At 40.8% G+C, this 283,215-nt stretch overlaps 9 protein-coding genes and 1 long non-coding RNA gene across 18 annotated transcripts; 6 read left to right on the forward strand and 4 right to left on the reverse strand.

Moving 5' to 3' along the window:
- Positions 1 to 40,457: 40,457 nt before the first annotated feature.
- Positions 40,458 to 71,288, forward strand: fam49a (family with sequence similarity 49 member A). 3 transcript variants are annotated; one of them, XM_072362477.1, is made up of 12 exons: positions 40,458 to 40,587; positions 59,656 to 59,710; positions 63,667 to 63,746; positions 65,314 to 65,435; positions 65,626 to 65,731; positions 66,163 to 66,299; positions 66,432 to 66,509; positions 66,822 to 66,938; positions 68,118 to 68,197; positions 68,650 to 68,776; positions 68,862 to 68,932; positions 69,209 to 71,288. In XM_072362477.1, the coding sequence occupies exons 3-12, from the start codon at positions 63,674 to 63,676 to the stop codon at positions 69,270 to 69,272; spliced, it is 975 nt and encodes a 324-aa protein (XP_072218578.1). In that variant the 5' UTR covers positions 40,458 to 40,587; positions 59,656 to 59,710; positions 63,667 to 63,673; the 3' UTR covers positions 69,273 to 71,288. The 3 variants fall into 3 exon arrangements, with proteins under 3 accessions (XP_072218578.1, XP_072218579.1, XP_072218580.1); XM_072362478.1 differs by lacking the exon at positions 63,667 to 63,746 and adding an exon at positions 63,281 to 63,360 and having other exon boundaries at positions 40,459 to 40,587; XM_072362479.1 differs by lacking the exon at positions 63,667 to 63,746 and having other exon boundaries at positions 40,459 to 40,587.
- Positions 71,289 to 72,540: 1,252 nt separating this feature from the next.
- Positions 72,541 to 79,758, reverse strand: fbxo16 (F-box protein 16). The gene is made up of 8 exons (XM_072361887.1): positions 79,663 to 79,758; positions 78,155 to 78,190; positions 77,742 to 77,948; positions 77,462 to 77,626; positions 77,064 to 77,329; positions 73,911 to 74,022; positions 73,308 to 73,563; positions 72,541 to 72,605 (listed from the first exon to the last, which is right to left on the reverse strand). Exons 1-8 carry the CDS (start codon positions 79,756 to 79,758, stop codon positions 72,541 to 72,543), a joined length of 1,203 nt encoding a protein of 400 aa, XP_072217988.1.
- A 1,566-nt stretch (positions 79,759 to 81,324) lies between these two features.
- fzd3a (frizzled class receptor 3a) lies at positions 81,325 to 100,159 on the forward strand. Its single transcript, XM_072362598.1, has 9 exons — positions 81,325 to 81,448; positions 82,524 to 83,093; positions 93,804 to 94,000; positions 94,491 to 94,953; positions 95,043 to 95,342; positions 95,544 to 95,795; positions 97,595 to 97,743; positions 98,650 to 98,907; positions 98,997 to 100,159. The coding sequence occupies exons 2-9, from the start codon at positions 82,893 to 82,895 to the stop codon at positions 99,247 to 99,249; spliced, it is 2,073 nt and encodes a 690-aa protein (XP_072218699.1). The 5' UTR covers positions 81,325 to 81,448; positions 82,524 to 82,892; the 3' UTR covers positions 99,250 to 100,159.
- Positions 100,160 to 100,222: 63 nt separating this feature from the next.
- Positions 100,223 to 102,597, reverse strand: LOC140267267 (uncharacterized). Its single transcript, XR_011907203.1, has 2 exons — positions 101,368 to 102,597; positions 100,223 to 101,328 (listed from the first exon to the last, which is right to left on the reverse strand). It is a non-coding gene; the product is annotated as an uncharacterized lncRNA (long non-coding RNA).
- A 2-nt stretch (positions 102,598 to 102,599) lies between these two features.
- Positions 102,600 to 176,450, reverse strand: cdc42bpab (CDC42 binding protein kinase alpha (DMPK-like) b). 4 transcript variants are annotated; one of them, XM_072362485.1, is made up of 43 exons: positions 175,166 to 176,450; positions 146,542 to 146,633; positions 140,993 to 141,076; positions 139,912 to 140,007; positions 138,117 to 138,265; positions 128,180 to 128,273; positions 127,258 to 127,458; positions 127,018 to 127,156; positions 126,653 to 126,762; positions 126,014 to 126,093; positions 125,038 to 125,216; positions 124,595 to 124,717; positions 124,315 to 124,448; positions 122,643 to 122,764; positions 122,225 to 122,345; positions 121,652 to 121,762; positions 121,190 to 121,437; positions 119,243 to 119,348; positions 116,513 to 116,637; positions 115,538 to 115,643; positions 115,156 to 115,304; positions 114,969 to 115,060; positions 114,498 to 114,574; positions 113,423 to 113,461; positions 112,786 to 112,905; positions 111,764 to 111,847; positions 111,558 to 111,663; positions 111,255 to 111,391; positions 110,992 to 111,131; positions 110,694 to 110,775; positions 110,341 to 110,560; positions 110,008 to 110,070; positions 109,609 to 109,862; positions 109,329 to 109,453; positions 109,019 to 109,233; positions 108,567 to 108,664; positions 108,234 to 108,318; positions 107,265 to 107,388; positions 107,025 to 107,142; positions 106,633 to 106,735; positions 106,382 to 106,539; positions 104,800 to 104,874; positions 102,600 to 103,482 (listed from the first exon to the last, which is right to left on the reverse strand). In XM_072362485.1, the coding sequence occupies exons 1-43, from the start codon at positions 175,341 to 175,343 to the stop codon at positions 103,351 to 103,353; spliced, it is 5,394 nt and encodes a 1,797-aa protein (XP_072218586.1). In that variant the 5' UTR covers positions 175,344 to 176,450; the 3' UTR covers positions 102,600 to 103,350. The 4 variants fall into 4 exon arrangements, with proteins under 4 accessions (XP_072218586.1, XP_072218585.1, XP_072218587.1 ...); XM_072362484.1 differs by having other exon boundaries at positions 106,633 to 106,750; XM_072362486.1 differs by lacking the exon at positions 113,423 to 113,461 and having other exon boundaries at positions 106,633 to 106,750.
- Positions 176,451 to 184,424: 7,974 nt separating this feature from the next.
- Positions 184,425 to 186,267, forward strand: lft1 (lefty1). The gene is made up of 4 exons (XM_072362708.1): positions 184,425 to 184,689; positions 184,912 to 185,158; positions 185,274 to 185,513; positions 185,943 to 186,267. The coding sequence occupies exons 1-4, from the start codon at positions 184,425 to 184,427 to the stop codon at positions 186,265 to 186,267; spliced, it is 1,077 nt and encodes a 358-aa protein (XP_072218809.1).
- Positions 186,268 to 190,933: 4,666 nt separating this feature from the next.
- Positions 190,934 to 199,773, reverse strand: hnrnpub (heterogeneous nuclear ribonucleoprotein Ub). Its single transcript, XM_072362489.1, has 14 exons — positions 199,149 to 199,773; positions 197,686 to 197,800; positions 195,594 to 195,673; positions 195,360 to 195,499; positions 195,085 to 195,184; positions 194,460 to 194,572; positions 194,083 to 194,346; positions 193,843 to 193,962; positions 193,624 to 193,752; positions 193,355 to 193,523; positions 192,946 to 193,224; positions 192,516 to 192,787; positions 192,175 to 192,312; positions 190,934 to 191,733 (listed from the first exon to the last, which is right to left on the reverse strand). The coding sequence occupies exons 1-14, from the start codon at positions 199,594 to 199,596 to the stop codon at positions 191,683 to 191,685; spliced, it is 2,418 nt and encodes an 805-aa protein (XP_072218590.1). The 5' UTR covers positions 199,597 to 199,773; the 3' UTR covers positions 190,934 to 191,682.
- A 5,828-nt stretch (positions 199,774 to 205,601) lies between these two features.
- Positions 205,602 to 236,403, forward strand: kif26bb (kinesin family member 26Bb). 4 transcript variants are annotated; one of them, XM_072362513.1, is made up of 15 exons: positions 205,602 to 205,845; positions 206,054 to 206,431; positions 208,860 to 209,315; positions 213,145 to 213,266; positions 215,174 to 215,345; positions 219,422 to 219,631; positions 220,007 to 220,100; positions 221,153 to 221,424; positions 222,324 to 222,501; positions 223,826 to 223,964; positions 224,194 to 224,353; positions 226,417 to 229,495; positions 231,061 to 231,230; positions 232,783 to 232,933; positions 234,783 to 236,403. In XM_072362513.1, exons 2-15 carry the CDS (start codon positions 206,198 to 206,200, stop codon positions 234,980 to 234,982), a joined length of 5,637 nt encoding a protein of 1,878 aa, XP_072218614.1. In that variant the 5' UTR covers positions 205,602 to 205,845; positions 206,054 to 206,197; the 3' UTR covers positions 234,983 to 236,403. The 4 variants fall into 4 exon arrangements, with proteins under 4 accessions (XP_072218614.1, XP_072218613.1, XP_072218615.1 ...); XM_072362512.1 differs by having other exon boundaries at positions 206,069 to 206,431; XM_072362514.1 differs by having other exon boundaries at positions 206,069 to 206,431; positions 231,061 to 231,216; positions 234,783 to 234,871.
- Positions 236,404 to 238,699: 2,296 nt separating this feature from the next.
- cnstb (consortin, connexin sorting protein b) lies at positions 238,700 to 261,610 on the forward strand. Its single transcript, XM_072362517.1, has 11 exons — positions 238,700 to 238,925; positions 242,715 to 243,307; positions 245,432 to 245,541; positions 247,304 to 247,334; positions 249,332 to 249,418; positions 249,520 to 249,631; positions 250,229 to 250,250; positions 250,348 to 250,411; positions 251,777 to 252,045; positions 258,167 to 258,311; positions 258,518 to 261,610. The coding sequence occupies exons 2-11, from the start codon at positions 243,220 to 243,222 to the stop codon at positions 258,724 to 258,726; spliced, it is 1,137 nt and encodes a 378-aa protein (XP_072218618.1). The 5' UTR covers positions 238,700 to 238,925; positions 242,715 to 243,219; the 3' UTR covers positions 258,727 to 261,610.
- Positions 261,611 to 262,112: 502 nt separating this feature from the next.
- On the forward strand, positions 262,113 to 269,149 carry sccpdhb (saccharopine dehydrogenase b). The gene is given in 9 exon segments (XM_072361888.1): positions 262,113 to 262,323; positions 262,805 to 262,917; positions 263,051 to 263,131; positions 263,276 to 263,405; positions 263,598 to 263,640; positions 265,356 to 265,362; positions 266,271 to 266,401; positions 267,070 to 267,187; positions 268,985 to 269,149. Coding segments are annotated over 9 exon segments (984 nt in total). The 5' UTR covers positions 262,113 to 262,127.
- The last annotated feature ends 14,066 nt before the right edge of the window (positions 269,150 to 283,215 follow it).

The raw sequence follows: 283,215 nt of genomic DNA on the forward strand, positions 1-283,215 counted from the left end.
TTTTGCTCTATTCTTTCTTTATTTATTAATTCATTTGCTTTATTTGTGCAAAAGCAAAGTATGAAACTAACAAATAGGGGGAGTTTTGTGCTGAGCTTCAGAAGTGAATGCAGACTCTCATGACACCATTCCATTTTAGGTATTTGTGTAAATATAAATTTATGTGTTTGTGTTAAATAAAAAGTGATTAAAAGATACACTGCAAATGGAGGTTTGAATGAGAGATGGATACTTTATTTAAACAGTTTTAGCAAACATTTTCCAGTTTCTTTTTTTCTTTTTGTATTTCTTTTTTGTATTATCGTGGGGAGGCCAGGCTTATTAATGGAGGCAACAAAGAGATTGATATTTAAAAGGATTTTTTTTACGTAACACCGTATCAAACTACCATCAGGATTGTGGTCTTTTCCATAGAATGCTTTAGGCTAGGTTTACTTAAAGGGATGCAGGAGCTAGTTGTCAGTGGCAACCCTTTGTTTGATGTATTCATGTTTAGATAATAATTATCTCTGTTTCCAAGGGAAGCCTCTGTTCGGGGTAGAGCTATTTGTACTGTATATATAAGAGAACTGGCACACGCACAAGAAGCTGGTTACATAACAACAGACGAGAGGTTGGTAGAGTCAAGCAGTGAGTGCATCTTATTAATACAGAGTGTTAGTAAAGTTTTCATGTTGGCAGAATGTAAGTAAAAGCCGCTGAACACCTTCACCTATAGGTCATAAAAAAACATGCATTCTCTCAATATTTCTTCAAATTATTCCCATGTTCTGTTAGCATAAAAATGAAAATTTTACTGTGTACCATCATTTTACAGTCTATGGTGTCTGGTTTCTTGAAATTTGATGACAAAGATAAAGAATGTGCTACGGTTCCAATAAAATTAAATTAACAGGAAATGCTTAACAGTCACTTTTGACATTACCAAGATTTAGAACAGTAATACGTAAGGACATGTGTATTTGTTCTGATGAGGGAAGACCTTGTCAACGTTTATCCCCACAAGTCATTTGCAGGGAAGCCATAATTACATGTAAATATATTGTACTTTATATCATAAATTGCCTTGGAATTTGATGTCACAGTCAGAAAAGAAATTACAGTTTACAAATGGAGAGCAAATGAGAAACAAAGAATATTGTATAACAGTTAATTGTATAACAATAATTGAATGTGCTTCCATTATATACCCTGCAGAATGCCGTATAATCATCTCACTTTAGTTGCTTCCTTGCATAAAATATTGCGATAAAACACTAAGTGTTTTCTTCACTGAGTATTATCCAGGGTGTTCCCGTGTGAGTCTAGGCTCTCTCTCTACTGGCGCTCCTCTTTCAGATGCCATCAGGGGCCACAGCACCAATCCCGGTCTCTGCAGAGAGTAACACACCGCCATGGTACACACAAGCAGGAGGAACACACTCATAACAGAACACACATGCAGTGAGAAACGCAAAACACCAGCAGGAGCAGTGCTCAGACATGGGTGTGGAGGGATCCTGAGCCATCTGTCTCCATTACGTCTGTTTGAAAGTACACTTGTATGCATAAACTGATGCACATATTTCCAGCTATGCAATTACAGAAGTCCATATATATGCAAATTCATGCATGAAGCACATAATTGCACATATACTTCTACTGTGCTTGTAATTACAAATAGCAGAGACATGCATACACATGGAGGGGGCCATTGTGTGCTTTGGTGACACTCCTCTCATCTTGAACACCAATAAAACACAATAGATGATTGCAGATTTTGGGAGGAGCAGGAATAAACCAAACACCATTTCCATCTTGAGAGAAGAGGTGAAGGTGGTGGAGGATTACAGATACCTGGGTGTTCATCTGGACTAGAGTGGAAATGCAACAAAAGGGAATAGAGACTGTACTTCTCAGGGCAGCATAGGTCCTTCAATGTCAGCACTAAGATACTGCATATCTTCTAAAAGTCTGTGGTGAAAAGTGCAATTTGCATCTGTTGGGGCAACAACATCAAAGCCAGTGACTTTGCCAATTACAAACTGATAAAGACGGATAAAGGAAGCTGGGCCTGTGCTGATGACGGCTCTCGAGGTCCTGGATCATGTTGAGGAAAGCAGAATACTGCATAGCTTGTTAAACATAATGGACAATACTACCCACCCTCTACACAACACTGTGATGAAGGGTGTTCAATCAGAGGCTTCTTCAGCTCTACTGCAACGGCATTCACAATGACTGCTTATATAAGAATAATTCTTAATTATTTACTAATGACTATTATTGACCAAATTACCAATAGGACAAAAATACTGCAACGTTATAATTTCCATGTAGGATTAATAAATGTTTTTTTATTTAATTCTATTTCATTTTTATTCGTGTTCAGGAAATGCACTCACATTTGGTGGAAAAGGCTCAAGGAGGGAGCACCATCACAAAAGGAACCTGCAAGATGAAGTAATCACCACACAGAAACAAAAATAAAACACTACACTTTCAGTTAAGTAAAAAACAAAAAGAACAAGATTATATATCTGATAAACAAGGAGGAGTTGGAGGGAGCTGCTGGAGCACAAATGTGTCAGATGATAAATATCTTTGGAAGAACCTGGTTTTCTACCTTAATTTAGATGAGGGGAGAGCAAAGAGAGAAAATGTGAGTACTGAGAAACAACAGTCAGGCTAATCAGGAGATAGCCACACAAAGTTTGTCACATTCAATGCCGTTAAAAAATGTATTGAGTGTATGAAGCCTTATCTTAAAAGTGGCATCCACGTGGGAAGAGCCTGCAAACAAAAGGCTCTGGCAGTAACTTCACACTCGTTCTGTTTTCTGGTCTGGACCACAATAGAAGTTTAGTCCTGGTTTGGTTTGTGGTCCTAGTTCCCTAGGCCATTCCCACAAGCATGTTTTTACATAATAAACCAACAAATGCCTGGAAAAAATAAATTTGGATAAGGTCACACTGAGCTTGAACAGTTTATCTGACGCATATTTTATATTTTGTTGAAAGAACAGTCAGAGCAATGTTACATTTCAGTCTAAATGCACTTGTTAGATCAGTGTATATATGGCAGCACTATTGCGTTACCAACATAGATTTAGTAAAAAATAGTAAAAAAAAATAGTAATGAAAAAAATAGTAAATAATTACCTCTGCAAATGTATATAGGAGTCAGAATAGCTGCAGGAGTAATGTGGTGCACACAAAATGAAGATATGCTGCCAGGAAATGGTAGATCAAATACATTTTAGAATTTTTAAGGGTAAAAGATCCTTGAACACTCTGGTAGGGATATGATGTAAAAGACATTTGAAGATATGGATGACAAATGTTGAAATTTGCACAGATACTTACTATGGGATTATGGGATAGAATTTGTCTAAATATAAATTTATATGCCAGTTTATACAGCATACTGGCTGAATTAAGGTGTCTAACCTCCACGCATTGCGTTGTCATAATTGCAGCTAATTAAATCAGCTTAAATCTGTTCTCTTGGAACACAATGGCATAAATTAGACCACACTTCTTATCCAAGCCTGTGCTGATTGGATTGCAGGTAGCGACAGAAAGCTCAGGTACTTTGAATGTTCGCTTGACTATTTGATTGTAAGCCAAGTGCTTGGCTTTTGCATGGTTCTGAGTTTGATTAAGGTTTCATAAGTGTTTTGTTTCGACTACCAGTTCCTCTCCATGTCCCTCATTCACTATTACACTGATCAGAAAATACTGTGTCACTCTGCACACACAAATATACAAATATACAGTCGAATGAAACACACTTCACTAACTACACACAGAGTTGCACATGAGAAAAGGAGAAGTGTGCTTTGAATTATTGAGCTAAGCTGATAAAAATAGGCATTCAAAAGAGACCCCATTAAATATTCAGAGCCGTATCTCAAGCAACTTACAGCTGATAGTGGATAGTTTCCATGCACTGCTCTGCCTGCTGCTTTGAACGAGAAAGGCCCCTGAGAGGAGAGTGATTTACATAACAAACTAGTTTCCTAATGTTTTGGCCAAATTAGAGAAACCATTACTCTCAAACACTAACCAAAACATTTTAAGATAGCTACATGAAAGAAAGTAAATGGATAAGCTAAACTTCCAGATAATTATCAATTTTGCTTTGATGCAATACTTACAGATCACAACAGCATGCTCTGTACATCTACATAAATAAAGTTGGAAAAGATTCATTATTGGAAATATCGATCATTTACTGAAAATTTCTCTCGAAATAAAATATTAAGCAATGTAAGCAATAAATAAGCAACTTCCACAGCAACGTGTTAGTGCTAGAAAATAGTCAGACTGCACCAATTTAATATTCAGGTATAATGGGAAAATGCTTAGAACACAACAAGCACTGCAGTCCCTTTTCCTCCACTGAACCAGGCAGAGCAGGATGTAAGTGCGAAATATAGTCCTGCAGCCATGTCTCAGTGAAATAGCTAAAACTGTTTTTCCAAAATTCCAATTGTGCCCTCATCAGTTCTCCGTGCTTTTCCATTTTATCTGCATCCGATCTCACATTCCTAGCGATGATCGAAGTAAGAAATGGTTAAAACTTTTTCTGTGCTTTGAGGTCAAAACCCTTCTCCTTGTGACAGAGCAATGCCATAGGAGACTGAACCACAGAGGAATACAGACACTGGTCAGCTTAAAGGTGACCTAAAGAAATAGATGCAGATTTACAAATGCGGACAAATAATGAGACTGCTGAAGCTCAACCATGAACAACAAATTTACCGTGTACACCTGTAAACAGATTTCAGCTAGCATCACAGTTTGCCGTGGCTGTAGTGAGAAAGCACAACAATTTGGCAATAATGGACTATCCAATACAGGTCAGCCATGGGTCCGGTGATGGAACAGTCTGATGTGCTCATTAGTATCTAAGAGTTTGTATGATAGAGAAAAGCGTTGCATTAGAGAATGTGAAGGTGGCGTCATGCGTCAATTTGCTTGAATGTCATATTGTACTGCTCTTAATAATCAAATGCTGAACATATCTCTCCACTGCATAGTGACAAAAATAAAAATGGGAAAAAAAAACATTTTCAATGAGTGAGATTGAAACAAATGTCATTATCAATGTAATGACTCATAAAAATCCCCTACTTATGACTCCATGAAATAAATGCACTGCTGAATGTATTTGGAAGTATTGTAATTCGCCAAAAATAGGGGAACGGATTTTGCAATGGGATCAGATTTCAGCACAATACTGGCTTTAACTATCTTCTGTCTTTCCTTTCTTCAATTCTTCACTTCCCCACAAGATTTCATGTACACAATGGTGGGAAACGGAGGTAACAGGAGAACAATCCTTACAAGATGGCGCTCCCATTCCAGTATGCATGGTGCCTTCACATTCTCTATGAATATGGACAAATGAGAAACACTGCTAAATGTTTTGTAGACCATTGCCAGGATTAAAAGGCTTCATATTTGTGTGAACCTTGTAAGAGTGGTCAACTGCAGTGTTATCAGACAGGAAAAAATTACAGTTATTCAGGATACATGGACTCTTGAGCACTGGGGTTTAAAAAGGGGGATTGCTGGAACCTGTATACAATAACTCTGGAGGGAGGGGTATCAGTATGGTGGCGTTGGATGGTTTTATTGCTGACCTGCAGTTTATTGAAGGAGAATTAAATGCATAGCGATTTTACAATGGACCAGTGGAGCCACTTGCTCTACCAGCTCTGGACAGCACTGATTGAGAATGGGCAGCCATTCTTCAGAACCAAATCAGACAATATTTGCACTCCATGCTAAATGTTTTTGACTATTACAGTGATCATTAGAGGGCATGCTCACCATTGATCATGTTGTTGTTATGTTACTTTTATTTCATCAGTGTTTTTATCTCCTGATTAATACACACACATGCAAATATATTAAGTAGCAAATGTGAATACATTTACAAGGTGGGAAGGCGAGCATGTGTGTGCAGCAGCTGCCTTTCAGTGTTTGTCAGGAAGGAGAGTGCTGACACAAACCACTCAAGAGAAACACATTGTAGTGAGCCGAGAGGGAAGTCACTTTGATTAAAGACGATTTAAACTGGTTAGCAGACTGATGGAACTGTTAAGTTCTAGTCCCAGTTGTTAATTTGTGATGCATTTGTCGATCTGGGGAGATGGTGCAATAACATGGATGCGGGTCTTTAGGAAGCTGTCTTTGCTTAATTTCTTTTTGTTTGAAAAGCTGTGGACACTTGCTTTACTTCCTTTGCTGTCTTTTAGATAGAAAATACAACCAAAAGTAATAAGAACAGCAACAAAGATAGCTCAGTGGTACTAAACAGATATCTTTAATGCTTGGTCGGTAAAAGTTTTAACATTAACCCAGAATGCATTGCACATGTTAAGTAATGGCAGGCTGCATGGTTCAAAATGTGTGATAAAATGAGGCTCTTTCCAAACGCTATACATTTTTCGTGATTTTTCGTTTCAAAATAATTTGTTTCAAAATAATTTAAAAATAATCTTAAAATCACTTTTTTAAAAAGAGATTTAGGACCTAAAGGTTTCATACTGGTCAGGGTTCCTTCAACATTATGTTGTATCAAAACAGATATTCTTTGGAAAGAAGAAGTGAGAAGATGATTAAGCCAAAAACAGATCTGTCTCAGGCCAATAAAATTTGTTGCAAGCAACAATGTGTTGTCTCATTTGCTCGAAGACAAGCTGAAAGCAGGGGTTTTCAAAGAGCTGGAGGGCTCAAGTTCTATGTCACCACGATTTACTTCTGTCTGAAGGTTTTAAAAATACAGTAACATAGTCCCAAACAATAGATCATTTACACCAGATGATAAAACTGTGCATAAAGCAGCTCAACACAATGACAGATACTCTGAATTGTCAGATCAATAATATAAAGCCCCCTCCTTTCTTTCTCCTTTCCTTTAGAAATGTCACCCTGAGATCTTGTACAAAGTTCACAGCATTCACCCTCAGCAAAATGTGGCTGGTGTCCACAGTCATCGACATGCAGCTCACCTCTTATAACTGCGAGTTGATATCCTGAGATGCCCTTTATAATTGAGGATTCCTTGTGTTTAAGCAGACATGGAATACGGAGATGGCACCATAAGACTCAAATAACTTTTTGAGCTAATTTGTACCACAACTTTGTGTGTGTTTTGTGTTCTTGCTTTTTTCTTTCTCTTTTTTAAGCTGTAACTGGATTGCTCCAACACCTACCTACATACCTACCAAGCTCATTTTTCTTTTTACACAAATTTCTTTATTTGTTGGATGATTAATGTTCATTCAAAACTAGTATAATAAAGAAATTAAATTGAAAAAAATGTTCTAGTACTTGCTACAATTGGTCAGTGGCCAAATCATTAACATTGGCCTATAAAACAGTGGCAGTTAGAGTCTTGTGAGAGGTCAAACTGGAGGAGGCAAACCTAAAAAATACACTGTGAGAATCCAAAAACACACCAGGAAACTAAGGAAATTTGAAAAAGATAGGAAAGGGAACGGAAGCCAAAATCAAGGAACACAAAGCAAAGCTCAGCTATAGGGAGTGTTAAAGATGATCTGGCAGCTAACCAGAAGGGAGTGAAAGGGGCAATGATGCTGTATTCAAATCATTCACTCAGTCACTCAGTATGTAGTTCAAAATTCACTGAGATGTAAGATCTCAGTTTCGCAAGAACATTTGTCAAAAGCATAAGAATTTTTAAGTGAAATAAGACTGAAATGAGTCCAAAAAGTTACCGAAATGAAATGGAATTAGAGGAATGAGGCATTTTACGGGGGTAAGAAAATGAAAAGAAAATGCATAAGCGGTAGCTGGGCGGTGGCCAGCAAATGTGAAGGAAAACAAGTAAAAAGCAAGCAACAGCTCAAATTATGCACTAGTTTTACCCTGTTGCAGTTCACACAGATTTGGTATTGCTCAGTCACAGTGCAAGGCAAATGCTAAATCATTTTGCCTATGTAAAGTGCCCAATGATATGGGTAATTTATCTGTCAGATGCTTAACCTTACACAGTGCAGTTCAGTATAGTTCAAGATTGTTCATCTGGGGTAGACAAATTGTCTTGGCATAAAAAAGTTGTTTCAATAGGCTGCCCTTGTATCAACCACAGGAAACTGACATGCCCTTGTTGTGTGAGCTGCTCTGCCCTCCACATACTTCATCATCACAGCAGGTAAAATCCGCCCACACGTTCTCTGTGATGTTCTACCCAGTTGGGAAAAGGCTGCCGTGGAGACGGGGGAGAGAGGGTGTGAGAAACGTTAAAAGAGATTAAAAAAAAGATAGTGTTAGAATAAAACTAAACCTGTGAGGCCTCAAGAAGAGGAGAGGATTTACAAGGAAAAAGCGAGGCGGGCAAGGTGAAGGTCAGAAGGAGAGTGGTGTAATAAGAACATTAGAGGGAGCACGGAAAGATGAAAAAATAAAAAAAAGGTAGATGAAAGAGTGATAGTCGGGAGTGGCACAAGGTGAAAATGACACATTCCAAAAGACAGATAAAAAACAGCGAGAGGAAATGATGGGAGAAAGAAAGAAACGAGTCGCGTGATTGAGGAAGAGACAGACCAGACGGGAGGTGTGTATTGCAGAGGAGAGAGACTGTGGCAAAGAGCGAGAGGGGGAAAGCCCGGCAGATCTTGTCTAGAGGGGAAATTGCATTGCTAAGGATTTATTGCTTCAAGTGTAATTGGGTTCAACCAGCGCCAAGAGAGAAAATCCATTGAAGTCTGCGCTCTGCTGCAGTGGAGAGCAAGTTGTTGATGCTGTGACTCCCACATCCCCGCTGCTGCTGCTGCTTAGAGGTATTACTGCATGGATGAAGCAGAGCAATTATATACCCTGAAATGAACACACCTTAATGCAGGAGGTAGTGTGTGCGTTTCTGTATGTGTACGGAGGGGTTATAATGAAGTTCCGTAATATTAGGTACTTAATAGCTCAGATCACCATCATTGTAAATTGACTCTGAGCTGCTGTGTCTCTGCTGAAGGTTTGTGAAGTGTAATTTGCTATCGTGGGCAGTAATGTTGTCTTTATTGTTTGAAGATATTGTTTCAAAATTCATAACCAGGTTCCTTGAATATGAAAATGAATCCCGTCTATGGGTCGATGTCGAGAAAATGCCGTTGAACCTCACTTACACAGTTGGTAACCCAACTGTTTTTAGCGTGTAGACTTCTGACATAACACATATTTGTGTAAAGCTTTAGAATTTTTGGGCTCTCCAGATAGGGTGAGAAGCTCGGTCATCTGGGGGTTTCTCCATCCCAGGTTTTCCATGCTGGGGGAGGAGGAGGAGGAGGAGGAGGGAGGGGAGGTAGGAGGGTAGCTGTAGGCGCCTGGCAGTCAGGTGACGTAGCAAAAGCTCTCTGCTTTCTCTTGATAACACTTTCCACTTTCTCTCACAATGGAAGCCCTATTAATTGAAGCTGAGAGCGCAGCCTGATGTTACTGATAATAAACAAATGATGTGGCCCATCGCCGATACCAATTGTTTTTGCCTTTTTTTCTTCCATCAATATCTGAGATTAGATATGTTCTGAATTTGCAGCTGTATGCTTATCCTGTCAGTCTCAGTTTCAAATATTGGTTGCTGCCAACAGTTCCCTTCTATGCTCGTTGCTGATAGGTCGATTGCTGTCAACAAGCTGAATATCAGCCGACACATTTGTGTATCCCTACTTCTTACCTCTCAATGCACCCTGGAAGTAAATGAAGTTGGACACAAAACTCCTCGATTGCTTTGGGTTGTAGCTGAAAGAATGACACTACAAGTTGAAATGGCTGAAATGAGCTTTCTTCGAAGGGTGTCTGAGAACATCCTTCGGGATAGGGTGAGGAGCTCAGGCATGCAGGAGGATATCAGAGTTAAGTCATTGCTCCTCCACATTGAAAGAAGCCAGCTGAAGCGATTTGGGCTTCTGGTTCTTCTCTGGATTTTTCACAGGCTTGACATGTCTCCCCTGACATGTCTTTCTAAAGCAACTGTAAAAGCAAAAGCAAAATAAAGACCAGAAGTAAAAAAATGTATGGACTTGAATACATGTCGCATGCTTAATAACTGGTTATGTAACCCCCTTCTTCCCTCCTACCTCCTTGTAAACTGTTGCTAAACCAGCCCTACAGAATGATGTTTCATATTGCCACTTAATATTGACAGTGCTGATGCGTCATATACAACGGCAGAAGGATCGGTGGCTATATTCAACTGAAAAAGCAGTTCCCAGCACGTCAGAAGTTGAGAAAAAGGTGCATACTGTGCATTGAAAATAGACACAAGGGTCTTTTGATCGAGTGACAATATGTAACAAGTTGGGGAAAGAGAATGTGTTGATGTGAGGAAAGGAGCACACATTATGTCTCAGTATTCAACTATTTTCACTCATGCAGACCACTGGGACTATTATGTTACGTTATGCTCACAGTTGGACTCATGAATCAATTAGAGCCTGCCACAGGTTAGGGTCACTTCTGAATCATCTGTCTGATTTATGTATACTGCAGAATATGCAGCTCAGTATCTCTCTGTAACATCAAAGAAAGAGTCTCCTCTACATAATATCCAGCTGCATAAGAGAGAATTTTCTTTATGATATATTATAGTATTTTATTAGAAATGACTTCATGTACTATAGTAGAACCTTTACCTTTAAAAATATGCAGTAATTGACACAGGTTCTGTAAGGGCAATAAAAGAGGATCAGCTCTTCAGTTTGATTGACAGCAGAAGTATGACTCAGTCAGTCAGAAAGGGTTTCCTGGTGCAGCACAGGAGGGGTTTCATGGATGTGTCTGCATGTGCGTGAGTGCTCACCCCTCCTGCTACTGCAGTGCGATTCCCCCTTTCTCTGACATGCAGCAGCATTCACAAACCCACACTGCAGAACGGAGCGGGCTTGGCCTTGCATACCAATCAAAAAGTGAGACAGTGAGAGAGAAGGAGCATAAGATGGAGTGAGAAAAAGAGAGTGAGGGTGAGACAGACTGTAATACTGGTAGACAGGGAGCAAGAGATGAAACAGAAGAAGCACCTCCTCTCCCCGTCTTTCACCATCTTTCCTCATTTTCACCTCTGCAGTCAGCTCATCATCCTGCCCGGCAGAGCGGGTGGCAGCTCTGCGGTTCATACAAAGGGATTCTCCTTCCCAGGTTTTCCCTGCTCAGAGAGGAGGAGGCAGAGAGATAGGGCGGGGAGGTAGCTGCAGACGCTTGGCAGTCAGGTGGTGCAGCAAAGACTCTCCGCTTTGTCTTGATAACATTTATCGACTGCCTCTAAAAATGGAAGACCCATTGATTGAGCTCAGGGAGCAGCCTGATGTTAACAGCTGGGGGCTGGGACTCGTTGCACTAGGCATATTCAGAGCAAAGTTGGAATAATCATTTGCTTCACTTTTGCCATTTGAGAACAATGACCTTTAAACTTGGGCGGCATCAAATACTTCTGAAACAGAAGTATTATTTTAGGACAGCTGCGGTGCAACAGGAGGAAAGATGCAACACACTGTGAGCAGAGGGAGATGGATGTTGACATTTTATAGCCAGCAGTTGTTCATGCCTTGAAAATATGGAACAATAATCAGTCAATGGTAAACTGCAGACTGTAGTGTAGCATATATTTCTGGTCTTGGTATAAAAGCCAGACAGAGCGGATGCATGTCCATCATGCTTAACTGGAGGACTGTTTTGACCACTGCTGTCAAAATCTTTAACCTGACAGGATGATTGATCACAAAAACGGTTTCTGCTCAATCAACAGCTTGAGAGTTTATGTCATACCTGTCTACAAGCTTTAGCTAAACTACAATATCCTCTCATGGTGACATGTTGCAGAGCATTACATTTATAACTTACAATAGATACTTTAAAGAACTAATTAAGTATTTAAATCGGTCAGTAATCCTATTCGATTACGTGTAGTTTGGTATGCATGTGAGGTCAAATTAAAACCATCTTTTATAAGTGAGTAAGTCTTTGGGCTGAAGAATGATGAAAGGTACTTGAATGCAACCAATATCGGATCCCTCATAGCTAATTGTTTTCGTTTCATGTATTCATTTTTTAAATATTGCATCTTAGTCTGATGCCGTTCTTAAGAATGTGGTGATGTCTGATGCAATGGAATTGAGATCAGACTCATCTCTTTGACATTTCCATGGACTTGTCAAGGGTAAAAGAATTTAAAGATAATTTGAAACTCTTGAATTGACATCTTAACATCAGACCCTTTTGGGAGGTATTTTGTTTGTCTGAGTCTTTGAGGTGCAGCACAATATGTGTGCAAAAGGCATGCGTACCTTAGACGACAGAAAAGGCAGGAAGCTTCTACTTTTTTGGAATATTTTACGATTCTATTCAAAATGCACAACAACACTAATTTTCTCTTTGCCCAAATTTGCGTTATAAAGAGAAAAGGCATGTTCTATTTTCTCAAAAGCACTGCAAGGAAGTTTATTTACAGTTGCTGTTAATCAAGGGTTGGCAACTGAATTCATTACTTTTAACATTAAATCAATTAGTTCCACATTCAACCAGGTTGCTGGTTGAAGGAGTACAGCCAGGTTAAGTCCAACCCAGTCGAAATGCTGAAGGTTTTCTCTTACTTTGATTTATCTGTGGCACCCAGATGTACGGCAACATCATCAGAGGGTGGGACCGATACCTCACCAACCAGAAGAACTCTATTTTTCTCAACTCAGTGATTTTTCTTTCTCAACCTGCACATCTGAGTACCGCACTCTTTTTGATATGCACTCATACAAACGCACCTGAATTATGTTCTATCCCAACTTTTACTCTGCAGTCCTGCCACACCATTTATACTTAAAATGCGTGGATGCACTAAGTTCATTTAAAAGAAAAGTCCCTCTTTGTTGCTTTTGCTCTCCTTTGCTGGAATCCTAACTGTCCAGATGTCCCCTGCCTTTAATTATCACATGCTTGAATCAGAGCAATGTTAAAACTGGTATTGGTTTCAATGTAAATGGTATCCAGCACTGGTAACTAGTACCATGGTTTCTGCTCTGAGGAAACAACATTCTGTACAGTTTGTAAATGCTCACACAGGTTCTGACATCCTGCCAGCACCATTTATTTGGCAATCCACAACATAAGTAAATACCATTTCCTCTCCCAATTGACAAGATTACCGAAAATGCTGATGATTCTGAGTAAAAAGCTCAAGGAATCCTGCAGGGAACAGATGAGATGGTCTCATATTTTCACTTAACAGCCTTAGCAGCCATTTTTGCTCTCTGCAATGCCTGTCTGAACACATTTTTGCAGGCAAAAAGATATTGTAGCTTCATGTGAGGGTCACGTGTTTCAAGTGGAACATTTATAAATACAGGATATGCATTTAATGATGTTAGATACTCCAAGCCACCAGTTCAGATACTGCTGACATTTGCTTGCAAATTGAAACTTGACATTACTTTTCACTGTGATAATGCTTTTTATTCCAGACATCAAATTTATATTTGAATTCATTCTCATTACTATTCGTGCTGCAATATTGAGCTTCCACGCACAGCTGGCCATTCAACCTTAACCTTGAGAACAAGGGACATTGTCATGGGGAGACATTTCCCAGGGAAATTCAGATGTGCTCATAGGGAAGCATGCAAAAGGAGAGACTTGTGCGAGTGCTCTGACACATTTCAGATGAGAGAGGGAAGAGTGTGCTTCTTTTGGGATTTTGTGGCAAGAGACAGTAGCCTCTGGTGCCCCTTAGCATCTGGGTTTCGTTTACAAATCCGAGGACATTCATTATCAAATCAAACTTATTTCCTGCTTGATTCTAATAAAAAATAATAATTCTGGTTTAAATAACATCACTTTGACAAATTTCAGGATCAATAAAGTATTTATCAATCCATCTTGTTTTGGCAATGATTTAGCTTTAATCAGATTTGAATTGCCTTGCTGATGAACAGGTCATATCGTGTGTTCAGCTTTTCTGGCATAAAAGGCTGGAAATACACAGCAGAAAGTGCACCAGTGTTTCGCCTGATATGAACTGACAACATGAAAAAAATACATACCTCGAGTTTTCCACCTGCCTTCAAAGAAAATGGACAGTTTGTTTGAGCAGGATGTGTTCTTTCATCCAGTGTGACTTAAGCCTTTTGTTCAAGGTGACTGAACTGGGGTATCGTACTTAGTCCAATTATGGGAGTTCAGCAACTGAACAACCCTTTCTGACGCAGACTTGAAAGGACACGATTGGACAAGAGTGTCAGTTCATCACTTCAAAGTACACCAACAATCATCTGTGGAGGGAGATCTAGAGTTAAACAAAAAATTCCCTCGGATCACAAGACAAATACTCCAACAATATCTGGCCTATGATTACCATTTGTAAATCTATAGTGTGTTATTACCAAATATTGACTAAATTAAGATAAAACATTTTGCCTGAAGCGCCACAGATTAATTCTGGACTGTATCGATGCAGCATTTTGTTAAGATATTAAAGAATATATACCTTGTTTTTAAACAGATCAAAGGTAGGTGGGGGTGAGGTTGTGTAAGGTACTTAAGAGCAGTCAGTGTCTTGGACAATGTCCAGAGCACTTACAGTTTTGAGAATCCAGAAGGAACTCCTACAGCTACACGGAACAGCGTCACGGCTAAAGCCTATCTGCCTGAAAAAGCACAAGGACTCAATAGCAGGCAGGTGATTTGCAAGAAAGGATTTATTTACAGCCATGTGCAATGTGAAACCTGAATACCGGGATGCTGGGAAACTGCAGCGAGAGGAAAAGATTAGGAGGTTTGTTCCAGGGATATGGCGAAGAGTGAAACATTTGTCCTTACTTTTAGTCCAGGTGAAATCCAAACTGGAGGAGGGGGTTTGGGCTGTGTTGTTTAGCTTTGAGTTGTCGGCGGGGCGAGCAGGCAGGTAAGGAGCGGCTGACAGATAATCCGACGGTGGAGGGTGAAACAGATGAATGAGGCTTGACACTGCAGGTGGACAAGGTTGGCGGAAGCACAGTTAAGTGGGAACAATCTGGCAAATATTGTGCTGTTGCAGCTCCTATAAGCGTCTCCTAATGAGGTTAGACGAGGAACAGGTGTGGTGGCAGGAACAATCAAGTCTTCACCCAAGACTCCCAGAAGACCTGCCCAGGCCCACCTAGAACCCAGAAACCAAAAAAAAACAACAACAGCCAGACAAGATCATGACAAACAGGACCACAGAGAAGCAAATTTTCACCATCTACATCTAAAAATTTAATAGCCATTCAAAAAGCACTCTATATAGTTAATTTAACATCACATTTTGCATCAGACAGATGTATTTTATACCGTTTTCCCACTCAAAGAACATCCATATTGTCCTACATCATAGCATTCACTGTGCCTGCCAGTCAAGACTTGTATGTCAGGGTCAGGGTCAGGGTCACCCTGCATTAAAACTGAGCTGCAGAAAGTATCCCTAACATGTTTTTTGTATTGCTTGAATGACTTAAGTTTCTTCATATCCTGTGGCTCATGCAGAGGAGACAAGCCACTTCACAGCTGTTATGTCTAAAGAGTATTATAATACTCAACTGCCATTCTAAACGTGTAAGAAAATCATAAGCTGTGAAGGTTAGCGTTAGCACATTTTGGCCACAATGCCAAATTGTTGATGTTTAGTGATGTAGTGTAGAGCTTCTTAACATCACTTTTAGTGTACCAATTGACAGGTTTATAGAGCTCTGTTTAGTAGATAAAAAGCTACAGTACATTGAATAAATGGACAAATAGGTCCATTGGAGCAGTGGGTGACAGATAAATGCCCACAGCCACAAATGGTGATATACACCACAGGATACTTCTACTCATCACAATGTTTGATTGCATGTAACAGACCAAGTTAAGGCTTAGAATACACTTGATTTTAACTATGCATTTCATGTGTTTATAATGCATTCCTCACATACACTTTTGTTTGTTGAATGGCTGATTTTGCACACCCCTCACTGAATATCCAGTGTCCTTGTTTTCCGGAACCTTAGGATACTTAAACAACAAGCCGACAATTGGCTGTCTGGAGCGTTGGTGAATGCTGACTTTTTTGTATTATCGGTTACGTGATGCACCGTTGGCACTGTTGTACTCCATCAACTTTCTTTCAGACAAGTTCACTCACGTTGACTGTTCATTTTAACAGGCGAGTGGATGAGAAGGGGGACAGCATTGATGACATATAGCTGACAGCCAACTTAACATGTCACACAGAATGTCTTTGCATCGATCAAGTTTTCTGATGTCCCTCATTGCATGGTGCAGAGACCTTGTTGACTGTACAGCCTAGGCAGCAATTGTACAGGGTGTTTCGGGTCCTGTTTTGTTTGCACAGACGCTGTTGGTGTGAGGAGACACAGCAGAGGGTGTTTCATCGCTGCCCTTTCTTCATTCTAGTTTGGTGTATAAGAGCCCTTAAATACCATCTCCACTACTGCAGCTGTGTTGTTTTGTTTGTTTGTTTTTTTTGTCTTTTTTTTGCCTTGGTCAACCAAATACTAACTTCCTTTATTGTTTCTATTTTTAGTGCATGACAAGCATAGTACACGAACAGGCATGTGAAGAATGGCATTGGAACCAGTTTCTGACATGAGTGTGAAGTTTAAAAGCAATTTTGCAAGGCCTCAGTCAGTTTGCATCATTCTCGGTGTGGTCAACGCTTGACTGTAAGACAAGTGTGACTGCAAAGAAACCTGCAGATCCCTGAAAAAGAAGGGATAAAAATGAACTTTTTTCTGGCACAGCTGGAGACCTCTGTTATTCAAATCAGTTTCCAGAGGAGAGTGCATTAGGCAAGAACACAAAGCCCTATTGTAAGAAAAATTGGCCAACAATGCTCCTCATCCTGATGTTTTGCGAGGATAATGTGGGGCACTATTCAATGAAAGCTGACAAAAAAGGCAGCTGCTGGCTCTGCATGGATGAATATGCATTAGTTGCATGTATCAAGCTTGATGATCATTTGTTCTTGACAGTTACATTCATTTTAGAAAATGAAAAAAAAAACTGCTTCAGTTTCCCTCGTGAGAAAAGAATAATCTTCTCATATCAAGAATTATTTGTTAGAGCAAATTTCCCTACGTAATGTAAATAATTTAAAAACAATATAAAGCGCTGTTGTGATAATATTTCAACATCTAAAAAGGTACAATAATTCATTACCTTTTTCATTATGCAGCAATGCCTTATACCATGGATTACTAGTCGAGATATTTTCCTTTTTCTTGTCCTGTATGAAGATTAAAGATTCAACTTGCTCACCATGACTCACGCCAAGACTCAATGACAACATCTAAGGCCCTGCACACGTAAACACTGCTATTTTTCCATGCATTTATGTGTACTGTCTGAATGCAGATGCAGTTTTGGGCACCAAAACCATATCTTTTGGAAATTCATTGATATTAAATGGGAATATATTCAAATGATAATGTCAGTGCTAATCTTCAAAACACTTTTTACGTGTTTGCACATAAATGTACAATTACTGTCCGACTATGTGGAAGAACTGAAATGCCAGAATGCTATAATGTCAGAATTCTGTATAATTCACTACTGTAAAATTCAACCATCCGCCAATGTCCCCATTTTTGACATAGGGAATAAAGTGGTTGAAGTGAACTGCTTTGTCTATACATTTAGGGGAAGATGCCTATGCTGAGATCACTGAGACGCTTCGATGCTGTCAGAAAAACTTGCAAACATGGGATGACAGTGAACATTTTTGAATTGCCATTAAAATGGTTTGCACAATACAAAGACAAATATTACTCCTTGTTCCCTGTGGTTTTCTGATTTTCTTTTGCCAGAGATGCCCAGGGAACCTCTTCCTTCAGTTGGGATGTTACAGTGCTGGGGAAAATCATGAAAAACTGTTTCCAAGATGTGTTTATTTGGAATCTGGAATTCCAATATCCAGTTTTAATTGTTCTTGAAAAACAAAAAGCAGACATACAGCAACAAACTGAATATCCTCTCAATCAGAGACTTATTGAAACTATTTATAAAAGAGAACAATACTATATCAATCAAATCAATGCTTAATTGAAATACAGCAAAATATAACCAAAATCAAAAGGTGGACCAATAGCACATGTTTTCATTGAAGTGTTCCAAACTGCAGCTATACTTAGCCATACTTCTTTACAACAAAAATATCCTCTCCTGATAGCCTCACTGATTGCTATCCTTTGATGACAAAAATAGAGTGACAGCATCTAATGTGAATGTTTCCATTTGACTTCATCAGGCAGATATTTCCCTTAAGTGAACGTAGGCAAATGTGCTAAAAGGGAGTGATTAATTCAAATGAATGGTAATGCTGCTCTGTGTCTGAGTGCAAATGCTGCATCGTTAAACGAACGAAAATGTTCATGTGAAAAAGTAATTATGTAGCCTTAAATTTTCAGGACTAGCATGTCCTGAAACCATCAGTGGATGGTTGGAATGGGAATTACACTAGCATGAATACTTTCTGTTGGAACCAAACTGACCTAGTCAGGTAGTTGGAGGGGGTCAGACACTGAGGGACCAAATAAAGAGAGGAGCCAGGCAGAATTCAGAGAAGTAGCCTGGGGCCACACCAGGTGGATTAGAGATGAAAATGTGATGGATGATCAAGGCATATGACTCCTGAGCAGGAACAAGACTTAGCAGGTAGGTTGCAGACTGCGTGGCAGAGACTCAAATGTGCCAATCGTACCCCTGAACCCCCTTCCAGACTTGGAGCTGGTGGGGTGTCTGCAGACGCTTGGTCTAACATGGTGGCAGAGACCTTGGCTGGAGCTGTGGCATTTCACTGGACCCTTCATAGACAAGGGGTGGGGATATGAAGGGAGTGGCCGACTGACCCAGAGACTCTGCTGTGTCCTGTTCGTGGTACAATGACAGGACAGGAGCCAAAGAGCTTGGCAGAGGTTAAAGACTTTAGCCAGGCCTGCAGTGTTGGAGGAACATCACAGCAGACCCATTGGAGACCAGTAGGGGGACCTTCTTGAAGACTGGAGAGAAAGTTATGAATGCTGACTCTTTTGTATAATAGGTTACATGATGCACCGTTGGCACTGTTGTACTCCATCAACTTTTTTTCAGACAAGTTCACTCACATTGATTGTTCATTTTAACAGGTGAGTGGATGAGAAGGGGGACAGCATTGATGACATGTAGCTGACAGCCAACTTAACACAGAATGGAGAGAAAGTTAGCTTAGAGCCACACTTTTTGGATAAAGTGTCTTGTTGGTGAGTCGACTTCCCCATAAAGGTGATTCTTCCTCCACAAGGAGCCTTGAGACTGAAAGATGTCTCCTGGATCATTGACTTTTCCTACTAGTCAAGAAAACGGGAACTCTTAGCTGCCACTTGACATAAAAACTCAAACCTGTCCAATTCACCGCATCACATGGTACTGATTGGCTGCCATTTAAACTGTTTGTCAGTTGGTTTGGTCTATGATGTGAAAGCCAAATAATAACAACTTGAAAGAGGGGCATATTGCCAGCAACTGTGCGTGACCTGAACATACTTATGTCTATAACACTTGTGCGTGTAGACTGGGACAAGAACAATTGTCCAATAAAATGTTCCAGTGGAGCTGTAATTCAATTAGCTTCAGTTCAGTTTTATTCACACTAACTCACAACAGTCATTTCAAGGCTGTTTAAGGATACAGTACGGTTAAATCCAATTATAGTCAATTCAATCCATCTCATTGTAATCTAGTTAGAATCAAATCATTTCAAATATATCAAAATCCAATGGTTGCTATTTATATAATGCCAATTCATTAAAAATTGTCTAGCTAAGGAAACCAACGCATCACATTAAACATTCATTTTTAGTTCAGTCCCAGAGTATGCACAAGTCGACAGAGAAGAACTGTTACTCGACTCAACTGTGCATACAAACATACTGACTGAATGACATGTCACTAAAGAAGGTTTTCTGGATGGTTGCTGCAGCCTCCCTTCTTTATCAATTCTCAGTGTTCGTATGCAGAGCGAGGACAGATTTGCTATGCAACTCATAGCCTGCCCTGGAAAGGAACAATGTACAACTTACATCCTGCTTGTTACCCCATGTTATGTCTCGTCAAGTTTGTTAAATTTAGTGATGTTCATGTTCAGTGATTTTATGTTTAAGCCCTTCCTGTATTATTTTATATTCACCTTTTCCCTCTCGTTTCAGCTCATTTGCTCTTCCCTCTTGTGTCACTGGTCTGATTGTCTTCCCCCGATTCCTGATTGTTTCCACCTGTCTCCATCACCCCTGTGTTTAAATAGTCTTCATCTCCCTTTGTCTTTGTCAGTTTGGCTTGTTCTGTCCCAGTAAAGTAAATGTCAAGTGTGACTGTATTCAGGAATTATTGTGTTCAAGTCAAGTTAGTAATATTATCGTCATCGTCCTTAAGAGCGTCCTGTGTTAGTATTTTCTTCATCCTCCTTAAGAGCGTCTTATGTTAGTTTTTCGTATCCTCCACGAGAGCATCTTTTGTTGTTCTATTTTTTTGAAAATAAAGACTTCATGTTGGATTATCTCGTCTCCTGAGTTGTGCTATTGAATCCATCTGGACTGTGTCTCAGGTCGTGACACCCCACTCTTGTAAACTAGGTGTGACTCAGCACAAGCCAACACTTGCGAGGTGTATCATACTCTACAAATCATGCATGTGTCCTTTGAATAAATGCATGTGTGTGCCGAGGTCCCTGTGACAGTAGATAACACTGTTATGATAGATGGCAAAAGAGAAAATGAGGTGAGATAAAAACGCAGGGCTGTGGATTATTTGCCCCTTCGGCCAAAGTTCCACAGCGATAATTCGACAAATTTGGCTGATATAGAGGGTGCATTGAAAAAAGATTAACTTGGCACCGAGATTGTTTTGTCATTTTCAATGTAAAAAGAGCTTATCGTCTCTTTGCCTAAAATGGGAGAATCAAGGATCCCATGGAAGCATTGTGCTGGTGGCAAATCAGTGGTCGAAACATTCTTTGTGTGCCACGAATTGCATTTTTGATCATGTCTTAGGTTTCTGTCGAGTCTTTAGTTTTTGGCATGATTTCCTCAGTCACTCTTGCCCTGCCATCAGCTTCACTCACGTCACCTATGTTTTTCCCCTCAGCTGCCTTCACTCACCAATCACCCTCCTCAGTATTTAGTCTCCAGGTTATTTTCATGCCCGTTGCCAGATCCTCATCATCACTGATACCACGTCACAGCAATCCATGGCAAGTCAGGTTGGTCCTTATGGTTTTCACAGTCTTAGTTAGGTTTTGTTTTGTCAAGTTTTTTTTATGGAATTCCAGCTCAGCCACGCTTTTGGTTTGGATTATTTGAATAAATCAAGTTTTCAGTTGGAAATCTGCATCCGGGTCCTTCCTGCATCACCTCGCCACACACCACTCGTTATGACACTTTGAGCTTGAGAAGGACCTTTAAGTCTTCCCATTAACTGGCTCACTAAGAGTAATAAGTGTAATCATTCCTTCAGACTACGAACACCATCATTTATCATCCCAAGCAATTCTTCAATTCACTCAGCAGTCAATCTTCAATATTTTGCTAATTCCTTTGAAATAAAGCCTCAAAATAAAGATCTAAAAAGCACTTCAGACACAGCCGCTTGACTGTAAATCAAATCTGAACTAACAACCGTTCTATTTTATTCCGAGTTCAGGGTCCTGGGAGGCAGTGAAACACAAGTGACAAAAATCCTTGTGAAGAGAACGATAAAATATAAGCCTAATTATGTGTTTATCCTGGTGGAAATGTCGTGAGGCCTCTCCACATCCCATTAGTGCAGGCGACAAAACCCCACAGAGAGGTAAATTAATTCTGACGCTCCCAGAGACTGATTGCACATCAGTTTCAGTTACATAAAAACTCAAGTCAAACAGTGGTGTCTGTCTCATTTTGTTGAGCTGTCCATGTGGATGAGAGCAAGTGGGGGTGTGCAAAAAGAAATCAACAGAGAGTCGCAATTATTGGTTTTTTACATAGCACAGTAACAGCTGCCACTGTTTTGAACAGAAAAAGCAGTTTGTGTTCAGGAGAAATTATAATGATGCCCCAAAGTCTTCTGACTTCCATCTTGAGTGTTACATAACTCTAACTCTGGCTGGGATTGGGAGACGTTTGATCCACAGACATTGGAGCCCGGCATTACATAATTCAAGTGCGGAATGGAGACTTTCATGTATATTTTAGAGAATATTCATTATTTACTACTGAAAGTTGTCTTTCTCCTTCCCTTTTTTTCCCATGCTGCTTTTTTGGAGTTAATGAGGAGAACATCTTCTCAGAGACACTGTGCAGAATTTCCCTGCGTCATTACAGGAATGATTCTCTGAGGATTACTGTGCGTGAAGACAAACTCATCTCTTGTCAGAGCTCCAGTCTGAAGATGATACATTTCCTGCTGCAAAACACGTAATCAACTGATGTAGAAATGATGTGGTGAAAAAACTCACACGTAAACGTAATATCACAGCTACAAAGCAGCACAATCCACATGCACGTACAAGAGAAATCCATTTCTTCTGACTGCTTTTGTCTTTTTAACTAGTTTCACGCATGAGTTCAAACACATAGGGAAGGAGCAGCCATGTCCTGAAGGTCCTGAAAGAGTGAAGTGGGCAAAAAAACTGCAAAACGTTTGTGGAAGAGGAAGTTACCAGTTAGAGTGACCAGAAAGAGTGAGAGAAACTGCTGGCCATGTTCCTAACCTGATTTAGTTGCTTGAGAATGGTGCGACGACCTGTCTGGGAACCTGATAAGCAGCTTCCCTTAAGATTTTGGTCGCCGCCTCCTTGATTCTCAGGACGTCAAGTAGTGATAGAGGTCGGCACTGATTTTACATTGTACTCCCTGGGAAGACATTGTGTCTGGACAAGAGGACAGGCCCTCTTCTCTGGCTGCTTCTTGTGTTGAGACCTTCAGTGTATCATCTTGGATGATTTATTGGCAAAAGTTTTCCTCCATTTGATTAAGTTTAAAATGAGTTTGTGTTGCCAGCTCTGCTCCCTTGAATATTAATTCTACATTTAACTTAGTAGTACTTTTAGGGTTTACTTTTCATCCTTGTTTTTATCTTAACTTAAAAAAAAAACCTTTTAAACAATTGTTTTGGGACATGGATTTGATGTAAATATACCCTTTGGATTCTGTACACTGCTCTCCTTGATTCAGCACTGTGGAGAGTCACAAGTCTGATGAGGCAACATCACAGAACAATGTTCATCGTGTCGCACAGTTGGATCTTCCTACTTTGGACGCCACTCTGGGAAATTGTGAAGCTTGGTGCCCTTGTACTGGCTCTTTTCATGCACCTGCATGGTTGTGCAAAGATAGACAATTCTATCAATTTATTTAACTTATATGTTTTTGGCTCAACCAATATCCCAGTTGCAGCCCACAGATAAACTGCACCTTTGACACCCCGTCATACCAGATTATCCCTTTCTGGCCCAAGGGTATTGAGCTCCAAATGAGCCCCAATCAAGGCCCAAGTAAGCCCAAGAAGTGACAGTGGATACAGTACTGGTTCTGGTAGTTACTCACTCACCTGGTTTTGGCCTAACAATATAAACGTAGCAAATGAAAGTTAGAAATTTGGAGCCTGCTGAAATGATCATTTAACCCAATTATACTACCTACATACTGTAGGTGTCATGGGTATTTATGCAGTCTGATAGCTTCACTGTAACCCTCAAAGTCAGGGAAGCAAGTGAGTAAAGATGCTGACATTGTTCTGTGTCTCTAAATCAGGCTGGTAAATTGATTAAAATGACACATTAATTCTGACATGATCATATATTTGACTGATTAATCTTTTGGAACTACTTCCTTGCCAGAGGAAGTGAACTAATTCTCTTTTTTTGTGGTGATTACTCACCACTGTCTTTGTTAACACTTAGACTGAGGTTTCCAGCAGCGACCAAATTAGACTATAAAAGAGCCTATTCTTTCTGGAGAATATTGTCTCAGTCGTAGCTGAATTGTAACTACTGACAGAAGTTGAAACTACATCTTTCACAAGGAAGAGCAAATAGAAGTTGATGTTTTAAAGCTCCCATTTCATTCTTAGATTCTGGGTTTACCAATGAAAGAAAAATCCTATTGAAATTCTATTGTAATTTTATTGTAGCAAGATACTAAAGAATACTAAAAGATCAGGATTTCTGCAAATCTGATATGTATTATTATTACAATTGATGTTATCATTGTTGTGGATCTAATGGGAGCTAGTCTAATTATTAGTGATTATTATTAAGTGTCAAAGGACAAATTACTTTTGTCATCAGTAATTGCCTGATCATGTAGATATGGCCAGAAAGTACTCTCCTCCAGCTCCAAAGAGACTCAGTAGGGTGTTATCACACATGGGTTCAATGTCTAAATCAACATTAACAGGCAGCAGGTTGTAAGACTTCCTACCAGGTGATAAAACCTAAGTTTGAATCCTGTATTGGACTTTGGATTTAGACAACACAAGATTACCTACACTACCCCATTGCCTTAAAAAGCTTTTTAAAAAGACATTCTTGTAAGATTAGATCACAAGAAAACTAATCCTTCCAGACTTCAAATGATCTATTTGCCGCTACAACACAAAAGTTCAGGCCAAATAATGTCCTATATTGGTAGATACAGGCAGGTTTTAGGTGTAATGACTGATAGGTTGATGCTTCATCCACCCACCATCAAAGCTTTTTAATTTTATTTTCAGCATGGAAAACTTTCCAGATGATAAATCTGTGTAACAAACCTACAGAATATTCAGGTTAACTAACACCCAAAGGCTCTCCATAACTTTGAGAATTTAACTTAACTCATTTCAGCTGCTCTTTGATTATGTTTTGCAACAGAAGAACCTTGTGAGGTTGAGGAAAATATGAATGCACATTTTACATATATTTAGTATCACAATTATACACAATCAGTTTGACAGCTGATGTGGGTTGCTTTCCCCTTATCAGTGGATGGAAATTATATCACTGTCTGGCAGTGAATGGCTCCAAATAAACAGTATCCGCCTCTGGTGTTGTTAAATAACTCTAGGTAAGGCATGGAGACTTACAGAATCACAGTCATAAGAAAACCATGTCTGTCAATCTTCACGGCTAGAGCAAAACTCACCAACTTGCTTCTGCATTACATTAATTTGAACCTCTCCTGTAGCTGTTGGTTGTGGTCTGCAGAATCAAAATACAACACCATAGAATTTCTGCTCATATGTTTTGTCACATAATAAAGACCTCTCAGACACGCTAACAAGGCTAAACACTTGATTTGTATCAAAAACGGATGATGCATTGAAAAAAAAAAAATTGAATTTCCAAAAGCGTTAAAAATTAAATGAATATCATAATAATACAAAAACACAATTACACAAGCGTACCGGTAAGCCACATTCAGCACACTCCCTGCAGCTTCAATGATAGGCTGTTTCTTTTGAAGTAAACCTTTAACTCTTTACAAACTCCAAGGACTGGAGTCTGAGAGGTGTCACAACCTGCTGATGTTGCTTTCAGCTTCAAATCTCTGTAACAAACAACTGCAGGACAATAGAGCTAACAGGCAGAATCAATTCCCTAAGGAGACACATGATATTAGTAATGAGAACATTTTGTGCATGCAGAATGAAAACTTGAAGACTGTAAAAGTGAGGAGGTAATGTAATTCAATAGTGCACCATCGACAGCCATCTGTTGTTCTAAGTGTTGTTCTGCCTACACTGTCATTTTCTTAATCAGATTCTTTTGGTGCACACAACTGAACAAAGAGTGTACAACAACAAACCAACAGTTATTACAAATAAAGCTCTCAATAAGCAAGCTCCATTGTAAGATCTCATAGTTTGGTATTTTTCCAACACAGCAATTTGCTCTCAGACTGTAGGTTTACTTGCGGTTCCAAGTGTTTCAAAAGTGGAATGGCGGGCAGAGCCTTCAATTTTAGGGCCCCTCTCTGGTGGAACCAGATGCCAGTATGAACACCCTCTCTACCTCTAGGATTAAGGTTTAAACTTTCCTTTTTGATAAACCCTGTAGTGAGGGATGACTTATGCTGCTTTAGGCCCACGTTGCTGAGGGGCCTCCCATGATGCACCGCTCCTCACTCTGTTCTCTTTACTCTCTCTGTACATATAAATTACATTGTTTTCATTTAATCAGAAATTCAAATCAGAGTGTCATCTTTTGCCAGAAGGTAGCAGAACTAGTTGGTCTTTATCAAGAAGTCTTTTGATGTGGCCTATACTTTTTCTGTATAGTAAATGTTTGGGACAGACTCCTTTTTGCAGTCTGAATCTCTATTAAACTCCCCTCCAACCTGTTTATTTCACAAAGAAGAGCGAGGCTGTAGCCCAGTGGCCCTTAAGGGCAAAATGCAACCACGTTTTACAAAATATGATCACAAAAAGGCAATATAAAAGGAAACACAATCCCAATCAATATTTTTATGGATTTTTATGGACGACAGATTTTGCTTGTGATTGAACAGAACGTTGCAAGGTAGTTGCAACAGGTTGATGTAATTTCCTGGGTTTTTGTTGGTGTGTACTACTAATATCTCAGTATTTCTTTTGCTGATTTTTCAAAGACTCTTCAAAGAGTTTATGTGGAGAGAGGACATGCGTCTGCAGTCTTTATTTTTCCATACAGCTTCTTTGTAAATTTGACCAAATAAACTGTAGACTGTAGCTAGTGGTTGCTAAGGTTCAGCTGATAACTTTGTCAAATAAAGTTTGATATAATCCATTACTCCTGTGTTTTTAATATCGTTAAAAATCCCATTCATGAGGCACATGGTCAAATGTAAGGCCAAGGTACCCCAGTTACAACTTGCATAGAGTAGCAGAGACAGAGAAGAAAAGGAAGGCGAGTGTCAGTTGCTCGAGGGTGGAGATGTGAGTGGGAACAGATTAGCTTATTCCTGTTGCTCCATTCCCTGAATGAGTACACAGTCCACGGTCATTTGTGTGTGTGTGTGTGTGTGCCATAAACTTTCAAAATGTCTCATTTAAGGAACACATATAAGTTTTTCGGGGATTAGTTTGAGCTTGATTGGGACTGTAAAAGAACCAATAATAACATAATCATTATCACTTAGTCATTTTCCAATTTAGGGGCTGTACAGAAGCCACATTCACAAAGGTGTCCAGTATATGTCCAAGGTCTGTTCAAAATTCTTTTCTCAGAAAGGTGTTTTGTATTTTTCATTTGTTGTTGGCAACAGAGGGATATTTGGCCAAAGATCAGCCTTTGAATATATATAGGTTTAAGCCCTTTGTATACTTAATAAATAAAATATTAAGTATACCATTAAATCCACCCCATCACTAAAATCCACCCCATCACTAAAAAATCCACCCCATCACTATCAGTGATCACGCTCCAGTTTCTATCACACTGAAGAATAACAGAGTTACACCACCAGCTAGGAATTGGAGATTTAAGACATCATTACTAAAAGACCCTGATTTTATTAATTATTTCAAAAGGGAATGGTCTGTATATTTAGAAAATAATGACCTACCAGGAATGTCAGCTTGTACTCTTTGGGAAGCCGGAAAAGCAGTTATGAGAGGCAAAATAATCTCTTTTTCATCAAATAAGAAAAAGAGGGAAAGTTCAAGAATATCAGATTTAGAACTCAGGATTAAATCATTAGAAATTGTCTACAGTACCTCCAAAGAGGAACACACACTGAATGAACTAAGAAAAGCTAAACTTGAATTAAACAAAATTATTGATAAACAAACACAGTTTCTAATACAAAGACTTCGCTTGGAGAACTTTGAGCACGGCAATAAATCTGGAAGGTTCCTAGCTAACCAACTAAAGAGAAACAAAGAGAAAACAACAATCACTTCTGTTAAAGACTCAAAAGGAAATGTCACCCATGACCCCGATGTAATCAACAATGCTTTTAGGGACTTCTATAAAACCTTATATTCATCACAAAATGATCCATCAGACAGTAACATAGATCAGTTTCTTAGTAATATCAACCTTCCAAAATTACAAACCGAACAGGCAATGGCTCTGGATTCATCTCATTCAATAGGAGAACTCCATGAAGCCCTTCAACATATGCCTAGTAACAAAGCCCCGGGACCAGATGGTTTTCCAGCAGAGTTCTACAAAGAATTTTGGACTGTTTTGGCACCTGCATTTCACAAAATGGTATTACAAGTTAAGCAGAATGGCAGATTATCCCCACACATGAACTCTGCTAACATTATCTTGCTACAGAAACCAGGAAAAGACCCCATACTTCCATCCAGCTACCGCCCAATATCTCTAATAAATGCAGACCTCAAAATAATTTGTAAAGCCCTCGCCAAAAGAATAGAAAAAATAACTCCACTTATAATACATCCTGACCAGACAGGTTTCATAAAGGGTAGACACTCATCCACTAACACTCGCAGGCTAATTAATCTCATAGACTATTCTAACATCAACAACCTGGAAACCACAATAGTCTCTCTAGATGCAGAAAAGGCATTTGATCGAGTGAACTGGAAATTTTTATTCGCAGCATTAAACAAATTTGGGTTTGGATCACACTTCATCAACTGGATAAGGATATTATATAGCTCCCCAAATGCGTGTGTCAGGACAAATGATCAAACCTCTCCAAGCTTCAGTCTGCAGAGAGGTACAAGACAGGGTTGCCCACTTTCTCCCTCACTTTTTTCTATTTTTATAGAACCTTTAGCAGCTGCTATCAGACAAGATAGAAATATTAAAGGCATCCAACCCCAAAATATTGAGCATAAAATAAGTCTTTATGCTGATGATGTTTTACTTTTCCTTCAGAACTCTCAAACGTCTCTCACTCACACAATCACACTCATAAATAAATTTTCAGCACTTTCTGACTACTCTATCAATTGGTCTAAGACCACAGTTCTGCCCATTAACTGCAGAGTCCAGAATATACCTGCAATCACTTTACAGTCAGGAAATATCAGATATTTAGGCATAAACATTTCCTCCAGGCTCTCAGAGCTAACAAAGCTAAATTATGTGCAATAATTAAAGACAGTCGAGGACGATCTCTCTCGTTGGAAGTCCTTACCTATATCACTTATGGGGAGAGTTACAACCATTAAAATGATGATACTACCAAAAGTTAATTATTTGTTCTCAATGATCCCCATAAAACCATCTGCTACTTGGTTTAAGTCACTAGATTCATGCATCTCCAAATTTCTGTGGAAAAACAAACCACCACGTATTAGTTTAAAAACCCTACAGAAGACCAAGGACTGTGGTGGATTAGATTTACCTCATTTTCAGCACTATTCCTTAGCCAATAGGTTACAGTATATATCAAAATGGTTTAAACCTAGCCCAATAGATGAACCATGGATAAATATAGAACAAGCATTGTGTGATAATCTGGAAATCTCTGACCTGCCACTTATAAGTCAAAACGTAAAAAATCACAAATGTTTCAAAAGCATTAACATCAGCACCTCTCTGACAGCCTGGTGGGAATTTCTTAAAATAACAAAGTCTTCAATTGTCCCATGTAAGCTTACACCCATCTGGAACAATCCTGACATACTGCAAAACAAAAAAATGCTAAACTTTACTCTGTGGAAGATCAAAGGAATCAAACATCTGGAACATATAATCCAAAATGGACATTTTATTTCATTTGATGAGCTCATATCACAACACGAGATAGGCAGCAATAAATTCCTAGAATATCAACAACTTAAGTCTATAATAACAAAGAAATATATCCTCCACCAACCGGACTTACAACTCCCGACTAGGGTAGTAGAATTTCTAAGCATCTGCACCCCAAAACTACTATCAAAAATATATAAATTATTGTCTAAGATAGATGACACAATGTCTCTTCCATCCTCAAAATGGGAGGCAGATTTATCCATTAGTTCTAGTCATAGCTTTTGGCCACAAATATGTTTGATCACCTTCAGAATGACTCAGAATTCTAATTTACAGCTCATACAATACAAAATCCTTCATAGAACACACTATACAGGACAAAGGATGTTCAGGATGGGTCTAACACACTCAAACATCTGCTCACATTGCACAGAGAACACGCCTGATGATTATGCACACGCTTTGTGGTTCTGTGCGCCTGGGGGGGCCTGGGTGATGGTGGGTCTCAGGCCCGGGCTGCTGCGACTGGTGTGACCGGGTGGTTTGTTTGTTTGTTTGGGATGGGTACCTTCTGGGGGTACAGGGGCTCCCGGAATATGGTCGCTGAAGGCCCCGAGCCTGGTGGACATCAGCCCCTCCTGCCCTGGGTTGGCTCCCAGGTAGCGGGGATGCCTATTGCAGCCAGTCCCTGGCTGCCCTCTCTGGGGGAGAGTAGCTCCCCCGGTGTATATCCCCATATCCCTCTCCCTTCTGGCTCCTGTACACAGCACACACTCACACATGAAGGGTTTTGGGGGCGTGTGTGTTCGGTGGGGTGTAGTGGATGGGGCCACGTAGGTGGTCCCCTTTGGTTGCACTCTGCAGTTCCCCGCCCCTGTTTTAATTACACCTTAGACATTACTACTTATCAAACACACTCACACACACACATTAGGTCTTGGGGGGTGGTTACACTGAGTGGCATGTGGTGGGCGGGGCTCTTTGGGTATGTAGGCTGCCCAGAGGGCCGCGCTCCCAGTTCTATAAGTTTGGCTGCCCCTCAATTTTAATCGCTCACTATTAGAAAATATTGAAGAGCCAGAAGGGTGAGGGGAGGGGTCTTCTTCCCACACCCCTGCTTCCTGGTTGCTGCTTGGGGCGGGAGGGGCCAAGAGGATTAATTAATTGTTCTGCTGGTTCGGGGTCTGTGGTGGCTGGGGTCTTGTGGCCCTCTCTACCTCCTTCTGATTTCTGGGGGGGGCTGTGGATTGTGGCTCTGTACACTTATACACTCATAACTAAGCACGGTTATCATGTAGGTCCTGTGCCGTGGGTGTTGCATGTTCTCACACACACACACACACACACACACACATTTATTAGCCCAGTAGCATGCTCGCTAAGCAGTTGATGTATTATCATGTTGTCTCAGGTCATCTATATCCACAGCTGTGTTGTATGCGATTGCTGCTTCTTGTGCTTGTTTTTGTTTGTTTGTGTGTTTGTTTTTTCTCTGCTTGTCTGCTTTCAGGTGCTCCTGGTGGCGCTAAGGCTGGATTCCCCTCAGAGGCCATGGATTGTTGTCTGTTTTGTTTTTTACAGGTGTAGCAGCTGGTTGTCTGGTTTTTGTTTCTATTTTTGTTCTGTTTCCCCTTCTTTCCTCTTCTTCTTTCCTTGTCCCCCGGTCCGGTTCAGTTCTATTACATCTTATATATTGTAAACAGAAATAAATAAATGAAAAAAATAAATAAATTAAAAAAAATTTAAAAAAAATAATAAAACTTTTTAAATTTCTGACTTGGAACTCATTTCAAATGGAACTTTTGACAATTATATTTATATTTTCATTTATATTTTACGAGAAATATCAGTTTCCCAAATTTCAATTATCCATTTTTTCTTTTATCATTTTATTTCCCACAAAATATTAACACAAAATTAGTTGTGAGAAATGTTTAAAATGCCACAGTTTGTAACTTGTTCCCATTTGTAAAGGATCAACCCACTAGTGACTAGAGCATGTCAGATAGCAGCAGGGGCCACTTTGCCTCTGGCACTACCCCAGGATGTATGCTTGCAAAAAATTGAGCAACTTGAGTAAAAAATTACTCAGATTCTGAAAACCCCTTTTGTACATAGGATACGGTACGTGTGGTAGGAAGATGTATTTCCCTTTTCATCACAGTTACATTTTACCAATTTTTAAGTTTTACCAATACTGTAGTCCACTAATTAAGATATAAATCAAAACTGGGCAAAATGAGAATGACGAGGGGAGGAAGTGCCATTTTGCTATTTGTTACTCTGTGGCTCTGCTAAACTTATGCACTGAGCTGTAGAGACAGCAACATCCCTCAAAGGCTCTCACTTTTGTACTTTTCTCCCTTTTTCTGTTAATCTATCTTTCTACTGTTTTTTTCACTTCTTTGATTTATATGTGTTGTAACTTGATTCTGTCTCTTTGTTTTTTCCCCTCTACCGTCTGCTCCTATCACTTTTTTACGCTCTGTCTTCCTCAGCTGCTTTCGCTCTGTCTTCCATCAGTCTCTGCCCCTCGTCCATTCCTGCCCCTCCTCTAACATGCTGTTGACAGAACTCTCTCTGACTTGTTTGCCATACTGATCCCTTCCTTTAGCGTCTCCCCCTTCCCTTGTTCCCTGTGTCCCTTCATTGTTACATTCACAGACTGCATTCGGGTGGTGGCTCCTGCTGGCACCAAGCAGTCCCTGGCACCTCCCTGACGGTTCTGCTCTGATGCCTTTGCTGATTGCTTAAGGACATGGTGTCAAACGGCCACTCACTCAGCATCAGCAGAGTGGGGTAGGAAAACACCAACACTATCCACAACAAGAAAAGCCTTGCCTTTATTCCCGGTTTCCAGTGCTGATTCATGCTTGATACAATGAAATGTCTCTACACAGACATTTTATTGAATGATAGAGTGGGTTGTTTTCTGTGTTTACTGTTGTTTACTCTATCTCAATGCGGCAATCTTTAAAACAGCTGATAGTAACACCTGTAATTTCATCAGTATAGCAATAGGCATAACACACCATGATTGACACATAGGTAGTTGTGTAAGCTGTGAATTTGTATTACAGGAACCAAAGAGCTATATCAGCTCAATTCACTGAACAATATCTTCCAAAACCAAAAAAAAAGACAAACAATATTAACCAGCAATTAACCTTTTTTTACACAGAGATCGCAAAATATCAGTTCAAAGCTGATGCATTCATATGCCACCATTGCCTACCATTCCTTTTAAATAGACTACTGACCAGATGTGGCTTACTGCTGTATCGACGTGTTTTAAAACCACCTGCTAGTGTTGCGAAACTGGTGGCAATAGCCTCTGTGTCTAGAGCACTGTTTTCCGCTGGCTCTCCCTCACACTGATTCAGCTCTGTTAGTACCTTTTCTGCTGGCTCAGAGGCGCCTTAACTTTGTCTCCTCACTCTGCTCACTGTACTGTCCCAAACACAGAGAATAGTAAGGCGCAAAGAAGCTGCAACTGTCAGGCAATGAATAGGAAGTGTGAAAAGAGCATGTGGTCAGCTGAAAGGACGGATAACTCTTTTGGCGATGTCAACAGCACAGATATCAGAAGTGAGATTCCTGATCTTTAAGTTGAAAAGAGTAAAACTAAGGATAAAAGTGTGTTCTCTCGATGTGTAAATAAGCATGTTATTCATATCAAGAGAAATATGTTATTATTTTATTCAAAGCTTATTTCTACTTCCACCAAATGGTCATAAAAATCATGTCTGATCAATCAATTATAACTGACTTTAGTTATCATAAGTTATCATTAAAACTTATGACATCATAATGTAATTAGTGAAATATGTCATCCAAAAATATTTGCATTCTTTATTCAAATAAGAAACTATGCAGATACACACAAAAGAGGACTCCAGGATGAACGTAGACTTCATTTTCAGTACAAACAACAAAAGTTCATGTATCTACACTGCCTGAGTCTTCACTGAGTCTGTTAACATCTGACACTTATCTGATTATAGAGTCTGAGGTACGGATACACAAAGGCCTTGGCTTGAGGTGTTCTCTCTGCTATGCTCTAATGAATTCCATATCTTTTTCTGTCTCTCATATTGACAGATACACACTAATCACCATATCGCCCCACAGTTGCTGCCTCTATTCTGTTTTTTGACATGTCCGTGTGTCATGAAGTCCACCGTGGACTGCAGGTCATCAATCAGAGCACAGAATGAGACGGAATTCCATTAATTATCCTGAAATCTTTTTCAAAGATCTAGCCGCTGATCCTGAAATGCAGTCGTCAGTGTCAAAAAAATATGCAAAAAGTGGAGAGGAAAGAAAAAAACAAAAATGAAGAATGCAGATAGGGAGAAAGATTAAAAAAAGTGGGAAGAGAAGAGATAATGACCAAGATAATTGGATCAGATAACCAGAAATATCCAACAAGAGCTCCAAAGTCTGAAAAGCTTGGTAGATCTGAGAAAGGTTGTTTACTGTTTCGTGTCAAGATGTATGTGTGTATGTGTGTGTGTGTGTGTGTGTGTGTGCGTGCGTGTGTGTGTGTCTGTGTGACTGCACTGCCCAGAGAGCAGAAGCCAATTAGTGTGACACCACTGTGAGGCACATGGGTGCTGCAAAGCACTCAGGCACTGCTTGTTTTTGTGGCAAAAGAAATTCAAACATTTTATTTAAAATAGCTTAGAGCTTGATAGACGGTGAGGCATTCTTCTCCAGTCAGAGTGTATAGACTCAAACCATAAGCAAACCATACAAGGGGAACTCCAGCTAGGCCTGGAGCTTCCCTTGGGCTGCAGGTCAGTGATGTTTCAGTCACTGTTTAAACTGATGCAGCTCTCACAGAAATAGGTATTATAGCAATGAAAACAGTACAGTAAGATAAATGGAAGAAATACCCTCTGTTCTCAGCTTACAGGTGACACCACACGACTGGGCCAAACGGAAGGCTGACATTTGGATGCTCCGCAGTGCACGGAAGTTCTAAGGAAGTAGACATGACACTTCAATGTACCTGGTCCACTGGGCAGCAAGAAGCCCTTTCATCAAACTGCGGTGGTGACATTTAGAAATCGTGCAAAAACTCACATCTGCGCGGGCGGCATTTGAATTCTGACCCGCAAAAATGGAAATACTGACATATCACTTAACATTTTCTATGCCTCTGCTTTAAACCAAAGCTTTTGGAATGATCTGAAAAAAAGCAAGGGAAACCGAAAGGAATACAGCCAAATAATAAGGCTGAGAATGTGCCCAGTGATAGCAGATCAACTATATTTTCATGTCCTCTTTAAGTGTTGTTGTACAGTCAAAGTGATCCAAACAAATTCATGCAGTCATTAGCAACAGAGCCCCAGCATCCAGCCAAGTATGGACATCAGGAGACGAGAGAGTGTTGTTGTGCTCTGCCTGGTACCAAGGGCAAATAGAAAAGGGAGCACACACACGATATTCCTTTTTGTATTTGTGTCTACCTCTGGGCTCTGAATGTTAATATTATCTTGTGTTGGGGGGCTTATGCTCTTAGTATGTATGCACCTTAAGTCGCCTCGTGCAAGCTACGGTCAATTGCATTATGTCACCATATTAAGCTAATTTCAATCCCCATTCTGAGAGTAGATTAGCGCAGACACTAAACAAGGTTTGAGTGTCCTTGCTGAGGGCCAAAATCAGCTGCAAATGGCTCCAACTTCTGGTTTTCTTTCTAATCTGTCAACAAATTCACAATCACTGACATAAATTCATCCCTATTTGCAGAAGAGTTGGCCTATAAACAAACTGCAATGATTTGCAACTCATTAAATGCCCATATTCAATTGAAAATCATACCAAGACAACACATCAAATGTTGCAACAGAGATTTTTATTGTTTGTAGAAAATGAAATGCTCATGTGAATTTGAAGCCAGTAGCACGTTTCAAATTAGTTGGAAAAGGGGCAGCTGGAAAGATTTTGTCATGCTTTGAAAAAAACAGCTGGTGGAGAATCTCAGAGTCAGTGAAGTTAACTGGTTAACAGGATTGGAAGGGTTTACCAGCCTGTGAAAGACTGAATGGGCAAATAGTTCAAACAGCTGGAATGAAATTGGATTCTTCAACATGTGCGGTACAAAATATCATAAGAAATACTCTAAAGTGCGTCCACAGAGGGAAACTTTCAGCTGGAGATGTACTCATGAAGCTGTAACTGCAAGGGGGGTTTGCTCATTTCCACTCATTTGACAATATTGTGCTTACATTCAGATACATAAAGACACAAAAGCAGTCACTGGGGAGCCTGGTCTGGCATCCTCGACATGCTACCGCCTCTTCGTTTTTGTATCGTGTCATTCCTAGACGCTCCTCATTTCCTGCATTTCCATCTGTAAAGCGCATGTGTGAACAGCCATTGCGAAGATAGCCCAAATGAAAATTGTTCACCTCTCCAGAGAATCTCTGTTGCTCATTTGCGAAAACGGCCATGATGTCTGCAAACACGTTTTTTTTTTTGTTCTGGACAGGCAAAATAATTTTTTGATTGATTTTTTGTTTGAACCAGGCAACTCAGCAAGGTTCTGTCTCAATGGATCAATGCCTGTTGGAAAGTTTTTATTGCTTCTGATGTAATATGTGTTTCCGTGTCCCAACTCAACACAGGGAATTAATGTTATAAAACAGCGTTTTATTTTTTAACCATGTACTTTTAGACCATAAATCTAACCCAGAAACTCTGTTGCCTAACTCAACAGAACAAATAAGTCTTTGAACGTAATATCAAGCCTTCCATTCCTGACTCTGACACTCTTCCTACTTCTGCCTTCAACCGTAGTAGGGATTAGTCACTTGTTCATAAGTAAACACTTCAAAATCATGTTTGCAGTATCTGCTATCATGGTGTGGGTAACGACACCAATAATGCTTTATGTACAAAAATATACAGATACGCAAAGTACACTTTGAAGCAAAGCACACTTTGCCATCGAGGTATCTTTTAAGGGAAGTCTGTGCTTTAATCAACAACATAATGCCAAACCACTGTCTATATGTATTTATAGAGTATGACTCTGTAGTTTAGATGCTAAACTGACCAATCTACAGTCGAAAGATGCCACTCACTGAGAACATCTGGAGCAGTATAAACAAAATGAAAACGGTGGCAAAAGGGGCCCTGAACTGTTAAGTAGCATGAAAGCGCGTCTCTCTTTATAAAACATTTTGTACACACGATGCATCCTTGCTGAGTCGATAACCTCTGCTTCCAAACTTCTGCAATATTGTTTAGAGGAGATGATGCAACACAGTGGTAGATATAGATCTCTCCTAACCTCTGTGAAACGTGCCGCTGACTTCAAATTCAAAATGAGCCCACAGTTTTCAAAAAGATCAATACGAATCCTATTCTACCATTTGATTAATTGCTTTGATACTATTTTCAATTAGATATAGAAATCTGATGATTTACAAATGATTGCATTCTGTGATTCTATGCCACTCCCCGTGGATCATATTAAGGTTCTGTTCTGGCATGGAGAATTGGTTATCTTAAAAAACAGCAATCAAACTCGGCCCAAAAACGCTGCACTATGCTCATTAAGCACAAGATTGTTTGCTCTCTTAAATTATGTGGATCAGAATATTTTAAGATAAAATGTTAACAGAACAACAAAGTTACAAAAACATACACAGTATTTTTTCTACAGAATATAAAGTTGCCATGCAGCATCAGTTAACATAAGATTGTCTACTTAAATTCAGCTCACTTGGTATAAAGTACAGATGTAATAGGAGTAAGCTGGGTAAGCAGTGTAGTGAGCTGCTGCCACCCAGAGGTGAAGATTTGTAATTTCATGGTAAACAAGTTGTTTCCAGCAAGGAGTTAACCACTTATCTGTAAGACAGGGGCATCAGTGGCATATAGGTGTTTTTCACTTTAAGAAAAACTTTCTGTGTCATTTGTTAAAAGTAATACACACTACTGTGCACAAGGCTTGAGTCGCCCCCTTGCTTCTTTATATATTGCCAGGGAAACAGGAAATAGATGCAGCAGTTCATTGAAATATGTGCAAATATAAATGCAGGAAACATAAGACAAACAATTCAATTCAATTCAATTCAATTTTATTTATATAGCGCCACATATATACTTAAATAATATAGTCCAAACAGAGTTTATAGAGTTCTAACAAGCTTGATATTTACCACCTTTTTTCTTCAACACAGCCTGAACCCTCTTAGACAAGCTTTCTTGTCATTTTTATAAGTAGTCTTCAGGAATAGTTATCCAGGTTTCTTGAAGCCCAAAGCTCTTCCTTGACTGGCTTTTGTTCAGTTCTCTTTTAAGATGATTCCACACTGCTTCAGTAATGCTGACCTCTGGGAGGATTCATTGCTTCATAAGACCTGTTGCGACTGATTTTCAGTTCAGTTCTTGTGTTATTTGGCATACCTCAGCCTGTCCTTTTCTCCCAGTTTTCCCTCCTTCAGAATGATTTTTTAACAGCAACCAAACAGTAGCTGGATCAACTCAGGGGTCAGATGCATCTCTCGGGTCCTGCTTCAGGTCTTTTGCTATTGTTTTTTAATATTTCTTAAGGACAATTTTTTGAAGGAGACACTGCACACCATGCTGAGATACATTGTATCGTTTTCAGCTTGTTGTTGCAAAAAATGTTATTTCATATCTGTCAAACTGTGTTTTCTTTGGTATTTTTCATCGACGCACATGCAGTTGGAATGCATGATGTGTTTTGTGACTAGTGACAGAGTGTAAATTTAAAAATAAACGTGGAAATAATTCAACCTCTGAACACACTCTTCTGAAAATAAAGAAACAAATGCTGACTCGAGACTTTTGCACATTGGTATGTTGTGTTTACCCATCTTACTACTGTAGATGTTAAATATACATGAAATATCTGCTTTAATGGTAGTTTTTGGTATTATTACTTTTAATTTAAATCTGTAATATGCAGTTAATATGCAGCACCATCTTTACTTAATCATCTAAAGCCATCTAAAACGTCTCTCCATAAACAACAGAAAGTGGACAGTCATTTAATGGGGAGCTGTGGAGGCATGTGCACTGCACACTAGTACAAAACAACACACACTCTCATCTTTTCACCATGTTGCTGTTTTGTAGGTAAATGTTTGTGAGATTCTGCTTTAAAAGAGGCTTGTGCAAAGTTCACTCAAACCATTTGTGATTTTGGAAGCTGAATTAAAACCCGATTTTCTCCTAATGTGACTGCAGTGTGATTCTATACAGCTAGTATCCCTTTGAGTGCCTTTTAAACTGTCGCAGTGATTCTGCTGCTGCAACAGTAATGACATGCAGTCACCACCAGGTGTCACGTCTCGCCAGTGTTACACACCTGAACAACCTGGATGGCTGTTTGAAAAATTGCTTGATAAAGAGTTTGTATTTGCATTTTCAACCATGAAATAGGTAGGTCAGTGGTTTGACCTTTGCCAGCAAGATATTTAATGAGCTGTTTCACTTTAACATTGACTGTCTATCCGTCTCCTCGTGAGCAGCCACTGGTTTCCACAGCCACTGACAATGTTTCTAAATGTCAAAGAATAAAAAGCTGGGGCAACTTGGTAGATCCATTGATTGGTTTTAACTTGAACTGGATTTGTTGTTGAACTTGTCTATTACCATCTCTATGCTGCAAACTATATTCAAGGGTGCAGCTCGAAAGAGTTTCCTTGATTTTGAACCTCAGGTGAGGGACCTATTCCAATACATGTCTCGTGATTTGATAACACATTGAGATGATTCTACCGTATTGTCTTCCCACAAAAAAATATGTTCTAACTATATTTTGCTTTATCTGGGTGTTTGTATAGTTACTCTGAAGGAAATTAAACTCCATGGCAATAACCACCCTCGTGCTGCTAAATGTGTGTGCACTGACACCCTCCCCCCTTATCAACAAACTCAACTGGGCCTTGTAGTTCCAGGGAAATTTACCCTGTGCATACCTTAAACCACACTTGTGACAACAATGAGGTTTCTCAAGGCTCAGGCATGCAAGTGTGGCAGCCTGGTAAGGCTGCATGCAGCTTTATGTGCCCTTGCACTGAGAAGAATAAATGTTTTTAGTATAGAACCTTGACATTTTTACAGTCTATGTAAGTGTGTATGTGTGATAGTTCCTGTTGCTTTGCATTTCCTCCCACAGTCCGGTGACAGTTCCCCTCTGGGCCAAGTAACACTAAAAAACACAAAAACGTTCAAAACTGTCTCTAAGTCCAACCTTTGCAATGCAAACTGGATATTTACTATAATGTGAGCTCCAATTTGTTATGTGAACACAGTATTTGGTTAGATTGCATTAGCAGCTCTTGAGCCCATCATAAGTCCATGATATTTAAATTTAGATTATATTACTTATATTACTTATTATCTTATTGAGGAATGGATATCAATTAATTAGAAGACTTATTTTCTTTGTGTATGCGCATTTTCAAGAATTAGACATTTGTTTATATGATTATTATAATTTGCATATTATGTTCATAAGGGAAGAAAATTGTCAAAAATGTATATCATTTTTGGCCCGAGAGGTAACAAACTATCACCTTTTTTTAAAATTTTTTAATGTCTTTCCAGTTTTATCATGGAGATAGGAAAGCTTTGCTTACCCACTGTAATTTACCGCATAGCTATTGGACAAAGGAAAATCAAAAGTGAATTTAATTGGCTTATTTTGCACTATCCCTAAAATTGACCAATCGAAATTTGAGGGGCGGTACTTAAATCTAATTTTCTTTTTTTTTTTCACCGGACTTCTTCTGGTGTCATAGCAGAGGGCGGGGTAAGTTTTTAGTGTTGTTGTCTGACTGTTGCTGCTGGGTACACGCAGAGCTGCCAAGGTCGGTGTAAGTACTACACAGACCAGACGTGGGTGCTTACCTTCTGCAAAATACTGCCCCAAGGGATAAACTGGTAAGTTACGTTGACTAACCAACTTAATTTCATGTACAGAGGGTGTGAAATGGGCTTAATTTAACTCGGTCTCGTGCCAAATTGTATATCCTCGTCACATCAATGACTGTCAAACGATTCACATGGAATGTGGTGTGCCGGGGAGGAAGAGCGAACTTGTTGGTCAACTTTAGCCACTTTTTCCGTAGAGGAATTAGTCCTGAGGTACCGTTATGCTGTACTGTGAGCATGAGACAAGTTTCATTATCAGCGCTCGTGACCTATTTGGACTCAGACCTTTTCCAGGAGTGCTTGACAGCAGCGCTGGCTAGCAGGCGGTCTGGCTAGCCCGTTAACTTAGCTTATTACTCGTAGCCAAATTTCAGCCACAATTCACTTAAATTTCCTCGCTATCCAGCTATCAAATTATATTGTTTTTTAGTTATTTTGACTGACTGGCTGACTAAGTGGTGGGAAATGCTTTATGACCCCAGTACGGAAAAAGTTGACCGACTTTTATCATCCGCAATTTCTGCGTTTTTACGACTGTGTGGAGTTCACTATTGACTAAGGTTATATTGCCTATTCACAAGCAGGTGGTTGGAATAAGATACTTCTACTTTATAGTGTTGTAATTTGTGAATATCTCAGTCCGTGTAACTGGGCGAAAAGCCATATTTTCATAGCTCTTTTTGGCTTCAGTCTGCTGCAGTGAATATCAGATAACTGCTGCTGTTTCTCACTCATCTTTTGACATAAGCTGAATTAATAACTGCTCTTCTTAGTGAGATGTTCTTCAAGTATGCTCTTTATTTCATCCATAAATAGCATATAATTCCACGTGATGGGTTTTGCCCTGTATTTGGAATCACTTCAGGGTTGAAGATGGGTTGATAGGTGGTGGTACCTAAATTAACTCAGCTTTGTTTGAGAAATGAGTGATTGTCCAGGAATTGGGTTTCTTTTAGGGAACACTGTTACACTGAGCTGTGCACTAGGCCATGTGATGAGTCTTGAAACTCAGTGCACCCACTCCTTTGCACATGTATTGGTGGCAACTTTAACATTGAGACCAGTAAGATTGTGTCAGTTATGATTGGACAGTGCTTTTTCAGAGGCCTCACTGCACTGAAATGGCGCTCTTTTGTACAACAGGACATACAGCAACAGCTGCACTTCTCAACAAGTGTGTGTGTGTGTGTGTGTGTTTGCACATGTGTGTATGTTTGTCCTGTTTCAGTCAGTATGCAGGGGTGTAATTGCAGCATTTCTGGAATGCTGGTTGAATTCAGGGACTTGAACAATGGCTGTCGTGAATTGACCTGATCGCTCTTGGAGTACGTTGAAATGCTTTGCATGTTCGTTGTGTGGAGTTGTCCAATTGTATCCCTCACTGTTCACTTAGATGGTTTATACGAGTTGGTGCATGCAGGATGTTGCCTATCCCTAAAAGGAAGTTGCCACAGTATTACTATAGCCAGAAAGATGCATGTAATATGGTACTTGTTCTATTTGGAAGGATAAGATTCACTATAATGTTTGAAAGGCTGTAGTGGAATGACCAAAGATTGATAAGACTGAATATTCTCATAGTAACCTAAACAATCAGTATATTGCCTCCTCCTTTTATTACAAGTCTGTGGCTTATGTAAACGTGTCACATTCTCTGTTGCTCTTGGGAATTGTGGATCAGAAAGTAAGCTGATGCAGCTTGCAGAAGAGGATTCAGAATAGCATAAAACTTGAACAAATTTGCCTTGGCAGAATCTGAATGCAGTGTTTTTTTTATTTTGTGGCTGAAACTCCGCTCAGGCTGGCAGAGCTGTAACTGGTAGTTAGAAAACTCACACGTCTGTTGTCTCTCTGTGCAGCATTTTCTCCTGTGACAGAAAAACAGGATATGGTCTCTTGCACACTGTTGATCTGTGACATTTTTTTTTCTTTTTTTTTTTTTCACACTGTGGTTTTTAACCTGCCACTGCTTTACAATTTGCCCCAGGCAAAGCACATAGGAAAGCCTTTGTGTTGCATTCTCGTGTTTCTTTTCACCGACAGGCTGCTGCTAGAATGTTAGAACAAGAGGTGAAGGCTCGTTATAATGAGGTGGCAAACAAGTGTAAAGTTTCATCTCTACATCCCTTAAAAAAACACCCATCATCTCCGGGCTGAGGGTGCGTTGTCACGTTTTAACAAATATCCACCTGAGACTGGGGGAACAAGCTGGTGTTGATGCTTCTCTCTGATGTAGGGAAATGCGTTGTCTGCAGCCATTTGGGTCATATTACAAAGAGGCATCCAGCTACTGAAAATTGCGGCAAGAACTTCCATCAAGCCGGAAAACGGTAATGTGATATTTGCAGCTTAGCTGCTCTTAAACTCCACGTGAAACCGCTTGCAGCAGCAATTTTTCAATGCTCGAGTCCAGCTATGAATCACAGCCTGCTTGGTGATGCTTCATTAAAGACCTCAAAGGATTTCCAGATAGCACTGACACCGGCATGGTGTTGTGAGATTAAAGCTTGACACGCAGTGGGAAGCCTTTTCATATCATTATTTCACTTTTGATGCCAGCTGAGCTCAGCTTGCAGCACCACACCGTTTGGCACACTTAATCACACTTTTATTTATACATGTCAGTCCTCAATAGAGAGTGATAATCACACAGTGGGTGTTTACTGGCCAACATGACACCTTTCACTTAATCATTTGAATAATTTAAAGAGAACACTCTTATTGCAATTGGTGGTCATGATTTTGATTTGACAGAACAAATTGGCTAAGATGTGCCCAAGGCTCTTTGTACTGTCTCCCCTCTTATTTTCATCAAATAACCATCCAGTTTACTGTGGCCCACCAGTCTTTGCTGACTCAGCCAATGCTGCCATCTGGGCTGGAACGGAAAGCACAACACACTTCTCACTGGCTCCAGAGGCTCAGATGCTCAGCTAACAGATTTTTAGGGTGGGTGTGACAGACAGTGAGAGAGGGAGACCATGTGAAGTGTGAAGGAAGATCAAATCTGAAAGAGTGCTTGCCCACCTGTCGGGTGGGCAAATAGGCTTTAAGACACTAAATTACCTTCAATGATGGACTATAGTTATGGTTCAACATTTGATTGGAAAAGGGTATGAGCTGCTTCAGTTTGTGGTCCTGGTTTCTCTGTCACTCTGTAAGGACTTACTGAGATACTTCTTACTTAACCGAGCGCTCAGTCACACAAGAAGTCTTTTCAGGCTCACAATTTGGCAAAGGAGTATTGATAAATCCTGGTTGTTCGAACAGCTTATTGTCTTAAAAGATTAAAATGTTTTGACACATAAGCCGTCAGCGTTCAATGTTCACCACACCAGCAATAATGTTTCCCAGCCACCGGTTTTTTTTTTGTTTGTTTTGTTTTATTGCTCCCAGAAAATCAGCCATTTGTGTGCAGCAGTCCATGTCTGTGTTGCAGTAAAATACCAACACCATGTTCCTGTTTCAGCCCAAACTAGCTGTCTGCCTGTCCCTTTATTTGTCTGTGAGAACAAGTGTGTGTTCAACTGTGCTGCTGTTATGACCCTGCACACTTCCCAGTCACGTTTCACTTTTTCTGCTCACATCCTGTCAGTGGGACAGCAGCTCTCTGTAAGTCTGTGTGTGCTGCAATCTCAGTATACTCTCTTTTATTGGATGGTCTGATCTGTTGTGTGTAGACAACCTCTCAGCTGCTCCTGTGCCACTTCTGCTGTGTTTGATTTGATTTGTTTGGCTAACTGTGATAATAGTGATGATTTACAACCCATACTCTGTAAAGGTTTGTACCAGTGCACAACAGCCTTCATTTTTCGTAGGGCTTGCAGTATATGGACTATTTGTGTTTTGTGTTTATAGCGTCAAAGGCCTGCTTTATGCTTCATCATATCAGATAAGTAACCTGTCAGCCCGGTCATCTAAAATGCAAAGTGCTCTCAACAACAAGCTCCCTTGCTTTGGCGGTACATGCACAAATGCCCAAAGCATCATACTTTCTAGGCCACTGGAAAATTGGAAAGCCTGTTTTGCAGGGAAAAATGCGAGGAAAAAAATAGTTTTGTATTGTATCTGTAATCAGATTTAGACATTAGTCGTACAGAAGTGATTTCAGTTTAAACCGTAAAAGGTGAGTCACTTCTGCTTCTTGAATTCCACCTCATGTTTTATGCGGTGAAATTACCTAACAGCCACTTAACCTCACTCAGATGTGTGAGAGGTGATATAGACAATGCGATGCACGTACACAACATTATGCAGAACAGAATCCACCACTAACTGAATGTATGAAATGCAGTCTTTGATGGAAATTGTTGAGGTGTTTCGACCCACTTGTTTTTCTTCATCTCCTCAGCTTGCAAAAGGATATTGGCCTACTGTCTGTCTGGCTTTTTTCAGCTTGGCTTCACCCTTGTATACTACAGCAAATGAGGGAACTTAGAAATGTACAGTTGCTTATTGTTCATTGCAGTGTGAATGGAACATATTAGGGTTTTCAGGAGGACATCTGTCACGCTTCAGCAAGAGAAGTGTTTTTCTGTACTATAGAAAATGAGTGCGAGGGACTGAAACAACACAGTCAGTGCAGGGCTGTTGAAACTGATAATATCTATGTGAAAGCTACTGAGTAATAGCTCCAACTTTGACCCTCATTGTTGTGATTAATGCTGATTATTAGTTTGATCATTTGATTTTACAATTTGTTGGAGGTCCAGACATTGTTGTAAGAAAACTGATTTTCTGTTACATGTTGCAGTGTTCTGAACACTACAGAGTACAACAGCTCACAACTGATCAATTGTAAAGCCCTTGTGTTTGTGTGTATAAATGTGTGTGTGTAAAAGAATGACTGATGAACAATTACTGAAATGAGTCACGTTAAAATTTGGCAAACATTGACATGTTACACAGCACTAGTTGTACTTTCAGTCATTAGAATTCCTTTTCTCTCACATTGTGTTCTGTTGTTGCTTTCCCAGGCAGGGACACAACATTTACAGCATGTAACAAAGTAAACACAATGTAAAGATGGAAACTATTTCTCTTCATCTTGGGCCCTGTCAAGCCATCAGACCTATCTGATGTCAAGAGATCAAAGGCGGACTCTGTAAAGAACACAAGGTGATTATACTGATCCTTCACAGTAGAGCCAATGTTTATGGAAAGCCATGAATAGGTTTGTTTTCATATGGAACACCCCTATGACTTACTCACTATGTTGGTACAAACTGTTTTTGCAGCAATAACTGAGCCCATTTCTCTGTGCTATGAGCAACTATATTTTATGTCCTTTTGCTCTGCGTTTGGAGGGATTACGAGCAGAAAAAACTGATCAGTGCAGATTACTAGATTTGGGCAGTTTCCAGCTTAATGTCACTGTGATTATAAGTTTGTGCTGTGCAGCGGTTTATGGGGGTCTTTGGCTCTCTGGCTTCAGCTGACCACACACCATTGGTCTCTGCATGCCTTCTGTAAGGGTTTTCCTGAAGGAGGCAGGTGTCCACTTCACTTGCTGCCTGAACCTCGTGTTTTTTTCACTGTCTGACATTTGTTGGAGTTTATCAGTGACTGGCGGGATATGACTGTTATTGCAAGATGGGCTCCTGGTGGTCAAATCACCCTCCTAGGCCTTGCCAGATATGGGACCAATGCAGTCTTGGTGCCAGATCCTGAGGGTTAAACAGACTTGAAGCAGGTGTCACGTGTAAGGCAGGTAAGGGGGAGTCACGAATTCTTCTATGACTTCCAATTGTAGCTCGTCCCTTGGAACCTTAACCTCAATGCAGTGTGGAGGTGTCCTGGGTGTCCATTGCAGGCCTCCTTGTACCTGACCGTTGTCCCTTCCCCTTCCTCCCGATGGAAACCCGACGGGTTTAGAATTGGAAGCGTTCACTGTTCCATTTTAAGTTTCAAAACTAATTCAATTGGTGAGGAAACTTGATTTCACTGACCATTATTGGTGTTATGGAGGTATTTTTCTCCATTTTAAAAAAGAAAAGTGCAATAATAATGCTATCCTTTTGAGCTATTTCCTCACCTGATATATTTAGCTAAAAATAAACTGTCACTGTTCCTCCCATTTTTATCTATCAAGAAAGATAGCAGAGGCTGCTGGCTTGTGTCTGACTGTGTGTGCTCATGAAGCTGTTGCAGTACGTTTCATTCTTCGATGTGTGTATATACACTTACATCATGTAGGTAAATTAACCAGGACAATGGAACAAATTGTGAACTTTGAGTGAAAAATTGCTGTACTGAGAACATTTCAGTGTTTGTGTGACTGTGACGTGTCGCTGTGCGCATTACGAAAACTGCGTGTTTAAATGTGACAGTCGCAGATTCAAATACAGATGGGACTGAGTGGTTAGACACCAGTCATCATCGGTCGAGCTGAAATGGGCCATTCCATCCATCAGAAGATTGTTCAATGCATCACTAGTTTTAAAAGACGTTATATGTAGGATGATTTATGGTGATTATGCTTGAGTTATTTCAAGCAACAAGTCAGAATTCACTGATGCTATCCATGTTGGGTAATCTTTAGCAGTAACATGTTTTGTTGGACCACGCTGGGATAATCTTCTAGGGTCCTGCTGCTTAAGGATGTCTAACTTGGCTGCTCAAATCTAAGAGAAAGAGCCTGTATGAGTGAAGATTGCTTAATTCAGTCACATACACACTTGTTAACAGTAGTTTAACACAAGAGTCAGTCACACTCAGACATGGTTTCCTTTGTATCTGCAGTGCTGTTGACATGCCGAACTTGGCAGAACAGAAGTGGCATTGAACAGAGACGTAGGAGGAATTTTTACGCCTGGAGTCCCACACTACACAGCAGTAGCTGGTAGTAGCCAGACGGCCACTCTGCCTCCTCCTCCTCTCCAAATACCAACTGCCTCCTTCACTTTCCTACTTGCATTTTGCCTTGATTTCTTTTCCTCCATCTATTGTTCTCTTCTTGCACTCTTACATGCTTTGGCAGTCTCTCAATCTTTCTCCCACTCCCTCTCTCTCTGTCTCGGCATTGACAGAAGCCTCTGAGTTGTTTACTACGTCCACTGACACCTCCCTTTCTCTTCAGCTTTCTGACCAGAAAAACTGTGAGCTTTTGTCTCTGTTGCCATTATCAGCTTCCCTCTCCCTCCCTCTGCACCAGAGGCCAGATGTGAAGAAGGGATAGTGGTGAGTTTGTATTGAGCAAGTGTAAAATTAGGCAGCAGGCCCAGCTGGCTGAACCAGGGGGCACACAGAGCCAGCAGTTTAAGTTGAGTTCTGCTGCTGTGGAGGAGGCTCAGCTCTTTGCTACAGTGACACCAGTGTGTGTGTGTGTGTGTGTGTGTGTGTGAGAGAGAGAGATTTGTTATGCACTGTTTCTCAGTGAGAGCCTTTCAGAGACCAACCTGAGTACTTTAAAATGAACCAGTGCAAGACCCCCACAGTGACCTCTTAAGAGTTCTTCAATGTGGATCCAGCATTTAGACCACAGTTGGTGGACTAAAACAGTTCAATCCTTTGCTGGTATGTCAAGTAGAAAGATTAAAAGTGTCAGTGATACAGAAGTGGCAAGCTAGGCTGTCATTGTGGTGGCGGTGCTGTGCAGGTTTCTCTTTCTCCACCCAGCCCATCCCAGTCCTGCCTCCCAACAAGCGCCCCTCCGCCCCCCGGCCTGTGTCCATATTAGGGCAAAACTCAGCCAACCTCCCCTGAAGCTGAGCTCAACCCCCCCAACACACCGTGCTGTCACATTCGCTCCAGCAAAGCGAGCCTGAGGGAGACGCAGCTCCTCTAACCCAATTTGAAGGCCTGTTTTCCTGGCCAGTCAAAACAGCAGAGGGGTTTTAAAAATGGACACAGAACGCCAAGGCCAGTTTTGTTGTTTCTGTGTGAGGGCAGCCTGTGGTGTTTGATTGGCTTTCTCATATGCCTAATGAAATAATTTTTTGTACATTCTTGGTTTAGTGGTCTTTATTTTAATGAAATCTATAACCCATCTTTGATAAATAGGTGCCTCTCGCTATTCTGTTAGTCTTAGCATTAATAGTTTTTTATGATAGTTGTTGTAATAGTTGGTAATGCATTTTCTGAAGGAAACAGGATGCTTGTGCTGGTGTGATGGGAATGCTCTGATTCTGCCAGGCCAAAGGTCACAACTTGGGGATTTTGTTTTGGTGCCTGTATACACCTGATGTTCACGGAGAAGTTGTGCTGACCTTAATGGACAGGAACTTTTGGGCGTGAACTATCATCAAGAAGAACAGGAAACAAAGAAAAAACAGAAGCAGTCCATGGAGTTTGTCGTCACTGGTCCTGCAAAGGAGTTTTGAATAACACTGCTAGCGAGACTCCATTTAAACAACTGGTTTATGCTTGCCTGTCATTTTCCTAGAGAATCCCAAACACAAGATATTTTAGTCAGTGGTGTTGATTTTGGTTTCGTTCAGTTTATACAAAGTCCCTTTTTAAGAGGAAATGGTTTGATTTAACAGACACACGAATCAGTGGGTTAGCACACAGACAGGTTAAACATGAAACAGTCTTTCTTACTTCACAGCCGACAGTTTCATAACACATGAACACTCAAATCGTCTATTTGGGATATGAATACATAGGTCAGGATAATATTGTAGTGTCAAAGTAAGGCATATATAATTTCTCTTCATTTATTTCAAAGAAGGGGGGAAAAAAAGAGAAAAACAAGGTAGTTGAAGTTAATGAACTAGGACACAGGACTGTAAAATGTACAATACTCTGTGTCACTGCAAGCACATTGAGGTGCTCTTGTGTAAGGGTGAAGCCTCTAATTAGATTATGTTAAGCTACTAATCTGTAATTATGAGTTTTTGTAAAGTGTACTCCATGCCAAAGAGTTCTTAACAAATGCATATTTCCTCATACTCCTGCTAAAGCAAAGAAGAATAAGCTAACTGAATGCAGAGAGCGTTCATCTAGCATCTGATTTATTATTTTATCATTTTTGTATTTATTATTTATTTTCAAACCTCATCTTGAGAAAAGTGCAGTAGAAACTTAAATCTTTGTTCATTCGTTTGAAACCTTATCGAATAGACGTAAGTCCATAGAGATGGACTGGTGACAAGTTTGAAATTTGATGCTAGCAGCATTCTGGAAGATACTATAATCATCAGATTAGGATGGTCAAAACAAATTAATATTTTGATACTAAAGTTAAGTATCTAATTATTTTCATTTTTACAACAGCATTATTACCAAATTCACTGACTTTTCCGCCTCTGCTAACAGACTGTTGTCATTATGTTCCTGGTTCGATGTTTCAATCGCTTGACTGTTTGAATTGTACACACCAAGACTTGCATGAAGAAATGGTGTCGTCGATCAAATGCACTCAATGTGCTATCAGCTGAACCAGATTCCACAAACTGAAGAGCAGGTTCAGCAGGCTGGTTTTTTCTGTGCCTCTACAAAATGTGACTGCATTTGGTGTTGGAGCGTTAGGGACAGCACAACCTGAAATCATTCATATATAGATTAAACTAGACTTATACTCTGAAAGTCAGTTTCGCTTCATCAGCTTTGGTTTAAAGGGGAACTCTGGTATTTTTAAACCTAGACCTTATTTCTGGCATGAAATGCGTTTATCTACTCACGAGAACAGTTTGGCGAAAGTCTGCGTCCATCTGAAGCTATTTAAATAACTCGCGATCGGCGTATATCCACATAACGGAGTGAACGGGGCAGGGACGATGCAGCCTCTAAATAAGGCATTATCTGTCTTTATTTCACCAATACTTGAATGAATGAACCAATCGTGTACTATAGCTCTGTTAGCTCGTTGGTGCTGTTATGTGGCTACTTGCGGCTATAGGAGAGCTAACGGAGGGATTTCTACACAGGCACTCTACTGGGACCACTTCATCCACACGCCCCCCTGGAGCACAGTTTATTTACGCCGACTTTCACCAAACTGTTCTCGGAGAGTAGATAAACGTATTTCATGCCAGAAATAAGGTCTAGGTTTAAAAATACCAGAGTTCCCCTTTAAGGTACCCACACCCCACAAATTCACTGACAGACTCCCAAGCTTGTGGCATTGTGTCCTCTTCCTCAGCCTGATTCTCCAGCCTCTCCTCTGAGGCTGCATCACTTCATCTTCTGCTCACCAGCAGAGAGGACAATGCCTGCTGATCTCAAGTCACTCTCCAGAACCTTCGTGATCGCCGCAGCCTGCCAGCACCCATCTATCTTTCTCCTACTTTCATGTAGCAGCTATCTAAAGCCTGCATGAGAATCCCTCTTCAGAAGTGACATGTTGAGCCTGCAGCTTGGAGTTCCCCAAAAAGAGATGACACAAATTTAGTGAAGGTGCTAACTTTGCAGGAAGAAAGAGGTTCCCTCTCACAAAGTAGTCCAGGAGGTTTGAGCAACAAAGACTTTCTTTCTTATAAGTTGATTATCTGATCATTTTTATTGTTTATTTATTGTATTGATATTGACAATGTTAAAAATGTCGGATCTTGCATGCAAAATGATACTCCTCCAGTTAACCTGGCACCTTTAAACACAAATCGCACACAAATGGTTGAATTGGCTCTTTTAACCAAAACTGGTCACAGGAAAGAGATTTTAAAATCCCACTCGACTTATGATTAGTTTGGTGCGTTGCACCACGTATGCTGAGGCTTTCACGTTCAACACTGGGAAGGCAACAAATCCTTAGACAACAGATGGTCACGGCTGCCATTTTGTGACCTCATTGCTCACATAAAAACAGCCTCCGTTTTCTGTGGTTTTTCTTTATCCTCTCCGATTCACACACAGAACACAAAAGTCATAAGTTACCTACCTACACTTGTACACCTACACTTATAGCTTATTGTCTTTTAGTGTTGTAGTTGCTTCTCTATTTTTTTAGCATAGCAGACTATAGTGTTTATTAAAGTCGAAGTGAGTGATAGTTTAATGAATTCAGTTGAATTATTGTGTTTCGTGATAATTTTTTATGATTGGTTATTATTCCTTGGTTTCATTTGGTGCCCTGTAATTAATGATCTTCCTTAACTTAACTCAACCTCTGCCGACATTGCAGAAATATCGGCAAAGAGGAACTATGGTGTTTACAGAAATAGCAATAGTGAAGTGATTGTGCAGTAACCGACAGGAAGCTGCGCTCTACCTGTATGAGAGCAAAGGAACTTACCACAGTTCCCACACATTTCAGCACTCCTTCAACAAGATGGGGTTGGTAGAGTAGTTGAGCATACGTTCGCACATTTTCCTGTTTCATCAACAAAGAAATGAAAGTTTTTTTGTTTTTTTTTTGTTGACCATTATGTGCATTAGTGTTAAAGCAGTATTTAGGGCTGGAGACAGGTGCAAGTTTGAATAAAATGAAAGCATTTGCTGTTTGAAAATGATTGTAAAGGCAATTTAGGTACTTGCCATCACACAAATATTTCACAGTATAACCACTCATCAAGTCATAAGCTGTTGTCGAGCAGATTGGAACAAAGATACTCCAGACACACACACACACACATACATTTGTTTACTTATGGAAAGGTTGCTGCGTTCCAGCTCATTGAACCCTCCTAAATGGTTAACTCCTGTGTGAACCGTTAAAGGGTGTCAGCAGCAGAAGGCAGATTGTCCTGAACCAGATATGTTCCTCCCCCCTCCTCAGTCACCTTCACTCATCTTCTCTCTCTCCATCATTTTAAGGCTGCTGAAGGGACTTTTTCTTGCCATCAAAGACATTTGCACTCTTATTCACAACATGCTTTGTCCATCTCCTTGCTGGACAATATGAGCCAAAGATCATCTCACCTGGGACTTGTGCTTACTCTTTACTCACATACACAGTTGCACGCCAACTGTTGTTGCATGACCAGGAGTCATTCTGGAAATGTGCATTTTCAAGTGATGGACATGATGCTCATTCATGTAGATAATTGATTTATGATTCAGTCCCGCGGACATCAACAGCTGTCTCACCAATCGCAGTATGTGCCTGGGAGTCCCATTTCCAGTTTTATGGAGAAACAAAAGACAAAAACAATCAGGAGTTTTCCGAGTGGTGAGCAAAAGTGACATCGACGAGGTTACGCTTTCCCTGCAGCTGCCTGCATTCGCGGTAGTCATTGTAAATTCTGGATTAAGGCAAATTTTGATTGTTCAATCTTAAATGGAGCATTAGGAAAACAATGAGATTTGGCTGAAAGTGGGTCACAGCCTGTTTGTCCCTCAGGACAAGTGAATGATTTGACTTAAATGGAAATGAGAGTTCTCAGTAGGCATTCTCTTCTTTTTAAAACTCAAAAACTGTTATGTAGGCTTTCTTTTCTGACAAATTGCAATATTTTCCAAACTGGTGTGAGAGCTTTGTGTATTTTCTTAGAAGATAAAATAATTCCTTTGTCTTTTTCTAAATGCTTTTCCTTGATCTCGAACACAGACGTCATGAGGTTAAGGAAAGATGGTTGGCGCGATTCGTAACGACTTGCTGACATTCTCGCTTTATCTAAAATCAGAAAAAGTTGTAAGCCATCCCTCATTGACTGATATTTTTCTTCCAAAGAGTCATACTTTCTTTTAATCTTTCAAAGTGGTCTGGAGCAGTGGTTCTTCTTTACTGAAGGTCTTTCAAAGTTTTTCTTAAGATGTTGACTGCTTTTTTGCTCATTTTCAGTCCACCAGTCACCATTCAGAGATCGTCAAGGAGACCGTGTCTTTTTTTTTTTTTTGATAACCAACTGACCAAAAACAATTTTGAATAGTGTCTTTAGGCACTTTGTTACTAGCAACCTGTCACGGAGACATGGAGTCTGTTCCCATTCCTTTAGTTACATCTATGACAAATGCCAAATATAATACAGTTTAACAGACATGAAATAGTATTTTGCTTTAACAAAGTGATTCCCAAAGAGCTGCTTGTTGAAATGTTGGTATATGTCCGCATGATGCGCGATATGTCATTTTAAAGCTAAAGGAAACTGGACAAGTGAAAGAAAACAGAAGTGGCAGGCCTAAAAAAAACTATTTACAGAAGATGAACAGTATTTGGAAGTGATGTCTGTAAGAAATATAGAAACAAATCCAGCAAAGAGCTGACACGACAAGTCCTGAGAGATGCAGGACCTTCAGTTAATCCATCTCCTGTTGAATAAAACCTCATCAGAAATGGTCTCCATAGAAAGGTTGCTGTCGGAATAGAAACGGAATAAAATGCAGCCAACATCCAAAGAGGAACTTTGGAATGTCCTTGACTCTGTTATTTTTGCCCTAATATACTTTTATTTCTGTTTATGTTTGCATATTTCAATGTATGGCTGCACCCATTTCCTGTTTTCCTAGCTAGCAGTCCTAAACTTGAGACTCGTATCAGACTAACTTGCTTTAATGCGAAGATTTACTGATTTAGTGTGCTCAGTGCTTTCAGGTTATTGTAGGGCACACTGTGAAAACACAGCTGATTGTAGAGCCAGATAAAGAGGACTTGAGTGTTTGCTGTTATGGTCCATTTAACCAAGTGAACTGTGGGATATTGAGTCTTTTGTTTTCTTGTTTAAACTTTGGCTGGAGAATGTTGAAGCTGTACATTCACCGGACTCCGTCACATCCATGTATTTATTCTTTATTGACAAAGCTGAAAGAAGAAATGTATACATTTCTAATTGTTCTCAGATTAGTCCGAGTGAAACAGTGTCTGCATAAAGCCTTCTCAGTTTGGCTCACCTTAGTTTGCTCCACTGTGCTTAGTCACAGTTATTCCCTTCAGCACTATTGATGCACTGATCCAATAATGGTGCTTTCTGTCTTTAGACTGTATTTGATGCACTTCTCATTTCCCTGAGAAATGACTTCACACTGACTTCACACCCCTGCACGCTGTCACTCTCTACCGAGTACGTTTATCAGCCTCTTTGTCAGGTGTTCAACCAAAAGTGACATCAGCTTTCATTTCACCCTCCTTCCTTTTTCTCAACAGCACACCATGACAACACAAACGTATGTGTTTTGCCTTCAGGGATTTTCACTCTTTCCTACTTGTGTGCTTCCCCATAGTTTTAACAGATGTTTCTTCTGTCTCTATGGAAACAGAAAGATGATAGACATTACCTTGCAGGTAGATGTGTGGCTGCTCATACAATCAATTCTTAAAGTCTCCAGGACAGTGTGTTTTATTTCATTGGGGTAGGTATGAAGGTAAGTATCTTTTGTAAATTCGAGATCTATTCTCCTTGGTCTTGCACTTTGAATCATATTTACCTCTCAAATTAGTGGTCATTATTTGGAAATGGAGCTAACTTAAAAGTCAAAGGATCACACAGAATAGTTTTCAACCTCTCGCTCCCTTTAAATGGTAATGGACTTGTACTTGTATAGCGCTTTTCTAGTCTAACTGACCACTCAAAGTGCTTTAGAGGGGTAGAACTCGTATATAAAAATGGGTTTAAAAGTCCTTTATCAGAAACCAATGTCAATATTTTTGATTATAAACTCAAAAGAGTTGAGAGTTGCCTAAAATCCCTCACTGCTCACTTTATAGTGAACTAGAAAAGAAGGGCAGTCCCTTTTTCTTCATGGCGTGAACATCCAGTTAAAAGTGGGGCCTAATGCATGTCCTGATGACCTCAGAGTGAAAGTTGTTAATGCTACGTTTGCTATCTCACTACGAAAATGGGAGAAACTATCAAGGAAAGCCTTCATAAGATGAAAATAACAAACCCAAACCATCTGAAAAGTGATCGGTGGAGGTATTTTGGATGTAATACCATAAATGGCATTGTATACGAATAAAGGCCATTTGTTGATTTTGTACAAAAGCAGCTGTTTTATTCTACAACAACAAATCTGTGGGCTCAGTCATTAGCTTTCCACCAACCCAAGTGAGGCAGCAGAGGCAGTGCATACACCCGAGTTGCTATCAGGTACAGTCGGCCACAGCGGGTCCCTCTGCCAGAGATAAGATGATAAGATTTCTATGCAAAAATATGCAACCCGTCTGTGTTGTTTCACGAGCCGCGTTTCAGGAGCTTATGATGGAACCACACAGTTATGTGTTGTGTGCTGAGGAGCTGAGAGGAGGCCTCAGCTGTTCAAGCTGCAGGAAGCATCAGCAGTGCACTGGATAAACTTAACATTACCCACGAACGCTTTGTTGCTGATACCATGGACTATTTGAGTTCAGAACAGTGTGTGTGTGAAACACTCCAGTGTCTTACTGCAAGGTGGATGAGAGAGAGGACCTAAACCTAAACCCCTACATTTTCTTTCACTGAAAATCTTTTGCATTTTGGTTAGAATCTAAGATTCTAAATATTTTATATTGTATATTAGTTTAATACACAAAGAGATGAAGGAGGATATTTCAGAGTAAATGAGTTTGATTCCAATATGATTTTATCATGTAAAAGAAAGAAGTGATATGTGATTCTTTGATTTAGTGCGTATTTTTTCCTTTTCCAAATTAAGCATACGCATTTTTACACTGTAAAAGTCGCAAAATAAAAGATAAAATAATGAAGTAAAAGGAGTTTTTATGGAGGGTAAATCAGCATTACTATAGTTATGTTGTGTAATAACTTCAGCCTAATGGCTCTGTATCACTGTGTTCATTATATCTTTCGGGTCATTGGAAAATTCCTTTCTCGCTCTCGATTGATGTTTCCTGAAAAACATGTTTATTTTTTAGGCGTCCGCACGCGTCTGCCTCTGCTCAGTCTGGCTCCACCACCTGCCGGGATGATTGACAGATTTACTGACACAGTACTGAACCGAGTGGCTCTTCTGACTGCTCGGCTGATCGTGCTATTGTTTCACCCAAAGCATCGCATACCGGGGAAACTACCTGGCTTAAGTGACGAAACTTCCTGGCTTAAGTATAGACGGATGGATTGTGAACTGGTTGGCCAACTATTTCTTTTTCTTTTAGATCTGAAACTATGTGTGCTGGTTGATTCTTGTAAATCAGCTGGTTGATTGTGGTTAACATATTCAGCTTCAGGGAGCTGTTGACTTGGCAGCTTCGTGCCACCTATCTGATAGGAGAAACAAGGGAAATCTTTCTCTGAGCAGAAGCAGAGAAAGAAAAAGAGAGTGAGAAAGCGGAGAAGAGTAGAAGCTTAAAGAAGAAAAAAAAAGGGTTGGATAAGTGTCTGCTCTCATCAGCGCACGGTCTGTGCTGTCCACATGGTGTTTTGGCAAATGTTGGGAGCTCCAGAGAGGACACATGGTGTCACACACCATGGTGTGTGTGTGTGTGTGTGTGTGTATCTGTGCGTGTGTGTATCCCTGGATATAGCGTGATGTTTTAGTGAAAGCCATTCATGTGTCACACCATAGGGAGCCACCACACACTATGTCCATATAAGGAGAGTATTAAGTGTCTCTTTGGACAGTTAATCCATCCATCCATCCATCCACAGCATAACTCTTCTTTTACCTGCACATTGTTGCTGTGCAGGCTCCACAGAGGATGGATGACACAAATGATGATCAGGTCAATATTCAGTGAAAACATCAAAGTACAGAAAGGTGTGTGTGTGTGTGTGTGTGTGTGTGTGTGTGTGTGTGTGTGTGTGTGTGTGTGTGTGTGTGTGTGTGTGTGTGTGTGTGTGTGTGTGTGTGTGTGTGTGTGTGTGTGTGTGTGTGTGTGTGTGTGTGTGTGTGTGTGTGTGTGTGTGTGTGTGTGTGTGTGTGTGTGTGTGTGTGTGTGTGTGTGTGTGTGTGTGTGTGTGTGTGTGTGTGTGTGTGTGTGTGTGTGTGTGTGTGTGTGTGTGTGTGTGTGTGTGTGTGTGTGTGTGTGTGTGTGTGTGTGTGTGTGTGTGTGTGTGTGTGTGTGTGTGTGTGTGTGTGTGTGTGTGTGTGTGTGTGTGTGTGTGTGTGTGTGTGTGTGTGTGTGTGTGTGTCTCACAACTGATTCACAGAAAATTTAGTTGAAACTTTCTGTCATGTTTAAGCATAGTTTATGGCTGCAATATCTGACATATGAGCATTTTTTTCCTGTAAATCCTGTAAATGCAAAATAAAAACAATATTATATTACTAATTATTATGTGTGACTTTGGTTGTGAATGTTTGAGTGGGGTACACTGAAAAGGTCCACGTTAGGGACAACATGTGCTGGTGTGTTTGGCTTCTTGCTCGTGAGAATGTTTAGCATCTGGTTGTCATGTTCATTCACAGTTTTATCTCTTCTATACACCTTATTTAAAAGACTTGTGTATCCTTGTGGTTAGAAAAACTCAACCAGTGTGTGCGGAAGTTCCTCAAATCTGCAAATACCAGCAGGGGGCGACACCTCTGTTTGCATTAACTGTACAGAAATCTGTACACCACCACCACCACACACACTTGTTATCTGAGCTCAGTAAATATTATCCTGATGAGGTTATGGTCTCTTTTACTGGTTTCATGACATCTTTAATACAGTGTGACGATCGTTCTGGAGTTGCACTGACAGTTATTTAGACAAGGTGGGGCAACAATATAGACGTGCATATTTTTTGTTGCTCCATCTTTGCTGCATCCATCTTTTAATAGCGTCTATGCACTGTGAGTGCGTGTGTACGTTTCCCGGCTGCTTTGTCAAAATCACGAGTTTGAGCACATTCAAAACAACACAGAACTTGCCAGCTGTGTTGCAGAACACCAGATAATTGCACACGCTGCACCAGTGGCGTGATGATCCAGTCAGCACGCTGTTGCTTGCCGGTGTTCTTTTTTTATTTATCCTCTTTTTTTTGCAGTTTGGTAATGTCCCTTTTTCCGTGATCAGTTTACATTTAGGTAGAACAAAATGACAGTCCCAGAATGTGCTACAAAGCATTGAAATGCCAGTACTGGCCTACTGTACAGCTGCATGTGAATCCAAAAGTTACATTCCTTTTGCGGCACAAAGCAGGTTTTTTCTTGGGTTTTTTTCTGTGTCAATAATGTCCTTGAAACAGAAACACAATTTTGATAATTCATCTCGACTGAATTAGTACGATAATTCTTCCCACATGTATGAATGACAGTACTGATTTATGAGTGTTTGCTCATGCCTGTGATCCTGCACTCAAAGATTTGCTGCCATCAAACAACTGGTCAGACTAAAATAAGCCGCAGGACACGAGGCAATAAAATAAAAACATTTCAGGCCACAACACAGTGACCATTATAATGTTGTTACCTATCCAGAGCAGCTTTACTGCTTCTACTTTTTTCCTACCAGGCTGGCCTCTCCATAATTTAGATTTACTTTGCTATTGACCAGTCTCATCGGGCACTAAAGCAAAGAGAATATTTGTCTAGACTACAGCACAGGGGACAAGTGCATGAGGATCATCTGCCATGCTGATGGTTTCCTGCTGAAGAACCCCTCTCATATTTTGGCTGATGCTAACTCTACACATCCAGTTTGTTTAGTTGCAAATGAGCAGGTCTTTATGTTTAAATAGAGTAAATATTTAGGAACTAAAACCTAATGGATTGCTTCAGTTACTGACATGAAGTTGAGAGAGCAACCCTTACAAAATGAGACGGAGTAGGTGGAATGCTTTGACTTTCGTTGTTTTCTCTCATCAGTGTTAACAAAATTGGAACGACGGACTTTGGACAATAATCACGTTATTTCTTCCACTGGATCATAAATGTCACACTGGATCTGCATGACCCCAACAGAATATGACACTGCCATCCATTTATTTATTTTCTGCTCTCACCCTGGGGGACTTGCAGCACAGTGCATCTTAGTGACCATTAGCAGCCGCAACGTGTCACAGGATATTTAATACTCCAGTAAACATGCAGCAGACAGAGGCCTCATCAGCTTTCTTTGGATATGACAGACAAGGGTGTAGATTCCCCTGCTGAATAATTCAGTATTTGTTCACTGAATGCTTTTGTATTAGAAAAGAGGAAGTTGGTTAATTAGAAAGTTGATATTCCACCTGTCCAACTCAGATAGATGACACGCACATGGAGGCAGACTGGAAAACCAGGGCAGGCTCACATTTAAGGATCTGTCGAAGCGACTCTTCTGTCTTATTTATTTTCCATTTGGTCAAGATTGATTTTTTTTAAAAATCATTCTTTTTTTTTTTTTTGGTCTTGTTTCAGAGACGACAGGAGAGCGGATGATATAGACAGCAACCTGAGTCCTCCATCAGAGACGGTACGTCTGTCACACGCACATCCTCACAAACATCACATATGAATAAATAAAAAGTTAAGCAAGCTAGTACAGCTATGTTTGAGCTAGACCGCATTCTAAGCTGCTGCTAAGGCACATCAGCCCATTAACAAGGCTGTGGTTTAGGTCATTATCGCTGGGATTAGTCTGCTCTTGTTATATTAAGCCCAGAATCTTTCTCCCTGAAAAGCGCTGAAGTGTTCATCCTGGAGGCTATTTGAAGAGAATTACTGTACTTTCAGGTGAAACTGGACGAAGGGTTTCCAGACTTTCAATATGGGGTTCCTAAAAGATACCTGCATCACACTGTGGAGGTTCAGTAGAATTCTGCAACTAACAAGTGTCATGCTCAGTGAGGCAAGTGGAAATGAATTGAGGTGCTAAACTGGTTCCGAAACCAGTGTTAAGATCTGCTAAGTTATCTGCTTCAATTTTGTCAGTTAGACACCATCAGTGTATTTGGAAGATTCAGCAGATTTGCTCAGAATTTGTTTAAATAATCCTAAAAGCGTTGAGCCAGCCTTCTGTGAGGTAAAATAAACAACATGATGCAGTCAAATTTAAAGGATATTTAGCTTCATTTCCTCATGAGACAACATTTTGAATAATTGCTGACGTCATGTCGACTGACAGGGAAGTAAAAGGAAAAAAAATCCCAAATGAATGACAACTTCTCCTTTTTGTATTTTTATTTATTTTTTTATTTCAGAACCAAAACTTGTTGGGAAACTACTGTTGTGTCTCGTATGTATTTAGTTTACGTGTGTACTACCAGCACATCTTTTTCCCTTAACCAAAATAAACTTTTATATGGTAAGAAAGAGACATTGATGGTTTCTCTTATTGTCTCCACTTGGTTCGCTGAAACTGTGAGAAAGGGGCAGCATGCAGAAACACCAGGGTAATTCAAAGGTTAAGTAGTAATGTGAGTTACAACGGAGGCTGACCAAAGGTGTCGACAGTTTCCAGGGACAAAAGTGGGACAAGACAAATTCAGGCTGAATGTCTGCTAAACTTCACCGGAGCACTGAAACGCTCGTCGTTACAGGACTTTTTCTCTTCTACCGTCACAGGGAAGGGAAAATACTCTGGGAATTTACTCGTCTGCTCAGTTCCTCTTTCACAACCATGAGCTGGACTGAGAGTGGAAACTTTTAACTTTTCGCTTTCCCAGAATATTCACGATTAGTTGAATTAAAGAGGAATACCAGATATAGTATACCACACACATTTGTATGAGGGATGAGAAACAGCCGAAACTAATGCACTAATCCTTCATCGCAACATTATGCAGAAAGATGTTTCTGTTGCATAACAAAGCCTTATTGATAAAAATAGGACCGACAAAATAATAGAAATACATCTCACTGATGTTAACAGCAACCAACAGTTTTTATCCCACAATGCTTTGCGGTATTTTTTCATTTACTGTACATTCCTCTTGTTCCATAGCCATATTGAAGGCTTTAGAAAGAAGAAATGGAAGAGAAAGTTGTCTGAGCTGGTATGTTTACCTCAGAGGGGGGAAGTGTGGCCTGGGTAGGCTTCTGGTAAGATTATTTGATCAAGTTTCTGCACGGTGAAATTCGAGGAATGATGTTGTTCATATTTGTGCTGACCATCTGCTGTATGGCAGACTGCCTCGCACACAAGGTTTGGGCATGTAGCACAGAAGCCGAACGTCAGCGGTACGTTCAGAGGAAGAAAAAGCAGGAGGCGCAATTTGCCTCTTTGTCACTCTGTCTCAGTTGTTTTATGTCATGATTTCATGTATTTTTCACTCAAAAATTATATATATATATATATACATGTTATTTTCTATGTTATTTTTTAAATGGAGACAGATGTAACAGATGTTTTGGTGTGTGTAAAGTGTTCTGAATTGTTTTTCTTGATAAATAGTTGCCGTAACTCACCGCCACATTTTCTGCTACCTTAATCAGTGATATGACCTCGATTATAGACGTTCCCCAGTGTTCGACTGTATCAGAGTCGACATACTGTGAATACAGATGCTCACCGGTCACGTCTCAGAAGGTCGTTAATAGAACTAATATCCATTAGTGTAAGACTGCATGAGAGAATTTCCATGAGGCATCTCAAAAATGTTTCTGAAAAGCCAAAAAAAGCTTTAGGTTTTTTTCTAAGATCCAGGTTTTTTCGTCATATTGTGCGTGGACCCTCCCAGAAGTGTGTAGATCTTTATCTCTGATAAGAATGACTCTGACGGAACTTTCAGTTTTGATGGTAAACAGCTACTTGGGGGTAGTAAAAGCAGTGTTTGGTTAGAGCCTGCAGCAAGTGAGAGTGTTGAGGAACTTGTAGCTGCAGGTTAGGGTTTGCCTTGGGGGAAAAAAAGCAAAGCTGCCACAGCACATGTACGAACATGTCACCATTGCAGTACAGGTACCCTGTTAGGGAAACAAAAGCAGATCAACGCTGCCCCCTCCTGGTGCATCCCGGTGCTTAAACTGAGACTGGATTGTAGCTGCAGAGAGTAAAAAAATCCCCAAAAAACTGCCTTTTTTTTATTTATTTAAGTTTTTCAGGATCAAAGCAGAAAATACATACAGCCAGTTATTATCAAGACTGTCTGTTAGATACAAGTTTATGGTGAGTGCAAGATGGGGAATAAATACATGGTGGAAAAAGAGTGGCTGCAGGCTGTGCAGTGTGATTATCATGCGCACGCTGCAGCACAGTGTGTCTTTTGTTGCCTCTCCACTCAGACTTGAATCCAGGGAATAGAGCCCTGTATCTGAGATGAAAGACTTTGTCCCCTTTTAGTCTCTTAGTGTGAATTTGGGATTGGAGAGGCTAACTTTGAAACTTGAGTTTTTTTATATATATACTTGAAAAAGTGTGACTCCAAGTTGAAAAAAAAAAAAAAAGAGGTTCTTTTTTTTTTGTTGTTGTTGTTTTTTTTTTTTTTGGAAACTGCTCATATTTTCTTCCATCTAAACTGACTGCTTTTGAATTCAGCAATATTACGCTATACCTCCCCGCTCCCCCATGATACACTATGACATTCAACCTTAGCCATAATCATGGCCTCATATTCTACTACTGTAAGTTTAAAGCCTGCTGTGATTACAGTTCATGACCACCTTTCATGCCTGGGGAGGTCGACAGGCCCTGGAAATTACTACCTACCTTCTGCTTTTAGCCTCCTATAAAAGCTTTATTGTGCGAATGTGTAATTTAAGGCTACCTCCTTGTGTTTGGCTGCGTTTGGAAAGGCTTGAATCCAAAAGAGCAGACAAACTAGTTCAGAAGCTCCGGGGTTCTGCAAGGATGGAAGGGAATTTAGCTTTGTCAGCCTCTTTATTGTCAGGAAACTCGTACAGAGTCTCAGCTGTACAGTGTGAAGACAAAGTCCATACACTATCAAAGTTGCTTTATTTTCCATTCAGCTTTGTTTAAAAGATGAGAGCTTGAGTTTGAGTCGTGGAGAGCTGTTATAAGAACAATAATCCTAACACACTGACTGTATTTTGTATGTAAATGGCCTGTCTGTACCACTGTTTCTCACTACCGTATTTTGACCATCAGGTTTGCTGGAATGGGTAACCTGCTAAAAGTCCTAACAAGGGAAATAGAGAACTATCCACACTTTTTCCTGGACTTTGAAAGTAAGTCTGGCCGGCGAGTGAAACGAAACATGGAGAAAGAGGTGTGGGGAGGGAAATGGTGCGCAGCCTCCTCAGCTGTTTCCTTTCTGTCAGCAGCTCTCTGCTCTCCATGACGAAGCCGTGAAGGAGGCCGTTTTCGCTCGGCTTCTCTTCTCCTTCACTTCTTTCCCCTCCTGTTTCCTACGTGCGGTTATGACCTCCTGCTCTATCAGCTCTGTTCGAATAACTTTTTTATGACTTTTTAACATCACATGTTCTTTTCTTCCTTTCTCTTTCCCTTTCTCTCTCTCTCTCTCTCTCTTGCAGAAGCCAAATGGGGAATCTGTTAAAAGTGCTCACTTGCACAGAGCTCGAGCAGGGGCCAAACTTTTTCCTTGACTTTGAAAGTGAGCACAGCTTATGCCTGCCCTTCTGCACCACCTCTCCCACCCCCTCCTGTTGCCTGGTCATTTTTCCTTTAGCCTGGCTGGTCAGGGGTCAGCCCATTCAGCTACTGGATTCTTCTCCTTTGAATTTCTAATGTTGCGACTGAAAGCTGTTATTATAATTCATGATTTATATCTGCGTGGCTTTACAATAGGAATCCCATTCTTTGTTCCAAGTTGAAGAATGAATCTGACCCTTGACCTCTGCCTGCTTTTACTAACTTGGCTGCATGCATGCTTCTTTGTGCCATATCTAAGACATGTGGCACGGCGGCTTTTAATTCAGCAGGTTCTCATGCGTTGTTTCAAAAACCGTTTTGCCTCTCCTGTCAGGTCTGCAGTCAGCATCAGTTAAATGTGTAAATGTTAATAAAAGAAAATGTTCTTCCACATTTCATCAGTGCAGTATAACTACATCACTGTTAAAGTAGAAAAATGAATTTGCTTTGGCCTTTTGCTGTGAGCTCCTACAGGAGAGAAACACAATACACCTCCACAATGGCATGTCAGCTGCTCTGGCACTGAAGCCAGCCTCGGGCTTTGTGTAGTCAGCAAAGAGGAAATGATGGGAGTGGAAGGTTTTTGAAATGCAAAACAGACCCCAGACACACAGTTTTAATGTCAGTGATGCTCTATATTTAGAGCTGAGCTAGTAGAGGAGTGTGTCTCTGTGGTCAGGATAGTCACAGCCTGCATTTTGTTTTTCATAGAGACAATAAAATAATACTGCTGACATCAGCTCGCATACAATCATGAATTAACAAGAAACAATAGTGTATTTTCATGCACATGTCTTATATACCAGGTTCTGTGGTAGCTCGGTCTATCCCAGAGCAAACTTTACAGTGTACATTTTTACAGAAAAACCTTAGGCTTAAAGACTACTTTCCTTTCTTCACTTGTTGTGAAATAGGCTTAAATGAAATAGAAAATGAAGTGGCAAAGTAAATAAATAAGGTTATTAACATCAAGTTAAATGAACACTGTTGAAAATTAAAGTGGAAATATCCATTTATTTCACATTTAATGCATTGATTTTTAATTAAACGTTTTTTGTCTGATTTTTGTCAATTTTATTTATTTTTTTTTATGAATTAGTGCAGATTTTTTTTTTTTTAATTAAAAGATGTCAAAGCGGATGCCAAGGCAGGGAGATTTAATGTTTAACTGCAGATGGATCTCTTGTGTAATACCCTGAGATGATGCTTCAAGCTTTACTTGTTCACACGTTCATTCTGCTGACTCTTTTTGTTCTTCCCTTTCTTTTTACTCTTCCTCTAAACTGTGCCCCTGTTACTTATTAACCCGAAGCCATTTCCCATCAGCACAATCAGAATAAGCAGATTAAATGTATTGTTTAGTGAAGTTAAGTAAGATTGCTTCTTGATTTTAAAAGGCAGAATGAATCAGTGGGTTTTTACATTGATCGCTACAGTAGTTTCCCCTGACTGCTCAGCTATGTGTCTGTGTTTTTCTGTGCATGTGTTTGCGGCTCGTGCCAGCGGATTGACCTTTGTTTGTGTGTCAGATGCACAGCCGACGGAAGGAGAGCGTGAGGTGTGGAACCAGGTGAACTCAGTCCTCCAGGAGTCTGAGAGCATCCTGGCTGGTCTGCAGGCGTACAAAGGAGCAGGGCAGGAGATCAGAGATGTGAGAAAACACTTTAAATGCATTGTCAGTATTTAGGAGGAAAAAGGAAATGGATTGTATATAAGCCATCGCCCCTCAAATTGAGTTGATGTCCTACAATCTATATGCAGATTTATTAATGTACGATATGTTTGATAGAAGTTATCCAACATGTTATTCTGTTTTCGTGCTTGTTCCTTGTTTTGTGCAGGCGATTCAGAATCCCAGCGACATGATGCTGCAGGAGCGAGCCTGGAACTCAGTCTGCCCGCTGGTCATCAAGCTTAAGAAGTTCTACAGTTTCTCTCTTAAACTAGGTGTGCTCACACTGCCCGGCAAACTCTCCTGACTTACCGAACAGGTTGTGACAGAGTCTGAGAATTTTCATCTTTTTTTGGTCACTTTCCTGATAGAATTTTAGATGTTACAATGATTTACAAGTGATTGTATTTGATGACAGTAGAGTATGCGAGTTGCTTGTCAAATATATTTATCCCAAGTATGAACATAGTTAATACTTAGGCATGCATCTCATTGGCAAAAGGAAAAAATAAGGAAAGTATACAGCAGGTATGACATTTACTGAGAGGAAAATTCTCGATACATGTCCACCTGTCACGGCAAAGTTGGACACCCTTTGGTAAATACATTTCCCTCACATGCTTCTGTACTGGGACAAGAGGAGAAGTCCAATAAAATGGCCTTGTTGAGCTATAATTCTAGCTGACTGTCTGGTGTTTGTGCGTAGAGGAGGCTCTGCAGAGTCTGCTGGAGTCTCTGACGTGCCCCCCCCTCACACCCACCCAGCACCTGGAGAGGGAGCAGGCGCTGGCCAAACAGTTTGCTGAGATCCTCCACTTCACTCTGCGCTTTGATGAGCTCAAGGTCAGCCGGAAACACTTGAGTAAAACTCACTTAAACACACACACACCGTGTTCCTCAGTTTCACATACAGCACACTTGTATCAGATGAGATTTTGTTATGTGGTGGCTGACTGTGTGCTTGTTTGGCTTCAGATGAGAATTCCTGCCATCCAGAATGACTTCAGCTACTACAGAAGGACCATCAGTCGGAACAGGATAAACGACATGAATGTAAGTTTTTCTTTTTTTTAACCGTCTTTTGTGTGTTCGCTCTTTTTTTCTTCGTCTTTTTTCCTACTTCAGATCCTGTCCAGAAATCCAACAAACTGATCAAAATGATTTGTATTTCACAGCATTCATGTCAACCTGCTCAGCTGACAGTTTTAGCTGACCAGATGTTTTGAAATAAGGGAGAGATTCATGACGTATATAAAAAAAAAAGAACTTTTTAAAATTTAATTTATATTAAATCTTTTTGTTAAAATAGCGAAGGGTGTAATGTGACACTTGTAGTTCATGTGTGACATTTGTGTCTTCCCACAGTTGGACATTGAGAATGAAGTGAACAATGAGATGGCCAACAGGATGTCTCTGTTCTACGCTGAGGCCACACCCATGCTGAAAACGCTCAGCAACGCAACCACAAACTTTGTGACAGAGGTGAGAGCGTTGACACAACTTAGCCGTCAGTTCCACCAACAAGCGCTTTATGATTAAATGAGGATCAGCCTCTTGTTTGCTTGATTATTGATACATTTAACAGAAATGACTTTAGAATTTTCAGTCATACTTGACTTAAAGGGGAAATGAAAGCTCCTGCATTCTTTCTAACGGCCAGCAGGGGGTAACGACTCCGTTTGAAAAAAAATAAATAAATAAATAAATAAACAGCTAGTAATGAGTCAGTGAGAAAATGATCTTACCTCTCACTTATTTATTGCTAAAGGAAATAATTTCCTAATGAATTTAAGGAGTGTGCTTGCTTCCGTCACCATCGTGGATTTTTAGTTCATGATTTTCATAGAAATAATAGCTAATAAGGATTTAACCGTTCCTTTGAGCAGCTATTACTTTAACTGAAAGATTTGTGCAACAAATTCAGCAAATTGCCACTCCAAAGTTGTTGGTGTAAAACAATTACTTTGATGATTATTAGAGACTCAGTGAAACGCAGTAGGTCAGATATGGCAGAAAAAGGTGGAAAACTGTGGAAAATGTGATGAGATGTTGGCTTCATTCCTCTGTTTTGATGCAGGTAAATGGAGTAAAAGGTTTAGCGGTTATGCCAAATGATCACTGTCTGCTCGACTCTCAAGCAGCAAATTAAACACTAATTAAGTAAAAGTTGTTTTTGTTTTTTTTCCAAAACGTGAAAAGTATTCTTCATATTGATGAACCGTCAAAGCATCATCATCATCATCATCATCGTTCTGCTTAATTTCAGGAGCTTTTTAGCATCTTCCGCAGCCCGTATATTTGCTGTTGGATTCACGATCACTGTCCTTAACAGCTGCTGCCAGCTGTGATAAACCCACGCAGGGTAGATGGACACAGTCAGCAGGTGGTAGTAGCTCAGGAGACAGATGTTTCCCATAAGAGGAAAAGACCAAAAGCAGAACCACAAGAAACCGATCATTGGACTAAACGTCAGCCACAGGACAGTCTCATAACTAAAAGCATCAACTTGATGAGATCAGATTTGGAGCTTCAATGATGCCAAATGTCTCAGAAAATGTGTTTTGAGTTTGAGAAACATGTGATGCTTTGTTCAGCTGAAGGTTTGATGATAACCTGGAACAAACTGTTGAAATAATGTATCTGATCTTTTACCTTTTGTAGAACAAGACTCTTCCACTGGAGAACACAACAGATTGTCTCAGCACTATGGCCAGTGTCTGTAAGGTCATGTTAGAGACACCGTGAGTTTTGAATGAACACACACACACACACACACACACACACACACTCGCACGAGTTAAATCTGTTCTCACAAGCCGCAGAATTCTGTGAATGTTTAAACAAGTTACAAGTTACTTCTCAGTCTGAATAAGACTGATTTGTTCCCACAGCAGCACTTTGAGATTAGACATAATACATAAAAGTCTGAAAATGCTTGAATTGTCGTTCGGTTTTTTTTCCTGTTTGATCAGCTACAGACTGACACTGACTCTGACAAATATGCCAAAGTGAGTTTGTGAATTTTATGACAAGACCTGAGAAGCAATTTTGCTCTGCTCTTTATATCAGTCAGCCTCCCAGACTCAGGATGTCCTCATGTATTCATTCAGCTGCACACTAACAAATAATTCAGCATGGGCGCGAGCTGCGATTATTATTTTGATCATCTCTCCCCCCTCCTCTGTGTTTTCAGGGAATATTCAAGTCGCTTCAGTAGTGAGGACACACTCTTGTTTTGCATGAGGGTGATGGTAGGAGTCATTATTCTGTATGACCACGTCCACCCCAACGGAGCCTTCAACAGGTCCTCCAAGATAGATGTAAGCAGTGCACTTGCTGTAAAGGAAGCACCGTGAGGCGCCTGATTCTTCTGTGCTCTCATTCTGACGGTTTATTTCTCCTCAGATGAAAGGGTGCATAAAAGTCCTGAAGGACCAGCCGGCGGACAACGTGGAGGGTCTGCTGAACGCGCTCAAGTAGGTTCAGTCACTCAGTTTTGGTTTCATTTGGAGTAATTCTGTGCCCCACATGTCTGGAGTCTCTATTTTTATATATCATTTTTTCTCCTTAGACCTAAAATAACTAAAATTATTCTCTTTTTTTTTTTTTTTACCATAGTTTTCTTCATTCTAATATGACAACTTTTTAAACATTAAACCTGTAAAAATCCAGACCTGGGCTGATGTGATTCTTTTACTTGCCTCGTTGTCATTATTGTTCTTTAAAGTCCTCTTTGACTCTCATCTCTTCAGATTCACCACAAAACACCTGAATGACGAGTCCACTCCAAAGAACATCCGGACGATGCTCCAGTAATATTTGTTCTTTTTATATATAAATATATAAATAGATATGAAGAGGATCATTGGGCTGACCTCCGATAAGATGTATATGTTTACATTATTTAAAAAGCCTCGATGTTAATACTTGTGTGTATTTTGATAGTCATTCCCTCCAGCTTGAGACCTGCAGAATACATACTTTGTATTTTGCAAAGAAAAAAAAAAAGAAAAACCACGAAAGCGTCACATGAATTGCCTCTGCTGTTAACAGCTGCCGAACGATGGAAACCTTTCAGCCTTACACAGAAAACTGAGCTTTGTAAGCTGCACTTTGAATGAAGTGGAAAAAGGCAATGAGAGCATGTTCTCCAATAAAATCGTACAGTGGAAAATGGAATTGGTTTAAAGTACAGCTTTATGTTTGTTTTTGGATGCAAAATAGATGTTTGTTTTGGAATGATGGCCTTTTAAATCCTGACGTAGGTTCTTTTTTTGAATCACAATACGAGAGTTCTAAGAAAAGCGTTAAAACAAGTGGAGGTTCTTTTTGTGCTTTATCTGCACGTTGGGGTGGACATTCCTGTTGCAGTGAGGGGCTGATAAGTGTGTGATGTCATGATGAGAACATTAGTGGTTTTCTTTTCTTTCTTTTGTTTTTCCATCGTTAGCTCTTGTGATTCTTTTATTCAAACTTCAGCCTTGAGCGCCTGTTAAATCAAACCCACTGTGAACAATAAAACGTGTCTGTACATCCAGTAAGTTGATGTGTGCTGTAACGGAGAGGTAGAGATGATCGGAATGGAAGAGATGTCAAAGTCAGTCAACCCGCCTGATGTTTATTTGGAGATTGGGGGGTTGCATGTTTTACCTTTTTTTTTTTTTGCTTTTCTCTTCATGTGTGAGGGGTTTGCTGTCAGACTTTCTTTAAGACCAAAAAAAAGGAAAGATTTGGTTGATTTGGAGGGTATTTTTTAAAGAAAGAAAAAAAAATCCACTTTTAAATTATTTGGATGTTTTTCATGAATTGACTGACTGAAAGAAAATTGTTAAAACAAGTCAAAACAAGGTTAACCTTCTTTTTTTTGGGGGGGTGGGGGTTATTTGATGTCCCTGATCGCTCCCTTGGGTGATCCGAGTGCAGCAGCTCCTCACCTGCCTGCTGAGACTAGGTTGGACAATCTGTGACTGTGGAACTGTGGCTCAGTTTTACTGTAATCTCTGCACACCAATGAGGTTACAATGTGTGCGTGATAATGGACGCAGCAAACTTATATAGAGACGTTGTTGAGATGTTTTATGTTTTTCTGGGTTAAACTATTAGAAAACCTCCTTAAAAAAAGAATTACCATCTCACATTTCACTGTTCTACCTATATCTCATATGCCTGCAGCACATTACGCCCTTCTGATTCAACATGAACAGAACCCCTGTGGTCTTAAAATCTGGAGGTGTCGTGGAGCACAGCGTTGCCTTACATAAGCTGACAAACATTGGGTCTTAAAAGCATCCATAAGCCATAGATGGTGTCCAATGAAGCACACCCACTCTTGTCCTTAGATTAACATGTCCTCAGTTAAGCAGCATCCCATTAACATGTCTGTTTGTTTTTTTAAGTCTGTTGTATGTTTCTCTTGTATTTAGAAACATGCCTAAAAGAAAGTGTGTGTGTATGTGTGTGCATGCGTGCCATACTTTGGATGTTATTTGTTCCATGCAGTGAGTGAAACTGTACGTGCCGAGGTGTAAAGCAGGTGTATGTATGATGGCGATGTCTCATATCTGACTGTAGTGATTTTTAAAATGCAGAAATCGCATCCTCTGTCAGGACTGATGTACACAAAGCTTCCCTCTTCTCCCGATGCTACTGTGTTGAATGCACAACAATGTTCTGAATACTGAGACATCAGTTTTGTTCTTGTTTTAAACTGACAACTATTGCTTGATATTTTGGAGTTCAGACTCACTGTTTATATAAATGCTTTGGCTTTGTTCTTGCATACTGAATGAAATGTGTGGAATGGATAATAAAGGTGGTACATTTCTTAAAAGAGGCTGATTTTTTTTGTTGTTTTTTTTCCTCTGTGCTGCTTATTTATTGAATTTGATAGAAAGAAAATGGACAACTGCGGTGTGAAATATTTATTTTCTTTCATAACTGATGCCCATTGAAATCGTTTTGATGCACGCTGAAATGTATGAGGAGTGCCTGAAAGGCAAGTGAAAGAGGTAGAAGAAAAAATATCTTGATGATATGTCTAAGCTTCATCCTATATTATATTGCCAAAAGTATTCACTCACCCATCCAAATAACTAAATTCAGGTTCCAATCACTTCGATGGTCACAGGTGTTTAAATTCAAGCACCCAGGCATGACTTCTACCCAGACCCAGACTGCTTCTACAAACCATTGTGAAAGAATGTGTGAATGCACCCATTCTTTCAGGAGCTCAGTGAATTCCAGCGTGGTACCGTGAAATTTCCTCGCTACTAAATATTCCACAGTCAAATGTCAGTGGTAGCAAAGAGGAAGCAATTGGACAAAGTGGTCGGCCATGTAAAATGACAGAACGGGATCAGCGGATGCTGAGGCGCATAGTGAGCAGAGGTCACTTTCTGCACACCCAATCGCTACAGACCTCCAAACTTCATGTGGCTTTCAGAGTAGCTCAAGAACAGAGCGTAGAGATCTTCATGGAATGGGTTTCCGAGCAGCTGCATCCACACCATACATCGCAAAGTGCAATGCAAAGCCTTGTATGCAGTGGTGTAAAGCACGCCGCCACTGGACTCTCCATCTGACAATCTGAAGGATTCCAGTGAAAGGAACTCTGAATGCTTCAAAGAGATTTTGGACAATTTCATGCTCCCAAGTTTGCGGAAATAGTTTGGGGATGACCCCTTCCTGTTCCAACATGACTGTGCACCAGTGCACAAAGCAAGGTCCATAAAGACGTGGATGAACGAGTTTGATGTGGAAGAACCTGACTGGCCTGCACAGAGTCCTGACCTCAACCCGATAGAACACCTTTGGGATGAATTAGACTGCGAGCCAGGCCTTCTCATCCAACATCAGTGTCTGACCTCACAAATGCGCTTCTGGAAGAACGGTTAAAAATGTTATAGCTGCAAAGGGTACGCCGACGTCATATTAAACCCTATGGATTAAGAGTGGGATGCCACTAAAGTTCATATGCGTGTAAAGGCAATTTGAACAAATACTTTTGGCAATATAGTGTATTAGAAGTGAAGCTCTCCAGCTGTGTGCTGTAGTTCTCTCATCCTCCTGGTGGGGGCGGTATACCTCACTTCAGTTCCTGCCTTTGTGAAGCAGGCACAGTCCAGGGTTGAACCTCGAACAATGGTTTACCTGTGATCAGTGAAAATACTCAGTTGAAATGACCAAACAAAGTCTCAATGGAGAAAGGGAGGTTACAGTTGGTGACATCAATAGTAGTCATAGTAACCCATTATCTAAGCGTACAGTATGAAGCCCAACCTGAAATAAGTGCAGTCATAAGAATCCCTGCAGCTTTCATTAAACTGAAATGTGTGTTGTAGCTGTTGCGCGTTAGACTCTCATAATGAATCTGGTTAAAAGCTGAAAGTATTGGTTTTGATCCATAATTTTCCACCATCAGATTTCTGATGTGAATATCCGAGCCCAACATTTCCTTTCTGTATATTTACCTTTTTTGTCAACTTGTTTGCAATCAAACTTCAGGCATGCCATTCCTTCACATTTATATCAAAATCTTTGCCCTGATCTTGAATCACACACATCTACAAAAGGCCGGAGCTGTGAGCCAATGCTCCTTTATCATTAAAGAGCTTGACATTTTTTGCTTGAGTTTTTTTCTTTTGTAAACCCTTTTAATGCTTTGGAGCTCAGAATTCCCCTCCATTCAGGATTCTGTAACAAAAACAAGTTGCAATATTTCGAATCGGGTCACAATCTGCACTTTCTTGCAGAATCAGCTATTTTTAGGCCAAAATTTTCCCCAGATGCATTTCTTACTCTGTGGTTACATCAGATTCTGCCCGGAGGAGCATAGGAAGTGTGATCACTTACTGGCAGCGCTCCTATGCGAGCGCCGGGACACTCTGAGTGCATCCGCAGACAGCCGAGGCACCGGCGTCCTCACTGGTTTTGGACAGATCCCAGCATTCCACTGGGCCAGGCTCAACAGGCTCTCGGCGGTCTCCTTGGTGATGGGGTAGTCTTGAGTATGAGATGCACATTGGGGGCTCATTTGGGTCTGTTGATGTGGATGATCATGAGGAGGAGGGGGAGAGTGGTGGGCTCTGCAGTTGGAGCTAAGGAACATCTGGAACAAGAGAGACCAAAGTTGTGAAAGAAGTTGGGATACTTTGATGGAAAAGAAAACAAAGATGATTTTACCAAAACCTGAAGGCCACAGTGTCCGCTATTTAGTCTTTCCCTCAATCATCATCATCAGCATAATTTGCCCCCTCCTCCCTTCCCATCACCTCCTATTCTCAACAGCTCATCATTAGCATGCATTTCTGTGTAAACTCTGCTCCATAATGCATGGTGCCTGCCGGTTGCACAGTCTCCAGGGAATGCTCCGCGTTTATCACACCCTTGAACTCAAACAATGAGAGGGCACAGTCACAGTAGGTTTGGGGCGGTGATGAATGAAGGGGAGTTTACCAGCGACTTCGCTTTACGCAGCTTGTAAGTGGCCTCTGACAGCGTTTTCCTCTTCCCGTCGTCCATCTTGGATGTGCTGCTGCTGCAGTTGGAGGCTCTGCTTCTCATCTGCCTGAAGAGAAATGGCTGTGAGAGGGTGGATCTGACAGCGCTGTTAATTTACATGGCTTTGAAAAAATAATGCTGACGTATCAGTCACTCATTCAGTCAGTTGCAGGGTGTTAATCTCAGTAACTTCAGGCAGAGGAGGGGCAAAACCAAATGTGGCTGTTTGAAAAAACACATGATTGGCTTACAGAATGATGCTCTAAAACGGTTATTGTTTTGTCAATATGAATAAATGCTAACGTGTGAAATTTTAAATTGTATCAATACTAACAAAATTAGTTTCTACAAGTACACTGCAAACTACTGCTAGAACAAGGATTTGTTTCCATTCATACTGGTGTTCGGTGATAATGGACAAACACAGCAGAAAACTACAAAACCTCGCTGCCAGATAAGTACATTTGACACCAGCAACACACAAAAACAAATGTTGGGAGAGACAGGCTGATAGAATATACCCATAACAGCATTCTTAGAGATTCTACAATCAGGAAATTAATTGGTGACTGGTGAGGGTGTCACAATTGGGTATAAAAGGAACTTCCATGAAAGGCTTAGTCTTTCCAAGCAAAAATGGGTCGTGGCTAACAATTTAGTGTCAAACTTGGTCGTCATCTATAAGTTCAAAAATGTATTTTCCTCAGTGCAATATCGCTAAGTGCTTTGGTCTCTCAACATCGACAGTAATATTGTGAAAAGATTCAGGGGTCTGGAGAAATCTCAGAATTCACTGTTGAATGGCCATAACCTTTGAGACCTTTGAGGCAGCACTGAATGAGAAACAGTCTACCACTAAATCCCGAAATGTAACCTGAAACTGTGTGTAAGGAGGATGTCACGTATCATCTCTACACGGGATAACCGCCATGTCCTCTGGACACAAGCTTGTCTTAAACGGACAGAAAAACAATGGAAACATGTTCTGTTGGCAGATGAGTTAATAGAGGTAAAAAATTCACATGATTCTACATGTCAAAGATGAGATAGACCATCCGGGCTGGTATGAGTGAAAGATGCAAAAGCCAGGTTTTGTGATGGTGTGGAGGTGCATCAGTGTCCGTGGCATGGAAGAATTGCACATGTGGGAAGGTACCGGGGTATATATTGGAATTTTGGAGAGACCTATGCAACCATTAAGGGGACATCTTCTCCCTAGTAGGTCCATGATTTTTTTGAGCAGGGAAATGTCAAACCTCTTTCTGCACAACTTACAACATCATGGATTCATAAACTCACAGAGTGTGCCTGGGTGGCCTGCCTGCAAGTCCACATCTATCTCCTGTTGAAAATATATGGCACATTATGAAGAACAGAACTGGACTGTTGAGCAGCTAAGATCCTGTATTCAGTGAGAGAGGATAGAAATTTTTCTTGCAAAACTCCAAGCATTAGCAGCCTAATGGGCTCCAGTGAGATCTAATCTGGTTTGAATGCCGTGCTGCTGGAAAGATATTTGCTGATACTTCTGGCAGCAGGGAAGTTGTTTACATGTGGAAGCAGCTAATTAAGATTTCCAAAAATCAAATAGTGCTTGGAATAAGATCCCAAAAATCCATAAAAGTTAAGGATCAGATGTCTGGGATGTAGGGCAGAAGCAGAAAGGAGAGAAAAGTTTAAACCACTTCTTCTGCTGATCATCACAGGGAAAATTATATCACTGGCAGATAAAATGGATGAGTTTGAGAACGACACAGATGGGGTATCGGAAATGCAGTATTGTGTGTTTCACCAAGGCATGGCTACAGGAACATGTTCTGGATTGATTCTAACACCCCACCTGACACTTAGGCTATGTGGGTTGACGGATACTGCAGCCAAAGTGACAAAAGTAAAAGAGATGGGAATGCAGTGCTTGTTAATAACATTTTAAAGCATCTTGGCATCCCTGGTATGGGATGTTAGCTGTGAATTTCTGTCCATGTTGCCTGCTCAGAGTGTTCACCTGGGTTACCTGGCACCACTAAATGTAACATCATCTTTAACTTTAACTTTCCAACAGTTTATCAACAGATTTTTGCTCATTTTATTTGTTTATTCATTCATTTAGATCATTTTTACTCAGTAATTTGTACTATAACAATATAATTTCCCCTCTGGGATTGATAAAGTATTATTCAATTCTGACTAATTAATGTGCCAATTAATACCAAAGTAAACGAGCCCTGATCCCTGAAAGTCTGAAAGTCACGTCTTTGGACTCGTGTCTGTTAAAAAAAGAATGTATTAGCAAATTACACATGTAAGTTTTGAAACCTCTCCCAAATTTTCTGGAAATGGGGTTTGTAAAAACAACTTTTTTAAGCATCTGTTATTTGTGTGCACCATGCAGCGAGGCATAACTCTGTGTAATCATTAAGCAGATATTCATTAATAATAACAGCTTAATGTTGTGATTACTTAGCCTATTTGTGCCACCTAAAATAATCTTAGATTAGGAATGACTTATTCACGAGTTGTTGCTAACTTGTCTTTTGATTAACTAATCATTTAGTAATCAATAGCTGTTTGATAAAATCACTTGATCAAATAGTTCTAAAGTGTTACCAAATCAAATAGCCATCTTCCAACTTCATCTTAACATGTGACATTGTCTGTATGGTAAAGAAGACAATGATTCTGAAAAGAGAGATAATTTGTGTTAAAATTAGTTTAATTTTCACATTCAGTCTGCAGCTGCTTCCTTATACCTCTGAGGATTGGACAGACTGAGTTGTTTAGATTTAAATTTTTCATCTCAATCTTTTACTGCCAAAAGGAACAGTTGTGGCAACCAAACCTCATTTTATGTGCAATCTTTATGAGGAAATTATTTTTGTGAAACACAGACTTGAAAACTGAAATATGAAATGCAATCCCAATTCACAAGTAATATCATTTTAATCAGAAACCAAAACAAGCCTCTATGGATCTACATCTTTAAGTGTTTTAACTAAATGATTCAAATGACTTAGTTGCAGATGATGTTGCAGATAAGCTACAGTGTGTGGTTAGAGTATTTAAGAGCATGAATCAGCATCCAACAGATCAGTGTGCCTGCAGTCTTACGTTCTCAATGCCTGTTCGATGGGGTCCAGGTTGTCCAGGTAGTTGAAGCGCACTGTATCTTTGGGACATCTGTCAGGATCTCTCCATGGTGGCAGTGCAGCTGTCTGCTTCTCTGTTTTAATTTCTAACCTAGAGCTTGTTGCATGTTGCTGGGGGGTGGATGTAGGGTGCTCCTCGCTGCTGAAGGCCAATTCATGTGGCTCTTTGTGCGCACTACTGACTGCTGCAGCATCTGGAACCATCAACTGCTGCTGGAAGGAGGGAGTCTGGAGATAGACAACAGTTTTCATGTTGCTGGCCCGTAACAAAAAGGCATCAAGCTAATTTGCTTCGATCTTCTCCAAGACCATTATGTTGTATATTTGACTGTGAGCTCACTGTGGATCAGATCTCCTGACCTGCAGCAGGCTGAGGCGCAGCTCCTGGACAGTCTGGATGTAGTGTCTCTTCCAGACGCCCTGCTCGAACGCTGTCGGGGAGAAGCTAATGCACCAGCCGAGCCTCAGACATTTGGGCATCCAAAGTTGGTCCAGCTCCACTATGTTCTTCCATCGCCAGCTCACCTTGCAGAGCAAACAAAATTGTTAATGTGCAGGTTTATCCAAAATGGTAAAGGCAGGAAACTGCACTTTATAAGCCAGTATTATCACCTGGCTCATTAACTGCATCCATGTGTACCTGAGCACATCGACACAGGCTGCGTGGGTCCAGGAAAGAGAAGAGGTAGAGGCACAGGGCTCTGGGCAGCAGGCAGGTGAAGTCTGCAGCCTGCAGGGGGAGCTGTCTGCTCACACTGAGGCTCAGGAACCTGAGCTGGTCCACAGAGCAGTTCAACACAAAGTCCTGCAGAACCGCCTTCCTCTGACTGTCAGACCACCTATCAAACTGTTGAAAACGCAAAAGAATATAGCAGAACTCACACGCACAGACTGAGTATATTTGAATTGGACTCCACAGAGCACAACATGGGGTTTCTGTCAACTGGCAGAGATCTACTTGTGTACGACACACCCCACACTGTGCTCATTATACAGGAAAGAACCATCAGTGGACTGGATTGAGTGCATCTCCATTCATCTGCTTAAACTTACCCACTTTGCAAGAAGACTTCGTCTCTCATCAAACACCTGACAAAAAAAGAGGACAGTGTAAAATGCTTAGTCATAAAAGATAAAGAACTTTGGCCGAACATCAGTACTCAGGACTCACAGCTGTTCAAGACCCAAATCAAACCCACTGACAGTCCTTCGGAAGATATTTAGATTTCTCGAGATCCGCGTATATCCATATAACGGGAGAGAACAGGGCATTGACAATACAGCCTCTAAATAAGGCATTATCTGTCTTTATTTCACCAATACATTAAGACGAATGAATGAATGAACGCGACTTATAGAGGGCTTTCTACACACTCGTCTACTGGATGACGTCATCGACGCACGCTGCTGCAGCACAGCTTATTTACTCTGTGCTCTGTGTCAGTCGGCTTACTTCACACGTAGTTTGCTACTGATAGTTTTGTGCAACATGGCAGGATATTTATCAGATTTTGACGACGTGGACGACAACTTTGAGTACGATGGACATCCTTACCGGAGTGAATGAGCTGTCGATGACGTCATCCCAGTAGACGAGTGTGTAGAAAGTCCTCTATAAGCCCCCCGATAGCCACCACTAACAACACAGCAGCTATGAACTAACAGTGCAATAGTACGCGTTCATTCATTCATTCGTCTTAAAGTATTGGTGAAATAAAGACAGATAATGCCTTATTTAGAGGCTGCATCGTCTATGCCCCTGTTCACTCCGTTATATGGATCTCGAGGAATATAAATATCTTCCGAAGGACGCCGACTTTCACCAAACTGCTCTTGGTGAGTAGATGACCGTATTTCATGCCAGAAATAAGGTAAATATGGGTAAAAAAAAAAAGGTAAAAATACCGGAGTTCCCCTTTAAGGGTACAAAAAGGCTATCTGTTGGTCTCGTACACGTTTGCACTTTCAGACAAAACAATGCACACCTTTTACTTTTTTGTGTACCAAATGTTTTACTGCGATATGCTCACCAACACCACTGATAATTGTGAATGCATCTCCATATTCTAGTGCTCGGCAAAGGTTTTCCATATACATTACTATCAGTTATTGGTGAATAAAGGTTCTTGATCTAGTGCCGTCTGAGGCAACGGAGATATTGGGTACCAAGCTTGGGCTTGTGCCCTTTGCCCTCTATGCACTGAAATTCCTTCAGATTGCTTTAGGAAGAAATATGCACACCTTTAGGGAACATTGTTTATGTATAGTTCAATGTTTTTCCAGGGCATTGGTTTGAAATCCTCTGTCCATCTTTTTTTTTTCCAATAAGACTCTTCTGTCTTTCAAGAAAAAAAGATTTCCTGTCTCAATTTTTCTGGCAATTTGTTCCAGGCCAGAAATGATAGAGAATGGTATCTTTGGTTCATACTGCCTGCAGTGAAATAGGTCATAGTAAGAATCCCTGTCTTTTGTTAATTTTTCATCCCATCCCACGTGTCTCTGATTTGGGCTTGTAATTACTAGCCTTTGGCTGATAGTGTTAAGCATGAGCTGATCTGGACCTTGCTGTTGGCCTGTGGGTGGTTCAGAGGGGTCCAAGCGCTCCGTTTGGTTTGCACCTTAGCAAAGCTTGCAGGGGGCCTTGGAGCAAGCGGCATCTTGGAGCAGCAGAGGAAAGATGAAGAACAAAAAAGGAAGGTTTACTCATGTGCTTGTTTTAAATCCTTTAGAGAATCTGTGTCATTTAAAGCACTAACAGTTTATCTCAGAGCTATGACACTTTACCCCCCCCCCCCCCCCCCTCCGCGTCTTTGTTTAGACTCTTATATTATCATACATCAACTTTAATCACAGTTAAATTGATAATGTATCACAAATGATGCCACTAGCATGCTGCATACTCACCATCAATTCTGTTCATCTGGCAGATAAGAAAAATCCAACTCCTGAACACATGCGCATAATCTGTTTGACTTTTTTGCCCGTTACTCTCGTTCTTCCCACTTCCCCATCCACAGTTGACTTGTTTCCATAGTAGCAGTGAGCGTACTCTCCGTACATGGACTGGCTGCCACAGCAAGTTAAACACAAGGGGGAGTACTGCATGGGGAAACCTCGGTGGAGTTAGTGCTATGTCACCGACTCTAATGACGACAAATGTGGCGAAAAAGCCCCGAAAATGTGATGACTATGGAAACCCTCTGCCTCTGATACACTGGTGCTGCAAAAGAAAAACATTAGAAAAGATGTTGGACATTGTACATATTTCGAAGTCATGAACTTGTAAGAATATGTAAAAAAAATTAAAAAACAGTCAGAATTTATGTTATTGAGTGGTCCCAGTTGGTCCAACACAATTGGACCTCTTTCAGGAGTAAATGGTACGGTATCCGATTTTTTTCTTGCGTAAGATTCAGTTAAAAAACGAAGCTGGAGGCCTCCTGCTAAAACTTTTTTCTGTGTCTGCAGAAGCCCTGTACAAATACTTAGTCCCACCGGTCAGAGAAGTTTAACAGAGGCAGAAAACCTGCTGCGCGTCCTCGGATTGGCGGTCGCGCGCAAAGAAGACAGAAAACCTGGGGGGGCGTCAAGACACGCACACTCAGACAGTGGCAAACCGGAAACAAGTCCATGAAGCTGTCAGAGTTAAGGTTCTTAAAAAATAAAAGATAAAAAAAATCATTCCTGCGAATCAGAACACATGAATTTAGGTTCCATTTTTAATCCTGTACAAAATAACAACTAACTATTAACTAAATACATCAAGGCAGTTCAGAAAAATGGCATCTGAGGTATATGTATTTGTATACAGCATTACTCAGTCTTAGATAATCCTGCTTAACTGGCTTTCAAACCATTTTCACAAAAAAAACTTGTAGCTCATGTAATGACAACATTTTAACTGACTCTGAACTGTTAGCACATTACATTTTTGTTCATTCACATATTTGTTTGTATAATGTCTAAAAAAAAGTGTTTTCAATATCCGCGAGTATAAAAACAAACTGATTTATTTTTGCTTTGTAACTTTGTTACAGTGGTGTTTTTCCTTCGCCACTCTACATAAACTCTTGAATTTGAACTAGTTTCTCGACGAGGCTTTTTTAACTGAAAGGTTTTCACTGGAAGCCATTTTTAGAATCTCGCGGGCTTGACGCTCAGCGGGGAGAGAGGTGGGAGAGAGGGGGGAGAGGGAGTGGGAGTGGGAGAGGGGCCGTGGAGGAGGAGAACAGAGGAAGAGGAGAGGAGGTGAGGAGGGCGCTGGTGGAGGATATTCACTCATTGTTACCAACTCGAGGAGCGGTGGAGACCTCGTTGCTGCACGTGAATTTCCGGGAGAACATTCGGGTAAAGTTGATGATTATTTATCCGTTTTTCTGTATAATATGGGCGGAGCGTTTAGCTCGGGCGATCATCTCCGTTGCCGCCCGGTTCGTTGCGGTGAATGATAACACCAGTTTACGGAGCAGGCAGCATATGCCACGGTTACTCTCAGTCAGGATGAACAAACCGTCATCTTTTGTCTACGCTGCGTTGCTTGACATTTCTCGCTGTTAAATTAATTGTTTGTGGGGTGCATCACTTACGGCGGGTTGAAACAAACACGGAGCTGTAACAGGCTTCCCGGGTACGTTAGTTAGCTATTCTCACGTTAATGGGGATCAATTAATCTACGATTTCCCAGCAAGGAGCAGAGGGGGCTCGTTCACTCGACGCACAGGTAGGCTAACGGACGCACTATGGTCGCATTAAGAAAACTATAACTTTTAACTTACCGGGTCTTGTGTGACATTTGTGATTATTGAACGCATGTGTACAAGAATATTATTCATATTTTTTATTTTTTTTTATATTTTCTACGAGTAAACTGGAAGGTTTTGGGTTGCTATGGGTGTGTACTGACATGTAAATGCAACAATTTCCGTTGCGAAAAATGCCGAAATAAAAAAGGGTGAAAAATTACCTTAAACTGCATGTGAATTGGCGTAAAAATGATGTCAGAATTATTTTTTACACAAATTATGCTAAGTTGCATTTTAAAACTGGTACAATGAAAGCTCAAAGTGCCAACATACATGTTTGAAAATTGTAATGATCTGAATATTCTATGTGGTGCTTTGTATTCTCTGTTATTTATTCCTGATAGTTGATGCTGATATTGTTAGGACTCATCTACCCAAACCAACCCACCACAACAATTATTGACTTGATAATCAGTTACCAAGTCTCTTGAAACAGCTTTTTATGTTTTTCCACTTATACTCTGTAATTAATGGAATTCTCAGTAAATATTTTTGCTGTGTTTTTTCATTTTTAAATTATACAAAATATATGAACTTTTCTTCTCATGTTGTGGTCTTTTTATCTATTTTCTTTTTTCAATTTTATTTTGAGATTTAATGTCTTGTTTTGCTGATTGCAGATCTGATCGCCACCTGTCACAGATATTTTCTCCAAAGCAACATTGTTGTCCAGCGAGGAAGAGGAGGGCCTTTCTGTCACTGCGCAGCCTCCAGAAGCACCACAGCCTCTCTCAGGTGATGGAGGTGTAGATGCTGACTGGGATCTCTGCTTTGATGGATGCAGCCAGCTTCAGCCATGGCTACATTGGAATATGTTCCCCGACCCGGACTGTTTCTCTGTGATCTGAGCAGGAGGACGAGGTTGCCAGAAAGTCCACGAGCCTTGTGACTTCCCTTTCCAGGTGAATGAGCCTCATGCTGACCGGGCTCAACGCCTCGTCCTAACCAGCTGTCTCCCGGGTCTTGCCTCTCTTCTGTACGGACTGGTAATGGATCTTCTGTGGGTGTTTTCTGTTTCCATGCTGACGGCATGTGTGGCCATCCCCATGGACGCGGCGGCGGGGAGCCACAGCCTCTTCACCTGCGAGCCCATCACCCTGCGCATGTGTCAAGGGCTGTCGTACAATTCCACATTCATGCCTAACATAATGAACCACTACGACCAGCAGACCGCCGCTCTCGCCATGGAGGTACAGTACACTGCTGATATGTGATGTAGAAATGATGTACGAAGCCAATCACCACTTCAGTTGTTAGACTTTCAGAGGTGGTGCAGATAGATAATACCTTTTTTCTTTATTTTCTCTTTTCTTTCTATGTAGCTTATTGTTAGCTTTGATGTTGTGTTAGCTGTAATGTTATATCCTCATTTGTAAGTCGCTTTGGATAAAAGCATCTGCTAAATGCATAAACATAAACATTTTTAGACCAAACCAATAACTTTCCTCTGGCTGTCACTGAGGGAATATTTAGATCGATCTAAATATTGTTGCTGAACCGCGGCCTCTGTGATAGTTTAAGGTGCATTAGCAACCAATGAATTTTACCAAAAATACTTCAAATATACAAGAAAAGCTGCACAGTTCTGATCACTTTGCAAATAGTGATAAGAATTATTGAAATAGAAAAATAAAGCATAATCCAACACTGTTGTATTCATAAGATTTCCACCAAGTCCAGCTCAGAGATAAATCTGTTGAAAAACTAACACTATCAATACAAAAACTGATGGAAGTCTGTTTGTGTTCATTACTCAGACCCACAGTTAATATTCATGTCGCAGTCATTTTCTGTCTCATCAGCATCCCTGTGTTAAACATGCAAATTATTTCACTAGTGCAGGTGATGCAGAGTAGAAAGCATCCAACAGTAGAAAAGGTTTTATTTTTTTGGTTAACCTTTAAAAAAATAACCTTTTGAAAACAGGAAATGTGGGCTTCACAAAAGTAGCAATCATTCTAAACTGCATCAGAAATGTTTTTTTTTATGGCACTGAATTAATACGTTTTTCATATGAGAAATGGAATATATTCTCATTTTAATTTCCTTGCATCTTAACATTGTGGTATGTTTGACTACAATAGCCAGAGACATATCAGCTTTCATATTCCCCAAGTCTTTGCAGTGTATTCAAAACCTTTTGTGTATTATAACCGTAGGGTTTGTTGGTATCCCTTAACATTGCAGTTTTTAAAGCAATGTGACCTTATTTCACTTTTTGTCTTATTCTTTCTCTTAAATTTCTGTGTGACCAGGAAAGGAGCTTGAAATCTAACTAGTCTCCTTCACTTGTTACGTAAAGGGTTCAGTGTGTCTGCTGCACCACAGACCTCAGAAAACCACCTGGGTGCACGGATATGGGGATATTGAAGACTAGCTGCCCACTTAAATTAGGCTCTTTCAGCTCCAGAGACTGAGTGCGTTGCATATTAGGCACACAATCAAGTTTTAATTTCGGTTACTGTAGGTCATTGAAACATTGCATTATGAAACGGCTGCAGTTTAACTGGGTGCAGTGTTAACATGTTGCACATCTGGCATATTTTACAGACAGACTGACTGACTTTCAGATCCCCCATTGGTAGCCAAAGCTGCTTTACATAACTGGCTTTTGAGCCGTTTGTCAACAAAGCCGAGGCGGAACGACACAAAACAATGTTTGGTTTCATTTTTGGTACAGGTAATGGATTAAAGCTAACCTTTCCGTGTTAAGGGTATGTTTTATTATTTTTAATCTGTAGATTTACCATCCACATACTAGGGCTGTTGTTGCTGTTGTGCTATCCTCTTTGAATTACAGACTTCAGTATTTAAGCGATCATGGAACAGATGCAGATAATCCCATCTTTTATATGGGCTGATCAATTGTAAAGGTCAACCTATGGGGCAGTTTTTGCCCAAAACAGTCTACTAAACTCTGCCCATCTGTGGGCGTGCGTCAGCTGTATGCGTTTATACATTCTCAGCCTCATGTTCCTATTTGCTTCTGTTCCCTCTACCACGTTTACCCTTCGACCCAGCCCTGCCCCACCCTGTCTGCCACGGCGATGATGTCGATGTGCGACACCCTGTCAGCCATCTGTGCCTGCTCCACTATACTTGGCATAGAATGCGAGATAGATGGAGATGAGCGTGGTGGGAGCAGCAGTTTGCTACTTCAATCTAAGGTTACGTAACCTCTGAACACGGCCTGCCCAGCTGTGGGAGCGCAGCATCACCACATCACAGCTGTGCCCTTATTTGGACTTGGACTTGTAAACATTCCCATGTCTATGGCCTCACGTTTCCATGTTGTTTTAAAGCTATTCAAATGGGGATTTTCAATGGTTGTTTTCAGGAAAACGGCGTTTGAATTTTTCCGTGGACAATAGCATGCGATGTTGGTTAAATAATTAATGTCATTGATTAAATGTTACTGAGCTAGTGCTGTGTTGTTTGAGGCTAGGTTAGCTTTTTACGCCTAATCGCAGCGTGTGTGCTGCAGTGAACAGGCTGGGGCACTCCTGGTTTCGATGGTGTTCACTTTGATTGGTCATGGATTTACAATTAAGTCTCTTTTAGTGCTCAGAAAAGGCTCGTTGGGTTTGAGGAACACATGGAAACCCGATAGGTTCCAGATCACGGAGACTACTCCTCTGTTCGGCTCTTTTTTTTCTGATAACTCGGCCCATATCCAGTTCATGGGAGAATTCAAAGCCTTTAAGATGTTGAGGGCAGCCAAATGAGAATTGACAGTTGATTTTAAAGGGAATTAGGTCTGCTGAATAGGCATGATAATGATGATGAATGCCTTGCACCGTGGAGAAAGTGGGAGTTGGACGGGACCCAGCGCCTGTCGTCCTTGCAGTTTTTGTTTAAACCCCCTGAAGTGCTCTCTTTTCTGAATTCTTTTTTTCAGACCCTCTTTTCAAAGCTTTTTCAGGGGAAATGGGGTAATTTATCATTATATCGTTAGTTTTAAACCTATACAAAAATTTCTACAACTGCACTCCAACGATGTTTGTATTAGTCTTTTTGTGTAACACTGATGGTTTGATGGAAATGTACCACAAACCACACTAGAAGCACAATGTGCAAAAGAATATTTTTGAAAAAACTTACTTTTAAAAAAATATTGCACAAATCATTTTTTCTCCAGCTGTCTGAACCAAACGAGACGATTTCTAAAAACTGTACTTTATTATCTGGTGTTTATCCCCTTCCAGTATGTCATCGCTGACCGCTGCATGACCTCACCGCTGAATTGGGACAGGGGCCTCGGGGCTTTAGAATTTATCTTTTTTGCCACAGTGATACTGTGCCACACAAGATAAGTGATAGCGTAGCGGATTTGACTGGCATTACAAAAAGAGGAAAATAAATGGGCTAAAATTCCTTTATTTAGACATCGATGCTCTCTGCATCTCCTACCGGCGTACAAAGCAGCGTGGGCTCATCACAGGAAATCAATTTAGCCTGTATGAGCCGTCTTTGGCATCCCAAGCAGATGGAATTTGGTTCACAATTGATGGTGTACAGTGAGAAAACAATACTGCTCTTTTTAAATGCAGGTAATTAAATCCCACACTTCGAGATTTCTTCATGTTCTAAGGAAAGAGAAGGTCATTTGTCTTTATGTTGTAAACATTCCTGTTGCTTTGGACTTTCTGGATTTAATATTTTTGCATAAGCATCTGTGAGCAAACCATTACATCACAATTTTTGTTTCACGTTTTTGTTTCTGGCAGTTGTAGAATAGATCCACCAAGTTTTTAAGAATCTCTCAAAAGTGTAGCACCAGCGCATACGTTAACAAAGGATTTACAACCGCTAAATATTTAAGTGAAACGATCTTTTGTATTCTCATTTGATACATTTCAGATACTTAGCAGGAAAACTGCTATTCCGGAAGAAAGGGGAGGCTAATGGAGGCGATTTTTCAGAAAGGTCAGAGTCTTGCGACTGTTATGGTAAAAGTAATGAGAGCAGAAATTTGTAGAAGGTCTGTTTAAGGCCAGATGGACCAAGTGAGGGTCAGGGCCAAGTGAAGATTATAATTACATCAGACTGATAAGTGGGCTTGTTTACACAAAGCCAAAGCAGCAAATCATTTTAATGGCGAGATGGAAAAGATAGTTGTCTTGGTGAGATGATGATCATGTTACTAAATTTTTGTGGGTATCTTGATCAGATCCTTTTGTAGCAATCGTTTAGCATCACATGCTAAGCGGGACACACTGAAAACAAAGACTAACCAATGGCCTGTTTTTGCTCAGTGTACGTCCACTCATTTCCCTCTGTGTTCAGGCCGTTAAATCAGCCTCTTGTCTCAGGTTTACGACGCGTCCAGATAAACTGTGTCGTGTTACAGCTGCTGTGTAGAATAACCTAGATACTCCACCCGCTCAGTATGAATGGTTTTGTAAAGGGGACGGCAGGTTTGTGTGTGAAATGATGTCTGTAGATACTGACACGACTCTTTGATAAATTAAGTCTTTTAAAACTTACAGGAGTGCGCTAAAAAGTACTTCATGTAACATGCTAATTGTGTTAGTTAGTAAAGATGTATCCCGGCTAAGCACACACACACACACACACACACACACATGCGCACTCTTGCCCACATGCAGACACAACATGGTCTGATAGATCCTACCCAGCGTGACCCAGCTATAAAAGAGCCTCTTGTTTTATTTAATGTCCAACACTGTGTTTATTGGCTGTGGAGTGAATAAGCAGCACATCCAGCGAGGAAGACGCTGGTCCACAAACCTCCATTCTGTGTGTGTGTGGGGGGGGGGTGTAAGTAAATGGATATTACACACTATCTAAGCACAAGGATTTCAAACACTTTGTTAGCATTGAATGACACGGCTGATTGGTTGAAACCCCCCACCCCCCTTCCTGCACCTCTTTTGTCCTCCCCCCATGCAAGGCTCACCCGTTGCCCAGGGAACGGTCCCAATTGTGCCATTAACAAAGGCAGCAGAGGCTTTTTTTGCCTACTGGGAGGTGGTCCCCTCCGCCCTGCACCCTGACCTCCTCAAACCCCGCTTTCCTCCCTCCTTCTCCTCCTCCTCCTCTTCTCTGTTGATGCATCACTCGTCGCTATGGTGCTCAGCTTGGAAATCTAGAGATTTGGAATGACTAAAGAGGAAGGGGGGGGGGGGGGGGGGTGTCGGAGGGAAAGGGCTGACCAAGAAAGGGGGATGATGGGAAGAGAGGTGACTGGGAGGTATTTATAAAAGAACAAATCATCACAGACCAGTTGGCCACGGTGGTCTTCTTTGTCAGCGATTCATCAGTCACAGCATCCCAGCAGCTGACTCCGAGCCTTCATTAAAATCTAATTACTGTACTGTTAGGAAGGTACATACAACCACCCCTGGATGCACTTAATTAGACCAGACTGTAGCAATGAATATACCAATATCTTAAGATTCAAAGCAGACCAGATAGTCTTAGAAGTGCGTGAGGTGAAGCTGAGGTCAGGCCTATTTTTCTTCACAGCCTCAAGATTAGAGGTTTTTACCAAAACAGTGATATGTAGAAATATGCAAAAATGCAGGATAATTAAATACATGTGCAGTTTCACTACAGTGGACTGCATAGTAATATTACTACGATAAATCGCAGTCTGTGGTAATGATTTGATAGTTTGGTAATGATTCACAATAATGGAACACTGAAATGTAATTTCAAAGCAGCATTTTGAATCTTTCCTGACCTTTGGCTAAATTTGTTTTTAAAAAAATGTGAAAATTTCCAACATCAGAAAAAACAACAAGAAGCTAAACGGAACCAATCAGTCGTTTATTCCAATCATTCTGCAGCATTGGCACTGAAGTTAGTCCAAACATGAAGGCTCAAAGGATACGCATCCTCTTGAACAGTATTTGCACATTAGTTTTTGTCTCACCAAAGATAAATGCCGTTATTTGATGTCTCTTTCTGAGGGCAGCATAAACTTCTGGATTATGAGCTTCAGACACTGTTGCGCTCCAACAATAAATGTTGTGTAGGCGGAAAAACAGCTCTGACCATGGACACAGGACCTGTGGCGGTGTCCTGTGGTGTCTGGCATCGGCATCTTATCCTCGGTTGCAGGGTTTTCCTCTGCAGATCATTCTTGTTGATGCTGGATGGGATTTGGGTCTGTGGAGTTAGGAGGGCTGGTCAACAGCTTGGGTTCTTTGTAGTGTTTCTTGAGCCGTTCCTGAGCAGTTTTTGTGCTGTGACGGGGTGCATTGTCATTGTCCTGCTGGGAGGGTGGGGGGGTCGTCGCCATTCACATAAATACCAGGAATCAAGGTTTCCCAGCAGCACTTTGCATTGGCATGATACCACGGAAGTTATTCACTTCACCTGTCTGTTTCGAATGTGGCTGATCTGTGTTGGTCTGCTTTAGTCTGCTCTGGGTCGGAGGTCTGACTCGGTCTTGCTCTTGTTTGTATTTGCCTTCCTAATTTTCTGTGTCGGTATTTATTACAAAGGGGGTGTCAGGGTTACTGGGACTGTGCTGACAAAGTAAACTTGGACTTAAGGTGGTTTGATAGAATTTTTTTTCTCTTTTTCTTATTTAAGAGGAGCGTTTTGCATTTGTCCAAAACTGAAAAACTAATTAGCATTTAAATGTGTGAAAAGTCCCAGAATACATTGCTTCTAGATTAATTTGCATGTCTGACTGTGTGTGAGCCTGCTTCCTCCAGACTGACACGTTACTCCACATTTTCAAAGATCAGAAATCCTTAAAAATCTCCCATGAATTTATGATTCCGTGTCCTATCAGTGGGATAGAAGCTGAAATAGAATGAGAATACCACCCAACCCCCCCAGGCCTGCGCTTTTCCACAGAGTTGTGTACTACTACATGATTAATTCTCCTTACATGGCCGGCCGGCAAACCTCTGGCCATTCGCAGCACCGGTGGTTCAGCAGATGTTTTGAATGCATCCATTTAAATTGAATCCGGAGGAGAGCATGTGGGCTCCTCAGGGGCTCAAGATGTTGGTGTTTGGAGTTATTCAGGCTGCTGATTGTATTAGTAAAGCTGTGAACAACCATATGGTACACCAGTTCAGTCCTGCCTAAACTGGCCCACGTGATGGATTGACTGTCATAGAATGGCTGAACATATATATTGAGGAAATAGAGACGGTGTAAAAGGATAGGTATAAAAACAGGGATGAATGTGGCATAGTTTTTCAATAGAGGATAATTGTTCTTGTGCTCTGTATATTTCCTCCATCGCTCTCTCTGTAGAACTGTAGTGTGGGACATTGTGCTCTATGAGACATACTGGTGGCCTGCAGGAATCAAAGCAGAGTGCAGGAGCAAAGATGCAAGCTAATTTTAACTGCATTAGGCCATGTTTGAGTGCTTACCCCTCAATGTCCGGGCATCACTGATGAAGTAATAGATGTCACAGGACTGCACACTGGCAACAAAACATCTCAGGGAGAATAGTCAGCGCACTGTTATCACACTGCTGGGAGGGTGGAGTGAGATACAGGGCTTTCTGCTCCTTTCTGTTGTTTCTCCACAGAACAAAGTACTCTAGTTTCCTTTTTCTTTGCTTATTTGACCCTTTTGTTACTGAACCTTTCTGTAACACAATAATAGTCTAAAAGCAATCCTTTAAAGTGCAACCATTATTATCTTTTATGATATCAAGATCTTTTAAGAAGCGACTTGCTTAGGATACTACAACCTGACACATGAGCTGGGTTTCCATTCATTAGTGGGTCAAATCTGATCGTTTGAAAAGCAGCAAAAGAGAAATGTGAATCAGACACATTTTTATTGACTTCTTGTTTGAAGCGAATAAACTAGTTTAGGGTGACAGTATATGTTATATTTAACTAGAAGAGGTAGTTGTCCTGAACCCACCTTCAGAACCCAAGAGGAAAACTATCTCAACTGAGCGTTTGTGTGCATTAGTTTTTCTTTTTACAGTTTCCATTCAACTTTTTTTATTTTAGATGTGAATTAAAACTCTATAGATTGTCAGTGCGTGTGCCCATAGTAACATAATGTCAATAATGAAGTTTGCCTTCCTGTGGATGTTTAGAGTTTGTGGTCTTGCTTTGGGGACTCTCTCTGTTCACATTATTTCATTAGATAAACCCCTGTTTATTCATCTCATCACCAAACAATTCATGAACAGAATAACCGGAGAATATGTTAATGTACATATTTGTCATGCATCCAGGTGACTCACTAGTAAGAGTGACATTTACCGATCCAGACATATGGTGGGGACAACTGTAGCAGCAATCAGTGGGTCTACATGATGAGATTACCGTATTTTGTGCACTGTAAGGCTCAGCTGATTATGAAGCACACCCTCAATTATGGGATCCATTTCTGTACTTAACCCATACATAAGGCGCACCTGACCATAAGGCGTACGTATTACCTAATGTTCTCTGATTGGTTTATCGCTGCCAGCACACGTATTACGTCACTGTGTCAGCGGGAAATGGTCCGGCGGTCAAGGACAACATGGGTGATGCAGACCAATGTGCACTTATAAACTTATAAACTGCACATGGGTCTGCATCACCCATCTCAGACTGAAGAACAGACACTCACTGGGACATGGGCAAAAGCATTAATGATGACATGATTCAATCACTAAGTATGAGCTCGATACAATCTTCACCCCATTCAGAGTGAATGGCTGGGATCCGACTAAACCCTGGATTCACACCCAACGCAAAGCGAGCGACAGAAGTGGCCAGTTGCCATTCTTTTCCAATGTACGAGAGCGAAGAGGCGCGGCAAAAGTGAACGTGGCGGTGAGCGGCGCGAAGGGAGAGCGGTGAGTGATGCGGAGGGGGCTTAATGCCCCGATGAATGCTCGGCGCTCCCCGCCGTAAATTCAAAATGGTGGTATCTGTCCCAGATTTTGGAATTATATGGTGCACGGCCGTTTTTTGTAAAAATTTAAGGCTTTTAGGTGCGCCTTATGGTGCGGAAAATACGGTAACTCGATTATAACTATAGTTGGTTATGCTCCTTATCTGAGCAAGGGTAATTATCTTTGGATATATGGCGGGGAATAAATCGAATCACTGGCACAAAGCTGTACCCATTTCAACTATCGCTAATAGAGCCACTTCCAGTTGACCTCTTCACCACCAACAACAACAAACTCAAGTATTCGAGAAAGATGGCGAACAAAGAGCAAGATGAAGCTACGTCCCTCTACATTTCGTTTGTGATGAGCTGGTTATGGCACAAATGCGATGCACAACGGCGCATTCTCCATCGCCCCATGAAAAAATCTCGAGCATGCGCAGAACACAAAGTCCAATTCACCACGTGCTTCACCGTCTACAAGCACGTTTAGTGTGACTATCAACCGAGTTATCTCGTTAATCCCACTGCGAGTAACCCGATCCGGTCCAATTTTTAGTCAAACTAAGGTGTATACATGAACTCAATAACTCAGTCTTATTGTAATTTAGCCATTAATCCGATTATTTCCAGTCCCATGTAACCCCACTGAGTCTGTTCCAATCTGGTTGTAGTTATTGTGGCAAACAGTTGAGGGGATAAAAGCTAAATCCTGCATCACTACATCTCTAAATCAATTTACCGGTGCATTCTGCGCTAGAAATGATCCCAGGACAACCAGATGCTGCTGACATTTTTCAACTCTGAGGCTATAAAGGCTATAAAGGCTTGAAGAGCATTAAATGTATTTCATTTGCCTCTGTTCAAAGGTTCATATAAGTGGTCGAAATGACCAGTTATATGAAAGAAGCCTTTAGTTTTCTTTTCATCTTTAAATTGAATAACAAAATCCAGTCTTGTGATCTCTTGGTACGCGCCTTCAGAGCCGTTCCATTTTGTAATGCCTGCATCTGGCTCAGAGAAGAGCAAAGATTCTTGGGTTTGTTGGAAGTTGTCTGTTCAGCAGAACAGCTGCTGCTTGTGGAAGAAAAGTTTGCTTGTTCACCTGTGTACCTCTTAAAGGGACTTTTAGAAATATCTTGAGTGTGGTTGTGCTCTTACTGGTCAGGCATCAGATGTCGCTGTCACACAGAGCTTTATGTCTTTTTATTCTGTAATGAAGAAGCACAGCTGAATATTTAACTTGAATATTATCCACCTCTCTAACAAACCCACAGAGACGTTTCCCTCTGGTCATCCTTTTCTCACCCCACCCCTCCCTTCCCTTCTCTTCCCCTCCCCCTCTCTGTCCCTGTCTATCATAAAGCCCTCTGTCTTTAAATTCTGGGGGAGGGTGCTTTGTGTGTGCGTGTGTGTGTGTGTGTGCAATTGACTTGGGTGTGGTTACAGGCCTTTCTGTAACACAATTTTGTGTAGGTCTTTGCAAATGAACACACAAAAAGCATCCACACAAGTACACACACAGACTCTGCTGTAAGTGACTTCATGGTGACACAGCCCGCAGATTCTTGCTGCTCTCACACTGTGTCTTAGCACAGTTTATCTGTGTGAGACCATTATGATGCTGGTTTGTGGGTGTGTTGGCATGCAAGTAATATACTTCTGTTGGTACTTCCCCTTGTTAGTGTGTGTATGCATGTTGTCACAGAGTGTCAGTCAGACACAGCATGGTCCTCCCTGTCATACAAAGGCCCTGTGTGTGTGTGTGTGTCTGCTGTCCTATGTGGAGGTTGGAAGGAAGGAAGAAGATGGGGGGGATTAGTGGTGTGGGGGGGTGACTCATGGACGGGGGTATTACAAGAGGGGCCAGAGTTGTTTTTATGGATCATCTCCAGAAAATGTCCGTCGCCATGCTCCACTGCTCCCTTTGTGCCCCTCTTTGGTCCACATTGTTACTTTCTGAAGCAGGTTTGAGTAAGTTCCTTTGTTCAGTGTGTCATAAATCATAAAATTTGTCATAATTAAGCTTAAAATTCTTGCTCTCTGTGTCCTACGTGCAGCCGTTCCATCCCATGGTGAACCTGCAGTGCTCTCCGGAGCTCAGGATGTTCCTCTGCGCGCTCTACGCTCCGGTGTGTACCGAGTACGGCCGGATGACTCTGCCCTGCCGACGCCTCTGTCTGCAGGCAAAAAGCGATTGCTACAAACTGATGGATATGTTTGGTGTCAGCTGGCCAGAGGAGATGGACTGCAACAGGTTGGCATAACAGCAACAATTTCTCTCCTTTTTTTTTTTGCCAAACTTATTTGAGAGGTAAGGCAGCAGCAGACAGAAACCTGCTAAAGAAGAAGATCTGTAATATCAGTCAAGATGTGAGTGATAACATCAGAATGTAGCTGCCTACTGACCTGTATGTATCTTTTGGAATTTTGAGGCTGGAAGCTGCTGAATAATTCTGTTCATTTTGTCTGTCTGTTAATCTTACAAAGACAAACATGTTGGATTTAGCTGAAGAGTGAAAGAAAAGGGCTGTAAATGCTAACCAGAGTGGATTATTTGTCTCATAGAAGTATTTGCCTGTTGTAGTAATTCTGCTTTGTACTGTACTTGTATGACTTGCTCAAAAAAAAAAAGACGTGTCCATTGTTTTTATTATTTTCAAAAAGCCTCAGAGTGCCTCTGAATGAGTTGTAAAAGGCTTAGCAGCTGGGTGACCCTGAGCTCATGGTCTCTCCTCTGCCCTAAGGTTCCCAGACTGTGATGAGTCCTACCCCCGTCCTGCGGACCTCCTGTCCAGCTCGGACACAACCGAGTCGCCCATTTCTGTCCAGAGGGACTACGGCTTCTGGTGTCCTCGTGAACTCAAAATCGACCCAGAGCTTGGCTACTCCTTCATGGGGGTTCGAGACTGTTCTCCCCCGTGCCCCAACATGTATTTCACTCGTGAGGAGCTGGCGTTCGCCCGATACTTTATCGGGGTGGTGTCCATTGTCTGCCTGTCTGCCACCCTCTTCACCTTTTTGACTTTCCTCATTGATGTCTCACGATTTCGTTACCCAGAGCGCCCGATAATATTTTACGCCGTGTGCTACATGATGGTGTCCTTGGTGTTCTTTCTTGGGTTCCTGCTGGAGGACAAAGTTTCCTGTAACGCATCGAGTCCTGGAAGGTTTAGGGCTTCAACGGTGACTCAAGGCTCCCATAATAAGGTCTGTTCCTCACTTTGTTCTCAACTGTTTTTTGTTTTTTTGGTCTGCCTGCTTATTGATGATAATCTTGTTCTCCCCCTCTGTCTCAGGCCTGCACTCTTCTCTTCATGGTGCTGTACTTCTTCACCATGGCTGGCAGTGTGTGGTGGGTCATTCTGACCATCACCTGGTTCTTGGCTGCCGTTCCCAAGTGGGGCAGTGAGGCCATAGAGAAGAAGGCCCTCCTCTTCCACGCCTGTGCCTGGGGCATCCCTGGCGTCCTCACTGTCGCTCTGCTCGCCATGAACAAGATCGAGGGAGATGGAGTCAGTGGCGTTTGCTTTGTGGGGCTTTACAACTTGACAGCACTGCGGTGGTTCCTGCTGGCCCCACTGGGACTGGATGTTGTGGTGAGGAAAGACTTTAAAACCTCTCTCTACGTAGATGGTGGGTTTCACAACTTCAGTTTCCTCTTTTGAATTCGTTTATATATATTTATCTAAATAAAGTCCATTTTTCCTCATAATCCTGAATTCCTGAATAAAATGACACGTAAGGGATGCAGAAACCGGCCTGACGTCTAACATCGTCCCCTTCTCCTGTCATCCCAGGTGGGCGTTGTGCTCTTGCTGGCCGGGATTGCCGCGCTCAACCGCGTCCGCATGGAGATCCCGCTGGAGAAGGAGAACCAGGAGAAGCTGGTGAAGTTCATGATTCGTATCGGCGTGTTCTCCGTGCTCTACCTGGTTCCTCTGCTGATCGTCTTAGCCTGCTACCTGTATGAGAGCAGCTACCGAGCCATCTGGGAGACGACCTGGGTCCAGGAGAAGTGCAGAGACTACCACATCCCCTGCCCCTATCAGGTACTGAAAATGTCAGCTGTGGATCCTGTCCTCTCTCCATGCTGAGGTTTTAATTAGATACCATTTATCGTGTTACTGTTTCAGGCTAAACAAACAACCATGGAAACTGGATAATGCAATATATAATGTCAGTGTTTATGTATCCAAAGATGGACTCTGATCACTCGTTTTTACTGAAAGTAACTGGGATACTGACGCATTGTGGCAGCTCGCACAGATGCTCTTTCACGGCAAATGTCCATCTGGAACGTCTGAAAGGAAGCTTGAACACAGAGCAGGAGGTAACAGCTGGGTGAGAGCTGCTCAGTGCCAGATGTGTTTGAATACAGAAACATCAGAGGGCAGGATACTCGGAGGCTGTGTGTCCTGAATATAACAGGATAGCGTGTGTGTGTGATTAAACTTGAGCTGCTGCAGCCCCTGGCATCAGTGTTCACTCTGCAGCTCATATGATGAAGTTGTTAATAATTTAAACAGCACTCTGTGTTTCTCTATTGTTCGAAGTTCCTTTCAGCCAAGTATCACCTAACATGTGCTCCCTGAACGTCCGCCTTTGTTCTGGAAACTGGAAATGGGCAATTTGACTTTTAAAGTCGTAGAAACCGCTGCAGATTCTGCGACGATACGCCCCAGCTTCAGCTGAGTCCTGCTCCTAATCTGCCCCATAACACACTGCATTGAGTAAGAGAGCAGTGCAGTAATCCAGTGTGTTTGTGTGTGTGTGTGTGTGTGTGTGTGTGTGTGCAGCTCTGCTGAGAAAGGAGGGGTCACCGGGGTCAAGCTGCTCCACATCATATTTGCAACTCATCCAAACACGATGTGCCGTGCTTTTACACACTATACAACACTTTCATGAAAGCACCCACGCATGCATTCACACACACAGTCCATGTTGAGCATCAATAGATGGGCAGGACTCAAAAGTGCCTGACTATATTTATCTTAAAAGCCTTCCCTGAGGCGCAGACCTCCCTTTGCTGAGTGATGCTCAGCTCAGCTCAGCTCAGCTCTTCTCTTCTCTTCTCTTCTCGCACACACACCGAGCGACTCGATCCACACACAGTGGATGGAAGAACGAGCTGCAGTTTTGAAACTTTCTGGCCTGTGATGCTGTAGCTGCTGTTTCTGTGGTCACTGACATTCAGTCTGTAATGAGGATGTTTGCTGTAGTCTTTTATCTCCTCTGTAATGAGTGTGGATCATTGAGCTTCTCTGCCTCGCCCACTCATAATGAGGCCATCATGACTACATCTGTGTGACTGTGTGTGTGCGTGTGACAGAAACAGGAGAAAAGATGTTGGAGGTGTGGTCCTGCTGCTGTTTTCTAATCTGCAGCTGGAAATAAACAACCTCATTTCTCACCGGGACTGAAAGTAACTGCGGATCTATGCTTACAGTTGTTTTATTTAAGAGTGACAGAAGAAGCAAAAAAAATCAACCATCTCCGTTAGGAATGAGTGCGAGTTGTCTGCTGTCGGTTCAGGAGTGTGTGTGTGTGTGTGTGTGTGTTTTTCTGCCTGCAGCAGGGACGCTGTGCTGTTAGTGGAGAAGTAGAGCAGACAGACTCGCACACGAATCAGTGCACTCTGTCAGCAGCACGAACATCACAAACAACATAATTAGCTCGCTCATGCTGTTGTTTGCATACAGGACTCAGACTAAATTACATCGTGTCTGATGTCTTCTTTTCTGTTACACTATGGTTGCTAATTTACTGTGAACTTCAAACCTATACTGTGAATAGACTCCTGCTCGGCCATCAAACCACGTCTTCTTGCTCCTGTGTTTGTCCCTCCCAGGTGGAGCGCACCAGTCGGCCTGACTTGGTCCTCTTCCTCATCAAGTACCTGATGATGCTGATCGTGGGAATCCCCTCTGTGTTCTGGGTGGGCAGCAAGAAGACCTGCTTCGAGTGGGCCAGTTTCTTCCACGGCAAAAGACGCAAAGAGTACGTAGTTTGCAGGCTCACAGCAGACAGGAGCGCGTCATGAAAGGAGGACGCGTGACGTGATTCTTTCGATCGCATCAAGATGATGATTTCACACAATTAAAGCAAAAATTACCTGTAAATACTCTTCGTAACCCCCTGATCAGTCTGAGTTTAGAGAAGCTTTTAGCACAAAAAATGTGTCTGTGACGTATTCCTACAGATTGATGTGGAGTTATTTTACATTAGCCGGCAGTTTAAAAGTCTCATGTAAACACTCCAGACTCTTTTATTTATTTATTTTTTTGTTGTTGTCATGCCAACAAATATGTAATTGAATTTATGGGCATCAGTTGTGTGGGTGGTCCCAGAATGCCCTCTCAATCCATCCAAGGTGTGCAGTTATTCCTTTTATCCCTTAAACACGGGTACATCCAAAGTTTTCTAGGCAGCGCTTCCAAAATTAGAGCAAGACGAGGTCTGTCTCTCTCTGATGACATCACTGTCATGGTTCACCAGCAGTGGTATGAGTTTAAAGGTTGTTTCTGGTTGGAAGAAGTGCCGCAGGTTCCCATCCTGCGCATGGTCCAGTTTGGTTAGGAGGAGACGAAGGTTTTTGTGGACTTTTTTTGATATTTAGAACAGAACCCAACCCGCTCTGCCCTGGAGTGTGACGTTCGATCTGGTGTGAAGAACTTCTCTGCTGTGTGAGGCTTGTTGGTGAACACAGGCCCTCTCTGCACTCACTCCCCTGTCCTCCAAACTCAGAGCATTAACCCCCTCTCCCACTGCCTGCTCCACCCACTCCTCCATCCTCTCCTTCCACACCCGCCTCCCTGCCACCTTCCCTCTCTCCCTCCCCACCCTCCTGCATCTCTCCCTGCCTTCACTCCCCTTCCCCTCCTCCTCTTCCTCACCTTGCTGCAGTGGGATGGTCAACGAGAGTCGACAGGTGCTCCAGGAGCCCGACTTCGCCCAGCTGCTGTTCAGAGACCCCAACACACCCATCGTGAGGAAGTCGAGGGGCACCTCTACCCAGGGGACTTCCACCCACGCCTCCTCTACCCACCTGGCCATGCTGGATGAGCCGCCCAGTGCCAGCACCAGCCGGGCCGGCTCGGTACGCAGCGCACGCTCCAAGATGAGCAGCTACCACGGCAGCCTGCACCGCTCCCGAGACGGCAGGTGGGTTTCCACTTTCAGCTTTCTCATAACCCCAACCCAGCCCCACAGATCATCCCTGTCCTGAAGCTCACTTTTGTTCATCGTCGCAGATATACCGCCTCCAGTTTCCGGGCGGCGGACGACCGGCTGCCCTTCGGAAGCATGCCGCGCCTCAACGACCAGTCCAGACACTGCAGCACCAACAGGCTGGACAGCCTGTCGAGGCACGACTCCACCCTGCGGCTCGAGAGCCATTCTCGGCAGAGTAGCATCAGGGACCTGAGCATAGCCACCCAAGCAGCTCTCTGTGTCCCCGGAAACGGGATTCACAGGGTGCTGGAGGAGGACGGAGTTACTGCCTGAACTTAACTGGTGTTACAGAGCAGGAAGGCTGAAGAATCTTTCTTTTTAGAATGTAAAGAATGTGTGAGAATCCAGAGTGAGCCGAAGGGTTTGCTCACCTCTGAAGGATCCTCTCCGGATTTAATTTGGGGGCTCAAAACTACACTTTATGATGGAGCCGCCAGACTGAGGGCACTAAATTTGGATCTATGCCTTAAGATGTCCTCTACTACCTGACGGAGTAGCTGATGCTCAAAAACTGAACTTCAAATAAATTGTTGCCCAGTTTACAAAAGTAAGATGGATTATGTGGTTTTGATGGTGTGTTGTGGAACGTTAGAATAGGAAGATGAAGATGAAGATGTGCTGCTAGACCTACTTTTCTTTACCTGTGGAGAGCAAACTGTGACCAACACTGAACTCAACGTCTTTCTTCCTGCTGCGAGTTTTGGACTCTGAATTGGGTTTGAAAAGCATTAGGAACCTTGTCCTCTGGTTTGTTTTTATTTGATTTTTTTTTTAAGCACTTGGAAGGATGGAAGCAGGATACTCTGGCTTCTATTGTTCACCTATTCAGCTCTGTCCACTTTTATTTTTTTAAATTTCACGTTTCAAATTTGAAACCTCTAGAAAACCGTACACCAAACTTTACATGAGCCTCGTTTCATTGTGAAAGTGCTGTTAAAAGGGAAAAACTGTAAAGAGATCAGATATTGCTTTGTAGTCTGTTTGAACAGTTGGACCCGATGAGGTGAAGTCCATCTCATCTTCCTCAGAATCCTGAGTAGTTTGTCCCGTTTGCAAACGTGTCCTTACTTCTAGCTGCTGTAAATGTTAGGTTCAACATTTCCTCTAGTGGCAAAACCTGTTCATAGCTGTAAAAACTGAGATTCTGTTGTTCATTTGTAATAAAGTTGTTTTTTCTTTTTGTAAAAAACAGACGCACGAGCATTTTCTAGAACCGTGAAATGACCACACAGAGACGCGCTGGGTGTGTATTTGTAACAGCCCTCCGCTTTATTGAAATACATCGGAGTCAGGTTAATATAATGAGTTCTCCACATAAGTGTGGCAGCCAGTTCCATACATTATTTTTTGTTTTGACCTTACACCTTAAATATTTTTTGTGCAAAAAAGAATCTACATCACCTGTAGTGGGTTATCCTCAGTAAAACGCCCAAAACCGTCCAAAAAAGGTAAAACAACAAACCGAAAAACAAGATGATTACATCTATAACATGCAAAAACTGTACAAATTATTACAAAGCAATCCTAGAAAAAAAAAGTATGATATGAAAGAGCAAAATAATATAGAAGGTACTGTAGATAAGACCTCACTGAAATGTAAAGGCGTTTGAATTATTATTTTTTAATTTTTTTTTATACTTTTCTTCCACTTAAAAATGTGACACCTCAGCCATCAGACCGCCGTCACCCCCGAAACGTATCGCCCGGGTCACATCTACACAGCCAGATTCCCTCACTCGCGCCTGCCGTCCATCTGTCCAACAGTCACACACGCTCACTCGTCTAAATGAAAAAGAATTCATTGGTTCGGACATTTCCTGAGTTTCCCTTCCTCTCTCTCTCCGTAAACGGGGACCGTTTTATCTGTACAACATTGGCCAATATTAAAACACCTCGCTAAGACGGTTCCCTCTTCCCCCGGCTGATATACTCTACAGACTCCAGCAGGAACTAAGGAGAGTTGCTAGCTTTAAAAGTTTTCTAAAGATGCGGGGGATTCAGAATAAAACCAGCCCGGAGCTCCAAATCTCTCATAAAAATAATAATAATAATAAAAAAAAATATTATATATCTATATAAATATATATGGAATGGGTTGTTGAGAGCAATTTGTGGGGTTTGAACAGGGGAAGCGGCAGGAATGAACACAGAAGTACATCAGCTTTAGTTTCCCTTTCTGACAAACAAAACAAGTGGAATAAAATGGAGCAACAGACCCAGGACGCTGAACGGAGAGCTGATGTTAACATGCTTTAACGAGGACTCCGCAGTATCGGACTCGAAATGCATTACACTCAACAGAATGTGCATTCTTGTCAACACACACAATTTTTTTTATATATACATCTATATCTATATATAGATATAGATATATATAAAAAAAGCTAAAACAGTTACATTGTTCCATCAACTTTGTCACATTCTGCTCCGTGAGCAGTTGGAAGTCAGATGAGATGAAGAGTTTTAGGCTGTGAACGTCCTGTTCTGCAGCCCAAGGTTGTCTCACTCTAAAACGCTCGGAGACCTTTCCTTTAGGAGAATTAGACCAAATCCACCTGGAGACAAGATTTAGAGCTCCAGATTTGTTAATTTTACAGATCACAACAGGTAGAAATCGTGTCATTTAATAAATTGGAACAATCAGAAACCCAAGTGCCCACTTTCTTACAGCTTTGAAGTGTTTACATTCTTGTTGTAGTGTTTTTCTCTTTTAAATCAAGAGCTCTTACAAATGTAGTTTTTTTTTTAATGAACACATTGTCAAAACATTCTGAAGAATAAGCAAAGGCTGTGACAGACTATTCGCGTCAGGTCATCTCCCTCTCTGGTCTGTTTTTAGTTAAATCGAGCTCAGAACGACTGAAACACACACACAAGCACACCAACAGCCGGTTAAATGATGGGAGCCGCTTCGCCTCTGACAGTCGGAGGAGCAGGACAAGACTTCTGCTACGTAAAAACACCACCTCAGTGTGTGTGTGGATGCACGTGTGAGAGCAGGCTTGTGATAAATGCACGCGGTCACTGTACAGTACGGGATGTCGTGTCGGTCCATACGTGGGCTTCTTCACTCATAAGCTCATGGGGAAAAAAATATATAAACTCAACGTGTGTCATACATGTAATATAAAACAAACAAATGTAAAATGGACTGGTATAAAAAGAACTCTGGAAAGTGGTTTAAAATGGCTTTTGTGTGCGAGTGCAACCCCGAATAACTCAAATCAAAAGCAGGAAAACTAAAGGAAGAGGCTTTTTCTCTCTCTCCTGCGTAGGTCTCTATAGTATTTTCCTTATCATATATTACTCTCTACTTTGAACCTATGTACATTGCCGTGATGGGAGTCTGTGAGTTGGTCGGTTTGGTTGGACAGCAAAGCGGAACATCTACGCTACAACGGAGGACACCTCCCTGGCTGCCGGATGATGTCACTCGCACTGAACGAATGAGGAAGAGAGTAGCACGGTCGGCGCTGTAGTGATGTCATAAGAGACGCTGCTTGTAGCTTTTTGCTGACGGTCAAAATAAAAAAAAATATTATAAAGTCACTGCACTTATCAGGAGCAAAGTAAAAATAATAATAAAATCATTCCATTCCTTTCTCATTCTGCCCCCCCCCCCCCCCCCCCCCCCCCACACCTTTATTTTTTCATGGTTTTAAATTTTTGCAGCACCCAAAGAGAAAGTGATTTAGGGAAGTGGGGAGGGGTTTAAACTCCACCCGTCTGCTTCAGGCCTTGAAGCGAATCTCCCTTTCCTCGTCTAAGATTGATAAATAAATTAAAATTGTCCCCTGAAACCCAGCTGGTTCTATGTACAAGTACAAATCATTTTCTCGCAGTAATAATCCTCTTTCTTTTGGGTTGCATCGTGAGGTTTTGAGTCTCTGAATGAATCTCTGGGGGGGGGGGGGGGGGGGGGGGTAGTAGTGTCAGCGCAGCTCGATGCTTCAGTCGACAGCAAAAAGAGCTGAGACGGCAGGTTGTCGTTACGACGGCACACACCCCTTCTGGATAAACACATGCACACGAGCTGGCGTACAGCTTCTCTCAAACTGAGTGATGTCACACACACATTTGCACCCACAGAAACCACCGCTAGTTTTCAACCTCTCCCTCAGAATTTCCCTCAAAGAGACCACAGACTCGTCACGTTTGTGCCTCGTCACGGAAGGACGCCGGGACACAAACCGGGGCTGTAAGGTGGACTAAATGTTCGTCAGGAAGGAGCGGCGGCGGGGCAGGAGGTGCAGTTCTCTGGGCAGTGGGGGGAGGGTGGGGGGGTGGAAAGCTGCAGGGGGAGAAAGAGAGAGTTTGGAGTCCTGTGCTGTGAGTCAGTGGGGCTGGATGGGTTAGAGGCTGGCGGGGAGGGGTTCATGTGTCCCAGCCCATCCTGTCTGTGCTCTCCAGAGACAGAGACTTGGTCTTGTGTGGGGACGCCGGACTGGGAGGGCTGCTGAAGGTGGAGCTGTTGGAGGCCGTGGAGTGACGGGGGGAGTCCGAGTCCTGGAGGAGAGAAAGAGAAAAGAGGGAGTTGATTGATTCTGATTCATGATGCTGTGTCTCAGTTTGACAGCTGATGGAGGAGGTTTTACACAGATGACGACATCTTTAAAGGACTCCTCCAGCTACACATGCACCACTCCTCATCTCTGCTCATTAATCTGCGGTTTGCGGCTGAATCGCGCAGCTCCCGCACCCACCTCATCTTCCACTACATTCCACATCATCAGCAAATCAACAGCTCAATTGACCAGAAATGATCAGCTGAAGGAAAATAAACATGCAGGCATGGCAGATGAGGGGGGGGGGGGGGGAGCGTTGGACCTCGTACTGAACTCAACACACGCAGTCTGACTCACATCAGGGAATAACCCCGGAAAACAGGATCATTCAGCAGTTTGGATGCAGACTGTGTGTGGAGCGTTACAGTAGGTGATTCTGTTTCCAGTTCAGTGATGTCATCAGGTTGGGGGATTTCTAGCTGCCTATGCTATGTGATGTGATGTACGTTTCCAGGTCAGTGATGCTGTGCAGCGACCCTTCTGTTTGGATCCAATCTAAACTTCCACAAACACGTATCGGACATCAAATACAACAGATATGAATACAACTGTGTGTCGTTTCTACCGACTAAAGTAAAACACTCCGTGGAGCCATGAACAATCAGTGGTTTTTGAGGAGAAACTACAGCATTCTTGAGAGCATGCATATTCTGTGCTTTTTCACCTCATTTCCAACCAGTTTGACAATCCACAATCAGTCGCCTTGTTTTTTTTTTGTTTTTTTTTTTATTTTCCTAACTTTAAAAAAAAAAAAAAGGCAAATACTTAAAAGGCTTCTCGGTGCAACCCTGAGAGCTATATTTTATGTCCTTGTGGCCTAGTTGCGTTCTGAGATGGACATTTCATGGTAAGAGATCAGCATGGAGGCAGACATGCTCTGTGATTGGCTGGGTGAGCGGCGTTGCACCATTCACTCGGCAACCAAAGAATTTCAAATGAAGGCCGGATGACAGACAGACAGACTGACAGACAGACAGACTGACTGACTGACTGACTGACTGATGGTGCAGCCGATGCTCTGGTGAAGGATGCAACAAACCCGTCAGATACTGCTGATGTGACGGTGTTGAGATGGTGCAGCAAAGGGAGGAGGTGGGGGGAGGGGTGGCAGCAGATTTCCAGTGACCACAAGTGTGCTTATGTGTTCGAAATGCAAATGTGGCAGAGTGATGTACTGTGTTGTGCGTGTGGTTGAGTTTTCAGTGACACGGTGCTCTCACTTGTGTGTTTGGTGCGGTCGTTGCAGCTGGAACATTACCTTCATCTTACTAAGCAGGGTCCTTAAAGCCCTTTTCAGATCAGGGGTCTTCTCCGACGGTGAGACTGCCTGCCACTGCAGAGGAGAGTTCAGACTCAGCGCCCAGCCCACAGACAACATGCTGGGGTGGGAGGGGGCAGGCGGGGAGCGCGGGGGTACAGCTGGGTTGGGGTGGAGGGAGGCGAGAAATGGGGCAAAATGGAGTTGACAGCGTCCGGGTTTATGGGCCATGGGGATGGGGAGCCACATGAAGAATGGCAGGCAGCTTGAGGGGAGGTGGGAGGGGGTAATTACTGCCTAGGACATTAAAATCTACTAATGTTACTACTTGCTCTCAGTCATCTCATCTCATCTGCTTGATGACCATCTCTAACAGACGCTGCTGGAAATATCTAAGAAGAAGAAGAGTCCCTACTGCTGGAGTAGTTACAGTTACAGGGACATGCCAAACATCTGCCAGCGTGCCGCTCTGTGGCTGCCCGTCTGAACCTAAACTCTAAAGCAGCTATCTTGGGGAGACATGAACACTATGCTGGATGAATTAAATCACTAGGAGCTAACCAGCTGGCTGGAGTGGTGGGATGAGTTGGGAGGCCTGCGGACGTTGGGATGTTTGTGATGTGAAGAGCAAAGAGGGTTTTTTTGTTGTTTGGGGAAAAACATTTTCTAACTTCTACAGTGGCATGACAGGGAAACAATCACAATCTCCAGTAGAACTCGTTCACACAAAGCAGATGTGGGGTTGACAGTAACTCTACTCAGACATTACAACAGCCCGACTTATCAGACTGAATCAGTAAAAACTCAAATGGATTTCTTTAAAATGAGGTTAGTTTAAGCTCTCAGTCATCTCTTTAAAGGAACCCCAACTCATACGACTTCAACCTTAATTTGCTTTTCTAATATCTCCTGCCAAACTGCATAGTTAAAACACATGAACAGAACCCTGTAAGTTGGTGACATATTTAGAACTGCAGTGCCCACCATCATCACTGACATCTACAAACTATTCTGGGTCAATGACGACGTAAAACTCAGCCTGTACGGTTCAATAATGTTTCAACTGTTACAGGTAACAGTAAAGATTGATTTAATGCCACACGATGCTGCTTTTGGTTTCCACTTGAAAGGCAACAAGAGAGAGAGGTAAATTTAACACTGCCATTCAAACCTTTAAAACCGAAACAAAGTTCAAATGCTGAAAAACTGCAATCCCACAATTTACATTTAAACAACACTTTAATTTAAGTGTCATGAGTCTTTGCAGTAAGCTGTTTGAGGCTATCCTCAGCCCAAGTCCACACCCTCTCGGTTCGCTACCTTTACCCTGAACAGCTCTCGGTTTTGCCTCACTCTTGCCTTCCAACCTCTATGTTCTTCATTTAGGACATTTCAAGTACTCCCCTCAGTCTTATTTTCAACACAGAATCAACTTAATATACATTATAAAGCCAAAGTTAATCTATTAAGCCCTACAGGTCATATAAATCAGGGTTCCTTTTAAAGATACAGTGAAATTAATTTAATGTGTAGAGTTGACCACACATGGAGCTGTACGTTAACTTTCAGTGGATTTACTGACCTCTCTGTCAAACTGTGAGAGTGGAGCATCACCACAGTCCATCCCTCCTCCTGAGGACAGGGAGCTCTCAGAAGGAGAGGTCATGGTCTGCCGTTTGGATCCGTAGCTTCCCCCTGACAGCTCCCGGCGCAGAGCGCTGCCGTTCTGGGAGGCCGAGCCTGGACACAGGGGAGAGCCGACAGAGAGGAGTCAGGAGTCACACACGAAGCATTCTGAGAGGCTGGGACACTTCATGAGGTGCCGTTACTCACGTATGCCCAGTCCGCTGCTGGCACTCATGGAGCGGCCCGGCTCGCCCCGGTTCTTGGTGATGGAGGGGATGCTGACCGAACCGCTGAATCCTGCACGGCTCTCCTGAACACGGACGTTCTGGTTTAAACACGCAGAACACGCAAGACAGAGCGCAGCGTAGGGCAGAGGAGTGAGGAGGGTGCACAACTATAAACACGCCACATGCTCAAGCACACACATGGTCAAAAACACCTGCATATAAACTCCATGATGAGCTCGGGTGGAGCGGGGTCACTACGTTTTAGAGGATAACATAATGTGAGTGAACTACAGCAGTCAGGATGTGTGTGTGTGTGTGTGTCCAGACAAACATCTCTCGGGATGGTTTGTTCTTCTGGACGTGTGTGTATACCATGGGCAGATCTTTTAGGATCTGGATCCCGTCTCCTGGTCCCATGTGGGCCACGTGGTTGAAGTTGGTGGGGTTAGAGATGAGCTTGTTCCTCATCTCTGGGTCTCGCAGCATCTCTCTGCAACCACAAACACACGAGTGAAGCCACAATAAGGACAGTGAGCAATGTAAAAAAAAAAAAGAATGATTCCACTGATGACAAAGAAAAGGCTGAAACTTCCACATTGAGGGGAAACGTACCTCCTCTGCTGAAGTCGCTCCTCTTCGGGCACCCTGAAGGAGAAGCGTCTCTTGTTGTTCATGCTGCGCACCATCTGCTTTCTGCTGTTGTCCGACGTCTCCGGGACGACCAGCTCATCACCCTCTGAAAAACCACGACAACCATCTTTACTTTTACTACAAAAGCTCCCAGTTTTGCTTTTGGTGGCTGTTAAAGCTGCACCTCCAACAAAACAAACTGGAGAACAAACCACCTCGACATACTAATTCATTCAAGACACCTGCAATGAGTTCACAAGTCCAGTTTAGGTTGGACTGACACAGTTTGTTTTGTTTTTTTTTCCCCTGGCATCAAGTAAATATGCTTATAGAAAAGTTGGAGTCATGCTTCTTGCAGTATTTTTAAAGCTTCGTTCATGGCAAATCAGATGAGTTATTACAAACGACTGGAGTGGGATCTTTCAATTAAGAACTAATATGTTTGTTTGCTGCCTGTAATTTGAACTTTAAGCTGAATTAAAATCACATTTAACAAAATGTTAAATAATAACAGGATGAAGTAAATTTTGCCTGATCTCCGAACATCTGGAGGTAGAAAGCAGGTAAGTGCATTTACTAAAGACATGTTTAAGAATCATTTGGAAGTATTTGCACTTCAACCTTTTGCTACTTTGTTTTTAATCACACCTAAATAATTGGGACAAAATGTCACTTTCATTCCACTACAATCACCTGCACTACAATCATTGTTCCTTGGTCAGCTAAGTCAACACATCACTAATAATGCAAACCAACATAAAATACAAGCAGAAATCGTTCTATACAACTACGAGTGACTTTGGGCCTGATTTTCACATATAATATACGTTTTGCTGACATTACTAACATGTTAAATGGAGGACTTCACTTGTTATGATGAATTCAGATGCTTCTTGCAACATTTGCTTTAGACTACAAAAAGCTTTTAGCCAAACAACTGAGATTTCTTACCGGCCATCTTGTTTCTGAAGTAGATGAGGCGCACCGTTTCCAGCCCCAGCAGGTTCAGAGAGCCATCGACGTTCAGAGGTCGCACCTTCAGAAAGAGCAGAACAAGTTATCACCACTAAAACAATCTGTTTTATGGCAGGGGATCGCTCAGTATACATATGGATTTCTATGTATTTTTCTGTGGCAGTTTAATCAAATAAAAAAGGGGTAACTAAGTTGTTGCAAGCCAAAGAATTCAATAGTTTCGTCCACCAGATGGAGCCCTAGAGCCCCTCCAGCTACATTCTCAGCTGCTGCATCTTCAGCTGTGGCAAATTCCCAAAGAACACTGACCTTTTTGAGAGGGATGGTCTGGATCCACTCCATAGTGTTGACATCAAACACATCCACGGCATTCTCACTGTACACTGACAGGTAGGGGGCGTTGTAGCCTTGACAAAATCAGACAGTTTGGCATCAGTCTCAGACTTTTTATGGCTTCAGTTTATCAAAATGGAAACAACACCACAGTTTCTCAATTTATCTTTGTTTAATGGGGTAAATATTTCCTTGTGTGTATTATAGGACACACACAACACTATTTGCTGAAAAATCTAATGTTTTTCTATTTGTCATGGCTACATTAAAAACAAATACTAAACTATTCTTTTCACATTGTCTCACTGAGGGCGTCCACATTATTACGTAGTGACTCAGAAGTTGACAAACAAGCACACAGTGACTGGCCTAACCAAGACAGCAGGTATACAAGTGCATGTGTCTAAATTCAACATTCCTCCACTCACAGGCAGCGTTTGGCCCAGCTGGCCACATGAGCTCCTGCTGACGTGACCTGCGACCATGAGAGTCCACATACACCCCGATGGAGCTGAAGCAGAGCAGCAGCTCTTTGCTGGAAATCTCCACAGCACAAAGGGCTTCCAGGTTCTGCTGCGGGATGAAGGCCAGGGTGTGGTCCTCTTTGTGGAGAAGGCTGACCGGGGGCAAGTCACCGTGGACACTGTGGAGGAGATCAGAAGCCATAAATCCTGTGTATTTTATGATAAATGGCTAAATAAATTCATAGCTACTGTCGTAGATGAACATGTGGAATACCTGTAGCGCATGAAGCCAGACTGATAGCCCACATAAAGTCGCTCACTAAGCAGACCCATCCACTGAACCGTCCCCGGGGACTGCAGCTCCCGCAGCCGACGGTGATGCGTTTTACTCTTGTTCACCTGCAAGATTTGATTTTTGAGTTTGGGGTCTTTTGGCTGAAAGTTTAAATCTCTAACATTAAAAATCCAACCAAAATAGAAGGAACAATCTCCAGTCAAGCCTGCAGACAGCTGGATATGTACACACTGTATAAGCTGGGCTGCGTTTGTCTCACCTCGTAGCATATGATTTTAGTCTTCATGGCCACACAGAGACAGGTGAGGGAGCCATTTCGGACCGGTCCAGAGACGATACTCTGGCAGCCTTTTGTCTCTTGCAGCTTTTGGGACTCAATCTCGCGGCCGTCCAGAGCCTGTGTGGGGAAGAGTCGGACATGGCGGTTCCTGCCTGAGATGACCGCCATCAGTTGCTCCTGAGGGATCAGGTCGATGTGGTAGACCTTTTTGCTGTCCCCCACCCGGATTATTTCTGAGGAAGGATGGAGAGTGTGGGAGTGAGGAAAGTTGCACATCATTATTAAAACAGATCAAATCAAGGATCCAACTTCCAAATGAACGGCCACAAAGACAGAAAAACATCATTTAAAAAAAGGTTTCACATTAGTGGATCTTACCATCTTTGGTGACATGGATGACAAAAACGCCTTCCTCGTTGCCTAAGGCCACACGCTCGTGATCTGAGGGCATCAAAGTGAGATGAGATCAGTCCAAAAAAAACAAAAAACATCAAAAGCCCAGAAGCTTCCTCTGATTGGTTAAAAACGGGGGAAAAAAAAAAAAGACTCTTTCTGGAACAAACACACCACTGTAAACCATCTATTTTTAAGATAATGACTGTATTCACACTGGATGGCCGGATAAAAGGAAGAATGCCTACATCTAATATTAGATCAGCGGTTCTAGTGTGTTCTTTAAAGCTCCTCATCCTCTGAAACATGAGTGCCCACCTATGATAGCAGCAGACTGGGTGGTCTTGATGAGGGGCAGGGTGCTGTCGTAGGCCTCCTTGGGGACATAGACAAAGCGATCCTTGAGCTTGTTCTTCTTCAGGATGCGGTGGAGCTCGTTGAGGAGGCCCACCCACTTGTTCCTCTCCTGGTCGCTGTCGGCCAGGAGCAGGATGGAGGTCTTGTGGCTGCTGGATGGGGACAGCTGGGACGCTGTCACCTGAGGACAGAGGACGGACAGGTGACAGGTCACTTGACAGATTCCATAGTGTTGCTGTCAAATTCAGTTGCTGATGCACCTTAACTTTATGTATTTAGAGAAAGAAGCAACAGAGCAATTAAAGAGAACTCACTCTGAATATACAGGGAATGTCTTTGCGGCTGGCGTGGATCACATCTGAAGCCAGGACAGAACTGACTGAGAACTCTTCATCCCTGTTTGACACAAAGTGATATGATATGAAAGAATGTCAGCATCTTCCATCCTGGACGGAAGGCTGAGCATTCAAATTACTTTGATGAAACATAATTAAGATCTATCGAAGTCTTTATAAAACCAAGATATTAAAACCCAAAGCTATTCCATTCACCCTCAGAAGATTTACGGTAGTACTAATGAGTCGGACTGATCACCCGCATGAAGACTCGTACCTCATGTCTATGACTTGGCTGACGACTACACTTGGTTGTGTTGCTTTCCCTTCGCCCAGTTCATAGAGGAACAGTTTGAAGTCACACACAACAGCCATCGCCCTCTGCCAACCCTTCTTCACTCCTGTTGGTTTGGGCACCTGCAACAGACACAAATAATAACAATAATTTCTGCTACTGTAACAAACCACAAGTGTCCATCACTTCAATAAGTGACTATGAGCTGCCAGACACAACCTGACCCTTTTTCCAGTGGCACTCACCCTGACATGGCCTTCATACGCAGTACCAATACCCCTCTGAGGGTCGATGCCCAGCGGGCCCTTTGTCTGGTCCTGGGGCACAGGACACACAGCTGGGGCTTTGTCCGCACAGGTCACATGACAGGAGAAATTACACACTGAGCACAAGGAAACAGAGGGAGACTCATGAGGAGGCGTCATAAGAATTCAACTGTTAAGACAATTAAACAGGCCGCCCAGGTTTAATCACCCAGTTTGAGTCATTTGTTTCTGCTTCGCCGTGGGTTTGTGCAAGAGATCCAAAAAGCTGATCAGCGTTCTTACCTTCACACGTACAACCTTGCCGAATGAGCCCCACCATCAGGGAGGTGCATTGGTTACACTTTGTGGGCGTGTTGAAGGACTTCACAACAAACTGATGTGCTTTGGGCTGTAGAGTAACACAGTCAGTGGTTATCAAACATGATCAGTGTTTATTTTAGGAACGGCTGCACATCAATAAAGTGGGACTTTTTAGAAAAATGAGTTACCTTAGGCGAAGAGCGTCCAATGCTGCCATACCCTCCTGAGGGCATGGTGGGGGTCTGAACTGTACGGGGTGGATGGTCTATCAACTGCAGAGCAGAACACACAAAAGCCCTGAGCAGCGAGCTCTTCTACTGTGTCCTAACTGTCCAATACATGAGTACGAAATCTTAACTAAAAACAAGAACAAGCTTCGGCGAGAAATGATTTGACACCGGTAAGGACGGAGGTGACAAAACATTTCCCACCAACTCTTCCAGACTTTTTCTCTTTCAGGAAGCAGCAGCATGCAGAATTCTGATCGAATCGCTGTGTTCACACACTTCGCTGACGAGTTCAAAAGGTTTGGTGCCAAAGCTCCTGTAGGAACACCTGTAGAACTTTTCATGACTCTGGTGCACGAAACGGCTTCATTAGTGGAGAATCAGCACCGAGTTACTGCAGCTGCGTTTTCTTGTTCTGCAGTTGTTATCTTACTTGTCACATTTTTTTATTTTTTTTACAAATTTGTGGATCTTGAAGTTGTCTGTCATTTCTAAAGGCTTTCCACTGTTGTGTAGCACATTACACCACACAAACCACAACTCCCAAACACGACTTCGGTATTTACTTGCTTCAACATATCTACACAAGTAGAACATGCCGAGTTCAATTTAGATTGAGTCTGCAGGCCTCTTTTTTTTTTATTGTGCTGCTGATTCCTTGTCTTTCTCTAACTGAATCACCTCTAATTCACAATGGAAGGCCGACTCAACAGTGCTAGCACTGTGAGTTTCAGCTAAGCATGTAACAGTTGTACATTCAAATATTTGGAAGTCTTTTATTCTTGTTCCACCACTTGTCAAACATTCCTGTAAAGTTTCGAGAGACAGTTTCTAGCCTACTAATTTTTGTCTTGTTCTGGTTAGTACCACGGTTAGCTTGTAAACAAAAGAGGCCTTGTGCTCTGGCCGAGGTAGAATTTGGCGAGTGGCTGAATCATCATGTTTGTGGGTAAAAATATCATAGTTTCTTGGCTTTTTCTGACCTCTATGGGCTCCATATCACTAGCCATGGAGGGTGAACGTGAACGGGACTTGAGGTGGGACTTCGGGTCATCGTCCCGAGACGGGGTGTTGGAGGGGGTGAAGTTATCAATGGAGTCCACCTGGGGAGAAGAAGGCGGGGAGTAGTGGAGGGAGAGGGCACAGGAAGGGAACAAACAGAGACAGATGAGAAGGAGGGGATGGAGACACAGGGGAGAAGGAGAACGTTACTTAATGAAGTTCAAACCCGAGACCAATCCATGCTAACAGAAAGATTCTGTGGTCAAGAATGATCATGTCCACTTAACGTTAAAACCAGAGCAGAAAACTGACAACTGCACCCCCATGTTTTCTAACACAGCATACACCACAAACCATGCATGGCTACTCACAAAGCTACGCTTAAACACAGAGAAAACAACACAAACAGGCAGCACACATAGCAGTACCACATACATAAAACATTAATACCAAATATCTTTAACAATGTTTTCTGGGTTTTTTTTCTTCCAGAACCCCAGCCATGCAGTCACAGCCACAATGAACACACAGGCAAAGCAAACACAAAAGATTCACTGGCAAGATAAGGACGAGATGGCACTCTTAAAGAAGGGTGCAGAGAGCAGTGTTGGTGCTTACACGTCTGCCTTTGCTAGCTGGGCCAACGGATGGCGAGCGCTTCAGTGGCAGGAAGAGAGACAAGAGCGTCAGAGACACAGCAGAGTGAATATTAGAAAGGTTTGTCTAACAGAGCTGAAAACACATATTCAAACAGACTGAGGCTGGAACAGGACGAGAGGAACAACACTATGTATTCCATCAGGCAGTGGTTCCCAATCCTTTTTTTTGTCTTTCAGCTAATAATTCCAACTGTTCATCCTTTACTTGGGTAAAACATGGGAGCTACATTAAGACTTCTGATGTGTTGAGCTGCTTAATCACAACTACTATATTCTCCTGAAGTTGTACAGCGGTAACGCTGGTTGGGAAGCACTGAGGGGGGGGGGGGGGGGGGGGGGCACTGAGGACAGAAATGAAAAGGATGATGGGTGCTGTTGGAAAAAATACACATGGAGATGTGGGGGGGGGAGCTTGGGAAAGTCAGCATGTAACGACAACATGATTTATGGGTAAATAAAAAAGTAAATACAAAGAGAAATAATGTCACTGATGCTTTCAAGTGCAACCCCCCCCACAAAAAACACTGTTAATCTAACCCTTCTCAGTTGTTTTAGGAAATGGGGGATTTATTTCTCACCAAACTGACATTTTTTCATCCCTCCTTACATTAACACTGCTGCACAGCCACACATTCACACACACTCACGGTTGTTCTCAGCTACTATTTACACTCAGTCCTACAGGGCTCAGCTACGGTTACATGGATATAAACACACATGGACATCCATCTAACCGAGGTAAACTTACATCTTCCCAAAACTCAATTAAAGAAGATGAGGATGAGGAATAAGAGTCCTGATGTACCAGAGTGATGCAAGAAAAGCAACGCAAAACACAAACAATAGTAAAGACAGAAAAATTAACGGGAACAAAAACATGGATTTAACTCAATGACGACAGATTTATTAGGTTTCAAAACTGGCTGTGAATTGTGTATTTAAGATATTTAATCTCAGGCAGATACAAGTTTGCTCGAAACAGCTTTTTTTTCCCAAACGGACCCTGTGAGAACTTTTTTGGGTGAAAAACTTACATCAAACTGGTCGAGGGCTGAAGTGGGGGCGTTTAGGAAAGCCAAGAAGGAATTCTGGGAATCCTGGTGCTTAACACCTATAGACACAGAACAAATAACACAACCATGGTTGAGTATTAAAACATCAAAGGGTGACTTAAACAAAATGAGTCACAGGACTGTTTCCAGGAGGTGGGGGTAGTTTCATATGACCAAAGTAACAATACATGTCCGTGTACACAGCACGAGATTTTATTTCTCAGATATGGGTGCTGAGGCAAAGCCTTCTAATTTGGGTGCCTGACTGCAGCATAACTCTCTTTTACTGTGATAATCTCTTTGGAAAAGCTTCAGTGTTCATTAACACACAGTGGACAGAGAAAGCTCTCATTTAGGTCACTGTGTGAAAACATTTGCCAAAATAAAAAGGTAATAGTTGCCTCTGTAAAATCAATCCCCGCCACGTTACTCTTTGTGCATTATCATGTTTACCCCTTCGCAGCCGCATCTCCTCCGTCTCCTTTTTCAGCCTGTCGATCTCAGTCAGGAGTTCCTGGTTTTTAGCTTCCGACTCCTGCAGTTTGCTGGTGGATCGCAGACAATATGCATCAGAAACTGTGCTGCAGAAGTTATCCTCGGAAAAAGAAACTTTAAACTCTTCGTGGAGCGGTATCCGTACCATTCTGTGGAAATGTTGTCTGCCTTGACCTTGTTCAGCTCATCCTGGATGCTCTGCTTGGCTCTAATCTCAGCGTCCAGGGCCGACTGCAGCTCCAGACGCGCAGACATGTCAAGCTTGGCAAAACGTCGCATTTTCCAGGGCATGTCCTGAAACGGAGAGAAAAAAGTGCAAGAAGTGCAAAAAGTTAGTAAATGACAAGAGGAGTAAATGGTTCAGATAAGAAAAAAGAGAAAAACTAATATTTCTAAAGTGTTATTTAATGTTAAATTAAATCAATTTGAAATAAAACACCTTACTTTTATAGTTCATTATCAGGGACTGCTCACCTAACAGAGGATTTCATTTGACTGAAATCAGTGTTTGTGTGTGTTTGTTTTACCGTGGCTCTGGCTCCCAGGCTGGTGTTTCTTAATCCTTCCAGCTCCTCTGTCATCTTAGTGGCCAAAGCCTGCAGGTAACCCCGAGCATCCTTCTCATCACTTACCCTGCAGAACACACACAGTTACACATGCTTGCTTTACACATTCCAAATATCTACTCTCACCTCAATCCAGAAAATACATTACTCATGAATATAACTGTTATCTACTGTGAAGCTATTTGAACCTTTTCTACAAGCATCCTTTAGCAGGAAGAAAGGCGATTGTGTATAAATTGGCTTTAATGTAATGGAAGTGCTGTGACTACAAAACACTCCTAGCGATTTGGATGGCTGAATGACCATTGTCCATTTAAGTTGCCCAGAGTTTGCATATTCAAACATCAGGACAAAATAAAAGTTTAAATAAGAGTCAAACAACTTGTTATACTGACAAAGTTCTCCTAGACCATAACCTATCCCTTGCAGTTGTGAAGCACCACCACCAGAGGGCAACACTAGTTACTAAATTCTTTTAAATATACATTCCCCATTCGACATTTGTATGTTCATGTTTGGAATGTGTTGTGGCTGCAGTACTGAATGTGTGTTTCTGTGGCTGGATGCCTGCATTGTGTGTGTTTTTATGCGTGCAATTGAGTGTGTGTGTGTGTGTGTGTGTGCGCATGCTATGTGTGCTATGTGAAGACTTCTGGCTTGTCCAACAGAGGGAGGCCGAGCAGCTGGCGAGGTGTTAGCTGCTAAGGGAAATGATCTGAGAAGAAGGGAGGGTCAAGCAGCTCTGCGATCTTCAGAGGTATGCAAGACATGCTGCAGCTTTACCGTGAAGAGGAACCCAATACACCACCAGACACCGTGTGAGTGTGTGTCTGGTTGTGAGTGGAAAAGTATATGCCTTAGGCAGTACTTTGGGCCACTTGAGACGGTTGCTGTGTGCACGTGTGTGCGTTCACTTTTGGTGCGTGAGGGTCTTACCACTGGATGATTTCTGTGATCTGGGCCTCCCAGTGGGCTACGCTCTCCTTTTTATCAGCCAGCTCCCTCATCTCATCCTCCAGCTGCCGGTTGGAGCTGCTCATCTTCTCAAACATGCCGGTCAACTGAGGGAGCAGGGACACAGAAATAAAAGAGATCATATTTACAGATTAAAAATAAAAATTGTAAAAACATAAAGCTGTCAGCAGAGGATTGACACCTGGTAAATGGGCTGATGGGTCTAACATTTGAAAAATGGGATACGGTTGAGTTGCTGTGTGACTGTGAGAGTGCTCTGCCTTTAATTTGACAACTGGTTGACTATTGTATTGTATTGTGTGTATTAATGAAGACAGATTTCAGTGTCCAGACACTTCAAACACAAACAACCACAGAGCTACAAAGGAGGTGTGACTCACACTAAAACAAACTGAAGCTGTGCGATTTATATATGAAAGTTGTCTTGGATCCTTTAAAATCAGGAACTTGCTGAGACGTAACCATTGCAACACCATTACAGGTCTCAAACTGCCTCTTTGTTTGCTGAAATACTTCATTTGGCGAGCACATTTTTGTTGTTTTGCTTCTCCTCAGGACCGTGACGTGATGAGCAAGCCGAGACAGTAATTCAACGTTGTTTTGCAACAAATGTTTGAGGGATCTGTGAGGACAGTCTGGCTGGTAAAAACAATGTCAGTGTTGTGGAAAAGGCCACTGAAATGAACACAAACAAGTGAAATAAGTGTTGCTTTTTTTTAACATTACCATAAATCTTTGGGCAAGAGCTTTCCAAACAACATGTTTTTTTGGACTGCAAAGCTTATTAATAGAAAAACACCATGCCTCCTCAGCACAACTAAGCTTTGGACAGGTTATCAAAATGTGACGCACCACTCAATAGAATGTCTTTCATGCTTTCATGCCCGGACATATTGAGGGATTTGCACCAAGGTGAGGCAATGGCCATCAGACACCAGGAAAGCTTAGTAAGTCATGGGAGGTAACTCAGAAAGACATTATTTTTTAAATAATGGAGAGATCTAAATGCAAGATGTCCAGAAGATTCTGCCACGACCCTGCTGCTTCTCTAGCCAAGTTCAGGACAGGTTACATCTCTTCTCTCTGCTCTGCTCTCTGTGTGCGATCGGGGCGGGGCTCAGCCACACATGCATGCTGTTCAGAACTGGGACTTTCACATAACATTGATGCAACACTTTCCACTGAGGTGTGTGGATGTTTCCACAGGTGTGGGTGTGTTTGTTTGTGCATTACAATGCAGCTGCTGTGAGACAAAGTAAATAAGGCCTCATTTACCTGATTTATTGCCTATTATCCAGCTCACTTGAACACTGCTGTTCCCTCATTCTCTTGTTCATTGAAGTGGATCCAAACATAAACATTGTTTACAAACAGAAACCCGACAACTGGGGCTTGTTTCCTTCAAGTAAAAGTTTTGTCGAGTATCAAACTTCAGGCCATATTAGTCCCCCTCTATTGGATGGTACGACTCTATAATGAGAGCATGAAAAAGCCTTCAACATCCTATTCCGACAGGTCTTTTTGTAGGCTGACTGACATTACTTGCCCGTGTTTAACATGTTTTTTTTTCATTCAAACCAAGATTTGAGGTTCTTCGGTTTTTAATTCATGTGCAGTTCAGTTCATGTGTAGCTGCTGCTCTGCGGACCAGAGAGAAATGAAGGTACTCAGGCTCACAGCTGTTCTGGTAACAAGTTCTCATGGAGTATTGTCACAGTTTGTCCAACCGGTCGCTGCAGTTATCGCAAGTTGCTTATTTTCAAATAATAAATGGATTCATAAAAAGATGCAGACAAAGTTGCCCTTGTTGCTGACAAATAGAGTGAAAGGTGGGGGTGGGGTTACAATGTGAGTGACATATAGCACAAACTGTCAGCTTTGCAGGAAAAAAAGATAAAGAAAAGTATAAACAGTATTGTGGATTTTATATCGGTATTTCTAAAAATAAATACTGATGCTAATTAAAGAGTCTGCCCAGCTCCGTTTACAGTGGTCTCCTTTTCCATGTCTGGATGACTGAGTTTGTTCCATTTACAATTTAAAACTGTGAAAACAGTGAAAACTGAAGGTCAAACTAAAGGTTTGCCTTCTCACTATTTTTTTTAATAAAATACAAACAAAAAGGCATCAAGGTTAAACATAGAGTGGTTTGATTGAGAAAAACAAAAAAATTTTCATACACACACAGCTCTAATCCATCCTGGGGAAATATGAAATAACAGAACAATAACTACACTGACTTCTCGTGACATGGACATTTTGTGCATTTTATCAGTCGCAGACATTAGAAATAACACTCTGGCATTTCATTCCATATGTCAGAAGGCCTTCAACTTTTTAAAAAACAGTTCAATTGGGGGCCTTTTTGAACTTCCAGGAGCCATTTCCAAAGTCAACAGAGCGGGATCCAGAGAGTCATTCCATCCGACTGTGCAGCAGGCTACGGGCTGTTTTCAAGGGGGATATTGAACAGTGATTTCTTTGGCACAGCTGGGAGAGAGGGGGTGGAGAGAGGAATGTGATGAAGGGGTTTGAGTCGTCCAAGCGGGGTTACCTGGGGTTACAGGACTGGGTTTTTCTGAGTGTGTGTGTGTGAGTGTGTGAGATAAAGACGGCAAAATGTGAAAACAAAAACATACACAGACTGAGTTGCTTCATCATGTAGATGCACACAAAATGAACAAATACTACCTTGTCCAATTCACTGGAGAGCTTCTTATTTTCCTCGGTGAGCAGAACTCTTTCTCTCTCATACTTCTGCTTGTACTCTGTCTCAAACTCTTCCCGCTCGCTTTGGCTGGAGGAAATACACAAACACACACAGATTGTGAAACTTCTGACAACGCGTACACTAAGAAAAACGTACTGATGCACATGCAATCCTGAATCCTGCCCTGGTGTTTTTATCATAAACAAAAAACCCAATCCTTACCAGGTAATATCAGCAGAGTGGTTTTATCACAAAATATTGTTCATAGAAACATGGCTAAGACAGCACTGAATGTTCACTAGCTTCATGCTCAACCCTCAGAAAGTCTGGTTTATGCTGCCGTCTTTGTTCCTGCGTGAACCCAAATCAAAGACTCAGAGCTAAGACCCAGTACTTAATATCAAGCCCAAACACATTAATGCAGTTAGAACCTGATGCAGTAGAGGGTTTCAAATGAATAAGAAAGCAGTGAAAATAATAAGTCAGTAATAGCAGGCAGGAAGGGGAGGCTACAGTGTGCAAAAAAAACCAACTACATTCTAAAGCTTCCTGCACACAAAGAAAAAAAGAAATAATAAAAAAAAAAAAGAGGTTTATTCAATTCTGATTAGACAAGTGGTTCTCAAAGTGGGCTCAGAGGTCATGAAGTCACCAAGGGTCTGCAGCAGAACTTAAATGAAGTTTTAACACTCGGGACCAAATGGACACTTTTTAAAAGTTGCAGAGTTGCTTCAATTTAGAAATTCCTTCGGTTTACAATATGCTCGGCACTTTTTACAGTCACCTGGCTTTTAACTTTATTTAATCTTTGCACTTCAGGAATGTGACCAACTGGGGTAAACTTGAGAAGGTTGTGCAGAGATATTAATCTCTGTAAATCACTATGTCAACTTGGGCTGGAATCGCTTCAGAAAGAGTGTCTTTCCTTTCATTTTCCAACATGAGACATGTTTGAAACAGTAGAAGGATCCTTTGTGCATAAGTAGAGAAATATTCTGAGATTAAGCTGTACTGTTGTGTGCTTTGAAAGCTTTTCAGACTTTCATTTTGATAAATTGTGTGCCATTTTGGAGAACAGCAGCTAAAAGAAATTCAAAGCAATAAAATGGGTTTGCAAAATGGATATAAAAATGGATCATTTGTCCATCAACGTTTCATGAGGAAATGTATTTTATTAAACTGCAGACACCATCTTTGGGATCAAACTCCTGTTCTTCGTGTATATCTATGGTTACGTGAAAAAGAAAGTACACCCTCTTTAAATTCAAAGGTTTTACATAAAAGGACGACGACCAAAAGAGTACCGGTAACTAAAATCAAAAAGAAAAAAATCCAATTGAACCTTTCCAGGTTTAACTTCAGATGAATGACAACACGATATAATCCCACCGTGTCATTATTTATTGAACAGAACTAAATCAAAATGCACGTCCACCCTTACTGCTTACAGAGATATTAAGTGTGAAAGAAAATTATTTCTATGTACCTAATTTCAAGACCAAGTAAGAACCAGATGACGATTATTTATGGATTTATAAGTAAAACCTTAGAATTAAACTTAGAATTTACTCTCTTGGTCACACGACTGTGTCTTATCTGGAATGGAAGAACTAAATGAAAACCTGGAAAAAAGTCACTTGGATAAGAAGTGGACTGTAAGTGAGGGACAACGCAAGCCTAAAATTCTGAGGGACAACTATATTAACAATAAAGAAAAAAAATAGCACTTCACAGGATTTACTACATTTATAGAAGGGGAGATTGAGACATTCTATAGCAACTGTAATTACCTCGTGGAATCACCACTGCAACCAAGACAAAAAACTGTTTAGACATTTAGAACATATCACAGACAGCAACAGCAAAAACAAGACCAAAATCAGATAAGACTGAGGGAACGGTTACAAGAAGAGAAAGAGATGAAGTACCTCTCACGGCGAGTCTTGTCCAGCTTGTCTTTGAGCATCAGGATCTCCTTCTGCAGGGTGAGGTGCTGGCTCTCGGCGTCTCTCAGCTCTTTGCGCAGGGCCTTCAGCTCAGTGCCATGCTGTGCCTCTCTGCGTGCCAGCTCTTCCTCGTACAAGAGTGTTTTCTTCTCCATTTCTCCACGCAAGCGTCCCACCTCCTGGGTCTGGTCCACCGAAGCCGGAGCAACAGGGGAACCGGCCTGCTTCAACTGGAGGGTGGCGATGAGGAGAAAAGAGAACTTGGTGAAATTTGCTGTTACAGATGAGGGGTAGGATAGTATGGAGTAAAATAAGAAAGCTACCAATAACGATCTTTGTATCCCCACAGAAAAAGAAAAAAACACTGTCGGTCTCAACTTTTAGAAATGCACAGAGACCCTGTTGAATACGAGTTTGTGTTCTAATGTGTGTTTGCGCACTCACTTTGAGCCCTTCCAGCTCCTCTTCCAGCTGTCTGCTGTACTGCTCGTTACGCTCTCTCAGCTTCTTCTCTTTCTGAGACTCGGCTGCCTGCTCCTCCGCCAGCACTTCCATCTGATGACAGATAGACAAGCTCCAGTGACTGGATGCAAGAACATGTACACAATTTCCCCCTTCAGGCACGCATAGCAACGTAACAGAAGAGTAGGGAACCTTTAATACATGTAACATAACACTATACTAAAGGAATATCTTAGAAATAAAAAAAAGAGAACAATTTCAACATTGAAACTGTAACAATGTTGCAAAACAAATTAAATCAGTTTCATTTTCTGACTTTATGCTCAAAATGCAAAAGGACACTTCTCCCATGATGCTCATCAGCATTAAAAGCCTACAAGGACTAAAGTCTTCCAATAAAGTCATTGCAACATTGTTTCCAATTAACTTTGTAAGTATCTCCAGTAATGAGATCTAGGTGGAAAACACAGACAGAGACGGTAGCCTAAATTGTGTACCAACCGGTGGATGGAGACAGAACAGGGTGTGCTATGAACCACAGGGAGTCTACTCTACCTCCTTCTTGGCCCTCTCAGCCTTTCGCACCTCAAGGCGGAGAGCCTCAACCTTCTGACTCTGGCTCTCCATCTCCTCCTCCTTGTCGCGCAGCTGGCGAGCGAGGCGCTGCTTTGCAGACCTGTGTGGACAGTTCAGAAGGACTGAGAATGTTGTACCGAAGTAAGAAAAAACATGAAGCAGGGGAAACCTTTTATTGAAGAATCTGAGGTAAATATCACACAATGAGACAAGCTCATGCATACAACTGGTGCATTATAAAACACATGGACACACACTGGTATTGGGTTGGTATTCATTAAGGAATTTTATCAGTTGTCATGGTCAAAATAGCAATACACCAACCAAGGCTTGACTGAAGTAAAATGGATAAACAGGGGTCTTGAATTTCAGAAATGATGAAGAAGAGGGATTCTACCTGAGGTCTGTGAGTCTCTCGTTCAGCTCAGAAAACTCCTGCATGGCCAGTTTTCTCTGGCCGTGGGCTTCCTTCAGCTCCTTTGACTGAGACTTTAGCTTCTCACTGGCATCCACAAGGTCCTGAACAGAAGAGAACAGAGAAAATAATCATTTCAGATCTCCTCTGACACATTAACACTCTGACAAGTCCAGCTTCCGCATTTAGAAATCCTCTAAAAATTCATCTGTGTGCCTCCAAATCTCATGCCTTTAAAATTACACAGGACATGACCAACTCTTGTTGTTCGTGCTGCAAATTGCTGCCGAAGCGGGCAAGCTTCTGGTTGGCTTGCAGCGCCTTAGCTTCATTGCTTGCAACCCAACCATACATAACCCGGCATTCCTCAGCTAAAGGCTTACGCGGTAAGCTGCCTTTCAACAGGGAGCAAGCTTCTCTCCACCTGTAACAGCTCTCCAAGTCCTGCAGCGTCTCACTTGGACTCGCTTGTGCTATGTTTTCCAACATGTCTTTACAAACTTCTCAGCTTGCAAACATCTCATTTGATCCGTTTCCTACAGCGTATGCAAATTAGCTGTACAGCCTAAACCCCGCAAGTACTCAGAATTGGTTGGCACTGGTATGGGCTGTCTGATCTTTTCTTTCTGAGACTTTGAGAGGTGTTCTGTAGATTTAAAGCAGATATCCTCAGCCATGGCACTGGTGACTGACTTTCCTCATATGTCTGAAGCTTGTTTTATAGTTGACGCGTCGCTCACGGCGCGTGGCGTCAAAATGGCGTAGTCGTGCACCAGTCAACATTTGTAACTTGGCGCGTGCAGAGAAAGACAAACCGGATGGACCAATTCGAAAACAGGCTCAGCGAGGAAGTGCGTCTGTAGTGCTTATGCTGCACTGAAACAGCATAAGCAAGTAAAACAGCAGACTGATCTGTTATTATTATTACTATTATTGCATCCTGAAAGGCAACGCTAATTCACAAGTATGTGACTTTTAAGGTAACACAATACACTTAAAAGTCCTGTAACAATATTCTAAGTACTATATCAGACTAGAATGGTGATAACACACCTATTGAAATTTCAACTCATCAGCTATTATGTAAGCAGAGGTGAGAATGCTGATCATTGATGACAGTGCTACTCTTCCTGCTCTTGACGGGGGCATTGTTTTCTTCTCCACTTTGGTCATTTTAGAGTAGTTAGCAGTAACTCTCACCTAGCAGCGACACCTCTGTGACGGAGAACATGCAACTACTGGCACATCGACTCACGCCACTATATAGGGCCGGCATGACACCGTGATGTCATCAACACAGCTCGCGCGAGCCATCGCAGCAACCATACTGGGCCCTTTATGGACTTTAAGGTAAATATTTGTATAGCCCCAGAAGGTGTTGCATTTTGGACCAATTCCAAACTAATTCTGATGTTGTCAGTTTGTATGTACTTGTGTTGGACTAATCTAAGATGATTTTCCTTTAATATTTAGTTGAATCACTCACGAGCACTTTAAGATACTCGGAGTAATATACAAACATGTCAATGCTATTTCTTAGTTTATGTCTGAGTTAATAAAAATTAGCAAACATAATATTCCCAGCAGAAACTAAAAAAATTAAATAAATAAATTTAAAAAATGAATCCACAGTTGGAAACGACAGTGCCTGTACCTTTTGTAGGTCGTCCCGCTCCTGCGTAACTCCCCTCATCTGTTTCTCCAGATTCTTGATCTGTTTAGATGAATCCTCCAAGTCCCTCCGAGCAGACGTCACGTCCTCCAGCTGCTTCTCCAGCTGGCCCGAGTCTGACACACACAATTATGCACACTAAGTTACAAATTTCTATGAAAATACTGATGTGTGGGAGGAAATCTAAAAACAGGTGTCTTTTTACTGTTCTCCATTATTAAGTGTCCAATATAAAAAAGAAATGAAAAAAGAGAATCCTAACCGGCGATTTGCTTCTTGAGGATGTCGATCTCGCTCTTCAGGCTCCTGATCTCTACCTCCTTGTTAGTGCTGAGTGGCCCCTCACCTGTTGGGTGCTGCAGAGCCTGCACCGCCTGAGTCGACTCTGTAACGGTTAAGCATTTGTGTTTTTCTTTGTGTTCTTCTTCTTCTTTTTTTTTTTTTTAAAACAAATCAAGCTTGAGTCAAGGAAAACAGGGTTTATAAGTGTAGAAAATGTGTCTGTGATTCTGTGTATGTTAGAAAATATCATCTGTGCATGTATGTGAGCCTTCTTAAGTACAAACTATATCAAGGTGTGTGTGTCGAGAAAAACAATAACTGTGTTAATAGCTCCTCTCTCAGCTTCAGTTTACGATGCGGTTGTGCACATATATGTTATTTGACACATGTACACAACCAGATGCACTATTTCTTCAATCTAACCTTGCAGCTTGCGGCTCAGCTCTAGTTTCTCCTGCTCCAGACGGCGTATTCTCCTCTCATAGGCCTCAGCGGCCAGGCTGTCCTCTAGGCTGCGTTTGACATCCAGATCCAGCTGGTCCTGCCCAGCTTTACCTGGCTGCACTGCGAGCTGTCGCAGGCAACCTCGATCAGATAGGGTACTACATGGGAAGGGGACAGGGACAAAGTTAGGTACAAAAGATAAAAATGTGGAAGGCATGAATCAATGAAAAAATATAAAGCAGTAATAAATAAAGATAAGGCAGGTTTGGGAGGATGATACAGATACAGGTGGGAAAAAGACGGGCCGAATGGTGATAGACATGATAGAAAAGAGAAAAAGAAACCAAAAGGAAATGACAGAAAGAGCGGGATAGGGGAAACAGGAAAGGGAAGTGGACAAAAGAGATAAAGATGAGTTGAAAGATGAGAATAGAGGGAGATGGGACTGTGAGACGGAGAGAAAGAGGGACACAAAATGGCAGGGGAAGAAAAAAGAAAGAAAGAAAAAAGAAAACACCATTATCACTGAGCCTAGCAGAGATAAGGAAGAAACTGGTGGGTTTGTTGCTTTCTCATGAGCAGCACTACCGTGTGAGGATCTACAGCACATCATGAACATCACCTTATTAGGGCGGGAAGATAATTCAGAACTTCTGCACTTCTTCAGATGGAGTGACAGGAACGTTGCACAGTGAGCTTTTAAAATGACTCATTCCAAATGAAGCCACAATGGAAGGCTGCTATTGTTAATCTCTGCTCTTACACATCTTCACATTTTCACTTTTGATAACTGGCAGAAACTGCTGCTACCGTTTCATTCCAACCACTTACAGTCAAAATAATGAGTGCCAAGAAAGACTTTTGGAAATTGACACACGGCAAAAGCCCAAGCCTAAATTAGGCAGCGGGGCAGGGGGTGGGTCATCTATTCATCTGTTTCCTTGGTAACACATACCATTTACTTGTATAGGTGAAACCCACAAAGGGCAGGTGGTGGCCAGAGAAGGCAGTGTGAGAGGGAGGTGGCATAGTCTCCTGAAAAGGATTTAAAAAAATTAATAAATAAGACAGAAAGAAAGTCACATTTACAATGTAATAGAAACTGTTATTAAGGAAATCTAACATTTGTAGTCAGACTCACCTTAAAGCTATGATATAAAAAAAGACAAGAAAATACAACAAGTGTTTCTTGATTTTTTCAGAAGCTAAAAATACTGATTTGCGACTTGTCATTGAAGGCACCGCCCTCCCCCACCACAAAAATAGACGTTGGTTATAAAAGTATTATCTTAAGCATAATTTCTTAACATTAGCCACTAAAAACAGAGGAGGGAAGCGACAGTGAAGTTTTAACAACTGGGACCAGGTTCAGCAAAGTATCATCATTAATAATCAGTACCAGCAGACTGTGGCTGAACTGCAGATGAGGAAATTTAAGTCTCTAAGAATAAAATTGTCAATCAAGTGTTTTTCTATACATTTTTGAGGAGTTTGCTGGGTAGTCTTGTAATAGATCTCGGGCCAAATAAATTTTTATTCAGAAAACCAGCTAAAAAAAGAGAGAGAACACGTCTGCTTGTAAAAAATCCATTACCGAGTTCTTTAGGCAGTCATCGTCCACATCAAAGTTGGAGGTATCCGTGGGACTGCTCACTTCTGGGATGTATGGGGCTTCACATAAACGAATGTTGTCCCAGTCGATTCCTAAAAACAGGTGGAATGCAAGTTGGTACATTTATCAATTAGCAAACAGATAGTAATACTTTTTCTTTTTTCAGTTACTTTTAGGGTCATGACTACAAACATGACAAAAAACACATACATAGGAAAAAGAGGGAGAAAAAAAGATTAAATATGTTTTTTTGTTGGTTTTTTTTGGGTTACCCTGTGTACTAGAAACAGAAACATCTCTTAACACAGAAGACACTGAAACATCTGTACAGATGAGACCATCTTTACCGGTGAAAAAGGGGTGTTGCTTGAAGTCCTCAATGCCATTTTGGCCCAGTCTGTGCTCTCGACTGCAAATGAGCCGGCGAATCAGATCCTTCGCGTCCTCTGACACGTCTGTAATCTGCTGTGGGAACTGAAATCGCTCCTGTGTAAAACATTTGTCAACAGATAGCGGGGGTTTGAATGGGTGTTAAAACGGATAAAAGCTTAGCATTTCTGTTGGCGATGTTGTTGCTATAACCTCACCTTGTGGTTCATGATCTTCCCATAAGTTTCCACCAGGGATTCAGCATAGAACGGAGTCTCGCCATAGAGCATTTCATACATGCAGACACCAAGTGACCACCAGTCGCACTCGGGTCCATACTTGCCTTTCCCATCTTCCATAGCCTGGAGGATCTCTGGGGAAATGTAGTCTGGAGTTCCTACTGCCACTGAGGATTGGACCTGGCAGCGGAACAGAATAAATGCCACAAATGATCCCCAAAAAGCCACATAATGCGCCATATGAGACAGTCTCAGACTTACAGAAACAAGCAGAAAACTGTAGTGTGTAAACTCAGTCTGCATGCTACAGTAATAAGAGGGACAATGGTGAGAAACAGGCTGAAGTCTTTGAAACACCAAAGATAAATACCTCCGTCAAGAACATATTTTTCAAACCTCTTTTACAGGTTGAATTCTCCTCATCTGCACTGTTTTTAGGGTTTATGTTTAATGAATTTGAAAGCCTTTTTGTGTACTTCAATGCTGAATCCTGAGTTATACATGAAGTTCCATTTCATAAAAAAATTTTTTTTTAAACATTACTGTCCTAATTAAATGCCAAAAGTCTGACAGTTGAAGAGAAAAGCAGATGTTGGAATCTATCCATCATAAAGGCATCAAATTTCTTTTTCTGGAAGTTGCCTACATGTACATACAGATGAAACTTTGACATGTCACATAACCCCATTTTTAACCTTTGAGACTTTCTTTGATCTGTCATTTCATCCTGTCGTTTCTCTTTTACGTAACATCAGGAGGCACAACCTGCAGGCACAGCCAAGCAGCTGAACCACACACTCCTCCTGGGAGACCCCCAGGGGTTGACAAAGGGGTTAGTAAAACTCTGGTATGTTTGCTTTGGACCAGAGGGAGCAACAGCAGCAGTGTGGTAAAAACTTACAGTCCCGTCCTCCATGAGTTTGAGGCAGGAGCCAAAGTCAGCCAGGCGGATGTGGCCGTTCATATCCAGCAGAATGTTGTCAGGCTTAATGTCCCTGAAAGGAGAGGGAAGGAAAAAGATGAGGGGGTGGACAAAGGGAGGAAGAGAAGGAAAAGTCAAACTGAGCAAGCGATTCCTGAAGAAGATGAAGAAATCGAGACATCCATCCAATTAAAACAACCTACGAGACATCCAAAATACGCACAATCGTCATCTCATATTCCGGTGAACTCTAATCAGATATCATCAAATTAAGTTACGTGACTTGAGGAAATTTGACTGCCTCCATTTGCTTGTGAACCTCGTGAATGCTAATTCAGATACATTTGTGATTAAATTAAGTGCAATTTCCTTTAGCCCATTTATCAGCAGTGTGACAACTCTAAATTGACCACAAGAAAGAAAAAACAAAGATAAATAGTAGGGCCTGTGTTGTGGGAATTTGCTGTTCATATAGTGTGTGTGTGTGCGTGCGTGTGTGTGTGTGTGCGTGTGTGTGTGTGTGTGTGTGTGTGTGTAGGGCACAGCTTGAAAACACAAACATGCAATCTGTTTGAGAAAATATGCAGCACACAAATATACTCCCACTCGCCCAAAAAAAGCCTCATGTCCTTAAGCAGACGTACTCCCTTTTTCTTTTTCATACAATATCTGATTGAACAGTGGAGGAAGAGGAGGAGGAGGACGGTGTTCCTCATAACACATTCTTTTACAGATGTGCTCATGGTGGTCACTGGAGATTGTCTTCTCACCCTACATCTGTTCTGCATTACTACTGCCGATGATGTGTTATATTACAGATAAATACCGTGGCTTGATTCTGTTCAGCAGATTTAATTGTTACTTAGAGCCAGAATATTTTTTTGTTTGTTTGCTTTTCGGCTGCTTTCCCTTCGGAACTTTCTCTGCTTTCCCAGCACATTTCATTTTCAGAAATAATTTTCGATAATCAGAGGAGCTGGAAGACGTACAAACCACAAGCAGATCATATTGTATATTCCTTTAATCTGGCCGTTATTTCATCGATTAACTTGTTTACTGCTTGGTCAGAAGATAATCAGTCAACTGTCGCAGAGGAACAAGCCGCTTTTCAGTCAAAAGTGAATTAAAAGTGGCATTTTAGCTGGAACAAATTTTGAAACAAGTAATGAGTACAGTTATGTGCAAAAGTCCTGAAACACCCCTCGTTTCTTCATATCAAAACTATGCAAAAGTGGCAGGCCTGAAAAAACCCATCTACCGCCAGTGATGAACAGCGATGAAAGGGATGTCTGTAAGAAACAGGGAATAAAATCTAGTAAAGACCGGACACAGGACCTGAGATATGCACCTGGCCCTTCAGCTGATCCTTCTACTGCTGACTAAAGCCTCGTCAGAAGTGGTCTCAAGCAAAAGGTGGCTGTCAAGAAGCCATTCTTAAGGAAGGGAAACTAGGAGAAAAGGCTGAGCTATGCCAAATGACTGAAAGTGGACTGAAAATCAGTGGCAACGGGATGAATCCTCCCCAGAGCCCAGACCTCAACATTATTGAAGCGGTATAGGAACATCTTAACAGAAAACGAACCAAAAGGCAGCCGACATCCAAGAAAGAAAAACTGCTACCCTTATTCAAAATTTTCAAGGTGATATTTAGAGAAATAAGGGCTCACGCAGTGCTGATTTTTCTTTCTGTTGATCAGAAGCAACTGCTGAGACTTTATCATGTCTCCCAACCTCTAAACAAAAAAGTAAAGAAACACGTGGCCCTTAAATACCTGAACTGTGTGAAATTTGTGTTTCTTTTTAAAAATCTTTATACGTTTCCAGTAGATTTTCCAAAATGATGGTAACATAAAATTCTAGGTTTCCACAACATATGCATGAGGATCTTGTCTTCCAAGGAATGAGGAGCAGAAAATCTTTTAGGGATTTAAACAGGGGGTCACTGTCAGGTGGCTTGCTTAGTTTGAACTACAGGTAACGTGTCTCGTTTTTAAATATTAATTTATCAGATTAATGTTTGACAACGTCAGTTATCACTGGCTTGGACTGGTATGAAACAGAGACAGAACTGCATTCCATCATTATGACTAAATATAGATTCTGTCCTTGTCTGACCATTCCAGTGATTCCCCCTGAGGGCAGACCTCTGTCGGGCTCTATGTCTGAGGTCCTCTTATCAGCACACCCAACTACAACACGCCTCAATGCACCTGGTGTTGTAACATTTGTAAAAAGAAAAAAATAATTAAAACGAGAGAGAGAGGGAGAGAAAACCATATAGGTGTGTTTTAAAAAAGCACACAAGTAAAATATATACAGCTAAACACAAATGTCACCAGTTAAGGGGATGCCGCCACACAAGCTTGGCTAAACACTCACACCCTGGATGTAACAGGCTTCTAAGCTGAGCCGGTGCTATTTCTGCGCTATGATGTGAGCACGGCTCGGCTAAAATAATAAACCTGATGTTGAACACAATCACGTACACCCAACACTTCCTGTTCCCAACTCATGTGCAGCAACAGCTTTGTAATGCTGATACTAATGAGCTGAGGATCGACGTATGCAAAATAAAGCAGTAACCACTCGTGCCTTTGAGTTATTTAATGGTTGATTGTAAAATTTAGAACTTTAGGAAGTAATAAGGTTAAAGCTTATAAAACTTCCACACATATCTTCAAAAAATGGGTTTTTAATGATCAAAATGTACCAAAGACATAAGACTGTGCCATGCTGTGTATTTTTATTTTCATTTTAACATTTTAGGAGTGAATAGACAGAAATTGGCCAAAGACAGAAACATTAAAGGAGTTTTTAAAGCCAGAGGTCTCTTCAAAGCCACATGTTAAGCCCCTGTCATCCTCCAGTAGTGTTAATAGTCTCATCTCATGGGGATGGAGCAGGGGGAGGGCCAGCTATCGGTCCTCTTAGGAGATACCACTAAATCCCCAGTCTATAAAACCATGGATTAAAGAACTATGTGGACTCATGTGACATAGAGACACATTACTGTCAGGCTTCAAACATTTATATAAACTGATGCTTTCACCAAAACAGCATTTGCATCATATGTTAGTAACAACTTTTCTTTAAACACTTGACTGCTCACAGATGAGGTCCAGATTGGACATCAATCCCCAAAGTAGATACTGAATTTTAGATGGAAACCACAAGTCTGGAGTAACTTTACACTGGCAGTCAGAAACATACAAAAAAACCCTGACAGGAAGTATACTGAAAGGTCAGAATGTAAAGGTGCACATTCTGTTCGTCTACAGATTGGTAATCTTACTTTGCAGAATGACTTTCATAGATTATGATGCTTAAGTGTTTGAAAACCACATTGTTCTCTCACAATGTACTTTGCTAAATCATAATGACTCTGACACACACTGACATTTTAACAACTAGGAACCTTGGTGTGACATAAGCTATCACAAGAAAAATGTACAGCCTTTGCCTTATAAATCTAAAGTGCAACAACCAGAATGTTTTGAGTCTTTTTTTTTTTTTTTTTTTTTGCTGAATCCTGGACTGAATCCTGGACTCCAGCAATCAAAGTCTGAATGTCGTGTTTGACAAAAAGCTTAAAATAATTAATGAAATAATCACAGAGGAGTTAACCATCTCATCATCTGCTATTAATAAAATGCAAGAAGTCAAAATTCAATACTTAGATTAACTTTTACAACATCATTGTGTAGGTTTAACGTTAGTATTTCTCACTTTAGAAGTGTCTACTCACTAATGTGGATATCCTGTACACTGACAGGCCCAAGTCCCCTGCACACTGAATCTGGATCAGCTTGATGGGAAGTGCAGGCCTAACAAATCATGAATGACACCCGTAAGACTTGGACTAGACTGCCAGCACGTGGATCTGTGGGAGGGTGTGTATGTTCATGTACAGGTGCTTCCATTGCTGCAGGGCCTTAATCTGCTCCAGAGACTTCTGGTGTGCCAAAGAGCAAAGAGCATGTGCTGACCCTTGCCTTGCTGTATGTGTGTGGCGGGGTAAAGGGATGGGGGATTCTGCTACTGATAAACCACTTAGTACTTAGCAAAGCCCCTGTCTGCTCACGTCCCCGTCTTCCTGTTTTAAGCAACAATACATCACTCAAAAATCAACTGTACTTTATTACTCACTGAAGAATCTGCCATTCTGTCTGATTTGTTTAACCTACTGATGGTTAAAACCAGACACAAACGCACTTAATCAAAACAAAGTGAGGCTGACAGAGCAAGAACTGACTCACATTTAGCCTTCCACTTCTGGACAAACCAAAACTGAAGGTAATGTTAGGCTAGACAAGTTAACACATCTAACTTGGCTACTGTGTCACAGGGATCCTGTGGTCTTAAGGAGCATCGCAGAGACGGGAATAGAGGAAGGTAATCTCTTCTAAGACCACAGCATCCATCTGTGAGGGCCATCTGGACGCCATCCCACAACAAACACACACACGCACGCACACACAAAATGAGACCAGCAGCAACGCTAGAAACTGCAGAGACGAGGCATGTCCACATGGCTCTAATGAAGCGTTGTTAGCTAATGGTTCAAAGAGCTGCGGCCTGTGTGACAAACACACACACAAACACACCTCCCCCTACCTCAGGCTGAAGACCTCTGATATTTGGAGTAACCAATTCAGGGCAGCTGTGGCTCAGCTGATAGAGTGGTTGCCTTCCAACTGGAAGGTGGTGGTTTGATCCACAGTGCATCCATGTGTCAGAGTGTCCTTCACATTGACCCCTCAGAGAAAAAACACTACATACCGTCTATAGAGTGCAAATATGTGATAAGAAGCGCTGTACAAGTGAATGGGTGAACAAGAAACGCATGCAAGATGCTTTGTGGGATGTCTACATAAATGTGGACAATAGCTGTGGTTACACAGAGAAATATTTCCTCAGTCTGATTAAAATAATTCTGTTTAGAGGCTCAAACTTAGCCACTTACATGGACATTATGTGATGTGATCAAATAAGTTCTATGCATTTAATCAGATCTGCTTACCTTATGAAAATAAAACAGAGGGAAAAAGGTCAAATGTATTGCTAAAATTCAATTTCATCAATAGAAGGCGGCAAGAAATCAATATTTCCAACTCTGCTCTTCTTTCTAATTAATCAGCATTTTCAGCAGCACATCCTTTTCCTGCGGTTGGTAAATAGGTGGCAAGTACAGTTCCCCAAGAATGCTCCATATCAGAGAGCAGCTGCTGATGGATGAGAGTCAAAGGCAAATATTGGTGGGAGAGAATTGAATATTTTTTAATGTCTCAGCGGTTGTTGATGAAATCATGCATGATAATAGAGAGGCATATAGCCCCAGAGGAGGTGACCCCCCCACCATGTTTCTGTCGCTGGGCTATTATCATCATTATTAGTGGAAAACCAGGGTCCATGTAAATGCAGCTAATGTGACTGAAGCTCTTTGACAAACAATGATTAAGTATGATCAATGAGCTCGGAGGAAACACATGGTGATCAATAGGAAAACACACAAAGGCTGCGATCAATAGGGCACACATGAGCACACACATAAACAATCATTCAACAGTCAATCCACTCAAAGCAGATGTCACGCTTTAAGCTAACGTTATCAGTACAGAGGAGTATTTTCAGATTTACAGTATGTCCTCACAACAAATCTCTGCATCTTTATAGCTACACGCTGCTGTTGTTCTCCACCAGCCCTTCTCTCATCAGAATCTTTTTGTCCCTCACACACACACACACACACACACTCTCAGGGCAGACAGATGTGGCGCTAGGCAACACAAAGCCATGCTGACTAGGCCCATTGAAACGTTTGTCAGGGTCCTCTGGGAGGTCACACAGATCACTGACCACTGAATAAATGAACGAACGCACACAAACACACACACACACACACACACACACACACACACACACACACACACACAATCTCCATTTGCATCTGATGAACACACGCTGTCTCTCTTGGGACTCAGCTGAAGGGGACAGAAGGTTGACCTCGAAGCTCTTTACTCCTCATTTCTTTCATCTGGCCTCTTTTCAACTTCATCAGTGTCAACAGGACTGAAAGAATAAATTTTCAATGGGCCGGCGTTTTGGTCAGTTCAAGAAAACAAGGCTGGCTTACCAGCCACTTTGTTCAATTCTGATTCAATACAGATCAGATTGGGAAGTTCACACTTCTAATTTCAAGTGCCCTGCATCTGACTTTCATGCGAGCGTCACAGCATGAAACAGCATCATTTGTAGCAGTGACATCAGAAGTATTTGACGCACCACACGGGAGGCCATTGCTCCAAATTCGCAGATGACATTTAAATCTAGAGGACGGTAAACATTTGTTCAACTGTATTAGAAAAGACAGAGGGGGACAAGAAAAGACAGACTGCGGGATTTTGCTGTTTCAATGGCTCCAGTTCGACCCTACATTTCTCCTGATGTGCTGGCATCAAAGTTTCTCACTGAGCCCTGCTATACAACTACGACATTCCCATTTAAATAGCCAAAAGTAGCCCAATTCTGTGTGCTCGGTGAAATTGGATGTGACATATTAATAGAGTTTAGACTTTTTTTGTTCGTCTGACATTAAAGCCTTTAAATTACAGGGTGAATACATAATTGCCCTTTAACTGATTCATTAGAATAGCAAAACATAGTAAACTCACATGAAAACTATTGCTATGATAAACACACATCCTGATGTACACGCAAGCAAACACACAAGCTCATCAGACAGGACTAGCCAGCAGAACACACCCTCCTCAGGGGACCTGCCCGGCTGTCTCCACCCTCCACAAAGCAAGCAGAAAAAAAATCTCCCACGAGAGTGTGTGTAAGTGAGAGCACAGGAGGGGTTGGGGGGGGTTGGTACAAGAGGGGGGAGGTAACAGCACCACAACCCCACCCACACACCTCCTAAACCCATCATTACTGTCCCAATGCGTCCACAAGGGGACCAAAAGAGAAACAGTGCCGTCCCCTCCACCCCACCCCTTTTTCCTTTCCATCCACTTCTGTCGTTGCTGCCACCACCAACCCCCACCCACAGCCCCCAGATAACACCATGTAATTAGTGGCTCCCCACTCTCGTCTCTTTCACTCCTGCTCTTTACATACATTTATATATACATATCACTCTGAGTCAGTCGTTGTCACCCAGTGTGTGTATATATGTCTGACTCTGCAGTGGTGTATTACAGATCTGAGTAACTGCAGACACACCCAAAATACCAAGCCGCCTGGCTTTATCTTAGCCTTTCTCTGACCCTCCCTTCTTTCCCAATTATCTCACATCTTTTCCTCTGTCTATCCATCATTCTCTCGCTCCTTGCACTGTGACGAGCCCCTCGGCGAAAGCGACATTGTAATTATGTTAACATGCCAATGTGACTACTTCCTGTCAGAAAAAGCCTCGTATCCTGCTCCCAAGGGCATCTTCAGTTGGCTGAAAAAATTATTTTGCCATCTACGTCAGCAAAGAAAACAGTTTCCCATGCTATGCCCTGTGAACAATGTGCTTTTACGTAGTTTAGTTATGAGCCATCTTGAGACAGGAACAGGCCTTCAATAGAAGAAAACCAGTAAGAGCTAACATGAGAGCTAAGGCCAGAATGATCTGATTGGTTGATTTTTTTGCCGTGTTAATTTCATAGAGTCTATGGTTAATTTCATCAGGAAGAATGTACCAAGTGCTAATGGCGTATTTTCAGAGCACCCCTGTTTCACAGGTAACAGCCTGTCTTCAGAGAACACCCCCCTTGTTTTAGCCCAACCCACTAGAGACAGGTAGATTGATGAACGTCCACGTTATCAAACATCCGGTGGTTTGCTGAATATTTGTTTTTATTTTGAGCGTTTTATTAACAGTATGTCCTCCTCTACCATCCATGTCAAAATTTCCAAGTTAGGCAGAATTTTACCAAAATATATGGTGGGAAAATAGTCAAATGTAAAATTTGCAAACAACAGTTTGCATATCACAGCTCGACTACAAGCATGGCCTATCATCCAAAAACGGTAATATCTCGATATTATAGGCTATTAATATCATATTAAACATATTTCAATATGCAACAACAACGGCAGCATCCCTCAGATACACCCAGACCACGCTGGATGTTAAGCCTCCTCCATCATCCAAACGGAATGCAGTAATGCACAGCTTTATTATCTTTGCCCATGTCTTGATCTGGGATGCTTAATAAAGATAATTTTCCCTGAATTGCCTTTTGTGTTTAACTGCCTTCTTGTGCTTATATCAGTGTATTTTTGACAATCATGGGCTATTATATTACGCAGATGCATGTGATGCAAAACGCTGTGAGAGCCGTCAGACTCGAGTTTGCCCTCCGGCTGCCGATTAGTCGATTTTTTGTCGAAATTTCAGGGTTTCAGTCGACCAAGAATTTCTTTGGTTGATTACAGCCCGAGTCTTTATATTGTTCTGCAAACTGCACAGATGCAGGTGGCAAATCTCTTCATCCAGCCTCTCTTTGACTGCAGGTTTCTAGCGAGTGCACAGTTGTAGCCCTCATAGCATAGTGGTAACAGAAAATTGGTGGGTTTAGAGCTGCCCATACAGAGCCTAAAGAACACATCAGATGAAATGCATGTCATTTGGACACCAGCAGATCTTCGAGAATTTGCAGATGCTCAAATAGCGCAACACTGCACAACTTGCTTAAGTTTAAGAAACTTAATTCCATTACATCTCAGAGGGAAAATAATACTCTCAGATTACTAAATTCACCTGACAGCTACAGTTACTACTTTTCAGGTTTATATTTGAGAAAAGCACACAGTATGTGTTAAATAAAAGGAAAAAAAAGTCAATTAATAAAGCACTGCTAAAGGTTAAACAACCACAGCCTTTTTGTGCCCTATTCCTTTAATCTTTAAAATGATCTTTTAACTTTGTTTTATTCACTACAAACTTGTGAGGCAAATATTTGGTATTTAACTGTGAATGCTCCACTCCACCAGCTAGTCTCAAGTTATTTTCCTTTCCTTTTTAAGCCACTACTGTTTCTTTTTTGGTTATTCACAGAATAAATAGCTGGAGCCAGCGCCGCATCATCGTGTGCTCGTCAGCTTCGTGGAATTGGCTGAGTGACACAGACTGTTTAGACCCTGTGACCTCCTGTGTTACCAGCTCCGAGAAGTTCTCAGCAGCAGACAAGCTGTAACCCCTATTCCGCTTCCATACTTGCAATGAAGGCTCATCAGTCCCATCTTGATTAGGAAAAGGGCCGCTAACTATGTCTAACATTTACAGCTGTGAAATTTTCACTCAAAACAGCTTCCTACTGTGGCAATAAACAATGCTCTGGTGATAAAAGTTGAGCATCGGACAAAGACAAAGCTCTGGCAAGGTGTTGCATTACTAACAAAATGATCATTCCCTGTTGATTTGGCACTACTGAGGACCACTTACACCATCATGTACAGGTTTTCACCCTGTGGTTTAATACATAATTATTGGGATTGCAATAAATATAACCACTTGTATATCTGTAACACCCCATTTCATCAGTGCTGGATATTGAAGAAAGGATAACGACTACTTCTTTTGCTATTGCAAGTTGTCTGTAATCATCATTTCTCAGAGTGCTGACATCCTGCCTCTAAAACACGTACATAACCTAATACACCGAATAATAACTCAGATCTATTAACCATCTTCGGTGATGACTGAGGAAAAACATGTGCACGCGCTCCCACGGTTTTAATTTATTTTCATTTAGCTGCTGTGGCTCCCCACAGCTGGAATACTTCCCATGCTGCAGGAATAGTGTAAATACACTAAACATCCATCATCGGGATTTATTGCTCAGTGAGCTGCTAGCCAAAAAATTATTTAAGTTGCACAGATTCTCCTAAAAAGCACACACACAACATTCCAGGGCCTCACCTGTGGACATAGTGGAGCTGGTGAACGGAGTCGATGGCCAGCACCATTTCAGCTAGGTAGAACCTGGCCATCTCCTCTGGCAGGCGGTCCTCAAACTTACTGAGCAGAGTTAGCAGGTCACCACCCACATAGTAGTCCATGACCAGGTACTGCAGACAGTGTCAAAAAAATAAATAAATCACTACTTCAAAACAAAGAAATCATAGAAAAAGAAAGTCTAGTCACAAAATAAATAAATATACCAGACTTGGTTTCTCCCACCCTCCACCATTTTCTACGGCTTTTTGCCCTTTTTTTCTCACAGTATCTTTACAACAGAGGCAAAGAAAGCACCTAAATGGTTTTACTTTTCAAGATTTATCTAAAAATAAATGACTGGTGGACAGTGGTGTGTGTGCAGGGGAGTGTCCAGCATTTGTTGTGAGAATATGGGAAATGGAATGACAAGCAGTTCAGGCATTTGAACTCAGGGTCATGGAGAGAGGACAAACTGTCAGGTTACAGAGAGAACGACTGCCTCCGGCAAACCAGTAAAGCGAGACAGAGTTTGGCTCTCAAATTCTGCCTCACTTCAAATTCATTCTTTTGGTCGTTCACTAAAGGTTTCTTGGCCATGTTTACTTCTGTTGCCCAATTTCCTTCAATTGAAATTCATGTTGTGCTTTGTGGTGAGAAGTGAATGTGCTGGTTTGCCTCTTGCAGTTTACAGCAGTTGTGTGGAGGTGGAACTCTGCTCTATAAATGAACTGACAAGAGAAATAGCAAAAGTGTCACATCCACTACCAGCGAAAAACTAAAGTTGTTACTATAGACGGTAAGGAAATACCATATATACAGTGATAGGCCTTGGTTGGGGGGGGTTGTTGATTTGGCAGTATATAAATAAAACTGAAGTGAGTTGAAGTGAAAACTTCCATTAGCGACAAGAAAAGTCTGCTCTATAAAATATCATTTACACTGTTTTCGGGTCTCTTGAATACGCAGGAATTGTTATAAAACTTCATTTTGTTGTTTCTCTTTGAATGGACTCATTCCTTTCACACCAGGAGAAACGAGACGATGCAGGAGTACTTGTTATTACCCAATGTGAGCTGCACAAGCTCAAATAAGAACTGAGCAGAACTGAGCTGAGCCCATAACCTCCAAATATGTAGGATTCTGTTCCACCAGATTCACTGATAATGCACCATTAAGCTAATTAATCTTTAATCAAGAGGCAGACTCTCAGTAACTAATAGAAAAAGCCAGAGGCATATATAATAAGCCCCATTCTGCAGGCTGAGCAGATGTCATCACACAAACATGGTTACAAGTATTACAGTGAGAGGCTCATCTCACTGCGCTGCAGGACTGAGAGGTTCAGGAGGTCCTCTGTCCCCACAGCCATAAGGCTTTTTAACAGGGACTGCTGACATGTTCTTCTCAAATTTATTTATTTAGCCATTGATTATTATTATTTGTAGTACTAGTATTGTTGTTGTTGTCTAATATACAATCATTGTAATTATTTATCTTTTTTTTTTTTTTAAATCATTTTTTGAGCTACTTGACAAATTTGAATTTCTCCCACTGGGGGATGAATAAAGTATTTTTCTATTCTATTTCTATTCTATTAGAAGAGACCAACTCCTGAGCAACTGAGAAAAGCTTGTATATTTCAGTTCCCTGCTAAATCCCCAAAATCACTCTGCAGAAATCGATTCTTTCCCAATCAACCTATTAGACAGATTGTTCTAGTTATTTTTCCTCTAATATATCATGTAGAGAGTGTGACGGAAGGAGATTCCCATGTTACCAGATTGTTGTCGTCCTGGAAGGCGTAGTGCAGAGTGGTGATCCACTGGCAGTCCCCATTCACCAACACATCTCGCTCCTCACGAAAACACGCCGTCTGATGAGAGATACAGACAACTTTACACTTCAGTGTATGCATGGCAACGACGTGATGTCAAAGGTCACAATCTTCGACAGGACTGCACACTTTATATATATATATATATATATATATATATATATATATATATATATATATATATATATATATATATATATATATATATATATATATATATATAGTTCAATGCTTTTATGCATCTGACATGCTGACGGCACAGAAAACAAATCTGACAACCACAAAGTTTGAGAGTTCTGTAATAACCTCTTTTCATAAACTTCATGTAAACAGGAGTGCAGGTACACAATAAGCATGCTTAAAATAAACTGTATTGTAACTGCAAAAGCAGTAGTGACAGATAGAAGTGATTATTAGCTGCAGCAGCTATAATTCAACTCAATGCAAACTGAAACCAAAACAAAAATATGTGTAATGAACACAATTTTCACCTCTGAACAGCAGTATGTTTTATAAAAAACTAAACGACACTTTTTAGTCAAAATGTTCTGACCAGAGAAGAGGAAATCACTTAGGCTGAGGAGAAATCATCTTCCAATGATGTACAGTGACTACAGTCTAATGTACATCTGTTGGTCTGCACTGTTTCCCATGTCCAGGCATTTACACACACAAACATCAGGGAGCAGTTTTATCTTATGACGTATAAGGCATGAAGATCGGGGACCCTGGGGACCAACAGGAATGTCAGGAAGAGGTCGATGAGAAAAACATGCATCGGCAGATCGTGCAGCTCTGCAACCGACGTGCTCTGCAATCTAACAACAAAAGTCTGATTTGAGTGCGGATAAATTAAAGGTGTGGTTTCTCTTGACGACGTGATTTTTTTTTATGGTTTGTTTTAATGAACCGCCCTTCCTTCCTGGTCATTATTTTCTTGTAAATTTTCCCAAAACGGGGCAGCGGGCTGCTGCTTCTAACCGGGGCTAATGATGGTGCAAAAGAAAGGCTCCGTCATACTAACCTCTGCTCGCTTCAACATCTCCCACTTGTTGAGGATCTTCATTGCGAATACCTTGTCAGTGTTTTTCACTTTTACTACTGCAACCTGTAAAAAGGAAAAAGAAACAGTTTAATCGTACATGTGGCAGAAAAGCCAGGGGGGAAAAAATGCCAAGTGACAAAAATAAATTAATAAAAATACATGGCTCAGCTTTACCATCTTATCCTGAAGATTAAAAGAATTGGAAAAGGACAAAAGTTGCACAAGCGTAAAAATGTGTAATATCACAACACTGTCACAAAAAAATATATATCAAAGAGGGCAGAGAGACGCTTGAGAAACTGGTTCATATACTTAGCAAAAGTGCTGCAGCTATATAATAATTCAGTGATGCTGGAAAAGAGAGTTCAGAGATTAACTTCAAAGAGCAAAAGAAGAAGTTGAAGAATAATAAAAACAGTGACACAAAGGTAAGTGGAAAACAAGAAGTGGGGGGAGGAAAGACAAGAAAGGAGTAAGAACAGAAAACAGGTTAGAAGAAGTAGCAGAGCCAAGCATGAGGGAAGGAAAAAGCAGGGACAGGAAGCCACCGCAGACGCCACCAGACAGCTTTCATGCTGACCTAAATGGCCAACAGACACACATTACACGAGGACACACTCACATTCTTCACATACGCAGCTTTGCACTGATGGGCATTTAAATGTGAGTCATGTTTTCTATTAGACAAGCCTGTGGTCAGAAAAGAATATGTTGGAACAATCTACTCTCCACGGATGCAGAGGATTTGTAAATGTGCACAAATCAAAAATAAGTGGAGAGATTTAAGCAGATATGATGATTCGAAAAGAAGTTTCTGATATCTGATAGTGATCGTAGACGCTGTGCTTGCCTTTAAAATCACAAATAAGCAGCCGAGTGAGAAAGTCTGTGTCAGTGACTATGAAAGCGTTCCTTCACAAACTAAAGCCTACCTTACAATGAGATACACCAGTAGAGACTCCACTGAGTTGAACTAATCTTCCTCGTCTACCTCATTCTGATGTCAATAAAACACCTGGGCAGTTTTGTGACAGGTATTCTTAGACCTGCCACAATACTAAAGACAAAACTACATTTCAGTGTGTCGGGCTGTATGCCTTCATGATTAAATCCGACCTAAATGCACTATGACACATATAACTGCATACCCAGTTTGTTTAGAGTATGCACACAAATGTGTGGCCATTACAGTCACTATAGTCCACATTTATATGATGTAAAATGACAAAACTAACAGTACGGCTGAACCTGAAATATCTCCGAGACTAAACAATAAGTTTTAGTGGATGTGAAAAATGCTGATAAATGCCAGGAATATCATGAGCCACCAGCTTTTCCTTTTATAGTTGCACTTTTTAGTCTTTTCTTACCCTGTCAACTGCTCAGTTTTTTTCAGTTCACACTGTTTAATACCTTATTGTACCATCTCAACAAGAGAACAACTGCCAACTTTCCCTTCGCTGCTAATTGCTAAACATAGCCCTGACAAACTTCCCCAGCTCTAGTTTTATATTTTGCCAAAAAAGGAGCTGCACAGACTGCTGTGACAAACCCCTTTGAGCTGACGGCCAAAGCATGCGTTTAACTAGCGTGCTCGCTTGTTTCTATCATTTCTTCCAATATACTGCCTCGCATTGAAGAAAAACAACCAAAAAGAAATCCTCTTACTTTGACCTCCTTTGACAAAATTAAAAGGTTTAAAAGGATCTTGCGTGCAAATTTGTATTAATTGATGAGACAAAAAGAATCATAAACACGAGAATTTTTTCCATGAACGCAAACACATAGAAGAGTAGTGAAACAGAGGGGTCTGCAGTCTATTAAATTAACCAGGGGAATGCTGCTAATGCAATACAATGATAACATTCCTGCAGTGTTTGGATTTCCCCCAGTGATCCCTCACCAGAGGAGAGGAATGAAAGAGGAAGACAGGAGGAAAGGGGGAGTGTACTGTTCTTGGCAATGCCTGGCTGTTTTTGTCCTTTCCTCCATCTCTCCTCTCTTCCCTCAACTGTTTCTGTCTTCACTTCTTCCTCCATCGCCAGTCAGATCTCTGCTTTAAGAGTGTTCACAGAGTTTACTTCAGAATTCCCGTCTACATTCAAAAAGAGAGCTCGTGTGTTGCGTGAGTTTTCCTCCTCACACAGCTGCAGATGATTCGCCGGATCAGAGCATTGAATGCGTCTCCAGACAGTTTTCTTTTGGTTTTTTTTTAAAAATCAGTTTGCAACAAACGCAAAACAAACCAAAGCTGCTGATGCAAAAATATTCAACGAGTGAAGTATTGTTTTAAGACTTAAATAAAACAAAAAAAAACAACTACAGCTATTTAGCTGCTGACGAGTCACCCAATGTGACAAGCAGCTGAAAAATGTGTAACGATGTCTGATGGTTTGACCTTAGCATTGTTTACCTCAAGCTTAAACCACTTACAAAACAAGGCTGAGCACTATGTAGTCCATTTGTGTTGCATACGAAGTAAATGAGCTCTAATGGGAGCACTCTCACAGGCAGTAGACCGGGACACACTGGTCCATTCATCAGTGGAGCTCCACAACGTCACATACCTGCACCATCTCTCTTGTCTGGAGCTGACAATAAGAGGATGTAATCAAAACATCCTGCAGCCTTCTCGACTCCCTCTCCGACTCAGTTTTTTTTCTTCACTCCGTTCTCCTCGGCCCCTCTCTTTCTTTGTCTGCTACCCCCATTTATTTCTACTCCGAGTTTTTTTTTTAAAACAGTTTCTCACAGGGCCGATCCATAATATTGTAATAAAATTTTGAGTTTGTTTGGAGTGAAATACAGTCAGATGACTTCTAATTCGTCATCCCTGCTAATGTTTTCTTTAGTTTTCGACACCTTTCAAGGGTCTTATATAGCAGTGTTTAAAAACACACTGAAATCTGTGTTAGACTGCTGATAAAAGAATTAGAACAGATCTGTATCATCAGAGCAAACAGGCCTCTCTTGAGAATAAGACCCCGTGTCACTATGCAAAATGTGTAGGGATGCATAGCTTTTTCTAATATACAGTCATGTAATATAGAGAGTATAGAGAGTTCTAAGCTTTTAAAAATAAAGGACAACATGAAATGTCCTTACCAGGTCTTAGAATCAGGTAAATACAATCTTAGATGAACATGTGACATACTACAACAGCACGTCATCAACGGAACAAAAACCACCGAAGCAGTGTGTGAAAAACTAAGAACTTGTGATTCACTTACTTTTAGTTTACTTGTAGTTTATTCAGAAGCAGCTTTACAACAACTGCTTCTCTAAGGTTATCGATGATGTCTTTCCTCCTTGGCATTGCGTTAATACACACCCGACCCAGACCAGCAAAGTGAGAAAGTTTTTCTTTTATAGAGGTGCTCACACTCACCAATGATCAGTTCAATAAGTGAAATTGATTAGCAGCGGCTGGCTGCTGCTCACCAACTTAATTCCTATGGAAGCTGTAAGGGTGGACTTAGTTTATCACACACCGCTTCTACATTTTGGCTTAGATTTGTTAAATGTGTTTAAGTACAAGTGTTGTTGTTCATCTGAGATTGTAAGATTTAGAAAAAAATATTCAGAAAGAACCCAAACTATACAAATATTGCCACCAATTGCAAAAATCCGAACTCATTTGTCAGGGTTGTGATCATTTACAGACTGCAGAATCTTGGACAGAGAACTACAAGTGTGACAAAAAAAAAAAATATTCGGCAGCTTCATGCCGTAGCCAACATGTCATCTAACTGTCCTCACAAACACACCATTCAATCTAAGATTTTCATTCAGCTTTAGTACATTTCTGCGTTTCTGTTTACACACATTTCTATCATGTGATTAAGTAGTAGAGCCATGGGACAATCATGATGTCTCTCAAATTAATTTAATTTCTCTGCCAAGCCAAACTTGTACAAGCAGCTGGCTTATTAAAAGGCCAGTGGAAAGTTACAACAAGGCGGCACCGTTCTTGGGTCACATTGCTGAACACAAACCTGTAATGCAAACAGTCAAATGACTCACAGATGAACGTACCAGCACTCCCTGCTGAAGCTCAAGTGAGCATGTTATTTTGTAGTTGGTGCTGCAGCTACGTGCTGGCAGATGTGCTCAGATCTATTCTAATTCGTTAATCTATCACTTTCCTTATTTCTATCTATCAATCTCCTAACAAGGTGTTTTAAAAGGAATTCACAAACTGGTTTGGGCAAATGTGTGATATCACTTTTAGAGATTGATGTTTGGAATCACCCAGCATAGATGATGGTGAATGCTGAAACCAAATAAACAATTCTAAGGTAAAAACTGTTAGCTCGAGGATGCAGGGTTTTTTTTGTGGGACACTGACATTATGCAAGACTCTTGTCTGTGGAACGCTATACCTGTCCCTCCAGCATTCCCCAGCTTTGACATCATTACCTGAAACCCAGTGACATAAGCGTTTTCAGTTTCTCTACAGGTACACTTAAACAGAAAAACAGTTGAAATATTTAAATCCACACAGAATTACTCTTCTGGTACTTTAATTTACGCCAGATTCATTGTGAAAAAAAGATTTTAAAGTTCTGTCCAAGAAGCAAGTAGAGTCACGCTCCTGTATCAGACCATTAGTACGTACCACCGATGGAATGCAGCACAAAGCAATCCACTATCAAATGCAACAATGCCTTAAGTAAGTCAGATATCAAGGCATGACGGTGCACGATAACCTTTTACTGGCAGTTATTGTCCTGGGAATGCATCCTAAAATCTCTGCCTTAGAGAAGAATTTTACGATTTTGTGATGTGTTCTGTCACGAGAGACGAGCAGACTAAAGGATCCACACTGCAGGCTGCATTTGGAAAAAACAATTGCAACATATGTTTTTTCTAAAAAGGAAAGACAGCAGCACTGTATCTTTTTCAGAGAGGAGGGTGTGCATACATGGGAAGACAAATTGATGTTGTTCCTGAATTCCTGGATTTTAAATTATAAAGAATATAAGGTTAATGAAATGCAAATATTTGACATATCAGTCTTTTGTCATGCAGACAGACTTTAACTCCGACTATAGCTGCCAACAGTCCTTGTTCTGCCCTGCAGCCTCTATGAGTTTGGACTAGTAGCACATTAACCAGCTCACAAGCTGCTGCAGAGTCAGGTTGGAGTCCAGGATGCAGCAGTAGAAGCAGAACAAGGACTTCAGTTGCCAGCAGCAGTGAAAGACTGTGGAGCTGCAGTCTGTCCAGGGGACAAGAAAGTCAATGAGGCGGTAGGTGAGTGACACTGTAGACGGACACGACAGCAACCTGGCCACACAGGATGTGCTGGGATAAGCTGGTTAGCAGCAACTGGACTTGATATATGTTAAAAATAAAAGAATAAGAAATGAAAAAGGAAAAACAGGCTGCCAAATATACTAAGAAAGCTGTTTAGGTACCTGGCTGGCCCAACCAGGTGCATGCAGTCTTAGTGTAGAAAACACTGCATGCATGGTAATGGATTGCTGAAAGGTCATATTGAGAGCAGAAAACAGATGGTACATTACCTCTCCAAATGCTCCTCGTCCAATCACCTTAAGTATCTCAAAGTCTTCCTTGTGCAGGCGCATCTGCTTCACTTTGGAGGTGAAGGATTTGGCTGTGGAGAGAGAAAGATGACAGTGGTCAACTTCAATCAAATCCAAACAGATGTATCAAGCAAAACAGTGAAGACAGGATGTTTTCTTGATAGTATAAAACACAAAAATAACATTATCATACATTTTGGTCAGGTGGAGGGCATAAGGGGAACCTAATAGATGAATCAGACTGATATATTGAACATGCAGGACAACAGCAAGTATGCACAGATATGACAACATATGGCTCCTTTAACTGTTACAACTATCAGTTAATTTTATACAGTAAATATGGGTCAAAACTATAAATTGAAGCACCTTCATCTGGTTGAAATTATTTGCAATCAACTGGTGTTGACTGACTACTATGAACAGTTTTCATTTAAAAGCCAAATCTATCAACACCCTTTGCTGCATTTTCACGTGAACAATTGACCCACGCTTATAAGATACTTGTGATAGTCGTGCGGTAACCCACTAAAAACACAATGACAACATTCCCATATCTCCGACTCCATGCTGATCTAAATAGCTTTATCACAGTGTTAGAAACCACCTGTTCCTCTTTACAGCAAATGACACCGGACACAGAGAGGCGGAATGATAAAGTTAGCTATTGTTGCGCCTGTAGTCACGGTTCCTGTTGGAAAAAAGAGACTTGGGAGGGATCTGCAGGGGTTGCCAACGTTCTCTAACAAAGCTACACAGATTCCATCTAGGCTGACAAAGTCAGCATTTCCCTCATTTGTGGAAAGCTATTCAGTCACTTCCTGGTTTACACGATCCCAGCAAGCCAAGGATAACCTGGATTGGCTGCTAGTTCATCAAGGTCAGCATATTGGTTATAATGATATCACAGATTTTCTGATAACACTGATATATATATATATAATACATCAAAGTTTTGGACTTATATAAACAGTAGCTATTTTGGTTGGGAATAGACAAAAAACCCAATGTGCTATACAAACATCCTTTTTAGTTGCTGCAGAGTGTGTTTCTGTCGGGGCAGGAAAACTGATCAGCAGCCAAGCTGACACCTCTGGCCCGTCTGCAGCACACATTGGGCAAACATCATGCTAAACTCATCTGGTCGCCATGACTTTACACAAACTCCAGTGCTGAAGAAGAGGACATTCTCCCACTGTGAAACAGGGAAATGCCTGCTGAAATAAAACAAACAGGTCACTCATAGCTCAACAATCTCTCCCTCGGACTACCTCCTGACTCCTCTGACAGCTGGCCTGCCCTGCTGTGACCACAGGGCAGAGGAAAAGCAAGGACCAATGCAGTGTGTCTTTTCTTGGCAAATTTCTGCAGACCAAAAACAAACAAGCAACTCAGCCATTACACTAAGTGGAGCTGGGAAGCACCTGACAAGAGTCAAATCTTTTTCTATTTTTCCCCAGCAGATAAAGTTACAGAGCAAGTAGACCAGAAACACTTGAGTTATGTCTAGAGATTGATCGACCATGCCACATCTGAGGTGGTGAGACAGCCTCAGGCAAGTGACGAGGACAACATGTCTGCTAAAATTGAAGGCAAACAAGGTCTGTGACACAACGGAATTATTTCTCAAAAACAGTTCCTGTGCCTCATTTTTTATTTACCATCTAACCTGGTGGTACAATTTCCAGCAAAAATACTAAATCAAGAAGGGAGAGAATAATACACGGCACACTGACCTGGAAAGCCCCGAGAATTATTACTGGAAACAAAATACCACTTCCAAACAGCAATTCAGTCAACTGCATAATGTCAGCCACAAAGCCCGTCTCGATCTATAAATTTACATCTCAGAAGGCGATGCTGATATTTTTTGTCATGAGCGTAAGCCAATATAAGCTACAATTTAGGAAAAATGGAAAAATGCATAAATGACAAAGATTTATAGCCTAATCCTGTATAGATATCTCTAATTAAAGACAGCTATTTCAATAACTGCTATCATCTCAGGAGAAGAACTCCATGGTGGAATGTGGACACAAGCTACATCCCAGTCCACAGCAAAACAGTGCGTGTTGTCTGCCCTGAAAAATTAAAACACGATTAGTTGTCATTGCTATTCAAAAGCGGATGTAATGAAAGTTGTCAACAACAAAAGGTCAGCAGCCAGGGGTGGCTGTAGCTCTGGAGGCAGAGTGGTCGTTTCAGTCAGAAGGTTGCCAGTTTGATCCCAAACTTCCAGCAGATAAATGTTTTTGCTAAAAATGTGATGGTGCGATGTTACAATTGCAGTCTTTAGTTCACATTTAGAAGATGTGAGTAAGCTGTGCTCACACCTGTGGCTCAGTGCCCTGGTTTGCTTTGATGTCTGTACAGTTGTTTTCTTTCATTGATCCAACACATGCCTAATATTAGATATATGCATGAGTTCACAATTTGATTGGACAGCTTCTCTGACACACATTTTATCAACGGAACTTGGAAACTTTGCTGAATGTTGGGATAAATTTGCTCCTTGGATTCAAGTGTTGGTATTTTTACCAGCAGAGATGTCACAAAGAACTTTTGAAATGTATCAATTCTGTGTTACACACACGAAAGATGACATACTGCAAAAAGAAACAGTGGATCCAACACCTGAACCAAACTGTAATGAACACCACAGCTCCAATGATTAGCAGAAAGTTTGAAATGATATTTGTATGTCTTCTTCAACTGGACCACATCAGAGCTCATCAGGAAGTGGAGCGAGACCCATTTTTTCAGTGCACTTGTTTGGTCTGTTCTAAGGCTCGCATGACAAATTTCACACTTGTAATGCTCTTCACTGACAGCTATAGCACCAGGGTTTGTATGAATTAAACGAAGGGGTAAATGGAAATGGCTAAAAAGTTTTTAAAAAAAAGTAAATAAGAAGTAAAATTAATATAAAAAATAGTTCCTCAAGAAAAGCTCTCCCCGTTTTCTTTATGTAGATGATTAACTCAATTGTTGTTTGTTATTTCACAAAGTTTGTTTTGGTCAACTACTTATTCTACTGAATTAAAACCACTAGCAACATAGTTTATACCACCATCCTTTGGAAACACAATGCAGCCTAGTTTTATTTGCTTCAAACCAGTTGACAGAAATGTTTCTAATTCACACGTCCTTTTTTGCCGCTTTTTAGATGATCGCTTCAGAATTGCTTTGCTAGTGAGTAGAAACCCAGCTTGTCTAGTTCGGAAGACAACTAGGCTGTCTCTCCAAGCCTTATTGTGGACTGCCCTGCTTCCTACACACATTCACTTAATCTAAATTGAGTACAAGCTGGAATTAGGATCTAGTCATTTAAACTTACATGCTAAAGACTACAAAACATTCAAATGCACCAATTCTAAATTGTACAAGTTGGAACAAACAGGGTGGTAAGCCATAGAGTAGGGGGGGAATAGAGTCAGGCAAGCTGAGAGGGGAGCAAACAGCGATTAGTGGCTGCACGCTGACTCAGGCGCTCCACTAAAGCAGCCACATGAGAAATGTCTTTCATCTATGAGCCAGGAGCCCACAGCCCCCATCCACAACAAAGTGCGTACAAACTGAGACACATAGAAATATGTGCATACACACAAGTTCTAATTCCCCACACCTGAACACCTAATTGGTGACTGTAAATACTAAGAATATGACAGCCAAGCAGATTATAAAAATATCTTCTGTGAGGAGGAAAAGCCATTGGCCTTCATTTCTACAGGAGATGGTTTATGGAAGCACAAGGTCCTATTAACCTGTTATTCCGGCCTGTAATCTATAAAATATATTCAATAGTTTCTATGCGCTGGTGCTTTGGAAATACTAAGCCAATATCACTATGCAAGGTCAACATACAAGATACTTAAACAAGAATTGCCGGTATCCATTACCACTATTTACTCTGGGATCAATGGGTCTGTACTTTATCTTAACAACCAGCTACATGCCTTTTTTTTTACGACAGAGAAAAATAAATACCATACAGTTTGGTCAAATATCCGAGCTCACTTGCAAAATATACAGGTTGACCTAAACATAGCAACTGTTGCCATGACAAGGTGTTTATTAAGAAACCGTAGCAACCCTTGAAGGTGACTATCCAAGCTTTAGCATGACTGGTCCTCTTTGTTTGCAGAGTTTTGCGATGAGTGAGCCAAGACTGGAAAAAGACGACATGTCAGTCTAATTAAACGCACAGCATGCTTTGTGGGGAAGACGTCGGCCAGCAGACAAATGATAAGCACATACACTGTAAGCTACACATACAGCAGCATGTACTCCACAAAAGGGAAAAAAATGGCGTGTTAGGTAGTAGGCCTTACAATAAACTGAAACTGGAAAAACACGAGACGCCACCTAATCCACACAGCCAGACTGGTTTAGCCCAAAATACTGTGGGCTTATCAGACGCATCTTGGTCCATCCCCACAAGTGAAGTCAGAGCTGTTTTGTGTGAAATTTGGTAACCACTGGCAAGTGTGTTCACTCATGCACACACGCACACACACGCAGAACAGGTCCCATCCTTGATCTCTTCCATGTTACGTCTAACGGGTGTGTTTGTGTGAAATATGTGAATGCGTGTGTGTAGTAAGTTTCATAACTTTTACATTATCATGTCCACGTGCCTTGTTTGTGTGTGTGTGTGTGTGTGTGTGTGTGTGTGTGTGTGTGTGTGTGTGTGTGTGTGTGTGCATGAGTCAGTGCTGGGTGTTACCAGCTCTGTGTTTGTAATACAGGATCTACATCTAAGCTTAAATGTAACAAATCAGGTATTTTCACACATGTAAGTATTTTTTTTAAATATATATATATTTAGATATTTTTATTGACATTTTAACAGGAACAAAGAGAATAACAGGCACAGCAGGCTGTGTGATTAACAGCTTAACAGAATGACAAAGGAATAAACTTCAAATGGTTTGGTATTAAAGCAGCATTAAAACTGTATTAAAGCTACGCTTTTGATAAAAGAAAAGAAAAGAAGAAAAGAGATTAAGACTAATCACTTAGGTAATCAAATACATCTGTAGACTAAGGCGATTACTGGGGTGCTGCTCCTCAGTTGAAGCCTGTTGTGCCACCCCAACACTGAACCACAACCCCAAACACAAACAGGCTCTGTGTCGTTCGTATCACCGAAATTAGAACTTTCCATTTTTAAAACCTATTCAAACACGCCTGGAATTAGAGTTTTTGGACCTAAGAGATGTGTGATACTCCAGGAAAGGTCCCCATAATTGCCGAAATTTATCTACAGAGTTGTTCACAGAGTAACAAATGTGACAATGAGACTTAAATGTGACATGAGGTCACACACTGAGCGTGTGTGGGCAGGGCACACATGTAAGTTTGATACTTTTTCCCTTTTAAAACTGCAAAAAGCTTAGAATGACTTCTTTAAACTAATCACCTTGCATGCTCTAACCATTATAGCACGATGTGCATGTATGTGTGTTTAAACATATATATTCACAACATACATTTATATTATTTGCATGCATAAAGAGGAACCGTTTGTGCGTGGATGGGAGCAGGCAGTGAGGGAGAGGAAAGACACGAAAAATAAACACGAGAGCTACACGGAACAACCCACAATGAGGTAGGACCCAGGTGGACAGAAACAGGCTGAAGGGCAAACCCCACCCATGTTGTTTTGAAAGTATTTGGAGTGTTTTAGAGTCTGTCGCTCATCCACTTACACAAAGGGCTTTTCTACAAATATGTCATTCTATACCAACTCTGGGAGAGCTGGGAATATAAAAGCTTTTCGGAATTCTTGGATCATACCACGGTTTGATTGAGAAACTGAAAAATTCATCATCAAATCGTAAAATACATGTATTCTAGATGAACAGCTGCCCGCTTGAAAATCTCATGCAATTGTCCGATAAAGCAATTATTATCAAATATGTTACCTCTATTAATTTTTCCTTATCAAAAACTATGTTGTTGTCACTTATCTACCATAGATCCAAACTGCCATGTTTGGTTTTCTTTTCTTTGGACAGATGAAACTGGAAACACAAAGTAGAGACGTTTCTAGCTTGTGAAGAATAGTTTTATGTAAACATTTTTGACAACAATGGAGGATAAAACCTTGACCATTTTAGTCAAAAGGAGCAAAGAACGACAGACCCTCTTTGCAAAGAATTGCCATTTTAAACAATTGTTGATTTTATTTCAGTGTTGTAATTGCACAAATCTTCTCAGCCACAGTATGTTTTGTACTTTAACTTTGCTCGTTTTTATTGGGGTTTTCTTTTTTTTTTTCATGAATAAGTTTGGCTACTCGACAAGGAAAACATATCAGTTGCAACCAAATGGCTGAAAAAGCTAAATGTCAAGGCTTGTTTAGGCATGTATTCGTCCAACACACAGCTTTTTTAGCTTAGGTTAACAATAGGGTCAAAACTACAGACAACTGTGGAAGAAAAATAACGACAGAGGCAATGCATGATATACATAAAGAAAGAGGAGTTAATGAAAACGATCAAATGGAGCTTGTAGGAGCGTGAGACTGATCTGGACTGCGAAAATGTGCAAGACGAGAGACAGAGACATAAAAGGCATCACACACTCAGCCGGCTCAGTCAGCAGCAGAGCCAGTTACAGTAAGTGTCCAAGTCTTACACCGCACCGCACTCTAACCCCATCCCCAATTCCAGAGTGGGACGGAGGGACATCTGGAAGCCATAACGAGTGAGGTAACGACACAAAAATGCTGCTTGCAAGAAAGACAGCGGAGACAGAGGGATGGAGAAAGACATAAAGAGGCTTTCCCGGTCCGACAGACAGAAAGAGAATGGCAGAGTGGAGAGGAAGAGACCCATGGCTGGCCTTTCCCTCCATCTGACCAAAGCAGGCTTGCTGAAGGGGGCAAACCTACTTTGTTCTATTATTGTGCCTGGGCGAATAAAATGGCCAGTCATGATTAAGGCCTTAATATTTTTTCCCTCCCGTCTAAATTCGGGAGTCACTGTCTCAAAAAAGAATTTTCCATTTAATGATAACAAAAGAGGCTCTTGGTCATTTTTTATGTTTAAGTCAAATAAATGTAGTAACAGCTTGCAGTTGCACACATGCCTTTTCCTGAAATCATGGCGTGGAGGAAGATGTTGAAATCCCACAACTCAAGAGATGAGATCATCTTATCCTCCTGACACGGAGTTAACAGGCTTCTGGGTTTATATCATCCCAGAAAACTGTAAAAATCACTCAGCTGAAACATAAAGAATTAAGTTCATTTCCTTTTTTTAGACAACCCTGCAAGGCTGAAAACAGTTCCACGCCCTCCAGCACATCTATGTGTAAATACAAGGCTTTTGCCCTCTAGAAATATAAGCTGCCTTGTTGCAAAAGTACTCCCTTGTTAAATAAAATAGGGATAAATATAATTAAATGAGGGCTGGATAAAAAGTACACCCAGGTCATCAAAGGAAAAATTAAAGTTGCAATTCTAATAGCCTTGTCCTAAAAAGGGAAAGTGACTCCAGAGGCACTTAAAAAGAGTGGGTACTTTTTTTGGGAGAAATGTTAGTAGCTTAAAAACATCCAGTAAATTACCCAAATTACAGACGAAAATAGAACCAAGCCCCTTTATGTCTCAAACAGAGGTTTTCCCTGCAGATGTGTGCTGGGAGGCACGACGAGCCTCAGTAGGAGGTTTCTGCAATCTCTCTCTCTCTCATATGACACATGCACAGCTGCTGCATACCCAGAGGTGATGTCGAGGGACAATGACAGAGGCCCAACAAATATGCATGTTGGACATCATTATTAAACCATCTATAGGCATTGAAAAGACAAGTGGAGAATCACTTACATAGCACGTAAACATGCTTTAGAGCATTAAATTGCATTTAATGCTAGGCTGCACACCAGCGACACCAGAATTCCCAATGCTGTCTGTCTCCAGTAACCCTTCCCACCCCCACACCTCCACCACAGCCAACCTCAAATTTTCTTCAATGTCGTTTTCCTTTCTCTACCATCCCTCCGATCTCTCTTTTCCCACCCCTTCATCCTTTTTTCTACGTTTCTCTCTCCGCCTGTGTCATTCCTGGGCTTTTCTGCTTCAGTCCATCTTTCCTGCCTTGTCACACTAATAAGAGGGCAGGAGTGGTCAGAGCCCTTAAACTAAACAATCTGTGCCCCAACGCATTAAAAGCACAAACAGGATGTTCCCAAAATATTAAGAAACCACAAACACCAAAGAAACGGAGGGAGGCAGGGCTCGGTAAAACAATAGATCAGATCCAGTGTGAAGCAGCTCAAAGCTGGCTGTAGTGTGCGTACACCCAGGCCAGAGATGGGAGAAAAGCTGCTTCAGAGGGGCCGGGTTGGACTTCATCACTTTCTGATGTCTGTACAGGAAATTTTCTCACTCCTTCAAAGAATTCTCCAAACCCGCTCAAGGACCCTGTTCAACCCAAAACGCAAACAAGCTGATTTACACTATTCTGTGTCAGCCTGCCGATACTATCTGCAGATAAAGAGCGAATATGAAAGAACATGGCAAAGCTCCATTATGCCAAGCTTGGCTGCGTTCTCTTACTGTCTGCCACTTTGTTGGAGGTGGAAGCACCAGGTGCTGCTTTGTTCCCCACTAAGCATTAGTAGTAACAGAATGATGAAGTGATAAGACAGCAGAACGTCAAGCTAACTGCAGTGGTGCACAACACCTGCTTCAGACAGTCTTGATTATACTGCAAGATACAACAGCTGTACAACAAATCCACTGTTATCATTTGCCACGTAAGGATAATAATCTGGAAAAACATTTGTGGTAGTAGATATGTACAAGACGAGTCTGCTACATTTTATACGTCGGCAATATGAACCAAAAACCATTACCCTGTATTTCTAGGCTGAATGGCGTTCTACAGTATATATACTGGTATTTCATACTAACTGGGAGAAATATTTAGTTTCAACTCCTGTCCCACATGTCACACTTACGGTGTCACAAACACTTATCTAAAGATAGTAATCACATTAGAACTCTTCCTCTCCTGCTTGACAAAGCACAGATTTTCACATAAGAGAAATGTCAACAAGAATAGCAGGCCCAGATCTGTTTGAAAATATAGAGTTGCATAGTAAAATGTAAATGAAAAGGTAGATTTAAGAGAGGCCTTTCCCCCTTTGACAAAGTCCTTGTTTTGACATGGATGGAACTTACATGTAAAAAGATAATGTTGATTCACAGGGAGCTGCACTTTTCTTTTCAAAATACGAAGCAGCTCGCCAGTGATTTTTTTAAAGTTAAAGGTTGTGCTTTAACTTTACAGCCCTTTACAACTTTACAGTAGGCATCAGTATGTATCCAAAATACTAGGGAGTATGCCAGACCACTGCAGAACATTTAAGTTAAACTGTTCTGACCACAATATTCTCTTGAAAATTACAATCTGTGATGCTTGCCCTTCATCCAACTTCACTTTAGAAGGAGATGCTTGCTCTGGAAAGGGCCACCAGAGAAACAGACACTGACAGCTGTATGAATCTTCGTCTTTTACTGCCAGCAGAAACACTTGCTGCTCGAGCCCAGGAACAAATGACTTTATGGCAGCCTCTCAGTGCCTTCATGAGCCAGAGCTCCTACATCAGCCCGAAAGGAAAAAACACTACACAAGAGTGGTTACAAGAGCCAGAGCTAGTAATATTGGGTATGTGTTGTGGGAATGTTCAGCAACCCAGGCAATATTTTCCAATCCTGAAAGTGTAAAAAAACTCCTGTTGGCACAGTAAAAACATGAGAATGTCACTGTATTGTGGTACCATGTCAACTTCCACTGGCACTTTATAAATTTTACATAGTTGCCAGTCACTTAAACAAAAGTAAGACTTTACTGCCAGTGGCTCTCCAACAACAACATGTCACAACATTCTGACAGATACTACAGCACAAGTTTCCCATTGCCTTTTCTGGGCTCATCCCCACTCAGATTTTTCCCCCCTCTGAATGTCGGCAGCTTGTGGAAAATGAGGGGGGTTGTTTCTGCACTACAGCCCTCTGTGGCTCAACTGGTACAGCCCAGCACTGACACTGAACCATTTAAGGATTTGATTCCCACTGGGACCACCCATGCTATAAATGGACCCAGACAAATGGATTAAAGCAACCACTTGTTGTCCATTTATTAAAAGCTTTGAAGCAAAAGTTGAGCAGGGCACAGAAAATAGGAAATTTAGACGAATCTGGTACGGACTGTGGGGGGTGGATATCAGATCTTAAGAAAAAAGAAGATGGAGAGAGATTAAAGGTAAAGAGAGATGACATGTCAAAAGACGAAGGTGAGTCAAGGGAAGAGTAGGGGAGGAAATAAAGTGAAAAATAAATGATTATGAACAAGTGGTGAAATAGGAGGATGGGAAGGCATGCTAGGTCGGAACAACAGAATAAAGGAAGAGTAGCAAGTAGAAATTTCTTAGAAAGTAACTCCATAAAATAAATTAGGGAGAAGTGATGTACACAACTATTTGCAGACCAACTATTAACACTCACATGCACAGACCCCTCCCACGACTGCTATCATTCAAAACTCAACATATGACCCAGGTCTTTACATTTCAACATTAAGATGTGCTCAGCTGCAGGCTCCCTGTGGCAATATGCGTCATGTCAGAGGTAACCCAAGATCCCCTTTCATTCGCAAGAAAACCTGCCCAGCTAGGAAGAAACTGAACCAAATGACAGTACAAGAGTGTTGCTGTATAAAAAAAAAATGTATTCTACACTTTTTTGTTGCAGAGGATCCAATGACCAGCAAAAAATTTAAATCTATAGGAATGTTCCAATCCAATCAAGTATGTGTTGGGAACCTGATCAGGTTGCCTGTAAAACGGGCTATAAACCATTTTAGGGCAGGAAACTGTGTCCATACAGTCCTTGAAAAGTAAAAATAATGCCACCTCTGTACTTTCAAACATGACACAGATGGACAACAAAGGTGCATCAGCCCCGGTTTGAGAGGCACAGTTTAAGGCCTTGCATTTCAGCACTTTAATACCTTCTTTATGTATATCTGATTTTGTGGTATAGGGGATTGTTTTATGCCGTAAGAACCAAGGCAGTAATTAGGGCAGCAGATAAATTAGAGCCAGTAAGTGGATGAACTAACACCAGTTTGAAGTGGAGTGTGCAAGTTGTCGAGATGTTGCACTACGTCCCTGCTGTGCTCCAATACCGCTTTGTGGCCAAATAATAAGGGCGACACAATTTGTCGAAACGTGTATAGCCTACTGTGCCGTTACTTTGTTCTGCATAAAAATCACACAGCTTTGAAAGAAATGCAGTGATTCACTGGGCAGAGGTGAGATCCACTTGGAGGATTCCTGGGGAAAGATTCTGACCATAAACATTTAGGGTTGGGTGTGGAAAATAGAATATCTTAAGAGCTATACTTCTTATCGCCTTGAAATTCAAAGCCGATTTGTTTTTTTCTATAATTGACATCACACACAATCCTTTTTACAACTTTCAGTTTTAATTTAAAAACTTCCCTATGTGATCATTATTAAACACTACTATAAATAACTAAGATTAAGGTCACTTCCACAGTCAGATCTGCGTGGTTGTTAACAAGGACAGTGGCAGGAAGATGTAGCCGGCACGGTAAAAGATTTGGGTTGTAATCCCTGAACTTCTATGCTAAGGGGATACTTTACTTGATAACATATTATTCCATAATCAAATACATTTGTTTACATTTAATTTTTACAGTGTGGGGCATCTGACATTAGTTTGCCTAACTGGTGAAAGGCAAAATTAGACTGGACCTTTTACTGTCACAATATGGCCTTTAATGAGATAATGCCGGTGAAAATCTGCCATTTCCAGTCAGGAGTCAAGCAACCGATGCAACCATGAACGTTACTGTGGCAGAATGCAAAAACCCCACTGCGAGGTCACAGCGAGACCCCAGTAAATCAAAGTTGATGCGCATCTTAGCCAGCAGTGGGGAGACTAACATAATGGGCTTGCTATAAAAATAAAAAAAATTCCACACATATATGGAGCTATGCCACCTCTGCTTCGTCAGTATGAATGACCAAAGGACAACATCAACGATGGCCAATGGAAATTTTTATCATGACACCAAGAATCACAATATATTGCTATGGGTTCCAACCACTGGTATTTGTTTAGGTCTTAAAATGGGCTCGTCATAGTTTTGTATTCAATCTCTGCTTGTGCACCTAGTGTCTGAGACTGAGATGCGCACACCAACAGGTGCTATAAAATCATTTTGTTCCATTACATAACCCCAGTTCTTCCCGTTTGTGTGTCCTCACACAGGGATGAGTTCAGAGCAAACTACGTTTCAAAACGTCAGTGTAAAAGAGAAAAACAGAAAACTTAAGGTATGTTGCGTAACCCTAACAGATGATATGCACCTCCTTTCTGATCACACTACATTGCGAGTTTGTCTTTTTTAGTAGATGGTGTCCCTTTCTGTTAAAAAAGAAGAATGACCAAGCTGTGAAATGGACGGTCACAAAAATCTGGAGAAAACCACCAGATTACAACTTTTGCTTCCAAAATAAATGGAGGGGAGTGAAGTGCTACTTCGTGTGTACACCCTCCCACTCTGCTTCAACCATGCATATCAGACACTTTCTAGGCCGCAACCAGTCCCCATCACAGGGAGAGAAAAAAAGAAAAAGACTACCGTAGGTTGACTACTAATTATAACCCGTAGAAAAAAAGATGTTGGTGCTGAGACTTGTACCAAAAGCATCCTGAAAATATGCATCTGGCAGCAGCTGCTCGTGTTAAGACACGCTGCCTGCTCAGGGCAGGAGGAAGGTGCACATGTGACTGCTACAAAAGGTGATGGCAGCTCATAGAGGGCAGATATCCAAGACCTAAGTCTTTTCCAAGTATCTGTCACCGAAATGCTATCCGTGTTAACATCAAAAAGATAAGAGGAGCACAGATTATGCTCAGACTCTTGCAACTTTTCCTTTTCCTTACATAAATGTTGAAAAAAAATCATGCTGAAAGCCGCCTGCCGCCCCCTAGAAAAAAATTTCTGAACAGATGAAACTGTTGGTATCCATTTAGAAACCAACAAGGGCTATATTCTTACTTTTCCAACAAAATCAGTTATTATGTGACCAACCAATATAAAGGTCCATCAAAGAGTTAACAGGAAAACGTAAGCCTTATCCATTTAGGACTTATCCAAGAGCTGAGGTCCAACGCTGTAAGCTGCGAGAACAAACAGCAGCCGTGCAATAGCAGGTAGACACCTAGATAACAGTAACAGGGCAAGTGACCTCGCTGGTAAGTAGATTGAGTCAGCGTGGGAGGCTCTGTGGGGGCGGGCCCTTGTTCCGATGAGGATCTAAGGCATCTAGGTGATTGCACACACCGACTTTCTCAACAGGCTGATAAACTACAGGTAGTCCTTTGCTCCCAGCGCAGTGAGCTGGACAGGATGTAGTTTAACAACAGGAAATCGTGGCTACTGTGCCGTCACCGCACACGGCGAGCGCTCAGCTTCTCACATGATTCATTTCTTGCTGAATGAATCCATGTGTTTAACAGAACTTTATTGAAGGTGAACTAGTGCAGAAAAAAAAAGTTTAGGATTTTTCATGGCTGACTGAAGAATCACCGTTTCGTGAGAAATGCCATAAGAATGAGGGAAAAGCAGCTGGCAAAGTATGATTTACCTAAAGCATAATGTTAGCGTAATCATAGATACAAAGAAGATAAATATAGGCTGCCAGTTTTAAAAAGCGAAGCCAGAAATAAAGTTCCTTAAACCAGGATTTCTTATAAAGAGCAGAAGCAGTAAAGGAGGTAAAGTTTGAAACGAATGAGAAAATTCGACTACGCAGTTGATCTATTAGCTCTGAAAACATTTTAAGTTTTTGGTCACAATTCACTGTTTTAAGCCTCAGTCAATACAATCAGGGTATCCCTTCATGGCAGAGCTACCTATCGTATGGGTGTGCATGATTTTCACAAGTTGTCAGCCAGCACTGCTGGTTCCATCCATCATTGAGCTTTAAGGAAGTCAAGAAGGCAAAAATCCAAAGACAAATTAGGGTGTGCAGAACAAAGTCACCAGGCCATTGGGTGAAGTCAGTAAGCACGTTAACGTGACACCATCAAAAAATAAAAACATGTTTAGACTGAAACTGTTAGAAATCAAGCATCTACAAACTGGATCAAAACCCAAATATAAATATTTCCTGCTTACATACGCTCAGCTAGACTCAAATGGGCCTAGGTGCTCCACAAATGCTCCAAAGTTGCATCTTTTTGGATCTTTCTGTAAAAACTACAAAGCATAAACATATATGAAGTAAATTCAATTTACTTACATCTACGATGATATCCCAAAGAGAAAGTTGGACGCGGCAGAATGTCTGGAACATATTCTCACGCACTCCAAAGTGTCGCGGCATCAGACATACTTCAGTCAATAACTCAATTTTTCACTTGTGAACGTACACTGGGATAAGGACAGTGGTCCAGTTAAATGGACCGGTTGAACTGGACTCAGCTGTGCATGTAGCTGCACTGACTGCGGCTCTGTCAGAACAACAACTGTATAATCAGAGTTAAGCAACTGAAACGGGTTTGTAATGCTTTGGAATACCTTAAATGTACTGTTAGAAGGCGTATACTTCCTTATATAAGTAGTGTTTGGAGAATGGCATCTTTTTACAAGCCTTCCTACAACCAGAAAATACGTGCACATTAAACCATTTATTGTAAACTATTAGCAGGGGGATAAAAAAAAAACAAAAAAAATCATGGCAGCGATGACTGCTTTTAGTTGGCATCACACACATAAGTAAACAAGTAATGCAGCTAAGCCATTTATTGGCCATGGGAATATCTTTAACAAATGGAAATGCCTCATTTACAGTACTTTGTATGAAAAGAAAAGTCTGGAGGGACATAGGCATAAACAAGGCAATTGGAAAACAGATGAGAAACCAACTAAGTGATAATAAGAATCAAGCTACTGTGGGGCATGGAGAGCAATTATCAGTAATTTAAGCATTTTGGTCAGAAAACTACTACAAAGCGTGATTATATTAAACTAAGTTCAGCATAACAGATATTGAATAATAACACTGCATTCTGTGAATGAATGACAATGGCGCTAAAAAAGAATAAAAAATATTTTTTTAAAAATCAGAAGAATTAGCAGCAAGATTCCATCAACTAGTAATTAACACAAGACAGATCCATGTAAAATTTAAAGAAAATAGAGAAAATGATAAATAGCTGTACGATGTATGACATAAATTTACTATTCTTATAAGGAAATAAATTGCAAATTTCCTTTTGTAAAAGCAATTAAGCCCTATTAAACGAGCTCAAATCAAAGCCACTCCCAACTACTATAAATGACAAGCAATCCATAAACAGGAAGAGAAAAATAAATTAAGTAACCCTACGTTTAATTGTCTCTTTTAAATGCCTACAGGGGGGAAATTGAATTTGAGGGGTGGGGGACAGATTTACACATCAGCACCGTGTCAAATTGTTGTGTCTGTATCATGACCTTCGGCGGTGGGAGGAAGCGGTGGGAGGCAGCGCTCTCTATATATAGAGGTGAACAACAGAAACGACTCAGTGGAAAACAACGGAGATGACAATCAGAGCGACCACAGGATTTCCACCAGAAACTTCTCAGGAGAGACAGACAGGATAGGGACAATCCAGAAAGAGGGGTGTGGGGGAGTCAACCCGCACATAAAACTCATTCCAACATATAAGAGTTTTTAATACATCTGCTTAAAGTGGAGTACAGTTTAGCATATGTATTGCCCGCAACCCACAAAACCCCTTTTGAAACGGATACCACGTAACCGCGAAATCACTGTCTGAATGTAACAAAGCTGAGAAGGAAACATGCTTATGAGTGAGCGTGTAACTAGGCTGCCATGCTCTGCACAGAGCCTTCATTTTATCGTTGACAATTTACCCACAAACACAGTGATTCAGACCTCAGCTGAAGGGACAATTAGTTCAGTTGCACGTGACGCCCACCGGTGTGAATGACCGCCATTCAGGTGGAAGACGGACAAACGGGGCTGTCAAACTGCTTTGCCCATCTAATATTATTCGAGTTATGTGTCTCCACTAGAAAGACAAGGAGGGCAGAATAACCAGCTCACATAAAGCAAAGCAGTTATATAGCCGGGACTAAAAATAGATCAGGTCACTGTCAAATTCGCCATCGCACCACAAGCCAAGGTCAGTGTTCCATCATTGTCAGCTATAGCAAGCAGCAGTGAGGCAGAGGAATGAAAAGTACAACAGATACACACAATGACCTCAGCAAATCCAAGTCAAATTTGTGGGCTCCCCTTATCCATTTCAGCTATTTCAATTTGTCCTCATCTCTCTCTCTCATGCTCATAGCCTAATTTACATCACCCCTCTTATGATAGAGTATTGAACAAAAATGGCACAAAATGTAAGACTGAATTCTAGTGTGTCCACAGCGGTCTTAAAATCCATGCACTTGTATTGTTGTTCTCTTCTGTTTGGCAGGTTTAAAGTCATAGTGAAGTCACGCTGATCTGTGGCAGCCTATCACATACTACAAATTTTTTGCCAGACTTAACCCCAAACTCATCCAGTTCCAGCTGTCATGTGGACAAATGTCTCTCATCACCAAGACGTTTCTCAGCATGGCTTCTCTCTCTGGAGTCTGCCATGGATGTGACAAGCTGGACAAAAAGAAGAGTTTTCTTGCAAACAATTGATCAAGTTCAGCTGTTTCCAATAATTTCTTCTCCATGCTCTCTGTAATGTTTGTTGTGCATTTATTTTTACTTTTTTTTTTTTGGGGGGGGGGGGGTGGGGGTTGCTCTATGGTGTCCCCTGACCCCAGTCTCTTGTGCTCTTGTACTATAGCTCTTTGCTCATGCCTTGCTCAATGACTCCTTCCTGGTGACTGTTTTAAAATAATGAAACATCCCAAATATTCAACTGGGACGTCTCTGCAAATCGTTTTTATAGTATTCACATATAAGCCCTTTTCACATATCAATTGCAGCTTATCAATGCAAAAAAATGTCCTCATTTAAGCCACCGCTCCTCCTGCTTGGTAATTTGCACATGCCAGACAGAGGCTTATCAGCCCCCCATTGGTGTGCTCTCACATCAAGCCAGCATTGTAGAATCAGTTGAGTGAAGACAGAGTCGTTGGTTAAACCGGCAAGTTCAGCTATGCCGGCTCGATATGTGTCAGCGCACAACGATGAAGGTCCCTTTCACCTCAGTAACTATCTCCCCTGGGGATTCAGAGATGCATCAGCAGAAAACCCGGCTTAAAATCTTGTAGTGTGAACTAGGCTGTGACTTTACTTCTACTATTTGAAAGCACCTAGCAAACTAGGTAGTCAAATAGGTATTTTAAGAAAACAAGTGCACAAGTAGTTCTGCCGTCATCGCGTGAGACGAAAAGCATTCACTACAAAAAATACACTGAAAACTTAAGTAATTAAGACACATTCTGCCCTTTCCCACACAATCAAAAAATACTAAACTAGCCTAATTATCTGAAAAAAGCAGTGATTATCAGACACTGCTGTCCACCACAGTCATCTCCTTGTACTGTGGCAGGTTATGGAAGTTACTGGATATAACTCCAGTTCTGCTTTAGCTGCAGAACTCACTGAGGGCAATGACAAAGAACTTAAACTGCTTGTTTTAGAGACTATATCCATGTTATAAAAAAAAATTATTCTACCTTTAGAGTAAAAATTTTATTGTAGTGAACTAATGTACTCATTAGTGTGGAGTCCTTATTCAGTGTGAAAACTGAATGGCCAGATGCCTATTATTTAAATTTGGCAAGAAGAATCCTTTACAAACACGACAGCATGAGCTAAAAGGTCAAAATGTGTGCATGTGTGTGGACGTAGCATGTGTTGAGATATGCTTAATAGGTAATTCAGCTCAGCTTTTGTGTTGCCTACGTCAAGTGTATGCAAGCAAACATAACACCCCCTACAAGCCTGTACACATATTCAGTATGCAATGCACAATAGTGCTGCTACATACCCTATACAGATACACAGGCCAACCCAGCCTTCTCTGTCACTAGGCAAAGCTGGGATGCAGCAGTCTGAGAGGCAGCGAGGGAGGGGGAACAGGAGCTGCGAGGGGCAGGAAGGGGAGGGGGAGGACAGGAGGAGAGAGCAAACAGAGGAAATAAAAGGAGGGACGGAGACAGAACAGAGGAACGAAAAAGACGAGGGGGGGCTATCAAGGCAAAGAGAAGAATATAAGCTACACCACTAGAGTGAATAAGAGCAATAAAGACTGAGCCAGTGAATGGCAGGCAAATTGAGAGGCTGATACTGAGCTAAACTATGAAAAACACCAAGAGCTGACAGACAGACAGACAGACAGAGGCAGAGTAAGAGGAGGGTAACGTTGGTGGACAAAGAGCCTGGCCTCATCTAAACAGCTGCTGTTCTTCCTAACTTTGCACCTCAGCTCTAAATTCCACAGCCAGCCCGGCTATGAGGGGCTGGGGCCTGAGTCAGCGCTTTTTAAACGCACACAGCCGAGCCCTCTGCTCAAAGCAGCTAGGGGATGGCTACAGCAAGTGTGGAGGGACATAAAGCAGCCACACAGCCAGAGGTTTGGAGTTTTTCCTCGCCCTTCTTTAAGATATTTAGGGGAAAAAAAGAAGGAGGAGGCCAGACTGGAATAATATTAACAGCAAAGAAAAAAAAAGTGAGTAAATCCAATGATAGATTTATATCTCACAGGTTTTTAATGGGTCATGGCTAATGCATTTAAGAGTAAGTTCAAAATGGCCTAAAAAAGGTCATTGTACATGTGATGCGAAGTTGAACACAACAGCAATTGACACATCCATGTGAAAGAGGATCGAGGCTTCATGGCAGAGGCACAGCTGTCACAGAAAGCAAAGAACAAAATCCCCATTAATAAAACATACCAGAAGCACCGACATTGGATGACTAACTGATTAGAATGTATATGTAAAACTGCAGTAAAGCTGAAAGACTTGCTACGGCTAATGAGAGGTATTAAAACAAGACAAGAGGAACAAACAGTTTCAAGTTAAAAAAAAGTAAGAATTTAAACAATTTCTCCAGTAAATGTGAAGCAAGTCTGACTTAAAGCTGAGACATGCAGCAGTGAACTGGATTTCTTAGCATCTCCACTCCCTACAACAGCTGCGATTTTATGTTAAATGGCCTAGCTCTTTCTTTGCATGTCAGAGAAACATCCTATGATAGAAAGGAGAGCAGAGGAAAAATGGAATCTGAAGGAAATGGATCACATGCTGCAAATTCTTCCAAATTATTTGTGAACTTGTGCCCCGGTGAAGCTGCTGAGGATCGAGAAGCAGCAAATAGGCTTTAAAGTGAGACAGCAGCAGAGTATCGGGCACACATCCATGCTGGTTGTTTTTAACCGCATAATATGCTGGGCTGTATTTTCATGATAATATCACATTTTTTTAAGATTTTTGCTTCATTGATAAATCCGACTTCAAGCCTGCTTTTTATTCAATTATTTAAAAAAAAAAAAATAATTGTATTTGAAATAGTACAGGGACACAGCCAAAAAGTCTTAAGAGTGCCTAATCCCTAGATTTTATGGAGGCCAACATGAACCTTTTTTCTCCACCTTTTGGAATGCTCTGCATTTCCTAAGCTTCTTTTCACATCAAAAGTGGAGAAAACGTGTGCCACTGTATAAAGAATGGACCATAGCTGAGAGACTGTGATAAAAGGACATACAGATTTCAGATAAATATATCTTTTCTATCTGCTGATGATCCTCATGTATGGATTCCCCACAGCTTTATGAATGAGGACAGCCAGAAACGGCTCTTACATTGTATTTTTCACTGAAAAATGGCTCTTTCTTTCTCTGTAAGGCCAGTTTGGATACACTCGCTATCAAAGACACCCATTCCCAGTTCAGTGAGTATAGGGAGAGACAAAAGTATGCAAGCAAAAAGCGTTGGCCAGCTGGCAGTGGAACCATTTCAGTTAAATGGGTAGGGGGGGGGGGGGCTTACTTAGAAAATGTTGTGAGAAAACAAAGTCACTCTGTCTGTGGCAGTTATGAGTGTGTCGCTGGTGTAGAATCAGCTGGCAAAGAGAGAACTTTCTAATTGCTCCTCTGAGCTGAAGAGTCATGGCGGGGAGACTGGAGCGACATCTTTTTCAACAAGCTTCGTTTCATTTAAAAGTTTACAAGTTTTACAAGTTTCATGTTTCATTTAAAGTATTAAAAGTATACTCCGGTATCCTTTCCATTTTAGAAAGTCCAAACTCGTATATGTAGCATTTTTCACACTGATTGAAAGAAAAAAAGGCAAACTTGCTAACGCCTACCTTTTACAGGCAATGTGAAAGTATACTTAGGATTCAGTCCTGCGTCAAATGACCCACGTTTACCGATGGTAACGTCTCACATGGAGGATCCCAAACTGGCAGCAACAACCCACGTAAAAAACAAAGACAAGACCGCTTCACCTTTACTAGTCGTGCTCATTCTTTGTCCCGCTGTATTGAACCGACATCTGTCGCCATTCAAAAATAGTAAACTAGCCCCATTATCGCAGAGTTGAGATTATTACAAACACGGCCTGTAGGATGCCGTGTAATTCTATCTTTTTATGCGGTCGTAGTGACACACACAAAAAGGTAAACTGGTACAGTAAGTTGTAAACGACAAACACGCAACTACTGGCAATGCCAAAGGATGAAATCAGCTTGTATTAGCAAGTGCACAAATTTAAAAACAGTTTAAAACAAATTGTTTCGGTGTAGAAATCTGTACTACATGTTGACGTCAGCAGTTGATACTTTTATTACTTGAGGATGTCATATGAATGCAGTATACCAAATGGAGGCCAAGACTAATCCATTTAGGTTAAACTTACAACATGCTGCATCATATTTTTATGCACAGACATAGTGTGGGCTTCCATCCTTCCAACAGACTGACTTTTAAAAGGAAAAGAAAAATAACGAGCAAAAGGCACCCAGCGAAGATGCTTAATTTTCATTTGGTCTCTAAACACTGGCAGAAAAGATTGACAGACAGCTGAGTGGAGAGGTCAGCCAAAGCCAGCTTACAGCCACTGTGGGGGAAGGAGGAGGGAAGAAAGAGATTGGAAGGATGAAGAGAAGTAAAGGTAAAGAGGGAAGAGGGCTGGAGGGAGGAGAGACCATTTGCAGTCAGATCCCAAGGGTCCTGAGGCTGGCTAATGACCTGCACTACAGAGTGTCTTCTGGGAGACGGAGGAAGGAAGCCAAGCCTTCCTGTGCCACTTTCTGATGACACATCACAATTAGCAGCAGTCATTTATCTGCCTACAAAGCTCCCAGACAGATTGGCCGAGTGTTTCTAAAGGCCACCTTTGAATATCCTGATGCTGGGCTGTAATGAGCGATTTCACGGTACCCTGATAGAGGCAAAAGAAATCCACAGCTTGAACTCCAACTGGGCTTTCTTAGCACGCACAGGTAAAGGAAGTGCAGAATCTGCTCATTTATTTGACACATCTCATCAATGATCCCGTTAGAAATTCAACATATGAATGAAAGTCAATTGAATCACAATGCAAGAAAGCAAGGCTCATTTTAGCCATTGTCCAAGTCACAGAGAAATGCCACATCAAAAATAAATCAATCATCAATTAATCAATAAAATCCTCACCTAATTGGAGAGTCCCTACATTGATTTTTTTTTTTCTTTGGAGATGACATGAGAGGATTGATGCCTGCACAGTGTTCATAAAAATACAGCTTAGCACAAAGACTACAAGAAGAAAACCTAAAGACATTCACCAACCAGCAAATCAAAATTTGTTAAAGAAAACGTACACATTTTAACATATTTTAGATATGACAACAGTACTGATGGGAATATTTCACCTTAAGGAACAGAGCAAAAAAAAGTGAGTTTGCATGCACACGGTCATTTCAGCCTATTGGACTTGTTTGGAGATCTAAAGGGTTAATACAGACAGAGAGTAAATGAAGTGGAGGGGAAAAAAAACTGCCGAAAATAGTCCAAGTGGTGGCTGGAGTTCCCCCCCATTTGGGACACTGAACTCTACTGTGTGGTAGTGGACACCGGGAGATGAGAGGACACATGGGCCCCTCTGCTATGTCTGATTGTTTGCCAGTCCTCTGAGGACAATGGAAAAAGCTGTGTGCACGTGTGTGTGTGTGCGTGCATGAAAAAGTGAGAAACCAAAGGAGTTCATGAGTGTTCAAATGAGCAAACAGACATCTGTTGCGAGTGTACTGGTGTGAAGGGGGAGGAAATAAACAGTGTGACCTTGCGTTTTCCCAACAAAACACCAAAACGTTGGACGTGAGTAAGCTGCAGAGTACACAATGACACAATGCGATGCAGCTGTCCCACTTCCTCGTATGACATCATGTACCCATTGGGTCCGCACTAGCTCACAGAGTCCTTGTGGTCCCTTCCTGTTCTTCGTGCCCACCACACAGGAAACGGTAGAGCAGCCACAGTGGTAACAAGGATGTCCTGACAGAGGTCGGCCCATGTAGGATGTGAACGTCCAATATTTACACACAAAACTGTTAAATACGAATTATGAATGCTTCTGCTGACACAGATCGCCTGCATGCACATCCCCCAACATCACACAAATCTGAGTTTTATTTTATTCTTTTAAATGAATACTTTAATATCTGATTACCTTTCCATCTGAAAGCCTTTAAACAGCAACTATCTGACTCACTTTTTTTCTTCTTTTTTAAAAAACACTGCCTTTGTTATAAAAAAAAAAAAGAAAAAAAAGAAAATGCACTGAAGGACATTTCCTGTCTGGTCTCTTCCCAGAACGAGGCAGGCAGCTACAGCGCAGCTGGCAAAGCAGCTCCTAATCACTGTAAACTGACCTGAACACATTTTTATAACTGCAGCGGTGCTATGGACAGTGCATGAAGTGTCCCAGGGCTCGTTTGTTCTTGATGGGGCAAATTGGCCTCTGGACATAATTTAAAACCATGTGACACAAGAATTCCTTTTTGAAACCAACACAATTAAAATCTTTACAGATGCAGCAGCGGCTCTTCTGGTCTGTTTAGTAACGGGAATAACAGGGAGGAACTCCAGTCCACAATGTGAGATAGCCTAGTCAGGCAAAACCACAATAATGTATGTGTGTGTGTATGAGAATGTGTTCGTGTGCGCGTCTCCCCTGTGAGTTGTGTGTGAGGCACACTGCCAATGAAAGCCTTGCAGGGTGGAGCACACATCAGCTGCAGCTGAACAGCTGGCCACTGTGGGCTAACACCAGTCGGCATTGAAAAAGGTCAGGCGGCCTCCTCCATGTTTGCCAACTGCGGCCTGGCACAGCTGCCCGTTTTCATTCAGTTACCCAGAAATTCATTTCTCAAAACAGGCCTTGAAAAGTTGAAAATTTCAAATTCTTGTGAAATATCTGAAAACCTCATGCAGAAAACGGACTTTTGCATTGGTAATTCATTTCATCACAACACAGGCACCAACACCCTGGTCCAGTTTTTACTGATATTTTAACACCAACCCACATTAGACATGGGTCATTGTGAAACTGAAAGGATTGCATTCAAACTAATTCATTATTCATTTTTTGGACTGAGAAGTGCTTGTTCCATGGAAAAATGAGTAGGTGTATTTCTTCTACTCAGAAACTCATACTCTGAGGACAAACGTTGAGCCTCTATGTAAACTCTGATAAGCATTACACTGAACGACTAACATTAAATGAAATTCACCTTCTAAACATTGTTGCACAATAGCTTCTTCATTTATATTGCCCCATTTCTCAAAGCTCAGGAGCAGCGTATGGTAGGGCTAAGCAATTTTATGGATACTGCGATATATAATCGATATTTTGTTTCCCAATAAAGTATCGATTTATCAGCCGCAAGTATTGATTTTTTTTTTTCTTTAAGCACACTTTATTAAAAAGTCAGGCGTTACAATTAGCGAAAACACAGAACATTATATAACAATACAATGCCGGGGGGGGTCACATTACACAAAACAGTGATAAATTAATTCATAAAAATGTTATATAAAGTATAGCTCAGTGGTTTTGATGGCTTTTCTGTTTATAGAGTGTTGGATTGTTGTAATGTATTGTTTGAGCTCCTCAAAAATGAAAAAAGATGGTTTGTGATGAGAAAATTTGGATTTGTGTATATAATATTTAGCAAGTAAAACAAGTTGATGGTGTAATATTGATCTTTGTTGTTCGCAGGATAGGAGAGGAACCCAAACAGTACATTTAGATATGTAAGAGAGGAACCAGATCAAATTTTCTGGGAAATTAATGCACAGACATCTTGCTAGAAAACATATGAAAAAGGACCAGAATAAATGTCAAAGATCTTCTTCAGATTGTGTGCAGAGTGAGCAGTCCACGTTAATGTCCTTTTTGTATCTACGTAGCAATAACTTACAGGGATAAAACCTATGAATCATATTAAAAAAACACTTCTTTAATATTATTTCTATTCAGGTATTTAGAGGGAAGGCAAAGTCCGAAAGGACATGGTTTCCATGTTTTCAAAATATGGGCACCGCTAGTGACAATGTAGGTGCTGTACGTCATGGATATGCTGTCAACAATTCGCAACATGAACATGAGTTTACACTGAAGACATGTTTGTGACATTTTTGCTTGTTTCTGTTTGTCTGGCTGTGTTGTCCTTCCAGTTCAAAAGATGGACCACCAGTCCAATCAGCGACGATTCATGTCAAATCCCTTTAAAATCTTTCAGAAAATGATGTAAGTGTTTTGAATCGTTGGATGAATATCGTACGACTGAGCATTCAAAGAAATCAAGAAATTAACTGGGTTTTTTCCCCCAACACAACTGGCCTGAAAGCGTCAGGGCTTGAACTGGCCATCACCAGGTCTATGCGAAGAGTCGGGATACAGTGTACTTCCTCGTGTTCATTTCCCCTGTGGCTGCAGGTCATGTAGGGGTCTCCATTTCAGCCGAAATGAGGTCACCAAACAAGGAGAAAAAGCAAACCCAATACAAATGTTTGTCTTGTCCTCTGGCTCATACTGATTCTCGGGGAAAACAGCTTGCACCTTAGTCACAGCTGCGCTGGTGTAGGAAACATACACGGTGCAGCAACTAAATTAGAGTGATGCATCTTCTCTCCGGGAAAACGGCTGTTGGGGCACAGCTTCAATGTGGCTTACAAAGGTAGGCCAGCCACAAGTTAAAGAGGTCTTAGGTTTCATAGCGGCCCACCTTGAACTATTTTTCTGTATGTCAGATTAAACTTTGTTTAGGCTGTGTGTTAACTCTATAAGTCTGATCCAGTCTGTTCCTTGTAGGCTCAAATCTTTTGCGTGTACTCTGGCTCGTATGCTGGGGTATTAATGAGCAGGTAGAATTGCACTAGAACACCTCCTCAGTTAACATTTAGCTCGTAAATGTTCAAATACTGCAAAATGTGTAACAGGTATGCTTTTTTCTTTGACCCTGTGGCTGGATGTTCTGCCAAGAAAAAGAAAAAAAAAAAAAAGAAAACATGGGAGTGGCGACACTCTGAAAACTTTTTAGGACAAGACAAGACTTGACCTTAATTCTACCGCAATTTCGTTGCTGGCTTGGTCACAAAGGTGTGGTCTGCTGTCTTGTGGATGTGTGTTATCATAGTCCTAAAACCACACCAGATTAATACACAATGTTAAACTTTCTCCATTCTTGTCTGCTTCTAAAGCAGAGAGTAATTAATCTCTAAAAAAGGGGCTACTTAATCAGCTCGCCTTAACCATGATAACATGTAGATAGTATCTGTATTAGTCATTTTTCTGTGCCTTTGTTATGTTCTTTTTGTCATCATTCTGCCACACTTTTGCTTTCAGATTTGACCAAAACGGTTTTCAAACACACGATAGGAACACCATCACATCTGCGCTTCTTTGCTACAACCATGCTGCGTCCACAAGAGGAGTTTCTTCTTTTCTTACATGATGACAAAGAGGTTGATGTGATCATGAGCTGCCGCAATCAGTCACTAAGTCCAGAGGTCAAACAGAAAACTAATCAACTATTAACTAAGTTAGTCTGAGCAAAAATAGCTACATTTAAAAAGAATGACAAAAGTTACTGCTTTTTCATATTAAACTGAATCATCTGGAAGTTTTTCAACATTTTAAAAGGCAAAACAATCATGAAAACTTTAATAAATAATCAATAAAAAATATATATATATCAATAAAAACCATTAGTTGCAGCTCTCATCTAACTTTTTCTGTCCTACACGGGCAGTGTGTGTAGCAGATGTGTGTATAAATTTCTTTACAAGCACATTTGTTTAAACAGGACATTCCCACTACAGGCAACTTGTCTTCTTAGATGAAGTCCATAATGGTTCCAATAACCACTCCGAGGACTGCATTTTCATTATAACCATTAGCCATTGGGCACTGCCCATCTGATGAACCTTATTTGAACATCGGTATTCTGTGTGCAAGCACTTTGCTGATAAGCCTCTTTGAGAAATTGGAGTGTGTGTGAGAAACTTTAGGCACACTGAAATACACTGATGCGTCGCTGAGCCACCTCCGTTTGGTCTGTTTGATCGACCAAACAAAAACAACGGCGGCTTAACTAGGACATTGTTTCTGCACCTATAAAGCACAATCGCTGGGAACTATCTGCGCCACTATGTGCCAAAGTAAAAGAAAATATATTTGTATTCAAACTAAAAAGAAACTTCCAACTTTTTGGAGTTGACACTAACGTGATAAAAACAAACGCCTGCATCAGAGATAGCGGAGAAGAATAAGCACTGAATTTTGTTCAAGCAGACCCAACAACTCACCTCAATTAAACCTAATAACAATTAAATAGTTCTGGGGGATTTAATAATAATCCCTCTGGGGCAGGACACAATAAGCAGCAGCAGCAGCATGAGACCTGTGGAAAGTTATGACAGCTTGGACAAATCTGTGTGTTGTGTCTGGCTGAGCTCAGTCAAAGAGTTTCTAGTGTCATCTCAGAGAAATGTCAGGATGAAGTCACCACTTGGCACTGCGCTTCTCCTTAAAGGCCAGGGCAAGCTGGCATTGTTGCAAAGCAAACTAGATGCTGCCGATCAGCTGAAGACTAGCAAGCGGGGCCAAAACTGTCGCCCTGAAGGAAACGGCACATGTGCAGAGGATGAAAGCCGTTTGGTGTAGCATTTAATGGGCAGAAAAGCAACTTTTTTTATGCCGGCGCAAACAGAAACACAAACAAAATACCACCACATCCGGTTGGTGTGGTTCCATTTTTAGTATAGAATAGGTTGGCTGGATTTTGGCTGATAGGGAACACCAAATCAACAGCCACAGCTAAACTCTCACGCCATCTGACTGACTTCACTGCCTTCCTGTCTGTCTTTGACCAAGCCTCTCAGTGATGAAGGCTGCCTGTTTACCCTTGCAGTTTGTACTGTTTTAGAAATTAAAGTCAGACAAAGAGATGCTAGCAAATGCACCAAACAGCACTTTCCTTCCATTATGCTTTTGTTTCATACTGCCTCATGGATTATTAATTTGTCTTGATTCATGTTTCTGCCTGCACGAGAAACTATGTGCTCCCTCACTGCCTCTGCACCGCTGCACCTCTTTCAGGGCTTTCAAAGACGAGCGGGCAAAAGCCAGGCATGCTCCGGCAGCTAGCTGGGCCTCTGTACTAGATTAAAAAAAAAAAAAAAAAGGTGAGTTGTTCACATTCCTGCTTCATGCACAAACCAAACCCCAGTGTCACACATACACACGCACACACAGAGTCCCTCTGGCAAGGCAAAAGGATTGTGTTGTTTGTGTGTGTGTGTGGTCCTCTTGCCTCCTGTGTTTTATTTTTTTCTTTCCTTGCTTTAAGGGGGGGCAGTTACAAAACGCCAAAATAAATTCGACTTCCATGTCTATTGGATGAGTAAACCCAAGTGGACTGTCAACAAGCATCCCCCTACACCCATTCGCAAGAAAACAAACTGACAAGAAAGTAGTTGTGGAAACTAAACTGATCTGGAGAGAGTTGGTGCGACAACAGAAAGACATCAACTTTACGTAAGAGTGCATGCTGAATAAGTGATGGCCTGGAGGAGAAGACATCTTTATTAGATCTTTCCTGGACTTCTATCAAAACTCTATGCGAGTCTGCTAAAGATCTTCTTCACTATTGTGAATATCCTCCTGTGGATTAGGTTACTCCCTCTCACTGTCAGCTTGCTGTTTTTGGGAGTAAACCAGGTTTAAACCTCTGCTTAACGCGAGCTCTGGTATCCCCAACAGGCTGCCGTGCATGATCATTTTCCAAAACATATCAAACTTTCAGTTACACAAGAATATAGTGACCTTGCTTTTTAAGTTTCAGGGAGGGTTCGTGTGAGAGAAGAGCAGGCCAAGTGAGCCTCGCTACTACTATAAAAGGAATGTGATGATGAAGGGAGGGCCACTGCACCACCAACATTAGCCGCTTATCATCTTACCAAAGAGACGGGGAAGACAAACAAGAGGAAATAAAAATAATTTAAAAAATAAAAATAAATATCACATATGGGATAACTTACCCCAGTCCAAAAACTCCAGGATGTTTTTCTCCCTTCTGAGCGGAGAGTTGTTGCACTCATCATAGAGGCAGACCAGGATATCCAGCAGCGTTTCTACACTCAGACACTGGCCATTAGACTGAGCTGGTCCGTCCAGGATCAGCTTCTCCAGCTTCTTCAAACGCACCTCTCCCGACATGTTTATTCCGGCTTGTTGCTCTTTAAAGTAATGATGGTGACGGGAGTTAGATGGCAAAATTAACAAACACCTCCTCGGCCTGTTGGTCACTGCAGAGAGGCCCGAAGAGGCTAAAGAAGTTCTCTCACCTTCACCGTGTCGAGGAAATACTAAAACTTTGTGTTGAGTGCAGGCCGGGGCTAATTCTGCGCTAAAAAAAAAAATCACCTATTCATGATCTACCTCTAAAGATCCAGTATCTAAGAGGTCGGTACGATATGCAACACTTCCACATGTTTAGTGCCTATCCCCACAGGGTGCATAAGAAAACAAGTAAGCTAGTCCACAATTACAGACCCTGGCTGCCCCAGGCCGGTAGATTTTGATGAGATCACAACGCTTAATGGCAGTTTTCTGGTCTTCCCCGTGGGAGAAATGGAAAAAAAAATCGAGTCGATGCCTTTCAACAGACCTCCCTGTTTCGGTGTTGTGGTGGATATCTGGAATTCTCCATTCTTCCAGCAACCCTAAAATGCAAGGCAGATCTGCAATGCTACAAAGCCCCAGCGCCCCTCCTCTGCTCCAGGAATGGAAGGGCGACACAGGCTTAGTAAGCAGCCTGCTAGGTTAGCTATTTAGCTAGCCACGAAGCTAACGTTAACGTTACTTTACTCCGTTCTTAAATGCCATCATTGCCACCTTTTTTTCGCCATGAGTTGACATGTAACACGCAGCGTAAAGACAGCTCGTCAGAATTCCACCCCTTTCGAAAATGTTTTTTTTTCTTCTTCTATCCAACTGGGAATTGTTTCCCTGTTTTCACAACTCACTGCTGGCAGATATGTTCTTTAAATCCCATTCTTCGTCCAGAAACCAAATGTCTCTCTTAGTTTCTTCACAGTTCGAAACCACGGTTAGTTCAAGAGTTCCAGAAGATCGTAAGTTGGCCGTTAAAAATGCAGGTCCCTTTGAAGGTTATAGAGGAGCTCGTTTCACGTCAAAAAGGAAAACTGTATTCTTGCTTATTCCAAATACGGGACACAGCCTAAACTCCCTCTGTCCTTTCCTTTGCACTGCCTGCCTCCCCCGCCGGTCGGTCGCTTCTTGCAGTCTTTGCACAGTCAAGCTACCAGCAGCTTGCTGTCAGAGACTTTAGACAGAAAAGACAGCCGAGCGGACAGCTCTTTGCGCAACGTCGCGCTGGATTATGGGAAGTGGGTCTGTAAAGTACATGAGAGATATAAATGGGCTGGTGTCTTGTGACCCTATTTGAACACATAAAAACACCACATACAGAATATAGTGAGAATATAGAACTAATTATTTAATTCGCGAACGATGCTTTTTATACGTTTCGAGTCTGGCTGTTCTCTCACTTTCACGAAAAAGTCAACTTCCAAGCATGCGCAAGGTGCTGAAACATCATCAGCGCCATCTTTGCAGTGCCTCCGCGTTCATTCGTTGAATCCTTTACAGCCAGCAGCCCATCTTATTGTGTCGTAGCATCTCTGGTTGCTGCTGCAGGCAAAATCCCAGATCATCATCATGGCGCCCGTCACAGCATCTGCTGTGAGGAGGTGGGGGTATTTGGCAGTGGTGGGGGCTGTCAATATTGTGAATGGAAACTGCGGGCTGTCTGTCTGGTGGTGCGGTCCATAGAGGACACGTTTTCCTCTGGCTGACTTCAGAGTGGAATCACTATCGTCGCTTTAACAGGCTGCAAAACGCTACGTTAGTGGATATATACGCAGTGGTGTGTCTTGCGTCAATATAAACTGGTCCGAGATCTGATAGCTGTTCTAATAAGCAGATTTTCAGCCTCACATTGAAGCAATTTCTTGATAGCCTTTGTGGGAATGTGTGTTGCAGAGATGCAAATTTGTACACTTGCGAATGAAAGTAAGGTCAAGTCTCCAATGAGAGTTGCATTCGACTAAATTGCACCATGCTTATATATGTCAGAAATGGAATATAGCAAATATAGGTGGTCAAATGCATGCATCTGACTGTGGTCTAAATATGCAAATGTCTCATCAGTTTTTAGGAATGATTAAAGATTGCAGTGCTTATGCAACATCTAAGCTAGGAGCAAGATGTGTTTAATTCTCCCTCCTCTTGGTCACTGTTTATTTTTTTTTTACTATTATTATTTTTATTCAATGCTAAGATAAGAGTAACCAACCTATAGATATAAGAGACTGTTTGGGTCACTCTGACTGTCACCAAAAGTAGTGTAAGTGGTCATTTAATTACACTTTGTGTCACTTCATCAGGGTATAAAAAGTGCATCTACCTGTTTGGTTGACCATCAAACCCACATTATATTGTTTTGTTTTTTTTTAAATATCACATGTTTTTTTTTGGAGGGGGGGGGGTGTCTATACAGTTCATTTAAGCACACTACGCTTCATCCTTTTGAAGTGCACTTCTTATCAGTGCTCAAAGTACATCTGTTAATGATTAATGGCCTGCACAGCAGCCGAATCTCTAGGGGAAGGGAGACGTACATAGTCCTGTGTAGGTGTGTGTGTGTGTGTGAGAATATCTCTGTGCGTCACCAGCAAAGTCTACCATGTGATTTGTATAAATCAGAAAGAAAGAGATGAAGTGATCCTTGCTGCAGTCCTCTTCAGTTCCAGAGGGATGACAGACACCAAAAAAAGAGGCGTTCACATAACAACTCAGCATGCAAGACGTGCACTTACTAAAACAGACTCTAAAGATGACTGAGATGTAATTCAAAGCATACTGCTTTGGCGTGAGTTTTCATCAGGAGCAGCCCAGCAACCACAATCAGTAACAGTTTTGAGATGAGTGATTTGTGAGGGTTTGGAAATATCTATTCTGTAAAGTACATGAGCAACAGAACATAACAACGTAATAACACTGAAAATTAGAACACATTTCACAACATTTATGGCTCCCTTGAGTTTGTGACATTGAAGAAACAGGTCACCTTATCAATGGAAAAACACTCACTGATCGTCTATAGATTTGTTGCATTGCTTCAGATTTTGAATGTGAATGTGTCTTTTTAGGGTCAGGATTTATCTGCTGTTTCTTTGTGAGTAGCACACAGGTGTAGCTGTAGCCGCTGTAGCACAGCACTGTGCAAAAGCCTTGAGCCACCCCTCATCTCTTTATACATTTCCAGCAAAACAGGTGATAGATGCACAAAACAACTGAAACATGTGCACACATAACTGGAAATACAGAATATAAGGCAGAAACGGAGTTAGTATAATGAGCTGGAAAGTTCAAATTTGATATGAGCACCTTTATTCTTCAACACAGCCTTTAAGGAGTCTTCAAGAATAGTTCTCCAGGCCTCTTGAAGGACATTGCAAAGCTCTTCTTTGGATGTTGACTGTCTTTTGTTCGGCTCTCTGTTAATATGATTCCACACAGTTTCAATAATGTGGAGGTCTGGGCTCTGGGGAGGATTCATCCCTCCATAAGACCTGTTGTCACTGATTTTCAGTCCACTTCTTGTGTCATTTGTCATGCCTCAGCCTTTACGTCCCAGTTTAAGCTCCTTAAGAATGGCCTCTTGACAGCCATCCCTACCATGGAGGCCATTTCTGATGAGGCTTTGGCAAACAATAGAGCCAGATGCATCTCTTAGGTCCTCTGTTGGGTCTGTGTTGGATTTTTTCCTATTTCCGAAGAACATACATTCCAGATACTATCCATCTGCTGTCGAATGTTCTTCTTCTGTGGAATGCCACTTCTTTTTTTTTGTGCACTAGTTGTCCAGTTTCTTCAAATATTTTTTTTAGGACACACTGCACACCGTGCTGAAATATGCCAAGTTTCTGCTGATTGCTCTTAAGGAACCACTTTGTTAGTGAAGAAATACCATATTAGATGTGGAAATTGAGTTATCTTAAACAGTTTTCACAGATCCAACTAAAAGGAATGAAAACACACGATGTGTATTTGTGACGGGCTGCTTGTAACAATGGCCTAAAAATACAATTTAGAATTGGTTCCTTGCTAACTTGTCTCTTATTTGTTCACACAACACTGGGCCATCCCTTGTATTAGGTGTCTTGTTATGCTTCTGTAACTCATAGGTCAGTGTTAAGTTACTTAACAAACAGAAAAACACATTCCTGTGAAAATGTTCAAAGACTGGACTGAAAATGTGAGACAAAGCAGTCAATATTCAAAGAAAAACTTTGAAAAACTCTAAGAAAGCCTTGTAGAACTATTGCTCAAGGCCTCTTTAAAAGATGAGTGGAAAGTCCTGCTCCTTGGAAGCAAATATAAAGAAATGAGGGGTGGCTCAAGACTCTGGCACAGCACTGTACATGGAGAATATGGTTGGGCATTGTCCTGCTAGGATACACTACACCATCCCTGACAACACATCCTGCAGTTGGCAGCATATCTTGTAGGTGTGTAGATAGCATTAATGGAGCATTCACAGTATTTTTCTCATGTTTTATAAATTTACACACCCCCTTATTATCACATACTGGCTTTGTGTTGATTACTTATTTAATGATCCTTCTCCTCTTTAGCCTGGGGGAGGCAGCATCCACGATTTCCAAAAAGCATTTAAGATTTTGATCAATTTGACCCCAGGATTGTTTTCTACTTCATCCTAATTCAATCTTAAATGAGCTCACATTCGGAGAAGGCATTGTTTCTTGATCATATTTACTGTCTTTATATTTTTTCTTTGCACAGCAGAGTTTCTATCTGCGTTTGGTGATGCAGGGATTAACTGTGTTCACTGAAGTGTTCTTGTGACAATGCAATGATTCTGATTAGTTTGATTAATGTTCTTTATAAATGACATTACCCCTGAATTGTTTGCATTTTTACTTTGAAAACATTGTTCTTAAATTGTTGAAGCATTTGCCCACAATATGGGCAATTTCACAATGTGGTGAACCCTTTCCCCATCTTCACTACTGAAAGACTCTCTGAATTAGATGCTCTTTCTAGTGCCAATCATGGAACTGACCTGTTGGCAAATAACCTCATTAGCTGTAAGATTTCTATCCACTTGTTTCAGCCATGGGCATTTGTTAGAAAATTAATAAGCACAATTTCTTAATGATCTAAGCAGGCTGAGTTGCAAAACACAGCACCCTGTTTTTGTATATGTTTCACACAGCCACACACGTCCTCTGGAAAGGAGGTTACATGCGGTAGACAGCAGCCACAGTTTATTTGACAACTGGTAGCATTTCCAGCTTTTACAGACACCTGGAGCCTCTCCAGTGAACAATCCATCCATCCATTTCCTATATCCATCCAACTATATCCACCCATCATATTTTCTATCCCAGCTGCCATTGGATAGGTCAGCAGTCAATCACTGGGCCACAGCTATGCAGTGAACCAAGTATAAGTAATCAGAGTATATTATCATTTTGGTGTGAGCAACTTATGCAGCCAATATTTCATGCATGTTCCCTGGCGAGATTTGTGATATCCTGTTTGGGAAGATTTTCTCACATCATATGATCAATTCGAATCTATATATAACTAATTAAAATAAAGGTAACAACAAAGTTACGAAATATATTTTTAGAGTGGAATTTCCCTTTAAAACGTTGGATTTATTTTAATGCACTACAACAGCCCCCTCTGGTGTACAACATGCTTTCCTACAATGCTGTAAGTCTTTTTTTGGTAATATCAGTCTTATTCTGTATCTTTTGTTCGGTTTTTAGTAGATTCTCACAAATGTGAAGGATGTGCAGAATATTGGATTTGAACTGATTCGACCATTTTCCTTATCAGTATCCCACACACTAAATGTCCCCGCATGCCCAAGTCCCTATTAATTAGATGTTAATTAAAAAAGTTAATTTCTATATTTCTTGTTAGCCCTGACTAATCACGTCTGATCCTATTGGGTTAAGTCTGCACAGGGATTAAATCCAAGGCCCACGTCTCTGCGCTGATTGAGTCGTCATTAGTTGTGTGAAATGCAATTAGACTGTCCTGTAGTTTGTCTAGATGCGGAGGCAATAACTGTAAGGCTATTGTCCTAACACGGGACTGGCGCTTTCTCCTTCCTACAGACAGATTGATGAGTATTGGCAGCCCGCTCGATGGATCAGATCCAGACAAGGAGCCCATCCCTCTCGTCTGCAGCCGAGTGACATTTCAAAAAATAGAACAACAGCTCCTGCTTGGGCTATTAAGGTGCAAACTAGCGGTTCCCCCCTTATTTGATGTTAAGATAAAGCAGGCAATGGCAAGTCAGGAAGTCGGTGACAATGTGAATAATGAGGAATTTGGCGTGACCACCAACACAAGTTCAATATTGACTTTTTGGAGCATGCAGCAGCTCCGCCTCGTTCCCATGGAGACGTCTATAATGAGATGCTCCAACATAATGCTCAAACCACATAGGAAAAAACAAGCAGACTGTGGCCTCCTCTTCCTCCCGAACATACGAACCGAGTTTTTTTTTTTTTTTTTTATCAAACAGCGCTCTTTACAGCCAAAGGGGATTTCATGTTTCACAAATGGAAAGGGAATGACCTATAAATTGGACCGCTTTTGAATGCTAATGTGTGGATGTTAATTAACACCTGTGTTGTTGATTGTGGGAGCTCGTTGGCCTTTGATTGAAAAGAAATGGCACCTTGGAACATCAGATGAGGCTTTGAACTCGGCAACTCATCTTTGATTGGCATGGGAAGGAAGAAAGACTGAGAAATATCACACAAAAGGCATCTTAATTTCCCGAATTAGGGGCTGTAATGTGAGGGACAGGGGATGACATAGGCCTGTGTATTTTAGGCTGTGGAGAGCAGATATTTAGATTGGCCTTTGGCTGGACTGGACAATAGATCCGTTCTGAATTTACATGTCTGCACTGATGATCCTGACATCAGACAATCCAATAGACCAATTTGGACCTCATCTATGGACTCTGATGAAGAATACTTTGTATTTTGATCGTAATCAGGGTTTCTGCATGCAGGAATCTCATTAGACTGTTTTTTTACTCTGATTTTTGCTCCTTTAATAACCATAAATGTTTGAAAAAAATGTATTCTGTGATCATAGTTCAGTGGATCCTTCAAAACTTCTGCTCTCCTCACAGGCCACACTGTCTTGTTTGCATTATATTCTCTGTTAATCAATGGTTAATTAATTAGCACTACAACCTTTAATTAAACTAATAAAATGAATTAAAAAGTGTCTCGTGATTAATTTGAATATATAAAGACAAATCCCCCCCAACTCAATATGAAAAAAACGGATGATCATATGGGCCAATAGGAAGCTCTGCTACATGTGCATGACTTCAAATTGTCATAGAAAATTGTGCAAAATGTTGCAAACAATTGCAGAAGAAGTCTAATCTGCATTTGCAATCTAACTGCAATTAATTGGGTGAAACCCCAAATTCAACAGCACCATGTCATTAGAGCTCATTAGAACTGTACACGCTCACACATAATTCCCCTCTATGCACATGCTGTAAGAAATATATTTTCAGTGCTGCAAAGATGTGATCTATTTTAAATGATTTACATCCTCCAAGTGTGCCACACATGGACGGCGAGGTGTGCTATCAGCTCTCATGAGCTAATTAATCATTTTTCTTGCTGGAAGGCTTGGAGGCACTAGTTTGGGAGAGCAGGTCTGGCAGTCATCTGTCATTTGCTCTTCCTGTGTGCCCCTTCAGTCTGTCTGACATCTCTAAGCAAACACAGCCCAATACACAACCAGAGCCAGGGCCTTCTGGGCAGCCAGCGAGAGCACCCTGCTTCTAATGTTTGTGTGACAAAAAAGGCAAGGCAAATCCTCGCAATGGAATCAGATAATCACCAACCTGTGAAGAGCCTGCCCCAATCCACATCCATGCCGGCCCCCCAGCCACTGGATTAACTGTCTGTTTGGCTAATAATTTTAATCTGCTGGAGTGGGCCAGGAATGGGTGACAGAGCGGGGAATCAACATCTAATCCTTGGGTCTCCCTCAAAGCCCTACAATACTTCCTCTTGGACAACGACCCCCCCCCCCCCTCATTTTTATAAGCATGTACCATAGTGAACCCAAAGTGAACAAATTGCTCCCTTCTTTCCCTGACTTACCCCTGCTGCCATTCTTGGACATAAAAACAAGCGCCTTCAGCCACCCAGACAGAAATAAGGCCAGTGTGCGACAACTCTTGCCAGACTGGCCCAGCCTGACATCGTCCAGTGGAATGTACACATCAAGAGGCGCTGTGTGTAGACAAGGGTGCTACTGAGAAGAGTGCACTTCAGGTTCGCAGGGTCAAGAGATGTCTGTCTGGGACACATGTGTAGCAGCAGGGAGAAGACAAGTGGAGGAGAGCAGTCTAATTTGAGAGAAATTAAAGTGACAAGATAAGAAGAACACTTACATTTTGTTCAACTCAGTCAATCAAACAATATCATAAATCACATAATTGAAAACACTCCAGGTTCTCTCTGGCTGCACGGGATAGCTGATGCCAGCTTCTATTTCAAGTGACTAAATGTTAGGGTTCTGATCTAAAATTCTTTTAGATTTGATCTAAAACACAAAATTTTTCACCCTCACTGTTAAAAAAATCTCAAAATGCAACTGATCTTCTCTTGCAGTTTCTCCTTTTGGCAGAAAAAAAAGGCCCTGGAAAAAAGCCACCCAATCATCACCACACATATTCAATCTTTGTGAAACATTAGTCCTCCAAAACAAACTTCATCAATCTACAAAAAAAATGTAAATAGTTAGTGAATATTTCCACCTGATTCATTTCACAATGAGGAGCAGATTTTTTTCCCCAGATCAAATGGCATCAAACGCAAACTAATCCAAACAGACATCAAACATACTTTTAGTGTAAGTATGGAGAAATTACACCTCCACAATACGGATGGCACTCGAGTCTAATTGTTGGTGTTTGAAGTATGGTCACTTAGATATCCTGTTTAGGATGGGACTAGTATCGTCGCACCTTTGTTCTGATAAGGGTCCCTGCCCCCATCGACAAAGTGCGAACGGCTGGGAGGGCCGCAACAATATAAGGGGACCAGATGAGTGTCAGAGCGACTCTGTATCTCTGAGTGACTCCCGTTACTGTACTCCTGTCTTGTTCCATTGAATTTCTTCCTCATGGATTTCCTCCGCGCTTGTGTCCTGTGTGCAACGCTCCTCGGTCTAGCGAGGGCATTTACGCATCAGGATATGAAGGACGTGTTACTGCAGAAACTTGGGCTGGATGAAGTTCCGAAGATCCATAAGAGAGATTTGGAGAACCTGGTTATTCCAGTGCATGTCAGAAATAAGTATTTGTCCATGCTGAAGATGCACCACAGCAGGCGACGCAGATCTTTGCCCAGCCTGGCGGGCATCTTAAGGGGAATCCCCGGCAATGCAGGTGAGATACTTTCACAATTCTTAAAATATCCTACATGCAATATGGAAGAAATAATATGGAAATGGTTTCAATAGAGGTACTCTTTGACCTGAAACCATATTTCCGTGCGTAATAAGGGCACGTGGTGCGCAAAGACTCTTTTACGCATCAAAACTATTTTGGAAAGATGATTGAAAAGAAAAGGAAAAACGACTAAAACGCTTTTAAACTTTTGTACTTTAGACATCTCCGGAGAGTATGTGTACTCTGACACCACTCGGAATCGCATGCTGTTCGACATGGAGGCAAGGATCCCGGATAACAGCGAGGTAACCATGGCGGAGCTGAAGCTCTACCAACGGGCTTCTTATCACAAACGCTTCGTGGTGGAGAGGAAGAGCCACCGACCCATCAACAACGCCAGGGTCAGCGTCTACTGGGTGGAGGTGCTGCCAGACGGATCCAACCGGACGTCGCTGGTAGATTCACGGTAAGGGGTTATTTTCCCTCCTGCTGAGCTGTATATAAAATAAGGGACTTTCCTCTTCTCCCATAAGCATCAGCTCCGTATCATTTTTAATTAATCGTCCTTATCATGTTCACAGTCTGGTCCCCATTCACGAAACTGGCTGGAAGAGCTTTGATGTCACTCAGGCGGTGCATTATTGGTCCAAGACACAGCAGAAGACACCTATGCACCTGGAGGTGTGGATCGAGGGCGAGAGACCTGGCAGCTATGCGGCAGAGATGGCCAAAAGTGTGCGCTTTACCACCCAGGAGCAGACAGACAACACCTTGGGAAAGCCCGAGCTCATCCTATACACACTCAACCTCGAAGAATACGGGTAAGGGCGCGAGCTTTTGATATACAGGATATTGTATTAGTGTGACAATTAGTCTACATGCCCGTTTTGTTTTCTACCTGTCACCGTTTGCTTTCATTAAGAGGTCTGTCGCTGAGCGGCACGGGGGCGTTAGATTACTAATTATTGTGGTTCAGAGAAATTAAGTATGAAATTACTGGTTCGCACAATAGAAAACTGAAAAAATTAAAGGAGCTTTGGGTGTTCCAAAAATTCTTATGAATAATATTTTTTCAGTTATGGTCTAAATATATTAATCAATTGTAAAGTGTTTTATAAGGCCAGCAGGGGTGTAGCTAAGAAATGTGAGGCCTGTTAGGTCTTTGGGCAGCAACCAAAACGTGTCCCTCTCTCACCTGAAAAAGATCTGTGTTGACAGCAAACTAACTTTATTTATAATCTATTCCACAGCTCTCATGGTGACTGTGACGTAAACCGAAACAAAGACGCCTGCTGTAGAGAACAGTACTTCATTGACTTTCGTGCGCTCACTTGGACGCAGTACTGGATCATCGAGCCTGCGGGTTACCAGGCCTTCAGGTGCACTGGCAGCTGCAAGCAGCCCAAACGCAACTACGGCTATGGAGAGCGGCGGTGCACGGTGTCAGAGAGTGCCCCTTTACCCATCATGTACCTGGTGAAAAAGGGGGACTATACTGAGATTGAGGTGGCTGAATTCCCTAACATGATTGTAGAGAGGTGCGCATGCACGCTGGACAATGTCTCCATAGTATGAAGCCATGGGAAATAACTAAAATAATCCTATAATCACAGATTGCTGAGAAATATTTTAGATATAGTGGTTTTTGTTCCAGTGGGTTGTCAATATATATTTAATACTTTTAAACAACTCGTCTAGTACTTTCTATTTAAATGGACATTTAGCGGGAGAATCACATACAACAGGCAGTACTGCTGCCCTCAAACAAGCACTTTTCAAATTTTTGACATTTTTCTTTTCCCCCTTAATTTGAATTTGTATGAGTTGTGTTAAATCCAGTGCAATCATTCAAATTCTGTCTGATGTGTCCTCTATTTTTCATGCTGTACATAATATGAATGAGTTTATGTTTGGAAAATAAAATATTTTTTTTCACATGACGCTCCAGCTCTTCCTCTCCTCCTGTGGGCAGAGCCTGTCTGGCTCCATTCACATTCATGATCACATTCACATGCAGCTGCCTGCGGCTTTCACCTTGTTATTTACGCTTATAGGAAATAGTAAAGCAGAGCAAATAACCTCCCTAATGACTTATAACACTTGTTTCACTGAGGGTGCGTGGCCATTGATAAAGATGGTCTAACCTGCTTGTAGTGTTTTATTTACAGTGGGAAGGAGCTACACAGGCAAGTGCAAACAAAGAAACTTCTAGTCAATTCACATGATGCTGGGCTCCCTATGCGTTTACATCAAGCTTAGAGGGTCAAACATTGGTAATCAGAGTCAATACCTAATGCACTGTTTACAGTCTAAGTGGGAGGTCTTGTCATTGACTAATATGCTTTCGATGAGAGTAAACATGCCGACCTGCCAAAGACAATCAGCTGTCTCGGAGTGAAATGACCTCCTGTCATACACAGAGGAGAAGCACGGGCTCTGTAAAGAGACATGAATGTCAAAGAAGCCAAACACGCCACTGAAAACTAATGCTCACAACACATGAAGAGTGCTAAATAACGGTGTAACAGTGAAGATTTCTGAGAAACTCACAAAAGTTACTGATGTTCATCAGACTGAAAGAGGTCACAAAGCCATCTGCACACTCAGACAGTTTACAAACACTCATTTTTAATAAAAAATGCAATAAAAGCTTTAATCTTTCATTTGGTCCTTAGTTTGAACCCATATATAAGTGTCCTCACTTACCATTATCACAGTATTTAGAAAATATAAATAAGTTTAAAAGATTATGCTAGAGACACACTGAAAAAAAGTTGGGTTAGCGGAATGTTCACCACTGTGTCATATCAGGCTTCCTTTAATTATTTTTTTCTTTTCTTTTAGTATTCTTTTTTTTCAGAGTAATCTGTGTCCATTCTTGCTGAATACAAGATTTCAGCTGCTCAACAGTCCATGGTTGTTGTTATCTGATTCTCATCCTTTTACTGTGCTGCATTTTCTAAATAGCATTTTTCTAGGTTCCCCCAAGCCTCAGTGGCTGTATTGATCATGGTGGCATGATGGTTTCTCATGCCGTGCCGCCTGAAGAGCTTGAAGGACACATGTATCCAAAGGCAGTTTCTAAAGAGGTTTTTTGCAGAATCCCTAAATTTTTGACAATATTTTGCACCGCAGATGCTTTAAGACCTAAGTTCTTTGTAATCTTGCATTGATTTTTTTGGAACTTACTGATGATTCACTCGCTGAGTTTGACACAGGGTAAGCCTTGACCCACTCTTGCTTGGAAAGTCTAAACTGGATGATGAATTCTCCTTTTATCCCCAATCCTGACATCCTCACTTGTCAGCAATTAATCTTGTGATTGTAGAATCTTCTTTGTTTTTTTTATATATATATATATATATATATATATATGTTATTGAAACTTTTCTGTCTTTCTTTGCCTCTCTTTCTATTTGAAATTGTGTTGATGGCATCAAATTCAAAATTTGGATAATTTTTCTAACACAATGAAGTTGGTCAGTGAAGACACTGAAGATCATTTCTTTGGACCTGTGTCAAATGATAATGACAGATTTATGCTGTTTTTGCATTTTAAAGGTTTGCACAAATTAAGGAAATAACACATTTATGCATTTGTCAGACACTTTTATTCAAAGCGACTTACTTATATCCCAGGTAGGCAGGTAGTGTAAGGGGTCTTATCTAAGGACCCCTAGTGGAGGTAGTACCATCATGGGGTGGGGTCAGGATTCAAACCCCAGTCATGCACATGAACGCAATCTTACCACTACACTATCCAGTCGCTTATCCTCCTTGGGAGCAGTCAATCAGCAAAGATCAGGCTAATGTTGATGTTTTTGAGTTGACCATCAGTGGAAAACTGAACAACAATGGTATGTAAGCCAGAGCTGCAAGTAGGATGTCACTGCTTTAAAAAAAAAATATATATATATATATATATATATATATGTAGCTGCCTGTCTGCAGTTTGATTAAGATCCCATCAATAAGCTAGAGGGCTGTTCAAATTTTTTTTTGGACAAAGAGACTAAGTTAAAACATTTAGGTATAAATGAGAAGAAGTATGTTTTGGAGAAAGGAAAATGTTGCATTCCTGCATAAGATACCATCTGTGAAGGATGGTGGTGGTAGTATCATGGTATGGGCTGACTTTGCTGCCTCAGGGCCAGGTAAGCTCACCATTATTTGGTGAATTCAGTCCCCAAGTTGAAAAAGTTTCTTCTCTTGCTAGGAAAGATCCTAAGAGCTAGAAACTAAAAATCTGAAGGTCTTGTAAATATAAGACTAAAATATGGGGGGGTAGATGCATAGCTAGCAGCATAGCAGGCAAACCTATGGCTACTCAGGAAGGCATCATCCACATGATAACACATAGACATGAAGAGTCTATGTGTCAAGTCCCGTGGAGATTGGACAATCTGGTTTTTGATAAGATTTAAAATGGCAGAAAATCCAATGTGGCGCAAATGACGTCATAGGTTGCGTTGAAGTCGTCATGCTCCAAGGATTCCAACGGTACCTCATTTGTGAAATTTGGAGCAACGAGTCCAAAGTTATACAGCTGAATGCACTTCAAAGTTTGACATGTTGGTGGCACTAGAGAGTTCTCTTTACAGGCATGGTAATTCTTGACGTCGACCATGGCACTGTCCTAAATAAGTGTGCTAAATTTAGAAACTTTTCACCATAGCGTTCTAGGGGCTGCCATAGACTTCAATTGCAGCGGAAAGTAGATCAATAATAGGAAAAGCTACTAAAACAATAGGTGCCTTCGCAGCTTTGAGGCTAGGCCCCCAATTACTGGAAAATACAATGACATTTTGGGTTAGGGACAATCAGCTTGAGCCTTAAGCCAAAGACTGTTATGGCTTAAAATAACATGATTTTAAGACATTATAGCGCAAACATATTTTCCAGGCACTGTAATGAACCAAATCACCATGTACCAAGTTTTAAAATTTTAATGAAGACAAAAATGAAAAAAAAAGAAGATACAGTTGTAATTCTTTAACACAAATATTAAAAAACGGTCAGATAGAAAAGACAACTAAACTTAAAGGGTTGTAAAGCCTTTGCACTGTTGGTTTCATAAGACCTGATATACAACTTGCAACACAAAGCGATAAAAATATAGGGTCTGTTGTATTATAGATTATGCTGTAAATTCAAAGCTTGCATTCTGCTAGATTTATGTATCCGGTACAGTAAAAAGGGAGCACAAACTCTCTAGATATTTACATGGATTCAACAGTTCATCACACAGCAGTAACTGATACTTTCATAATCACAACACATTTATCACTGAGTTTATTAATGGACATTCATGCATGAATGAATTAGTGCTGTGTTTAGTATTTACATTTCTTAAATAACACAAGAACACAAAGGAAAAAAAGAAAACAAATGACTGAATTTGTCTGCTCCACATCGATGCGTTTTCCAGCCTAAATTGCTGGGTGCCGGGGCAATGTGACAACGCATTGGGGGCCGTTTGATGGGGAGCTGCCATCACTTTCAGGCCACACAGCAACTAACACAAACACTTAGAGCGCTTCCCAACAAAGCAACAAGGCCGTACAAATTTGAATACCGTTGCCATTTCTTGGCAAGTTTAAAAAAGGTCTTCCGGAACTGTCGGCGTTGCTGGCTGAGGAAGTGTTGTGAGACTGTGTAGCCCTTTTTAGTTGCTGGTGAAGATGAGCTAGCCACCAACTTGCTTCCATTCTTGTGCTGAATCAGCATAATAAAGTTGCTCAGAGTCAAAAGTTAAAGGGAAAAAAAAAAAAGTGAGTAAGACACCCTTGTGGTTCAGTGTTTTGACTGATCAGTGCTTGCTATCTTAGAAGCCTACTGCATTAAAGGAACCGTTAAGAACAATCCAGAAAACACTTTCTCCTGAGAATGAAGCATAGTCAGCGCTCGAATCTTAAAATAAATGGAAAAAAAAAAAAAAAATTCAAGACATTTATCAAAAGCTTAATGGATGACAAGAAAAAGGGCTTATATCTAACCTGAAAATGGCTTAGCCAAAACATATTCTCAAAGTGATGTGTATATATATACACACACAATAGCTAATGCGCTAGGAATGACATGAACCACAAGACACTTGAAGAGAATATGTAACTAACGAGGTGCCTGCTGGAGCTTGTAGCAGAACAAAGGCCCTTATTGTTTGTATTAGCAAACCAGGCCGTCGCTCATTCAAAGGTCTTTTACACACCTTTGACCTAAATCAAAAGTCATAAGCCAGAAAGAATGTAAAAAAGCAAACAAGTTGTTTATTGTAGGTCTATGAAGTTTGTTACAGGTTTGGTGGAGGGAACAAAAATAGAAAATAAACAAAACTTGCTGTAATTTAGCCAATGCTTGATTTTAACAGTTTGACAGACTTGACACAAACAGTCTAACAATATAATCTATCATGCTTCCTGCAAAGAACTGAGGTCCTTTCAATTATGACGTTCCTTAAAATTCTGACAAACTACGCAAAAAATATATTTACAATTTGTAATTAAAAAAAATAAAAATAAAAAGGGGAAAAAAAGGAAAAGGATCACAGCACAGATAAAATACTCAATCCTGGAAAAAAAAAACAAACAAAAAAAACCCTAAACTGCGGCCAACTGGCAAGTTTCCTGTTCCTGATATTACAAACATTAGATTTGTTTTTTTTTTCCTTTTCTTTCTTTTAAAAGCATGTCATTTAAAAGTGGTTGAAAAATATTTGAAATATACAACAAAAAGAAAAATGAATGAGACCTAACCCACACTGCACACGTGTATATGGATATACTATATAAAGCTTTGATTACAATTGTGGCCTTGTCTCCTCTGATGGAATGTTGTTTCTCCATGTCGCCTCAGTCCTGCTCGTCGGTCAGTGGGTTTTAGGTTATTAAAAGTGGGTTCTAAGGAAACAAACTTAAACAGCAGGGTGGAGGGATGTTCCGTGGCTTGCGGTGGATCCTCAGTGTCGGCCACCAGTCCATTAGAACAAGTGTCTTAGTAATACCCAGGCTGATACTGCTGGCTCCAAGGCTTCTGGTTCCAGAACTGCAACAACAAAGCTTGGAGTTAAAACCGCACTATACGACCCTGCCTCGATTCAGAAAAGCTTTCAGGTCATCAAGACAGGTTGCACGTAGTGAATTTTCCTTTTTGGTCAAAATCTTGTTCCACATTGACCCAGATAAAACAGGAAAAAAACAAAAAAGCTGCTGACTGTTGTTCCATGATGGGAACTGAAAAATGGTCAAGACTTAATATGCCCTATATGTCCATGTTTTCTATATGAACTTGATTGTGATAACCTACACATTAAAATCACCTTTCAATTAAACCAGGAAAAAATAAACCATTTAGTGGAGTTGTATTCATTTTGACATATGCAAGTACAATTTTAGGCTTAACATCTTTAATGCTGTTTAACAATGACATAATACCACAGCCTGAGTCTGATGCAAAGGCCAAAGTTTGAGGAGCAGAAATACTGACCCCTTGCTGCCAGCTCTGGTTGAAGGCTTGAGCTTTGTCCATGCCGTTCCTGTTGCCAAAGTTTCCGCTGTTCCTGTTGTTACCAAAGTTGCTGTTCTTGTTGCCAAAGTTTCCACGGTTGCCACCTCTCTGCTGAAACTTTATGAGACAAGCCAGAAAAGAAAGGAAATACAGCAACCCTTTAACTTTAATATTTATCAAGTGAACTGAAATCAACTGAAGTGGAAGTAGAAGGGGTTTTAATAAAAAAAGTCTAACATGGCTAAATATTCTAATAAGATTTACATATTTTCAAAGAAGGTATAAACCGAGCCCATTATCATCATCATCCTCACACCCACCTGGCCAGGATGTCCCCTGTTTCCACCACGACTCATGCCGCCTCCGCCTCCTCTGCTCATGTTCCCCCTGTTCATTGGACCACCTCGGTTCATGTGTCCTCCTCTGTGTCCCATGTTACCCCTCACTGGTCCACCCCTTGGGGACCCGCCGAGGCTGGGAATGTGGCCACCGCCTCGATTGAAGTTCCCACGGCTGGGGTATCCTCCCCTGAAGGCTGGGGGAGGCAGAAAGCCGCGAGGAGGACGGTTGAAGCCACCACGCGGGCCGGGAGCTGTGGATTGATCAGTGTTGCACTTTGAGCCATGAATGCATTTCAACTGCATTTTTTTTTTTTTTTTTTTTTTTTTAAATTTAAAAACAAACCAAAAAAAACAAAACAAAAAACACTCAGACAACACATGAAGATTCTATTTATTTTCCAATTCCTACCTCCTCTGAAGTTGCCTCTGTTCTGGAAGCCTCCACGTCCACCGCCTCTCTGTCCGGGTCCACCACGGCCAAACTGGTTCTTGCCTCCCCGGCTGCCACCACGGGAGCCCCCACCTCTTTTCGGAGTCGTGCTCCCCTGGTTTGGTTTCTTCTCTGCAGGTAGAGCCGTCTTGCTTTCTTCTTTGTACTGTTCTAGCAGCTTGGCAGCATCCTCTTTCGGCAGCTCAGCAAAGGTGATTCCGCTGAAGCTTTCTCCCTCCTCGGGCAGAGCAAAGAAGCCTGTAATCCAGGGAAACAAATCAGAACATGAAAAAAAACAAGAAAAAAAAAAGGCACAGAGCAAAAGGTATACAGGGAAACCATTTATATTTTCATGCGAGGGGCTTTCAGCACAGAGGAAGTCCTTTACCTTTCATTTTGAGCAAAGCATGCTCGGGCACCTCCTTGCCATCACTCTCAACCTTTTTCTGGACTCTCTGCTTGTAGTCGTTGTCAGCTGGACAGACCACTACAGCCTTACGCTGAAAGCCAGCAAACAAACACATCTTCCTCTTCTGGCCTGGTGCAGAGAGGTTAGTCTGGAAAGAGGACAATTTTCATTTATTCAATGACCTCTATTTAGATTTGCATCAGGGGAATGTTTACCAAGTCAATGATTAAGCAGTGGAGGCAACTTACATGATCCAAGATGTAATTTCTCTTCTTGCGGGCAGCAATCTCAATGAACTTTCCCAAGAAAAGTGGTGCTCTTTGGGAAATGGCAGTCAGTTTTGTAATGTCTTTTGACTGGCGTTTCAGGCTATTGATCTGTAATAAATGAAAGAAGAGGAATGTTAAAATGCAGAACAGAAACGGTGAGTCACATCAGAACACCACAAAGCTGGGATCAGTACTGACCATCATCTTTTCCACAATGGTGTCACTACCCAGGATGTAGTACTTCCCAGGGTTCTCTTGAACATGGTTCTTCACCCAGGTAGTCTTCCCTGAGCCGGGCAGACCAACCATCACGATGATCTACATAACACGATACATGGTTCAGATAACCGTGACCAAAACGCTGATGACAGTCACGGAAAAAAGGCAATACTATAAAAAAATTGGGATTATAAAGTGACATGCATGACTCGTTCTCACCTCGCAGTCGGCCTTAGTCTGTGGCCCCTTCACCCCCCGCACTCGCTCACTGACAGGGACCTGCTGCAGGAAGGTGTAGTCCTGAGGCTGAGGGAAGTATGGAGTCTCCATTTGGCCAAAGTTGAACTCCACAGCACAGTTGTGGCAGATGACGTGCGGGAAAAGGGCCTGACCATTTAAAGAGTCTTTGCAGACTTGGAAGGCGACAGCTGGCTCCCCACCATTCTTGGAGAAGGACAGCACCACCTCCTCACCCTCAAAATCCTAAGAAAACACCAAAAGACAAAGTTCCTCTTTGTGTAACAGATTGTTTTGCACTATACTTCAATTATGGGAAAAAAAAAGGTTCCAATTGACACATGAGAATTAAATCTTACAATAAGGCAGCAGATGACATCATTCTCCTCGAAAGTTTCTCCAAAGTCTTCTGTTACACAGTTGGTTGTCTTCTTGCCTTTTCCAGAGTAGGCGTAGGAAAACTCCTCCTCACCTAAACAAGGGATCAATTAACAAACGTATGCACAAATTGAGGCACCGCATTTCAGAATCAGGATCTTTGCCATTGCTGAATGAATCATCTGTGCTAGCACAAAGCTGGAGACTGTTCCTATAACAGGCAGAGCTGAAGCCATTTTATATCAAGGTGTTGTGCAGCTTTACAGCCACTAGAGGGCCTCCAAAGAGGCTTATATTCCAAGGCATTTCAACATGACTGACCTTAAAGTGAACATACACATCAGCAAAGCTTATCAATGTTTTGAAATAAAATGTTTCTCGGTTTTTCAGAGATTTAAACAATGATAGGCGGTAACCTACACATGCCACAGTAAATGGCAGCACTGGTTAGATAGTGCAGTACTGCAGAGTCAGCCAATACAACTCCAGTTCTTATATAACATAAAAAAAGTTATCTGTAGAACACATGATAAATTAGATGTTTCCAACAATATATAGATGACAGCACAACATTTACAGGGCAGAAACAAAAATAACTGCACTGACCAAGTAGCAGTGTGCCGGTTGCCAGGGACCATCCGACCTGCACATCATGAATATCCATATTCTTGCTAGAAATGTGCTTGACTGGAATCTTCTCTGTGATCTGCAATTCCAGCGAAAAAAAACCATAAAATTGTATACATTTGCACTGGCTCTAATTCTGCCCTTTTGCTTGCACAACTTTAAGCACAATTCACACACACCACATTAGGCTATATGTATTCAGTGAAGGACGTTAAGACTGCAAAATATTTAGAACGTATTCATCGTTAGTGTACCTTCATCTCAAAGCAGGCTTTGCCTTGGTTCACACCATAGGTGGCTTTGCCTCCAGACCAGAGATAAGCAAAACTTTCCATTGTGAGGGATGAAGCGCTGTAACGATCCCGCGACACCTTAAAGTGCAGGTCACAGTTGTCTGGAGCACAAAAGAGTTGCACATAAAATATCTGACAGTGTATATAAACGTGTGTTTTTAACCCTCCTCAGAAGACTCTTGAAGCAAAACTCACAGGTGTCCAAGCAGACTTTGGTGTCATCAAACTCTTCGTCTTCTTCCTCCAAGGGGGGTACAGGAGACTTAAATGAGGCACTGAAAAGAGATATGAACAAATCAGTTAGAAGATTCACACGTGACTGCTACTATATGGAACATATAGATGCATTAGGGACCACTGGCTGAAAAATACTGGGGGAAAGAAGTGGAAAGACAAACAAGGGGGTAAAGAAAAGAGAACATGAATTGGGCAAGAGAGCCTCCAAACTTTCTGGATAGTTTGCTGTATTGCAGGCCTTGGCAGGCACTTACCTTGCAGCATCCAGCGAAATCTAAAACGTAAAAGATACACATAAAGAAAGCACCTCCTCCAGCCTTAGCATGCAAGGCTATCCGTTGGTCAAAGTGATAAACTCAAAGCAGACCTCTCCCCTTTCAGATAAGTGTGTCTTCAGGATTGCTGCTGGGCTAGTCACAGCAGTGGGCAAAGTTATATTTAACTTTCCATGTGTGGAATTCTAAATGAAAAGGTCAGAACTAATTTACTGTGTGTAACTAAGCTGTAAAATTATGGCTCCCCGTTTAACCGATTCAAAAAAGCAATTGGGGAAGACTAAGAACTACAGCAACTTACCAGCTCTGTAGCTCGACAATATGCACATTTATCTCCAATGGCAAAATAGAAGGAACAAGTTCACTTTTTTATTTTTATTTTTTTTTAAAGGAAGCCCAACATTTAAATGATGCTTAAGAGAAAATAATCCAACTCCAGCTGGGTAAGTTAGTAGGACGAAAGATCCTTTTCTGTAGTGTAGCACTTTCAACATCTGCCACTTTCCAGGGACATTTGCCATCAACTTGTCCCCAAATGGCCCTAAAGGCTGGACATACAACTACAGCTCAGGACATCACAGTGCCTGGTTAGTGACGCTTCATGTCAAGTCACACACCTACTGCCAATATGTGCCTGTCATTGAATAGGAAACTCTGATGTTACATAAAATGTATCAAATCTTTGTAGGCTTGGTGGGAGAAAAAAAAAAGTGGGCAAAGATAAAATCTAAAATGGCTGAATACTTGAACAAAAAGTCAAATCGTCTGAGCAATATCATCTTGTTCTGAGTAATCTAGAGCCCTGATCAATTGTGGACCTTGTCTTCTGAAAATTATTATCAAAAATATATATAGGTGGGGGAAAAAGAATAATTAAAAAACAACCAAAAAAAACAACCCAGCTCTCTGAGAGCATTTTCCATTTTATCCCTTTTGATTTTCTGTGTCAGTGCAATGAAAACAAAACATTGACCAATAAGTAGGTAGGTGTACACACACACACACACACACACAAACGCTCACAGTTTCGTGCATGTCATGCGTGATGTCACCTTTGCAGGGGTAGAAAGAGTGTTGCAAATGTACACATTCCCTCACACTCGCACCACAACATGATGAGACAGAAATAGCATCTGGACATCATACAACCAGTGAAATTAAAAAACAAAAACAGCAAATAAATAAAACGAAACAAAAAATTAAATTAAATAATAGACCACTGCGAGGCAAAAACGATGGACGATCAATAGCGAGCTCCTCAGTGGACGTTCCAACACTCTGGGAATTTTGCTACATCCTTGTGTGCTACGTTGCAGCAGTGGACCCCTCCTCCCACGCCTCTCAGCTACTCCTCCCAACCCACCCACCATTCAAAAAGTTTTTACGTTGTTACTTTCCTCTGGGTTCTCCTAGAGCAGCCTCGAATCACCTTGAGGACACAACTGGCTTTCCAAAACAATAAGTGGCATGAGGAACAGATGTGAAAATTCATAGAGATTTGATAGATGCACTTCTGCTACAGAATGCAGTCCATTAAAGACACAAAGTGAGTGGGAACTGTAAAAAGTAAATGGTAAGGCTCTTTAGGTAGTCAGGGATGACCCTCAAAAACATGTGTAAAAGTTATGTTATTAATAAATAAGAGAATACTTGAAAATGAGGGTTTTCCTCTTGCTAGCTGTGTGCATTGGCACTTAAAGCCAATACAATTCACCAAAGCTATGGATGGCGCTTCAGGGATGCTGAAGGCCATTTTTGCTCTGTCCCATCCTTACCAGCTGTATTTGTTCTCTTCAATAAATTCAAAGTAGCCCCTTCCATGTTCCTCCCGGCGTCTCTTAACACCCTTCTTATTCTTCTGATCAGCATTCGTGTCTTTGTCCGCATCCCCTTTGAAAATAGAACAAAGATATAGAATGAGGTGCTCCTTTTTGAGACAGAGAGATAGGTCGGACTGGCAGTGGGGTTCTGGCCCACAAAGCCCGTTCATTAGTTACATTGTGTCGACCAAAATCATCAGTTAAGTTATTAAGAGGCAACACCTCATAGTTACACTTAAAACAATACAATCATACTTTATGACTTGTTACAGTTCTTAAGACCAGGTAGTAATTACAACAGAAGCTGGCCAAATTGAACATTATGAGCAGTGTTTACTGGGGCTGGAAAAATCTCTGAAAGATAAAGTAAAAGTAACCCTGCAATACAGGGCTTGAAACAATGTTCTCCATGGGCTTTAGGTACAAGTCTATTTTACTTAAGAGGGCATGTCTACTGATATCAGGGACAAATGCATCATGCAGGAAAGCCCACTTAGAACTGAATTAAAACCATCTCCCCGGTATGTTGAAGTGTATAAGCCTAAGTGTCAAGTCCTATACATCCTTATCGTCTAAAGAGACAATTCGACATGAAAATTGCTATTCAAAACGAGGACAAAATATCCACGTGCTAGCTAGACAAGCGGTTCAGTGCCGATCCCTTCTTCCATACAGCTTAGGGTTAGCTAATTCAGATGTTCCCGGCCCATGGTTTTAAACACTGTAGACCACAGTCCATATACATGTTATCACGAAGTACCAATTAATTTGAATCTGAGCGGCCTCCGTAACATTATTAAGGATAACTCTTATATAATATCGCTTAGTGAATAATTTGCTTACCATTAAATTACTTCAAATAGGTTGAAGAAGTGGTACCTTGGCATTTCTACCACAACTCTTAATTTGTGACTGAACATAATGTCGGGAACCTCTGAAATGGCAAACCGGCTGACCCGCTCATTAGCACTGCATCAGACACAAAGAAAATTATGCTAGCTGGCAAGCTAACTCCCTAACCAAAACGAAACGAAAAACTCGTCGAGTTCAACCAATACGTAACCTTTTATCCCCTATGTTATATTATGCAAATGGAATTAAGTACGTTTTGCTATCAAGGCAACTAATAACGCTAAATCGTGGTTTGTGAACTGGACTAAAGGCATTAACCTTACTTAACGACAGCTAACCAAGGTGGTGACCGATGCTAACTTGCTAGCTGTTTCAGCTAACGCTGACTAGCCTATATCACGCTGACTGGCTCAACATGGACGCTCTGATATACGGTAGCGCATTCAAATTTAGTCATTCCAAACCGTCTCCCTCACGCGGCTGTATTAACGCTATAGCAAAAAACCGGCACCCAGCCACAGTCCATCCAACCAATCGCAATTTTATAATCAATTCGGCTGACTCACCCTCTGTAGCCTGGTCCCCGGGCTCACCGTCCTCTGTGTCAATTTTCTCCATGTCGTCAACGTCTCCTTTGAGCATGGGATCCATCTCGTCATCTTCGTCCCCCTCGTCCCCTTCATCTTCACCCTCACCCATCTCTTCGTCCTCGGCAACAGCATTGCCGCCGTCCCCATTTTCTGGCTCATCCTCGTTGGCCTCCATGCTTTCCTCTATAGGGCCGTCACCCTCTTCTTCCTCTCCTATGGCCTCTTGGTCGACGGACTGGTCGAAACCATCGTCCGCCGAAGCTTCTTGGCCCACCGAAGAGTCTCCAGCAAGGGCCTCCTCGTCCAGTGCGGCCTGCAGGCGATCCATCAGCTCGGCCTTCAGCCCCTTGTCCGAAAGATTACGCTTTTTCAGCTCGTCCTTCAGCTCGTTAACTTTAAGCTTTTTCACGTTAATTGCGCTCATTGTGGATATTTAACGGCAAAATGTGTTAAAAAAATACGTCGATAAATAAATAACCGGACGCCCCTTGTTAATAATCAAGCTCAAAACTGCGCCAAATAGTAACCGCGATCCCTACCAATCTTTTACCCGGCAAAGAACTGCGCTGAGCCTTCGGTAGGGTGTGGGGGAGGAGGATGGCTTCTCCAACCGTAATTACCCAGAAAGCAGCGCAACTTGTTATGTACTCAGACGACCATCTGTCGCTGTCATAATAACAAAACACCCCTTTGCTTTCAGGAATCATCGTTGCGGGAAAAGTGGGACAAAATGGGCAAGATAATATTGTCCTTACATATAGCACTCATGATACTTGTATTTATTTTTATTCAACATAATGGATTTTAGAGAGGACTGTTGTGACATCCATGCAGTTTAACGAAGGCTAATTTCGACCCTCTTTAACAGATCAAAAACAAAATACCACAACAAAATATTTTAAACAGTATGTATAATATACTTCTTACAAAGTATAAGATGCTATTGCCCCTGTATTTTTGTGGCCTTCAGTTAAGAAAGATAAAAATGCTTTTATCTAAATTTTGTAATAAATCTAATTTCGTCAATATCTTCCACGTATACCGATTATTCCATTAGCGACTACACATTAGGCTTGAGACTGAATATTTCTTAACAGAAGTCCTGAATTTCTTACACACACACACACACAAACGGAGAAGACCCATTTGATTTGAATTTTGGAAGATGTTGCAGTATAAATAGTTTTTATACAGTATAAATAGCACACAATTGGACATTATGTGCTATTTATACTGCAACATATACTGAGATTGCCTTCTTTTTTATACAAAAAGAAGGCAATCTCAGATAGAAAGCTATCTGTCAGTCTCACACCTTAAGTATCATATTTGCCTTACATGAAAACTGTGATTTTCAGAATGTACAAGTTTATGGAATGTTTTGCATTGTTTTGCAACAGAAAGAAAAAAAGAATGAGGAAATATACACAGCAATAGATAAAAGAAAGAATATATATGAAAGTATTGACATATCCTGAACTTCTTGATATAAGCACTCTTTGTCTGGTTGTAATATTCAGTCGTCTCTAAAGAATCTTGGTGTATAATTTGACAGTGCTTTTGAACTTGACAAGCAGGTCTCTTCTGTTGTCAGATCCAGTATCTTTCAGTTAAGAGTCATAGCTGAAGTAAAGCCCCATCTCATCCCAAAAGATTTGGAGAAGGTTATCCATGCCTTCATAACCGCCAAATTTGGAACAGCTTACTTCTTTATATTAAGCAAATATCATTATTAAAGACCCATGTCTTTTTCTTAATTTTCCTTTCGAGTTGCGCAATTTTATCTCACCAGACAACATTACTTTGACTTTTATGATGTATTATTTATTGTGTTCTTATTTGTCACAATGGTGGGATGGGTTTCTGTGGATGCTGCGTGGCGTGGTGAATATAGGACCAGGATGCAGATGTTTTCAAAAATTAAAACTTGATTTATTTAAATCCAGAACAACAACAACACCAAAAATTACAGCTGAGCCAGAGACAAAACAAAACTTGACATGAACTATGACAAACCTGATATGCCTAAACCTGCCATGACATGAGTAACAGTGAGGATCTGGCAGAGTGCATGGGGAACCTGGAAATTAAATACTGAGGGTGATTAGGGATGGAATGCAGCTGAGGACAAAACACAGGTGACGTGGATGAACTTAATGGCAGGGCAAGGGAAACGAAAGGAAAACATGGCAAAACTAATGACTAACCAGAAACTATTTTGGGAGATGTCGCAGTATAAATAACACATTATATGCTTCTCTCTTAAATCAAATTGGACAATTCAAAAAGAAGGCAACCTCAGATACAAAGCTGTCTGTCAGTCTCACACTTTAAGTATCATATTTGCCTTATATGAAAACTGTGATTTGCAGAATGCACAAGTTTATGGAATGTTTTGCATAAACTTAAGAGATAGCTCCACATCCGTTTTCCTTTGATTAACAGTTATAAAAAGAGTACTACAGAAAGAAATAAAAAGAATGAGGAAATACACACAGGAATAGATCAAAGAAAGAATAAATGTAGAAGTATTGACATATCCCACCTAGGTCTCTGCCATTGACCACTGACCAATTCATATGGAGAATCCAATAGATAGATAGACCTCAGATTCATGAGGAGCAATGCAGTTTTCATCCTGGTTGTGAACACTTGCCACCTATTTACACTTGCAAAGATATATGATAGTGTATGGGAGACCTACCCAACCAGTCTTCATGTGTTTTATGGACTTGGAGAAGGCTCACGATCATGTCCTTACTGTGTCTTGTGGGAGGTGCTCTGAAAATATGGGGCATTGGTCCTCTTGTTACAGGCCATTCGGTGCCTCAGTGAAAGTTCTGTGAGAGTTTGGTTTACATTATCAGCAGTAAGTCAGTCTTATTTCTGGTGTGTGTTGGACTCTGTTAGGGTTTCCATTCTTCACCATTTCTATTTATAACTTTTTTGATAATAATTTTTGGGCTCTTGTGGCCTTTATTGTAAATTTGCTTGACAGAAAGGGGGCAGAAAGAGACGGGAGGACATGCAGCAAAGGGCCCAAGCTGGGATTGATCAGCTCGTCATCAAGCTCTGCAGTGGTCTGATAAGGAGCCAATCATTTGAATCAGGTGTGGTGGAGGAGGGAAACATAAAAAACATGCAGGGCAGTGGTTCATGAGGACCGGAATTGAGAAACACTGGCCTAGAACTAGCTGGGTGGTTGCTTGGCAGTGAGTTTTGGTGTTCCTGAACTAGCTCTTGGGTTAACAAGCTGGGATCCCCAAGGCCTTGAGAGCCCGGAGTTAGCTGAGCAAGCTCTTCTGAATGCTCAACTGGGAATTCAGGCTAATGAGTGACCACCCACTCATAGTCAAACGAGCAACCTCTAGATGATGGATCCCCATGGCCTGGGGATCAAGTCTAATTTCACCGAATGGTAGCTCGACCATTCGCCCCTTTGGCTAGCTCTTGGCCAAGCAAATCAGTACTTCTGGGGCTGTGGGAACATGAAGCTTTATGAGCTAGCCCTCACGAGTGCTCTGTTGGGACCTTGTGAGCCAACCAAGCTTGCAGTCAAATGAGCTGCCACCCTCTAGTGGATCTCTTGGCTAAGAACCTGCAAGTTAGCCAGCTGGGAGACCAGAGGTCTGCTTGCCTCCTGAGCCAGGAGCTTGCTCACTGCGGCTTTTAGCTAGCAACCAGTGCCTCTCTCTGTTGCAGAGCTTGAAAGTTTAGCATCTTCCTCTTGATTGCTGTCTAGCTCAAATAATTATTGATGAATTGGTCCAATGTTTGAAGTACTAAACATTGCATAAGGGAAAACAGAGTCAGAGTGAACAGTTAAGATCAATGTCAGCTGCTGGAGTTGTAGAAGGACATATTCATAAATATCCATTCACTGAACAAGATTTTTTTCAACCACCTTCAATCCTCACTAAACAATTAATGCTCAATACCTCTCTAAGTGAACGTTCAGCTGTCTTGGAGCTCCAAGGTGGTTAATCTTTCACGGCTCACAAATTGCCCCTCTGACTGCATCCCCTTTCGACTTCTTAAGGAAGTCTTTGACACCTTTGAACCAGGTATTCTGGCCTTGATAAATACTAGTCTTTTCTTTGACTGTGTTGCAGTTGCATTTAAATATGCTGATGTGCAGCCCTTGTTAAAAAGGGAGAACATTGATCACTCTGTCCTTTCTAATTCTAGGTCCATCTTTGCTCTTCTGGGCAAAGTAGTTCTTACTCAGCTACAAACATTTTTCTTAATCATCATGTATATGAAAAATTCCAGTCTGGTTTCAAGCCTAGTCACAGCACCTCTTTTAGTTTTTACTGATTCGATTTAAAGTTTAGATTCTGGAGACACAGCCAACCAAATGTTCTTGGAACTAACAGCAGCATTTGACAGTGTTGATCATTCCATCCTCTTATTGTCATGGTTGGAAAATTATGTAGGAATAAACAGTGTTGTACTCAGGTGGTTTCAGTCCTACATATCAGACACGAGTTTCTCAGTCTACCTGACTGGTTACTTGACTGAAACAGCCCCACTGACCTGTATTGTCCCTCAAAGTACTTTATTGTACCCCATGCTCTTCTCTTTGCATCTGCTGCCCCTCGTTTGCACATGCAACAACTTATCTTTTCACTGTTTTACAGATGATACACAAATCTATTTGTCCAAATAGCCCCCAAAAGTTTTTGCTGCAACCACTGCTTGTTTGTCTGAATGACATTAAGTCATGCATGAGCTCAAACTCTCTGAAGCTAAAAGAAAATAAGACTGAGGTTGTAGTCTTTGGAAAATCCTGAACCTCTTGATATAGGCACTCTTTGTCTGGTTGTAATATTCAGTCGTCTCTAAAGAATCTTGTATAATTTGACAGTGCTTTTGAACTTGACAAGCAGGTATCTTCTGTTGTTAGATCCAGTTTCTTTAAATTAAGAGTCATAGCAGAAGTAAAGCCCCATCTCTTCGCAAAAGATTTGGAGGAGGTGATCCATACCTTCATAACCGCCAAATTTGGAACAGCTTACTTCTTTATATTAAGCAAATATCATTATTAAAGACCCATGTCTTTCTCTTAATTTTCCTGTCGAGTTGTGCAATTTTATCTCACCAGGCAACATTACTTTGACTTTTATGATGTATTATTTATTGTGTTCTTATTTGTCACAATGGTGGGATGGGTTTCTGTGGATGCTGCGTGGCGTGATGAATATAGGACCCGGATGCAGATGTTTTCAAAAATTAAAACTTGATTTATTTAAATCCAGAACAACAACAACACCAAAAATTACAGCTGAGCCAGAATACAAAACAAAACTTGACATGAACTATGACTATGACTAACCTGATATGCCTAAACCTAGCATGACATGAGTAACAGTGAGGATCTGGCAGATGAGTGCATGGGGCATGGGGGAACCTGGAAACTAAATACTGAGGGGGATTAGGGATGGAATGCAGCTGAGGACAAAACACAGGTGACGTGGATGAACTTAATGGCAGGGCAAGGGAAACGAAAGGAAAACAAGGCAAAACTAATGACTAACCAGAAACTCAAAACATAACAAAACTAAGACGTGACATTATTCAGTGAAGAAATTTGGTCAACCTCAGTTGTTTTAAAATGTGCTTTGTAAATAAAGATGATTTGACTTAGCTTTTGTTTTTGTGGCAAGAAAACTTGAAAATGTACATATTTGAGGAACACAGATGAGTTTTTAAAGAGATTAATAACTGCATGTGTGGGACTTTGATTAACTTTTCACATTTCTTTCTCCAAATGTTTAAACTTTTAAACACTTTTTTTTTTTACCAGGTAATTACATTTTTCTGTAGAGAATTTTTTTAACGTTATTTGATTTCTTGATTTTAACACAACTATGTCCCCCTCTTGTTTTTCATGTTGTATTTTCCATTTCTCAATGACTTTTTTCCCATTTTTAAAACAAATACATTGCTTGTGGAATTAAACCAATTGTTAGATAAGGGAAGCCAAAGAACCAGGAAAAAGAATAAGGAATAACAAAAAGTTCAAAATGAATAAATTGAATATCACGAAAAGTAATCCAAAAATACATAGAACACTTTATTTAAAATATTATTATTATTACATTATATATATTATATTTAGTCATCTTTATTGCATAGACAATGACTAGAAAATTAGTTTAGAATGTTATGAAGTTCTCTCGATACAACTTTGAAAATCAAAAGACATATTGCAGTGACTGCAAGTCTTGTATAATCAGGTTTAACTGACACTGACATACACTTTTAGGGCATTGTCTATGAATCATATGAAAAGCAATACATATTTCACTCAATATTGGGGATGCGTTCGAGTGTTTGTCTAAGTTGCTCCTTACTGCCTCCCTGAGGACGACCAGAATAAACAGTCAAGTGAATTCATGAAGCGCTCCTCAGCGCGCTCACTTCTGCTCCACTGTTCCACTGTTACCACTCCATCTCTTTATGTAGAGTCTCCAGCCTTTCACTTCACGATCATTTTCATTTAGAACATGAGTTGCCATCATTTGATGTATTTTGCCGGAGCTTTGGCCAGATTGAATAAAAATGCCCCCTGCCTTTGTTCGGATATCTTTTTAAATATTTACAAGTTGTCATGTCATCTGTGACTGGAAGAGGGGAAACATTTGCTGATTCGATCCGGGGAGCCCACAGGGTAAGTCAGATTTATACATTATGTGGCAAATTTATTCTTATGTAGAAAGGCTTGCATGGTGCATTTTCATTTGAGGAGCCCAATGTTACACTGGAAGAAAAAAAAAACAAAAAAACAAAAAAAAAAACATTAGGGTGTGGTTATAGTTTCCCACGTCGATTTATATCTAATTTCCCCATGCCAAAGCCCACATACATCCTCTTTATAGTGATTTATTCCTCAGATCTCAGAAGTGCATCATCACTGCGAGTCCGTCGGCTCTTCGGCAGAGACCAGAGGAAGAGACTGCCAACCCAAGGAGCGCCTCACTCCCGAGGGCGCCGGAGAGTCCAGGGGCGACCCACAGCGGAATATGTACCAGAGAGCAGACGATGTCCCGTCCTATAACTCCCTCCCGGGATCTGTGGGAGACCGCATCAGGAGCACCATGTCTTTTGGAAGTGGGACCTTATGTAGAGGCTCCGCGAATTCTGTCTTTGGGAAGTCCGATCGGAAAGTTGCGTGTTGCGAGAAGTGCTCAGCGACCCTTGTTGCTCTGAAGAAACAAGCTCTGAGCCTGGCTGTCCACCATCACTTCTCCTGCAAGGTCAGTGACAACGACGCTCTGATGGAGAGGAGGCTCGTGCTGGGTGCATGCAGTGGGTCATGAATAGTTACTTTTAGGCTGATTATGAGGATAAAATAAGATGTGTTACGGCTGAGTAGACCAAATACATATTAAATAATCCCATCGGACTTCTCAGCATGCAGTAGGCTATAGGCTGAAGGGTAGCTGTTGAAAGAGAAAGAAAACACATAAGCGACCACAACCATAAGTATAATTAGTTTTTAAAAAAAGTACAATTCTTTATATATAAAGTAGCCTGCTTTTATATGGTAAATGTCTAAATACTGTGCAATAGCAATCAAATCAGATAAACCATTTTTAATCCATGCATTTATTCCAAACTGGCTTCTGCCACTAAAATAGGAATATTTGATGACTTTTGTGGTTTATTTCTTTCATTGTTTGTTGACAGTGTGTTGGGTTTTGAATTAGCAAAATAATCATTGTGGATATTTTCATGTTTTTATTACATTTGGACATTAAACAGGCCAAACAATTAACAAAAAGGAAAGAAAAATCTGAGTAATCTTTTGTCTCAGCCCAGAGACAGACATCAACAAAACTGATACTCTTTACACATTTTCTGCCAACTGTTATATGTTCGAGCCATTAAACTGGTGTTCTAATCCTCACGTGACCACATCAGTCTCACTATAGCTCCTTTTTAGAACAGTGCACATCTATACATTCATCACCACCAACATCCATCATTCAGACCCCAATCGACAAAGTAAACCAGTGACATTCCTGTGCGAGTGGTTTTAAATGGGCATGAATATTTCATTGCAACATCCCTGTGTCATCTTAGGTCCTCCCCGCAGAGGAAAGGCTATTTATTTTTGTCTTCTTAAGTGGGATGAGCCAGGGCCACCAACATGTTTTTGAGTGAGGGACCACAGTGCAAGAGACAGATGAGACATGGTCAGCTGAAATCTGATAAGCCAGTTAGCTCCTTTCAGGTTTATTGATCTGAGAGGGATTTCTCAAAAACACCATAACTCTATGATATCCCTTTCTTATTGCCTTAATGGGCAAGTTAACATGGAGTGCCCATTTACTTGTGCAGCTACTATAGCACTTTATGCTTCAAAATATGTGATCAGTTGTTTTTATGAAATAGGAGGCATCTAACCTGAAAATGCAACTCATTTAGTTTTTCTGTTTGTCATAGAATATCAGAACATACATGCCCCCAATTAATGCTATATTATAGAGTAAGTGTATTCAGTACGCGGTTGCATCATTTTTGGAATTTGAATGACTTTGTCTTGTTTAACGGTTGAGAGATACAATATTCCTCTGTTGGAAAGCGGGGCATTGGCACCATGCAGGAAGCTTGCAGCATGGGCAGGGAGTAGGGCTGCGAGGGAGGGACTGTGCAAGCTGGATGTTGGTTTGTGAGTGTCTTTGTCAGGATGAAAAACTAGATGATTTTTGATTTTATGTTGTTAGATTTGACAGCTGGCATACAGGCTGAGAGCTCGGATGTCAACATCTTTTAAGCAGAATTATTTAAACCATTTCAACATTACATTTGCCCTCTTCACTTCCATCCAGATAACAAGTGGCATTATTGTACTAAATGCTAACACTGAGTGACTGCTCCCATCACTCATAAAAAACACACACACACACATTGTTGCTCTGTTCAACATTGTTTCACAGCACCTCACTGATAAAGAATAGCAATTTGACAGATTTTCCAAGATTGTACGATGAATTGAGTTTCGTGGCAAGTTTGATCTATCTAAAAAAAACAAAAAAGCTCTTTTTTAGATGTTGACTGTCTTTTGTTCCATTTTCTGTCAAGATGATCCCACACTGCTTCAACAATGTTGATGTTTTGGACTCCAGGGAGGATCCCAATGGGATATTTTGTAAATGCAAATGACATAACTGTGGTAAAAAAAAAATAAAAAATTAAAAATTGACCAAGGGGTCATGTAAACTGTCAAAACAGCATCCATTATTGTGGCAGTAGTATAAAACCATGAATGTATGTCAATCCTAACCTTGGTGGGTTTCAAGAGATGCTAATGCTCATACCCAACCAGGAAGTGACAAATCGTTGTCATGACTTGTTGTGTAGACATGTTACAAAAGCAGCCAGAAAAATGGTGTCCATTAAGTTGAAAATGTAAGTAAATAAAATGTAAATGGTAAAAAGAATGTATTTCAGCCCTAACTATTAGACATAGATGTCCTAATGAAACACTGTTAAAGTCATGCTGGGTGCTATGAGGAATATACACAATTCATGTTCATCTGTATGAATACAAAATATTTGACTACATCAATATATTTTTTCTGTGAGACTGGGCTGGAGAGTAGGGACCTCACAGGCCAGGCATTTTCCAGTTTTTCGTTTTAAAAATTATTTCTGCTCTCATTTTCTCATATTCTGCAGGACACAAGCGACCTGTCAGCATTTCTTTATGACAACCTTCGTGTCCATAGTCGTACCAACACAGAGTCCAGGGAGAGAGAAAGGGAACCGGGCCAGTGCGGAGCTTGTGGTGCCAACGTGAACCAGCTCAAACAGGAGGCCATCCACTTGGCTCTGAGTCGCGGTCAGTCATTAGCCAAGCCTCCTTTTGGAGCCAGCGTCAGCAGTGGCACTGTGCTTGGACAAAGTGAGACAAAGCATGGAGACGGGCCTGTGCATCAACCACGCAGTCAAACCCACAGTCCTCGTATGCCAGGAAGCCCCAGGACACCTCAGAGGACCCCCCAAACCCTCAGAAGACGGGCCCCCAAGCTTCCCAATCCCGACATGGACCGCTGGGTAGAGGAGCAGCAGCACCTGGTGGCTTCAAAGTCTGCATCCAATACAGAGGGTGTCGCCATAAATTCTTACCATCAGGTACCCCTAAAAGCCTTCTCTTAGCATTAAACCACATATAACACATTCCCTGGTGAGCATCCTCCTTTTAATGAGCTATATGGGTAATGTATGTCTTTATGAGTGCACATGTCAGCAAGCCAATGATTCATAGTGCCTAATCAGAGCCTATTTCGATCCCATGGCTGAGCATGTTCTTAAGAAGTACTTTTGCTAATGGAATTAAATTGGGTCATGATTTACCTGTCATAAAAGCTAGCCAGTCAAAAAGCACTTGTGATCAATAGGGGGACAGCCATATTTAAAATTGCAGCTGGTGAAATATGCATTACTGTGATGGAAGTCAACTCATATTGAACCCACCCCTCCCCAGTCCTCAGTGAATGAAGGTTGTAGCTCAACTGAATAAGGGGATGGTGGAAGGGGATGTTATGTGTTATGATTATGTTCTTTCTTATCTTATCCAGAGCTGTATGGTGGTGTGGTGGTTAGCACCATTGCCTCACAGCAAGAGGGTTCTAGGTTAAATTCTCAGCTTGGGCCTTTCTGTGTGGAGTTTGCATGTTGCTTGTTCTCCCCTGGGTATTCTGGCTTCCCCTCACTGTCCAAAAGGTTGGATTAGGCTGATTGGTGACTTGAAATTGTCTTTAGGAGTGAGTGTGAATGTAAGGTTGTTTGTCTCTGTGTGGCCCTGTGGTGACCTGGCAACCTGTCCAGCTGTAACAAGTTGTGCTTCTGTGACTTTGTGACACATATATATGAATATAGATGTTTGTGTATTCTCTCTATGCATGAGATATGGTTGAAAACTATGCATTATCTGGGAATGTCACAATATACTGATACGGATGAAAAAACTATACTGTACATATGATAAGTTAATGATTTCATCTAAGTTGACAAAATTACTGACTGAATATATACAGACATATATATGTACATGTATACATACACACACACATACACACACACACACACGCACACACACACACACACAAACACAAACACAAACACAAATATTTATACATATGTAGATTATTAGAGTTTACTAACTACTTTACTAACTACCTCATATAGCAAGTGTAATTAAATTGGCAAAAAAAAGGACAGACAAAATACTAAAAAGACAAGGTGGATTTGTCTGAACGTTTGTCTGAAAGTGCTTTTGATATGGCAATATTATTGTTATTGCGACTGCTTTTGGCCATGATAATCTTGTTGAGAAAATCTGACATTCTGACAACACTATTTTAAAAACACAGTTAAAAAACCAACATCCATCAAAATGTTTGGATACACGGGTGTAACTGGTAATGCTATGTTAAGCATGAATGGGAAAACATTTCACACTCAAATATACAGTAGTTGGTCTCCTTAATTTCAACACATAAATTCTAGAACAGCAGATATTTTTCAAAACATCCTAATCATTTGAAATCTTGTACTATTTTCATAACAATTTACATCGAATTTTACATCCAACGGTATCCTGCCTTTTCTTTGGTTACATTGTGGTATAGCTGTGAATGCAACCAGTAATTAGGGTCACACTGAGACTTGTTAACATACATCACATTCATAGGTGGTCTGTGCTGCATATGGCAACATTTATTTGAGTGTGTGTGCATGAATGTGTACTGGGTAACACTGTCTGATCGACTTCTCAAACTGACATTATTTATTTCCCGAATACTGGGCACTGAAGTGCATCAATGTGCATTTTGATAAAGAGCAGGGAACTAATATCCAGTTACTGTTCACACTTGGCATTCTAGCGTCAGTTGTTCACTGATGTACCCAGAACAATTTACTTTTGTATATGTAATTTGGATTATCACAAAACACACATTAATGCCACTTATTGGAAATATTTGGAAAGAATTGGAAAGACTATTAAGAGATTCTTCATATACAACCCTTATTCCAAAAGAGTTGGGACACTGTGTAAAATGTTAAATAAAAATACAGAACGCAGTGATTTGAAATTCTAATAAATGAAGATGCTATTCACGGTAGAACATAGAAAATGTATCAAATGTTGAAAGTCAGACATTTTACTATTTCATGAACTATATCAGCTCATCTTGAATCGGCAACATATTTTAAAATAGTTGGGATGGGGCCAAATGAAGGCTAGAAAAGTAAGTGGTACTAAAAAGAAACAGCTAGAGGAACATTTGTAACTATCTTGGTTAATTAGCAACAGGTCAGAGGCATGATTTGTTATAAAAAGAGCACCTTAGAGAAGCAGAGTCTCTCAGAAGTTAGGATGGGCAGAGGCTCAGAAATCTGTTAAAATCTGCATCTACTGATTGTGAAACAATTTCAGAATAATGTAGCTCAAAGTAAAACTGCAAAGACTTTGATCAGTCATCTACAGTACATGATATCACACAGACAACAAATATATTACAACAAAATGGAGTCCAGGGTGCAGTCCAGACTGACCTGCCTACAGTACTGACCTTTCACAAACTGAAAATATTTTGATCATCATGAAATACAAAACAGGACAATTGAGCAGCTAAAATCCTGTATTAAACAAGAATGGGTCAACATTCGTCTCCTAAAGATCTACCAACCAGTCTCCTCAGTTCCCGGGGGTTTAAAGACTGTTCTTTAAAGAAGAGAGGATGCCATTACAATTTTTTAAATTATATTCTATTGTGAAAAAAAGATTAATTTAATTCTGTTATTATTCAAAAATAATAAAAGCTTCCCAACTTTTTTGGAATTAGGGTTAAAAAACAACCTTTTATTTTAAATTATTGTGACATTATGCTGCATAATTTCCAATAAAACAGTCCAGTGTATCCAAGATTTTACAATAGATTAGCAGGGAGGGCCCAGTTTGAGGGCAGATCAGCAGAGCTTTATACCTCTGAGATGAAATGATACAAGACAAGCAAATGTGGAGATCGAACCATAAGACGAGAGGAGGGTGGGTGGAATAGCTATTAAGCAAGCAAAATGGGATGCAGGAGGAAAGGATTGGGGGTGGGGGAAGATGAGAAGAAAACAAGATATAATAAATGATCATAGGAGAACAAATGCAGAAAGAAATTAGAGCAGAGAGAAAAAGAAAGTGAGAATCGAAAAAAAGGCTATGACAGAGATTATTAGCCATAAAGAGGAGACGAGAAGGGTCAGGGAAGTATACATCATCCATTTTACCTTGAGTCTCCGTCACTCCATTTTTATTTCAAACCACCACAGCAGATTTCTCTTGGCACTAATTGGCGTTTTATGGTCAGATGCTACTAAAAGAAAACTCAGTTGTTATCTGTCCTTATGAACAGGCTGAGACACTGTTAAGATGAGGAGCTTGAGAGCGGCGATACAGAGATGTTGGCTCTGAGGCCCGCAGCCAAGGCTCAGTGACTTCATGTTGACTTCATGGCAAGCTGCAACAGATGCATGCTGACTGGGTCATGTTAGACACAGAGTGCAGTCATGAATGAGTGCATGACAAACACCTCAGAGCTACAGCTGTGTAATTGTAGGAATAGCTTTACATACGGCTGTTTGACTGACAGTGTGTGTGTATATTAAGGGCATCGGCTGTATGTCTACAGCACCTCTTCAACTCTGAGTCATGTTTTAAACTCAGATATCAGTCATTACAGCCTACACAAACTATTCCACTCATTGCTAATGCAGCTGACCACGTTCATAATATGACAGTGTATGTTTCCCTCATGTGCCCTCAGCCTTATATGCCCTACTTACAAATAAGCACCCCATGTTCCTTCTCCCAGTAATTCCCATGATGATATCCCCTTTTGGAGAGGCTGCTGAAGCACAGCTACAGGTTTGGAAATTTATATAATAAGCTTTCCTCCCCTGGCAGGCTACAGATGATGCCCCACGAGGCTGTGGTGAGGCTGGGACTGTGCAGACAAACTCCAAGATCCCTCATATCTCCAGAGTGGTGACCATTGCCAACACTGCTGCTATGTCCTTGTTAGCCAGGTAAATCATAGCTATGTAAAAACTACAAGTGTTAATAAGTAAAACTTGTCAGAACTGGTTATATTATAAGGTTAATTTGTATGACATGCAAAGCACAGTTCTTTTTACTCAAGTACTGCACTTAAGTTCAAAACTTGGATGACTGTTTTGCACTTGAGTATTTCCAATTTCTTTTAAATTTCACTACATTTTAGAGAAAAATATTGTGCTTTTTACTTCACTGGATCTATCATAAAACAAGTTACTTTCAAAATATAGACAAAGTACACAATTAATAAAGATCGTAAATTCTTTGTGTATTTTGTCAGGGATTAAAGAAGATTGGTTTAAATGTAATTTCATGTAGAGACAACAAAATTAAAGCATCTACCTACATAACTATACATGTATTTAGAGCCCAGTCTCACAATAAAAAGAGTCCTGGGTACATTTTTCAACAATTCCAAAAAGTAGTCTTGTCACAATTCAGGGTTAAAAAGCAAGTTATTTTCCCGGAAAATCTCCACTTGATTTGTTGAATATGTGAACGTACAATGACTAACTGTGACTTTTTAAAATATACACCTGAACCTGTATTTTAATTGTTACCCTACCCATGTGCTTAAACAATGCAGTTACACACCACAGAGTGTAATACCTACTTTGGTCAACAGTGCACATTGTAGCGGTTTCTCAGTAAAGGCTTTGAGATTGTAAAATTACCACACAAGACTCCAAAAAGGTCAAATGCCTATGTTTTCCTTTCCAAATTGTAAGCTGTCTGTGGTTTACATCAGGTGAAACGGTTCCAAAAAATGCTTATATGGAGTTAAGAGGGAGTGTGTGGAGGCGTTAGAGCGCAGACTGTAATGCAATAGTCCAACTTTTAGTCCCATCAGACCCAATATCGTCCAACAACATTTCAGTTTTTGACTTGGCCTTCAGACGCAGTTAGTCATGGTTAAGCATTTCAAAATATATGGTTAGGTTTAGTTAGTAACAGAAGTATAGTTAAGTCTAGGGATAAAAACAAATCGTTAGGCTTAAATTGAGATTTTAAAAAAAAAGATTATTGTTACATGCTTTCCTCATGTCTCCTGAGTATTTCTCATAAAAAACAGGCAATGAAGAATAGAATCATCTCACAGTTTCTTAACCTTGTATTGGACATGTGGACAAATCTACCTCTTACACATTTCCTTGTGAAACTGGGTTGTTTTCCACTTCTAATACTAACCATTCAGAAGTGAGAGAATTACCATTCACCACCCTTCCTCTTCCTTATAAGCAAGCAAATCAATTGTGTGCAAAACAGGTTCTCTCTCATGTAACAAGATGTCGCAGGCGAACAACACGGCTAAGCTTTAACGTAAATGTCATCAATTAGGCTGCGTTACCTTATGGACAAACAGAACTGAGTCTGGAAAACAATTCATGGTCATGGAACAATTTTAGAGTCCTGTTTTTTTCTAATTGCAACATTTTGTGCTTTGGACCAACGTAGCTATTCTGTGTTCAGTCATGAGACTGGATAGGATTTCTTGATGGATATTCAAGGTGATTTCAAGTTTTGGGTTGTTTGAGACTGTTAACTGAATTATCACAAACCAATTCATCAGTAAAAATAATTAGCAGGGAAAGTTTTATTGCAGCCTGATGTGTAATAGATAAGCTCTTCTCTCATTAATTACAACTGTGAAATACAGATCTCATATCAACACATCAACATTAAGAATGTAATGTTACGTATGATATGGTATATGAATGATGGTGAGCATTTTTCTACCGTTACACATATGTACTGTTTATTAAGAAACTAACTTGTAGATGGAGTATTTTTTAAATGTGTTGTATCAGTCACATTTACTGAAGCAAAGCCTCTAAATACTTCTTCCACCACTGATGCCACGTTCCCTACTTCCCTGCAGGGCAGCCGAGAAGCTCAGCCTGACATTGCGGAAAAAGGGCCAGGCTTCTGATCCAGCTCCCTCCCATTTCTCCACCTGCTTCAGGGAGATCATCCAGAAAAACCCACCGACCATCCCCTCCTGCCTGCTCCAAGCTGCCACTCGGACCAAAGACTCACCCGATGTTGGCAAGGTGGACTTCAAATTCTAGCACATCAAAACACAGATTTAGTGGTTTTACAGTGAACCATTTTAAGCTTAAAAATGAAGAATTTATGTGGCAGTTGACTTCAGACTGCTTTGACTTGCTTGGATGACACTAAAATAGTACATTTAAACACATAAAACTGCATTTTAAAAACATATGGTACATACAATGTGCATTATCTACTGTAGGCTTTATTATGTACTCTGATATTCCACACAATGTGTATACCTGAAATTAAACAGAAAATCCATTCATATTAGTTGTGTTCACGTGGTACTAGAAGTCACTGACATTCACTTGCTGAAGACCAGCACTTATCAGCTTTTGTGCTTTACATTACAATGCATGAATACATAGAATAATTCTCGACTGGGGGTGTATGTTTGCGAGAACATACTGCCATCCTTTCCCACAAACACCACATTGGAAGTGATCTTTTTACCATCCGTGTTTCAGGCTAAAGAGATCTCAGTCAATTTGAAAGAGATCCTATATCACTCCGCCTCCGTGATACACTGTAATGTGGTGCTAATGTCTTCATCTTGTTCCTCCCCTCCCTTCTCCTGACCTCCTCTGGGAGAGTAACTGAGGAGATCAATACAGCTGCCTGCCCTCCCATTGTCTCATAGATGGACTCTTGGGTTTAGTCTAGAGTTACAGATGAGGACTCAGACAGACCCTATCCCCAGCCGCACCTGCCTGAGCACTCAGCTTTGTGTACCTCTGTGCTATAGTGGTGGAGGGTTTTTCTCTGATTTTAAATGGCTCTTCTGAATAATTTAACCCTCTTAAATAGAGTTTGACACACGTTCAATAGAGTTAGGGACCTACTTCTTGTATAGGGCGTTCAATTTATGTGGAGAGGACCAGGAAGAAATTCTTCACAGGCACGAAGAAATTATGTGGCAGATGGAATATGGCTGTCAGGTTTTCAAATTCAGCCGATAAGGGATGATGTCATTGTGGTGTAATGCAGACCTGTGCAATATCAAAACAACAGCTCTCATCTGGGTGTCATAGTGCACAAGTCTGCTTTCAGTCATGCAGAGGTAATATTCTAAATGTGAAGGTACATCACGATGTGGTCCATACTGGGATGGCACAATCCTGTTAGGAATCTTCTTCATTACCTGTGCCTGTTTCTCTTTTAGTAATTTTTTGCTTTATTTAGCTATGGAGACGAGAGAGAAAAAGAGACTTCAGCTGAGAAATGTAATCATGCTGCCAGAGAATTGAATAAACAACCCAGAGTGGATGAGCTTTGGGTTGGTGCATACAAAGACAGACCTGCTTCATGTGGCATGCCTACAACATAGCATCCAAACAAAAATGACAGTGACCATCTGATCACACATACTTCAAAGTGGTTTGACAACAATGTTATGTTTTCCACAGGAATACCTTTAAAACGGCTTGAGTCACTACTCCTTTCTTACTATATAACCAGGTGCGGAAATTTATTGAAAACTACACAAACATAAACGAAAAATACATCATACAAGGCAAAAAGAGAGTTTGTACAATTCCGATGAGTTTGTAAGGCAATATTTGGTATGACCACCTTTATTCTTCAACACTGGTTGAAGCCCCTTAGACAAGCTTTCTTGTCATTTCCTTAAGTATTCTTCAGGAATAGTTCTCCAGGCCTCCTAAAGGTCATTCCAAAGCTCTTTTTTGGATCTTGGTTGCCCTTTGTTCAGTTCTCTATAAAGATGTTTGAGTCTTCTGCCTAAATAATGATGAGGTCTGGACTCTGGGGAGGATTCATCACTGCATAAGACTTGTTGGCTCTGATTTCCAGCCCAGTAATTGAGTCATTTGGCATACCTTTTCTCCCTGTTTCTCTTAAGAATGGCTCCTTGACAGCCACCTCTCTATGAAGATAATTTCTGATGAGGCTTAAGTAAAGTGAAGGCCCAGATGCATCTCTCAGACGCTGTGTCGGATCTTTGCATGATATTTTTCCTATTGTTAGTGTTAATTTTTTTTGGCCTCCTGGCCAGCTCCCTCGCATGTTAGAAAGACACACTTCAAACCATGTGGAGATATGCTGAGTTTTCAGGTAACAGCTCTTTGGGAATCACCTTGGCCAGATTCGCTAAGAGCTTCTTAGCCAAGAGCTTCTTAGAGAATCTAGGAAACTCGGCCCTTATTAGTTACATCATATTTTATGTAAGTCAAACTGTGTTATCTTTTGCATTTCTAGCGGAGGCAACTAAAAAAATGGGAACAAATCATGTGTTTTCTCAACAGGCTGCTAGAAACAAAGTGTCCAAAGATACAATCTAAAATAGGTTCTTTGCTGGGTTTTCTGTTTTGTGTTGACATGACTCTGGCTCTTCCTCTGAAATGCCCCAAGACTTTTGCACGGTACTTAATTTAAGACCTTTAAATTTTAAACTTCCCGTGACAAACTGTATTAAGAATTCATTGTCACAACATGGGGAAATACAGCAGAACACTTGCACTGTCATTTGTTGCACTGACTGAATCCTCTCATCAGCTGGCATCTAGCCATTTTGTTTCAACAAAACATTGTTCCTATTTCTGCTGTCAGCTCATTAAGTTTTGATTAGGATGAGAAACTTTGCTACAGCAGAGTACACTCTCTTCAGCTCACCATCCCAGTTCTCAACACTAATCCTTTTTGACATCTACCGTCTTGTTCTGCTGAGGTTTTTTTCTTTTCCAACAAAGGTTTCGCACAGCCTACGCTGGAGAAAAATAGCATCTCAGCCTTCCACTGCTGAGCAGCTGGGGCTTAGAGCACAAGTGTGGTTGTTTCTGCATTCTGTTGCTCAACAAAAAATCAAGTCAGAATCAAAGCATCCATTTTAGTAAACAAAACGTCTTCAACCACTTATCAAGAGCCATGGAGCACTGTGTTGTTTCCTCACTCTACGTGGTGTTACCGGATTTCGGTTAGATTGTGATGGGAAAAACTCCCTGAATTTGACATGAAAACATTTGCAAAGCTTGCTGCTTTGAAACTTATACTTTTTTCAGAATCTTCCTTTTGCTGCTGGTGTTTATTTTCAGAAGTTTAAGTTGCATTTTTGCCATTCTCACGCTTGAAGGAGTCACAAATCAGTTGCTGTGCAGTAAAAGTAGAGCACCGCGTGCATTTAATAAACAATGGAGTTCTCCTCTCTAGGTAGTAGAGAGTAGTTGAAAAGGGTTCCTACTTATACAGCAATACGTATTTAAGGCAAAGTAAAATAGTATTGCTCAACTCAGTATCAGTCTGTAGCTACACACCTCATGACTTATGCCATGCTTATTTTAAATGATAGAAGACAAAGACGATACCATTCTAAGGTCAGAATGGTTGCCCATGTTGCCCTTGCAAAGGGGACATCAAATTAGTGTCACAGAAATCATAATGGTGCTCTTGTGACCTGTCAAGCTCCTTCAATTTTTTAAACCCATCATGTGCCACAGAAGTGGGAAAATTTGGAAAATGGATGAGCTGGAGGCAAGCGTTTAATAGCAACTTGGTCTCTACACTAATTTGTCATACTGAAACCACCTGTCTTATACTGTGAGGGTTCCTATTGTTTTCAGGAATAGCACTGACCCATCTGGGCATGAGTACAGCACCTCTAGGGAGGGTTGTCTTGTCATTGAGGCAGGCAGATCATTTGCACTCTTTAGATTGTGGGATGAGCACATTAAGAATTGGGCTTGTTGAGGAGTTTTATGCAGATGCTTGATCAGGTCGATGCCTCTGCATATTTGTTGTGTTGCTCAAGCTTTTCCTGAGTAGTTTTTAGTTGTTTAGTCGTTTGTCCTGTTACCATGGGGACTGTAGCAATGTTTAGGTGCGTAGTATGTGTCTGAGCAACATCCATGTGAATGCTAAGATCCAAGCTTTCCCAGCAGGACATTGCACAGCAACAAGATTAAGTTCTCCTGTCAGTGTTTTCAGTGCTGTACCTACTGAAACCAATAAGCTTCATCTGTCAAATTTAACATTTCACTGAGTAGTCGGCAGTTTCTAACAAGGTGCATGCATAGCAAATGTCAGCTTGTTCCTCTTTCTCGTTTGCTTTGGTGCACAGGTCAAAGTAGTGCTGAGGGTGAGCCGAATGCTGTCAGAAGGCCAAGGCCAGCCACCTGTTCTCCGGATTGACCCGTCCAAGAAAAGAGTCACTGTGATGGAACCAGTCTCCAAAAATCCACCATACACCACAATGACACTGGGAAGGGAAGGCAAAAGTCCACTGAAGACCTTCAATTTTGATGCAGCCTATTCTCAAGATTCAAGCCAGGTTTGGTTGCTAATTGTGATCATTTGAAAATAGTTTCAAATGTTTCTATTTGTACTCTGGATAGGGATCTGATGAAATGAACATGCTGTACACTAACAGGTTCTTGATAGCATGCCATTAGTATGGTGCAGCCACTGTATATTCAGTGAAGATTGTCCCTCTGTACAGTACACTCTGTTTGATGACCTGAAAACTGACACCACAGTTACTCAGCCCATTAGTTAGATTAAACTTTCCCCAAGCTCTGCTTCCAGTATCTTTAGAGTATGAGAGTCTTTCCCTCTCCTGCTTCGGCTCTTTGACTGTACTAGATGCACTTTTCAGTGCACAGATGAATCACAAGATGCTTTGCTTTCCTTTGTTCTGTCCAACTAGGCCGAGGTTGGTGCAGGCGTTTTGTCTGATGTAATCAGGTGTGTGCTGAGCGGCACCGATGGATGTGTTCTGGGTTTGGGATGCACGGATGTGGGTGAGTCATTGGTCATTGTGAGAGACCACAGGTTAAAATCTTAAGATGAGAGTGGGGTGCTTTTATCTATACTAATCGACCATCCACCCCCCCTTCTCCCCCTGCACCTCCATCCCACTCTTGCTATGATTCACTCTTTCCTTAACACTTAAACTCCTTGTCTCCACTTTCTCTCTGTCCTCTTGTCAGTCTTGATACATATCTTCAACCTCCCGTTTTATTTCTGCTTTTTTTTTAGTCATGACATTACAGCATTGTCATTTAAACCCTCTCAACTTTGTCATTCATCTTTTACCTGTTTGTAAATAAAAGCCTATTCATTAATTATCCAGCACAGACATTGTTTTAAAAGCTTCCTTTTCGCTTGGCGTTTCAGTGTGCTGGATAAAAACACACATTTATATTCCTCTGAACCCAGAGGTCGACTGTAAACAAAGTGGACTGTAATATGTTGCTATTAGAGAGATGGGGCCCAGCACTTAGTGGCAGTGAAGGGGTTTAATAGATTTGTGGCACAGACCCACACTCATGCATGCACATACATACACACACACACGCACGCGCGCGCACACACACACACACACACACAAAAGCTAAGGACAGGGTCTCCTTGTAGCTGCTTTTTCACATGACGCCACTCTCCGTAAATCTGATTGAATTAGTTGGCCAATACAGACTACATGTGGCCCGCAGCCAGGGGATATCAATCTCTTCTATAGAATACCATTCCCTCTGAATAGCGGCGGGCAGCTCCGCCTTTAATTAGAGTAAACCAATTCTCTTATCCTCATTCAATTAGAGTTTGGATAAGACAAGAGAAGGTAAAACAGACCCATAACTCAAAACCAATGTGGGGCAAAAGTGCACAAGGAGATACAACATGGCACCAGTCCATTCCTTTGTTTTGTGAGTTTATGTGTTATATGTGATAAATATGAGCTTTTTCTAAATCAAATTTATTTTGTTACTTCCACTGCAGTCCTACTGCATGCGTACGATTATATTTATTACAGGAATGCACGTACATATGTATGTCCTGCTGTCTGCCTCAGGATCCTGGTCCAGTATGGTTGGGAGTGGTGAGAACATCCAGAAGCTTGGGCTGATTCCCTGTGCCATCTCCTGGCTGTATAGCGCCATCGAGCGGCGTAGGGAGAAGACCTGGACTGATCTGACGGTGTCAGTGTCCGCCATCGAGCTGTGCTGCGGGGATGAGGATACGCTAAGGGATCTTCTGGGGGAGGTTGTCCCCTCATCAGGCAGCGCCCAGGACAGCCCAAAAGCCCATGTCAGAGTCCAAGAAGACCCACTCTATGGGATACAGGTATTGGGAGGAATGTGTTTAGTTGGGAAAAAGTTGGATTGTTACACAGCTTGAACAAGATGGTCAAGTGACCCATACTGATGCTGGTTGGGAATGATGAGCATGAACAGCATTACAACAGTTGAGTTATTGTTATCGAAAATGGATGTGAACAGTCTAGTCAGTCTTTGTCTAAATCTTCTAAACCAGAGTTGAGGTCCTTTTTACAGCACGTATGTTACATCTTATGGATCAGCTATACTGGCTATACTGCCTACATAATTTAAGAAATAACATACAATTAAATTAGTTTTTTAAAAGTTGTTTAACAATTCTAAATATGATTCATTTATTTATTTTTTTAAAAAAAAGGAGGGTTTTATTATCCACATAGCAAACTAACTGCCTATCATTTTAGGTAGAATGTGTCAATGATATCACACAAGATATTGTGTTAGACTTCTTGACCTCTAAGCAGACTTCACCTTCTTAATGTGTAAAGATGAATGCTTGTTAAATTTCATTCAGTTAGTCAGTTTGGATAATGGTCTACACTGCACTGCAAAAGATTATGCCTGTAGTGAGTAAAACCAATTAGACTGCATAAGCGTTTCCATCTGATTACATTATGATTGTGCAGTTCTCTCCTCCCTTTCATTGCTGTTTTCAACTGCAAGCCCGGATATTAGTGTAGGTTTACCATTCAGTTTATTTCCTCAGTTAACACGTGATACCTACTGTATCACTGAGATAAAACAAACTACTGTAAAAAGTCCAATTCTCTCAGAGCAAAGCTCTGCCAAAGTTGACCAGTTCTGTTATTTGGCCATCTCTATTGATAGAAACATTGTGCTATAAAAATGGCAGAAGAAAAAAAAAGTCGCCTAAAGAATTTATTACATCCTGTCCTGTTCTTTCAGCTACGTAACCACAACCGGGTGAAGGCGCCCACTGCTGAACGAGCTTCCTCTCTGCTGGATGCGGCCATTGCAGCACGTCGACACCCTGACTTTATCACATACCTGTGCCACAGCTCCATAATGTTCTTCACTCTTTATGTCCAGCCCCCACGTACAGAAAGCAGCACCATTGGAAAAGGTAGTGGTTAAATATTCATGTACAAACATAACTATTGAAGAAGAGCTTTGGAATGATATTAAAGGGGACCTATAAGGCTTTTACTTATTTTTCAGAAATATGCAATAGGGCTGTTATAGTTAATGTGACAGAAACACAGATTTATTTTAACATTGTCAATAGAAATGGTGTCATGAACAACAGTGAATGCATAATTGGTGAACACTCTCTTTTAGTGCATTCAGAAGGATCAGAAGATTATTGTGGTTGTGAGTAAAACCATGACACAGCGTAACAGATTACATCTGATTACATTATTATTGCACAGTTTTTTTACATACATCACAACACCTGGTGTTGCCTCTGGATAGACTTATGCAAAGTTTATGCTTGCTGAGCGGTAGAATAGCAGAATCATTATACAATCTTCATAACTATGTCCTCATAAGTGTAGATAAATTAATAATGACTAATGAATATTATTTGTTTATTTAGACTGCAGCAATATCCTGTCCTATAAGGGATTGATACGGTATCATTAAATTAAATGGAGCCTAAATTTACAACAATTACAATAATTTATACCAGGCACATCAGGTTTTGGTGTCAGTTAATCCGGTTGTGTACTTACTGATTTTTGCAACCCGGAACATGCTGCACGAGTTTGAAAACTCCAGGAAGTAATAATTATGGTACAAAAACTGAAAAACCTCTTAAAATAGTAAATAATAGTAAATAGTAAAATAGTAAAATAGATAAGTTGTAATTGTGATGCATACATAATGTACTCCCTATACAACATTTTTGAGTGCTGTTCTTGCTGTATAGCAGTGTTATTTCTCAGTAGTAACCTACTGCTTAGGATGGAGACTGCAGTGAGTACTGTGTGCCCTTAAGTGTCGGTATAAATGGTTATGGCGCTGTATTGGTGTCACAATTCAAGGACCAATGCTACAAACATAATCGTGGTTTTCAGCTAGCCAGTAAGATAAATGTGAATCTTTAGGGGGGGGGTCATGAAGACATAGAAGCTTAAATGGCTCATTTCATACAAAATATTGTTGAGTGAAGAGGTGGTATGACATATATAATGCATTATTAAACTGGAAGTCATGCAAAGCTACTCTGCTGGAGCCCAAGAAGAAAAATATAGAGCTGTATTAATGGACCATTAGTGGTCCATTTATACAGTTCACTTACTGTGTTCCACAGTTAAAAATTCAATGCTTAATATCTCAGTTGCTGGTGTATCTTACCATTCCTTTATCTTTATTTGCATTTTTGGAAAAACATGCGAAGCTTTGTGCATTAACTCTTTCCTCTACTGTCTGATTTCCATTCTCAGGTTCACGGGGCACCACTAAGTTGACCATGATAGATGTGTGTAGTGGTATGAGGGGCATGATAAAGAATAAACCTCCACATTCTGAACTGGGCCCCATTGTTGTGTCTCTTCTAAGCGGACATAAAAACATTCCTAGCAAGTAAGAATGTGACTCCACAATGTTAGTGTTGTGAATGTTTTGTAAGATGTAAATGTCTATTTTGACAGTGAGTTGATGTTGAGTCTTACTATCGTGCAAATATTTCAATAAATGTAATAAATTTATATAGGTAAAACCTACAAAAAATGATAGAACACTGAAATGTGGAAATTCATAACCCATGCATATCTCAAGTTCACTTTTAGACATTTGCATTGTTTCTTCACAGGGGCAGTAAATTGACAATGCTCCTTCAAGAGTCCTTGGCTCGTGCAAACTGCCACATCGCTGTACTTGCTCAGGTTGCTGATTCACTGGCACACCTTCAAGAGACCTTCTCTACCATCCAGCTGGCTTCTCGCATTCGCAGAACACAGAAGAGGACAAAGGTACTCGAAAAGAAAGTTCAGAAGAAACACACTCATAGTGGACATGATTGAGATGCTTATTGTTTAGATCTCAACCATCCCTTTTGCTGGAGCAGAATTGTAAATGGTAAATGGACTTGTACTTGTATAGCACTTTTCTAGTCTAACTGACCACTCAAAGCGCTTCACTACATGCCGCATTCACCCCACTCACACACACTCATACAGCATGTCTTAAGATTCATAACTACGTGCTTTTCTAATCATTCATACACACATTCATACCCCCAATGATACACTGGGGGGGCAACGTGGGGTTCAGTGTCTTGCCCAAGGACGCTTCAACATGTGGGAAGCCAGAGTCGAACCACCGACCTTCCGATTGATTGCTTCTCTTCCTCCTGAGCTACAGCCGCCCCCTAATTGTACAACATACGTCTTGAAGACAACAAAAAACAACAATTAATTATTTATTTTCGGTTTTCCATCATAAACAAAAAAACCATACAAAATTAATAAAAACACACATACAATGACTAAAGATTTAAAATGTATTTTAAGTCGCCAACGCCAATCCACTTCCTGTCAGTGACCTCACTGAAATTTTTTTATTTTCACACTGAAGTGACCAACAAACAGCACCATAGGAAGATGTAAGACGCTCAGAAATTTACTCAGACCAGGAACACACAAAACTGTCATTCTCAACAGAGAGAGCTTTGGCAAGAATACTGGTAGTATGGTTGTAATGGTCAAGAACAACCCTGGAACTATCGAGCCATAGGTCTATCATGAGCCGTAAACCCCTAGAATATCAGTGTTACTATGGCATGACACCCAAAACAAAAAAAAATTATTGTTACCAAACTTTTACAATACATGCAAACTAGTCAGTCCAACTGAAACTGTGTGAAGACAAGCTTCTCAAAACTAGTCTATTACACCCAGATAATATGGTTGGGGATCAAATTAGTCCTGCATGTAAACGCTTGGCTAGAATCAAATGGAGGGAGGTGCTCTGCACATGTAAAAAGTTCAAACTTTTTGCACTACTTTGTAAAAACAGTAAGTGTAAGCATATATCAATACAGCCAACTTCCTAATAAAGCTGCTTTCATTCATATATGTTTCTTTATTTTTTGTCAGATGGCTAAACATGTCAGAAATTGTGAATGAAAATTAGTGTCATCTGACAAAAGGACCATTCAAGTAACTTAAAGACATCTGTGTAGTACATGTGGTTATACGTACAATTGTCTCCCAGATTTTGCTCCAGAGTATGTATACAGCAACCATGACAGTAGTCCAGTTAAATGGCCTACTTGAGCTGAAACAGCAGCTCAACTCAACTGTGCACATATCTATACTGACCAAAGACAAGTGACGAGTCAAGTGTTACGTTTCTCCTCTTGTTCTAAATGTTTTGAACTGACAAGATGAATAAAGAAAAATCTTTCTAAAGGAATGCTCAGTGGCAAGAGGTATGTTTGGAAAGATAAAGATAAGATATTCGGTTACAAGAACACTTTTACCAATTTCTTAACATGGAGGCAGTCGCACCACGCTCTGTTAGCAGAACTGGCACAAACTGGATGGAATCATGATGACAACTACCTCTGAAATCTCCAGAATAACTTCATGCTGTAAGCCAGACAACTCAAACTTGAACATAATTGGGTGTTTCAACAGGGCAATGATTCCAGTGCTGTGGATAAAGCAGACTAACATGAAAGTTTTGGAATAACCTTCCCAAAGTCCTGCCATATTAAACCATATCAACCATATTAAAAATATTTAGACTGTGAGGACTTAACAATGCCTGGAAGCCAATAAATTCAGTTCTGTCAACTTGCATACATAAATAACTTAAAATATACCCTTTTTCTTGTTAAGAATGTATATTGTACATTAATTGTTCCTCATAAAGAAAACAGTTCAAAGAAATTATTGAGCTTTCTAATTTAATTTGGTTTAAAACTTAAAGCACATACTGTCTTACTACATAAATATTTCTGTTCCATCACAGGGACTGTTAATTGTTATTACCTCATAAGACTTACACAATTAATCTGTTAATCCAACAGCAATCAACATCATGTTCTCCTTGTGGAAGGAGTTTGACCAAAGAAAAGAGAGGACCACAGTCTTTGTCCCTACGGGCGTTCCATTCCACCGATGAGGTAGATGTGGATATTCATCCTTTTCGTCTGCGTGGTGAACTAAATCGCTCCAGTAGCGATCAATCCTGTGACACCGTTATCCAAATAGACTCAGATGGATTGGTCCACTCCAAAGCAGCCCCAATGCTGGCACAACCTGAGTTTGTGCCCATCATACCCTCTTTGCATCCGAACAAGTCTGACTTGGACGACCCAGAGTTTACAGCTCTCCTCCAAGAGCTTCTGAGAATTCCTCAGCTGCAGGGAGCGAAGAAGACAGAGGACACTCTGCAGGGGGATATTGAAGTTCTGAAAGCAGAAAGGAAAAAGCCAGAGAGGGATTGTCTTAAATGTGATACGTTTGCTGAGCTTCAAGAACGTTTAGGTTGTATTGATGGAAGTGAGATGACAATGGATGTGCTAAAGTCTTCCTTAAAAGGTGCTTCTCTTAACAATATTTTAACCAAATCACATCCAAAAAAAGAAGCCTCTGAAGCACCGCAGACTTTGTTGAACCCAGGTATGGGCTGTGGTCAGACAACTCATGGAGAAAAGCAAACAGATGGTGCTCTCCCTGGAGACAGTTTTCAGAGAGAGGATTCAGGTCTATATGACTGTGAGGAGTGTGGTGCAACCAGTTCCAGTGAGGAACTGTTGAATCAAACTCTGGGTCGTAACATGACCCTTCGTTCTGCCCTTCCCAACACTACAGCTGCTAAATTGGGTGATGAGCTCTCCTCCATGGGCTTTGATACAAATGCTCAGAATAATGCTGCCACCAGTTCCCCTGCTCTTCAGCAACCAGAAAAACAGGAAAATCATGAAACTTGGTTCAAACCAGATAAAAGGGCATCACCAATTGGCAAGAGCTCCCCAATATCTCCTTCCTCCACCTGTTCCTCTTCACACTCCTTAGCTAAAAGTGTTGTACTTGGAGACGTCTTGTCTAATCACACCACAGAGGACATTAAGGAAATGAAGGCCACTATCACGGTGACTGTTCAACAGCCACTGGACCTAAAGGGTCAAGATGAACTTGTCTTCTCTATGGTAGAGGAAGTAACAATTAGTGGAGCGTATGACAGAGGGAATGCAGGCGGGAACATTATTTGTATCAGTGACCCTACTCAATCACAAGCACATGGTCACATTCCAAGCAGTTCTCAACCAATCAGGATTATCAGCAATATCAGTGATGACTCTACAGCTACAGGTATCTCTATTGGTCAGCCTGTAGCGACAGACACAAACAATGAAAAGCTCCAATATCAGTTCAGAAGAGAAAAAAGGATCATACCATCATTTATAAATCCCATGTTGATCGATACTGATGTAGACTGTGATTTAGATGGCGCAAAAGTAAAGGAAAGTCCTCAAAAAACATCTGAAGGAGTCAAGCTAGCATCTGAGCTCAAAGTAAATAATGTCAAATGGCCAGAGGACAATAGAATTCGAGAAGAGAGGACTGGGACTTTTGCTTCTGAGACACATCATAAAAAGTCTGACAAGGCAGGTTGTCCACCTTGTTGCCAAATTTGCTCTGACCCAGCAGTCTTGGAAGATAGGGTTTTCTGCAACAAACCTGCAGAAAACAAAGTGTGTGAAAAGAGACTACAAAATACAGACAAAAGTCACCCTAGAGACTGTGAGCATGCTTATTCCACTAACAATGGGAAAGTCTCAGAGGGGGGAAAAATTGCTTGTAGACATAGTGGGAATATCCCCAAGAGAACTGATGTTACACCTGGTTGCCAAGAAACCATCCGTGATACCTCTATAACAGGCAGTTTACCTAAAGCCTGGCAAAATGCCAACTACCAGGACAACCACTCAAGGGGGGTGACATCATCCACTCCATGTAGCCCAGGGGAAACTCTGCAGAGGGGGCAGGGCAGACAGCACTCTCCTACAAACCACAGCCTCCATATCTCATCTCCTCGAAAATGTGGAACAGAGATTAAACAGGATTCTTGTAGCACTCTCAGAAAGGGAGCTGGAACTTTCTTTGATACCTCAAATCTAATAAGGAAACTTGACAAAACAAGTGACATGCTTAAATCACCCACCGAGGACAGCACTAGGCTTTTCAGTACCAAACTGGAGCACCTGGCTGCAAGGACTAATTCGCTTGGGAGGAGCCCAAGGGATTTCCCAACCCTGGAGAGAGGTAGCAGCAACACTTCTATGAGCTCTAAGGGAAGCTCCAAGGAAAGTTCTAAAGGGGCTTGTAAAATGGGTTATAAAGGACATTATGAGGGAGATTGTACCTTTCCAAGGGTCAGCAGGAGCCCAAAGAAAAATCCCCGGTCTGACCAGAGTCATCACTACTTCCACTCTGATAACCTTGTACCTCAGACTGCAAAGCATACCCAATCTAAACTCTCTGCTGTGGGAAAACTTAAGATGGCTAGCCCCAAAGTCCGTAGACTGTCTGCCCCTAGCATCAAAAACCTCACCCCTTCCCACAAAAGTCTGCAACAGTCTGTCAACCGTAGTGCCAGTCTCTCCCCAGACAGTAAAACAGTTAGCTTTGAGCGGACGTCTTCATTTTTTTCCTCTTCCCCTCCACGATCTTATCACTCAATCAGTCGGACTCCTAGCCAGAGCTCCACATGCTCATCTACAAAATCTGCCATTCAGGGATATGTCAATGGCCGAATCTCAGACCTCCTTAGGGAAAGGGCACCCAGCCCTACCTCAGCAGGATTAGATCCAATGACCAAACTTCCGTCTCCATACAGCCACGTCACTGCTCCCCGCATGCCTGATCACCAGAGTGGGCATGCTAGTGACACCACCAGCGTGCTGAGTGGAGATTTGCCACCAGCCATGGGGAAGACATCCCTACATTTCTCTAACAGGAACAGTTTGGTGAGCAGTGGCTATGACAGCATGGTGAGGGACAGTGAAGCAACGTCAAACAGAGAATCTGTCAGTGATAGGAGCGGCTCGCTCCTCAGTGTGGCACGCAGCAGCCGATCATCTCGGAAGCGAGGGAACGCAGGTAAGAAAACCTAGACTAATGTGGGCTTTTATGAGCTCTTCTGGATGACGAAGACTTTAGGAGAAATTACCAATTTTTTCCTAATGTAGGATAATACAAAATCTGAGACAAATAGGTTTTGTCTTTCTTTAGAAATAATTTGATCAATGATTGTACTTTGATCGATGCTATTGTCTTACCCTGAGAGCTAACAAATAAATAAATAAAACGCTGTGAAAGTACCCAGGGTGGGTAATTGTCTGGATAAACAAAAATAACAAAAAAACAACATTAAGTGTTTTCTTTATAATGTCTTAGGTTTGTATTTAATTTCATATAAAGGATCCTAAAACCAAATTTTCTTTTTGTATTATACCTTCAATTGCAATAGCCCTATGGTATGAAGCTACACTCATAAAAGATGTACAGAAACTGAAACGGATTTTGTGACATCCCATTGGAATAAGTGCAACTGTAAAACATGCTCTGATCAAATGCAATAAACCATTTCAAATTGGGAAACTGAACATTAGTTTGCTGGAAATGTTGTGCTAATGGAACAGTAAAGTATTTGAATTGAAAAACAGATAAAGAAACAAAAGAAAATAAAATTTCATGATACTACATGGAGTTTGAATAAATTAGCTTCATAATTCCCTTTTCAGACAAAATAAATGCATTTCTACATGAATGATAGTTCCATCATAACATTTTTTGGTTTGTATGTTGACCACATGACATATTAATGTGCCATTAATTAGAGATTACCCACATCTGTAGAATGCAGTCAGACCTAGTTTCCCCACTGGCATTAAAAGTCTTATTGTGTATGACATCAATAATATATGAACCCAGTGACGGAATTCACTAATGGAAGAATAAATACAGAAGATTAGGCGCGATTGGCTGATTCAGTAAATTATAAAGATGGGTGTGCGCATTTACAAACCATACTTGCTAATGGAATTATACACTGAAAAGCAAAGCGAGGGTACTGCCAATGGTGCTTTGTTTCATGGGCATATGGATTCCCCGGAAAAATCTGCTGTTTAATGGCCTGTACTTTTCTTTAAGTGTAGTGCGATTAACTAATCTCCAGAGTTTTGTTACAAACCATGGCTGAAACATGGTTTTTGACCAAAAAGAAAACGATAAACTGAGTCAATCCAGAAAGAGTAACAGAAATCAACTCTCTGGTCTTAAGTCTTATAAATAACACATAAGCCCTTCAAGCTTTTCTTGCCCTCAGGCAAACTGCTTACTCAGTCTAACATGGCCTGGGAATTGAAGGCCACTAAAAGACATGAGCCTACAGTTATTTTACGTTAATATGGTGGCTTATGAATACTCCAGCAGTAACCACTACTTTAGTGGCTAACAGAAATTGTAGGCTGACCTTTTGTGACTTTCTTTTCTTTTTCTTGTATGCAAAGCACCTGACATAAAATCAAAAGGAGTAAAGATAAAACAAAATAAAAGCAATACTGCAATAAAGATTAGCTGTCTTTTTGAAAGGGGCAGGAAAAAAGGAAACACAACATAAGAAGTTCAGATGCAGCATTTCACTGCATTTTACTCTCTCTCAGGTACTCACCAGCGGCGTCTTTCCCATGATACAGCCCTTTCTTTGAAGCGCTCAGCCAGTGGCTTGCGGTCTCGTTGGATGGATCGGGGAATTCCAGAGGCCTATGAGATCAAGGTCTATGAAATCGACAATGTGCAAAGGATGCAGAAAAGAGCAGGTGCTGGCAAACAGGTGCTGGGTTTATTTGGATTTTTGGTTTTGGAGGTTAAAGGATAATACACAAGATAAGACCATCTTCAACCTCTTCAACCCAGTGGCAACCAGCGGGAAAAACCAGACTGAAAAAAAGGATCCTGATTTTCAGTTGGCAAAAACACAGCTCCATCAAAATCTGTCACAAATAAATCTCTTGACAAAGATTTGATTAATTATTTTTTACAAGGACGTTGCATAAAACATTCTACTAGGTGATCTGTTTTTCATTTTTGTTTAAATGCTACATCTTAAACCTCTCGACATCATCAATTTTAGCTAATTAATTTATAATAAAGCATCACAATGCCCAACTCTAACTTTCTAAATATGGAACAAAGTAGCCAACATGAGAACCTAATACAGGCCTACAGGCAGGCTAATTAAACTAGCTATTCATCTTAAAAGTTAAGCACATCCAGTATTTGAAGCTAATTAAGTAACTTGTAAACAATCATGTATATAGATTCACTTATATCATATCTCCATCACATATTGTGAGCACAGCTCTGCTAGAGGTCTCATCTTAGTAATTTCTATGGGTAACAATAACCTAAAGGTTAGCATCAGTCTGTGGTGCAGAAAAAAATCTCTTTGTTAAAGTAAGTGAAAGACTTCCACAGTCCAACTGCCACAGGAAGTTGGCGACAAACAATGGCTGAGGTTGTACTAGTAATGTCTGTGAAATTAAAGCCGAATGTTTATCTATTGATATTTATATCATGCACTTATTTACTTATCCTGAGTAAATGAAGCTAAAATAAGACTTCAAGATGCTGAAATATGCTTGAGAACAAAAATATGGTGAATGTGGTGATGTAATGTCCCCAAGACGACAGCTCTGGCCTCCTGAGACTTTGCCCTGCCTCCACCAGACTCAGACACGGCAACTTTGATACAATTTTAATGACCACATGGGGGAAACTGGGTCAATGCACTGCTGTCAAGAACAAAGAGGTACACTAGAAATACTGCCAACAAAACACATTTTAGTTAAAATACAACAATAAGGAAAGACTCCTAGCTTTGTAGAAGCAGCTGCAGTGTACTACTGCAGGTTTGTGTTTCTTATGTTTAGAAGAGTTTTTTTGTTGTTGTTGTTGCTTCCCTTAAAATAATGTACACTTATTGACCTTTGAAACAATTTTTTCTATGTAGCGAGGTTAGTGATCTCAGAGAGCAATTCTACATAGTAGCCTAGAAACCTGTTTTGTTTCACTCCCCAGAGGTATTGTCTCTATCCAAACATGTTTATGTGTGTTAGGAAAGAACAGGGAGGTGCTTTATGTCCAACTTCTAAACTCTGTGTGTATTTGACCATCCTGAAGATTTAAACCACAGTGTTGCAGCCCATACACCACAAAATATTATTTTCATAGAAGAGAACATTTGTTTACCAAGCGGGGAGTGCTTCTAAAAAAAAAGGTTAAGATACACTAAGTTAAGTTTTTACAATAAGAGCTTTACAGTTATTAGTAAGTATGAAAAAAAGAAGTAATGTGTGTTTGTGTGCGTTTGTTTATGATTTCAGGGCCCTGCATGCTTCAGCGCCAAGCTGAAGTTTTTGGAGCATCGTCAGCAGAGGATCTCAGAGGTCCGAGTCAAATACAGCAACCTGAGGAGAGAGCTGGAGCATGCCAAAGACAACCTCATGCTGGAGCCCGCAAAGTGGAACCAAGATTGTCAGTAATATTTCTACTGACTTGACTGAAACAGTTTACTTACATTATCTCAAATGTTTCCAATAACATTCAAAGGGAATATATAAGAGATAACTTATTGAACAGATTGTTTAACAACTAATTATATTAAAATAAACATTTCCTAATAAAGCTTCTTTCACATAGGATGGAGTATGTGTTGCTCTCACCATGGAGGTAGAGAAGCAGGGGAGAAATATGGACACAAGCGCCTCTTGTCTAAGTTAGGCACCAACTGATCAACTGTCATCTAAAAGATATCCAGGAAGTAGCTAGTTTTTCCAGCCTTAGACTTGGATGCAGGAAGTATCTGCCAAGCTGTCAAAAGAAAGCCTTGGTATTAAAAGTTACTGATGAGAAGGAGACGAGAAGAAGCTAAGAGGGTGTGAGCTCATAATATCCTTAGAGTGAAATGAAATAGCAGTTTGTAGACTTCAGTTGAGAAGGGAGCATTTCAACAGCATGTTGGAGAGTTGCATCTAGACTCACAAAAATGAAAACCAACTTCTCTCTAACTATACAGTACCCTGCATTGCAGTTGTTTTAACCTAAGGGCTGTACTACACAGGAAATGCCCACATGGCCATAGACTATATTCCAGGAACCAATCTCGACTACTTGAGGAGAAGGGCTGTACAGTTAACTTGCATGCACTGAAAGACACCAATGAAACAAGAAGCTAGCAAGTTGTGAGGAGAAAAAAGAAAAGAAGAAAAGGTGGAGAAGACGAGCAAGGCCGAGCAAGGGGTCAGGGCTCTCAGACAGCAGAGTAAGCCAAAAGAACCTGAAGTTGGTTGAGAAGCTAGCCAACTTAAATTTGCTCAGCCAAGAGCTTAGGGACCACAGGCATAGCCAAAAACCAACCGGGTCCGAGCTAGTTCACTTTAGAGGAACTCTGGAACCATAGGAGCTCAAAGCTAGCTATCATTTAGAAGTGCTAAACAGTTTGGCTAAGATCTCGTGAGCTAGCTAAGCTAGCAACTGAATGAACCAGCACCCTTGAGGTTCTTGTTCACTGGTAACTAGCTAACTAACTTAGTGGCCTTATGAGTTGAGATCAGAGCCTAGCGCTCAGCCAGAAAGTTGTGAGCTAGTGGAGCTAGCAACGAAATGAGTCAGGACCTTGTGACCATAACGGCTGGACATAAAGAGCTGGGTCTGCTTGCTTTTTCAATACTTATGAAAACCATAGAAAGTGAATAATTATCAATTTGATACTTCCATCCGTATGTAATTTTCTTTAACTTCTTCTTTTAGCTCCCTGTTCAGTTATGGTTAGATAAGCCAACATTCAGAAGTGCTTAACAGAGTGTAACGTAAGCAGGGCTTGAGCAAGCAGAGAAGGCCATTGTTAGCTGCTTGTAGGTGGAGATGTAGGTGGAGCTGATTTGCATATTCATAGATCCCCAAAAGCTGAATGAAGGGTGAAGAGTCAGAGCTAAGCTATCTTGAGACCATAATAGTTTTTTTTCTTTGTGGCAAAACTTTGATGAGTAAATTTTTGAGGAAAACAGAATAATCATAAAGAGATTAATTACTGCAAAAAGACTAAATAACAATTTGATAACACTTGGCTTTTCAAAAACATTCTGTGAGCTATACGGCCAAAATGAGCCAGATGTACTGAAGTAGGAAAACTTCTAAAATATGCATGGTGGGGGTTTTGAACCAGAACTGCTTCGATATAATATATATCTTTCATCATTACTGAAATACACATAAATGAAAACAATTAAATCAATATGCAATAAAAGTTTATTGACTTACGCATAAATAAACAATACATAGCACATCAGTGTTGTTTAACTGTTACTTTGTTATCCTTCCTCAGTTGATCTTTGGCAGACATTCGAGGTAGATCGCCTGGAGCACTTGGAGGCCCTTGAGGGAGTGACAACTCGGTTGGAGAACAGGGTCAATCTCTGCAAGGCCAACATTATGATGGTCACCTGCTTTGATGCTTCCAACAGGAGGCGACGTAAGAAGCGGCGGCGAAAAGCGCCACAGCAGAGAACCTTGAAAGGATTCTAAGCTGAAATATAAAATGAGGACTTGGCTGAACACTTTTGTTTCATCTTGTACTGCTGGTTCACTATCCCTGAGCATTTTGGACTAGTGATTCAAAATTTGTCTCCAACACCTGTTTCACTTTACACACACATTATGTTCTTAAGTATCATACCGCCTCTAATTGCTTTAGGTTAGTAGTGCAAAATGTCAGAACTTCAAACAATAGGGACACGTCTGCCTTTCGCATAAAGAAGTCACAATATTTTGATTTCCTCTTTTTCTGTCAACAATACATGAATTATATACGCACAAGCTCTCTGTATCTTAATCTACATAGCAACACGTTTGAGCTTTTTCTCGTTTGTTTTAGAATTATGCAATATATTTAAAGCCATCAGTTTTGCTCAATGCAGCTAATGCTAATGAGATATTTTAGTATAGCCAAAGGACAAATATTGTAACCTTTCCTATCCTTGTAAAGAATGTGCTGCATATTGAAAACATCAATGTTTTGCTATAAGAGATATGTAAAGTGTACACCAATGACACAGTCTTGGTTCTTAGGTGCTGATACTCTGAAAAGTCTTCCTTTGGTTTAATACAGTTCCTACTGGTTGCTGCACAGGTAATTACAGCCCTGGAATCAAGCTATTATTTAAATGGGATAATACTCTGATTTCACTTTGTTGAAGCAATTTTTGTTTGGATTAAAAGCTTTTGGCTGTCCTAAAATGATGACCTGATTGGTCATATTTGGTTAAGAGAAAGTTTGGCAATCACTGTTATTTTCCCCAATGTACGAAAGGAAAGACTGTGCTACCCCTGGTGCCATTTTGTAAATAGATTTAGGTGCTTACATAGTTACAATAGTGTATTTCATTATTTGATAAACATGTAAAGGGAAAAAACATGGCTTCATACTGAAAAGGATGCTGGGTCAAGGAAAACATTTTGAAGTGATCTCTATAAATTGTGGGCGCTGACTGTGCTGTCAGAAGCTACGAGTGAGGAATTGTTGTTCATTGAAGTCAGAACCCATAGACGCATACAGTAATTGTGAATCTTTTCTTTCTCTTCAGCGGATGGTTGGTCCTTGATCAATAAACTGGCTGTTTAAACGCATTAGTAAATTATTTTGGAGGCAGAATAAAAAATGTGACTTCTGACTTTCAGTGTAATAGAGAAGTAATTACTTTACGGAAATAGCGTCATTATGTTTGAAGAGCTTCATGGCTTGTAGCCAACCAGAGAAGATGCACTGATGCACGGTAATTGGTGAACAATGTTGACCTAGATCAGTGCATTTGAACATACAGGGAAGAAACACACACACACACACACACACACACACACAGAATGATTGTGAATCATATGAATCAGCATGAAAGTCACTGTGAATGAATTATTTAAGCTCTCAGTTAGTTTTTATTTTTAGACACTGAAAACTGTGTATCTTTGATTAGTAAAAATTAAAGTCATTACACTGTTCATCGTGTGTTCATCACATTTGTGTCTGTACATGTTATCAGGAAGAAGGAATTTTTACACATTCATGTTTGTTTACTGAGTTGTGAGTGTGCACAGAGAAAGGAATTGAATTTCCCTCTACAATGTTGAGTTGCACTCACAACAGGATGGGTTTTCCAGTTGTCTATAGCAAGTGAAAAGGTAATGAGAGCAAGCAGAGTTCAGCCCTAAAGCGGCCCAATTATAAAGCAGTTAGACAGAGAAGAACTGGAAAGAAACACACACAAACACACGTGCCGCCTTCCCTGACGTCTGCCCTTCCTCTCTTTCTGCTCCACTTCCTCGTTGTTTTTCCTCATCTGAAGTTCCAAAAGACCAACAGCAGACCACAGTTGTTTATTCAGCATCTGTCCAAGTGCCACGAATTCACATGCTTATTTTGAATGTCGACAAAAAGGTGGGGAAAGTGGGACATTTGATTTGCGAAATCCTATGGGATCAGCTTAGCTTTTGGAAGCGCAAATCAAGTTTCCTTTACTTTGAAATGGTAAATGGACTTGTACTTGTATAGCGCTTTTCTAGTCTAGCTGACCACTCAAAGCGCTTCACTACATGCCGCATTCACCCCACTCACACACACTCATACATTCATAACTACGTGCTTTTCTAATCATTCATACACACATTCATATCCCAATGATACACTGGGGGGGGCAACGTGGGGTTCAGTGACATGTAGTCCGGGGAAGCCAGAGTTGAACCACCGACCTTCCGATTGGTTGGCGACTGCTCTTCCTCCTGAGCTACAGCCGCCCGTCTACAAGAACAGCGTAAGAATAGACTTAGTCTAGTTTACATGAAAATTCTTGTTCAGTTGTACATTTTCAGGGGAATCTATAGGAAAATAGTTACCATGACATTCCCGCTTGTTTGCATTGGTCTACAGGTTGTAAATTTTCAGGAAGGCTTAAAGAAAGTTTAGGTTAATCCTTTTGCTATTTCTACATCAGTTAAGAAATGGAAAGCTCTCGAGTTGATTTGCATTTTAAAGACATTACTGTGGCCTTGCAAAATGTTCTCAAAGGAGCTCCCAATTTAAATGAAACATTCTTAGTCAGCAAAGATATGGCAAATACATCAGAGAGACAGTAGGAAGATGGAGAGGGAGGATCAACAGGTTTAGGAAATAAAATGCACTTCTGAGCTCTGCAATATAAAAAGGCCTGGATGTCCACAGATGACAACAGTGGGAGAGAAACACTAGATCACTTCCAAAGTCAAGAAAAATATCTCTTCAAAACATCCAGCCAAGTCGGGAACACTTTCCAAAAGGTAGGTTATCACTATTCAAGTCTGAAAAAAAGAGAAGACCTTATGAGAACAAATACAGGGGGTTCACCGGGTGCAAGCTATTCATATTGGAATAGCAATCTTTGGGGCAGATGAGACCAAGCTCAACATGTACCAAAGTCTAGGGAAAAGAACTATGGGGAAGTTTAGAATTGGCTCACAACAAAAGCCAACTTCATCACCTGTAAAACCTGTACAGGAAGTGTGATGGCATGGGCGAGTGTGGCCTGGAACTGCCTTAGTAGTGTTTACACTGTAGATGATGTGACAGAAGACAGAGGCGGTTGGATGAATTTCTGAATTTATTGGGATACACTGAACCGGAACATATTGTGAAAACAGCCCAGGATTAAGAAGGTTAAGAAGTAGAAAAGCATTTAATGACCTGATCAGGATGCATTTCTCTAACTGAAGACAAAAAAAAAAAAAGATTACCCTCAAATTAAGAACAGAAGTCGGCACTTTGAGCCCATTTTCATTTTTCCGCAATATTTAATACTCTGGACACCTGAAATTGCTAAAACCAAAATTTTCCATATAAAATCAGTATATGCTCATTTGTGAGGTTGTGTCAAATAGAAAATATTGCACAAACACCCACTTCCTGTTTGAAGTGTATTACAGGCCTTTTACATATAGTAAGACAAAGAGGTAGAAGGGGAAGGGTTGAGTAATATTAGAAATGAAGGCTTAACCACAGTTATCAAGAACTAATCGAGCTGATAAATACTTATGTGTTCTCCTCTTATGATGTAAAAGTGACAATACAATAAAGGCAACATTTTGTCATTTCCCCTGTAATCCATCGCTCGGTTTTTCAGTTTAACGCCCCTTCATCTAACTGCTTCTCCTGCTGTTACATAACCACTGACACAACCAGCAGCCAGTGTGACACATCTGCCAGAAGATGGCAGTCTCGGCCGCCAGCTTGAAGAAATAAATAAATAGGAATGTCATGTTGGAATATATGTCTTTGCAGTGAGAGGAAGCAGATAAATTCCCGGATAGAAGCGTAAACAAGAAGCACGAAAGAGTATGAGAGACGGAAAGATGACAGAGTGAGCTTTCTGCGGATCCTGCTGTAGGCTGGCGGGGGAGACGTAACGCTGTTTCAAGGCGTTGATGTTCAGGCGATAATCATTCAGCAGTGAGTACAGCTCTCCATCCCCATACCCAGTGTTGTGCAGCTCTTCCGTCTGTTTTCAGACGTTAACAAATATGTACACCCTGGATATCGTTCTGCCATTACAACAGGAATCTAATTAAGATGGGTTTAACAGCAACTATTGGAAGTACTGGTTGTTACGGCTGGAGTGTAACAGCAGCAAAACATGATGAGCATACTTTGTACGCGCTATTAAATGGATGCTGTGGTGTTCTGTCTTTTAAGCGCAACCTCTTTTTTACGTCGATAGTCTTGAGTAAAAACGAGAGAGACTCGTATACATTTAAGCCAGCTAAAGAAAAACAAAAATAAAAACAAAGCGGCTGCGATAACGTAATTAAACTCCGTCTACCGTCCATAGCTCAGTGAGCGCGAGCATCATCGTGCTCAAAACGTCTGAAATACGTACACACGTACGCACTCTCATCAACCCACCTGTGCGAGATTTTCCTTTCTTTTTTACACTGGCAATTACGGTAATTAAGAACAGTTGGCCGGTGGTTGTCGGGTAGGATGCGGAGGTGCACGAGGGACTTCCCGGGCTCTACAACAGATTTAGAGACATTAAAACTTATTACGTTAGTTGAAAACAGCTTAAATTAGTCATAAACTTGAATGTGTCAAATAAAGTTGTGGCATCATAGCTTTTTACATTTGTGTTTTTACAGCAAACCACATGAGCTTATTTTGCTTTATGACACTTAACACTTTTGACTGGTCAGAGCTTGTGTAGTTGGGCAGAGCTGAGAGAAACAATGTCCATTAGAAAAATAATTTGTGAAGTGGGTGTGTGTGGTGTTCGTTTGTCTGAGAGAGAAGATATACAAACTCCAAGTCTAGCTCAGAATTTATTAAACGATTCAAGGCTCAAGTTACACAGCGCTGTGGACCTCTCTCTGCCAGGCAGTCTGATCAGAAAAAGGGCTACCACTCTTTTGTAGAATAAACTTTTATATTGCCATACAAATGTGATGTAAATATTATTGATCCAAAAGTTGGAGAGAAGCTGTGGTTTAGATTTGGCTTTCCCTGAACCACCTTGGTGCGATATCGGCCTCGTCGTACCCCATCTCTGCTCCATTCAGATGTCTTCTCCCTGTGAGGGAATACTCCTCCCTATCTCCCTGTGTCCAGTACTTTTCCAGTGTAGGCTTCATCCCACCTGTTTTGACTTCCCCTGTAAGCATGTAGCAGTTTCTCTCAACACTCAACTCTCTTTTTCATGTTTTAACCCTTCACACCGTGGGGTCAATGCTTGTTGCCCTTCAAAAACGAGTATATCAACTCCATATAAGCACAATGCATAAATATGTACAATAAAAGGTAATATTAAACCCTCAACATGTGACATAGCAAATGTAATTGAAAACTAAAACTGTTCATTAATAACTTTAAGTAATCCAACAAACGTATTTCTTTTTTTTAATTTAATGATTAAATTTTCTTTGATTTTTTTTATTTGAAAAAAGTCAAAATTTTCCAACGATATATACATTTCCTGAAAAAAGTTATGCGAGGCGCGAACTGGCCCATTTTAGCTTTACGAAGAAGCTGAAATAGACAGTTTTAAGCAAATAGGCCTCACTCTCAAATAGAAGTTACACAGAAACTGAATACAGAAACATTCTTACCACCAGATGTGTGTCCATGCAGAACTTTAGCATAGTTTTCTCCTAAGTTAGGAGTTACAGAAGAGCAGGTAGAAAAGATGGAGAGGAGAGAAAGATAAAAACATGGTAAGGAAGCAAGACGTCAGCACAGAAGCAGGAAAAAGGATAACGTGAATGCAGTAAATTGTTGCTTAGAAAAGAACAATTGGCTTGAATTGGACTATATTATTTAAGTGCCTTGAGATGACAATTGTTGTAATTTGGCGCTATATAAATAAAATTTAATTGAATTGAATTGAACAATGTTTAGAGTTAGACTTAATTGATTTTTTTCAGCTAAAGTTTGTCTTCGCCCATATCTGGCACATTTTACCTGAAAATTGTGCAGCACTTCAGAAAGATGCTTGTTGATACTCATAACTACAAAACAAGCACACTTATTCACCTTTTTTGTTTACCAAAAAAGTGACCCATTTTAAGTGACTCCGGCCTAACTGTAGGCTGAACCTTTCTTGTCTGACAGGTTTAATTAAGGTTTCAACTTGAGTTTGAACTTGAAGTTTTAGACAAGAAATACATCAATAGACTTTTGACAATTTAAAAAAATAAGGTTGCTGTTTGCATCTTTCATCAAAGTAGGAGTTGTATTGGTGCTGCAGTTGGGCTATAACTGCATTGTTTGGAAGTGTGTTTAAACAAAGATCAGTACAACTTTTTTATATCTCCAGTGAATATTACGATGATTCTAGTAGCTGGTTAGTTCAATATATATAGAGGAGGCATGTAGGGAAAGAGCTGGCATGTCTGTCTTAAGTCCACCTACCAGCACCAAACATTTAGATGACCATCAATGAGATGACTGAGGCTAATTTCTCAGTCGGGAAGCATGGTAGTGACTCAGAATTGGACAAAGTGGGGTTAAATGTTTCTTAATGTTTCTAGATTTTATGCTGAGCCAAGCGAACCAGACATGAGAGTGGTATTGATCGTCCTGGGCTATTCTGTTTCTCTACATTCACTGTCAGGTTATTAAAAAGTGAACAGCATTAAGACAAATAATTCATTTGTTATTGCGTAAATTAATCCTCAAGAGATAAAACTGTAAAGCAAACCCACAAATATCAATGTGATTAACACAGATTTTCAACTTAAGCCTCCCTTGCATCAATCTTGATTTCATGCTTCACTTCCTATGACTCAGTCTCTGCTCCTGGCGTTTGTACTTTGTGTCACATTCCATGTTGCAGAATCCATAACTTTAACATGACAGCCAACATGCTGAGTGAACACAAGAGCAGCACACAGCTTCCGTGCTCTCAGAGCACTCAGGCTGAAGTGGAAGTTACATGAGGCAGAAATTTACATATCTGCCGCTTTGCTGCTGTTGCCTTCGTATACTCAAGAAGCAGAGGGATGGAGTTTTTGTAGGCTTTGGGAGAGGTTGTGTTTAAACCATCTAAACAGTTTAAACAAAGGGAAGGTGTTTATTTGTTGCAATGAAATAAATGTGTCTCTAAAACTTAAAGAAATCTACAAAGACTTGACAATACTGAATTTGGTAAAATATGAGTGTGATTAGTGGTAGGAATAATTAGTTTGGAGTGACTTTCTTATAAAGGGTAATTCTCTGTGATGTGAGCCTAATCTACGGTTACATGTAAACTCTTGGAACTTGTTGTTAAATGTCCTTAAGCCAAACAAACACTAATATGTGGACTAACCACACACTGGACCAACCAATCTCTCAGATATCTAACAATCCAATAGACTGATTTCATGATTCACCACAATGTTTTGTATATTTTTTCCTGGCAGAGCATACACTAGTCATTCTTTAGTTCAAAACTACCCTCTCCAACAGAAGAACTTGTTACAAATGATAGAATTGTATACAGAGAGCTGTCTGTGCTGCGTGTGACATTCTAATTGCTAATTGTTTGACGACACAGTCAACTTTGAAGACTTATTCAGAATAGAGCACTCTCTCATGCCTCAGCTGGCAGTCATAGTTTAGACACAAAGACAACCCATTAAGTCAATAACGTAACTGGCATTTCATCAGAAACACTGCTTCTCTTCTTTTTCCATCTCAACAATATGTCGTGTATGCATGATACATATGTTGTGTCCTGTTTTTAAATGTGTCCTATTGTTTTGACAGCTTACTGTGGGACAAGAAAAAGAAGCCATACTGAATTCAGCTTGTAAGAGAAGAAGAAGAAGAAGAAGAAAAAAAGGCGTAATAAACCATAAGGGATTGGGTGACTCTGAAAAGTCTGTCAGGGCTGGGTACGGCATCATCCACAGCCTAGCCTTTGTGGACTGTGGGGGACATTTCAAACCTCTCTCTTCTTGGCCACCCAAAAGAGGTGATGCAGGATTGAATCACATGCTCCGTCAAAAGTGATCACAAACCAAAGCCGCTGAAACCTCACTCTCTAGTGTCGAGGCGCCCTTGAATCGTTTCCTGGGACTTGCACAGGAGCAAACGTTCCAAAGTAATTTCCTTATCTCTGCTTGGAGGAAGCACTCTGATAAAACGCTACATAATTAATGTTTTTCCAGTGAGGATTTAAAAAAAAAAAGAGGCCCAGCAACGGCCTACTGAAAGATCCCTGGGAAGCTTCTGGGGAAACTTGAAGAAGGTTGCAACTTTGACAGAGGTGATGGGTAATAAAAACACCAGCGAGCCCAAAGGTACTGAAGCAGATGTTACACAAAAAGAAGAAAGGGTGTTCGTCGATAATGTCACAGGTAAAATACGTGTTTTTCTCATTTGTATGCAATGTTCAACTGTTTTACCCCCCTTTCTGTGTGTGCTTGTGCAAGTCAGGTCATTTTGTTTTTCTGTGCTTTTTATTATTGCTGTATTATGTATTATTATTTATCTCATTGCACAGTACAGGACTGTGAGAACAGACAATCTGCAGAAAACTACTGATTAAAGCTTTTAAGGACAGCCCAAAGCTTATCATTCATCTGTGGAACCAGGTTTCACCCAAACTGTTACCCTGTGCAGCACTTAAGAAGATCAGCGTGTCACTAAGCTGTAAGAATGCCACAGCCAATACTGTTGGAATGTTGCAATGTGCGATACAGCTGCATTTCATAAGCAATGTTATATAAGAGTTACACTTACAGTGCATCGTGACTGATTGTCGCAGTCATGGTTTCAGGCTGTCAGTAAGCTTTCACATTTACCATATTCTCTGGGGGATGAGTCACACACATCCAGACACAATTTCCGGGAGGCTAACCTTTACTGCAATCACTTGCCTAAACCTTAACATGAACTCACAACCCACAACTCACAATTTATTGCCATAAGGAAACCTCCAGAGAAAGACTGTCTCCCCTTCACATACAGGCACACACTTACATAGTGTTGTAACAATGATCAGTGTTTTTTTTTTTTAAAGCTGGTTGAGCTGAAAATATGTACTGGCTTTCTCTCTCAGACTTAGTAGATTGTTACCAATCATAATCAAAAGGTAAACATCAAAGTAGAGGCAGGAAATGACCAATGGTTTTGGTTAGCATAAGACCAGAAACTGGGGAAACCTGCTTCCGTGGGTCTGTCTAAAGTAACAAAATCTCCCCAACAGTCTTTAAAGTTCACAAAGTGTTACAATGTCAATATATAGTTCTTGGATGCCTTTAAACTGAGTTTCATTGTGCGTTGGTAAAAACAGAAAATGTTGAACTATGCCAATCTGTTTCTAAATCAGAGGATACAGATAAAGAATGGCAATAACGGATGAAACAGAGACGTCTGGGATATCTTGACTTTTCACCCCTGACACGAGTTAAGTTGCAGACTTGCTGGAAGACAATTTCTCAGATTATAATATCTTTGTTAAACTTTTCTCCAGTTTTTCAAACTTCACACGTTAGTTTGTAGAACACACAGTACTGTAGGCTCTAAGTCATACAGTTACAGCAGGAGTTCTTGAAAAATCTAATAGCTACAAAGCTGTTGATAATAAATTGGACATGAATGCATACATCTGTAATCCAGTTCTTCCAAATAAAAAAGAGATTTTAGAAATCCCCAACATCATTCTTTGTAGATCTATTGTTCAGGTGCAAATATATGTAACTAAAATATTACTAGTAGTAATTCCAGTTTCACAATCATAAATATATTACATATATTTAATTACTCAATTAGCTCAAGACACCTACAATGTCAAGATATCTAGCTTGTTATCTTGACTGACAATGAAACTCTAGATCTTCCATTTTGAGTTTCAACGAGGCAACATCACATTACAGATGTCTTTCTTTTTTTTACCTGCTTGTTAAAGCCCCCTAAGCTGCTAGCAAGAAATAATTCCAATTGCGAGTCAGAAAACCAGTAGAATTTGCTCCCTCATAGGCTAGCTCACGTTAGCAGTACCAGCTAATAACAACACTTTACACTGTATTTTGTTGATGTAAACACTAAAGCAATATATTCACAAACATAAGTTGGTCAGTTGGTCAATGAGACAAAAACTGCAAGTATCACAACTTTTTATATGCAGGGCATCCATTGGATTTGGGGTTTAGGTTGGTGAGATTCCTATACCTTTCTCAGTCGGATATCAAACTTTGTGGGGTGTTCCATGTGTGGTATGTTAACAGGCTTAGCTGGACTAGTCATCAACCTATGATTATGTATTAAATTTATCATAAGGTACATTATATTTTCTTTCTCATACCAGTACGATTCAACACCATGATTGACCAAGCAAACATTGAGAAAGTCAGTAATGAAACACATCGAAGATACAGTGATCAGAATTTATAAGTCAAGACAAGCAGCAGGTTACTGACATAATATGTGTAGCATTAGATGCATTTCATTTTAATGTTTGTTTTTTATTTTGTTTCTAGGAAGTGTCTCCACAGATGGAGCACAGGGCCCCAGCCCAGAACTGCTGGCCTCCCTGCAGTCCCTTGGAGAAAACCCTGACTACACTCTGCTACCACACTCCCTACACCAGGTGTGTGTGTGTGTGTGTGCGGTTTAACACGTGAGACATGTGGGAGGAACATATTCTTCCAAATCAGGAGGGAATTCATTGCATCTTTATTTAGCCAGACACAAAAGAGTGCTCTTTGTTATTTGTTTGTTAGCTTACATCAATGAATAGCTGCCTCTTTCTGCATGCCCTCCTTACAAAATCTATGTTTTCTGAGCTGATAGAGGCAAGTCTAACAGATTCTTGGGCTGGTGTGTGTTAAAATTGGCTGTTAGATTTTCACCGTAGCCATGCAAATAAAATATGTCTGTGCTCTTAATTATCGGTTTCAATACACATGCTAATTACAAATGAGCTATATATTCTTTAGTTCTAGGTCTTGCAAAAGACCAGAAGTTATGTATGCCGTACTTTCTAGACTGAAATTTCCAACCAACACTCACAATATGATTAATTTGTCTCAGCTATTGAGAAGCTTGTAGTTTACTTTGCATTGCTGCCAGCTGCAGTAATCATGAAACAAAGGGGAAGCTGTTTTGCTTCAAATATTGAGAAGGGAAAGTTGAGGAAATGCAGCACAATATTGACTACAACTCAGTTGACAAATGTAAGTATATATGACATGTTTGTGTGAGAGTCAATAGTTCTGTCGGAGTTTTTTATGACAAATCTGTTCCAAGTACATGGAATCTCTGCTGACATGTGCACGCCAGGCCTACTTTTAGCAGAAACATGGCCCGTGTTCACCATTCTCTTTTTAAAAGTAAGCTCCATATTTGGCCATACATGCGATCTGCTGCTATTTTGGGGTGCAGAATGGCCTTTATAAGAAACTTAGACAAGTCAGGAAAACGAGTGCAGCTGAAGAAAAGTGTATATTGACCTTGAAATACTAAATAATGATATGAATGATGATTTCCTGCATCCATGTAGGTTCGATGTGAGCTTGTGATGTAATTTTTGGCTATTAAAGACTATGGTCAAGGCAGAATTTAAAGGCATACATATTTAAAATCAATAAAGAATGCACTAAGGCATTTAGAATTAGCAGTGATTTGTGTCTGAAATATTTTGAGTACCATAAATTATACTAATGTATTTCAAGAGAAATTATTTTACAAAAATTCTCTTTGAATGTTCCCAACTATAACAATATGTTGTTTCCACTTGTTGTTTTCTGTTTTACAACAAGGTACAATTTGATAGAAATTTAGAATGTATAATAAATACTGGACTTTCTTTTCCCAACCCTGTAAAAGTATAGGTGTAATTACTAACTGTCTTGACACTAAAGCTTAAATGATTCTACTCCAAGACAAGTGCTTTGATTGAATTACAGTGTCAGTGAACAATGTCTATTGAAGATAAACATATCCCTTTTTCATTTTTACAATTGAGTAGTCTACTGATGGTAGCCCACAGAGACATGTTAATCCGGACCATAAGTAGATTCATGTGACTCAATGCCTCACAGAATGTCTGTATGTCCCTGTATCCTGGTATGATGCTGCCATGTGATCCACATCTTCAAAGGGATTTGGTAACTTTCAAGCAAAAACATCTACATTTATTTGAAAACCCTCATTAGTGTTGTACAGCATCATTTGAAGCAGGCAGTGTGATTTAGTGTGATTTAAGGTTAATCTGCACCTTGATGCCTCATGGTTTAATTGCATTTTTCACAAGAAAAACCTGCCACATAACTTATTTTATGGAACAGAGTAACAGTACTGTGAATCGGCATACTGCACCTCATGTTTAATCAGTTATCTTCTTTTTAAAGATTGCAGAGGCCTACTCCCTGGAAGAGGACTGTATCCTTTTAAGTGCAAAGTGACCTCATGTCTGTTTCAATGCATTGTGGCATTCGTCAGTTCTATTGTCTCTCCAGGTGGGATTGAGACTCATGCTATCAAAGAAGAAAAAAGATGTAGGAGTGTGATATCAAGTGCATGGCATAATCTTACTGTATAGCGCTCATCTTATTTAGCTGAGCATGGAATTACCATTTGCAAGGGTCATAAAACAGAGCAGATTTGGGGATTTATGGTTTGTTGTTTTAACTTTGGTTTGTTTTTATGAATTTATTTATTTGGGCCCTGACCTGCTTGTATGAAGGATGAATTTGAATTCAACAGAGACAAAGAAAATACTGCTCATCAATCTAGAAAGGAGATGTAAAATGTAAGACACACAAAAGAATTGTCTATCATGTCTTTTCCCTCTTTGAACCACATATTTGTCCATCTTGTTGTTTTCTGTCTGCGTATTTAGTGTCAGGCGCTGGGTGTTCCCATACTTTGGCTCAAAGCCCAAAGGGCTTGCAGTTGTAGTTTCCTCTGGCGCTGTTTATGCTTTTGCCATAGCAACGGCTGTCAGTCTGTCTTGCTGCACAAGGATAGTGTGTGTTTATGTGTTTCCGAATAAGGTGAGGAAAAGAGATGGCGAGAATTTAGAATGTATGAATCTATGAGTCAGAAAGAGAAACGTGTCCAGCTGCATGAAACACTGCAGAGGTTTGGGTAAGAAATTAAGAAAGGAGCTGCTGATTAGGAAATATTTTCATGGAACAACATGAACATCCCACTTCAGCAAGAAAATCCATTTCTTTCAATGAAGATTAGAAAGTTTCTGATTATACTGCTTTTTTCAGTTGTTTCCACATGAAAATTTTTTATTGATGAGTATATGGTAATTGTTAGCTGTGGTTGTCAATTGGTGGGGGCTTTTGTTGATATTTATTTTAAAGTCCCACTCTGGCAGTTCTAAATCCTCATCTGTGCACCTCCAAATTGCAAGTTTATGGTTTTAGCTTGAAAAAAATCCAAAAGCCAAGCGACACCTGGCAAGCCATGCAAGCCAATCTGAAGATTACCTGCTGAACCTGCTAGCCTAGAGCCTAGCCTAACCTAGAGTGCATGGCTAGCCAAGAAGCTTCGACAACTAGCTTGCTTCATGTTTGCTCACAAATGATGTGGCTTCTCGGTTGGCCTTAGCAGTTCTCTCTGCTAGCTCTCAAGTTTGCACGGTTCCTGACCCTATGTAGTCCGGCACTCCCAGAGCTAGCCGTTTCAGCAGTAGGTTCTATTTTGACTAGGAGCAAGGGAGCAATATTCTCTGTACTAATTTCCCCTCCACTTGGTCGCTTCTCATTTAATCTTCTTCCCAATACATGCAAATTTTGTATGTACAGCCCCATCCTGCAAATAATCAAAATTGGATGGAGCTGGTTCTGACCTCGCCTTTCTGAGACTTTCATTTGTGATCTGTAGATGCAACGCAGAAATCCTCAGTCATAGCACTAATGGCTGATTTTGTTCATGATATGTCTTGTAACACATGGAAAACATATTTTTTTCATGCTAGACATGCTAGAAATAAAAAAAAAAACTTTTTAGAGGAGGTGACCTTTAAAGTAACTTTAAAGTCTTGATTTCTGAAATCATAATTTTAATCTAATCATAACTTGGACACTAAGATATTTTGGTTGATTTATTCATTTAGCTGAAGACTTGTTTAATTATTCCATAAAGTAAATTCAGCACTAAAGTAAAGTGAGTAAATGTTCATTCACTTACCTTCCTGAAAAATGTCATCTGTGCGGCAGCATCTCAGTGTATCTATTAAGAAATGAACACTTACTACAGTCACATTGATCTTGGATAATGGTTCATGTCCTCTGAATCTATCCTTATTGGTATCTGGCAAAATGTTTTTTCTGAATATACTGAATGATATTGTTTGCTAGACTGACTAAATGCAGAAACTGTGTAGCAGTGTGTGCTGTCTCTTTAACTGGTGATGATATCAGACCAGGGGGCCATCCAGTTCCTACAGCTGGAGAAGCTCTACCATGAACGTCTGCTCTCCAACCTCGCCGCCCTGCAGGAGAACTGGGGTACGGTCTGCATCTATTTACAGTGTAATTCTGTGCCATACTGGCATAAAGGGGTGACACTGCACTTATTTTATGTGCATCTGCACTATATGTGTTCACAGAGAGCCAGTGGAAGGAGAAGAAGGACCTTATGAGTGGTTTGCCTGTTGAGACAGACGGCATCACTGAGAAACACATTGAGATGTTGAGTCACGTCTGCAGAACACACCTCAAGTAAACAACAGCAGACTTTCCTCACATTGCAACACTTCTGTTGCACATTCTGTTGCATATTTACACATTCAAATTATGTCTTTGATATGGAGTTTGCAAAGAGCAGAAACCCAGAACAACAACAGTATGTCAAGCACATTTCTCACATCCCGTCTCCATTTCACCTAGGCAGAAACCTTTAAGGATCAGTTCTGCCTTAATGTAATCAGCTGCTATCTTTGTCTCTCATTTGGACACATCCAGGAGTCATCAACCAAGACTTTGGTAATGCATGAGGATGAAATGGAGATAGACAAACACATTGGAATATATATAAAAATCAGTATTTTGACAGGTCCAAAAATATATGACACTGTGTTCTGTTACAGACCAGTCATTTGATGCAGGTGATTTTGAATTTGAGAAATAGATGCAGTCTTCTGCTAAAAAGGCTTGACAAATGTTTAACACAAGTTTGATAAGTTCTGTAACACACCAGTAAAACTGTCAGACTGGACTTTCTCCACCTCTCTTTGTCTCTTTCTCCTGGGGCCTGTCTGGATATTCTTACTCTTTTCCCTTTTTTTGTAATCTCTGTCTCATTGGGGCTGTACTCAGACCATCCATCAGCGATGGCCAGGTAAGACATATTCCTGTCCTTCCCCTTGATCTTTGACCAATTTCAGACTTCTACGTGCGATGAATTTGTCAACTATGTTTTTTTCCCACCGAACAAGCTGAATGCAGCTTTGAAAGACAGTCAGAAGAAGCACGGAACTCAACAATCCTGTCACGATGAGGGTAAAAACACTTTCTATAGCAACATCAGTAAAACCACTGAGCAAGTGAATGACGTTGATTATCTTGTTACAGGGGCACCTGACAATCAGTGAGATGAATTAGAATGCAAGTAAATGGTCAGTTCTTCAGACAGATGTCTTGCAATTAGGGGAAATGATCTGAGTTTGGACAGGGACCAAACTGTGATAACTTGATAACTGATCAGACCATCTCCAAAAAAGCAGAGGCTATTCCCAGTATACAATGGTTAGTATCTACAAAAAGTAGAAGAGCAAAGGTTAACCAGGGACAAAGTCACTGGTTGCCCGAAGCTTATTGATGCACACAGGGATTTAGAGTTGGCCTGTGTGGTCTGTGCCCACAGAAGAACCAAACTGATTAAGAAACAAACAGCTCCTACTCACTCACCATACTCAATACTATCCACCACAGAAAGTCCCTGCAGAGGGCACAAGTGTCAGAATTGGGCGATGAAGCAATGGAGAAAGGAAGCCTGGTGGTGATAAATTTTCTTTTACATCATCTGGATGGTCAGATGTGTGCATTGATTACTTGGGGAAAAGATAGCGGTGTGGATTATGGGAAGAAGGCCATAAACATAAAATGATGCGCTGGGTGGTTTTATTTTTCTTGGCTTCTGGCTTTCATGTGGACGTTATATTGTCATTTACCACCTGACTAAACATTGCTGCAAACCACACGGTTTGTCCTCCATCCATGGAGGTTTCACTTCTAGTAACCTCAGAGGTTTTAAAATTGTTGCTGATCACTGTCTGTATCCCCGCCGTCAGATTCTACCAAAGGAATAAAAAAGACTGAGGATACAGCTACACTTTGGCACAATTGTTCTTTAAGCTAAACATTGCCTGCATGCAAGCCAATTACCAATCACAGTGACAGTGCATTTGTTCATCCACCATGTAGATCATAGTAGCTTAGCTGAACACAATTAACAGCAGCAGTTGACTAGCAAATGTAATGGTTGTGACAATGTTACTTGTAATTTCAGTGAGAAAGTAAAAAATCGCATGACTAAAAATTGATTTAATTGCAACACTGACATATGGCATACCAGCTCACGTCATAGCCTCATAAAGTTCTAGTGATCTGTTTGGTTTTATCAAAGTCCACGATGCATCCAGCATTCACTCTGCAGACACTGTAAAAAGCACACATGTTGGCTGTTAAAACAAGCATTTTTAAGTGAAAGTGGCTTAAGCTTGACAATTTAATACTCGTGTGGAGGAATGTAAAAATGAAAGGAAAAAAGCTCTCCCTTTGATCACTTCAGCTCCTTATTTAACTGTGAAAATAAAAAATCCTTGTCGAGTGTAGTGGATGTGCTTTGCTTCTTCCGCTTTTTAGCCAACAAGCCTGAAACGACACACAGCAATGAAGAGAGAGAACAAAGCACAGAACGGAGCCTTGAGTCCACACTTTCCTCACAACAGACAGGCCAAAAAGAGGAGGATGAGAGAGAAAAGACATATGTGGAAGGACAGGAAGTAGAAGAAGAAGAGGAGGAGGAGCAGTGTGTGGAGACACCGGAGGAGGATGAGGTGAAGGTGGAGTGGCCAACAGGAGTACCCCAGGCCTCGGACAAGGACCTGGCCAAGATGTCCCATACAGAGGGGGTAAGTATACACTTATGTGAGTTGTTGATCTGCCTTTCCACTTGCTTAATCATGCTGAAGAAGATGAAAGAAAAAACAATGATCATCATTTGGTATAGGTCAGTGCATGGACTGCAGAAATACTTTTGCATCTAATGGAAATACGGTGCAAACATAATTTACAGATGAATGTGGTATATTTCCTGCTCTGTATCCCCCATGTCGGCAGACCTTCTTTCCTTCCTGTCTTCTTTACTTTGCATGCATCTACTTTCCTTCCTTCCTCTCTCTTGTCTTTTGTCTACTGTACTAAGTTTCTGCAGAAAAAACAGGCTTCATCCTGATCTGCCCTTTTCTTTGCTGGGACACTCCCATGAGCAGTCTTTGCTGTCCCTGTGTGAGATCATTATCAGCCTCCTCCCATGTTCACTGGTGTGGTCTCACACTTGAGATGTCTACCCTGCCAAATGTGTTAGATTACTGACCTAGGATCTGGGCCAACACCTCATATTCTGGCTCAGACACTGAGCTGAAGGGGTGTGGTTGAAGGTGAAATCAGAACTATTCATAACAATTTGTACAAGCTGAGGGCCTCAAAGTGATGCATTCAAGATCAACACTATTTTGTAAGGCAGTGGAAGTTTGAGTGGGAGGTTTTCTTTCCTTTGTTGTTTGTTGTATCTCATTTCATGTGAGTTTTGGAGTTGCTCCACCAGCTAAGCTGCATTTCCCATTTTCTCTTAATTACAAAACCAAATGTAAAAATGAAATATTAAACACAGAGCTAGAGTGAGCTCCCGGCAAATTGCAGCATTGCCCTATTTTTATTTTTAAAAGAAGCTGTCAGAGCTGAAGGAATAATTTGTATCTTTTGGGATTTTTAATGACCTATGGTGGTGTTGATACATGAGCAAAGCTGAGGCAACAAGTCTTGCACACATTTGCTGGGTTTATCGCAAAAATGAACAGCAGCAAGTAGGGCTGACAAAAGGCTATCCAAAAAAAGGGGAAAAAAAGCTGTTTAGTTTGGCAGCTCACTCCTCAGTCACTGGGCCTTAACAAAGTCAAGTGACCTCTACAAAAAATCGGATCAACAGACACCTGCACTATTATATAGCTACATAATAGAATACTGTTGACAGTGTAATACGTGAAAAGGCTGTCCCGGAAGGAACTCTAAGAGCCCTCTAAAGCATTTGAAATATTTCAAAGACACACTTTTCTACTGCAGGTGAGTCATCTGTTGCGATGCTTTGTTGTTTTGGACTTTTCTGTATGTTCAGATCGCTTTGCTGCTGAACGTATCTGTTAGTTAGCCCATCAGCTGGCTGTCTTCAGGACTCAAGACCCATTTACATTTCCAGCATTTATGCATCTATATGCAACTGTATACCTAGTTCATAACAACTAGAATTAAAATGGTCAAAATACCAATTCCCAAAACATATATGTCTCTTAAAAAAGTTAAGATGGGTGCAACAAAAGGCTGGAAAAGTAAGTGATATTTAAAAGGAACATGTAACAAATTAGGATACCATAATGGGTAAAGTGGTCAGTATTAAAAAGAGCCCCTCAGAGAAGTAGAGTTTCTTGGAAGTAAAGATGGGTAGAGGTTCATCTACAAAAAACTGCGTCCAAGAATTTCCGTCTGTAAATGAAAGAGCTGAAAATCAATGCCGGAAGCCAGTAATCTTCCAGCCCTGAGGTGGCACTGCATTAAAAACTGGCAGGACTTTGTCATGGAAATCACTGCATGCGCTCAGGAACACCTCCGGAAATAAATCATTGTCTGTGAACAAAGGTTGCCACAAAAGCATCCACAGATGCAGGTTAAAGCTCTAAAAGTCATATCACGATATATATTTTTTTATATCAGTCGATATCTATATATATCACAATATAAGACAAATCACTATTTTGTGAATTTTAAATGTTACCTGTTACTCTTAATTGAGATTTTAAAATATCAGAAGGTTAATTTTTAATTAAACATTTATTTTCTGTCAAAGGTTAACATAACACGTAATACTATGTTTCAGATAAATACAGAACAGGTATATTAAATTAAAATCCTATATCTGACCGGTCAGCTAATCAAAAACAGTTTGCATTCTCCGTGCTCAAACAGGTGGCGCTGCTTCAGGTGATGATAAGGTGTAAGTTGTAGTGCACACAACTCTGTTTCATGTCGGACTTCAAAACAACAAAATACCTCCACACCACCGAACTTTTCGGGCCCTTCTTATCAACAATGTCATCAACAATGTCATCCCTCACACCTTGGGCTGTGTCTTCCATCGTTTCTTCCGAGGGAGCACTTATTTTCTTTTTTTATATGGCTGCAGCAGCACAAACAAATACGCCATGACTCGCTGCTAGCATGGCTCTATTCCAGCCACGTGATTGGTTCAGTGTGGCACAACTCTTGTTGTCATTGGCTATTCGTATTGTCTGTCAAATGTCTGGACGAATGTAATCTATCGAAAAGTATATCGACCATGTTTCATATCTCTGTCAAGGAAAAGTTATTCATCGATATCTATCGTTATCGTTTCATCGCACAGCCCTAACATGCGTATATTCTGTATATTGATATATATATAAATTCAAGATTCAAGATGTTTATTTGTCATATACACAATAACAGACACAGTGGTTATTATTGGGTAATGAAAATCTTACTTTGCGACTTCCCAACCAAAAGAACTATGCTATTACAACACACCACACTTTTAAAAAAAAAAAAGGGAATATAAAATATATATATATATATATATATAGAATATAAAATGTAAAGTGCAAATAATGCAACAAAAGATCAGTGTGCTAATGTCATGTGCAAAAATTGCAAATATTGCAAGTAGATATCGTTATTGTCCAAAAGTGGGGTTATAGTCCATGATTCAGAAGCCTAACATCCTGGGGATGGCCTGGTAGGAGTGTGAACAGTTTGTGTTGTGAGTGGGTGTGGTCCCTGACAACGTTTTGTGCCCTTTTAGTGACCCGGTTGTTGTAGGTGTCCTGTAGTTGGGGGAAGGCAGCTCCACAGATGAACTGTGCCATTTTAATGACACGCTGGAGAGCCTTTCTGTGCTGGATTGTGCAGTTCCCATACCACACTGTGATGGAGTTTGTCAGGACGCTCTCCACTGTGCATCTGTAGAAGTTGCTGATGAGTTTGGTGGACATTCCAAATTTCCTCAGCTTCCTCAAGAAGAAGAGTCTCTGTTGAGCCTTCTTTACGAGCTGCTGTATGTCGTGTGTCCAGGTAAAATCCTCAATGACGTGAGTGCCGAGGAGTTTGAAGGTTTTAACCCTCTCCACCCGTGTCCCTTCGATGTGTAGCGGGGCGTGGTGCTCTCTCCTCCTCCTCCTCGGGTCGATAATCATCTCCTTGGTCTTTATTTAAGGAGAGATTATTTTCCAGGCACCAGGAGACCAGCTGAGCCACCTCCTCCCTGTAGGCTGTCTCTTTTCCACTGGTGATCAGCCTAATGACAGTAGTGTCGTCAGTAAACTTGATGATGGAGGTGTTGCTCTGGGAGGGGATGCAATCGTAGGTGAAGAGGGTGTACAGGAGTGTCTTGACTGTCTTGAAGCTGGATGTCCTGGTACCAACTCTAACAGCCTGTTCGTGAGAAAATCCAGGACCCAGAAGCAGAGAGAGGATGTCAGTCCAAGGATGAAGAGCTTTTCAGTCTGTCTGCTGGGGATTTACAGTCAGTGGGGTTACATGGCACTGTTAAAATCGGATTAATGGCTAAATTACAATAAGACTGAGTTATTAAGGTCATGTATACGCCTTAGTCTGAAAAAATTGGACCGGATCGGGTTACTCGCAGTCGGATTAAGACCCCGAGATAACTCAGTTGATAGTCTCACTAAACGTGCTTGTAGACCAGGGTTTCTCAATTCCGGTCCTCATGACCCACTGCCCTGCATGTTTTCTATGTTTCCCTCCTCCACCACACCTGATTCAAATGAATGGCTCCTTATCAGGCCACTGTAGAGCTTGATGACGAGCTGATCATTTGAATCAGGTGTGGTGGAGGAGGGAAACATCGAAAACATGCAGGGCAGTGGGTCATGAGGACCGGAATTGAGAAACAATGTGGTGAAGCACGTGGAAGGAGACGATCTTACTGTTGTTGTCCCCGCCGTCACAAAATTAATTTGTGCATCGCGTTAGTGCAATAACCATGCTCATCACAAACGAAATGTAGAGGAATGCAGCTTCATCTTGCTCTTCGTTTGCTATCTTTCTCGAATGCCTGAGTTTGTTGTTGTTGTTGGTGGTAAAGAGGTCAACTGGAAGTGGCTCTATTACCCCTAGTTGAAGTGGGTACAGCGCCACCTACAGCGCCACAGCGCACTCTCAGGACGGGAGATTGGACTGAAGAGAAGTTTCGGTGCAATCAGTTGGTTTCCTTAGCTAGGATATTGTTTTTGAATTTGCTGTATATGAATGATCTGGATTATTTTGAAATGAATTAATTGGATTTCATTGGATTATGATTACAATGAATTGAACTCCAATTGGCTTGAATTGGACTATATTATTTAAGTGCTTTGAGATGACATTTGTTGTAATTTGGCGCTATATGAATAAAACTGAATTGAATTGAATTCAGCTCATCTGGTGATGCGTTGTAGTTGGCTGTGACCCTGCTGTTCCTCTGCTGGAAACTGGTGATGTGTTGCAGGCCCTTCCACATGCATCGGGAGTCTGAGGTGTTGTAATATCCCTCCAGCTTCAGTCTGTATTGCCTCTTGGCTTCCCTGATGGATCTGCGTAGGTCATATCTAGCCTTTTTGTATCCATCTGCGTCACCAGAGGCAAATGCAGTGGAGCGTACATGCAGCATGGAGCATACTTCACTGTTTATCCAAGGTTTTTTTTACACGTATATATATATATATATATATATATATTTGCCCAATGATTTTCCAAACACAACAGTCAAGACTTCTTGAATTTTTCATGCACAGAGAATATTTTTTGCTTCTGTGTTGCTGTAATTGTGCTTCATCTATGCTGAATTTGCTTGCTACAGCTAAACTTCTGTATCAATGTCTCTGCAGACTGGCTTTCTTTGATGATTTATGTCTTGCATCGTCTTCTGTGGGTTTTCTTTCGGTGTTTAAATCCAAATGTAAAACGGAACAGTTGTGAATCGTGACAAAGCCTTTTAGTCAGAATTAATTATTATATGGTCTATTACACTCTTGATTTAAGTTCCTTTTCCTACAGCAGGGTAAATGTTCAAAGACTCCTCACCAATAAAAGTGTTTAACCTTTTTAGCATAGTTATTTAATGTGCCACCAAACCTGACTTGACTCCATGCAAGCAGCTAAATTTCAACTTGGACATTTCCTTGCTTTCACGATTTGTGGAAAAAATATATTTGGTAAAAACAGCGAAAGTATATTTTACCAAAGACTTCCTGGTTGTCTTTTATGTTAATTTCTGCAGCAACAGTGAACAAAGCAGCTCTGAGCACACCGTCAAAACTCTAAATCTGTTCTTGTGGTTTTAATGGGTCTTGCCTAAAATATTTAGAGAGCGGCACAGTTTTCAGTTCTTCAGATGTGATGTTTTAATGCAGCGTTCAAGTAAACATTGATGGCCGGAGCGAGCGGAAAATGTGTGTTGCATATTATACGGTGCACACAACCTGAGAGACCATTTAAATTGAAGATTTTTTTCCCCCTAAATCTTTAAGCCCACAGATGGCCAAATAAATCAGTGCCTAATTTTTGTGTATGTGTTTGTTTTGATTACTTGAGTAAATCTTTTCTTTATTATAACTTGGACATGGCTAAATAAAAAAGGTCCAGCAGCACATGCAAGTTTTAAAACTTCCCTGTTAGTCAGATTTATTTGTCAAACAAAATTAACATTTTTGTAATATTATCACCTAAAAGAGTTTTGTGAACATTGATAAAAAAAAAGAAAAGCCATACAGTAACCATAACTGCTGTGTGGACAGGCACGGTGTATAAACTCACTTTGGGTTATGGCCATGCTATGTGCAGCATACACCGCACACACCTGTTATAATTCCAGTTTTTGGTAGCAGCTGTGTAACCGGACTGCCAAAACATTAGTTTTCATTTTCCTTATCTCTGTGTCTCCATCAGAACTCCTACCCAGATGGTCTCGTCTCCATTTTGAAGAGGAGGCGAGCATCGCTGGATGGACTGCCCCCCCCAGACAGTGCTGATGTTAAACAGAGCTCCAAACGCAAAGTTCGTTTTAGTGAGCCAGAGGATGGCCTTGAGCAAGGTACAGAGCAACAAATGTAGAGACTCCAGTGAATTATGTAGTATATATCAATATAAGAGAGCAAAAGAATTATCAACATTGTTACAAAATTGGTTTGAGGAATTCCTAGACTGATGCTGACATCTTCACACCATATAAGATCTGTCAGAAAATATTTTGACACTACAAAGACGCACCTAATGTTTTTTCTGTATTCTAACTTGTAGATGAGGTGGGTGGAGATTCCTGCCTTATCTTGCTGCTGCTGTGTCTGGTCACTGTGGTTATCAGCATAGGTGGGACTGCACTATACTGCACGGTGGTGGACACTTACTCCAACATCTGCACCGACTTCACGCACAATGTGGACTTCTACATCACAAATGTACGAGGGTTTATTGAGGGGCTCAGACACTGGCTGCCACTTGGGACTTAGACCCACTCATCTGCATTCCAGACAAAAAACTACTTGACACATTTGTTGCTTTAATGCACAGAGACGGCAATTTAGAGTCAGCAAGATGTTGACGGGACCTATAGTACCAGCGGCAACCTGATGCTGCTGTCCAGACAGTTTAAAGCTTTGCTTTAGTTCAGAATTGTGTCTGAACAAAAGAGCTTGCAACCTCTGTCTCACTAAGAGTTATAAGCTCGATCAAATGGACCTACAAATAGGTTATAGGTGTCGTTTTGAGCGCCTATTCTAAATAAACAACCTGTCAGAATGCACATTTCTTCACCCAGAAGAAAATTACTGCACACATATTGTTGGTGGACAAAAACAACAACAACTAAAAAGTTTCCTACTGTTTATGTGGTTGAACTACATCAGAGGGCTAACACCTCTCAGCTAAATTTAAACAACCATGAAGATGAAAAAGCTGGCATGGCATGGGAGATGAAAAAACATTTAATTTTGCTTTTATATAATTGCTAACAGTATGAACTCAAGTTATGTTTTGTCTCATCAACTTTGTTGAATTATTTGGTATCCATCCATTCCTGCATTTTAGGCCTGCAACACATTCCAAAAAGATTGGGGTTTTTACCTCTTTGTAACGTTGTCATTCCTTCTCGCATCACTTCAAAGTCATTCTGGCTTTTCAGGTGTTCGTTTCTTTTTTCCATATTTACTGAAAAAACATCCTAAGGTGGGACAGGTCACGACTGTGAGCAGGCCAGTCCAGTACCCGTACCCTCTTCTTCTGCAGCCATGCATTTGTAAAGTGTGCATAATTTGTTTCATGTTCATATTGAAAAATAATAGGCTTTTTGGAGAAGATGTTATGTTAAACATGGCAATATGGTGCTCTAAAATCTCAAGGCACTTTTCAGCATTAGTGTTGTCATCACAGAGGTGTAAATGAGCTTTGTCAACACCACAGATACAACCCCACACCATCACAGAACCGGACTTTTGGGCTTCTTGCTGATAACAGTCTGGATGGTGATTTTCATCTTTTGTCCATTTCTTCCAAAAAAAACATCTGGACTAATTGATCTGACAATAACACACGTTTCCACAGTGTGATTGTCCATCCCAGAATAATACATGCACAACAGTAAAGGTTGTGCATGTATTATAGTGTTCAACTAAGGTTTCCAACAGTAATCCCCAACCCACATGGTTATAAGAGTTGTTGTGGAATAAAGGCTCTTAATGCAGAGATGCTGAGGGATCAGAGATCACAGGTGTCAAGCCTGGGCTTGCTCTCTTGCCCTTAATGCACGGATATCCCTGCAGATTCCATGAATAGTTTCATTAGATCATGCACTGTAGAAGGAGTAACATGCAAATCCTTTTCTGCCTTTCTTTGAGAAACATTGTTTCAATTTTGTTATTTTTCTCAGTTTTTGACAATCTGGAGATCCTCTTCCCATCTTTGCTCCTCAAAAACTTAGCCTTTTATGGCCACAGCATTTACACCAAAGGATTAAAATAATTTATTGACATCACCAGTTTCAAATAAAATTTTTTTCTATTTTTTCTAAATGGGATTTTTATCTCTGAATTGCCCCTAACCCAACTGTCTTTGGATTGTGTCGCAGGCCTGATATTCAGAAATGGGTGTATATCATCATATTGAATGAAGTATACATGACAAACATTAAATATGTTAGCTTCATACAGTCTGAAATTGAATACAACTAAAAAAGAAAAATCAATGAATGACAGCTGTTTTTTTTTTTTTTTTTTAAATGACCATTTTGTCATACCAGCTTTTGGGGTTGCAGTAAAACAGAATAAGTAGCTCTTTTTGGTTGTTTCTCATACATTTGTTGCATTTCTAACTGTAGATTCATTTGTGTCATTTGTCTCAGAATCGTTTTCACTGACGGTGTTCTGTTTTTATACGTACAGAACGAAGTTGTTATGATACCCAAGATCATACGTGTGTGATAATATTAATGGGCCAAATGATGATTTTTGAAAAAAAAAAAAATTCCTTTAGTTTTACTTGTCCAATTTCCTTTGCTAATTTGAAGACCCATCTCTGCTACACGAGTACAGTGTAGAAGTCTGCATGTTTACCTCATAAGTGGGTACTTCCAACATTCCTCTTCTTAAATCTTCTTGGAACGACCAGTCCACAAGGAAGCATTTTACTGTATGTGCCTTATTAAACATGGCACAGCATATTATAGTCTGCATGAATGTGCAAATTCAGGAAGTCTGGTTCGTTGTATGGAAATATATAGTGTTTAGTGTAGCCATCATAATGATCAGTTTACAATACAATGATTAGAAAGCCCCTCTAAATACTCATCCCCTGTGTTTTTGCTTACCATACTTGATATAATCATTTTCATACTAACATGTGTAACCATGACATTTCTGTTCAACATCATGATTCCTGATTAAATCCATTTGTTTTTCCTCTAGTTTTGCCAACAGGTGAACAATGATATTATTACCATGGTGTGATTGCAGAGCTTTATTGACCAACAACTGCATTTCTTGTGTCAATTACTACAACAGAAAGCAAGGCTGTGAACACCAGGCTGCATTTCAGTGACATGGGGGAAATTAAATCTGACCAGCATGCTTCTTTAGCCATTTGTTTTTAATGAAGTTTTGATCTCTCCTACTGAACTTCAGATTTGTGCAAGATGACAGATATTACCTCTTAATTGTCACTGTGGATGTTGTTTACCAACTGTTGTGTTATGCAATACATCTTTCTGTGTTTCAATATTTTCTTCCTTTGTGTCCACAAGTACAAAAGAATTATAGAATGTTAATATGAGTACTTTGTAAAGACGTGTCCTGACTAAAAAAAAAATATTGCTTCACATTTCGTGTGAAAATAGCAAAAATAAAGAAGATGTGTTTAATAGTCTGACTTTTTTTAAAAACCGGCAAGCATACCTGGATAGATACTGTTGTTACGAGTATAGGCGACGATTTCCCATTGGTGCAATTCACAAATCTGACCGACAGATGGCACTGTACACCATGACATGGACAAGCATTTTGTCTACGCTGGAAAATATTTCTGCAATTTAACAGGACCTACTTACTGTGCTGCTTGTCCACTCTATAGCACAATTCTTTTTTTTAAAATACATTATTCTTACATATTATATATTAAGTATATTTTTGCAGTGCTGTCACGCTGATTTAACACGTACACGTTGAAAACAACTAGTAAACAAATGTTCGATTACCTCATGACAGTGTCATATGCGCCTTGATTTGTGTTTAATCTCTAAAATAAATCGGGCCACCACTTATCAATTCATCATCCTGTGACAGTTACGTTCGTTGGTCAGCCAATCAGTGGGCACAACGAGGACCAACGTTGCCAGGTGGGACCTTGAATTACCACACAAACAATGGCGGATACAACCTCCAGTAAACCGTACCACATTATTATTTTCGGTGCCACGGGGTTCACCGGACAGTTTGTTGTCGAGGAGGTCGCCCGTTGTACCGCAGAGAGTCCCGGCGGAAGCTCTCTGAAATGGGCTGTGGCAGGGAGAGGCAGACAGTGTCTGGAAGAAGTGCTGAAACAAGCCGCGGGGAGGTTGTGTATGTGTTGGACTCGGTGTAATGTAGTTAAACGCGACATGACTATCAAATGTCAAGCTGTCATTCACTGTCATAGGGCTCTATGGACTTTGAGCCTGCAGTTTAGGCAGGTGTTGTGATCTTTTGGTAGTTGTTTCATAACATCAACTTTTTAAATTTTAACTAGACTGCTAATTATAAGACCTGGGTAGCTCCAGACCTTCTTTCTAGAGTCTGACCTGGACAGGTCAGGTTACAGAACTGTGTAGCTCACAGCTGGACCTCTCACATAAGTTTTGAAACTACATTAGTTCATATATTATTTGAGGACAGTATTAAGTGGTCGTTTTATGTCAATAAGTTTTTTTAAAATTTATTTCATTTTAATGTGTCAATGTGTATAGCTGTGTTGAGTAAAGTTAATATGAGGCCTGTGTATAGAATGGATCTGTTGTCCAGTGGTTGTAGGATTATGTTTTTTTTTCCCCTACCCCCTCATCAGCCATGCCTGAGTTGAGGACAGACATTGATGTCATTGTTGCAGATGTATCCATTGAGGAATCATTGACCATCATGTGCCAGCAAGGAGTAGTTATTCTCAACTGTGTGGGTCCAGTAAGTACTGCTAATGTAATCAAGTACATTTTTCGATGATATGTAAGAGGTCGTGAAATTGGATAAGAAACTGTAACCATGCAGCTTGTTTTTGATCAGATGTTTGTCTTTTTCTTCGCTCTTCTCCCCTTAGTACAGATTTTATGGTGAATCAGAGGTCAAAGCTTGCATAGCAAATGGATCTCACTAAATAGACATCTGTGGGGAGCCTCAGGTTTTTAGTTTGAAGCTTTTGCAGGAATCTGTTTGGTTCCTTGCACTGACACTTACGCGTGTATATGCTATAAACTAAAAGGATATGAGCCAGGTTGTCCTCAGTGTTAGTTTTTGTGTTTATGAGTTTGTCCATCCTGCACAGTTCCTCGAGCGTATGCAGCTGCAGTACCACACTAAAGCTTTGAAGAGAGGAGTGTATGTGATTGGCAGCTGTGGGTTTGATTCTATGCTGGCAGACCTGGGGGTTCTCTACACACAGAGGCAGTTCAAAGGTGGGTAGCTAAAGAAAACATATAATTTAGCCAAAGAAAATGGTCACACCATGCACTGCTGTGTCACTTATTACACATAATGCCTCATATTATGTTTTCTATGCCTTTTTTTTATTTATTTAAAGGTGTTCTGAAAATTGACACCTGTCAACTGGATCTTAGACTCAGCCGCGTGTTTTTGGGTGATTTCAGGAACTCTGACAGCAGTGGAGAGCTTCCTGAGAATTAGCAGCGGGCTAATATAGTTAATAAAGTTGTGGCTCTTTTAGTGTAAGTGCATATAAAGTGGCATCACTTTGAAATCACTCTGTAGCCTGTTGAAAAATAGGTGGTATGTATGTCAGCGCAATGGTAAATGTGACTTTATCTTTTTTGCAGATAGTGTGGAACTGTGTATGGAGCAGTATGGAATACAAAAAAAATCTGTATTCATAGTACACACGAAACTAGGGAGAAACTTGACGCAAATGCAGTGAATTTAGCAGTAGTACTATCTCCCTTTTGGAGTTTTTAAAAAGCGATTCTCAGTTTGAATTAGCAGATACACGGTCATGTGAAAAGCTGTGTATGCTCTCTGTCAAATGTAAGGTTTCCTGTATCAGGACATTATAATAAAAGATAAATATCATTGGGGCCTTACCAGGTTTTCGAATAAATTTAATACAACCTCAGAGAGTCAGTACCGTGTGACATATTATATTTTATAATGATTAATTTAACAAAAACTGAGCCAACATGCAGAATCAGCATGTGAAAATGAAATAAGTCCCACAATTTATGAAATGCACTGGATTATTTAACCATCGGTAAGTGTGAGCACCTCTACGAAAGCGGAATTTTTGGCGAGTTGCCAGTCTGGATCATTCAGGTGTGTGTTAAGGCGATGCCAAGGAGGAAAGACTTCAACCATGATCTTAGGGAAGCAATTGTTGCTGCCCATCAACCAACAAAGCATTACAAAGCCATTTTCAAACCATTTGGAGTCCATCATTCTACAGTGAGAAATATTTTTTTACAGGTGGAAAAAACACTGGACACCAACCTTCCCAGGAGTGGACACCCCAGCAAGTTCACCCCAAGGTCAGACTGTGCAATGAACCCAAAAGCTGCCTTGCAGACTCAACAGGCCTCAGTTAGCATGTTAAATGTTAAAGCAACATTAGAGAAGTTTGAGAACCTTCATTTTGCAGTTCAATGATTTTTGTTATGCACTTTTCCGGGCCTGAAACTGCTCTTGAGTGCTTGGGGGGCTGAGATACAGCACTTTGGTTTCCAGCCCTGCACCACACTGTTTGAGTCGATTGACATTGTTGTTGATGTTTGATGGCTTCTTTGTTGCCTCTTCAACACACAAATTAATGTATTTGACTGTTAGTGTGCAGTGCTCACACGGCAATCTAGTGCTAGTTTGAAGTTCATGACAATTCAACTAGAAATTGGTCAGAACAAGTATAGCTTGTTTAGCAGTGCAGGAAAAGGCCTCTTCTCAGAATCAGAATCAGCTTTATTGGCCAAGTATGTGAACACATAAGGAATTTGACTCCGTTTTTTTCTTAGCTCATGATGTACATAAACGTAAACATAACATAACAAACATTCAACTAGAGAGAACAAGGACAACAAAAAACAATAAGTTAAAGAAAGGTATAAAAATAAAAAAGTGAAGTGTTCAGAGATCTGGCCTATATATTCCAGTATTGTCCAGTATGTTATATTATTTACAGTGAGGATTATGCTGTTCATTTATGTACAGGCAGTATACTGAGCATACTGAGCATGAAATGACATTATGAGACATATAATGTGCAAAGTGAATGATTGATTTTGGAGTCAGGGGGTTACTGACACTGGGTGACTGATCAAGTGTTCATCAGTGTGACGGCCTGGGGGAAAAAACTGTTTCTGTATCTGGATGTTTTGGTGCACAGTGTTCTGTAACGCCTGCCAGAGGGGAGAAGTTCAAACAGATTGTGCCCGGGGTGTGATGGGTCTGCAGAGATGTTACCTGCCCTTTTCCTGACTCTGGATGTGTATAAGTCCTGGATGGAGGGCAGGTTAACACCAATGATTCTCTCTGCAGTCCTGATTGTCCGTTTCAGTCTGTTCCTGTCCTATTGCAGTGCAGAACTGGATCAGCAGCTCCTGGGGCAGGTTGAACTTCTTTTTGACTTTGTAGTCGATGTTGAGTGTCCACTTTAGGTCCTGGGAGATGGAAGATCCCTGAAACCTGAAGGTTTCTACAACAGACACAGAGTTATTGAGAATGGTGGGGGGGGGTTCAGACAGACTGTCATCTGCCTGACAATTAAAGCTTAGTCGAAATTGGATCATACATTAGAACAATGATCCCAAAAGACGCCAACAGAATGTCTGAAAAAGAAAAGAATTAAGGGAGTTAAGGGGGGTGTACGTGAACAAATGTCTGTGAACCTCAATAAACTGTAGAGAAGAATTGACCAAAAGTCCTCCACAACAATATGAAAGACTGATTACATCATTCAGAGAATAATTAGTTAAAGTTATTGCTACAAACTGTTGAATCACAGGATGTTCCTCAGTTTTCACACACACTGCCTCTGCATTTTGGCTTAGTTTTTAATAAAGATATAATGATATAGTGTAATATGTAAGATGTTGTTCATCTTAAGTTGAATTTATCTAGATTTTTTTTTCTAAGAATGTCATACGTAAAACTCTCTTTTTCACATGGCTGCATAACAAAAAACATGCTGCTGAATGCTTTTGAGAGAAGTCAGTTTCAGAATTTTAATTCTGAACCCAGCAGAATCCTAGATTAGAAGAAATGAGTTATGTATTCGAATAAACTTTTTTCTGAGGGGAATTAAATGCTCTCACCCCTTGCAGGGTTTCGCTGGCCATGATGCCACTTGGCAGTCGGCTGTATACAGCTTTGTAGACAGCAGATCCCTCCGCCAGCTGAGGAAGAAGTTTAGCCACAAGCCCCTGCCTGTGGTAGGAGCCAAAGTCAAAAAGAGGTGAAGCTATTACTGAGGAATTACTTTCTGGATGAAACTTATTAAGTCTAAGTTGTAGTGTTTTTATTGGAATATAAGGGTTGGCCATAAGGTAAGGCCTGTCTAATAGAAGGATTCCCCACAAATGTAATGTTTTTTTTAATATTTGGTCTCCATTATACTGTTGTAATTCTAATTGCCATAATTTAAAGTGCAGTGTTATTTGAGCAAGTGAAAGTAATCGCCAATTAAATGTGATGAGCTGTGGTGGAACGTACATTTGGTGCAAATCTCATGTTAAATCTCTTATTTAAAGAGTACGTTTCAAGGCCCCTAAGGATATACTAACAAGTCAAAGTTTTCTTCCAGAACATCAAATAAAGAGCTTTGAGTAATTGTGTTAATATCCAGCACGCATTGAGGCTGTGTCTGTGAGATAGCTGTGATCTGCAGACTATTACTAAATGACAGAGTGATTTTTATTCATTGTAATGAGATTATATTGGAAAGCAGGGCCTGATAGGGAGAGAGAGACTATTTAGGAAACTTATCTTGTAGATGAAAATAGGTCCAATGCTACTGTGCTGAGGCTGCAAGCAGCGGTAGATTAGGTAAACAGACCACTTGGCTTTACCTTTGAGTGATTTATGTGTATGTATGTGTGTGTGTGTGTGTGTGTGTGTGTCTAGGGCTCTTTTGTTTTTCAGTAGGGAGATGGAGCAGTATGCCATCCCATTTATGGGCTCTGACAATTCAGTAGTGAAGAGAACCCAGCATTTCCTTTTCAAAGAGGAACAGCTGTCACCAGTAATACAAGGAAAACACAAAACTGAAATTTTTCATGATTTATGAGTGGTTTGCACTGTAACACTCTCATGAAGACTCTCATAAATGTTTTTTAATTAATTTGTTTCCTCATAAAATATATTTTCTGGCCACCAACTTTCAAGTAGTTGCACAGCTCGAAAAAAAAAGAGGAACGCACTGGAAAAACCATCATTGAAGATAAAGTAAAGAGGAGTTTATATAACTTACTACCGATGCCTGTTTTCCGATCCAGCAGCAACAGAGGAACCTTATCTTTCTCCCCCGAAATGGCTGCCAGCTTTAGCTGAATGTGGAGCTGTGAGAGCTGTGAAAGTTAACCATAAGATAAACGTGGGGTTTCAGACAGCTAAACAAGACACTGATGCCAGAGCCCACTGATGTATGGTCAGCTTATACAGATACACTGGCATCAATTCTCATCAACATTAGATGCAGCAGAGTAGCATCATCACAGCTGAGCAGACGGTGGGGAAGAGACAAACAGTGTGTGGTATATATTGGCTGATGTATGGATATTAGAATATTTGGCTCCCTAAAGAGCAGTGTCCCATGAAGTCACACCCTGTTTGTTCGTGAATCTAATGTAGTCCTTGGACCCGCCACGCTCATGCCTTCTCTTTTCCTTGGTTAAGGAAGCAGAACACAGGCAAGGAATAAAAACGAAGTATAAAGAAAGTTTAAAGAAAATTCAGTTGTGGTCACGCCACGTAATGAAAGCAGAGGTTCACACACTTTTGCCGCTCACAGACATAATCTGAATCATATGCTTTAATAGGCAAAGAACCAAGTGTACTGTTGTGTCATTTGTTTAATCAGCTGACAAATCTGATGTTGTTTCAGGTAATTTCTATCCTTAAATACAGAACATTCTCAAAGTTCCTCTAACTTTCAAACACCACTGTGGATGTGCAAATATTTTATGAGGGTTACAATCGCCTCATTATTGAAGCTGCTGTGAATTTTCTAGTCTAATGGCTCAGTGGGCTTTCCAACCCTGAGGTACAGTCTTCCTGGACTGTACAGCATTACTATGTAATCAAGAATTTGGCACGTTCTGTTTGTGGCAATGAAGTGAGAGCATGCTCTGCCTCAGTGTGCCTCAAGACAAAAAAAGATTGAGAACCGCTTATATCTTGGTGCTATCTCCTTCTCACAGGTACACAGTTTGATACGCAGCACAAAATAATACAAGCTAAATGAATTTTTAATGCTTAGATGGCATATTCCTTCTTATTTAGACAGTGTGGTATCTGTGCATCTGTGCTGTGGAAAGCAGTTTTCCCCTGCTGTGCCTGCTGTATCTAGGTCAGCCATTTTAGCAGCTGTGACTGTTTTGATTAGAGCCAGAGACAGAGGCCTTAATGAAACTATCACATTATGTTGTTTAGGCCATCACCTACCAGCAGAGTGGAAATATGACGAGTCACCTGTAGTGATTCATCATTTTCTTCCCGCTGCTCATTACTTACTTTGACATCTCATCTTCCTTTTATCCCGCTTCACTGTTTTTTCCCCCTCAAACTCTGTCATTCCTCTTTTTTTCCTTCAATCTGATTGTGAATTTTGTTTTAAAACTTTTGAAACGGACTCTTTCTCTTGGATGCCTTCACTATAATCGTTTATCCCTTCTCTGGTCCCTTCCTATTTTCCTCTACTGACTTTTTCCCCTTTGTCTTTCTGCACCTGGTCGCTGCATCCCCTTATCTTTTCCCTTCCCTATCACATTTAATTTGCCTTTTTGTCATCTAAACTCCCACCCTCCACTTCCATCCATAGGCTCAGTACAGTGCCTACGTTGAGGTTGGTGGCCTCTTTTCAGTTGTCAAGCTTCTTTGTGGTAGCCTACTCCTCTGGGTGATGGTCAAATTCAGCCTCGGCAGGAAACTCCTCACTACGGTACCTACACATGTCATCAACCAACCTCTTAATGTCACTGTATAGGTTCTTGATAACTGTCCATTGAACAGGTCATTTGAGTCCTTTTGATGTGAATTTGATCTCAGGCAGCATTGATTTTAGACTTAATATGATGTTTATCTGCACAAACAAAAGCAAAGAGTTATGGGGGGGCTAATGCAGTCATTGCATTGATGTTTAAGTGATTGTTGTTTTTTTCCACCCCAAAGTTTCCATCTTTCTTACCCTTTGGTTTTTTTCACCAAGGCTGGACCAACCACGAAGCAGGTAACATAAATGCTATGTTGAGTTGAATTTATTTGTATTGTGTTTGTTTCATGAAATCAAATGAAAATGCTAACAACGAGCACAAAATGACAAAGTAAAATAAAATGCATTTGTTGGTTTGGGTTCATTTAATCTAAAGCCTTTTTCATACAGCCTGTTTGAGGTCAAACACTTGTACCCCTCAGTATGAAATGTAAAGAGTCAGATGTTTAGGGGAGGTTGTTGTTGCTCCTCTGAAGAGGAGAGGTAGTCACATATCCATATAGTCATCTGTGTACACTGAAGATGTGGGGGAACATGCAATACAGCATCTGTATTTTTGCAAATCCTGCTTTTGATTCCACAAGCAGTTAATGCATATAAACGCATTCTGCCGCAGAGTAATGCTGCATTTGATGTACCTCAGAAATGGTAGTGTAGTTCAGAATTTGAGGTCATGTAGTTTTCTTTGAATTATACAAAATGGGCTTTTGGATTATTGTGTAAGCTTCCCTTTGGACAAACTTACCTGAACTGCTTATGAGGAAATGTAAACTCTGGTAGTATTTTCTTGAATGCTCTAAGTAAGATATAGAAGACTGAACGCAGCATAACAAGGTCAGTGTCGGAGTATTCTGCAAGTGAGACAGTCCATTAAATAACAAAGTACTAAATCAAGGAAACGAAACATAATTAGGGTATTTTTATGTTCTCAAACACAAGTTAACTCATTATACAACTCCACTTAGCCAAATCTAAGACTGTTGTTTTGGCAGATTCTATGTGACAGTCCACGTTTTGCAGATAGTCTGTATAGATGTCTCCCCAAAAGAATGCAGCCCAAAAAAAATGCCCTGACAATAGCAAAATAAGTAGAAACAGAGGACACAGCAGAGGGCTGTGTTACAGCTTTGTGCAGAGCACTACACCAACACACATAGGGATAAAGCTGCGATTATGCTTACAGCACTGGTCATTGTGTGAGCAAATTGTGACGTCAGCACAGCAACATAGCCATTTTTACAAGTCCTTCAGACGTGCTCGCTTTACTGCAGTTGTACTCCTCAAGAGTCGTCCCTGCTGAGAAAGATAGCAGCTTTAGAAGAGGCCATACAGGAAGTAGACTATGCATACACAAACATAACTACACAGTTTCAACTTTGTTTAACGTGTAAGCTGTTTTTGTAAAATTTCCAATATTTTTACCTTCTTGGGTTTTGATGGACCGTACTGCCTGCAGAAACGGACCTGCTTGCACACAGCTCTTCCTATTTTTCAAACGCGCCCCCGGAGCAGCACACACTGGTTTACAAAAACTGAGAGGTGCATGACTGGTCAAAACAACATCAAAGCACCCAGAGCACCAGCTATTGTGATGTCTGTTGTGATGCGTGCCACTGTTCACTTGGGGCAAAATGGCAGGCATAAACTCAACAAAACTTTGTCTGAACAAGCAAAGGCAAGTAATTCCAGTATATGCAGGGAGTCCTCCTTGCGGTGTTATAGTGCAATGTCGGCGTGGAAAGGAAAAAAGTTTACTATTTTTCTTCATTCATTCAATTTAATCCAGTTCATTTATATCATGCCAGTTAACAGCATGTGTCATCTTAAACAGAGGGTTAGGGTTGGGTAGACAGTATGTCCAGTCCTTACCACTTCGCTGTCGGGAGTACACTAATTCAGTGTTGTGATCAGACGGGTCCACTTTTGTCATAGCTTATTGACAGGGCTCGGAAGATTTCCATCGGCCAAAACTGCAGATGTGGAAGTAGAAGCTGGACACACTCAACATTTGTGAAAATAAGCAAAGTAGTTTTCTTAATCAAACTTGATCAAGTTTCTTGAGGTTTACGTGTAAAATAAAACTTATTTGTACTTTATGATAGGAAAAGGAACAGAAACTGTTTTACAATATGGATCTGATTGAATTATTATTTTATTGTAATTCCTAATTAAAAGTTTACTGTGTTAAAATACAGTCTCAGTAAAATTCTCTTTATACCTTTAAATGGTTTCATGCTTTTGTGTGACACAGTTTGCTTCTAAGAATGAAATGGAAATTAGCTGGAACTGTCCAGCAATATTTCCTACATTTTTACATGCTGCAATAGTGTGCCATTGCGTTGCCAAAACAAAAATTAAGGAATAGCTTTTCTTGAATGGAATACTTTTCTAGTATTGTTACAGCAGTGCCTTCCTGTCATTACCAGTCACACTGTCTGTTGTAAAAAATGGTATGACAGCAGTGTTTTTTTTTTTTTTGCATCAGTTAGTGGAATTGGTTTGAAATAGGTGGATGAAAAAAAAAGTATTATTAAGAATATGACCAGGGCTGTATCATGGGTGTTTTAACTCGTCTTGCAGAAATAGGTCTCATAAAGTCAAGATCCCATTTAGTCCCCAGTGACCTAATTATTCTTGAAGACAGTGAACTCAACATTTGGTTGGAACGATATCATTTGATGTATGTCTGAAATAATTTATTTGATGTATGTCTGAAATAAAAGATTTTTCCACATGTATTTGCATGAAAACATCTGATCCTTTTTCAGACACTGTCGAATAGTTGAAAGTGATGGACAAAGCTAATCTACTATTGCAGGCAAAAATATTATACCTTCAGCCTCAGAAGCTGGAATTTGCCCGCTTTTGTAGAGAACTTATTGTCTGCGATTCTTTCTGACGCACATTTGTTGAGAAAGTCCTGGGCTTTGTGTTTTTGTTCATTAGCAAACTTAGCCTGGCAGTTTTGTCTTTTTCCTGACATGTATTTTATTCAGGCTGAATCTAGAAGCAGCATCACCCTGTCACACAAAAGCATGAAACTATTTAAAGGTATAAAGAAATTTTACTGAGACCTGCAGACTGTGTGATGGGTTTTACTCCTGCTTGAAACAAACCTTTTTTCTACCACCAGATGTCATTGTTTCCATGGCCTGAGCAGCACGACGTCACAGCAGAGGTCATTTCATGCCTTTGAGGATGCAGAGACAAAGCTTGGCCTTTTCGTGAAAGACTGTAGGTGTATCACTAAAATGATGAGAGACCGGGACACTATGACAACGGTTATTTCAAGCTAGCAAAATGTTCAGATGTGTTAATAAGAGCTTCAAGCTGTTGTCTTTTTGATCTTTCTCCTCATTTCATCCTCTGTCTGCCCCATGTGCTTCCCCTCCCCCCAGCTGTCACCATCACTCTAATAAAAAACGATTTGTCAGAGATGTAGTCACACGGACAAACAGAAGGCTGTTTTTTAGCTCTGTATGCTCAGAGAAAACACTGTCTGCCGACAGAAAACGCCACTGGAATGACTCCTGTGTTAAATAACTCCTAAGTAGAGGGTGATGAGAGGCTCTCGGAGGAGGGATGGGTGGGGTGGTTTGCTTTGTCCTGCATTAGTGTTCAAGAATGAAAGGGGAGACAGATTACAGTGCTTTCCCTGTGCATAACCACGAGCAGCTCCTCCCCTCTTGATAGCCGCTGCATGTCTGCGATCCACCATTGTAGCTGTGAACATATTCACCTCATGTTCGTCATCTCAGCAAGCTCCTCTCCAGTCTCTCCTACCCAATGGTGTGACCCACATTAATCACACTGCTGCCAAAGCATGTTGCACAACACACGAGGATGAACATATGCAAGAACAGACATGTCCACAAGAAAAAAAAAGAATAGCCTGCTCCTGGTATGTTTTTGACATGATATAAGAGAAAAAGGTTTGAAACCAAACGAATATAGTCAAGGAGAAAAAGTGGCAACATGAGGGGGAGGGTTATTGTTTTTCATTTGTAATGGCCATAAATAATTAAAGTTATTATATAAGCCAGAGGATCTGAAGAAAAAGTACTATTAATGATACAGAGTTTTAATCAAGCAGGGGGATAGGAACAGCGACTTTTTCTGTCATCTTCTCATAATCCTAAATTCAAGAATATATAGCAAATATTTTGTACAAGACAGCACTGTATACCTGTACAGTTGCTCCAGTCAAATAAAAAAAGGATTGCAATGTCAGGCGTTGTCCCAAAGCAGATATTGCCACTGGGTTTGGTTTATTTCTGTTGCAGGCACAGTTAATGTGTTGGTTTTTTTCCAGTTAACAGTTTTTTCTCTTTGTACAGTGCTGTAGCGGGCAGTCTGCCCTGTCGCCTGTTTGAGTTACTGTACTTGATGTTTCTCTTTTTGAATCAGTTGTGTTTTTGTTGCAGTCTGTCTCTCTTTGTTTCTGTTTTTCCTCCATCCCTCCATTGGGACATTGTATGTTCAGATGTTCACATAGCACAACGTGCTTGTTGTTTCGTAAGGTTCCCCTCCTCCAACGCTCTCCTCCCTTGCTGTAAATGCAGGGGCTGGCAGATTGTTTTGCTTTCATTCTCTGACCTCTAACCCAATCCATTACATAAATCTCACCTCCACAGAGCATCTCAATCCCCATCTACACCCTCCCCATTCAGAGCCACACAATTAAAACAACAACAACAACAAACAAAGAAACATGAAAGCATGCTTGGATTCTAAACATTGAGACGCAAAAAACTTATTTTTCTATGATGGGCTACTAGACTGCTGACAATAAAAATGAGCTGATATCTCCTACCTATTTGGAGATGCATTTAAGAAAACGGGGGTTGAAATTTAGCTCTAATGCCACCCATAAATTTGATTCTAATTTATCATTTTGAGATCACCTCCCTCAGTGGGAAAAACATCAATCTCAGTGCAAAAGAAGCAGGATCCAGCTGAATTTCCATTTTGTATGAACATCTGACTGTGTTCTTAACTTGACTTTGGAGAAGCAAAGGTGAGAATTGAATAAATGCTGCTATAGGTCAAGGCTGCTATGTATGGAAGAGAATCGTAACCATAATTCAAATTGAAATGCATTTGCAGAAATGCTTTTTCATTTTAAGAATGTGGCTGCATTATTTGACTCATAAATTAAATTAGTAATCAATCATCGTTTTTGCATTTTAATTATCTTCTTCAAGAGTGCTCAATCTTTCACTTAATTAAAATGAAAAAGTAATAGACATTTGAGATTTAATTTTCAAAATATGCCCCAGCAAATAGATACCAAAATTCAATTTGAAATGTCAAATTTGAAAATTAAAATGCATTTGCAGAAATGCTTTTTCATTTTAAGATTGTGGCTGCATTATTGGACTCATAAATAAAATTATTGCTTTTTCGTTTTCATGGTCTGCCCGAAAACGCAATCTGAGCGGCACAGCAGAGTGACGTCAGCTCTTCTTCAGCTCCCTGCTGACCGAGCTACCCGTCTTGTTCGGTAGGGGGCGGTATTCATTTTAATTAAGTGAAAGATTGAGCACTCTTGAAGAGGAAAATTAAAATGCAAATAGGATGATTGATTACTAATTTCATTTATGAGTCAAATAATGCAGCCACATTCTTAAAATGAAAAAGCATTTCTGCAAATTGATTTCAATTTTAATTATGGTTACGATTCGCTTCCATAGATATGCATACATTAAAATGTAAGATGGGCTTTTTTTTTTTTTACTTCTTTAAAATTATTTTTTTAAATCCTTGGGTGAAGGAAAAACAGAACGTAAGAAGGAATTTTATAAACTGGCAAGAAAAATTGTACTGGCTTTTGTAATGACCCTGAAGGAATTTGAAAAAACTGAATGGCCTTCAATTGTTATTCTTTATTCAGTTGTTCAAAGGTAGAAATGATTCTGTCCATAAATAGATCCTTCGCATCTGAAATGCCTCAGCTGACAATCACGTTCAAACCTTCTTTGAGGCGACTCTGCTAACCACTGCACCACAGCATCAAATCTCCCTCTTAAATCAATTATTTGTCATGTTGAATGTAAGCTGTGAGTACAAAAAACCCTTGTTAGACTTGTTGTTTTCCTATACATGACCTTTTTGAAAAATAGATAAGATTAAAACAGCACAGTATAAAGAAATGACAGCATATAGTCTTCTCCATGTCTGTGTAACATCTAGGTTGGAATACTGTTGTACTCTATGGTTGGAACTGCCTAAGAAAAGTTTTAGAGGTCTGTGGATGGATGCAGCATCTCATATTCTGATGGGTTCATCGTGATCACATTACCCCTGTCCCTGCTTTCCTTTAATGGCCTCCTGTTCAGTTTAGAGCCGATTTTAAAGACCTGCTTATACCCTTTGAATATTAAACGGCAGAACACCAGATTATCTATCTGACCTTGTAAACCATAAGTACCAACACAGCCACTGCACTCTTAGGGGACTGGTCTTTAGAAGGGCCCAAGGGTCAAGATAAAGACAGTTTGTGAGTGGGCTTTTTCGTACCGCGCACCAACAATATGGAACCAGACATTAGATTGGCAAGTTCAATTTAGTTCTTTAAAACATTTTAAAAAAGCAGAAATGTTGCTTTTAAAAGACTAAAGTTAAAATAAAGGATATTTGTGAAACGTTACACTGTACTAGTTGTACCAACCTTAGTCAAGGGAAGGGTTCAAATAAGATTTTTACCATGAAACCTCTGCGTTTCTACAAAATAGAACACTTTTTCACCATCACAATAATTTGTGTACAGTCCACTATGTGTGAATGGAATTAACAATGTATCAAAGCATTGGGTCACATATCAATTTCTGCTCAGCCCCTGCCACTGTGTATGTGTCTCAGGTAGATTAGGTAGTTGTTGTTGTTCTGCAGGCTTTATATGCTGACTCTGAGAAAACTGCACCCCAGAGAGTGTCAGTGATGGAGAAAAAGAGGCTGTCCTTACGCAAGTCACAGCAGAACTGAGAGAAAGAACAGAGAGCAGAAGTGGAGGTGGGGTGAGAGGAGAGGACCACACTGAGGGGATAGAGAGTCTGACAGTTAGAGGAGAGAAGGGGGAGGATATAATTACACATGATTAGTAGAGGAGTAGATGTGTGGAAAATGAAGGATTCTGCTGGAGCTCGGGGAATTGCCTGGGGACAGAATGTGGGCACATACACACATATCTCACTGCAACCATAAGTTTTAATGAGCACAATGTGCCTTCAGGGCAGACTGCAAACCTATATCCACAACACTGACATAAAGATAAACCTGGTTCATGACATATACAGTACATAATTCACTGTAGTAAATAATTAGCTTCACATGAAGTGTAAATATGATATGACAAGTATATAAGTTGCCATGCTTGGAGCTACAAAATATTCATAAGGTTTTACCTCGTGCAGCTGGTCTGAGTGACTGAAGACGATATGTGGCAGTACAAAAAAAATGGATTATGGTTCATGTCTGCCACTGTAGTCCTCACTAACAGCTCTTCTATCGCTTTTCCAGCAATGTAGCATTGAAATTGCACTGAGTCCAGCGGATCTCAAGAGCCAATGTAAAGGATTAGGTAGTATTCCCATGTACACATTTTCAGACTTCAATTATCCCGCTTCTCATTAGTTTTTAATGAGGTGACACCTTGGGCTGGAGACTGTAATTCTAGGTCTGTTGCTTTGCTTGCATATTACGGTATCTTACAATTTGCTGGCGAGATCTCTGATGTGTCAGCTATAATGATGGCTTCAGACTCAGACTTCAGACATCAAAGGCTCACAAGTCAGTCAATATGTTTACAACACTTAAAAAAATCATTATTGTGTCAGTCAGATCAAAACCAAAAAGAGGTCATTAGTAGTGATCAGCCAGGTCTACTCCTCCCCTCAACTATGTGACACGTCTCAGCATCTTTTTGATAATTGCTGGTTATCTTTAGTCTTTGAGCTTTGATAAGAGTTGTGTAAAACAAACAAACAAAAATCCTGTTTTGAACCCATATAGCCCAACTGCTTATTACAAGCCTGCAGATGGCAGTGAGCAATAGGTTCTCCTTCAAGCATGCGTCACACAAACAAATATGTATTCTAGTGCTGCAAGCTAGAAATATCATTTTCTTCTTTGCTCTTTTTGTAAAATATATTCTTCAGTTCGTTTTGTACTGATACAATATTGCACAAACAACCATTCAACACATAGACTGTAAATGAAAGGTACATGCAGCCACCATGACATCACAAATTGGTTTGTGAACTGCTTTTTTGAAGCCTTGGGTTCAGCTGTTGACATGTTGGTATTTTTGAAGGTAAAAGGGTGGGGGTAGGTCAGTGGCACATGTGAAATAATTGAATAATCTAATTATTTTCAGAAGAACCACGAACACATCAATTAGAGGGGATGAATCTAGCTAATGACAATTCAATGACGTGTGGGAACTTGGTATTTCACAAGGGAAGTTGACATTTCTTTTCATTGGAGTCCATTGGAACCCGACATATTTTTGCCATCCCTTAGCCGTCATATACTGTAATGCATTTTGGGGCATTTCAGCGTTGGCTTCACATTAAACTCAAGATAGCTATATTCATATAATTTCAACAGACAACAGACTATGGTTCAGCATCCTCAGCCATATTGAGTGTTTATGCAAAGTAAATACACTATCAGTCTCTCAAATTATGGGTGAATTTTGGCCTACTCTTCTTTACAATGTTGTTTCAGTTCGTTCAGGTTTGCAGGCATTAGCTTATGCATGGCTCTCTTAAGGTCTGACCTTGGTGGGAACTTGCTGGGCTGTCCATTCCTTTGGAAGACTGGCAACTGTCTGGAATGTTTGTCACATGTAAAACAATCTTTCTCACTGTAGAATGAGACAGGTATTTCATTAACAACATTACTGGTGTCATTGGCATCATGTGAACACACCTGAATGCTTTTATAGAGGTGCCCACACTTGCTGATGATCAATTATGTTTATGTTTATGCATTTAGCAGAGGCTTTAATCAAATGCATTTGATTAATAGCACCTGTCTGCTACTTCCCCTCTTAATTCCTATAGAAGCAGCAACTTTGTTATTCACACACTTCTTCTGCATTTTTGCTTAGTTTTTATTAAATAAATGATAACTCTGTGTAATATGTCATGTTTTGTTGTTCATCTGATGACCTGGCAATGGCCAGAGGATTTTTTTTTCTCATCGTGTCTCAATTGATAGAGTGTGTACTTTCTTTTTTACATGACTGTATCTCATCTAGTAAATCTTGAGTTCTTAGATATGTCTGTTTTTCAGACAATGGCATGTTGTCTGCATGTTTCCTTTTTTTTACATTAAAAAAAACATTATAATCCATTTTCCTTTTTCTTGTGAAGCGTTACATTCACCACATACACAAGACAGATTTACCAGGTTGCCTGTGACAAATTTGTGCAGATCGACCTGCATCCCTGCCCATGTGTGTTACATGTACATGTCTTACAGTAAAAAAGACTGAACTGTCCATTGCGTTCCAGTACTATCCTCCAGTCTCCTTCAAGGGTATTTTTATCCAGCTGAATAATGGATGAACCACAGACAGGCCTTTGATGATTGTGCAGTATTGCAACACTTGTTTTCACCAATGCTCTCTGGAGTTTTGTCAAGTCAAGATGTCTTTTCCCACAACAAGAGTCTCAAATATTCTCAGTGCTAAGGAAACACTTCCATATGTTGCTTCAGTGGTAAACCACAGTTTTCCCCTCCTCTCATATAGAAAATTACAGCATAAAAAGTTCTTCACTTTTTTTCTGTTGGCAGTTTGAGAAACTAGTGTGTTATTCTCTTGTAGGCTCAGTGAGTCATTTGTACTGAATAAGGTGCAGGTTCTCCATAGGAGACTGCTACTATGTCTAAGCAGGTCTCCCTGAAAACCTGCGGCCCCTCGGAGAGAAGCTACAATATGAGCAGTATTTGTGGCAGTGAACTAATAAGACTAATAAGATGAGATAAGTTGAACATTAAGAAGCATGTGTTTTTGTAGACTGGTGTTCGCATGACTTGCCTACCCAGCTGAACAGTGTTTATTGTTCCATAGTTTACTTTTGATTACTTTTCACAGCCAGGGATGAGATCCCCAAGGCTTCTGCCTCAGACTGCTGCTGCATCCACATAGCACCAGACTCTTAAGGCATCCCCTACATAAAGGAGATTGGTCCCAAGTAGCTCATTCAGGCTGTTCCCCATGGGCAAAGGGCTGAGGAACCTCTACCCCAGGCCTGGCTTCAGGGTGAAGTTCTGCTCTCCCTCTGGACACCTTGTTATAATCACCAAATGGGCTTTTGTAGGTTTGTGGTGAAGAGGGAGCTGAGTCAAAAGGCAAAGATGTTGATTAACCAGTCAGTGGTTTGGTAAATTAGACTGTCCTTTGGTACCGAGTTGTGAGAGGTCACCAAAAAACTGAGATTGTGAATACACAGTGAATTATTAGTGAACCTGACTGATAATTCAGTCAACTCAAGCTCTGACATAAATGATCTATTTATAGTGTCCTTTGTAAGTTGCTTTTATCTTTTTAATATGAATAACATATAAGATGTGCCTCACTTCATTTAGATGCCAATTCTATCAAAATGTATTTTTCTCAGTATCTTGGAGATGTTTGATATGTGCCAGAGCAGCTGTGATAATCTTTTCTTTTATTAGCTGTAATCTGTCAGTAGTTATTTGTGTAAATATTTCCAAATCTTCCACTGCATGTTGTCTGCAGAGCAATAAAAGCTGTTCTTTGAATATTTTCTCCCAAACACACAAGACACACCTTTTTTTCAACCTAACATCAGCCTAATGAATTCTAATAACAAATCTACATTCAACCAATTTGATTCGGTGGGTGAAATAATTTTGTAAACTCTTTTATGATATTGCACTTTAAAAATATTTGGTTACAAAGGGATACAACACATTGATGTTGACATGTTTGCAAGTTTGAATGCAAGATAACAAAGTAATGAATTAACCAGATAAAGAACATGAATATCTTGTGTACACTTAGTTGCTAAGTAGTCCCATACACTTAGAGATGTGATTAACTATATAGAGTCAGTATGCCTTATTACATTTATGTATAAATGATCTATCTTTTCTAGGAACTTATATTACAATAATAAGAGACAACTCTAGTATAATAATATGAGAGTTTTTTGAAAATGTATTGTATTTATGTTTTCTATTCAGTTATTTACCGTAAGCAGTGAGTTCCTTGTTTTGTTCTCCAGTCCTTTTCTGCACCCATCCATTCATCTTTGTTTGTCAGCAATACACAAAAATGCATGTGCTGTAGAAAATTCGATGCATGTATTTATGTTCCCAAGAGTAATGTTGCTCATGTTTGCACTTTGTTAGCACCACCAAACCTCTAGTTTTCAATCTTCTGACATTGTAGCCATAAATTCTCATTGTGCATCGATGAGGAAAAATGTCACTGAGTTTGGACATTTAATAATCTTTAACAAGACCACCATCACTCAAGATTTTGTCTACATATCTTTATTTTAAGCATAAATTATACTACTGTCATGTCTGTAAGGTTAATGTAAAACTATAGCTAGCAGCTGATTATATATACTATATATTATATTATATATCTTAGCAGCTCTATGTATAGCTGGAAATAGTACCTAAGAGCCATTCTATCTTGCAAGTTGTCTTGCCATTCTGTGATCCTCTTGGAAATACCACTGCACAGCTATTTTTGAGTTAACAGTTGTTAAACTGTGACAAATCCATGCCAAAAGTATGTTTGAACAACAACCAAAATACTATTTTTCCCTTTTGTGAAGTTTAGAGCTGGATATTTGGCTTATCCATAGATCTTGCACTATGCACACCCATTTTCCACCATGTATGTACCATGCAACACATATAATTTAGGCTGAAAATAAAAAATTAGTCTGGTGTTTAGCAGCTCTTAACGGTGAATCATGGCAACAACTAAGGAAAAGCCTAAAAAAATATTTTTTTTCTTAAACATTAATAGAGGAAATGTTGGTGAGGTACAGTAGAGATTTATAATGCATATTGTGAACTCAATCTATTTTTGCAGATGGAGAAGATTTGCAGGGGGAGGAGGAAGCAGAGTACGTGTGCAAATGTGTACCTGGCAGCAAAGTCAAAGTCACTGCAGTGATTTTACAACAAAAAACAGCATGGAAACTAAGACTAAGATACTTGCTATCAAATGCAAACATTCAAAGCTAATAAAAGGATAATAAATTCTAAAAATTTCTACAGAAAAATAGTCTACAGAACAACGTTTTTTTTTTCCTGAAAAGTGAACGTGGGTCACCAGGCCAAGGTCTGGGTCTGATGCTACGCAACGCTGCAGCCGGTCTCAATGAACGGGGATGGAACCATAACCACAACTGCAAATTCAGCAGTCATGAGACATAAATACTTTGTAAATATTTTCCTAAATATTAATCATGTCTGGTGAAAACAGCTAAAAATGTGTGGTAACTTAAGATAAATATCTTTTGAGGTAGTTGGACACTGGTCAGATTTATGAGGTTTCAAGATGCATTTGTGATTGCAGCAAGTTGTTTTGGACCAGTTGGCAGCATATGGTGGCAGATGAGGGAGTTTGTGTGTCAACTGTCAACAAAAGCAAATGCTAAAAATTTTATATGGATGCTTATAGCTCTATTAATGCCAGAGATATTTATTAATTAAAGGATGAAAAATGACATTGAAGGATTTTCTCATTGGCAGAAATGTTTTGGCTTTTCTCCTGAAGGTCCTTGGCAAGTGTCTGGTTATATCAAGTGGCTTCATTTAGTCGTTTTTGGCTGAAGCTAGCTTATGGCTGGAGGTGCTAGAAAGAAAGTTGATCCCATTAACTGCTAAGTATGTTTTTCAAGTGCCCTACATTTTCCAAACAGTTTCATATTAAGACTTTCTAAATGGTGCGGTTTATCCGGCATATCAGGTACAAAAGTAAAGTTTATAAAGCCTTTTCCCCGTGCAATGTAACTGTACTAAGCATGGCCAACCAAAACTTTTTGGTTAAGATTCCAAACTACTTAGGTTAGTCAGATCGTTGATGCAATGTAATATGCAGTTTTCCAAAATTGTACACGTTCCTCATATAGCATCACAAGGTGGGGGAAAAACTGGGTTTCTGTGCCCAGAAATGTTGGGATTGTACAGATCTGTAGCAGAGAAGCATAAAATGGCAACATTTTTGTTTGACAACTGATTGGTGTCACATAAAGTGAAGGTGGTCATTACCCAAAATAACTTTGTGTTCAATATATTTCCTGTTTCAGCAGATCACTTTTTTGGTGAGGTGAGACATGTGTAATACGACCTTCATCTTTGGTATCCGGAAATTCTCCTATGGTATGCGATCGAGGATTCTCAAAGTCTTGAAATATTTAAGAGAGCTCTTTATACTTTATAAAATCCAGGTTGTAATTTAGTTTTGTACAGACTGAACTAATGGAATCTTTTTGTGCAACAGAGTTACTTGCAGGTGGATTCACCTACTTTTGGACAAAGCAAGGCTAGCAGGTATCACATTTCCACTTTTTACCCTGAGTTATGCTAACTGGCTACTAGCTGTAGCATTTTATCTCACATTTTGCAAACAAACACGAGTGTATCTCTGCACAATGAAGACATGTCACTATCTGATTTGTGTCACAGACTGATTTAAATTGTGCATGTCGAGATAAGATTGGCACATGCAACAAAGCAAACCGACTCCCCCTACTCCTAACCCTACTGCTGTATAATTGATCAAAACGTTTGGGTCAGTCTTTTTTGCTTTGTGAAATTAATCTGAAAAGGGGATACTCTTCAATCTTTTTATTAACTTTTTTTGATAATATCTGTTATTTCATAGAAATGTCTAATTGACCAATGCCGATGCTTTGAGGATTATGCCTAACTGACTGTTAGCTGTCAGAATTGCTTGATGTTTGTTGACTCTACTCTCCTACATTTACGTTATAATAATTTATTTCTTGCAAAAAACATTTAAGCCAAACACAACTAATATGAATATATTTTTTCTATTA

This window comes from Leuresthes tenuis, unplaced genomic scaffold (genome assembly GCF_036924035.1).
Source record: "Leuresthes tenuis unplaced genomic scaffold, fLeuTen1.0.hap1 SCAF_13, whole genome shotgun sequence".
Lineage (NCBI taxonomy): Eukaryota > Metazoa > Chordata > Actinopteri > Atheriniformes > Atherinopsidae > Leuresthes > Leuresthes tenuis.

Excerpts from the sequence above, each read along its gene's own strand:
- fam49a (XM_072362477.1), top strand. The coding sequence starts at position 63,674 with ATGGGGAATCTGTTAAAAGTGCTCACTTGCACAGAGCTCGAGCAGGGG. Across the intron at positions 65,436-65,625 it reads CAGGGCAGGAGATCAGAGAT|GCGATTCAGAATCCCAGCGA; the intron begins GTGAGAAAACAC and ends TGTTTTGTGCAG. Across the intron at positions 66,300-66,431 it reads TGCGCTTTGATGAGCTCAAG|ATGAGAATTCCTGCCATCCA; the intron begins GTCAGCCGGAAA and ends GTTTGGCTTCAG.
- fbxo16 (XM_072361887.1), bottom strand. The coding sequence starts at position 79,758 with ATGCCGCTTGCTCCAAGGCCCCCTGCAAGCTTTGCTAAGGTGCAAACC. Across the intron at positions 77,627-77,741 it reads GCCTGTGTCGATGTGCTCAG|GTGAGCTGGCGATGGAAGAA; the intron begins GTACACATGGAT and ends TTGCTCTGCAAG. Across the intron at positions 74,023-77,063 it reads ATCGAACAGGCATTGAGAAC|GCAGATGAGAAGCAGAGCCT; the intron begins GTAAGACTGCAG and ends ATTTCTCTTCAG.
- fzd3a (XM_072362598.1), top strand. The coding sequence starts at position 82,893 with ATGGATCTTCTGTGGGTGTTTTCTGTTTCCATGCTGACGGCATGTGTG. Across the intron at positions 95,796-97,594 it reads ACATCCCCTGCCCCTATCAG|GTGGAGCGCACCAGTCGGCC; the intron begins GTACTGAAAATG and ends TGTCCCTCCCAG. Across the intron at positions 97,744-98,649 it reads CACGGCAAAAGACGCAAAGA|TGGGATGGTCAACGAGAGTC; the intron begins GTACGTAGTTTG and ends ACCTTGCTGCAG.
- cdc42bpab (XM_072362484.1), bottom strand. The coding sequence starts at position 175,343 with ATGTCGGGAGAGGTGCGTTTGAAGAAGCTGGAGAAGCTGATCCTGGAC. Across the intron at positions 140,008-140,992 it reads AGATGTTGAAGCGAGCAGAG|ACGGCGTGTTTTCGTGAGGA; the intron begins GTTAGTATGACG and ends ATCTCTCATCAG. Across the intron at positions 121,438-121,651 it reads AGGAGCTGGAAGGGCTCAAA|TTGAAGCAGGCCGGTTCCCC; the intron begins GTGAGTGCGCAA and ends GCCACCCTCCAG.
- lft1 (XM_072362708.1), top strand. The coding sequence starts at position 184,425 with ATGGATTTCCTCCGCGCTTGTGTCCTGTGTGCAACGCTCCTCGGTCTA. Across the intron at positions 184,690-184,911 it reads GGGAATCCCCGGCAATGCAG|ACATCTCCGGAGAGTATGTG; the intron begins GTGAGATACTTT and ends TTTGTACTTTAG. Across the intron at positions 185,514-185,942 it reads CTCAACCTCGAAGAATACGG|CTCTCATGGTGACTGTGACG; the intron begins GTAAGGGCGCGA and ends TCTATTCCACAG.
- hnrnpub (XM_072362489.1), bottom strand. The coding sequence starts at position 199,596 with ATGAGCGCAATTAACGTGAAAAAGCTTAAAGTTAACGAGCTGAAGGAC. Across the intron at positions 192,313-192,515 it reads ACAGGGGACATCCTGGCCAG|TTTCAGCAGAGAGGTGGCAA; the intron begins GTGGGTGTGAGG and ends TGTCTCATAAAG. Across the intron at positions 191,734-192,174 it reads ACCAGAGCTGGCAGCAAGGG|TTCTGGAACCAGAAGCCTTG; the intron begins GTCAGTATTTCT and ends TTGTTGTTGCAG.
- kif26bb (XM_072362512.1), top strand. The coding sequence starts at position 205,786 with ATGTCATCTGTGACTGGAAGAGGGGAAACATTTGCTGATTCGATCCGG. Across the intron at positions 222,502-223,825 it reads AAGCAGCACCATTGGAAAAG|GTTCACGGGGCACCACTAAG; the intron begins GTAGTGGTTAAA and ends TTCCATTCTCAG. Across the intron at positions 229,496-231,060 it reads TCGGAAGCGAGGGAACGCAG|GTACTCACCAGCGGCGTCTT; the intron begins GTAAGAAAACCT and ends ACTCTCTCTCAG.
- cnstb (XM_072362517.1), top strand. The coding sequence starts at position 243,220 with ATGGGTAATAAAAACACCAGCGAGCCCAAAGGTACTGAAGCAGATGTT. Across the intron at positions 247,335-249,331 it reads CTACTCCCTGGAAGAGGACT|ACCAGGGGGCCATCCAGTTC; the intron begins GTATCCTTTTAA and ends TGATGATATCAG. Across the intron at positions 249,632-250,228 it reads GTCTGCAGAACACACCTCAA|ACCATCCATCAGCGATGGCC; the intron begins GTAAACAACAGC and ends GGCTGTACTCAG.